A 237,801-nucleotide genomic window follows, 5' to 3' on the forward strand; every position below is an offset into this window, starting at 1 on the left:
GCAATGGAAGAATTGCCCGGTGGCTTGGAGGGGTTCCTACACGAGCGGCCACAAAGGCACCCACCCAACCGTTGTACTCGAGGCCGTTGCCGACTACCGACTTTGGATCTGGCACGCGTACTTCGGGGTCCCTGGCTCGAACAACGACGTAAACGTGCTCCAACAGTCCGACCTCTTTACCGAAGTTTTGGATGGTAAAGCGCCGGCCATCAACTTCGTCGCCAACAACCGACGGTATAAAATGGGGTACTATCTCGCCGACGGCATCTACCCGAAGTGGCCGACCTTCGTGAAGACGTGCGGCAGGCCAGCGAACCCAAAGCAGGCTCTTTTTGCGCAGAAGCAGGAGGCTGCGCGCAAGGATGTGGAGAGGGCGTTCGGGGTTCTCCAAGCGCGCTTCAACATCATCAAAGCCCCGGCTCGTTCGTGGTTCATGGAGAGCATGGTCGACATCATGTATACGTACATAATCTTGCACAACATGATTGTCCGAGACGAAGGACCCGATGCCGGAAATTGGTTCGACCCCGAATCCCCCGGAAGCTCAACTGCAAGTAGTCCGCCGCGAAGTGGAGCGCATCCATCTATACAAGAACGGTTGGCTATTCGGGCAAGGACACGCGACTCTAGCGCCCACACCCAACTCCAAGAGGATCTAATTGAGCACATTTGGGAAAACTTTGGCGGAGAATATTAAATTATGTCATTTTTATTTTTTTAGAATTTTAATTATGTCTTCGCTTTTTTAATGTTAAGTTGTAATATTGTTTTAATTTTAATAAAGTGTGTTTGTTTAAATTGAATTGGGTTTTAAAAAAAATTATAAATTAAATTGAATGAATAGTAATTAAGAGACGGTATAGAGACGGTTAAGAGACGGAGCGTTGCAGCCTCCGTCTCTTAGTTAAGAGATGGAGGAAAAAAGGACAGTGGGGCCCTCAAATAGTGCTCAAACAGTAGTTAAGAGACGGTTTAAGAGACGGTATAGAGACAGCGTTGTGCATGGCCTAAGTATTTTATATTTGAGTGATTGTGGGCATGCATCACTATTAGCCTTTTACATATATTATTAACAAGGTAATTGCAGTGTAATGACATGATACTTTATCGATATAAATAAGTGATAAATACAATTTAAATCAAGATATAGGATCTTGGATAGCTTCAAATTTCCAGTAATACCACTTAAGCTTAAGATATGTTCTAGTAAATTCATGGAGTACTATTTCTTTTTTTATGAAGAAGCTCAAATTATATATTTATATACTACAACTAACTTTCAATTCAATTATTCAGCCGTCAAACATTCAATAATCAGCAATAATAAAGATAATGAGTTTCATATCATCATCTTGTAATTAAATTATGAGTTTCAAAGTTGGATTGTTAATTTATTCTCAATTAAAAATAATGGAAACTACAAATTAACTAGTAATGAAAAGATTAGGTTTAATAGTAAAACACTTATTTGCATGTCCAAATCTTATACTCCTAGTAATAATTTAAATAACACACGTATCAAGTATTTATGATTTATGAATATGATCCAAACATCCCTTTCTTCAATTTCCACCGAAGGCAGAAAAATAATGTGGAGCCAAAATAGTTTCTTTCTCCTTCAGCCGTAATTTCCCAAAAAACCAGTACTACTAATATTTGCTCAACACTCCCCCCTTTTCATTAAAAAAAAGAAATTTATCATGTTCGAGTCCCCGTGATACGAAATTTAAATTTAAATTTATTTATTAATAAAAAAAAGATTAATGAAGAAGTTACAATAAAAGTTATAGTACTAGTAAATTTCCCAACTTTTGAAAACCGATCGGGAAAATATGATCTTTGGATTTGATCCATTATTTAACGACAAACTTGTAAAATTATAACTGATACTATATAATAAAATACTCCATAGTACCCCTTATAGATATCAACACTGATGCGTTGAATGATTTCGTCTATTAATTAAAAAATATTATTTGGTATAAAAACATCAACATACTTGTAAGGAAATTAATTTTTTTTTCTATAATTACCAATAAATCTTAATTTTATTATTGCCTAGTTTTTAAAGTTATTGGTAAACACTATACTGTGGGGGATTAGTACTTATTTTTGAGGAAGACTTCATTTTTCAATGTTTTCGGATTTTAAAATCAGTATGCTGCACAACAACCAAAATTGAGATTTGCCATGAGTAATGTAAGCGGTGACGCCTGCCTTTGTTTTCGTCAACTATAAATATTTAAATTCAGCTCCACATAATAGAGGAAACAGAGAGAGAGATTCGATAAATGGTGGTGGCGAATTGATTGGGGAAAAAGGCATTGAATTCAGATTTCATATCTTCAACTCCTCTCTCAGTCGCTCACGCTGCCCCACCCACTACAATACGACAATTGACAGCCGCTCACTCGCTCTTTCTCATCCCTATCGCTAATAAAGGAGCCTTTTCTCTTTTCTCAAGTGTGCCCCGGAATCATTGCCGAGTACTGACAGAATCACCAACTTTTTTGCTGCTGTAACATCTCCTTACTTTTTTTAATGGACTCGTTTGTGCTAATTATTAATCGCGCTTTTATTGTTTGTTTGTGTTTCGGCGGACTTTGCAACCTCTCCTGTTTTCGCGGGTGTCAGTTGCTTTTCCTTTTTCTATACTTGAAATCCTGATCTTATTTTTTGTTTTATTTTGTGTGTTCACGTTATTGGAGTTTTATGTTCTCATTGAAGTTTTGATTGGTTGTTGGTTTTCTGGTTTGTCCGACGTTGTATTTTGCAGTTCCAGTAGTTGAAAATTTTGGCAGTGTTTACTTAATTAAGTCGAAACTAGAAATGTGTTAGACGTTTGGAAGATGGTTGTTGTCTTCTCTAGCTGACTAAAATCTGTTTTATTTTTTTTTGTTTGGATCAAATAGATTTTTACTACTGGTCTGGCTTTAATAGGAGTGAGAGTAATATATGATATGCTGAGTTTCCTGATTAATACTCTGATAATCTTGAATTGAGTCTCTGCAGGAAGGCTAGTCGATTTCGTTCTGAACCACGTCTTCAGAAAACAGGGGAGAGCTGAGGCAAGGGGACTTATATACGTGCAGAATAGAAGAAGAATAGTAGTCATAGTTGATTAAAATGGCTTTCGAGCCATTTGAATGGTATTGCCAACCTGTCAAGAATGGGGTCTGGGCAAGAGCAGTGGAAAATGCATTTGGAGCTTACACCCCGTGTGCTACTGACTCTTTGGTTATCTGCATTTCCCATCTGGTTCTTCTGGGACTGTGCATAAATCGGCTCTTGCGGATGAAAAGAGATTTCTCAGTTCAGAGATTCCTCCTAAGATCAAATTATTACAATTATTTGTTGGGTCTGGTGGCTCTTTATTGTACTGGAGAACCTTTCTTTAGATTGATGATGGGAATTTCAGCATTCAACGTGGACGGCCAGCCTGGTCTTGCCCCATATGAGGTGCATTGCTTTCTTCTCTTATGATATTGTGTGCAAGGATTCACTTAGTCTACATAAAGAAATGGTAAATTTTTAACCAAATAGCAGGTTATTTTTGAAGCTCATTACTAGGATTACTTGCATTTATAAAAATTTCACAGCATTTCATCAATATTTTGTGCAAAGTAGTTTGAACTCCTTCTGTTTACATTTTTATGAAAATTGGCATGATATTCAGACATTCATACTCGTTTATGTTGTTATGACTATTAAGGAGACTAATCTCCTTAACACAAGAAATTACCTATATTTTGTGCAAAGTTATTCGAACACACGTGGATATTTGAAGCTTGGCTTGTCTGATTTCTACAAGGTAATCTGCATCCATCATTAATTTTACTTTTTAGGTGTTGGTTTCAACTTTCCAAATACCACTGGATGTGTGTTTCTATATATATTGGAATACATTTTATATTTTTTAAAACTCAGTGTTTTAGTATCCAATGACCTTATGCATCTAAAAATGCTCGATGACTTTTTAAGAAATAAAACATAAGAAAACTACCGACTATAACTCAGAGTGGATTCAAAATTTATATAATAAGTGTGTCTCTTGCATGTATTGCTTATTGCAATCTGTCATTTTATTCAGAACAAGCTCAATAACTTGCTCTTGTTTGGGCATTGAAACTTATATTTATGCTTGTAGATGGCTTCTTTAGTCATTGAGGCTGTAACATGGTGCTCTATACTTTTGATGATTGGACTGGAGACAAAGGTGTACATCCGTGAATCACGTTGGGCTGTGAGGTTTGGGGTCATTTATGCTCTTGTAGGAGATGCTGTAATGCTGAACCTTGTTCTTTCTGTCAAGGAGTATTATGATTGGTTAGTCTTCTTTTTAGCAATTTTAAAGAAAGCTAATACATGTGATGCACTGATGCTAAAATTTATAGTTTTACTTTTATGGCATCTTAATTTGCCTTAAACTCGTACAAAAGACTGTACTGTCTCTTTATTGGCTTCACATTGGTTATTGTTTCTCTATTGCAGTTGGGCATTGCATGTAAAGTATCTGTCCTCATCTGGTTTTAATTTTCATACAAGGCTCTATCAAATTGTTTATTTCAACCTGTGGACTATGTTTTACATCTATGTTTCTTATTCTAAAAATATAACTTTATTTTATTATGCTGAAGCCCATGGCATGCAAATGTATTGCCAAGATCTTCCGTGCGATTACATGGATTCTGAATAGACTACTTAAAGTTCGTTGTTGCACCAATCACAAGAATTTCTTGATCAAACTGTTTATATATTTTACTTGGTTTGTATCCCTTCACTCCTGGGTTTGTGACAAATTACATGATACAGTGTTAGGATGGAGAATGCAAAATTGTGTAATGTATGTCCTGGGGTTTCTTCCGCCTCACTTCCTCTCTTTTTTCCTCTTTCTTCCATCTTAGAAGAGTTTGTTGCTTTGGAGCTATATCATGCACATGTATCGTGTTTCAACTTAGGGATTCTCAATTAAGTTTGTATTTTTTCTTTGCAGGTCTGTTCTTGCTTTGTATGCTAGTGAAGTGGCTGTCCAGGTTTGTTTCACCCTACTTCTCATATCTCAAATATAAAATTTTCAGTCAGAAATTCATGACACTTTTATGAGACGAGGCTTGCCGACAAAACCCTTCTTTCAGATGTGTTCACTGTTAATTTCATTTGGATCCAAATGCTACAACTTAAGATTACATAAGGCAATTATTGTGAATCCTGTAAAAATTTGGTGGACGCTTGAACTAAAAAACTAAAAGGAAGCAAATATGAATTAATTTTGCCCTTGTTAAAGTGGGTCATCATCAATGAGTAGGTTCCATCTCAAATGATAGACTATTTAGGTGATGATAGATTTGATAGAAATAATAGGTTATCATGTCTTAACATTGTCCTAGGAAGTCTTTCTTTGATTTCATAATCTGCTTGTCCCTGCAGAGCTCCAATTTATTCTTTGTTAGTTGTGCAGGTTTTATTTGGTGTCCTCTTGGCTGTTTATATCCCTGATTTGGATCCCTATCCGGGATATACCCCAATTCAAACTGAATCTGAGGACAATACTGCTTATGAAGAACTTCCTGGAGGGGAGCAAATTTGTCCTGAGAGACAAGCCAACTTAATATCTCGTACGTTTTTATAGTGTGCTCATCAAAAGATGCTATTACTTTTACCCTCCTATTTTTTTCAATTAGTTATTGATTATTGCTTCTCCTGCTTCAGAAATTACGTATTCATGGATGAGCCAGATCATGAAACTCGGTTATAGAAGGCCTCTCACGGAGAAGGATGTTTGGCAACTTGATTCTTGGGATAAAACAGAAACACTTAATGACTCGTATGTTATAAATGCTCATCTACCTTTCTTTTACTGCCCCCCATCTTTTGCTTAGTAGCTAATCATTATCTTTATAAATTGTTTAGGTTCCAAAAATCTTGGGCTAAGGAGATTCGGAAACCCAAACCTTGGCTGTTAAGAGCTTTAAATCGTAGCCTTGGTGGAAGGTTAGTCTTGGAAGCCAATACTCGCAAATTATATCTTCATGACATGAATAGGCCCATACAATTTTTATACTGCTACATCTTTCTATTGTTCAACATCGTGACTCTTTGCTTTTTTATCCTTTTTCTTAATTTTGCTCAGATTTTGGTGGGGAGGCTTCTGGAAGGTAGTTAACTGATATTGGCTTCTCTTATTGACATTTTTATCATTTATTGATTGTCAATTCCTTTTCATTTTATTGAAGTGCTATTACACAATCAGAACTGGGATTGTTTCAGTCATTCTCTACATGCACTTTCTGACTTGTTGCGGACCAAGGAGTAATATATGGATTCAGCCATGAAACAACATGAGTATATGATCAATATACACGAGCATACAAATGCATATATGTTTCTGTGTGTGTTTGTATTTGTCTCTCTCTATGGATGTGTTAGTGTAAAACATCATTTTACCAAGAATATCTTTCAGCGACTAATTAAGTCACTCTGTACACTTCTATATTTCAATTAACTTTTTCCCTTTTCTGTTTGAAACACTAATCCATTTTCTATATTGATGAAGTCAACGAGCATCATATTACATTCGTCAAATGTTGGTTATGAGCAATACTCCTTATGTTGTTACTTGTTAATATAATGCTAATGCAATGTGGTTTGGCTAGTTTATTTTTCCAGGTCAGTTATGCACTTACATGATTTAGATTAGCCGATCAGCACACCATCTTTAAATTTTGTTACTGCTTGAATGACTCTCTTTTATCAGTTTTTGATCTCTTGAATGTAGATTGAAATGATTTTCCACAGAATTCTATGTGCTAAGAAGATTCACACTAACATTTTATCCTTTGAGTTTGGTGGGGCTATTTGAATGGCATTCCCTTGCATAACATGAGAACTTTTTCCCCCCATCATGCAGATAGGGAATGATCTTTCTCAGTTTGTTGGTCCCCTTATACTCAACCTTCTCTTAGAGGTTAGTTTATTTGTATTTACCTTTTTGAAGCTGCTTGCACACTTTTGTTATCATCCCCAAGCTAGCTCACTTAGAAAGAAAAAGAAGTCCATGCCCCCTTTAGCATGCAGGATGTTAGCTTATTATTGTAATTGGTGACATCTACAGTCAATGCAACGAGGAGATCCAGCTTGGATTGGTTACATCTATGCATTCTCAATTTTTGTTGGAGTGGTACGTAATGAATTTACCATTCCCCTTGTCATACTTTAGAATATTTACTGCCCTTGTTACTGTGATTTTTTTAATTTTTTTTTTGGTAATGATGTATTCTACTTTGCATGTCATTTTGAAGAAAGACCAGTAATTTTGCTTGTGGGTTTGAGAACTCAGGTTAATGTTTTATATCCTTTACCTCCTTTGTTAATGGTGGTATTGGGCAGCTATAGTCACTGGATTGTGATTTGTGAGTAACTAGTGAAGGGAATCCAGGAACTCACCGCTTATTAACCTTTCATGGGAATATTGGATTAAAGACAGTATTCAGTTAGAGCTTACTTAGTTTATGATTCTGTTGCAGTAGACTTGATACCTTTTCTGCACTATACTTTTTAGCCTTCTAAACAATCATGCATCTTGATGATCGTGACAGTGCTTGACACAATCTTTTGGTTGCTATATCCCACTTATGAAGATTGTAGTCTGTAATTGATGGATTTTACACCTTCCTTTTCATTCATAAATTTCAGGTAGTTGGTGTGTTATGTGAAGCTCAGTATTTTCAGAATGTCATGCGTGTTGGCTATCGTCTAAAATCAACTTTGGTAAGCTAGCTTTCTGGAGTCTCCTATTGTCTTGTGTTCCTCATTGTAGTAACTACTTCTTGATCTATCTAAGCTTGAGTCCTTGATATATATACTCCACCAGTCTACGAAAAGAACAATTTTTTTTATTTTGGTGATATATATACTCCACCAGTCTACGAAAAGTAAACAATTTTTTTTTATTTTGGGTGTCCACAAAGAGTATACAACTTCCCTTTTTACAAGATCCCACATTCTTATTATATATATCTCAACCTTACAAACCTCTTTTTAACAAAAAAATACACTTTTTCTACATAGTGGGACCTTTAGTAATACAACTGAAAACACACCCACCAGTATCCACCAACTATTTTCTTAAAACGTGTGCTGGTCATACGTTGTATACTTTTCATGGACAGAGGGAGTATTTGGTATGAATATCCTTTAGTTTGTGAGTTATCCTCTCAATTTCCATATTAAGTTTGGTTTGGGTGGGAGGAGACTGGAGAGTGTTACTATTTAAAAAGGGAACTGTGTGTGCTTTGAGTAGCATTTTCTTTCTGCAAACTTATTAATTTTAAAAATGATTTATAGGTTGCTGCAGTTTTCCGCAAATCTTTAAGGTTGACTCATGAGAGCCGCAAAATGTTTGCATCTGGTAAAATTACTAATTTGATGACTACAGATGCTGAAGCTCTTCAGGTACATATCATTTCTTGCTGAGAAGCATGAGCTGTGGTTCTTCATTCTTGCATGCATGAAAATTTGAGGACTGGTTTTATCTGACATAATGTAAATAATTCCTTCAAAGTGTGTGTAAGGCTGAGGCAAGACGATTATATAACTTACTAAGGTAGGACTTCCCATGTGCACCAACTGATCTTTGATGAAAATTGTTTGCACAATATCTCAGCATGAGGTGAGCCAAGCTGAATTTCTTCTTGATGGCCAAACACTTCTTTTTTTTATGCCCAAAAACTTCTATGGAAGAAATTTAAGTTTTTTTTATTTCTTTTCCAAACTGAACATTGCTGAGGTGATCTGTGAATGAAACTGCCTTTTCTATTGGTTCCATTGTCATTCTTTTCTCCTTATGCTCGCCACGTTTTAGTTCTTTTCAATGTTTACCTGTTTATTAAAGGGATAATAAGTGAGAAACTCAAAAGGAGAGAGCATGATAGTTTATACACGGGTTCATGTTTGAACACATACTGAAATGATTTAGTTATTACTTTGTAATATTTGATCGTATAAATCATTGCTTAATATTACTCTACATTTTTTTGCAGCAAATATGTCAATCACTCCACACTTTGTGGTCAGCTCCTTTCCGAATTATTGTTGCCCTAATTCTTCTTTACAAGCAGCTGGGTGTTGCTGCTCTTCTTGGGGCACTTTTGCTTGTTCTTCTATTTCCTATACAGGTATAGGGTCCTGACCTAAAGATTTCTTTGGCTCATTCATCTATCCCTCAAGGTAGTGTGGATGTGTGAGAAGAGATTAAGATATAATGACTAATAGGTTGAACTGATTAACTTATATGAGTGTGCCATCCATTTTTTGAAGCTTATTACATGAGAAATAGTGCCGATTTTCGCTCGTTGGTCTTGACTCTTGAGGTGATTTGGTGTGGCAGATGTCCAATGTCCGGCAGCCAACCATCATATGAATGGATAATTAACAATTTAATAAGATTATGAAGACTATGACCTATCACATTGAAGCCTAGATGACTTTACATAAATGGGATGAATGGAACACCAAGTATATTTCTGATTATAACTAAAGACATGTTTATTGTCTACTTTAAATCTGGAGTTATTTACATGTTGCTTTATGCTTTTAATCTCAGTAGAATCTAGAATGACATATCACCAAAAGTTACCTGTTCTACATGCATAGTTATTAATATTGACTCTTTGATTTGGGGACCCTTGTTACTGGAGTCTGTCAAGCCCTTTCATGTTGCTTGGTAGTAACTTCTGTCTGCAATTGACTTAATCGAACAGACATTTGTTATAAGCAAGATGCAAAAGCTAACAAAAGAAGGATTACAACGTACAGACAAGAGAATTGGGCTCATGAATGAAATATTGGCTGCTATGGATACTGTCAAGTAAGGTCTACGTACTATACAGTTTCTTAATCCGTGTTTCTCATTATGCATCTCTTTTATGAGCTTCTTTAATGCCAAAATGGATTCAGATGTTATGCATGGGAGAATAGTTTCCAGACTAAGGTTCAAACTGTCAGGAATGATGAGTTATCATGGTACCGGAAAGCTCAGCTGCTTGGAGCTGTATGATTTCCTCACTAGCCAAGTTTTTTCCAGTCTTTTATTATTCCTCATAAAAACTGTGTTATTTGTTTCCATATTCTCTGCTTTATCTTCGCGACATCATCTATTTAGTAACTGTTCAATTAGTTTTAAATTTCACCTATGCTTTTTCCCCCCCAATTATTCTTTTTGTTGTGCCAAATTCTTGAAGTTTGTTTTATGACATTACTTTTCTGATTTGCAGTTGAACAGCTTCATGCTTAACAGCGTACCTGTTGTGGTGATTGTAATTTCGTTTGGTATATTCACTTTACTTGGAGGAGATTTGACACCTGCAAGGGCCTTTACATCTCTATCATTGTTTGCTGTCTTACGTTTCCCACTTTTCATGCTTCCAAATATTATAACCCAGGTATCCATCCTTTTACATCTGGCATATGGACTGCAATGTTTTTTTTTTTCCAGTTCTCATCTTCTTTATATATCTTTAATTCCCCATGACTTTCCCTGTGGGAGTTGTGAAATATAAATTGAAGGTATGCTTGTGATCTAACTTCTTTCAGGATCCCAATGACTTTTTAAATGTGTAAGCGAATCTCTGTAAGGATTCTTAATTAGATTATATAGTTATAGCTCATACACACTTGATATGTCGCTGCTTTGGTTGATATATCAATTACATGTGATTCCATTACCATTCCATGAACCATGATTGACCATATTTTATGAATTTCATTTGTTCTAAATAGTCTAGTATAGCACTATCTGACTCATAATTATTTGAACATTGGTGTGATCTCAACTGAGACTCTATTTTCATGTTTTGGATCTAAGATGTTGAACCTATATACATAATTTTTCTGTGGTGATTTCACAGGTTGTTAATGCAAATGTCTCACTGAAACGTCTGGAGGACCTTCTTCTAGCCGATGAACAAGCTCTCTTTCCTTATCCACCCATTGAACCAGGATTACCAGCTATCTCAATCAGGAATGGATACTTCTCTTGGGAGGCAAAGGTTTGTTAGGTTTACACTTGCTTGTATGATTGTATTTCTTGTGTAGTTTGAACCTTAGTGGTGTACTATTTACTCATTTGATCTGTCCTGTGATCCTGTGAGTGGAACATGCCCTTACCATCTTTCTACTTTATCATGTGCCATGACACAACTAGTGTTATTTTTCTTTGATTTCTCCTCACTTTCCTCCTTTATCATATAGCTGGTTAACATATAATAATACTTTTTTCTGACCCTTTGCGACTTAATTAAATATCTATTACAGGCAGAAAGGCCAACTTTGTCAAATATCAACTTGGATATACCAATCGGTAGCTTAGTTGCTATTGTTGGCAGCACTGGGGAAGGAAAGACATCACTTGTGTCAGCAATGCTTGGAGAGCTTCCTCCAGTGGCAGATGCAAATGTGGTCATCAGAGGGAATGTTGCTTATGTACCACAAGTTTCATGGATTTTTAACGCTACAGTGAGTTCGTTAGTGCTTTCTTTACTAGTCTTGTGCTTGTTCATGTGTCAAATCTGGTTTTGACACAAGTCTATGTCAATTTAGTGACTTTGAAACTTTGCAAAATGTACCATTTAACTTTAGTTGGCTTGACCTTGTAAAATTAAAATTTCTGTTCTTAGGTCCGTGACAACATACTGTTTGGTTCCCCATTTGAACCTGCAAGGTATGAGAAGTCGATAGATATAACCTGCCTGCAGCATGATCTTGAAGTACTGCCAGTAAGAATCTTAGAAACATCATTGCATGGTCAAGTATATCTATTGTTACTGAGTTGGAGAAATTTTTATTCTGACTTATTTGCAACCACGAATATTCCTATGATAGGGTGGTGATCTTACTGAAATAGGAGAACGAGGAGTCAATATCAGTGGAGGGCAAAAACAGAGGGTATCCTTGGCTCGGGCTGTTTATTCTAATTCAGATGTTTACATATTTGATGATCCTTTAAGTGCTCTGGATGCTCACGTGGGACGTCAGGTAAGTCTTCCAATGTGCACGTCATTCAAAATCACCCAACTGCAACTGGGCCATGAGAGAAACATCATTCTTTTGGTTGTCTGCTTTTAATATTACGGCTGCCATCTCTGTTTTTCAATATGTAGTCTGATAATGAGTATTTTGTAAGCTGAAAAACAATAGTATAATTGATAGTTATGTCTAAAGATTAATTGTGGCCATAATTTCCATTCGAAATGCTGATGCATGGAGTAGTATTAGTGATATTCTTCCACTTGCTTCTCTAGGTTTTCGAGAAATGCATCAAAACAGAATTAAGAGGGAAAACAAGAGTTCTAGTCACGAATCAGCTACATTTTCTGTCAGAAGTGGATAGAATTCTCTTGGTGCATGAAGGTACAGTGAAAGAGGAGGGAACATATGAAGAGCTCTCAAGCAGTGGCATTTTATTCCAGAAATTGATGGAAAATGCTGGAAAAATGGAAGAGTATGTTGAAGAACCAGAAGATGTTGGAAAGGTTGAGGATAAGGATTCTAAGCCCACCGTTAATGGTACGAGCAATGAGATGTCTAAAGATGATAACCAAACACACAAAAAAGAAGGGAAGTCTATCCTTATAAAGCAGGAAGAACGAGAAACTGGTGTTGTGAGCTGGAATGTTTTGATGAGGTAGAAAATACAGTTCTCCTTCTAATAGTTTGAAATGATAGTTAGAGCTTACTTTCATGCTTTAGAGGAAATATGCTTCCCCTTTATTGGAAATCCATTGAGACCATTTGACAACATTGAATAGTCATGTTGAAGACCAAAGTATGCTGAAGGTCCTATTAAATAATTTGTGTTGGTGTTATGGTGTTGAGTTTTAATTTCATGCTTTATGTTTTTGTATGTTTTCTGCTAAGTACATGCATTAGTGGAAATCTGCTTCCCATTTATTGCTTCCAATTTTGTCTTCATCGGGTCTTTCTATGCTCCTGCTAGTTATGACTTTAGGTCGTTTCTGTAGGTCATACCTTGAATGCATGAGAATCTACTGATAATTTTTAAGGAAAAGACAGATTGAAAATTTAATGTCACTATGGTTTGCTTATTTGATATGACTTGTGTCTTGTGTGATGTTATAGATATGCGATAAAATTGTAGAAACTGCATCTGCTAAAGTAATACTCCACTCCATTTTGTGTGCTGATTTTGTGGATTATCTTTCCTTTTTAAATGCTGCAGATACAAAAATGCTTTAGGAGGTGCTTGGGTTGTTATGATTCTTTTTACATGCTATGTTTCAACGGAAGTACTGCGAATTTCAAGCAGTACGTGGCTAAGTTATTGGACAGATGAAGGGAGCCACCAGGATACACATGGGCCATTATACTACAACTCAATTTATTCACTCCTCTCATTTGGTCAAGTAAGTATTCTGTTTGTCATTCTGATTATATTTCAAAGGAACTTCATTATCTTGACATGCCTTCATATAATACTCAATACTGCTAGCTTGCTTCACTTTTGCCTTTTGTTTCAACATTATATTTGCTATATGATACAAATTAAAATTCTTGATCATTCCCTAAATCTTCAAATCTCAGGTTCTGGTTACTTTAATAAATTCATTTTGGTTGATCACTTCAAGCCTTTATGCTGCCCGAAGATTGCACAATGCCATGCTAGATTCTATTCTTAGAGCTCCAATGGTGTTCTTTCACACGAATCCACTTGGACGAATCATCAACAGATTTGCCAAGGATCTAGGTGACATTGATCGAACTGTCGCTCCTTTTGCGAACATGTTTCTAGGTCAAGTGTCACAGCTTATTTCAACATTTGTACTCATTGGAATAGTTAGTACAATGTCTTTGTGGGCCATTATGCCTCTTCTGGTCTTGTTTTATGTAGCCTATCTATACTACCAGGTATGCACTTTCCATATTAAATCAGACTACTGCTGATAGATATGTCGTTCAATGTTTAGGAAATGCTATCTATTTCAAATTTTATGCTTTACATATTGCATATTACCTCTTTAATGAGATTATGGCTTGCTTCTGATTTTATTGACTTATGATGCTGGCGGGGCTCTAGATTTAGGATGGTGTATTGTATGTTTGCAGAGCACAGCCAGAGAAGTGAAGCGCTTGGACTCAATCAGTCGGTCTCCTGTGTATGCCCAGTTTGGAGAAGCACTTAATGGTGTTTCAACTATTCGTGCATATAAAGCACATGATCGGATGTCCACCATCAATGGGAATTCAATGGACAACAATATCAGATTTACTCTTGTTAGCATGAGTGGGAACCGCTGGCTTGCCATTCGTTTAGAGACGGTAGGAGGCCTTATGATTTGGTTTACAGCAGCCTTTGCTGTTTTACAGAACGGAAGAGCAGAGAACCAAGAAGCGTTTGCCTCTACAATGGGGTTGCTTCTCAGTTATGCGCTAAACATTACAAGCTTATTGACTGCTGTTCTAAGACTTGCTAGTCTGGCAGAAAATAGTTTGAATGCTGTTGAGCGCGTTGGCACTTATATAGATCTGCCGTCAGAAGGTCCAGCCATAATTGAGGATAGCCGCCCACCTCCTGGCTGGCCTTCCGCTGGATCCATTCGATTTGAAGATGTTGTTCTACGATATAGGCCGGAACTCCCTCCTGTTCTACATGGAATATCCTTCAGCATTTCTCCAAGTGATAAGGTTGGAATAGTTGGAAGGACAGGGGCTGGGAAATCTAGCATGCTAAATGCTTTGTTCCGAATGGTTGAGCTGGAAAAGGGAAGAATTCTGATTGATGATTGTGACGTTTCAAAGTTTGGATTAATGGACCTCCGAAAGGTTCTTGGCATCATTCCACAGTCGCCTGTCCTTTTCTCAGGTTTGGGCAATCTTAAAACCTTAGTTTTAATTAAGTACTACTACGCACCATATGATTTCCTTTCTGTACCGTCCATGTTGTATTAATTTTTAGCCTGACGATTCCTTCTTATATTTTGGAAAGGAACTGTTAGGTTTAATCTTGACCCATTCAACGAACACAACGATGCTGACCTGTGGGAGTCTTTAGAAAGGGCACACCTAAAAGATGTCATCAGGCGGAATCCTTTGGGCCTTGATGCTGAGGTAGATAAATCTTTATCTCTGCCTCTGATGCATTTTGTTTTTTTCTTGTTGGGATGCATTTTTGAACTTCCAATTTTCTCATTCTCACTTTGTGTCTTAAGGTCTCTGAAGCAGGGGAGAATTTCAGTGTCGGGCAGCGACAGTTATTGTCTCTTTCTCGAGCATTGCTTCGGAGATCAAAGATTCTAGTTCTTGATGAAGCAACAGCTGCTGTGGATGTCAGAACCGATGCGCTCATCCAGAAGACTATCCGCGAAGAGTTCAAATCATGCACAATGTTGATCATTGCTCACCGCTTGAACACCATCATTGATTGCGACAATATCCTTCTACTCGATGCTGGCAAGGTGTGTAACCGTGAATAGCTGTCCCATTCGGTTACTTTGTGTCATTTTCCTTGCATAACGTGACTTGTGTTTTCCTCGTTTGCCAGGTTCTCGAATTCGACACTCCTGAAGCACTGCTGCGGCGAGAAGGCAGTGCGTTCTCTAAGATGGTGCAGAGCACAGGGACTGCAAACGCCGAATATCTGCGTGGCCTCGTGCTAAGAGAGGGCGAAAAGCGCGCGAAAGAGAAACAGCTGGATGGGCAACGGAGATGGCTCGCATCGTCTCACTGGGCTGCAGCCGCGCAGTACGCGCTCGCAGTCAGCCTCACTTCGTCGCAGAAAGACCTCGTGCAGCTGGAGATCGATGAGGACAAGAGTGTCCTCAGGAAGACGAGGGATGCCGTGATCACGCTCCAAGGAGTGCTGGAGGGGAAGCATGACAAAGAAATCGAAGAGAATCTCGAAAAGCACAACGTTTCTAAGGATGGTTGGTGGTCATCTCTCTACAAAATGATTGAAGGTAAACTCCTCTACCCCCATTATTTTCATAAAATTTGTGCACTTTTAAACATTTTTGAGCTCCTTGTACAGGACTTGCCACGATGAGCCGACTCACTCGCAACAAATTTCATCAAGGGGATGATTTTGATGACCGAACCACAATTGACTGGGACCAAGCCGGCATGTAGGCCGGATCTCAGCCCGTTGCTGTCTGCAGGAATGATTTTGGGTCGAATAAAATCTCGGACCTGCCGGAGAACTAGCCGTTCTTGCAGGGAATTATTGAACATGAAATGAGTCTGTTGCTGAGACTTTCCACAGCTGTAACATCCTAGTTTTTGTTAGTGAATTTTGAGGCCCTTTGAGTATTATTGTACTTACTAAATTCATGTAATTTTCCACCAAAAAGATATAATCCTATTTAGATGCTGTCAGAAAAACTTGGAGGGAAAATTGTAGTTCAAGAATTCCTCCATTTTTTCTATTGGGCTACATTTAACCTTAGTTTTCGGTTAAAACCAGTGTTTATTTTTAGTTTCTGTACTACAATAGTATTAAATTAAATAAGATTTGAATTTAAAGCGGTTATTGAATTGTGATCGAAATGGATCAGATTAAATATTTAGATTATATCGTTCGAAAACATGTTTCTATAAATTTTTATATGCGTATACTTTGAGTGTTATTAAAGGTCATATTAATGTGTTATTACTGATATTAATATGAAATAAATTTATTAATTCGCATATATTTAACCAGATAGGAGTATTAGGCAGGCAGGGCAAGATAGATTGGTCTGATGATTAATTAGATGAGAGCTAGAGTTTCCAATCAACAACGTCATTGTCATAACTGATTCAGAATATTCTATTTTGAGGTGTAGAATTTGCCACATGTACCGCACTTATAATGGAAATAACATCGTCATTCATCAATCATCGAAGCCAACAACGAATTCATGATTCGGCGCCCGATTATGTGAAAAGAAACTCCATTTTCTCAATCTATCCAAAGTTGAAATACTACTGAATTGTCTTTGACTACAATCTCTCTCTCTCTCAAACCCAAAAGGCCTCTATATTTGCAGATTAGGAGACTAAGAGTTCGTAAGCAATGACGCTCGCCACTTTTTGTCCCTTTGTCCTTTTTTGTAGTCTTCCAGCCTATGTCTATATCTTAATTTTCCCTATTTTAGTATTGGAGCTGTCTTTTGTTTATAAGTGTGTTCCATGTGATCGATGTCTTGGAAGAAGTGAGGCTGTTGTTTGCACCGTTTCACTTCTCATGCAATTGCAAACACTCTTGGCATTGGCAAACAACTTCCTAACACTAGTGGTACGAGATTTATGTTTGAGTTCTCTTCTTGTCTCTACTAATTCTTGTTTCTTTTGGATGTTATTTTATTATTTTTTTAAAATCTTTAGCACTCAGTGTTTGATTTCTTGATATTTGGAGGGAAATTTGAAATTGGGGTGTTTCAAGTTACTCTTTTGTTTTGAGTTTTAGTTTTGGTTCCTTTTTCCTGTTTGAAATTGAATGATCAAGTGGATTAAATTTGTTGAAAATTAGAGCAATTCTTGATTTCAAGAAGTTGTTGTCCTGTGATTACTGGTATGGTTCAATTAGTACAAACTGAAGCTACATTGTGCTGTGTGTCAAACATGGATTGAGAGGTTGAAATAAAGGAGACATTGTAGGCTAGAATAAAGTTTTAGAAACTGTTGTTGATTGTATTCTGATGTATACTTTCAAAACGTTACAAATAGGCTTCCTGTTGTCTTCGTGTTTGATTCTCTGCACATTGATAAGGCAGCCCTTGTCATCTTGATTTGCAGGAGCACGTGGCACACGGTTACTGACCCGAAGCATGGGCTCAGACGATCCCTTAGAGTGGTTTTGCCGGCCGGTGAAAAATGGCATTTGGGCTCAAGAAACCGACAGCGCCTTCGGTTCTTATACGCCTTGTGCCATTGATTCTGTGGTAGGAAATTTTTCTCACCTAGTTCTTCTTGGCATGTGCCTATATAGAGTGTGGCTCATCAACTTTAACCCCAAAGTCCAACGCTACTGCTTGCGATCAAACTTCTACAACTATGCATTGGCCTTGCTGTTCAGTTGTTGCGCTGCGGAGCCTCTGTACAGACTGGTTATGGGCGTATCGATCTTCAATTTTGATAAAGAGTCGGGTCTTGCACCTTATGAGGTCTGCAGCTTCTCACCATCGATCTTTTTCTGAACACGTTAACCTGGTATTGTTTCTTTGATGAATATGCAATGTAGTTATGATCTTCGTCTAATTGCTGCCTGTTTGCTCTGCAGATGGTGCATTTGGGCATTGAGATTATCTCGTGGTGCTCTATGGTTGTAATGCTGCTTGTCGAAACCAGAACCTACGTCAAAGAGTTCAGATGGTACATCAGATTTGGACTAATGTATGTTTTAGTGGGAGATGCAGTGATCTTTAACTTCATCTTCCCACTTAGAGAATTCTATGCCAAGTAAGTTTCTAAATTTTTCCTCAAACCTTCACTTATATCTGATGTTTCCGAGCTTCACGCACGAATTATTTGTCCATCTACAGGTCGATACTGTACTTGTTCATTAGTTCAGTCTTATTCCAGGTAAAATGTCAATTAAATCTTATGTTCATTTATGTTTATCAATTAACTTTCCAAAATTTATAATTTCAATGTTTGAATAACGATCTTCTATGCAGGTATTGCTAGGGATACTTCTTCTTGCATATGTGCCAAAATTGGACTCATATCCATGCTACGTTCCACTACCCGACTCTGTGGATGACACCAAGGATGAAAAGCCTCTCGGAGAGCAAGTATGTCCCGAGAGATCTGCAAATATTTTTTCTGGTGAGTGTAAAGATTGTAAAGATACTAGCTGAAAGACACAGCTCATTTTTTTTTATTTTACTTATATGAGTTACCTTCTCACCGATATTGTTCTCTTCCGCATGTAGCGATCTACTTCAACTGGATGACTCCCCTAATGCAGCAAGGGTATAAAAGACCCATCACCGAGAAAGATGTCTGGAAGTTGGACTCTTGGGATCAGACTGAGACGTTGAGCAGAAAGTTCGTATCAAGATTTTGTTTTTCTGTTATCCATCTATGCAAGCATAGGATGAACTTTTTTTGTAACCTCAAAAAATTTCGAATTTTGCAGATTCCAAAAATCTTGGGAGGAAGAAGTTCAGAGATCAAAACCATGGCTTTTGCGTGCTTTGAATCGTTGCCTTGGTGGCAGGTATAAGACTGATTCTTGAGTGTATCTGAGTTTAATCAAGTCAATATATTCTATAGCCATCTGAAACATGGTTAGCCCGTTCGAACTAACTTTTGTTACTTAAATTTCAATGCAGGTTCTGGTATGGAGGCATCTTCAAAGTAAACACCAGTTCCATTTCCTTGCCAAATATATTCATACTAATTTATGTCTTTTCGTATCTTTAAAGACGAGCCATTTTCTGGAATCTTGCAGATTGGTAGTGATCTTTCCCAGCTTGCCGGACCTGTTATACTGAACCATCTTCTACAGGTACTACAAAAATTGCAGTCTAGATAAAGATAGCCTTTTTACAAGAACTACAATAAGCCAGCATGGGTCGGTTTTTACAACTCATTTTATGCTTCTCGCAGTCTCTTGAGAATGGCGATCCAGCTTGGGTCGGTTACATCTATGCACTGTCGATATTTTTCAGCGTGGTATGGTTCTCCTTCCTTTCCCTTCAATCAGTCAATTTGAACTTGATAATTTCTGATGTCAACTCTCTCTGTTCAGTCAATCGGAGTACTTTGTGAGGCTCGTTACTTTCAGAATGTCATGCGTGTTGGCTTCAGGCTAAGATCCACTCTGGTAATTTCTATGACTACACAGATGTTGGTATTTATCTTCAAAAAGATAAGAACTCAGACATTCTAAAAATATTGTGCTTGAACAATTTATACTGTTGCATATAGGTGGCTGCTATATTCCGCAAATCCTTAAGGCTAACACATGAAGCTCGTAAGAACTTTCCTTCCGGAAGAATTACAAACATGATTACGACGGATGCTAATGCACTTCAGGTATTCACACAGTGCTAAGATGCATTTTATTTTGGAATGGTCTTTAAATTATGTAGTACTTAAATACTCATCTTCTTTAGTATTAAAAGTTGGTTTATGTCATAAAGTATTTGCACAATTTACATGATTCTGTCTCATATCATATGGTCTTTTTTCTAATCTGATTCTTGTATCTTTCAGCAAATAACCCAACAACTCCATGGTTTGTGGTCGTCCCCGTTTCGAATTATCATGGCCATGATTCTTCTATACCAGCAGCTAGGAGTAGCATCGCTTCTTGGTTCGCTTATGTTGGTCCTGATGTTCCCAATCCAGGTAACTTAGTTTCTCGTTTACCATTGATGGAAAGTTTTCCTCCTCAACACCATGTTGCTTTCTTCTATAGTAACAATCTTGTTCACCCCAATCCTTTCTAGCTAAGCTGTTTTTAATTTTGTATTTGCTTGTGGCAAGCAGACTTTTATCGTCAGTAGGATGCGAAAGCTATCCAGGGAAGGATTGCTACGTACTGACAAGAGAGTCGGATTAATGAACGAGATTTTGGCAGCTATGGATACTGTCAAGTATGTGTAAAAACTGTAGTGTTTTATCCTCTTAAACCTCAGGTTGGTGCCAAAACCTGGTTCTAATCTAAGACCCTCTTCGTCTCAATGCACAACAGGTATTACGCATGGGAAAAGAGCTTTAAATCCAAAATTCATGTTCTGAGGGATGATGAGCTGTCATGGCTCAGGAAAGCACAGATGCTCCAAGCGGTATGATGTGTTTCGTGAAAAAGAAAATGAAAAGCAGCTAAATACACTCGTCTCAGTCGATTACCAATAATCAAGTGCATTTTTAAATGTCTGTATAATGGCTATCATGCTTAGTAGTTGTTTGTTGATATATGATTTTGGTGAATGACTTTTCTACATAAACTTGAACCAAAATTGACATTGTGTCCATGTCTTATCATGGTTTTTCAGTGGAATACTTTCATACTAAACAGCATACCAGTCCTTGTGACTGTGATTTCATTTGGAACGTTCACATTGCTCGGTGGGGATCTCACACCTTCCAGAGCTTTTACGTCTCTTGCTTTATTTGGCGTTCTGCGGTTCCCCCTAAATATGCTCCCTAATTTGATCACTCAGGTTTGTCTTTATTCGCCTTAATGGTGTAATTGGTGAATTTTCGCACGTGTCACAGTGTAGCCAAAGTCCACTGTAATATTTAACTCAATGGTGAAGTGATGTTCACTGTGCTGTATTTGCAGGTTGTGAATGCAAATGTATCTCTCCAACGTCTCGAAGAACTATTGCTTGCAGAAGAGAGAATTTTGTTGCCTAATCCACCTCTTGCACCGGAGCTGCCTGCCATCTCGATCAAGGGTGGAAACTTTTCGTGGGATTCTAAGGTCCTTGTTTCTTTTAGTGAAGAGTCTTTCTGTTACTGTAGTGTGCTTTTGTACCAATTTCCATGTTTTCACGCACAATAAATGCCATGTTTTTGATAAATAACAGGCGGAAAGACCCACATTGTCCAATGTGAATCTGGATATACCAGTTGGCAGCCTAACTGCAATCGTTGGTGGCACCGGAGAAGGAAAAACATCGCTAATATCAGCAATGCTGAGAGAGCTTCCTCCGCTTGGAGATGCAAACGTTGAAATCAGAGGGTCTGTGGCTTATGTGCCTCAGATCTCTTGGATTTTTAATGCAACGGTAAGCTTCAAAGTCCAAACCTCAAATCCTTTTCCTTTTCATGCTACTGGTTTCATTAATGTCGATAATCTTTGATCTGAATTAGGTACGTGACAATATATTATTTGGATCTGCGTTTGAACCAGCAAGATATTGGAAGGCCATAGATGTCACTTCAATGCGCCATGACCTTGAGTTGCTTCCAGTTAAGTTTCTGACCGTTGTGGTTCAAACTTCATTCTGTTGTTCTACAGCATCCGTTACAGAACTCATTGCTTTTTTTTTCTTCAGGGCCGTGATCTCACCGAGATTGGTGAAAGAGGAGTGAACATCAGTGGAGGCCAAAAGCAGAGAGTTTCAATGGCTAGGGCTGTGTATTCCGACTCAGATATTTACATCTTTGATGACCCGTTGAGCGCCCTGGATGCCAATGTTGCTCGACAGGTATCCTATATCAAATTCCATTTTCAACATTGTGTGTAACTTTCAAATGTTTTTCATGACTTGAAACTATTACTACTCCAATCCAGGTGTTCAACAATTGCATCAAGGAAGCGTTGGGAGGAAAAACAAGGGTCCTTGTCACAAATCAGTTGCATTTTCTTCCTCAGGTTGACCGCATAATCTTAGTTTCCGAAGGTATGGTGAAAGAGGAGGGCACATTCGAGGAGCTCTCTGAGAATGGTGTGCTGTTCAAGAAGCTAATGGAAAATGCAGGCAAAATGGAGGAGCATATGCATGATAATGGTGAAGAGATGGATCTTTGTGACGAATCATCTCCTTCACTTTCTTCTGATGCTAATATGAATGAGGTGCCAAAAGATGCAATCTTGACTAGAAAGATGAGAGAAGGCAGATCAGTTCTTATAAAGCAAGAGGAAAGGGAGATGGGGATTGTCAGCTGGCATGTTTTGATGAGGTGATGACTCGAAAACACCTTAGATCTTTTGCAGTACCTAATAAGCTTACCGACTTTTGTTCTTGTCACTATATCAGGTACAAAAATGCATTAGGCGGCTTGTTAGCTGTATCAGTGCTGCTCACATGCTACACACTGACTGAAACTCTTCGAGTTTCAAGTAGCACGTGGCTTAGCGTGTGGACGAAGCAGAGTACTTCGGAGAGTTATGGTGCCGGTTTCTATATCATAGTTTATGCAGTCTTGTCTTTTGGTCAGGTACAAGTCACAAACCTGGTTTCTGTTTACATGCATAGTGGTTTCTTGTACGTTTCGGAGATGTTTGTCTTTGAAGAAGAAACTAAGAGACTACATCACTAAATGCAGGTGTTAGTGACATTGACAAACTCATTTTGGCTGATTACATCAAGCCTCAAGGCGGCTAGACGCCTTCATGATTCGATGCTGAATGCTATACTCAGAGCTCCAATGGTGTTCTTCCACACAAATCCCATAGGTCGCGTGATAAACAGATTCGCCAAGGATCTTGGTGATATTGACCGCAATGTAGCTGGCCTTGTCAATGGCTTCCTAACTCAGCTATGGCAGTTGCTTTCGACTTTCGTGCTTATAGGCATTGTGAGCACCGTTTCTCTATGGGCCATCATGCCCCTGCTCATCTTGTTCTATGCAGCATATCTCTATTATCAGGTTGGTTTCTCTCTCTCCGTTACGCCCTCTCTCTCCTGAAACTCGTACTTGCTTGATATTGATCCATTGAATCAATGGCAGAGCACATCAAGGGAAGTGAAGCGTCTCGACTCAATCACAAGGTCACCCGTGTATGCACAGTTTGGGGAGGCACTGAATGGGCTGTCCTCAATCCGAGCATACAAGGCTTATGACCGGATGGCCACCATCAACGGGAATTCCATGGACAACAACATCAGATTCACCCTCGTTAACTTTAGCTCGAATCGTTGGCTGACCATAAGATTGGAGACTCTCGGAGGCATCATGATCTGGCTGACAGCAACATTTGCAGTTATGCAGAATCAGAGAGCTGAAAACCAGGTGGCATTTGCATCTACCATGGGATTGCTCCTCAGTTACTCCTTGAACATCACCAACTTGCTGAGCAATGTGCTGAGGCAAGCAAGCCGCGCAGAAAACAGCTTGAATTCAGTTGAACGCGTTGGAACATACATAGATTTGCCATCTGAGGCTCCGGATGTGATTGAGGGAAGCCGTCCCCCGCCTGGATGGCCGGCCTCAGGATTGGTCAGGTTTGAAGATGTGTCCCTCCGGTACAGGGCCGGGCTACCTCCTGTCCTCAAGGGACTGTCCTTCACCATCAATCCGCACCAGAAGGTCGGTATAGTTGGAAGAACGGGTGCTGGTAAATCAAGCATGATCAATGCATTGTTCCGGATTGTGGAGCTTGAGAGAGGGAGGATCTTGATTGACGACTGTGATGTTGCGAAATTCGGATTGACTGATCTGCGAAAAGTTCTCAGCATCATCCCACAGTCCCCTGTGCTCTTCTCAGGTGCACTTCTTCTTCTACCCTTTTGCTGACATTGTCGATCTATGGTGTCTGTTTCTCACCTTTGTATTACTTTGCAATTTGCATAGGTAATGTTCGGTTCAATCTCGACCCATTTGGTGAACACAACGACCCGGACCTCTGGGAAGCTCTAGAGAGGGCACACTTGAAGGATGTCATCAGGAGAAATCCTTTGGGTTTGGATGCTGAGGTAAAAAAAAAAGATAGGCTTCATTGTGATTGAAACTGCAAATATTGTTTTTGAAACTTCTAACTTGATTGATGTTTTTTGGGATGCCTGAAGGTTTTGGAAGGTGGCGAGAACTTCAGCGTTGGGCAGAGGCAGCTTCTGAGTCTTGCTCGAGCATTGCTTCGTAGGTCGAAGATCCTGGTGCTCGATGAAGCAACAGCTGCAGTTGATGTTACTACCGATGTGCTCATACAGAAAACCATCCGAGAAGAGTTCAAATCGTGCACGATGCTCACAATCGCTCATCGCCTCAACACCATCATCGACAGTGATCAGATCCTCGTTCTTGATGCTGGCCAGGTACGCCTCGTGTTCACATGAATTCGAGTTCTTGATCACTGCAGTTTTAGCATCACTAGGCCGATTTTCATTCACAGGTGGTCGAGTATGACACTCCTGCAAAGCTCCTTGAAAACGAAACAAGTGCCTTCTCCAAGATGGTGCAGAGCACGGGACAGGCCAATGCTGAGTACCTCCGAGGCTTGGTTGTTGCGAGGAAGGACAGAGGAGGCCGCTTTGATGGGGAGACAGCGTCGTGGATTCTATCTTCGCGTTGGAACGCTGCTGTGCAGCACGCCCTCGCTGCCAACCTCAGCTCCGCGGTGAAGGACCTGCAGGTGCTCGGTTTCGAGGAGAACAGCAACATGATCAGCAAAACCAAGCATGCAGTAGTGCTTCTGCAGGATGTATTGTTGGGGAAGCACGACGAGGAGATCGAGGAGACGCTACAACAGTTTGAGGTGTCGAGACACACATGGTGGTCGGCTTTCTACAGAGTGATTGAAGGTGTGTTGATAAGTAATGCAAACAGAAGCCATGTTTTTTGTTACATTGATTTATACCTTTTGTTTCTGCATTTAGGTCTTGCAGAGATAAGCAGGTTGGCAAGAAATGGACTACAGCAACCCAGAATTGGATTGGAAGATGTCTCAGACAATTGGGATGATCTTTAACTGTAATCAACTTAGTTACAGCTGTTCCAAAAACTCGGTCCGGGTAGATAGCTCTTTCGACGTCTTCCCAACGCATACGTGGGAAGAGGATGAGCATGAAAATGGGGACAGACACAGCACCGAAACCCGTTCATGACTGCAATTTTTAGTATTACATTGAGATGAATTTGAGTAGTAGGATGTCTCACTGCAAATCAACTGTAACATTAAATTTCACACTCAATCTGGATAAGCAAATCCATTATATTAATAAAAGCTCATGCTACATAAAGGTCTGTTAATTTTTAAGTACAATGTGAACTGCATCTTCCCGGTTGGTTCGTCCAAGATTGTTGCGTAATAATAATAATAATAATAATAATAATAATAATAATAATAATAATAATAATAATAATAATAATAATAATAATTCATAATGTTGATTGTTGCGTAACAGTTCAATTGATTTTAAATTGAAATTATTTAAATGATTAGATTAGTTTTTTTAGACAATATGATTTTATAAATTTTGTTATATGCGTTTACTTTTTGTGTGCAAGTCTTGTTAATGACCATACTAATGTGTCATTGGAGATACTCAATAAAATGGAGTATTTGTAATCTGATACTTCTTCGGTTTTGCATATGAAACTTAATTTTCTTTAATGGAACGCGAGTCTCATTCAATGAAATTTTGAGTGAAATATACTTCCTCAAGAGTTGCGCTTTCTATTTTTAAAAATTGAGTAAACTACGTAAATAGACATGATCTTTCACTTTTACACATAAATGGTACATGATTTTTATTTTATATCTTTTTTTATACCTATTAATCACATTTTTGGTACCTAATGCAAATTTCACCCCAAAATGCCCTCTATACAAATACATTTTCCCATTTGTGTCATTAAGGATATTTTGGGCATATACAAAATAAGTACCAAAAGTGATATTATAATATCTTCTCTCATTCTCTTAACACTTTATACTATTATAATTAATCAATACTCCATCCGTCTCATGTTACTTGCACTGTTGCTTTTCGGCTCGTCACAAACTCCTTACACTATTTATAGTTTAAGTTAGAATTAATGCATTTAATTAATATGTTAGTTTAAGTTAAGAGCTCCTTTATTAAGTGTTGTCTCATTAAACTTAAAATTCTAATTTTATTACACTAAAAAATCAATCCCAAATTTATGGCCTAAAATAAAAAGTGCGAGTAACATGAGACGGATGGAGTATTAATATTATTATTATGATGTTAGAAATTAATAATTTGTTTATTTTTTTAATATCATTCAAATATACTTAACTAAAATTATAGTCATAATTATATTTAATTATTATTGTTACAATACTAAAAACTAGTATTAATTAATAAGTAATTATAGTAATTATTTAAATATTGAATAATATAATATTATATAATAATAACTATTACTGGTATTATTATTATTATTATTATTTTATATTAAATTAATAAATAATCCACATAGTCTTAATAAAAAAATTAAATTGTGAATTGTGTTCATAATGATATAAACAATTGAATATTTTTAGTTAGGTGTTTCAACCCTAAAATAAGTATAAAATAATTTAATTAAAAATATATAATTAGTTTAAATAGTTTAAATAATTAATTTAATTAGGTGTTTTGTGCTTGTTTTATATTGTAAATGCAATTAGATGTATATATAAATACTAAAAGGAAAGAAGAAAAAGAAGAGAAAAGAAAAAAGAGGAAACATAAATTAAGGAGAAAAAAAGAAAGAAGAAGGGAAAATAAAATACTAAAAAAAGAAGAAAATGAAGAAAAAAGAAAGAAGAAGAACTAAAGAAGAAGAAAAGAAATAAGAAATGAAGAACAAAAGAAATCACATGTTTAGTACTATTAAATTGAAATTTCCAAAAATATCCTCCATAACAAAAAAATCACATATTTGGTACCTAGGGTTATTTTTGTCACTGGGTACCAAAAACGATATAAAATAGAGACCATGTACCATTTATGTGCGAAACTGAAAGATCAGGTACCATTTATATAGTTCACTCTTAAAAGTTTCTTCCTTTTTTATGAGATAGAATCTATTAACACACTTTTTCTTTCCATTTCTTTCTTATTTTGCTACTTTTATCAAAAATCGTATTAATTTTATTTTAATGAAACAGAATAAATATTAATAAAATATGACACATTATTGCTATTGGTTCGAATTATTTTGTTCTGTGGTGCTGATTCAGACTATTCTATTTGGGAGAGTAGAAATAACAAAAGTAGCCTTGTTTTTTACTGGGATAACTGTCTTAAAAGTCACCAGCATGCCGTCGCTGCCAGCCTCAGCTCCGCGGTGAAGGACCTGCAGGTGCTCGGGTTCGAGGAGAGCAACAACGTGATCAGCAAAACCAAGGATGAAGTAGTGCTTCTGCAGGATGTTTTGTTGGGGAAACATGACGAGGAGATTGAGCAGACGCTAGAACAGTTTGAGGTGTCGAGATACACATGGTGGTCAGCTTTCTACAGAGTGATTGAAGGTGTGTTGAAACCTTCTTAAGTAAATGCAAACAGAAGCCAAGTTTTTGTTAAATTGACTTGGTTTAATTTTTTCTTTTTCTTTCCGCATTTTAGGTCTTGCAGAGATGAGCAAGTTGGCAAGAAATGGACTGCAGCAACCTAGAATTGGATTGGAAGATGCTTCAGACAATTGGGATGATCTTTAACTGTAATCAACTAACTCAGTTACAGCTGTTCTACAAATTCAGCCTGAACAGATAGCTCGTTTTCAACGTCCTTCCAACCCGTTCGTGGGAAGAGGAGCTGGAAGGGAGCTTCAAGAACACGAAAATGGGGACAGGGGAGAAGCAGAGGTGATGATACAGCACCGAAACCCGTTCAATACTGCAATTTTTATTATTGAGATATATTTGAATAGTAAGATGTCTCTTATGATATAAAAACTCACTGCTAATCAACTGTAACATTAAATTTCAAACTGAATCTGGATAAGCAAATCCAGTATATATTAAAAGCTCATGTTACAGAAAGGGGGAAAATCGGGTTTATGGGGCACTTTACACTAAAGATTACGTAAATGTACCCATTTTGTTATCTATTCCAAAAATGGGAAAAACGCCAACCACATTGGCGTTTCTATTAGTAAAAACGCCAACCTCATTGGCGTTTCTATTAGTAAAAACGCCAACCTCATTGGCGTTTATCTTCGCGTCGTATTGGAGGTGTATTTTCGCCAAATACAGCGGCGGAAAAAAACGCCAATGAAGTTGGCGTGTTTTAAGCTAAAACGCCAATGTAGTTGGCGTGTTTAATTAATAAAACGCCAATGCAGTAGGCGTATTTACTAATAAAAACGCCACTGAGGTTGGCGTGTTATTCTTAAAAACGCCAATTTGAGCGGCGTGTTTCTGTTGAACCATATCCTTATCAGATCTCCCCCAACATCGCGACCCTAAACACTTTCCCTCCCCAAAACGCGAAAACCCTTCCCAAACGCATAAAAACCTTTCGCTCGGGTCGACCCGGTGGTGGATTTAAGCGTGGATATTTTGAATTTGGCTAATTCTTTCAACCATTAGTCCTTCTAATCGGTTAGTCTATCGAATTTTAGACTCATTCTTCTAAACATTAGTCTTCCAATATTTGATTGATTGTTGTGATAATATATATTGTAGTGTAATTAATATAATAGTTTGACCAATTATTATGGGTACACTAATATTTTGATGGATTATTATGATAGTATATATTTTAATGGAAATATTTTGACCAATTGTTATGCTATTATATGTTATAGTATATTTTATGGATTGTTATGATAATACATATTGTAGTGTATTTAATAGAATTATTTTGTCAATTTTTTGGCTGACTCTACATAATGATGAATGTAAAAATAATACATATTTATTTGTGTTTTACATTATTGCAGATAGTATGACGTGGTGTGTCAATTTATATTGGGGTGGAAAGATAATTCCCGGAGCAGTTATTTCGTATGATCCTCCTTTTGCTAAAGGATTCATTATGTTGGATGAAACAATTTCGTACGATGACCTTGTGGAAAAAATTTGTGAAAGGATGGGGATAAACATATATGAAAACAATATTCAAATAATATGGAAACGTACTATATGCTTTGGATCCGGAGTCACGTTTATAGGTGTTCAACTAGAAGAAGTATGCATGCAACTAATGTTTAGTGAGAGTATGGTTATTGGAGGTGTAATTGAATTATATGTTGAGTATTCGGCAATTACTCAACATCATAGTCATCATGTCATAAGTTATGATGCTGGTACGTCAACGAGAGCCCAAGAACCATATTTTGCTGCAACACAAGATTTTGATGTTGGTACGTCTACGAGAGCCGAAGAACCATATTTAGCTGCAACACAAGATTTTGAAGCTGGAGGCGTGCATTTAGGGGATCGTGACAATTGTGATGTGGTGGAGGACATAATAGGTCCTGATAAAGCCGACTTTCTTGATCCACAATCACCTTATAATTCTGAAGATTCCGACACGGTTAGTACAGACTCAGATGGTGATCCGTCGGATGATGAACAATTTGTTGCTTCAAGACCATCCATTCCACTTGGAGAAACAGCAGTTGGAGAAACATCAGTTGGTGGAAGGGCAGTTGGAGGAAGAGTAGTTCCACAGTTCCCACAGCCTGGAATCAACTACTTTCGCACCTTACTAGGTCCATATGATAGTTTTGATCCCAAAAACTTTGAGCGTGATGATCCCAGTGTGCATTATTGGAGTGAAAAGGATCCTACCAATGTCGGTTTGCATACTAAATTTAGAACGAAGTTGGAATTGAAGGCAGCTGTGACTCATTGGCATTTGGAAAAAATCCGACAATATACAGTTGTTGAAAGTAAAGGAAAGAGATGGCATGCAGTTTGTAAGTGGCCACAGGGAAATCCGAAAGATACGTCCTTACCTAAATGTTTGTGGGAGTGCCGAGCAACACTGAGGAAGCATGATGAACACTGGCAAATTAGAGTGTTCAGCACTGCTCATACTTGCATGGGGGATCGTAACTATAATGGCCACGCTAATCTTTCGTCGGGTATGATAGCGTTGAGTGTTCGCCATCAGATAGAAAACGATCCTTGCTACAAGGTAAAAGCAATTGTGGCGGATATTGAAAATAGATTTCATGTCAAAGTTAGTTACAAGAAAGCATGGTATGCTCGGAGGACAGCGATTGAGCTTGTATACGGTGGATGGGAGTGGTCGTTCAAAGTTTTACCAACTTATTTGAATGAAGTGCAAAGACAAAATCCTGGCACAATTGTGGAATGGATGCACGATGACATATTAAGCAATGGTATGAACAAGGTATTCAAGTACGTATTCTGGGCTTTTGGACCAGCTGTGGAGGCTTTTCAACTATGCAAACCAGTTTTAACGGTTGATGGAACTCATCTACGTGGACGATGTCGAGGTAAAATTCTTATTGCCGTTGGATTTGATGCTAATAAGAAATGTTTGCCTGTTGCATATGCCATTGTTGATGAGGAAACCAAAGAAAGTTGGAATTGGTTTATGGAACGCATTAGACTTCATGTAGCAAAGCATGAAATATGTGTCATATCTGATAGGCATGTGGGAATCATAGATGCAATGAATTCTCCCATATGGAAAGAAGAACCCAATGTGGGTCATCACAGATTTTGCTTGGTACATGTTAGAAAGAATGTTTTGCAGAATCACAAAGGTATCATGGTCAAAAGACTTGTTTGGAAAATTGGTATTGCTACCAAGAAGCGCAAGTTTAAGATCAGACGTCGTTTACTTCGAAACGTCAACAACGAGGCTTTGCAGTACCTTGATGCCGTGGAGTTAGAAAAATGGAATCTGGCGTATGACAAACACAAAAGATGGGGTGAGGTTTCCACTAATATGGTGGAATCTTACAACAATGTGTTGAGAGGCGCAAGACAACTCCCAATTAAAGCTTGCATTGATATGATATTCTGGAGGACAATAGAATGGTTCAATGACCGGTCAATTGCATCAACACAGTGTGCCACACCACTTACCCCGTGGGCGCATGAAAAGGTGTGCAAAAATGATGCAAAAGGTCAATTGCATAATGTGAGAGCACCCAACACAATTGCAGGGCATTATGTGGTTCGAACAAAGCGTCGAATTGGTGGAAAGGGCGCTAATAAGTGGAAGGTAAAGTACTTGGACTCGCACTGCAAATGTCAAAAGTGGCAGATGTGGAGACTTCCATGTTCACATGCAGCGGCAGTTGCGCGTTTTAGAAACGACAACATGCTGTCGCTTGTTGATCCCGTATACCGCACAAGTGTTTGGGTACACCAATATTCTACGGTGTTCAATCCACCCAGACACCAAGATTATTGGGCCGTGCCTGAATGGACTTTGCAATGTTCACGAGCTCAGTTAATGCCTAAAAGTCGCGGTCGATACCGTACTACTAGGATTCCTAATCAGATGGATGTCCGTGAAGCTGACCAGCCACGAGCCCGACGCCGATGTAAACATTGCCGTCAACCAGGTCACGACAGGCGCAACTGCCCGAATGCTCATTCAAGGATGGATACTCAGTTGGTAGATGATGCCGCTGACGATTTTATGCATCCACCTCCACCAAGGATGGATACTCAGTTGATAGATGATGCCGCTGACGATTCTTTGCCTCCACCTCCACCAAGATATGCAGTTCGAGGTCGTCATTCTGTCAGTCACACTGATGATGTCGATCACGATTTTATGCCTCCACCTCCACCAAGATCTGCAGTTCGAGGTCGTCACTCTGTCAGCCACACTGGTGGTACAGGCGAACACATCGGTCTCAGTGATGTCCCACATTCTCCACCTCGGTCTTCTGTGCGAGACGAATATTTTGGGGTTGATTTAGAGAATGTCGTTGTGCGAGAGACTCCTCCGTCTAGACTCTCAACCGCCAGAATCGGGAAGGGGATCCGTAGCTTTTTTACGCGGAAAAGGCGAGACAATTGAACGTATGCATTGTGTAATATTGGATTTCTGTATTTAGCAAGATTTGGACTAATGTATAGGGTAATATTTGTATGTACTTATATATTGAATAATGATGAAATGATTAAAAACTCTTAACTGCGGTAGCGTTTTTTTATAGGACACGCCGATGTGAGTGGCGTGTTTAAAGAGACGCCTACTTAATTGGCGTCTTTTCACTTTAAAACGCCAACGTGAATGGCGTGTTATTGCTGAAACACGCCAACGGGACTGGCGTGTTTGTTCAGAATGTCCGCTTTCGGCGTAGAAAAAACGAGCAAAGAAAAAACTAACTTAAACACGCCAATGGCGTTGGCGTTTTTAAATAACACGCCAACGGGAATGGCGTCTTATTAAAAACGCCAACGGGAATGGCGTGTTTGTTCAGAATGTCCGCATTCGTTGTAGAAAAAACGGGCAAAATATAAACTAACTTAAAAACGCCAATAGCATTGGCGTTTTTCAATAACACGCCAACGGGAATGGCGTCTTATTAAAAACGCCAACGGGAATGGCGTGTTTGTTCAGAATGTCCGCATTCGTTGTAGAAAAAACAGGCAAAATATAAACTAACTTAAAAACGCCAATAGCATTGGCGTTTTTCACAAAGACTTACATTCACAAAAACGCCAATATCTCTTTATTTGCCTGTTTTCATTTTCATTTCTACTAGGAAATAATAATTCAGACATCCAAAGACTTAATCATAAAGACTTAAAATCAATGAGTTCAAATCAAATGAAAAAACATCAATATCAAATTACAGTAATATCAAGAGTTCAAATTAGTTCAATCGTCACGACGTTTCCGCATAAACAGACGCCGTATCCCCTTCCCAATAGTAGATGTAGATCTAGGGATCCTTGAGGGAGGAGTATCTTGAACAACAGCGTTCTCAAGATCCTCCTGCACAGACGACCGCGGTGGAGAAGCGGGGACATCACTGAGGCCAATATCTTCTCCGGTACCACCGGTATGGCTAATAGAATGACGGCCTCGAAGTGCAGAGCTCGGTGGAGGTGGGTCCTCAAAATCGTCATCGGAGTCGTGTACGAACTGAGATGACGACTCTCCGCGGACGGTTTTCTGCTTGGTTCGTCGTTTTGCCTTTTGCCTTATGGGTACGTTCACGTCCATTGCAGAGCGCTGCGAAGGAGGGTAGTCCATCAGCTGAGGCTCCCCGGATATCTGCAGTCCTTCTTCAACCATCCTCGAAATGGTTTCCATATCCGGACAGAAATGTCCTGTCGCAGCTCGGCCACTTAGAAAGTGACGTATGTTGTGAAGCGTCTCCACCTACAATTTTTCAAAGTTAAGTACATATCATAATATGAATTTGAATAAGTAATCAGGGTTTAGTTAAGTATAAATAATGTACCGTAAAGTTATGAGAAGATGCGGTTTCGTGGAATCCCTCTTCAGCATGCACGCCGGGTTTGGTTAAATACACCACAGTGATCTGGCGAAACCAATTCATATATTCTTCCGTTGCAACAGGCTCAGTACTGTCCTCCAGATCAGTCCATATCGTAAAGTGTCTGTTGTCCCACTCCTGTATATAATTGGCGTGCCATTGAACCCAATTCCGACCAGCTTTTCCACGGCGATCCTGTTTCAAAAAATCAGAACCGTGGAACCGGGGGAGATCCGGGATATACGGTTGGACAATCCCGAATTGGTGCAACACTCGGTGTGGCAGGTGTGGCTCAGCCAGATTCCAACAAATAAGCGTTGTGATCGACATCCATATAGGACGACCGGCATCACAACTTTCCGGCAACTCCCGGTGGAGATAAGGCCTCCAAATAAACTACATGTGATACAAATTTTTCAAAATAATTTCCATAAAAACAAAAAACAAAAAACCAAAAACATTTTATAAATATATGAAGTACCTGATTAGGATGCATCATGGAGAACTGATCTCGGAAATTTTCAACACAATGTCCGGGTGCTTTTACATATGACGCCGGGCCATTCCATCTAAAAAATTTAAATTATGAGCGAAGAACACGAAAATTGATGAACATTAAGTTTAAAAACGCAATTAATGAACAACTTACGCGCTTGCACATGGTAGATAGTCTGTATGCACGGGATCTAGCATCCTCGGTCTAATATTTGGGATTCTCTCCCAAGCCCAAAGTTGTAATAGAGTTAAGGCTCCCCCTACATCCGTCCTCTTACCAACGGCCGCTTCACACAAATTGTGGTACAAGCAAGCAAGAGTCGCCCCACCCCAGCTATATGTAGAACACCGTTCTATATCCATGAAAAAGTGTAGGTAGAAGAACGGAATTTTATTTCCGGTGGCGTTGGGGATCATCAGACCACCAAGTAATAGCAGACAATAGATACGAGCCCGCTGAGCATATATGTAGTGTTCGTGGTCATTAGACAGCTCAATCCTCAATTGGCGCGATAAGCTCGTCTGCTTAAAAGCCATTTCCTTCAACTCGGATGCTTCCGGTATGAATCCTAGAAAATCCATACACCTGTCCGTCCAATATCCCGCGTCCGTCGGGGGGATGTAAGTTGTCAGAGCCTCTCCATCAACTTTCAGGCCCCATAAGACCTCCACGTCTTCCAGTGTCACAGTCGCTTCACCGACTGGAAAGTGAAACGTGTGAGTCTCTGGCCTCCAACGTTCAATCAGAGCTGTGATAAGATGGTGGTCAATTTCTTTTGGTTTACCACACCTTAACATACCCCCAAACCCCATCTGGTCCACTATTGCCAAGACATGTTGCTGGATGGGAACATCCCAAATTTTTCCTTCAAATCGTCGGCAGCGTACATCTTCGGATGGAACTCCTGCCCATATGTTGTTAGAGACGTGTTGTCTCTGAAAATATAATACAGATGGATCCGCAGGACCACATGCAAGCCGACGACGAGAGGTTGAAGATGATGCCATAATTTACCTACATAATTCAAATTCAACAATAACCAACCATAACATTTAACCCAATTTCATAAACCAAATTCAACAATAACCAACCATAAACCATTTCAATAATTAGATACAATTTAATCCAATATCACAAAATTGAACACCAACATCAAATAAGCAAGTTACACAACATTGCACATTCAAAATCATAAACCAATTCACCTACACAAAATTAACAATTTCAATTAACAATTCGCCCAACCTACCAATTTCAATTTTGCCTAACCTAACATTTTCAATTTGTCCAATTTCAATTTGACAAACCTAACAATATAAACAAATTTAACAATCTAAACTAATCAACCAAAACCCACATAAATCAAAACAATTTGCCCAATTTTTTAGCTATAAAAACCCTAGGGTTTAGGCTTATAATCAAATTTATACACAAATTAACTTAAACCCAACACAATCCAACATAATAATCAACAATAATATCATTCAACCAATCCAAAATGCATAATATTTCTACTCAATTCACAACCCATTACAAACCCTAGCTATCCACCAATTACTATAATTATGTAAAAGGTAAGCATACTAACCGAATAAAATAGATGAATTTGGGGGAGAATAGCACCGATTGATGAATGTAGGCCGAAATCACGGAGAGAAGGCGCGCAGCTGGAGAAATCGCGAAGGCTGTGTGTTGTGAGGTTTTCGCGATTTGGGGGAGGAACGCCTGGTATATCAGTCTGATTAAACACGCCACTCAGAATGGCGTTTTTCATGATTAAGTAAATACGCCACTCCGGTTGGCGTCTTTTACAAAACGTCAATATGTTCGGCGTTTCAACAAAGAAAACACGCCAATTACAAATGCGTTTTTTTATTTATACACGCCAACCAAGTTGGCGTGTTTAATCGTAATTACAATCCGAGAGCATACACCCAAAATACGGCACAAGTATAAAACGCCATCATCGTTGGCGTATTTACCTTAAAACACGCCAATGACGTTGGCGTATTTACTAATAAAAACGCCAATGTGGTTGGCGTTTTTCCCATTTGTGGAATAGATAACAAAATGGGTACATTTACGTAATATTTAGTGTAAACTCCCCCATAAACCTGATTTTCCCACAGAAAGGTCTGCCAATTCCTAAGTACAATGTGAACTGCATCTTCCTAAGTTAAAAGTTCAGAAGCTGTAGTCTGCATGTCTTCGGACTCTGACATTGTTGTGTAGCTGAGGATCGCCTCGAAGCTGTGGCAGTAAGCGCTCGAATACACGACCAGTGCTTGAAACAACTTGGGCAGGCTTGTCTGTAGGTTTTTCAGGATCATTGTTCTGGTTCTTTTAACAGAATTCGAGTGCTTAACTTTCTCGTCTTCAGATAAGCTCCTCAGAGCTTGGACCTTAGCTCGCCTAGCTATTAACGGATGCTTGGAATCTTCGACGGAGACACTTCCTTCAAACTTTATCTCCATTTCTGCAAGAAAAGCGAGTTCCCTCTCCAATTTCCTCACAAGCTTCTCAGATCTCTTGCGCAAGTCGCATTCGTGTTGCTGCTGCAAGATGATGGAGTGAACAGCAGACTGTAAACACTTGATCGCATCGGACACCATCTGCAAGAAAGAAAGGAAAATATTGTGACAAATTATATACTCCATAACACATACATCCACATTTTATTTCACTTAATTCTCCAAGAATTATACCTTATCAGGCAATTTATCAAGTGCTTGCTGCCATTGGTCCAAAAGGGCGTGCAGCGTTGGTGATTCGCTGTGATGGGTATTAGCACCTTCAATATAGTTAGTGAGCTCAATCCACTTGAAGAGCGTTCTCACATACTCACGCTGGTACTTCACGAGCTTGCAGAAGCTGTGGTGCCATAACTTTACTTCTGTCTGCAGCTGACCTGCAGCCTGCCGCTGGGATTCAGTAGTCGGCTCCACAGTTTGCTGATCCATGAGCTGATTCAGCTTCTGAGATATATGGCTCTGGACTTGATGAGAGTTGTACATCGTTTTCCACATGTGCATCAGCCTGAGATACACGAGATCACATCAGTTTATAAGCAAGAATCATAGAAAGCGTTACATGTCATGATCATAGTCAATTGGGGTCCTACCCTGAAGCCAGCGTGATCAGCTGAGGGTGCAATTCCTTGTTCACGAGCGTTAGTATTGTCGAAGAAGACCTACTAATCGATTCTTGGAGAGATGAGATGTGAGATTGCAGACTTTCAAACGCGGAGCGTGTCTTCTCGGCCTTGGTCCAGTCGTGCTCTTCGTCTTGTTTCTGTAGTAGTAAAGATTTCCTCCCATACTCCACCTTAGAAATCTCTTCCTCCTAGGAAAATAGGAAACATCACAAGAAACATAAATGAAATTTCACTACATATTTCTTCTGTCAATCAGTTTATCCAACATATTACTTAGGGAGATTACCTTAACATCCTTGTACAGTTTCTGTTCCTCTGAATAAAGTTTCTCGAGTGTAACACAGTGAGCTCCGGGCTTGCAGGGCTCACTGGATCCAAACATATTTCCCGTTTCTCTAGTGGATTGAAGTGATTTAGACGACCACGACCAATTCAAGGCACTGAAAACCTTTGCAGAATTGCTTCTCTTCCCTGCACAGTCGATGCACAGACACGAAATCAGATGGTGCATAAGACATACAACATCTACTTATCTACTTAACTAAATAAGGATTAAAACAATTACTCTTGTCCTCGTTGGCACTCTGGTAAAGGAAGGTGCCTCCTTCATTGATATCTATGAAAACAGCGATATCCTTCACCACAGCGGATGCTTTCAGGAAATACTCGTCCAAGTCTTTGACAACACTCGGCAAGATCTTCTTGCCCCTCCAAACCACCATTGCCATATCAGCTGTATCCTTCGTGTGCCAGCTCATCATAGACGAGCTATCATCAACAAACTCGGTATCCTGTTGCTCCAGAGGAGGTGGCATATCATCATCGTCATCATCATCATCATCATCATCATCATCATCAATAGTAAAAACACCCTCTTCCTCGTCTTCTTCTATGAACTCAGTATTCGTATCCTTCCAATCCTCATCCTCCTCGCCCTGCTCCATCGTCTCACTTCTCTTCTCACAATGCACCGGGGCAGAGCCAAAAACATCCCAATATTCCCAAGACGAGCTAGGAACTGGTGGGGGTGGCATATGGCCACTCTCCTCACCGACTTCAATGATTTCCTCCACAGCAGACTGAGTCTCCCCCGATTTACCCTCTGACTTCCTTAGATCAGGGCTAAAAGTGGGGGGAGGCGGAGGTGATGGTGGCAACGGGAGAGGAGGGGACGGAGGGAATCCAGCAGCAGAACTCATTTCCTCGAATTCCAAGGACTCGGGCTCAGTAAACTGCCTAAGTGTCACTCCACTATTCCTCAATGACCTCAAATAAGCTATCTGAGCATCAGAAAACTCTTTCCTACACCTCAGGAGCTGTTTCATCAGCCTCTTCCTCTCCTTACACATTCTCACCCTCTCTGGTTTATCAATTCTTGATGCAACACAGCCCATTCCCCCCAAATCTTGTTACAATAACGATTTTCGCACAAATCTACCCCTTTAGGCCTTTAACATACACTATAATAGCAAAGCTCAATCAGTATTAGTCAAAGATGGTGAAAGTGAAACAATCAAAAACCATAGACCTCCAAACCTCCATGGAAGCAAAATACAAAGAATACAACCAAAGCTCAAATCAAAGAATTGCAACTACACAACCAAACAAGTTGTACACATAACATATATATATATGCTCACAAAAATGCTTGAAAATGCTATTAAATTCAACTCTTTCCATTACTTGTTTCCCACAGAATTAAGACAACATGGAATATGACAAAATAGGATAGTACATTGCTACCAACTCAAAAATTCTGCTGAGATCACAAAAAGACATCTATCTACACTACAATCTAGAAAAATGAGTGAAAAATCCTCAGATTGCAGACTAATAATTCAGAACAGAGATTACATTTCATGAGCTAAAAATTGTAACTTGCAATGCGGTGTGGTAGAGTTTAAATAAATACAAGAAGGGCAGTCAAAAAAGAAGTGCAGTTCACCTTCTTTTTGGAATATTAAACCTCAAAAAATCCAAATGTTTGTTGTCAAAGATCAAACATTTTCGCCATATGGACCACTAAAGTTATCCAGATAGTAATTCTTTTTCTTATAATATGTTTACTTTCAAGAAAACAAAGAAAAAAATGCTTCTGACACAGAACCGTCAGAGGCAACAATGTCACTACAAATGAACAAATAATATACTACCAAGATAGAAAAATGGGAGATAAATGAAGTCTAGCATATGTGTAGTGAGTTTTTGATACAGAGAGAGGAGCTCGAGACCCAAGAAGACAAGGCATCCAAAGCAATATCAAGAAGACGACAACACTTTATCCTATTTTTCTTTTTAGGATTAAAAAAACTGTCTTTTTCGTTTGTCGAATGATATTTGTAGTAGTAAATTTATTTTTTTGGATATAATCAAATTTTATAGTGTCATACAGATGGATTTTGTCGTTGAATTTTGTTAATTATGTTGTAGAATTACGTAACTCGAAAAATTACAGAGAAACAATAGATAATTGAAAAAAGAGTTTGGCGAATATCCTTTTCCACAATTTCGAGTAATACTAAAACATTCGTGAGAGTTTTCGTATGGATTTTCGACTATTCTTATTTCAATTTTCAAATATGTTATTACTCCATATGATCTTATGGTGATCCCGTATTTTATAGGTTAAATTGATTACAAAAAAAAATCATCATGAAGTTTGGTACAACTCGAATTCGTCCTGCATTTTTATAAATTATGCGAGGAAACAATTACCAAAAGTTTTGGTCTAATTATATAATTGATATGACAACTAAAATTATTTGTGAACATTATCGATGACGAGTTAAACGATAATGTTATTTATAAAAATATAATGTCGTTTAATTGGAAAACATCTCAGCAATATGTTATTGATTTATTCATCACATCACAAATCTTTATCACTTTTCAGGCTAATTTTTAAAATTAAAATTTGAACAAATTTCAAGATTTTTTTATTCAATTAGCCTCATTGGTTTAATATTTTTCATAGTTAATATGAATACTATCTTATTTATTCTCCATGTGAACTATCATTGTAACGTTGAAATAATTACATGAAGGATAAAAGAACAAGCATTTACAAAAAATTATATTGATGTCTTATCAATTATCATCATATACTTTTGGATAATGCACAACAAAAAAAACATGCAAAAAACAGTCAACCACCATCATATTTATTGCAGCAATATCTACCCATCCATTGCCAACTGCGCTACGCCCCTGCGGGCCCGCCATCATATTTATTAGAGACCAGCTTAGTGGTGAAGGAAAAAACACCTGTAGTATTAATTGGCGACTTTGAATTCCATCTTTGAAAATATTTAGTATTGCAAGTTTTTTTTTATAGAAGCCCTATTTTACCAATCAAAAGCGTCTTTTGTTTATCACTAAATACCCCTAAAACGTGTGTCACCCAACACAAAAAACCATAGCTTTTGCCTGCCAAACCAGTTGTATATTGTGATGATCTAAAACTTTATTGCCATTCTTAGCTTTTATTAACCTTTTTGGTATAAGAAAAAAGGAGAGATCATAGAAAACAAAAAAGATTATGAAAAGCGTCGTTATGAGTGTGTATGATGTGTCAAAAGTTCAATTTGTCAAAATACAAGGTGGGAGAATTTTCGACGATACTTCATAAGTTTATTTTTGCGAATGACAATAAAGTTTGTGAATCATGGAAGAAAATCAAACTTTATTTAAGATGCATTCAGATAATAATTTACTAGTACTACTTATTCAGATAATGTTGTGTCACATGTGCTATAGTATAACCAATGTTACAAATAAAAAATTATAAGTTTATTGTGATGCAAATAGGGTAGGGTATAGTGAATAAGGTGGCCAGTGCTGAAGGACCGAAGGGCTAAGTAGGGCAATAGTCGTTGATGATAATGGATGATCGGCGGAGAATAAAAGTGAACTCCAATCCCGAAAAATTGGGGCGAAGCTATCGTACAACGTCCAACTCCAAAGTTCGAATTTTTTTAAAATTTTCCGCCCGGGAAATGGGTTTGTGGACCCCAAATATTATTTTGGTCAAAATTAATCGACAATGTTGGAACTGCATGGCCCATTGGGTCATTAAATGCAATTTCAATAAATGTTCGGGCTACTGAGATCATGAATAATACGGCCCATGGTTGATGAATTGGGCCCCATTATGATAAAGAGGCCTCAAGCATAATTTCGTTGCAGCAAGATCTGCCCCTCCGTTGCCAACTGCGCTACGCCCCCGCGGGCGTCAAGCATAATTTCGTACTACTATGTTTTGTGTATTCTGAAAAATAGAGTAACTATCGAAATTTGGTTGCCCATTCGAAATTTTATAAGTACTATTATGTATCGTCTGAAAAAAATGAATTCTATTTTTTTTATCATTTTATTTAAATGTTGTAGTCTATACTTACACTAGTAACACCACAAAACTTTATTCCATCATTTTTATTCATCATATTCACCACTAAATGAGTCCTACTAAGATTAGGGTGTTGCAACATTTATCCAAAACCTGTGTTCAAAATTAGAATCCGGGCCGGCCCGGTCTAATAATTCTGTGGCCCAAGGTGGCGTTGATAGATCTATTGGAAATCCTGACTAAGTAGACCAATAAAATTTTCAGAGAGAGGATTTATCAAAAATGGTATACTCCTTTGAAGAGAAAAGTATATTATTGTCAATCGTGATCAGTACTCCATGTAAAATATAATTATCCAAATTAATTAATGTTTAATTGCCATCGCCATTATGTGGGATAATTACATGTTTCATACAAAATGTTTTACCTCCGTTTCAATTTAATACAAAAAGTATTAAGTTTACATATTTTAATATTTCATACAAAAAGTTTACTTACTGTTCCAAAATAATACATTCCGTTAAGTCACTATTAACACCGTTACTTCAAATTACATCATACATACAAAAAGTTTCATCAATGTTTCAAATTTGTACAAAAAGTTTAAATTAAAACTTTTCATTAATTATTTCAAACACAGTTATTTTTATTACTCACAAAAATGAAATACACATAGAAAAAAAATCACAACTCTTCACCATCAAATTAGCGAATTGCATTTTATTGTCGAAGATTTCTCATGTAACAATGGAGAATACATGCAACTAAAAAGATATTGAATCTTTTTTGTAAAAATAAAATATCGACGTATTGACTGTTTGAAGCTCAAATTAGCTATTTTGTAAATATGAAATATGGACTTATTTTATACTGTGTTCTATAAAGAATACAATAAAAAAAAGAGTATATTGCTGGAAGAATTGATTTTTTAGAGTGATTAATTGTATTAAATCTCTAATTATTCTTTTATTATGATGATAAGTTGGACAAATTATAAACTAACTAACGGTGTTTAAAATATTTAACGGAATGTATTAATTTAAAACACTAATGTAACTTTTGTATAAAATATGTAAATTTAATACTTTTCGTACTAAATTGAAACAAAGGTAAAACATCTTGTATGAAACATGTAATTATCCCCCGTTATGTTTAAGTTTTGACCTATAGTATAATAGTACTTACATATGGTTGATTTCAAAATTTTAGCCAATGGCTATTTTAAGGAAATATCCAAAAGATTAATCGAGTCATTTGTTGACTTCACAGCCAGCTTGGAGTAACAACTTGGGTTCTTAACAATTTAATTATTTTAATAATATAATTTAATGATGCATAACGTTGCATGTACGTAGCAATTAATATGCATATTTAACTATGTTGAATTTGTAATATGCTGCATATGCATTGACATTTGACAGATATGTAAGTGTAACCATACAAATAAACAAATTAATGAAATAACAAACTTCTTGCAAATAAGGAGTATATATAAGCTAAATCTAATCGAGCATGTACACAAAAAGGAAATTTACAACATTTCATCTATAGTCTATACTGACTACATAACTCACTTCTTATAAATCTATCACAGGCATCATGTTTTTTATTCTATTTTCTGTTTTGGGATACAACTAAATATGATACTACTATTTAGAGAGAAACAAAATAATATCCATTTTTTCATACATGAATTTTCACTTATTTCGAGCTCGGTGGGAGAGATTTATTATGAAAATATTATGCATTTCTGGATTGTTTCTTTCAACTTTTTATATATGGTTAGGTTAGTTGATACAAACTTTATTTCAATACACTGCAAAAAATATTTCTTCTCCTATTAGTTTACCAGCCTTATTATCCTTTTTCCAAAAAAAAATTATGAGTGGATAGTTATCCTACTAGCTAACAACTGCATCATCATTGCAAAGAAAGAAAAAAGATTAGTTACAAACATTTAATTGCCTCTATTTTTTTATACTCCCTCCGTCCCAAGTTACTTGAGTCGTATTCTATTTTGGATCGTCCCAAGTTACTCGAATCATTTCTCTTTTTAGCTAACAACTGCATCATCATTGCAAAGAAAGAAAAAAGATTAGTTACAAACATTTAATTGCCTCTATTTTTTTATACTCCCTCCGTCCTAAGTTACTTGAGTCGTATTCTATTTTGGATCGTCCCAAGTTACTCGAATCATTTCTCTTTTTGGCTAAAAACAAAACATCTAATTACACATACTTTATTCTTTTTTTTTACTTTACCCCCTCTTCTCTCTCTTAATTCACTCTATTTTCTACTTTATTTAACTCACTAAATACAACTTTCTTAAATTATGTGCCGAAAAGAAGCGTCTCAAGTAACGTGGGGCGGAGGGAGTATAATGTAAGTTAGTTGAGAGTTTAGGTTTTGCACATAATCATAACACCATAAAGTTCATCCACCAGTAAGGTAGATAACTGCAATATTATGTTGTTGACTTCTATATATCTATTATTGCAGCAGCAATAACTTAGATCTCAACCAAAATCATTACAATTTTCACTATTGATCTACACCACCACAATTAATTCCACCATAAATGTTTTTCCAGTCTATCTACCACCATTTGATTTCAATAACATTCTCTATAATTAAAATAAAATAAAAATGAAAGATTCAAGATACTAAAATAAAGTAGACAAGATCGAATTTTGAAGCTACGTTGATTGAACAAAAATGTCTATTGACTTACAATAATTTGGAATCTCGATGTGATGATGTATGAAGGCAACGGACCCACACACCCACCCACCCACATGCTAATTTATTTGTGATTCAGTGCTGCTGCCATTGATGAGTTTCCTTTCCCCAAGGCGTTCATTTAGACTGATGAAAGAAAAAATATTTGATGTTTGCAGAGACAGTAATTAATTAATTGGTTGTTGAAGTGATTCAATGCATAAAGAAATGTACATTGTGCGAGTTGAAACGGTTTCTCTCTCCCTCTCTAGATTCTCTTAAAGGTTTCGGTGTCACAAAGGGCTGAGTTTGGAATCTTCTGGTGGTTAAAGAAGTTGTTTTTTTGTGTCAGAACAGCTCTGTTTTGCTTTCTATTTTTATTTGGAGGGGTTGACCTAAATTTGTTGTCTGATTCCTAAAATTTTGTAGTATATCCTCCAATGGTATTTTGCTGTGGGACTGAGATTTGGGGTCGGTTTCATATGGGATTTGTGACCTGTTGAGAGAGAGAAGAAATCATCTCTCTGCATTTTGCTGCATTGAATGCAGCTTTGATGAAATCAACAACTGAGCTATTGCAGGTTTGTGTTTTTCTTCAGTTTAGTTTAGCTGTTTTTCTCGAAGATCTGTGCAAGAATTGGTGAGAAATTTGGATTTGGAGTTTTAAGGAATTAGCTAAACTGAGTTTTTGGAGTTGAAAAGATGGCTTGTATGAAGCTGGGGTCCAAAACTGATGCATTCCGGCGGCAAGGGCAATCCTGGTTTGTTTCTTCATTTTATTTCTTACTAATAATAATGTTGATGATTACTCTTATTGATCTTTTCAAAAGGTGATATCTTTGTGCTGAAATTACTGTTTGTCCATGAAATCTTTGTCGAATTAGGACAAAAGAAAATGAGCTGAAATTTTGAGTTTTTGGCTTATCTGTTTGACCTTGTCTCCATCAAATAGGTGCATCTGAGGTTCATGCCCCTTGTTGTCTATTGCTGAGTTTGTAGAGTTTTTCTTACCAGTGTGATTCTTAAATGTTTGTACTTTAATATGTGTAATATTTAGGATTTGCAATGAATCAGTTCGAGGGTAAGAGCATAGACTGATTTTTTGTTCCTTTAGTTGTTGAATATGTGAGTTATTTTCATTGACTATCTGAATGAAACATCAAATTTTGAAAGGTAGTTTTAGTTAGTTTGCCTCTGTAATATATCTCTGTGCTCTTCATCTGCTCTGAAATCACTGTGTTCAACGAGTGCAGAATTCGTGACAAAGCTACTAGCAACTCTGATGCTTTTCTTTCGAGTAATATGGTGTTTCACTTCCTGACCTTTTTCCTTTTCGTTTACTCGTAGGTTCTGCACCACCGGTCTCCCTAGTGATGTAGTTGTCGAAGTTGAGGAAATGACGTTTCATCTTCACAAGGTATTGTTTCAGTTTTTCATATATATATTGGTCTTGGCTCTTCTTGTAGTAGTAGAATATTTTTAGGTGCATATTATTGTTTCATAGTGTTGATTCATCTATATGTTTGCTGTAGTAATCTAACTTAAGACATTGTGCATAGCTTGATATGATGTTGGCTGTCTGTTGTAGTTTCCGTTGCTCTCGAGAAGCGGGGTCATGGAGCGGCTCATTGCAGATGCATCCGAGGGCGAAGAAGGCTGTGTCATCAAACTCTCCGACGTTCCCGGTGGAGCAAAAACGTTCGAGCTAGTAGCTAAGTTCTGCTACGGGGTGAAACTCGAGCTCACTGCATCGAACGTTGTGCATGTTCGTTGCGCTGCTGAGCATCTCGAAATGACTGAAGAGTATGGCGAGGGCAATCTCGTTTCTCAGACCGAAATCTTTCTCAATCAGACGGTTTTTCGAAGCTGGAAAGACTCTTTGAAAGCGCTGCAGACGTGTGACGTTGTGCTCTCTGAGGCCGAGCAGCTCCACGTCCCGAAAAGATGCATCGACTCCTTGGCTGCCAAGGCGTCCACCGACCCTGCTCTGTTCGGGTGGCCTATGACGGAGCGTGGTGGCCTGATGCAGAGCCCCGGAGGGAGTGTCTTGTGGAACGGGATAAGCACGGGCGCTCAACCTAAACATTCGAGCGCAGATTGGTGGTACGAGGATGCGTCGACTTTGCCTTTGCCTCTCTACAAAAGGCTGATTTCGGCCATGGAATCCCGGGGCGTGAAGCAGGAGATGATCGCCGGCTCTCTCGTTTGTTATGCGAGAAAATACCTACCCGGCCTAAACCGGCGCCAGGGTGGCAGTGAAGAATCAACCAACCGTCTTGCAACGGTTGGATCGGCTGCCTTGCTCTCGGAACAAGAACAGAAAACTCTCGTTGAAGAGATCGATCGCTTGCTTCCCCTGCAGACGGGTCTGGTTCCGACAAAACACTTGTTCGGTCTGCTGAGAACGGCCAGGATTCTTCGAGCCGATGCCTCGTGCATATCGAACCTAGAGAAACGGATAGGGATGCAGTTCGATAAGGCAACACTCGAGGATCTTCTTATGCCGAACGTCTCTTATTCGATGGAGACTCTGTACGACGTGGACTGCGTTCAGCGGATTCTCGAGCATTTCTTGACCATGGATCAGGTGGTTGGTGATGCATCTCCTGGCTCGGTGGATGATGGCCAATCGACGGGACCGCCATCTCTAACACCCATCACTATGGTGGTCAAGTTAATCGACGGATATCTCGCGGAGGTCGCCCCCGACGTACACCTAAAACTCCCCAAATTTCACTCGCTCGCTGCAGCCGTGCCAGAGTATGCCCGGCCCTTGGATGACGGCCTTTATCGCGCTATCGACGTTTATCTCAAGGTAACTTTATCAACCACTTATTGATTAGTTATACTTTCTGGTAGTAGACTATACGAGTTTTATTATAAAATTGGTAAAGCAGGAGACCGAATAAGTGTTTGGAGTATTATTAGGATTTAGGCCTAAAATCTATCATATTTATCATTCAATCAACTAAACTTTTCATATTCTCACATACAGTCTCACCCATGGTTGGCCGAGCCCGAGCGAGAGCAGCTCTGCAGGCTGATGGACTGCCAGAAGCTCTCGCTCGAAGCTTGCACCCATGCAGCCCAGAACGAGAGGCTGCCGTTGAGGATAATAGTCCAAGTCCTCTTCTTCGAGCAGCTGCAGCTTCGAACCTCCATTGCAGGCTGCTTCCTCGTATCTGAAAACCTTGATGGCTCGAGACAGCTGAGAAGCGGGCTGATGGGGGCGAATGAGAACCAAGTCCTGAAAGTCGGGATGGATAGCATGAGGATGAGGGTGGCCGAGCTCGAGAAGGAATGCTCCAACATGAGGGAAGAGATCGATAAGCTAGGCAAGGCGAAAGGGTCGTCGCCTTCAAGCGCGTGGGGAAACATGTCAAAGAAGTTTGGGTTCCGGTTGAAGTCCCAAATGTGCAGTGCGCAGGAGGGATCTGTGAGCAAGCAAAAGATTGGCAAGGTTGGAGAGAATAAGGGAAGGGAAGGGAAGGGAAGGGAAAGAAAAGGGTACATTTAAATGAACATAAAAAAATAATTTCTTGATTTTAATTGTTTGTTTTTCCTCCTCTCACCGTTGTTGTGGGTGATATTTGATGACCATTGATATCCTGTGATCTAGTATAACTTAGGTACAGTAACCGATGAAATTTCTTTTGTGATCTATAACTTGGGTAGAGTAAAAGTGTAATTGTGTGAACGGGGAAATTTCTTTTTTTCTCATAGTAATTTTGAACTTGTTGGTATGAGTCCTTTAGTTTTTATTGATCTAGGACTCCACTTAAAATGCTTGAGTCATTTATTTCTATTTCGTGTTGATTTTGTGAACAATTATAATTTGGAAAGGAAATATGCCTCATTACACTAAACATATAAAAGGGAATGGCATTGTCATTGTTAGTGAGTCGTTGAGTTCGACATTGTGTCGAAGTCAACGACCTACTAGGATGCTTCTGGATTCCAGATCCTGGTTACCATCGTTTTGGGAAGATTCATATTATCATTCTATATTTCTTTCAATTGTAATACCAGGGAGAGTATGTTCGAAAATGATCTATTGTCTTAATTTTCCATTTTTTAAACTTTATTCAATTTTAATTTTATAACTGAATTTCTTGACCATATCAAAATAATATGTTTGAAAATAATATGGTAGTAATATTTTTTATTTATATTTATCATGCTAATTTTATTTGTATATAATTTAGAAATATGTCAATTGCATTCAAAATTGTCAAATTAAATGAGTCGGCCTGGCTTGGCGTCCGGACCATTTATTTCAAGGCTTGTTTTCCTATTATAGAATTTCTACTTTGTTATTCTACAAACGACCCATATATATAGGTCTTATTTTCTTATTCTTGAATTTTATACTCTACGTATTTTATAAATATTTAGATCTTCTCTAAAAATCATATTTTTATTGCAAATCTAGATACTTTTACTAGATGTACAACACAAAATATCTAGATATTTCTCTATAATATATTTTCACTTTCTCAACTTCATAGATATTCCTCTATAATATTGTAATACTATACATTTATTTCAATTTAAAAAACTATAGTTATCAATACTTTCTAATAAACTTTACTATTACTAGAGTCCATATGATCTCATTAAATTGGACACTGTACTCTACATCAAATAAATTATTATTACCATTTTTTATTATCAAGTAATCCATCTAATATTCACCATCAATGTTTATCTGAATTTATTATAAGTATATAGTATTTTTATTTTTAAAAAATTCTTATTTCGTTGTTTAGTTCTCAATCTACATACACAAATTCTATTTTTATCTTTAAAGAGAGTAATATCGAGTATTTTGTAAATGAATCATGGCATTGCAGTAAGCCACGTTTCTGTACATTGAAATCACTGAAAATAATTTTTTGAAAGTCTACCAACAAAAAGTGACAACAATGGCGCAATAATGCACAAGAATCACAACACCATATACCTTGTACACAGAAAAAACTCATTCCAGTCACATACAACCCTCCCACTCTATAAAAAGGAGAGGACCACGTCGCCTCACGCCTCGATCTTGAGGAGAGTATTCAACGACGTGCTGTTGAAACGCTGTGCGAGACCCCTGATCACGAGGACTATAACATCACGGAGGTGTCGGGTCTGCACCATCAAATCCACTTCATTCTCACTGTCTACAACGATTCTGAGACGGTGCTGGTCGTTTCTGAATAGGTCGACCTGAGAAAGCCGGATAAGATAGTGTCACAAGATAAGGAAAGTGCACCACACGACGAGCTATCATGGGATAGCCCCTTTTCTAGGACTAGCTATGGTAGAATAGGTATATCAGAAGTTGTAAGGATAGTTACATGGAATGGGGGAGCATAGGTTCCACGTATTTCTGTCGTAGGGAACGAGGTTTTTGAGCCAGGCTTCACAACCTTGACTCGTTTCCGGTTCACTTCAAGGATTCTTCTCTCGAGACTTCCCATTCCTGGAACCTGCAGTGTAGAAACAACCGCCATGATGAGAGTGAGAATGAAATAATTCTTGATTTTAGGAATCTTGTTAAGAATGTTGTGAACGCGAGATTACCCTTTTAGGAGATCGATCCTTGTCGCAGAGGGCCTGATCGGAACAACTTCATATTGTTAGTTTCATGAATATACAGTTTTGGATGCTATTAGCAATTGCATAATTGAATACTTATGCAATTAAAAAATAAAATACAATATGTATGAATGATGCAACTGTTTATCTACATTGATGGAAAACAAACTCATAGCAGTAGTCACCATACCTCGAACTTCACGGCTCCGAGATCAAGCATATGCTTCACTTCTTTATGAACATCAGGCTCTGCAAGAACAAGTTATTAACGTTTATGAAAAGGTCAGATTAAATTTGAGCACAAGCATTTGGACAGAAGTCCAATGTTGTCACGAAAGAAACGATTATGTCGATGCTTATACACCATAGTGGTGAACCAATGATGTTGAAAGGTATAAGTAGAAAAAGAGAATGTACTTACCAACTGCGATAGGATCTGTTGATGCAGAAATGGGTTGTCCCTCAACTCCATCGTCTCTAACTGGTGTATAAATAGCAACTAGCCTGTAGCCAACATCATCCACATTAGCCTCATACATCCTTCCCGTCTCCTCTGCAGGACAAACCAAACACGCATATCATGAAGGGTTGACTAAATTATCCTTATTTTGCAAGATTTTGCAAATCCTTATTGATGTGTACTTTTTCCTGAGTTATAACAATGGAAGAAGCAGGAGAGATTGTATACCAGGAATAGAGATGAGGTCAGGACTTCCAACCATTGATCGAAGCCACTGAATCCGACTTTTGCCTTCCTTTCCTCCGCTGTAAGTTCCTTTCACAGCGTATAAATTGGTGTGGAAACCTCGGCCCTCTATTTCTAGCTTGTCTATTCTAGGAATTCCTGATACAAACAAACGAGGAATACTTGAGTGACAACTTCACCTCACAATAAACTCTGTCAGGCATCGTGAAATTGCTGCACGGAGTAAAGACCTGGTATGATTGGTTCGGTTTCAGCATAAGCGGGTTCACTTGATCTTCCAAATGCATCAGTGACGACACATTCACACTTCAGGCAGCGGCCTATGTCCTCAAACCGCGCCTTGTACGAGCAAGACCTCTGTGATGGTATTGGCTCGAAAGTCTTCTCGTTACCAGTTTCAGACAAGAAGAACCTACAACATTAACGTCATTCTATGAGATGACCATACAAGCTTCTGTAAAATTCTAGTAACAAGCTATATATGAAACCGGGAAATGATGATAAAGTGGTAAGCGGAGTGAACGGAAGTGAAAATTCGGACATATCGAGCAAGTTGCGTGTGGAGTTCATTACCATTGGTATCTAACTTCTTTCTTGTACTTCCCCCAAACAAGCTGTTGATTTTCATCCTTTGGGATAACTTCCAACGCGGTCAATATTTGTCCTTCAACAGCTTTACCAGTGAGAGCTAGCACCTCGATTCTTGGCAATTCTGACACAGTAAGTGTAGACTTCAGGAGCAGATTTAAATAAAATTTATTTATTCCAAATGAAAATAACACATCAACTTCTTGGCTCAGTGGAAAGTTGAGATATATACCTGGCAAGACTATATCACTTGGCTCAGATAGTCGAAGTTCTCCAATGACCGAATCTGAACGAACTGGTGTATATCTGCAAGGGACATAAAACGTTTTGGAAGGATAAATACACTCGCCAACAAATAACATATTCAAGATTTTTGAAGCATTTGAAAAACTTCAGCAGACAATTTTATTACCCGAACAACAATCTGCAGTTATAATCCTCCTCTGAAACTTCGTACGTTCTAGAATTAGCTCCAGCGATTAGAACCATCGATTCACTATCAGATTCTCTATACCAACTAAAGAGACTCGTTCCTTCGTACCCACCAAAATATTCTCCTTCTCCGAAATAGGTGGTTGATGTCAATTTCTCCACGAGAACATTGGAGACAATTGGAAGTGCTGTAACAATTAAACGAATACGTGATTAAGACATATACACCAATTGTACGCCATATTTATTGCACAGAAACAAGACAATACCTGGAATAACTGGGGATTCACTAATTGTTACCAAAGGCGCTCCATGTTTACCATCCGATCGTGTAGGCAGCCAATACAAGGCTAGGTAAGATCCCACGTCTTCCAGAGATGGAGTATATGTTCTGAAGAGAAGAATTGATTTCGCTATCAAACATGACACTGAATTCATAAAACAATGGGATACCTAACTTCAAAAAGTTCTTACAATCCATATGCACATATATTGACATTTTCAGAATCATCTGCCAGTTCCATCAGAGAAGACTTGTTAAGCTTGTCCTTAGTTCTAAACCAAATATATTTCCCAACTCCTTCTTGTCCTCCGAAGTACTTGGTAGTACTGACCACTTCCTGACCCTCATAGCACTCAGAAATTGCCAGTTCAACACCACGTGGCTCACCTACATAGTAAATTACATTTATTAGCTAATAAGTGTCAAGAGCAAATAAAACAGCTGAAGCACTCACCGGGTGAAACCACGCAAGAAACCAAGGTTTTTGGGCTCCCCTTCAAGCCATCCGCACGGACAGGTGTATATACAAGCTCCACAGAGTCTCCCACCTCATCGATAGTTAAATCTAAAAACTCTGCAATGGCATGTTTCAATTTGTTAGATTTATTGAGGGAAAGGGAGTAGAACAATCACTTGCAAAAAACACTTACCTCCATTATGAAGCTTCTCCTTATAACCATTATCTTTCACTCTGAACCATTCACACAAACAATCTCCTTTCACCCTGAAAAGAAAATCATTTTAATTCATCCAATGAGAATAGAGTTTGCAAATAATAATAATGACAATGAGCTTCCATGAGATTACCCTCCACCATAAGAAGCAATGAAACTTAGGCACTCCCCTTCTATCAAGGATCCCTGGAATTCGAGCGACCGGCATGTTGGGGGGCCTGTGTGTCAGACAATGATGTTATTACTTTGAAGTTGTTGATATTTTCAGCATGCAATGGTATTCTAATAGATCGATGCATTTACTGAAAAAGCATTTCATGGAAAAGTTCTGATTGCTTGATTGATTAACTATTACACTTTAAACTGTCATGTACCTGGATCCATGTTAATGATATAAGTTTCTATAAAGTTAGGGGAATAAAGAATTTTTGGGAAAATAAACCCCAACGGAAATGCAATCTATTTGTAGAGTGAAAAAAAATTCCTCATAAGTAATTTAAAATTATACAGGAAACCGAAATTTAGTTACCGGCTACAATTGGTCCAACTTGTTCGGAGAGGACAATAGGGCCACGGGCTCCATCATTTCGAATTGGCTCACAGGAAACTGAGATGTAGAAACCAATATCCTCTACAGAGAGCATGTACGATGAAGAAGTTGCACCTTTTATCTCATCATGGGTGCTATATGAACGAGTCTGCAACATCAATTTCTATATTTTTAGCCTCACAAAAACTGCATTTATGGTTAAATTTCATTTAAGTATTTATTTGCAAACAAGGCTTGGGATGTAAACTTTCAAATACCCGAAACCAGCGGTAGACCGACTCTCCCTCTTCACCACCCCAATATTTCTTTTCAACACTTAGAGTAGTGCCTTCGACACCAGTTCCAGTAATTTGTAAGGAAAGCAATCTTGGAGTACCTGAAGGCAAATAATTACATTAAGCTTTGCATTGACTAATATAGCTGCAACAACTTGAAAGATGCTATGACATAAGAAATATTATACAACTAGTTTTACTGCTTGGGGGCCGAGCAGATGTTCACACAACATAAATAGCAGAAATATTTCAATGTGGTTCTAAGAGAAGTGTAACAGGCCATGCAAAGTTAAACAAGAACCTAATATCTAATTACCTGGGCGAACGCGTTCTTGTCCTGTGCAAGTTCTAGGCTCACCTGCAATACCATCATCGCGCACCGGAGTACAAGTAAAAGATATAAATTTACCAATGGCATCTTTTGGGACTCGATATTGAAGGAGACCTGCGACCTCAGGTATTGAAGTACCCAGGTCATTTTCCACCTGCAGGAACTCAAGAATATGTTAACTTGTGGAAAGGCTTAAAATGCAAAGTTATATACTCCCCCCATCCCATAAAAATATGGGCAATGTGTATGGCACGGGAATAAAGACAGAATAAAGACAAAATTGGCAAAGTAAGAGAGAGGATGAGAATGGTATGGTAAAGTAGTGTTAGTGGATAGTGGGACCTACATTATCAAATTGATATAACTTTCCAAAAATAGAATGCACATATTTTTGTGGGACGGATGAAAGTGGAAAGTGCACATATTTTTATGGGACGGAGGGAGTAATATTTTACCTCATGAAGATACCAATTATAGATACTCTTCCCCTCATGACCCCCAATATAACCATACGACGCTGTCAACACTCCACCTTCAGAGTAATCGCCGGTTATAGCCAAAAAATTAAGACTGGGAGGCAGAGCTGCAAAGTTCATAATATAGATCAGAAAATGTTTTCAAACAGATTACTTCCAGCATTTGCATACAAATGAATTTTTCGCAAGTACGGAAGATACTCACTCTCAATAGCTATTTCGGATATCACATAAACTGGTTCACCAGTTTCACCATCCGGGGTCATTGGTGTGAATTTAGCAACTATATATTTACCAACAGCACCCAATGGTATGCGAAATGCCTGCATAAAGTAGAATGCCTTAATTCGTACATTCATAACAGAAGTCAAGATTGGATATTTGGATGTACTTAATGCTTCTTACCTTAGCGATTTTGGATGTACTTAATGCTTCAATACCATTCTCACCCTCAAAAGTAGAAGAACTAGTTTTGAACCACTGAACTCTACTAGAAGCTTCAGTTCCTCCGGTCACAATGCCAGTGACAGAAACCTTACTTCCTTCTTTTAGTTCACCAATTATCTTTAGATTTGTTACTTTTGGTGGGGCTGTTATTTGCATAAAGGAAAAAGTAAGAACTTTGAGGCAGGGTAGACGGAGAAGATGTAGATGTTAACAAATATAAAATTAAAAGATAAAATAAATTCGAATTCACAGCGAATGTATTATTAGTCAATTTTTATTCATAATAAGTATATTTGTTAGCCTGAACGATTCCCCTCGACATCTTATTTTTAGTAGCCACTCCAACAAAAAAATGTTTTAACATACCCGGCTTAACTATTTGGGAGACTACAGACATAGGTTTCCCTTCCTGCCCTGAAAAGTGGCCATAGCCAAAACAAAGGGAAAATTATATGTTGGTACAACCAAGGAAAAATACGAAATACAAGACATTAAAGATGTAAATGAACTCACCTTCAAAGTTCACAGGCAGGTAAACAAATGCCAACTGTCGTCCAATATCTTCTTTTGTTAAAGAATACTCATTTGCCCCCATTACCACCAGCGTGCGTTCTCTGCATACAGATTTTTATTAAGTGAGCACATCAGCTTCATCCCAAGGAAACAAATTTATTAACTTGTCCTTGAAAAAATAAATCCAATAAACTGGCTTGCAGGTGCAATTAAGAAACTAAGAATAAGATAGTAATTGATATGCTAATTAATTAAACAGGTTTCATAACTAAATATGCCAAGAACTAAAGTTTCAAGAGAAAATGGCAAATGAATAACTTGAAGCAAAGGAAACTAACCCTGTATCCTTATCCTCACGCAACCACTCAAACCTGCTGGGCCCTTCTTTTCCTCCAAAATATTCCCCTAAGCCCTTGATTACACATCCTTCAATGACATCTCCACTAATTTGGACATTGCTTACAGATGGAGGAGCTGCCAACAGAGGACAATGAAATACATGAGCAACAAAAACAGAGAGAAATTTTGAATTGAATCATAAATATAGGAGACAAATGATATGTGAGTAGAATCAATAAGGAACTTATACAAAAATATGTTTTATTCGGGCATGATAATGTTGACTTTATTCAACAGAAAGGCAGGTCAACTTTTCGAGTATCACACTTCACTTTAAAAGTAAAAGCAATTCCAGAAACATGCTAATGTTATGCTAAGAAAGGATGAATTCACCAAATTCACACCTGCTTTTACATAATCTGTGATGGCATATTGAGGTTCCCCTTTGGCACCTTCTTCAGTAACAGGAGTGTACATGAAAACCAAACATGAACCTACATCATCCAAGATCAGCCGGTAGTCTTCTTCTTCTGCACCCGTAATTACAACCGGGCTACTATTCCATCGTCTCCTAAGCCAACTGTAGAGCACGTGATAAATTTAACTTTCATAAAGTGAAACAGTATTTTCTCTTGGAATATTAAACAATTCAAAACCAAAATGTTTCATTGGGACATATATGATCTCACCTAGCAACACCTTTCCCTGGAGTTCCTCCACACCATGCAACCTCCACATGCCCTTTGATTGTGTTTCCTTCCACAAGCTCCCCAGACACATCAATCTTTATGACCTTAGGAATACCAGTTCCTACAGAATGATGCAATAAAATAATTAACACATGGAAAATGTATATACACCAAACAGATTTCTTTTAGACTACGCTTTGTACAAAGAGTGTGAGGAAATTGCAGTGATTCATCAATTAATTATTAAATGTGTACCCTTAGAAACTTGTGAAGATATTGCAAAAATTGTAGGATAATCTGTATCTCCCAGTATTGGAGTGCACTCCACTTTCAGGATTCTACCAATGTCATCCTTCTTCGGGAAGTAGACCTGACATAGATTTAAAGGATATTATAACTTATAAAAGAGGCTTGATAAACTAAATTTCTTGAGAACTATATGACACCTCTCCACATGCACCAGGAATAGCTATGAAATTTGAAGGAGTTCGTCCTCCAATAAACCATTGGAACTTCAAGTCTAGTACGACATCACTGTGTTCATTTGTGTCCCTCACAAACTCAAAGTGGCAACAGCAAGTATCTTCCTCAAATGGTTGGTCTACAAAAGCCTTTTTCAGCAAGTACCCAGAAGGAAGTTGGTCTTTCCATTGTTCGATCAAAAACTTGAAAGTTGAGTCTGTTGACAAATACAAAGCATGCATACTCATAAACTTAGGTTGGAAAAAGGACAGGCCATACTATGATTGCTGCCTGATACAGCAATCATAAAAGTAATGTCACCATGAATCATGGGTTCAAAAACCTGCGACAAGCATGATTTATTACATACCAACAGCTTGTTCTGGACGGCATAGTTCCCAGCCACCTCGAATGCACAAGGCAGTGTGTGAAGGGTAACGCTTGGCAATCGATATCTCCTCGCGGGAAAGATCTGCATGAATTTTGAACTGGTAAATAGTAGAGAATAAAGTAGTTAAGATTACTCACTGATAGATTTAAGAGCAGCAAGTAGGCCATATAGTATTATACAAAAAAATCTCCTACCAGGTGACCGTGAGAAAGGGGTAGGAGGCAGTTCCTATTAAAAATGTTTCCACAATTTTTAAATCGTTGCATATTTAACATCTACTGATAAAAGGAGTAAAAAACCAGAATGAGTCAAGTGACCACCAAATGTGAGTACAAACATAACTATTGGACATACCCCTATCATTGACTTTTTTTAAGGTTGGGCCAACGAGCAAAATTGCGGCTGCTTCCAGACGAGACATCTTTAGTATAGGGTTCTCCTCTACTCGCAGATGCTGCAAATCATCATTGTTAAAAGTGTAGATGCATTAAATTTTGAATGTAACGACAAAAAAAAGATGACTGCCACATCTACAATTGCGCAATAAGTTGACCTAGGAAGAAAAGTTTGCAGCTATATGTGCAATGCATTTAATCAACCCACCTCAAGAGATGGTAACTGTGGGAAGCCTTTCAAAGTTGATATTTTATTTTTGCTGGCAGCAAGTACCTATGGAAACATAAAAGTGGTTTTATGAACTGAAATCACAGAAAGAGCAAGGTTTTTAAAGCAAAAGATGTACCTGCAAACGAGGCTGGCTCGCCATTGATAGAGATTTTAACTTATTCTGAGCTACAGAGAGAAACTGAAAAGCAAATGGGAATTAGTTTTGTCGTCAAACACAATCCTTACAAATATGTGACAGAAAGCACGATCCCAAATGATTTCTAGAGGTTCACCTCCAGGTTCGGAAGCTCAGGAAGGCTCCTCAAGGATGTGATCTGATTTCCAGCAAGATAAAGTTGCTGCAATAAAAGAAAAACTGTGTGATTATAAAAACATGTCATCCATTTTATAAACAGTTCAGCGTCAGCTAAAGGAATCACCTGCAGAGCTTTGCAATTCTCAAGCGGCTCAAAACCAGGTCCTTTGAAGTCGTTAAAACTCAAATCCAGAACCTAAAAGTAAAACAAGGGCAATGCAGAAAAGTTATAAGACAAAGACGAGATGCCACTAGCAATGCAAGAAAACATCCAACCCAAAGATATGGATTAAAATACTCATTTATGATCAATCAGAATGTACCTTCACTCGTTTCAGGACTTCAACACCATCCAGTGTGGACAAGAGGTTGTCTCTTAGATACACAAACTGCAATAAAATTTACTTTAGTGTCAAACATATATAACTACATGCATAGATGAACACAATGTTCCACAAATATTAAGCTTAACGTGTTCCCTCCAAAGTCGCTTTACAAAAACTGGTAATGCTTCAGATTGACTGTTAAAATTTATTAATATTAAAATTGGTGGCTCATTTGTTGCACTAATATTTTGTCTCCGACAATTATATTTTCCAAGGATAAATGGAAAACAGAGCTATGTTCATTTTCTGTAAGTTATTCTAGTCTCTAGCAACGTAGTGCAATATCAAAGTTAGAATCATAAGTTACTCTAGCAACCTAGTGAAAATATAAAGTAAGTCTCATGCAGTAAAAGTAAAGCATCCCAAAAAATAAGGTAATGGTCAAGAAATGCAATGAAAAGTACCTCTAGATTTGGTGATAAGTTCAGTCCACCACTGCTGAGTGTCCGTATCTTGTGGCCCCGGAGATCTAACCTCTATAATTGAAAAAATGACACAAATATCTAATTAACTAAAAAACTAAGAAAGAAATGATGTGGAGTAATAAATAATAGGAAAAACTACAACTGCCTACCGAACTTCACATTTTTTCTCATTATGCCACATTTTACCTTTACATTTCTTTTAAATTTTTCCTCTCTCCATACATTCAAAATGTTACATCTAACGTAAAGGACTTTGGGTTTATGCTTGTTTTAAAGGCTAAAGTTGATGAAAAAAATTGAGCAGAACATGTAGCATTATCCTTTTGCACCTAATATGGAAATAAACAAATCCAACCTCTGAAACAAGCATTAACTATAAATTTTGAATTACAGCTGCTCAAGATGAGATACAGATTTGAAAAAAAATGCTAATTTTGAATAAGAAACAAAACAAAACAAAAACAAAAATAGTTCAAGTAACTAAATGGGGAAAATGCAAAAGTTGGTGGAGTGATTGTACTTATAGCAAATGTTCATTCAAGCCCCTGCAAAGGCAATAACTAAGACTCACATCGGTCTCTCCATGTGGTTTTACAATATGCATTATGCATGCCCATTTTCTACTATTTATGTTCATTATATCATGTGTAAAACAAGCGAAATCACATATTTGGTAATATCTCTCACCGGATATAGTTAGTTGACAATTTGGGCAAGTCTGTTATAGCCTAATATTAATGTACCAGTTTTTTTAAAGCATTCTCATAGAATTCTTACCACATCATCGCTAGCTTTCACCTCTACTTGAGGAAGCATTATCAGACGTGAGTCCCGACTTTCTGGAGTTCCAACTCTCTTACGACCAGATAAAATAGAACTTCTGTCGAGAGACGTTGACAGACTACCAGATTTGGACCCACTGGAAACTGTGGGTGAGCGAGCAGAGTGAGGAGAAACTTTTGCGACTGACTTCCTAACGGCGCTACTACTCCCACTGCTATCTAATGATGGAGAAGAAATCGTCTTCATGGACGAAACAGACAATTGAGACGATCTCAAAGAGCTTTTTTTCATAGAATCTTGTTTACTTGACTCGGAACTGGCTGGCGTCCTTGGACTTCTAGCAGCAGGGGAAATAGGAATTGACTTTCGCGTTTCAGAGATACTCTGCCTGATAGCAGGCTTAACACCAATGGATGATGTTATGCTCCTCCGGAGTTCGGGAAGAGATTTTCTTAGTGGGTCTGAAGCTAAAGAGCTGCTTTTTTTACCACCTGCCAAACCATTGCCAGTAGTCTGACGTTTCGTGATTACCATCGGCTGTTTTTCAGGCAGACCACCAGTGCTGCTCCTTCTAACCACAGGGACTGATCCTGAAGTTCGCAGTGTGCTGCTCAAAGTTGGTCTAGCCAATGTCGATCTTGTCTGATTAGCACTAGAGTCGGTACCACTCCTTGTTTTTCTAGAACTCCCACCTGTATCAGTGCCTTTATTTGAAGCAGTGCCATTGGCCTTTGGCACCCTAGAGCCTTTCTTCACACTCTCGGAGCAAGGTTCTTCGTGAAGCATCGGGGCTTGCAGCTCAGGCACCAAATGTTCAGCCTCTACCTCTACTGGAACCTCAGTTGATTGGGCAACCTCCATTGTAGAAACTATCCTAGCTTCAATGGACTAAAAATAATTCAGTTACAATCACCACAAGGTGCAAGACAATCGATAGGCAATATCACAAGTTTAAGCAGCCTAATGCTAAGCTGCATTTTAGTTTTTACACCATGGGTTAGATGCAATAGAATGTGAGAATTAAATTTTCTTGAATCCCATTCAATCGAAGAACAAAATTAAATTAGCAGAACTTATAATCCTGAAACATCAACCATGTGGATTTTAACAGTAATGCAATACCTTATGCCTGAAAAAATGTCCCTTGCAGAGCCATATCTAATCCACCATTGCCCATATTTGTACTCTCAGATTTTAGCTCCCAAACTATACTGAAGAATTAAAATAGAACATGTAAAACACCAGACACGGTTGCTCAAAAATAAACCTCTCGAGTTCAATATAATCTACCATTGTTCCTAAACAACTGCAATTGAATAATAACATCCCGTAAAGGCATACAAAATTGTTCTTTAAGATTGTTCTATAAACTAATTCAGAAAAATCTACAATAGAATCCAATTAATACCAAATAACCAGAAAACCATTAAAAATTTGATCTTTAAGGCTGCTCTATAGACTAATTCAATAAATGACTACAGTTAAAACCAAGTAAGCCATGGAAAAGCATAAAAATTTATTAAGGTTGGTCTACAAACTAATCCTTCAAAAATTTTTATAACTAATTCATCCGAAAAGATATTAAGAACAAAAAAAAGCTTCTTTTTTTAGCTCTCGACTACTTCAACCTTCAATGTAAACAAACCCACATTAACCTCCACTCAAAAAAAAAACCACCAAAAAGCAATCATGAAAAGGCCAAGCTTCAAACTCGAGAAACTGAACCAAATTCAAGCCAGCCAAGAAAAAAAATCAGCAGCAGCAAAAAGGGACAAAAATGCAGTATGAATTTGAGTTCAACTACCTCAAAAATAGCTTAGATCTGCTGAAGTAGAGTGATGCCCATCAAGAAAAAGGAGCAAGGCAGTTCAACTACACTGGGAAACTTAGGGTTCTGAAGTCTGAATTAAAGCAAATTGTTACTAGTGAGCTACTTACGTACATAGATACATAGATAGGTAACATAAAGAAAGAAAGAAAGACAGTATCTCACCTTTTTCCTCGTTTTCAAAGCGTGCTGATAAAAAAAAGAGTAGTGAAGAGAGTGAGAAAGCAAGAACTGTGGTGAAGAAGTTAAAATATGTGAGAGAAGAGGGGGAGAGAGAGAGGAGGGCATATATATTTGTTATTGGGCATTGGGGCCGAGGTGAGGTGGTTTACAGAGCATAATGCTCCATGTTTTTTGTCTGAAAGCATAAACCACCCATTGAGGTTCCCCTTTTTTGGGGTGCCTACGTAATTATGTGGTTTTGTTGATGCTTTTTTCGTATTATTTTGGAGGAGGGATTTGGCGGAAAATCGGGTTACCGAAGAAGCCGGTTTTCAAATCAAATTTAAATGGAAGCGTCTCACCTGAACTTGGGGCCCATCTACAGGTAGGAACAATTTTTTTCGTTTTAATTCCATAAATACTCCATAACAATAATTTGCATTCTATATATGATACCAGTAAATTGTCTATGAGCCGTTTTTTTAAAATTTTAGGGCGTCCCATTAATATAGAATTAATTTTATTTTTAGCAAAAAAATAGCAGATTCTATTTCCACTTTATTCTCTACTATTTATTTGAATATTAATACTTTATTATCACTCATGTTGTAATTCCTAGTATATTTTTATCCATCATACCGGACATATCTTTTTTAAAATCTCTATACCTGAAAATGCTTAGAGCACCCGCAATGCGTCGCGCGGGAGTCTCTTATCTCGTCCCTCCGAGACGAGACGGCAGCGAGACGCGTTGCAGCGTCCCGTCTCGTCCCGGTCTCGCTGAGACGTCTGGCGCGCCAGCTCGCCACACGCCCGCACGCTGGCGCTAGGCGTGACGCCCACTCGCCGATCCGCGAGTGGGCTTCGTCACGCTGACGCAATAAATCATTTTTTTAATTTGAATTTAATAAAAAAAATAAAAAATTCAAACGGTAATATAACCGTTTTCGACCGGTTTTTTATTTATTTTTTTCCTTTTTTTACTCTATAAATACTCCTATTCCATCCTCATTATACACACAAAAACACATCTATTCTTCCCAAATCATCTCCATTTTCTCTCCAATTTTCATCTAACCTCTCCAATTTTCATCTAAAAATGTCCGGCAACGGAAACTCTGGCGGCTCCGGCGGGTTTGACATCAACGCGTTTGGCTACTAGGGGCATGTACAATGTCTTGGGTGGTTCCGGTTCGTCGACGCCGGCGGGGTACCAACCACCCCATTTTGATGTGGATGCATACGCTCGTCCCTCCGCCCGAGGTATTCGCAGGGATTATCCCAAATTAGGGAGGATTCTCCGGATGAACCCAATCCGGAAGGAGGACGAGGCGGTGGAAGCTCCAGGGCATTCGACGCCGTGGAGGAAGCTCCGAAGTCATTTTGACCGAGTCGACAGAGAGGTCAAAAAAATCTGCGGCATCTACAAGAATGAAGCGACTCATTACCAAAGCGGAGCCACTGGAGCCGACATTCTAAGATCGGCTTTGCGAGTCTATTTCGACTACATGTCGATGTTTGGGAGGCCGTCAAAGACGTCGAAACGTGGGTCGGCGGTGTCCAGTCCAGCACGGGCTTGATCTCGAAACGCACGAAGCACACGGCGGGTGGCCAATACTCGTCTAGTGGGGATGGTTCAGGCAGCGCCGCACAAAAGGTTGTCTCGCAGGAGGTTGAGGGCACGACAGACGATGCAGGGGGTCCTCCTGTGGGCGCCGTCGGCCTCAAGGGACCAAGGCGAATCAAGCCAGGCGGGTTCCCAAGGGTCGCCCTCCTCCCTAATGTCCTTGTACTTCACCGCCACGATGGCGGACACTTCCCGGATGATGCCCGTCCAATATCAAGCCCATCATGCCGACATTGTGTATCTGGCGGGACAACTTGGTATTCCGCCTTCATTCGGTGCACCGTCACCGCATTCGGGGGATGATTCGCCGGCGGAGTAGTTTTTATAATTTCTATAAATTTGTATTTTAATTATGTCTTTTTTTATTTATTTTACCACGAATTTAATTATGTATTTTTTTGGGGATTTTAAGTTGTAATTTTATTTTATTTAATGAAGTGTGTTTTTATTAATTGAATTTGTTGGAAATAAAAATAAAAAATGAAATTGAATAAATAGTTAAGGGATGTGATGGTTAAGAGATGGAGGGTTGCAAGTGATGTCTCTTAGTTAAGAGATGGGGTGAAAAATACAGTGGGGCACATGAATAGTTAAGAGATGAGACGGTTAAGAGACGGATAAGAGACAGCGTTGCGGATGGTCTTATAATAACAAGAAATGACGGGAGTATATATTGTGCTCAAATTTGGACACCCGCAACGCGCACACTAAACAAAAGCATTATTGAGAGTGCACACACGAAAAGTGCTTACTCATTACGTCTTTTTTTATTTTGAGAAAATTAACATTTTTGTTAGATAAATGTAATTATAGGAGTAGTTGTTTGAGGTGTATTATAAATAAATTTTATTATTCGTGGAACAAATAGTTAATTGTATATAAAAGATGTATGAACTAAACTAATTTGACGATATTTAACTATAAGATGTTGGTGAAATCCGAACTTCATATATAGAATGGCGGCATGTTAGATAAGAAGTGACATGTATATTGTTGATATATGTAAGTGTCCTTATTGTAGTGATAGTCATATATCCTTATAGTAGTGATAGTTTCGTATAGGGGTGTCGAAACGGGTAGCGGGTATCGGGAAACCCTTAACCCGACCGCCACCCGCTACCCGACGACAAAGGGAAACGGGGCGGGATCGGGTAGTTTGTTTTAAATTTTTGCGGGTATGGGTATACCCGCTACCCGCGTGGGTATACTCGTTAAACCCGATAATACCCGTTATTTTTAAGGTTATGGTTTTAAAATATTTTATTTTAGTTAATTAGTTTCAAGTTTATATATAATCAGTTTATATTAAACTTTTGAATGGTGATTTAATTTTAGACATGCTTGATATTTCATACGTAGTCATATTATATTTAAGAGATGAGAAATCACCATATTTGTGCATAGTTAATAGTTGGAAATTATACAAATAGAACAAAGTAAAAAAAAATACAAATCTAAAATCATAGTGTAGCAACTAGCAACGATCTCAAAATCCATTCTAGAATTACAAACATGTACATAAAATTATTGTATTAGATGACTAGCATTGATGATAAGCGAAAACTAAAAGCATAATACCATTGAATAATTATAATACACAATTCGAAGTATGTCTACGGGTTTGGGTACCCGTAACTACGGGTTTAGGATACCCGATGCGAGTATCGGGTTACCCGTATAATTATACGGGTCAGAATTGGGTAGTATAATATTGCAATTTTCGGGTACAGGTACCCGCAAAATCGGGTTTGGGTATCCGCGGGTACCCGTTTTGACACCCCACTTTCGTATGAATGTCCCTTAAACTGAAATGAGAAGCTAGTCGTTTGAGAAATACATTTGTTTGGTTCGATGGAAGAGATAAAATTGAATATTACGAATGTTGTTCAATTTGATAGAGTCGATAACATACTTCATCCTCTTTTGTGACAATTTTGGTTAATTTAGGTTAATTCTAACTCAAAAACAATCTAAGGTAAATTTAATGGAGTATTGAATAACTGAACATTCTTAAATGAATTTTACCGTAAATGACTTAAATTATATCAATAAGTATGTATAGTTATATACACAATGCATGGTTATGCTTACAGTTCCAAGACAAATCGATTCATGGTACAATGTTTAGAATTTTTCCAAATTAAATAAGGGAGAGCACTGAAAATTTTAATGATCATCATATGGAAAACCACTTAAACCAAGACAGACTAGATTTCATTCATTAATGGAAAAACACTTAAACCAAGACAGCCTAGATTCATTAAATAATGGATACAAATTTATTGACATACTCTCACTTTGAAAATTAGGGACGTTTGTAATGTATTACTACTATTACCGATCAACACTAATTCCATTATTGAACAATTGACTAAACACCAACCAATTGTGTCACAGCACCAACATCTCATATTTTTAAAATTGTGGTTGTTTGTCATATAGTGTTTAATATATCGAATTAGCATTTGAATGATTTCTCATATGCTTACATGGCATGGCAATAGTGGGAATAGATTTGCTTTAGCTCATTTGTCGATATATAGATGCAAAATTCCTAAATAATGTAAGTATAGTCAATAAAGGCAACACCTAACTAATGAAAGTAATATATAGTTAAACATGAAATTTCAAATTTCATAATTGACCAAACATGAGCTGATGAGCCCATTGGCGGACACAGTAAGGGAGGGGAAGGGCTTAAGCCCCGCCCAAGAAGCATTTTTTTGTGTTTTTTTCTACTTTGAAAATTTTCAAATATTTCAAGTACTCTTATCTGCCCTCACCAAATTAATTGCGGCGAAAAATAAATCTTTAAAAGTTGAATGGAAGGAAGGGTTGAAATTTAAAAATAGTAGTTGTGTGCGTTCGTGAGGAAGGAGATGCAACTTTACTGATCTGTACGTTAAATAAAAATGGCTGACATAGCTTTTGGGGAAGAAGATGACTCAATTCCCAAAGTCAATATATAATACTCCTACTATAAATGATATTTTTAAATAGTGTTGTTTTAGCTTTATAAATTAGAGTAGTGCGTGTCTCACATTTTATAATTGGTTCATACTTCTATTTTGTAATTATGTTTGGTGATTAATTAAACTTTTAATTCATTTTCTTTTCAATTCAATTAAGTAAATAGCATTTTATAACAATTTTTAATATTTAAGTTAGTAGTATAAAAATTAAGAATGAAGATTGAAAAAAAATTCATGGATTAAATGTGTGTAATTGATTGAAAAATAATTGATCTTTACATAATTTAAGTTTAAGATGTCATGGTTAGAGTTTGTAATTATAGGATTAGAGTTTGAGGTGTTTTAATTGAAACTCTAATATTTTATTTGCAACGTATATATTTTTCTCATATATATATATATGCTATATATTACTAAAAGAATATTATCTCCGTCCGTGATATTCTCTCCGTCTGTGATATATTATTTAATTTTTATTATTTTATCTATTTTTGAGTTTTAAGAATTATTGAGAAAAATGAATGGAAATAATTAATGAAATTTATATAACACTTCCAGTTTATATATTAATTTTACGTAAAATTTGAGTAATGGAAGTTAATGAAATATGAAACTGAACTCCAAAAAGGAGAAGTATAATATGATATGGATATAATCATACTTTGACGACAAACTATAAGAAAATATGAGATATTATTCGCGGACAAGAAAATATATTCAGTTTAGCCCCTACCATAATTTTTTTCTGCGTCCGCCACTGGAGGAGGCTACTATGATGGAGTGACTGTTGAACAAGAGGCAAAGATTAATGGATCTTATGGCCCCATCATTTAATTGAGTTTATATAATTTTCAGGGTGGGTGGGCTTTTCAAGGATTTACTGATAGAGTAGTTTCCACTTGCATTATGTTTGGTTAAAATTTTGGCCTATTGACAGTGGACTTTCGTATGTTTGATTCAATATTGTGGTTGCATAAATAAAATTAAGAAATACTACCAATTGTATTGTGGTTTCATAAATAAAATTAAGAAATGCTACCAATTGTACACTTCACATTTTAAGGAGTAGTTCCCAATTAGGGATTGGAGTTAGAATCTTATTTAATTCCAAATTTGGGCCACTCCTGATGGGCCTAGTATAATGCAACATTCCAAGAACCCAAATAGAAATAAAAATATTAGCAAGCCCATACACACGGCGGAAAGGGCCCTGATCATAACGAATCACGCCGCCGGCAACTGCCGTAGATTAGTGCTGCTGCCCCCCGCCGGAATCATCATCTCTAGGTAGTTTTTTTAATGCTTTGTTTATAACTTCATGTTGAATGCAAATTGAAATATTGGATTTTCTGAAATTGGGAATGATATTATCAGTTATGGATGCATAATTTAAAGCATAATTGCATAGGATTTATCTACGCCTTATATTCTCGAGAAAATCGGGTTTATAGGGTAGTTTGCTTTTAAAATAACGTAAATGTACTCATTTTGTTATCTATTCCATATATGGGAAAACGCCACCCTCACTGGAGCGTTTATAAGTGAAGACGCCACCCACATTGGCGTTTTTCAATTTCGAACCGTATGTCGTCGTATTGTATTGAAATACAGTAGTTGTTAAAACACGCCAAGCAGGTTGCCGTGTTTTGAATAAAAACGCCTTCACCACTGGCGTGTTTCAATATAGAGAGATATTCAATACTGACGTGATTCAAGTTAAACCCGCCTTCCGCACTGGCGTTTTTCCAAGAGACACGCCAATGGAGTTGACGTCTCCATCCACAAACACGCCGACGGGGCAGGTGTGTTTGGCTTGAACCAAATATCAGTGGGAACTCTCCCATAAGCGTGAACCCTAATCACTTTCCCTCCCCCAAATGCGAAAAACCCTCCCTAAGGCAAACACTCTTTAAGGAAACCTTTGCTCGGGTCGACCCGGTGGTGGATTTGAGCTTGGAGATTTCGATTTTGGCTTATTCTTCTAAACATTAGTCTTCCTATTCGGTTAGTATGTCTAATTTTTGACTCATTCTTCCAAACATTAGTCTACCAATATTTGATGGATTGTTATGATAGTATATATTGTAGTGTAATTTATATAATTATTTGATGATTGTTACGGTATTATATGTTGTAGTGTAATTAATAGAAATATTCTGATGAATGTGAAAATAAAACATATTTATTTGTGTTTTACATTATTGCAGATAGTATGACGTGGTGTGTCAATTTATATTGGGGTGGAAAGATAATTCCCCGGATCAGTTATTTCATATGATCCTCCTTTTGCAAAAGTATTCATTATGTTGGATGAAAGTATTTCCTACGATAAGCTTGTGGAAACAATTTGTGAAAGGATGAGGATAAACACATTTGAAAACAAAGTTCAAATAGTATGGAGACGTCATATATTCTATGGATCTTCAGTCACGTTTATAGGTATGCTACTTGAAGAAGTATGCATGCCACTAATGTTTAGTGAGAGTATGGCTACGGGAGGTCAGATTGAATTATATGTTGAGTATTCGGCAATTACTCAACAAAATAGTCATCATCTCATAAGTTATGATGTTGGTACGTCTACAAAAGGCCAAGAACCATGTTTCGCTGCAACACAAGATTTTGATTTTGGAGGCGTGCATTTAGGGGACAATGACAATTGTGATGTAGTTGAGGACATAATAGGTCCTGATAAAACCGACTTTCTTGATCCACAATCACCTTATAATTCTGAAGATGTCGACCCGGATAGTACAGACTCAGATGGTGATCCGTCGGATGATGAACAATTTGTTGCTTCAAGACCATCCATTCAAGTTGGAGAAACAGCAGTTGAAGAAACAGTGGTTGGAGAAACAACAGTCGGAGGAAGAGCAGTACGAGGAAGAGTAGTTCCACAGTTCCCACAGCTTGGTATGAACTATTTTCGCACCTTACCAGGTCCATATGATAGTTTTGATCCAAAAAACTTTGAGTCAGCTGATCCCAATGTGCATTATTGGAGTGAAAAAGATCCGAGCAATGTCGGTTTGCATACTAAATTTAGAACGAAGTTGGAATTGAAGTCAGCTGTGACTTTTTGGCATTTGGAAAAAATCCGACAATATAAAGTTGTTGAAAGTAAAGGAAAGAGATGGCATACAGTTTGTAAGTGGCCACAAGGAAATCCGAATGATACCTCATTACCGAAATGTTTGTGGGAGTGCCGAGCAACATTGAGGAAGCATGATGAACACTGGCAAATTAGAGTGTTTAGCACTGCTCATACTTGCATGGGGGATCGTAATTATAATGGGCACGCTAATCTTTCGTCGGGTATGATAGCGTTGAGTGTTCGACATCAGATAGAAACGGTCCTTGCTACAAGGTAAAAGCAATTGTGGCGGATATTGAAAATAAATTTCATGTGAAAGTTAGTTACAAGAAAGCATGGTATGCTCGGAGGACAGCTATTGAGCTTGTATATGGTTCGTGGGAGTGGAATTTCAAAGTTTTACCAGCTTATTTGAATGAGTTGCAAAGACAAAATCCTGGCACAATTGTCGAATGATTGCATGATGACAGATTAAGCAACGGTATAAACAAGGTTTTCAAGTACATATTTTGGGCTTTTGGTCCAACTGTGGAGGCTTTTCAACTATGCAAACCAGTTTTAACGGTTGATGGAACTCATCTACGTGGACGATGTCGAGGTAAAATTCTTATTGCCGTTGGATTTTATGCTAATAAGAAATGTTTGCCTATTGCATATGCCATTGTTGATGAGGAAACCATATAAAGTTGGAATTGGTTTATGGAACGTATTAGACTTCATGTAGCCAAGCATGAGATATGTGTAATATCTGATAGGCATGTGTGAATCATAGATGCAATGAATTCTCCCATATGGAAAGAAGAACCCAATGTCGGTCATCACAGATTTTGCTTGGTAGATGTTAGAAAGATTGTGCTGCAGAATCACAAAGGTATCATGGTCAAAAGACTTGTTTAGAAAATGGGTATTGCTACTAAAAAGCACAAATTAAAGAACAGACGTCGTTTACTTCGAGACGTCAACAACGAGGCTTTGTAGTACCTTGATGCCGTGGAGTTAGAAAATGATGAAAATTAAGCTTAGAAAATGAATTAGTGAACAACTTACGCGATTGCACATGGTACGTAGTCTATATGCTCGGGATTTAGCATCCTCGGTCTAATATTTGGGATTCTCTCCTAAGCCCACAGCTGTAACAAAGTTAAAGCTCCCCCGACATCGGTCCTCCTACCAACGACAGTTTCACATAAATTGTGGTACACGCAAGCAAGCGTCGCACCACCCCAGCTATAGGTAGAACATCGTTCTACATCCATGAAAAATTGCACGTAGAGGAACGGAATTTTATTTCCGGTGGCGTTCGGGATCATCAGACCATCAAGTAATAGCAGACAATAGATACGAGCCCGCTGAACATATATGTAGTCATCGTGCTCATCATTCAGCTCAATCCTCAATTGTTTTGATAAGCTTGTCTACTTCCAAACTATTTCTTTCAACTCCATCGCGTCTGGTATAAATCCTAGAAAATCCAAACACACGTCCTTCCAATATCCCACATCCTTCGAGGGGATGTAACCCGTCACAGCCTCTCTGTCAACTTTGAGGCCCCATAAGACCTCCACGTCTTCCAATGTCACAGTCGCTTCACCGACTGAAAAGTGAAACGTGTGAGTCTCTGGCCTCCAATGTTCAATCAATGCGGTGATAAGATGGTGGTCAATGTCCTTTGGTTGACCACACCTCAATATACCGCCGAATCACATCTGGTCCACTACTGCCAAAACACGGGGATGTATGGGAACATCCCAAATGATTCCTTCAAATCTTCGGCAGCGTACGTCTTCTGATGGAACTCCTGCCCATATATTATTAGAGACGTGTTGTCTCTGAAAATACAATATACATCAACCTAACAATTTCAATAAACCAAATATTGAACCCAAATAAAACCCAAATAAATCAAAACCCACATAAACCAAATCAATTTGCCCAATTTTTAAGCTACAACAACCCTAGGGTTTAGGTTTATAATCAAATTTATACTCTAGCTAAACACCAATATTTCAACTATCTCAACAATACACAAATTCACTTAAACCCAAACAATACAACATCAATTTACAAACCAAATAAACCTAAATAACAACGGTATTCAATTACTCTAATATTGTAAAAAATAAGCATATTAACCGGGAAATTTATCAAATACGGGGAAGAATAGCACCGATTGATGGAGTGAGGGCCAAATCACCGATTTTGGGGAGGAGAAGATGAAAAGGGCGACGATAATTTGATGTGTGTGCTGTGTGGACCCGTTTTTATTTGTGAGGGACCGAATAATTCAAAAGATAATGTTTTGGACCAAAATCAAAAAAATCGCAATATGTTAAGAACCAAAATGAGCCTTTAGTCATATTTTTTTTACAAACATATGAAACATTAATAGCAATTGGCGCAAGTTGTTGGTTGGCCGTATTTCCCACCCATTGGCAAGAGATCGAATCCTAGCAGCAACATTTTATTTTTATTTTAAATTCGGTTACATCGGTTAACCGGAACCGAACCTACCCGAATTCGGTTAGGAATCGAACCGAACCGAATCCATTTCAGTTCTGGCTCCGGTTCTTCATTTTCAGTCAATTGAGGACTCGGTTAACCGATCGGCCGACCGAATTCTCTGCCCCATAAGTCACCCAATTGTGATTTTTTCACATCAATGTTACTTTTTAATCATTCTTCTATCTACGATATTGAATTTTCAAAATAGTCTTGTAACAAGTACTAATTGATTTTCTTGTTACCAATTTATACATTTTTGCATGGTCATTTTTCTTTTAAAATTCATTTTAGTTGCAACCAATCAATTTATCTTACACCCATGTAACAAGACTCCAGAAAAGGAATATTATCGAACAAATCAAATTCCAAAACTAATGCCATTTTCAGCAATATGAAAAATATCAATAATACAATTAAAAAGGGGGAAAAAATCAAAACAAAATCTCAATATTAGAAAGATAGAAAAAAAGCTCCGAAATTAAAAAACTACGTAAATATACTAACTTGAAGGATGGAGGTGGTATAAGAATAAGAGATTGCCAAGGCATGAGAAGAAGCCAAGATGAAGGACCTTCAGTTACGGAGCCCGATACCAAAATGAAACCGGCCAGTTTTCTGATCATTGAATGCATACTCGAGCCTCAACGGACCCAAGGGAGAGTCCACACGGACGCCTACACCGTACCCATATCCACTTCCGGGCTTATTTCTTGCCCCAGCAGGATCACCTGATAGCAAGACACAAAGTGTGGCGATTGCACAAAATGAGAAATGCAATTACAATAAACAAGAAACCTAGTAAAATATAGCCAAACCTGGAACAGTCGGTCCTGAACCAAGATCAGTTCCATAGTCAGCGAATATGGCCGCTTCTAGAGGCCCCGTCTGCAAAGAGCAACCATAAATTACTGCACAAATACTCACTGGTTGGTAAGGAAGGGACTCAATGGAAACGTTTCTGGTAGGGCTAAAATTAATAGACGACGAAATTCCAAGCAGATTCAGTTGCAGAGCTAATAATATGGTTGATGATGCTATATTGTACAGCAATTCAGCAGCAAACACTAAGTAGTTTCAAAATCAAAGTTCCAAAACTTACCACTGGTAATGATATTTCTCCACTTCCAACCACATATGAGCGACCTGATCCAACAGCTCCTTCTTCGTATCCTCTAACGCTGTTGGTTCCACCAATCGGAAATGCTTCATGAGGGGGGAATTTACCCATAACATGGCCACCGGACAAGCTATTAAAAACATAAAGGTGATAGTCACATGTGACACAGATATCCAAAATCAGCAGTACTGGAAAGTTTCCATAGCAAAGATTAACTAAAGCAACCATCTTACCAAAAGAGAAATTTAGCAGGTCCCACAGAAAAACCCTGCCTGGAGCGAGCATTTACTCTGTTGAAAACTAGCCACTCTGGAGACAAAGGGATTCCCTGGTCCATGTTCACGACACACTGCATTTTGCCAATGTTGCAAGAGTTACTTGAATACTAATATTTGTGAGAGGACAGTCAATGCAAACGTGAAGCAACTGACCATAGTAGAACCTGGATCACCAGAGCCAGTATATACAGTCTCAAGTTTAGCAAGTAACATATTATCATGAGAGTTTCCGCTGCAGCAAAGAACAACAGTTCCCAGTATGAATAGATTTGACTGCAGTACAATGTGTACACTTAAGGGGCACTTAATTTGAGTGACATGATGGATTGATAAAAATAACGCAAGTTAAATCCACTGTTTTATGATGGACTTTGATGGATTGATTAAATTTGAACTTCTTTGGCCATCTTATCCTTCAAATGCTCAATCCAATGTTTTATCAATCTATCCTATCACTCAAAGTAAACGCCCCCTTACTTAATTTTGGAACCTAGAAACTACATTAGCCAACAAAATACATACCTTGCTGTAAGTGGACTGCCAAAGAAGTCCCTTATAATAGGATTTCCCTTTTCATCATGAGCACCCGCACGCTGTAACAATGAATTGGTTAATCTAATGAAATCCCCTTATTAGAGTTGTATCATTAACTGTGAGACATCTATAACGGCGCATGTTTGAGAAAGAATTGCAAAACTATTCATTTACTCCCATACTCAGGGATCCTTAAGACACAGATTACTAAACCATACTACCATAGACATGAAGCAAAAATAAAAAATTAGTAGTAGAATTAATGGAATCTTTAAATTATTAATATGATCCAGAAAGACAAAACAGGAAAAGGGAAACAAAAGGAATGTTATGTAATCCACACACAAATTCTCATAATGATACCTGAAAAACAAGTCCAGCTGTTCCATTCCACTTTGGCCTGAATGGCCTACTATACTCAATTCCAGCCGTGACACGCCCAACTGTAAGACCAGTGTTATTGGGTTGGTTTCCATGGACTAGAGTTCCCGGGGTTCTTGAATTCTGAAAGTGTTTCAGAATAAGTTCATTTGGTACAAATAGGATTTATAAGCTAAAGTTACCTGTATCATGATTGCTCTTGACGTCCTCTTATCATCTCCTTCAATCCAAGGATCAGTGTAGTTCATCCTAAAAATGGAATCAATTTGCCCCCTCTCTAATGATAGATTAATTTTCTGGTTCCGTCCAAAGAGGTTCTTGTGGTATATTGCTATGCTGAAAACAAACACATAATAAGGATACATAGTGAAAATTCAAATACCATGATATGTTAATGGAACATTACATTTTACTATTGGATTAGATCATCAGAATATCGTTAAAAACCCTAAAAATGGAAGAGATTTTTTTATAACAAACTGCAAAGTGCTAGTTGTTACCTTCCTATCAGTCCAGCTAGAGGCCCACTTGTTATTCTGCAAAGTAAATCAATGTGGATGATGTTAGCAACAAGAGGAAATAAAACGCATAAGAATTCTGCCAACAGCATAAATTGCATATTTTACATACCCACTTGATATTCCACCACCTCCAGAAATTCCTCCTCCGCTCTTACGCTCAACAACGTTCATTGCTAAATCAACCTTGCCAATTTCTAAGCGTTGGCGACATTAAAACACGGAATAAATTATGCACCTTAATATATGGAAGCAGACTCACTAATCACTAAACAAAGCATCAAATGGCATTTACCACTAGATGGCTGAGGAATAATACTAACATCATCCATGACACCCATTGCCAGCACTGTATCAACATCTCTTTTCCCCTGAATCATACTGTAGACCTGCATAGCCCAAAAGTGTAAGATTCAATTTCCAAACAAGAATATAAAAAATTAAATAGAAATCTCATCATTCAGTTCATTTTCAACTCCAATTTCTTAAAGGGGCTCTGATATTTCCCACTAACCAGAGAATTAAAGTTTTTTTTGAAAATACCTGTCCCTTCTTGGTCGTAAGTTGTCTGAGTATTGTTTCTGGCCTTGTTTTTCCAACAGTTGGCTCACCACTAACCATAAATAATGGAAGTCAAGAGATCACAAAATAACATACATCTTCACTTAATATGTAATTACTGAAAACACGAGTTACATACGTCTTATCAAGGAAACGTATGGAGATATCATTGACCTCTGCTTCTGAGGCTTGTAACTTAATAATACCTCCTGAAAGAATCTCTACTCCTGAAACCTGATAAGAGTGATACATATCAGGAAGTCATAGTTCAAACTATACCATAGCAAAAAAGCAAGATTACTGCCCACGGACACGGAGAGGCATCGTTACAATCTAGCCTCCGAGATATAAAGAGCAAACAACATAACTAACCATGCCAAAAAGACCTCTTTCCATGTACCAATTGTCGATGGAGTTTATCACTTCGTCTAGACGCCTGACATTAACAACTTTTCCTGCATAACTTGACACACCAACGGGAGCAGGTCCAACATCAGAAACATTGAGAAGTGGAGGGGCACCAATTTTCGAGTAAAAAGTAAAAGCACGAGAAAAACGCACCATATGCATCACGAAATGCATCCTCTATAAACTTAGCCGGAAGAACATTAGCTCCTTCACACACCAACCCTTGAAACTCTTGGTTTTGTTCTACCTTATAAACGATATACATTGAAAGCAAAGCTATTACAAACTACAATATCCATCAGATAATCGAAATGAAAAACAGCAAACCAAAGTGACCAAATACCTGAAAAATCAACCGAATTCCATCGCGGGTGTCCACGGCGACGGGCATGCAAGACATGAAATACCCACTGGCGATAATTCGGTGTACATCTTCCTGCACCTCACGAACCGTAAGGGCCGAATTCGCGCGGGAAGCTTTCAAAGCGTTGAGAGCTTCGGCTTCCAAGTCCTTCCTCTCGAGCTCTTCCCCATCCTTGTTCCTCACCAACACCTCGCTGATTAGAACCCTCTCTTCCTCAGTGGCGCGAGTGCTGCTCACGTTCTTCGACTGAGTCACGGACCCCGCCTCATCTCCGCCTTTCGACTGCGCCGGCGCAGGTGCCGAGTCGGACAAGGCTAATGCGGCGGAGCAGAAGAGTGGGGGTTTGTTAAAAGCCGCGTTGAGAATGTGATTCTTCTTGACAAAAGGTTGGTTTTTTAAGAATTGGGAGATGAAATTGATCGGCCGGGAATCGGCATTGAAATCAAAATTGAAGTTGAAATTGAAGGGCAACTTGGCAAAATTGCTGCGCGCGGAAGAAAAGAGGTTGTGGCGGCGGGGAGGCGGGGAGAACGGCGGCAGTTTAACGGCGGAGGAGATGAAGCGAACCTCGTCGGTTTTGGTCATATTCGGCGGCGAAATTGCGGAACCCTCTTTGGATTTGGAGGGTTTAGAGGGTTTTACCGATTTCGGTTAAGCTGCGGAAGCAATTTCTACATGTAATCCGACATTTTCACTCTCAACTAGGATTTTGAGCTATCACTATGTGCAGAAGCCCAATGACAGTATAAAATTTCCTATTTTACGTCTTTAAATTTAAATTTAAATTTAAATACTACTCGTCTACTCCACATACTTAAAAGATTCATTTTCAAACTTCACAAAATTGATCATAATTTATCTAAATTTAATGACTTAATATTTCAATTAATTAGTTATTATTCATTGTTTTTTCCTCTTTTTTTCATGATTTTTCCAGATGTGTTTCAATTTGTGTAAAAATTTATCACCAATTCAAATTCACTATAAAATTCACAAACTAGAGATAGACCGGTAGAACATGTATGCCCACGAAAGAAGATTATGGTTTCAAAATTGAAACCATCGGTCCGATTATGAGCCGAACTAAGAGTTCCGGTTTAACCATGCCTCCGACATTTATTTTGTAATTGAGATCACTTCCAGTATCATATTTGTCTATCATTTGGAGCTATATGATGCGAAGCATATTTCCTATACTTTCCCCCCTAAACTACACACTTTTATGTTAATTATAACTCATCAAGTTGTATTTGTATTGAAGTTTAGGAGGGTTGGAAGCTGGAAGTTCGCCGGGTGAAATTGGCAAAGCATGCAGAGATCAGAAACTACGCCCGGTCGGGCGATTATGAGCTTCAAAACGCCCGGTCGGGCGAAACGCGTAAAAGCATGAGGAGAGTCCAGAAAGTTCGCCCGGTCGGGCGATTCTTCAAGACACAAAACGCCCGGTCGGGCGTTTCCCGCGAGCCATCCAGAAGCCTTTCGCCCGGTCGGGCGATTATCCCTTCTAATTTCGCCCGGTCGGGCGTTTGGTGGTTCAACTGCATTTCAGCAGTTTTCTCAGCAGTTTTGCTGGGAAATAAAAAGAAAAAGGAAACGGATGGTGAGGGGGGAGAGATACATAGAAAAAGACAGAGGGAGAGAAAGGAGGAGAGGAAGAAGAGAAGGAAGGCATTCCGACCATTATTCCAACCATCAATTCCCGAATCCCGACTCCACTCGAAGAGAGCCACACACCTATGGTTTTGTTTCTACATTCTACTATGTGTATAGGCTAGACTCTCTTTGTTGCTCCAAGTTGTAATCTAGGCTTGTGCATTTGTTTTAACACCTTGAATCGTATGTTCGATACCAACAATGTGTTTGATAATTAAAATGCTACGTTTTTTGCTAATGATGTAGTGTTGTTAAATCTTAACTATCGTCTCTTTAACATAGCTTAGGATTGATCGTTTGTTGGTATGCTATCGATTTAGAACTGTTCAGGGGATAAATTGATAGTGGATTAGGTAAGTAATTATAGTAGACGACGTTTGTTCCCGCGCGTCTGCAGGAATTAAATGTCGTTGAAAGCTGGTTCATGGAACAAGTGTTCAGCTGACTGTGAACTATACGTCGTAGACATGTTCAGTGCACGCGATTAGGTTGATAATTCTAATCCCGTCATATGGTTCGTTGTAATGGTGTGTAACAACGCAAGCTTAGAGAGCAACTTGGAGTGACTTGTCTTTCACGTGTTAAAAACCTCACTTTAGTAGCTTAAGTTAGTTAACCTTCTCAAAATCAAAACAAAATCTTTACATGCTTTGTGTCGTCTTATTAAGTGTAAGCAATCTCGTCTCCCTGTGGATCGACACTCGAAATACTACTACGATACTGTATTCTTGCAGTAGTGTAGTATTATTAGAGTTTAAATAATTGAACTTGATAATCTTTATACTTTGTTTGAGAACTCTAAAATACCGCATCAAGTTTTGGCGCCGTTGCCGGGGAGGCAATAGCTTGTTTATGCTTAATTGTTTTAGTTTTTATTTCGTTTTGTTTGATTTTTCTTTTTGAGTTTTTTAGGTACATTGTTCGTGTTCTACGGTGTGATAGCCATCTACCACGTCCGGACTTGAAGACGAAGGAGTGTATTATTTTAGGTAATATTTAGCTAACTCTTAGTTTAGTTTGTAGGTAGTTTAGTTTTTCACTTAAGCACACACTTTTGATAGTACTTACCCCGAAGTTGTCGAGAGGTCTCGCTTTCGGTAATAGGAATATTTTGTGCTTGTGCTTGGTGTATTTTCTGTTGTGTAGGTAAAAAAAAAAAAAAAAGTGAATGCACACGCGATCACAGGGTACACCACCGTTTGGACTACTCTGTTATCAAAGAAGGAAAGGGTCAGGAAGTTCAGCCGGGTTTGAAATTCAACAGGATTCGCCGAGTCCAATCAGAGATAACCCATTGTTTGAAAGTAGTGACAGTGATCTAGAAGCTGAGTCGATGGCCGACAATAATAACAACAACGCTGTCCCACCACCTGGAGGAAGGTTCGGTGACACTCTTAGGTCGGGAGTCGACTTTCTAGGAGAATTCGCCTACGCGAATGACAACGTGAACATTCCTCCTCATTACATTAGCTTGGTGAACGGGGGAAATCTCTTCCATGGGCGAGACGATGAGGATCCGATGAGCCACCTCAACGCGTTCTATGAATTGACGAACTCTCATCGACCCCCGAATGTGGACCATCATCAGATTAAGAGGGCCTTATTCCCTTTCTCACTGAGGGATAAAGCACGGGCGTGGTATGATTCTATTCCGGGATACAACATAGCCACATTCCAAGAGTTGAAGATGTTGTTCCTCTTGGAATATAACTCTCCGATGAAGATTGAGAAGTTGAGAGAGGAGATCACTACCTTCCGACAGAAATATGATGAGTCTTTTGCGGAAGCGTGGAAGAGGTTCACTGAATTGCTTAGGAAATGCCCGAGCCATGGTCTTGCTCCAGGGCATGAGCTACTCAAGTTCTACAAGGGACTCAATAATGAAGGCACGGGCTTGGTGACTGCAGGCTCTAATGGGAACTTGGACGACTTAACTCACGAGGAAGTGAGAGCCCTGTTCCAAAGGTTGGCGAACAACCAAAGGAATTGGCATAATCCAAGAAGAGCGGCTGAGAAGGTAGGAGATACATTTGGTGCTACCAAAGATGCGGAAAGAGTGACAGCCATTGAGGCTCAATTGGCGGACATTAGTACCCAGATGTCTTCAATGACGAAAGCAGTGAAATCTCTTCACCTAACTCCTCAACCTCAAGCAGTGACCGTTATGAAGTGTGGGTTGTGTCAAGGTGGACATCACACTGATCAATGTCCAAGTCTTCAAGGGCCACCAGTGGAGGACGTGAACTACATCGGTAACCATCATCAAGGTTTCAACCAAAGCAACCAATACAACAATCAGCAGAATTGGAGGCCTCAATAAGCAACCTGGAATCAAGCTGGTCCTAGCAACACTTCGGGGACTCAATGGAGGAACAACACTCAACCTCCGGGTTATGAGAAGAAGCCATCAGTCGAGGATCAATTGGGACAGATTCTCTCGTTTATGACTAAGAGTCAAAAGGAGAATGACTACTTCAAAGAAAAGACCGTGGAAAAATTTGGGCAGTTAGAGGCTACATTGAGGAATCTTGAGACTCAAATTGGGCAGATTGCTACAGCATCTCACACAAGAATTCCTAATGCTATCCCGAGTGATACGGTGCCCAATCCTAAAGGTTTTGAACAGTGCAAGTCAGTTAAGTTAAGAAGTGGAAAGGATCTTGAGTCTCCAATCATGCTAGATGCACAAAATGGCTCGAACATCTTGCACGCAGGGGCGGACAAGTTGTTTGGCTCACAAACCTCGCACGCAGGGGCGGACGAGGGGATTGAGTGGGCTACTACCGAAGCTAGGGAATGTCAACAAGAAAAAGAAGAGTCAACCATGAGTGATATCCACAAGAAGAATCCACTAAGTCCGGCAATGGACCCGAAGTGTCCATTTAATTTTCCAGATTTTATCCCGCCACCACCTTTCCCAGTCGAGAATAAGAAGAAGGGTAGGAAAATAATTCAAGAGAAAGGACTCGATTGGATGATGAACATTATCAGGAAAGTTAATGTAGATGTGTCCCTGGTGGATTTGTTCCTACACTTTCCTAAATTCTCCAAGTTTTTTAAGGATCTTATTGCGAAAAAGGAGAAGATACAAGACGATGGTGTGGTGATATTGAGCGCATTTTGCTCACAATTTGTGAAGGGAAAGATGCCGGCAAAGAGAAGAGACCCTGGAAGTTGTGTGATCCCATGTGAGATGGGAGATAAGAAGTTCCCAAAGTGCCTACTTGATCAAGGCTCGGGAATATCATTGATGGCTCTGAAAACCGCACGGTCAATCGGTCTAGAAGCGAGGATTGAACCAATCGACATTGACCTACAATTGGCGGATCATTCAATTGTGAAACCAAAAGGTATCATCGAGGATGTCTTGGTGAAGGTTGATAGATTTGTACTCCCGGTTGACTTCATTGTCCTAGAGATGGAAGAGGACAAGGATATGTCTATCCTATTTGGTAGGCCATTTTTAGCAACCGGTGATGTTGTGATAGAGACCAAGACAAATACGGTCATGTTTCGAGTAGATGGAGAGAATGTGGTGATCAAGCAAGAGAAGGCGGGGAAGCGCCTATTGGAGCCTGGATAGAGGTAGACAAGGATGAAGAAGGTCGAGCCAACGACTATAAACAAAGGCGCTGATTGGGAGGCAACCCAAGTTTTTTTTGTTTTTATTTTTGATTTCATATGTTAGAGGTTTTGTTTGCTCAATTCTTTCCTCTAACATTTATTTTGAATTGAGTGTTTCTTTTTGTAGTTTTTGTTCTTTTTGTAGGAGCAACTGGGAGTTAGGATTGGAGCTTAGGAGGAAGCACACCTGCAAAGGATTTTTACACCCACCCTCCCACCCGACTGCACTATGGATATCATGCCAAGTTTGGGGGAGTACTCTGTCCATTTACTTTTTATGTTCTTCTTTGCATGCATTGAGGACAATGACGCATTCAAGTTTGGGGGGGTTGTTTGAAGTTGAATGATTTTTATGCATGATGCATGTTTTTTTTTTGGGTGTATTATATGCTAAAATGTTTTGAATTTATGTATTTGACGGGTGCATGTTAGATCTTCGGCTTTCTGGTTGGGAAATTGTGCTTAATTTTACTTGAACTTTGAAGCCTAGGATGAATGGAATGGGTGCATGAATCTATTTGAAAAGCATGTCGTGATTACATCCGATTTCTTGAGTTGAGGAGAGTATGAAAATCGCATGACTTGTGGAAATTATTCTGGATTCATTTGCTTGATCGAGTGAAGTGCTTGCGTTCGTTTGTGTTAACGATTTGGGAGGATAAGGCACTAGGATGAACTCTATGGCCAAATGATCACATGCCTAGTCCATCACATGATCCCCTAGAAGCCACCTTGAGCTTACTTCTTTATTCTTTGTGTAAACACTTAGCCAAACACTTAGCCACTGAAAAAAGCCTAATTTTAGCCTCATCAATTGACCTTGCTACTATTTGGGTGCTAAATACAAGTTGAGCTTGGTGTTTTGAGTTGTGAGTGTGGGGGTGGTGGACTGTAAAGAGTAGACTTCTCTAGACTTGATGTAACGTGAAAAGAATGAAGTTCTTAAAAAAAAAAAAAAAAAGACGACCTCCAAATTCGCAAAAGTCGAGGTCTTTACAAAAACAGAAAAAGAAAAAGAAATAATAAGTTGATGAAATAAAGATAGAGCTTCGACAATTGTTTGATGTAATCTTGTCTAGAATAGATCTCAAGTTTGGGGGAGTGTGAGTTGGGTTGTAAATTTTTGGTTGTTCGATCGTTGGAAGGATGTTGTAGGAGGGAAGATTTTGGCACTCAAATGTGTAGCCTTTGAGCTCACTATCCATACTTATCCTACCTCGTCCCTAGCCCCATTACAACCTTGAAATAAGACCTTGGACCTAATCGTTGATGTTTGTGGATGTGTGTAAATAGCTTGGTAGAGTTAAAGAAGTTCGGTTTGAAATCTGCGAGTCTATGTGATTAGTAGTGCTTGATGAGTCAATGATGACGGTTTGAGTTGTTTGATCGTATGCTCGGACTTACTTTGAAGTGCATCTTGACTTGAAGTTCTAGGGGGATGAGTGATTGTTCTTGAGAGTGGGAAATCTCGATTGGAAATGTCGGGGGTTTAGATCTTGTCACTCACGTCCCTACATGATTCTTGTTGATGAAAATCTCTTTGCGGGTTAGACTTGGTTGAGTTTTTTGTGCTTAAAATGTATCTTGCTCGGGGCGAGTAAGAGCTTAAGTTTGGGGGTATTTGATGCGAAGCATATTTCCTATACTTTTCCCCCTAAACTACACACTTTTATGTTAATTATAACTCATCAAGTTGTATTTGTATTGAAGTTTAGGAGGGTTGGAAGCTGGAAGTTCGCCGGGTGAAATTGGCAAAGCATGCAGAGATCAGAAACTACGCCCGGTCGGGCGATTATGAGCTTCAAAACGCCCGGTCGGGCGAAACGCGTAAAAGCATGAGGAGAGTCCAGAAAGTTCGCCCGGTCGGGCGATTCTTCAAGACACAAAACGCCCGGTCGGGCGTTTCCCGCGAGCCATCCAGAAGCCTTTCGCCCGGTCGGGCGATTATCCCTTCTAATTTCGCCCGGTCGGGCGTTTGGTGGTTCAACTGCATTTCAGCAGTTTTCTCAGCAGTTTTGCTGGGAAATAAAAAGAAAAAGGAAACGGATGGTGAGGGGGGGAGAGATACATAGAAAAAGACAGAGGGAGAGAAAGGAGGAGAGGAAGAAGAGAAGGAAGGCATTCCGACCATTATTCCAACCATCAATTCCCGAATCCCGACTCCACTCGAAGAGAGCCACACACCTATGGTTTTGTTTCTACATTCTACTATGTGTATAGGCTAGACTCTCTTTGTTGCTCCAAGTTGTAATCTAGGCTTGTGCATTTGTTTTAACACCTTGAATCGTATGTTCGATACCAACAATGTGTTTGATAATTAAAATGCTACGTTTTTTGCTAATGATGTAGTGTTGTTAAATCTTAACTATCGTCTCTTTAACATAGCTTAGGATTGATCGTTTGTTGGTATGCTATCGATTTAGAACTGTTCAGGGGATAAATTGATAGTGGATTAGGTAAGTAATTATAGTAGACGACGTTTGTTCCCGCGCGTCTGCAGGAATTAAATGTCGTTGAAAGCTGGTTCATGGAACAAGTGTTCAGCTGACTGTGAACTATACGTCGTAGACATGTTCAGTGCACGCGATTAGGTTGATAATTCTAATCCCGTCATATGGTTCGTTGTAATGGTGTGTAACAACGCAAGCTTAGAGAGCAACTTGGAGTGACTTGTCTTTCACGTGTTAAAAACCTCACTTTAGTAGCTTAAGTTAGTTAACCTTCTCAAAATCAAAACAAAATCTTTACATGCTTTGTGTCGTCTTATTAAGTGTAAGCAATCTCGTCTCCCTGTGGATCGACACTCGAAATACTACTACGATACTGTATTCTTGCAGTAGTGTAGTATTATTAGAGTTTAAATAATTGAACTTGATAATCTTTATACTTTGTTTGAGAACTCTAAAATACCGCATCACTATACTTCTTTATCTTCCTCCTTAGTTCATGTTCTAGTAGTTATTTACCAGAAAAATTACCATTAATAATTATTTAGTTGGACAGCTAATCTTTTCAAATCCATAAAAATCTAACCTGCAAAAAGAAGCGGCAAAGAAGAATTCAATCAAATAAAAGACAGTTAATAACGTCCATCTATATTACGAAATCGAAAGAAATGAAGGTTATTCAGAATTTATAGCAATATTTCAATGCCCTAATTGCAGCCTTATGAAAAGCTGCCACCTTAAACAACAAGAACAAAATATAAACAAGATCTTTGCCAACATACACATCCAACATTTCCACTGCAAGTCAGATTTAACCTACAATTACATCAATCTCGAATATCAGTCCAAATAATGACAAACTCTACATGTTTTTTCAGTAGCTGTTAGGCCTTGGCTGAGCTAAAGCACTTTATTGCACAGGAGACGGACAACAAACGTTCAGCTTTTCTTTAGTTTAGCACCGTAAAAGACAAGTGTGGGGCCGTGGTTCTACCTGTGACGAGCAGCATCGATCCTAGAGTCGCCCACTCTCCATCAATACCAGTGCCAGGTTCATCTTGACACAACATATCATCAGAATTGTAGTTTGTTCCATGTATTAGTCATCCTTTTTTTGTTCTGCGGGGACAGAAGAGTTGGTGCCCCCTTCAACAGAAAGGTTCCCCTCAGTCGCTTGTGTGGATTGCGATTTATTGGCAGCAGAGTGTCTTGCATCATCAGGGGATTCTCCACTTTCAGTCTTGGTGGCATCTGCAGGCTCATCGGTGGAGGCTGGGGAAGCAGCCGGTTTGTCGGGTTGATCCACTAATTCCACCTGCAGTTCACCATTGGGTAAAGATGGGAGTTGGTCTGCATCAGATGAGTTGGCGGTATTTGAGAGCGGAGGGTTTTCAAAGGAATCGGAACTCTCCCTCCACTTGACCCACTCGGTTGGTTTGTCAGATGAACTTGTCTCACTTTCTCCGGGACCATCCAACAATTCAGTAGGCATGTCATCAGCAGCATGTGATTTCTGTTCAGAAGGTTCAGATACGGCAGTATCTGCCAAGTCCTCATCTTCCTCGACAACGACATTATCAGCTCCTCCAACATCATCATGACCTTCAGTGTTGGGGGATGAAGAAGCAACAGGAGCAGTGTCACGCTCACCAGCGGTTCTCCCATCTTCAAATGCAAACCAATTGGAGTTTGTAAACAGAGATCCACTGCAAACAAGATAAAAAATCAACTTGAGCTCTTACTAGTTTGCTAAAGAAAATATTTAAATTAATATCCGATGAATATTCAGATATATTCCTTTAATGGAGACAAAAACGTGACCATCAACTTTCATCAATCTTTGAACTCGTGGAAGAAAATTCAACTGTGCAAGTTCAACTACTTACTTGTCCTGGTTATCGCCCAACCTAAGTGAAGAAATAACAACTTCAGCTGATTCATCGTCAAAGTAAACATCCTGAAAAAGTTATTTTAGGAACATAATTCAATAAAGATTAAATTTGATGATGTTGATATGATAAAATAAAAGGACAGAAATATGATTACTGATGGTTGTGCATAAGAACTTGGCACAGATATAAGTCAAAGATAGAGAGAGAAGAATATAGCAGAAACTAAATTCTCAAGGTATTCAATGCCGATAAATTTCTTTATATGACACCCAATGAGGACCCATCTACGAGTCACTAAATAGGACTAATAATCAAGACATAATTCACAGTCATATGAATACCTCATCATCCCGCTCGATAGAACCCTGAGCCTGCAAAAAAACAAACAAATAAACTATTAAGCCAATGGTACATTTTAGCCTTTTAGAGCATCTATTTTACTTCTAATCTTCCGGAGAGAACCAATGATAAAACAGAACAGTAGCAGATAAATAACTAAAACAAACCTCCTCAATGCCATCATTACTGTAGATTCCATATTGGAAGGCCTGGCTCAAATTATTCGCCAAGGCTGCAACATCATAATCTCTATCTTGGTAATCATCTTCATCACTATCTCTATTCCGATCATGAAGTGCAGTGGGCCTCCTGCATAACCAGAAACAATGCCGCATCCATTACATGAGTTTGAGATTTAGCTAACTCGACTATGCAATTTCAAAATGCTGTAGTCCAAGGGAATAATGCTGAAACAAGACGACCATATTCAAAGAACAAGAGTCAACATGGGCATAGATGCAACTATGAGCAAAGCCACTTAGGGTAGTACCAATGCAATAACTCAGTTTCTCATGCATAGTCCATTTAGCAAATAACTATATCCCTCCATGCAAAGATGAAGAGACCCAAATTATTAACACTAACCCGCACGCCCACTGGTGGACATTCTCCACAGCGTTTCGCTTAACCAGGACATTTGTTTGCCAATCAACCCAATCACTACTCTCCTGCCAATGAAACGGTAACAAATAACTTTCTAAAAAAATGTATCAGAAACTCAACAACATTGGTGCCAAGCAAGATTCAAAATATACTGAAAGATTGCCATTAAAAGTCTCCCTACAAGGGCCCACACAAGGATACAAACAAAGCTACTTGTTAAGATATATAGGTACCAGAAAAAAAAAAGGTCATAGAAAGAAAGAACAAAGGCCATTTAAAAGTTACGAAAGCATAACAGTACATCTTGGAGATAAGTTTAAGCCAACAGACAACTATGCCGCCTTCCAGTTGAAGATAGCCATTAGCCAGGAGACGGGTGTTTGAAAGCAGCTGTGAAAACTAACAGAAAAATGCAATAATAGACAATCAATAAAGATTGGACAAACCTGCAGAAATGTCTGCATGTCACTGTTGCTATTCCCCAATTGGACAAGTTTATTAGCAATTCGGGTTAGGTGACCAATATTCCCTATCCTGGGTGGTTCTCTTCCCTCCGCAGATACAGTAGGCTGCAAATACATTGATAAAGTTCAATTTTAAGGATGATTTTATTCTTTACCCCATATATAGAAGCCCAAACAATAAAAAAAAGGCAAGGGAGCAAATGATAGACACCCTACAAGTTTTAACTGAGTATCAAATAAATTACATTGCTCGTATCAACAGTTAAAGTGAAGTTTTTTTCTGCTTCGAGAATCCTCCCAACGAGATTACAATCTTGAAGCAGATGATCCACAAACTGAGGGTTCTTACTCTCGAGGCAAGATTGTACAATGAGTTCCACGTGATGATGCAAGAAATTATTGTATGGATACCTAAATATAGAGTGATTAGATTTCTCAATTCTCAATAAAAGTTATTAGCAGATGGAAATAGGTAAATAACGTACTCGAAAAACAATTCCAGAATACGCTTCACAGCACCCAGCCGGATCAATTCCGTTTCTGCAACTTCATTGCTAACAGAGACCAAGACTGAAATGAACTCTATAATCTACAAGATTCATCATTGTTCAAAATGAGATTTTGGTTCAGCAGCATTGATTAATTATCTTATTAAGACATAATGTAATATGACAGAGATACAAGAACAAATTAATATAGAGATGCAGCCAAGTAAAGTATATCCAGAATGCACATGAGATTTGCAGTTATTTATTTATTAGACACAGAAATTATCAAAGAATCAACATCTGACACCAAACACTCCTTGAACAACAAAAGATGTACCTTCAAACGACACTTTCCTAGAGGGGGTTGCAATTTGCCATAAGTAGTTAACAAGATATGATCCTCTGTTGAAATATCCAAAAGCTTGAGCAAATCACCTGCCAAACAAACCAGTAGAGTTATCAAGCCAATCCCTGATAAACATTTGATAGCGACTAATACCACGCTTTTCAAAGAATCTACCCAGATAAGCGTATTTGAATGGAGACAATAAACAAATGAGCCACGCATTTTTATTGTAACTTAGTAATGAATCCATAATGTTCTACAGAAAGAAAAGACTGAAATGGAAGCTTTCACTTGTTAGTACAACCAATGAAATCTGAGAACTAACCTAGTCCATCTAGCATGCATCTGACAGTCTCAGGGCTAGCAGCAGTTTCTGATCCATGTGCCATTTGACGGGTATACATGTAATATGTTCCCGAAGTTAGCCTCTTGGGATCTAGCAATGATATACAGACGGACAGCAAGTTAACCAAAACAGATTTTGGCCGCGAGTCCTCCAGTGCGTGTCGGAACAGTCTTTCGATGAAACTGTGTTAACAATCGGTTCCAACCAAGATAAGAAAAAAATGTGACGTGGGAAACCAAGAACCAAAACAGGTATAGACAAATGGACCTCGGGCTGGAGATTTTTGAAGCTAGTCCGGACGGAGCATATCGACTGATTGCACAAAGTGTTTCTGCAGCATTAGCATGTACTTCAGGGCAGTCCTGCAAATATAAAATAGCACACAAATCAATACCTCCGTGAAACAAATCAGTCGTATTTATGGGTAATTTGGCATTAAATATAGGCATTGAAAGGTTTTATACGTCAAAGTGCATTCACTTAACACCCCAACCCTACAATCTGAAAACAAAACAAAACTGAACTAAACTAGAAAAAAATGTAAAATGGAGTAAAATTTAACCAAACATGAAAGTACACATTAATTAACATATACAAACTGCAAGTAAATCTGTGACTGAATAACTTTTGCTGCACAATAATGAAGGATAATATGTAAAAGAGTCATTGCACACACTCCAAATTAACCAGACCCTAGGGTAAAGAAGACAATGCTGCCAAGTCAGGTTATACATGCTTACTACAACTTACAGATGAACCATATTTGTCAACAATCATTTCCAGCACATTCATATCTTCCAACCACTGCATAGAGTCCGCGCAGTTGGTATAAATATGTTCATCAGCGCCAATTAGACGAATTAAAACCTGTTCAGCAAGAAACGTATTAGTATTTTAAACAAGTACACCTGGTAAGCCTTGGTGAGGATGGGGTTTTTGAGGAAAGGATTGTATAACAGCATACCTCCATTATAGATGTAATTCCAATTAGATCAACTAGCCTTTTAATGATATCCTGATGAGCCTATAAAAACATGAAAGAAGCTCCTTGGTAAATGCAATTCGGTAGTGTAGGGCAGTAAGTAGGACAATGAAAGAAGAAATTAAATTCCTACATACTTAGATTAAACAATTTAGACAAAAGAGTAAAGAATTCTACATCTATTTAGAACAATATCTAAGAAATGGAATTATAGAAATCATGAATATAAACCCTGGAATGACTGAAACAAGTTAGTGTGCTGAAACAGGGAAAGAAGTTGTGCATTTAGGAATTAAGTTCTCTAAAAACATGAAAATAGAACATGCTCCTTCTTTGTTTGGAAAGATATGTGCAGCTACTTCTCAGTTTGGGAGGACGCAACAATGCAACATAAGAGAGAACATGTAAACAGACTGTAAAATAGAGAATTATTTCCATCTCCATTAATATGCAGAATGTTGAAACATTAACAAAAGGCTTAAATTATGTGTCTTTACGTTCATATAAACTATATTTGTCTTTCAGATGATAAACAAAATGAGTACTGCTTTATCAGCACACAAAAATAGCAGATTCATAAATACAATTGAACTCACTCGTATGTAATTTGTTAAAGGAGTTGTCTTCCGCAGCAAGAGGCACACAACAACCTGGAATATCAAAGATCAAGGCATCAAACAAACCAGCAAGAAAATTCAAATAACCAAAACAACAATAAGCAACAAAATTGGTCATTGATTCATTTGTTGATAAACCGTACCTTGCTGAAATAACCAGCCAACAAAGTGCTATGGGGACGCTCGGGTTCCAGGAAAGAAAACAGCATGTCCATTAACTGTGAACCAAAATAAGGAGGTAACTAGTGTAGTTTGATTTAAAAAATGCCTAAATTTGAGAGAGACGAAACGAGATGCCCGGAAAAGGAAGAAAGAAGAAAAGACAGCATTGCAAATTCCAACCTCCACATCCTCTATCAAGGCCTTAAGAATTATATCGACCTCACAAGTGAAAATCTCACAAGCAACGAAAGGTAACCTGTTGAGAGAAAGAACAAAAAATACAGAAATCATATTTATTTGAATGCAATGCACTGTACAATTTTTATTGAGATGATTTTGGTATGAAGATGATTGGAAACAAAATACACGAACATCTATGATGTGTGCTTACTGGAAAGTTCGTTCTTTTCCGGCACCTACTGGAGGCTCTTCCACGATGTATTGAACTAGTTGTTTTACGTTAGCTCTTTCCCGCAAACTGCAAGAAAGCCTGGATATTAGCTGAAAGTACGCCATCAAAGAAAAGGGTGTTATATCCTATTATTACCAAAAAATTATGACTGGATTTTAGCAATAAAATATACTCCCCATGATTGCAGCAGAGAAAGAAAACAGTTCACTATTAGAGATCAATCAACAACCCATGAACAATCAGTTACTACACAAACTACTTCGCTGAGAATCAAATCAACTATAATGTTCTCCCACTCTCGTCTTAATCAAACCAATATAACAGATTCTTTTTTCCTTATAGCATGAGTTGGTGAGCATTTGTACCCATTACTGTGTAAAACATTACACAAGAATACTCTTAAGTGATGCTGTACTATACTATACTATATATAGAACAAACATATGATATGCTCAATTATCACAACAATGGTCAATACAATGATTAGAAAACACAAAAGAATGTTAAAACTTAAAATACAGAGAAAACAGACTATCACAACAAATTGGATATCACAAATTGGGGCAAGTGAAATTGGATCTCACAAATTAATGAGGCGGCCATTGAGAGCTTTGCATTCCTGGATGATTTCATCCTCATCCAATAGCTCCTCCAGAGTAAAATCATCTTTATCCAATATGGTCTCCACCTGATATTAACACGGTAAGAAAGCAATAAACACTGCATACTCAATCATCCCACAGAGTAATGCGTACTTAAATCGGGTTAGCATGACATCATAAAACAAATACCATCACCAAACTCCGCAATAAATTTATAAAACTATACCAATATAAAATGAAGGTTTGCAGTCGAAGTCAGAGAAGGGTAAATAAAAGATAAATGTCTTCCCAGATCATCCTTCCATCAATAAGGATAAAAAACATATTCTGCATAACATGTAGGAAGCATCCAGCTTCCCAATTCTGGAGCTGGAAAATACAAAACATCATCCCTCTTGTGCCTAACCAGTCAATTTGAGGCACCTTGCAGCTCTCGGTTCTACGGTTATGTTCAAAAGAAAGACTAAAAATCTCACGCAACTCACTCTGTCGTCCTGATTTCCTACTTCCAGCTTTGTGTGCCTTGTAGTTATTTTTTCTCAAGCAAATAAGGTATAAATCTCACTAACATGGAATCTCCTGCCTAGCCTATTCAAAATAGAGAATCCATCGTACGAATACCCCCCCCCCCGGAAGGACTTTAGGAACCTGACAACAAGAAAGTCCGCATCGATCTGTACAACCTACACAGTGCAACCACGTGTGACGCTCTACTAGGCCAATGTTAAATCTCCAATCAAGAGAGCTCCGCCACTGCACATGGCTAACATATACTCCTAAATCATGCAAAACTCCACTGGTAGAGTCTCCCCAATGAAAGAAGCCCCATTTCTACCCAACAAATCTCAACAGCAATCTAGAAAACGAAACCCAACGTCCAGGAAACAGCATGCCAACAAGATTGGATCCAACAAACATAAGAAACTATCGAATAAAAAAGATCGCGGGCACTCACTGGGGATGCAGTGGAGAGACCAGCCATGCGCCAGAACATGTTGAGTTCCCGAAGTGCGGCGATCGAATTGCAGAATTGTGCTCAGATCTGTCCACTCAAAAACCCTAGCTCATATACCCCGCTAAAACTCCGTATCACAATCTCTGATTCAATAAAATCCCTGAAATTTCAACCCAAATTAATCACAACTCGCAAACCTTTTGGATGATCCAAGACACAAGCACCCGTGGATTCTTGTGTTGGATCCAATTTCACAGCAATATTTCACTCAACAGATAATGAGATGAATATGTGAAACTATATTACCTGCGGATGTGTGAGGGAGAAATTTTGAGATTTTTTCGGAATTTACAGAAAAAAATATCAATAAACCGGAAATAAATATCCGTTATTCAATTAATCATAGTTTTGAATCTTTTGATTTATGTACGTGTTTTTAATTACCACATGTGTATTTTTTTGACTTGTTCTGTGTATATGGCAAGAAAAAGACTTATGTAAATCATCTCAAGTATTATGATATTATCAGTATAACCTAAAATTGGTATCTGACTTTTCTTTATTTTATTTGGAAGTAATAATTGTTTGATAAGCTCGATTTTCTAGGTTTAATTTCCTCGTTAATAATAGCGAGTGTGTGTTAATAATTTGGTGGCCTGATGTCATAAGAAAATTAGTTTATACCTAGATTATTAGTTAATGAGGTCATAAACTCATTATATGCCAATTTAAGAGTGGTGAAGGAATAATTGTTTTATAAGAACTCAAATTAATGGGGATTGGTTTATGTCTCTTTCGCAATAACTTGTAGGTCAATCATGGGATAATGATGATTTGAAATATGAAATTTTAAATTTGTGGTTTTGATTTGTGTCTGTCGTTAAAAAATTGTGAAAAAGATCTTATTTGCGCTTTGTATATGTCACATTTGACCTTGGATCTAGATTTTGACCACTTAGAGAGAAGTGTGAAAGGAGAGGGAACGATGATAAAAGAGGATGAAACGTCAGAGCATCCACATCCAACGAGCACGGATGTGGATGCTCTAACATTTCATCCTCTTGCCAACGAGCACGAATGTGGGCACAGTCTCACTTTTATTCCCTATTCTTAAGCAAGAGCACAACACTCGCATCCGTGCTCATCCGCAAAGACAAGCTCAATGATCACACCATTCTATTATTCAATTTAAATAAAAACATTTTCACAAAATTAAAATACATTAAAAATACTCGGAATAATATTACAAATTATAAAAAATATAAAAATTACATAATTAAAATACTAAAAATTAAAAATTACATAATTAAAATACTAAAAATTAAAAATTACATAATTTAAATCCTAAAAATTAAAAATTACATAATTAAACACCTAAAAAATATAAATTACCCCCTTGAATGACTATTCATCCGGCTCTACCCCCAATGTTCTTTGGAGACCCCGTATTATCGTCACATGCGATCGAAGTTGCTCGGGGGTCATATTTGACCTATCGGCCAAATTGAGTTGGGCCAAAATCCCCCACAACGAGTTGGTGGGGGGTTGAGGTGGCACATAGGGAGCGGGGACGGATGGAGTCGCGGTGCGACGGCGGTTGGCCACAGCCTTCTTCCTTCCTTGCGGCCGGCGTTGGGAACCGCTCGGGCCGGCATCGGGGCTACCCAAGTTAGCTCCGGCAAGTTGGCTAGCCACATCTTCGGAGCCGGCGTCGGATAGGGATACCGACCTCGACAGTTTGGAGAAGGAGCTAGAGGAGGATGTTACGTCTCCCCTATACCTCGGATGCGACCACATCTCCCGCCAAATATTGAGGTACTTGAACGGCTTGTAGTCCATGGATTGGTAGGTCGCAAAGGCGGAACTGATGATGTCAAGCTCGCTCTGGTCGCTCCCCGCCGACCGCTCTTCCTGGAGGTAATACCCCTTGAACTTTTGGATTTCTTCGTTGGCTCTGTATATGTCATTGCGCACCATACTCTCGTTGCACTCGATTATTCCAGCCGGCCGGTTTTGATTGTACCGGCGACAGATGCGCCACCAATAATGGTCACCGGATTGGTTCGTGCCAACCTTCGGATCTTCGGAGATTGACAAGAACGCTTTGAACAATTGTTCCATCTCCCCCGGAGTGTACGGGGTGCGGACACCGCGAGTAGGAAGAGGAGGAGTTTGAGAGGGGCCACTCCCTCCCGCTCTAGGCACAGATGGCTCGGGTGTCCACCCATATTGCCCTTCGGGGGCATCTTGGTCTTCGACCGGGTAAGGCCGGTAGCCACCCGGAACTTGCGAACCTTGGGTTTGAGAAGGGGCCGAATATTCCGTTTCCGGACTAGGAAATGGTTGTGAACCGAACCAATCAGGGTTCCAACCGTGGGAGCCGGAGGGGTGATCGCCGTGGCCAGACATTGTTTTGTTGTAAGAGTGAAAGAAAGATTGAGAATTGAGAATGGAAATGAGAGGATTTAGATGAGAATTGTGTAGTGTGGTGTGAATTTTTAAGTATAGAAGTGGGGGGTAGTGTGTATTTTTTGGGAAAAAAATTAAAAAATAACTTAAAAGTGGTAGAAAACGGATATAATTTTTTGGGAAGTGAGAAAATATTTTTTTTAATTTTTTTTTAATTAAAATATGTTTTTTTAAAAAAAATTAAATTGCCAACGGCTATGCCGTTGGCCAATGGGAGGCTGCCACGTATGCTGCTCGCTGGCACGGACGTGCTCGATGCATCGAGTAGCGCCGCGCCAGCGGCAAGAGCGCAGCGGCGGACAGCGGTGCCGTGCCGCTGGCACGGACAGACGGACGCCGTCCTGCTCACCGCTGCGAATGCTCTAGTGCTTAAGGCAACAAGTACAAGGGGATGGAATGGTACTGAGGGTGAGGAGGAACAAGGCGGAGATGGTGGGCTTATTTTTCAGATTTGTGGCGTGATAGATGATGGGTGACGGAAAGGATGGAAGAGAACTAGGATTGCGCGCATTGTGAGAATACATAAGTGAATTGAAATTTAGGGAAATAAAAATGACTAATAAAGAATATCACATGTATACCATAGGTATTTGTGCTAATATCAAGAATTATTCATTTTTATTCTAATATAAGTAATTCGTAGTATTATTTTTATGATCATTCCATTATTTACTGCACACTATGATAATAGGGGATGGATCCTCTGCTGTGTTGCCGACGGGGGTGTTGTGCATCAAACGACAGCGTTCCATCAACTTGTATGCATTAATCAACAAATTTGTCACATGTACATGACATTCTCCCAGTTATGCAGAAAACATTTGTATCAAGTTTGTACTTTTCTTTTCTTTATGTTCTTTATTTTTCTTCCACCACCTATTTCCTTTAGAATTGTTATTATTTTAATTTAGAAACTAGATTATGCTTTCATTGTGATATATTCGATGCTCTATGTTCGGAAAAGTTAAATAGAAACAAAAACATTTTATATACCTTAATTTATTTTTAAAATGAAATGGAGTAGTATTATGTTTTACAAACCTCGATCTATATGTTTGTGAAGGGAAAATTAAATGTAATATCCCTGAAAATTTATCAATTTCTTTTTATTTTTTTATTTTAAAAATGAAAAAAGTAAAGAAGGAAAGTAAGAGAAACGATAAAGTAATAGAGACTACATATAGTATTGTGCTTTGTTGTGAAAGTAAATGTCTCACTTATAGTAAGACAACCTAAAAAGAATACGTCTCACTTATAATGGAAAGGAGGGAGTATAAAAGTATATAAAAGTATGACACACATACTATTAACTTTTTTATTCCACTTTTTATTATATTTCTTAAAATTTATGTTGGGTCAAATGGTGACAAATTATAAGGGACGGAAGGAGTAATATTTTTAACAAATACTCCTTCCTTAAAGATCAGGGGTCCTGCTTTTGACATTTCATTCCATTCGCAATTAAGAGTCTCGGTTTGCTTTTATTTTAAATAATAAGTTGATACAACATTTCATTAACTCATTTCACTCAGACTTTAATATAATATTAGTATATTTAAATGAGACTTAAACTCCATCATCTTTTTCCACGTACTTTCATTTATATTTTAAAACCGTAACCAACTCAATCTGAAAGTAACATACGATGTGAGTATTTAAAGTGAACTATAGGGAATTCTTTGTATGGGAAATCATAATTTCTTAAAAAAATTATATCCCTTTCAAATTCTTAATACAATTTAAATGTTAAAATGATGACATGAAAAATGAAAATGCTTGATGGTAAATACTAAATAGTAACTATAAATAGTTATTTTAACATTTAAGTGAATTATAATTAAAAAATGGTTTACATTGCAGAAATAAAAATTAAATACGAAGGAGTATAATTATAAAATTTTCTCACAAATAAATTCCCCACAGTTCATTTTTATCCTTTGTTAAAAATGTTACTCCTTAGATTCAATATTTCATTCACAAACATATAGATCGAGCTTTGTAATATATTTATCATATTTAATTTTTGAAATAAATTATGCATATATAAAATGTTTGGTTTTTTAATCAACCTTTTAAACGTAGAGCATCTAATATAATTACAATGAAAGCATAATCTAGTTTCAAAATTAAAATAATTAATAAAGAAACTAGAGGAAAAATGCTGTGAAAGAAAAAATTTAAAAATAAAGAAAAGAAAAGAAGATGCAACAGAATTTGCTACAAGAGTTTTACGCTTTGCCGGGATATTATGTGGGAGTGCATTGAATAACAAATTTGTTAATTAAACTAAAGGGAAAAGTTGATGGAACATTGTCGTTTGATGCACAACACCCTCTGGCAACACAACAGAGAATCCATCCCCATGATAATATCATTATACTACTAAGAAAAAAATCAGATTTAGAAATAGGTGGTATCATTATAAGATAAAATACAAATTTCATAATTTGCATATTCAAACGAAAAAAGTCATTTATAGGACGAAATTAGTGTTCTTTCGGATAAAAAATGAGAGACATATCCTAGTCCTTTTTCTAGTAATCTCGTTTTAAACTTTCAGCAATAAAAAAAAATGAAGGGTAGTTTAGGAATTAGACCACAAAGGGCACCCGAGTAATTCTCTCCAGATTTAAGGCGAACCAGTTGGCGTGTTCTGATTGGCTACACGACTCTCACGCACCAAGTACAACTGCTGCCCTTCTCCAAACACGGCAGAGCCGCCACCGCCGGAGTCCCCTACGCGCCGCGGAGAAGCCGTGGTGGAGCACTCTCCTCCGCCGCTCAAGAAGCTGCAGCTCGGCGTCGCCGCCACACTCCTCCCCCCGCCGCCGCAAAACCGACACGAAATCGCCCCCTATCAATCGCGGCCACCGATTATTTATACAAGCAAAAAAGAAGCTAATGAAAAAAAAACGGATTGAAAAAATACGGCGGAGGTGGAGGCGGCGGCGGAGCGGTAGGTGGTGCCGTCATTTTCGACGGTCCATCCGGCCTCCTGAGCGAGGTGGCGGAGGACCTCGTTGATGTCGGCGCGGGGGGAGAGGCGGTAGCCGCCGTGCTTGCGGAGGCCGTGGAAGATGTTGGTGGTGATGGAGCGGCGCTGCCTCTCTCTCATCTTGGTCCTCTCTCTCTCAAGAGCGCTCCGGCCGCCCTCCTTCATCATCAATCTCTCGTTTTTTTCTGAGTTTGTTGTGTTGTGTGATAATGATTTATATGTGGCATGAAAAGCTTGTTTTGGTTGCATGAAAGGGTCGTGGTTTGAGGAGTTAAGACAGTCAAATTGCATGTACTTTTACTCAACGTACACATGCCAGTAAAGGGTCCAAATTTTTATTCTCTTTTCATGGAATTTTTTGTTTTATTGTAGATTACTATACCAAATCATACATATGGGGTCGGGTTAGAATACAAATTTTTTACTAATCAAGATGGGTCCATTGATCGAATAAAAACTTGCCCGAGTCTCTTTCAAAGCTCGTAAATTATGATCCGTACTCAGGGATGGAACCGGAAACCTCCCACCCATGGTCTACCTCTGCGCCGACGCCCTGGTACTTCATCCAAAATATTTACAGTAGACGTTGCGGCGCACAAAAATTTGGAGAAATTCTCTGCGCTTTAGTTCTCTCAGTATTATTAGTTGTTGGACCCTAACTTTTCTTGTATGGACTATTTTCTATTAAATTTTAACCAAGCCCAAGTGTAAACAATTACACCGTTGTAGAGCTGAGAAATTCTTTTTCACCAATTTTGCTCTCTTGTTTTAATTTACTTTTTTTTTCTTCCCATTTTATTTTCATTTTTTTAATCAAGGGTGGGACAAAGTTTGCAAGCACAATAATATCTATCCCCTCACCTTAAACTTAATATTTCATGTTAATATATTTCAAGTACAATACTATAGTTAGTATGCACACAATATTCACCGATTTAATCATTAATTTCAAAGATTTCATTATTTTAAATTATTTTTCATTATTTTAAAAGATATAGAATCAATCAAAAGATAAATAACTAAATTACAACAAATATATTAGTTTTGATTGTAATACCTATTTTCATAGATGAATTTTGATTTTAATACATCATTTTAACTTGATTTATTTATCTATATTCATGTTCACTTATTTTCGAATTTCAAATAAAATATTAGTTCTTCTAAATTTGATTGTATAGATTTTAATTTTTGGTTCGGTTCGATTTTATATAATTGAACAAAATAATAAATTGAATTATATATATAAGGTTGTGATCAATTGAGATTTTTTTAGCCTAATTAAGGATTGAGATGCGTTATTAGCCACTCATTTATATTAAATGAGTGGTCCAGAATTTGCCACATGAAAAATATTTTTAAATTAATTAATTATGAAAGGGCATAATGGTAATTTCATATTTTAATTAGGGTTCTTCAGCTTGAGTTCTTCAGCCACCAACAAGCATCCACCTAAGCATGCATAAACCGAACCGGCCCGGCGGTTAACCGCCGGTTCGGAACCACCGCTTCATGAACCGGAACCGAGACCGGGACCGGCGGTTTGAACCGGCAGGCGGTTTCGCGGTTCAGGCGGGCCGGTTCAGGTTCGGGGAAATCTTGAACGGTGAACCGCCGGTTCGCCGGTTCAAATCAGCAGTTCAACGGGTCCAATGGCGGATTCCGGCTAGGGGCATAGGGTTGCAGGCGAAGGTTGTAGAAAAACCGGCATTTCCGTCTAGCACCGGCGGAAATGAGGTGATGCCTCCTCCCCCTCCACCCACTAACACTACAAAAGCTTTGAAATCTGATATTTTTGTTAAACACTACAAGAAGGTCCGGGTGATGATTCCAAGTCCTCATGATCCGCACTCTCAAGAAGAGACATCGGCGTTTCATGCGTATTGTAACTATTGTGATAAAGTCTACAAATTTGCGAGTGGTGGGGGATATGGCACCCTCCGTCGTCATTTGGTGACAAAGCATTTTCCTTTTAATGTTTATGATGACCAAAAATTTGAGGTTACTATGAAAAGTGGTTTAAACGTAGCTATAAAAAGAATAGGTCGAATGACCATGCAACGATCTACCGTTAGACAAAGTTTAGAGAAAAATGTTGAATTATCACGTTATTTAGTTAACTTGGGCCACAAAGTGAACATTTGCTCAGATGTATGAACTGATTGTTTTAACTAGCATTCATACATGGGCATTACGGTTCACTTTGTGGACAATAGTTGGACTTTGAACAAGCGTTTAATTGGTTTTAGAGAATTTGAGACACCGCACACTGCACCTGAAGTTGCTTCTTTAATTATTCAAGTTTTGAATGAGTTTCAATTATGCAATAAGATATTTTCTATTGGTTTTGATAATGCAACTGTCAACACCACAAGTATTAGTGATTTGATTGCGGCTTGTGCTCCGGTTATTGGAGGTAAGTATTTTCATCAAAGATGCATATGTCATATTTTAAATTTATGTGTACAAGATGCGCTTGAATTATGGCAAAAGCATGTTATTCATATTAGAACTGCAGTTAGATTAATCCATCAAAAGCCAGCTATTGGCAAAGCTTAGAAGAAATATTGCCATCAAAAGAATGTAAGATATACGAATTTTACTATGGATGTGTCTCATAGATGGAATTCGACATATGATTGTCTGAATTCTACTTTGACGCATAAAGATTCTTTATGTGATTTTTATAGAACCTATCACGTTCATGATTTATATCTTTCGCATAGTTGTTGGGAATATAGTGTGGCTTTATTTAAATTGTTTAAATATTTCAAAAATGCTACTGTTGAATTGTCGGGTGTTTATTATGGCACTGTTGTTCGTGTTTTAAAGCATTGCATGTATATATCACTTGGTTTTAAAATTGCAATGAAAAATGCTTCCTCTTCACCTGAATTGATGTGTGTTTTATACTGTAAGATTGAAAAATGGCTTAAGTATTTCAGTGAGATTCCAACGATGTTTTTGATTGCAAAGGTCTTGGATCCAAAATGGAAATTAGCCGGTACCTCCAAGATTTTAGATTTTTATTGTAACAATTTGAGTTCTATTGATCTTGGTCCACTTCAAGCAATCCAATCGGATACCAGTGACGAATTTGGAGTAGACCTCTCCGAAACATTTCAAATAAACCTCGCGGGCCGGTCAATTATCCAACAAACCTTCGAGTTTAATTTGCGTGCTCTCTACACCGAATATGAAACCAAGTATAACAATACCCACCAAGTCAGAAGACCCCCCTCCTCCACAACATAACTACGGCTTCGCATTTCAAGCCGATTATGATGACCCCGACGCGCAATCCCAATTAGCCTACCTATACAGCTACAGCGCCGGCGGAAGGTCCTCAGGTATGGTAAGTGAATTAGATTTATATTTCGATTCACTCTTTTCCTTTGGTGATGAAGGTCTTACTCCTCCCGCCCAAATCGACGTCCTTGATTGGTTGGGAACCCACGAGAAAGATTTTCCCATACTTGCGTCAATGGCCAAGGAGATTTTTTCTATTCCGACTTCCACTGTCGCCGTCGAGTCCGCTTTTAGTGTTGGCTCGCGTGTGTTGGATGAATCAAGAAGTAAGCTCTCCGTGAAAAATATGGAAGTCGTGATGTTACTTGATGACTGGGCCAAAGCTCACGTTAGAGAACAAGAAAATGATTGGGATGATCGTCAGGAGGGATCACAAGATGAATTCACCGGGGATGAATCGTAGGCCAACCGTCAACCGCCGTCGGCTAAGTCAAATAGGTAAGTAAGGTAAGAGAACTACGTGGGCTTTGATTCCTAATGCAAGTGAGCATTGGGGATACGTAGGCACCTCAACTTAAATTTCAAATTAAGTTGAGCTCAAGTCCTTTTTCCTTTATTTCTTTTTTTTTCCTATTGGTTCCTACTTTAAAAATATGCAAATACAATTATGGCTGAAAAAAAAAACAATTGACAAGCAGATATTTAATCGAGTATAACTCCCGAAAAATGTTGTAGTCCATCGATACATAAACATACATAATTATGGCTGAAAAAAAAAACAATTGACAAGAAGATATTTAATCGAGTATAACTCCCGAAAAATGTTGTAGTCCATCGATACATAAACATACATACATGAGATTTTGTGATTGTATGATCGAATCTAAATCTTGAGAATCAACTAGAGTTCTAAGAGCATCTGTAACGCCATGGGCCGGGCCGCAAATTGTGAGTCCCGGCCCGTCCCATGCATTACACGGAAGGGCGGCACGGCTCAGGCCCGTCCCGAGGCCGCGTTCCCGGCCTGGGGAGCGTCCCGCGTCCCGGCCCGGGACGGGGTTGCACGGTGACGGGCCGCATGTCCCGCGTCCCGGCCCAGCGTTACACGCTCTTCGGGCCGGGCCGCAAATCCAATTTTTTTTTAATTCGATGTCTATAAATACGAGCTTGCGTTCCATCCATTTCAAGTACTTCAAAGTTTGGAAGCTCGTCGAGAAGAGCCCGAAGTACACCAGCGGTGCCGAGCCGGCGGCAACAGGTGCGGCGAAGAGAACCAAAGTTTCCGCCTCCGGAAACTACTCTTCGAGCGAAGGAGGTCCGGCGATCGACCTCAACGTGACGGACGACGATGTCTTCTGCTCCTCTCCTAGCATTCAGAGCCGCCCGATAGGAACAAAGGCGGCCAAGAGGAAAGCAAAGGGGAAGGCAGCTGCGAGCAACTCCGCTATGGTGCCACCGCCGACCAATCCGTCTCTGGATAAGATGGCCGACACTTTGTCGGAGATGAATATTACATGGCGGATGAGCCAGCTGACGGAGTTGACATCGAGGGATACATCGAAGATGTCGGACGAGGAGATCGAGTTGCACCGTGAGATGATCGCCTACCTTCGCGCCCAAATGAAGAAGTAGTAGTCGTGGCCCGGGTTTCTGGTATTTCAAATTTGCTTCGTCTAGTAATGTAATGTTAATTTCTAATGAACAATGCATTTTCCCGGTTTCAATTGTTCAACGAATTGCGTTTACGAGTTAAATAGGTTGGAGTTGTGAATAGTGTCATTTATTAGTTGCGGCCCGGGCCGCAACCTGCAGGGTTACAGCAGTTGGGGCCTGGGCCGCAACTGTAGAGGAATGATGACGTGGAGGGGACTTGGGGCCGGAAATGGGGACGGGGTTAATGATGCCCTAAATTCCCTTGAAATTTCGCTGGATGCCGATTCTATCGACTCCTTTTCCAATTCCGCCATTTTCATTACTCTTTCTTCTTACACGTTTTGGAGTAAATATCCGAAACTGGACCTAAATTGGGCCTCAATCATGGATATGTAAATAGAATATTTGGGCTTTTAATATTAGGATTTTCATAAAGGCCGAAGAAGTCATTTCCATTGATATTGTGTTGTTGAATTGTAGGTGTTAATGGGTCGAGTTAGTGGAGCCCGACATGGCCCAGGTTCAATATGGGCTGACCCAAGACTGTCCGACAAAAATAGGATGCGCACTTGGGATGGGCCTAGCCCTTGGCCGACCCAATTCAAATTTCTAAATTTTATTTTATATAGTATGTCATAGTAGTATTTGATAAGGAGGTTTATGATCTTATAATCCAACCAGAAGGCTATATGTAACTGGATATACCTAAATTTATGAAAATACTTAGTTCGACCAGGCCGCTTTTTATTTTGGGCCTGGGTCGAGCCAAGCATAACCGAGCCTTAACAAAAGTTGGGCAAATCAACCTATTTGACACCTTTATATTTGTGCCTAATAATGAAGTGCAACTCAGTTGGTAAGACGTTTTCATTTAACGAATAAGCTAGAGGAATTCGAGTCACTAAAGGGATAAATGGAGAACCATTATAGATAATCTTCTTGAAAAAAATACCTTTACGTTTGTGCCTTACACAATAAAACACCTACGAATAAAGCAAACTCCATGTTACTAAATTACTAATCATTTCCATTTCTTGACCTATTGTTTGAAAACTTGTGAAATTATGAAATTAACCAAATAGACTAATATTCTTTTATATCTGAAACTAATCAAATAATATAACGACGACATCATTAGTACTTGCCATTTGCCGCATGCGATATTAACCTATAACATTCTCACTAATGACACATTAATCTTCATTCATGCATGTTATTCCAAAAAATCATTTACGGCATGAATTTATAATAATGAATGTGTGGAATATTGTGGACTCCAATTGCTTTGGGCTTATTATTAATCAGCTGGGCTGATTTAATTGTCTGGCCCGTTCTATTGTTGGTGACCCAAGTTGGGTTGGCCCAATACTTAAGTGGGATGCTCCGATGGCTGCCACGTGGCCATCTAACGCGGATCGTTGGCATGGACCGTTGGATCTAGGGTGTGTTTGTTTGGAGAGATAAACCATCCCTATCCCTTCTCGGTGCCTGATTCGGTTCATCTACTCTCTCTCTCTCTCTCTCTACATGCTTCCTCTCCGGCTTCTATCTAGAACTTTTCTCTCTCTCTCTCTCTCTCTCTGAAATGTCCTCCGATCTTCTTCTCCGGTGACTCTCTTCTCTGTTTTAATGAGAACTGAGCATTCATCTCTCAACTCATGTGTTGATTCTGAGATTTCCTTTGGTTTCGAACGGTTGAGTTCGAATCTGTTTGTTTGGCTGAAGATCTTCGGTTGATTTCTTAGATCCGTGAGATTCTGGTGTTCTTGAGGCCTTGTGGATGTGGTTGTGAGACGTTTGATGTTTGGGGTGGCTTCTGTGTTGTAGTAATCGGAGTATCCCTAGGGTTTGGGGTCCGATTGTTTCACTGTGCTCCCATGAGACTTGTTGGTGAAGATTGAGGAGGTCCTTGGCCCTGTGCAGTCGTGTGTGCAACCTGAGCCATATCCTAAATCTTCTGTCCATTTGTTCTTGTATTCTTTTCTGATGTAGATCTGATTCCGAAAGGATCTTTGTCTTGTGTTACTAATTTGTGTGCTTAAGTGTGCAGGTGGTTTTCGTGGAGTATAGCTTGCAATATCAGATTGGTTTCAGATCTGATATAGGCTAGGGTTTCTCTATAATCTTGTACTTAATCACATATTGTTCTAGCCGTAACATATCTCTTGTAATTGGCTTGTTCCTTGCTGAGATTAGCCATCTCAGTATTGATCTAATATAAAGAGGTCCTGATAATTAGTGAATCCCGAGTGATCTGATCCCTATAGAATGTCTACGAAATTTCGCAATGATACAAACATTTAGCTGTTCATAGTAAAGATAGTGCACTCATCTTCAATTTCAAATTAATAATTTGTTCAATATGAAGTTTGTTTATGAAGTAAGATAGTAATAATGTTTAGTTACTTTAATGTTCGGTTTAGTAGATAAGATAACAGTGAAATACGTCAAAATTGAGTTTATCTAAGATTATAATACTAAACATAATACTATTTGGTTACAAGTAAATATGACAACACAACGACCCATTAATGTTATATACCAAAATATGTCCACTAGGATACTGGACAATCCCAAATTTTAATTTTCATTTATCTATAATCATATCTAGACTCATATTGAAAGAAAAGCTTAATGTTACTCTAATTTTAGTCTTTCCCAATAAAAGTTTGTAAAATTAATCAACCAACAACAATTAAATACTAGAATGTAAAGTGTGAATGGGTAAAAGTAAATAATGATTGTATTTCTGCAATACATGGTCACTGAGAAAAGCAAAGTAGCCAAAATTTCAACTTATCCCACACCCTAAAATTTATTTCATAGTTTGCTTCCACAAGAAACAACAGAAAAATAATTGCATCAATAGTTGGTCGACAAGGATCTTCAACAGTACCAATTCATTCATTTGAGGGACAGTGGTTTTTTAATGAAAATCTATTTAGTCACAATTTATCAAACATAAGGCTAATATATTCCTAATTTAAAAGTGATATATAAATAAAATAATAAGCCTGAGTTAGTGCATTAATCGAATTTACAAGAGTATAATATTCTGCACCCTCATGAATCTAATAAAAAAAATTATGATCAATCATAATATAATCAAATAACATTGGTCAATATACCAGGTTCACATTCCAACTACCAGTTTCATATTTTACTCCTCTCCGTATTTTAAAAATAGCATCTCTTTCCATTTTAGTCCATTCCTTAAAAATAGCAACGTTAAACTTTCTGTTTTATGAAACTTTTCACATATGTACATCAATTTATTTACCACTTATATCATTAATAAAGGGAACCTTATAATCCATTAACATTAATTTTTCTCTCTTTCTCTTATTTTATCATTTTTTTCCTCTCTTACTTTACCAATTTTCCTCTCCCTCTCTCTTACTTTACTAAATTGTACATTAAAACTCATGCCATTTAAATGTTTCTATTTTTAAAAAACGGAGACATAGTATTATTTTTGGACTAAAATTTGTGTCATCCACTATTAAATCTAGTACAGTAGTATTATTAATAGATGAAGGAACTACAGTTTAATCATATTGCAGTTATAACTTATAACTTGGATATATTCGTAATTTAATATTTAAAATAATAATGATTTCAAATAACTACAGAGAGAATACAAGGAGGAAAAAAAATTTAGAAGTGGATATTTTATGATAAATTGTACTCGTACTGTAATTTGTAATATCCATAAATGATTTCAAAGCAACCGTACAATGAAAAGAGGATTGAATTGCACGCTTGTCTGAGCAAATTTCAAAAGACTCAGAAATATTGTGAAATGGACAAAACAAAATTAAAGTGGAGAGGGATGGCCATTTTATTTTTTGCTTTTTTATTAATTCTTGCCTTAGAAAAGCTTACATTTTTTGTCGTCTATTGTAAATGAAATTTATGTCGTTGATATTTCAAATATAAAAAATCATATCGGTTCATAATTCTCATACCAAACCTAATTCATCAAGCTTCATTCAACTTTTTTACGATACAAATTATAAGAAATATGATGAATATGACAGAAAATGATAATAAAACATCGATCATTCATTTATATATTTATAATTAAATACGAATATGTATAAAATAATAATTAGAAGATGATAAACAAAGCATATATCTTGCTTCCATATATAACATAATAGTAGTAGACATCTCAAAAGTTAATAATCTCTCTCAAGATTATGTCATGCATAAGTTCTAGCAGAATCAAAGGTACAAATAACTTAAGCAGCTGCTGCAAACCAGTGCAATTGTCATATATTAGGAGTTTGCTGTGTTTCTTTACACAAAAGACCAGTTCATGAACATGAAAGCTAGGCAGTGATTGGCATCTTCGTCGTTCAGGACCTTCCATGCGACGGCTTGCTCATACGAGACGGGCCTGCCCATGCTCGACACACAAACTCCCGCTGGCAGATAGGCAAAACCCTAAAAGAAATGCAACGGTAGATATTGAATACACTCATCACAACTCACAAGGGGGGGAAACTAGTCAGTGAGTGGTAGCCGTACCTGCTGCATGATCTTGGAGAACTCCGAGAGGAGAATCTTACGACCGGCTTCATCTAGAATCTTATCCAGCATTATGTCCTGAAGGGCGACTAGGGTCGTCTCCAGCATGTCGAGCCCTGCCTGGTTTGCAAATGTGAAAACTGCGGATGCCTGTCATTTTTATGAAAAAAACAGAGATGAATATAGAGATATAGAAAAGGTTTTAAAAAGTTAAACTAAAAGATAAGATGACTAACATTCATCTTAACACTGCAGCACATGATTGCGTCACTGTGGTGCCAAAGTTGTTTAAGAACGGCATCGCCTGCTTGTGAGTCTGCCTGAAGGAGTTCCCCACCGGTGTGCACACTGGGATATAATCATATAAGTTAGCAAGTTTAAATAAAAAAGCTCGTTCCTTGCGGCTCTTCTAAATATCCAGAGATAAAAAAGATACCTATAGCTCCTGCATATCCACTGTGCCAATGTCACAGCCTCGGGTGAACCTGGGAGAGGCTTTGGTACCATATGTGAGCTGAGTTGAGACGGGGCTATGGCCATAGCGACTCTTTGAACTGAGGCAACAATGCTTCGTACATATTGACGGGCCATAGCAGCAACGCTCTCTTGATAGTGATTTTCAAAAGTGAACTGGAACGCAATGGTTAGGACCGACCTAAGGTTCTGATTGCTCGTATCAGCTTCACCAGCTGAGCGAGGTCCACCATGTCCTACATCGAGGGCTGAAGCCAAGTCCAGTGTTCGATTTGCTGCAGGACCATCCTGTATCATAAAGATAATAGAATAATATATAAGAATAATGAGTTTGCACGGTTTCAACATGCAATTGACCGAGAGAAGCTAGGAAGGAGTAGCACCCAACTGATTTAGGTTCCAATGGAATGACACGGAACCCAGATGGAAGCAAAGGAGCATCATCACCAAATGATTCATCGATCGGTGCAAAAACAAGCTGAGCACAAGCCCCAGTGGTTGTCTCATCAATCCCACTGCATAACTGCATGGCCACGGGATACATTCACGATATGAACACCATAGTCAACACAATTTAGTAAATGACATCTACAAATCTGTTTTCCTATTGTCAGACCTGTAATAAGTACATATCTCTCGACAAAGCTATGTCTTCGGGGGAGAATGCATGGCCCTCCAGACGAACCACCTCCAGAAACTACATTTTGAAACCAATTATTCCATGAATTTCCATTGAGAGACAAAACAGACAGGCGCAGGAAAAAATGTGTTCATAAAAGTACCTCTTCATGCTCCACTGTCTGCGCCAGAGGTAAAATGACTTGGCTAATAGGAAATCCGCCAGGCTTTAAACACGGAACTGCATAAGGACTAGCTTTAAGAGAAGCAGCCGAGTAAACATCAACGCCATAATCAGCCCACTCCGAACGATGCTCCCTTAGGAAGCGAACAAGCAAAGCAGGGGGTACATTCTGCATCAAATATATATTAGGGATGCTATTGAAACTATCCGTCTGGAGTGTAATAATAAGCTAGAACGTAGATAAGATATCGTGATGGCATTGGAAATGAAAAGCTGATGTAGATTACATAATTTCTTTGTCAAGAAAACGATAAACAAAACTGACCTGGAGAAGCATTGATGCCCGTGCACAGAGGACTCCCCCAAATGTTGGGAGCATTGACAAATTGTTATATTGAGAACCAAGAAATTTGCTCGGGGAAGAGTTAATAGCAATGGTTACATCTTCCACTCCATCACTGCTCATTATGGACCAACCATCATCAACAAATCCATTGACAGCATCATTAAATCCCCTAATGGTCATTCACCATAAGCAGGCAGCATCAGAAGAATAATTGGAAGAAAATGGCATGAGATCATGGAAATGCATGAATGAGGTAAGCATTTTATAATAATTAATAGCGGAAGTCATTACTCACCTACACAACCTTTGACTTAATGCCCTGAGAATGGCAGGTTGGCGACCACCTGAGTACTGGACCTCCCCACTGGTTTCTTGAGCTATTTGTCGTATGTGACGCAAAGCCTAAACATACAGAATGAGTAATTTGTTACATAAACATGAACCAGTAAAGACACAAATGAAATGCGAGGCAGCTAACACTCACAGCCATAGTCATCTTCTGTGCTAGAATTTTGGAAGATTCGTAGAGAGGCCTCAAAACTTCAGGAACACTGGAGGCCTGTTACAAATAAGCCCATGATATATGATACCAGTGAATGATGACAGGCAAACATGTAAGCCTCCTAAACATTGTTGGTGAGTTCTTACATCAAAGTCAATGTGATCGACAATGTGGATAATTGATCCGCCACCCTCACAAGGTCGGATCAGGTACCCACTTGGTAGCATTTCAGATCTGACAAAGCAAGTAGCAGGGGGTCCAGTTGGACCACCAGTGGAAGATGTTAATGACCTCTCACAAATCTGCCAAGAAAAGATTATGCTGTCATTAAAGGCAACACCTGCTGATGGCACACAAATGTTTGAGACTCACCTCATTTGATGTTTAATAAGAGAAAATTAATAAGAAATTGCAGAAAATGGGTAAGTGCTAGGATTAGATACCACTAGACTGCCATCCTCCAAGCTAGTAATATATCTTAGCGTCCAAAAGTCACGAGCAGATGCCAAAGTTGTTGGTGCATATACCTATGGATCAGAGTGGATTTATTTAACATTTTATGAAGCTGTTATTCTATATAAATTGCCTGAGGCCAAAGCTACACAGAACAGCATACAGACTTCCATCACAGCAATTGTACCTGCATATATACAAGCTCTATAGTCCCTCCGTTTCCTGTGGGAATTGCACTTGCTACATCAAGGCAACGGCAGTCACGGAACCAAGAGAGACGATCTTTAAGAATTTCAGCAACCTACAAAAGGAATGTTAGTCTGAGTAGAATTTCAAATGGGGAAGGCCACAGATGATGGGCAATATAATGAAATTTGATTACTACCTTCGTGGGTTCAAGACTCACGAGGCCACAGGCTCGTGCTGCAACCCCACTACAATTGCGGGAAACAGCAACGATGCCAATAGAATCCGGACCAGGCTGCACACGTGATATAAGAGATGTTACCACGTAAAGCTGAGAAAGAAATAGAAGACAAACCAAAGAATTAAAATATATTTACCTTCATCCCAATCATCTGTACCCAGTCGACAGCAGTTCCGGTAGCCTTACCAAGGAACTCTGCCAGGGTCTCCTCAGCAATTGCGAGAAGACTACAAAGCCACAATCAAACATACAAAAGATTAAACAAATGATAAAGAAGCAAAAGCAGTTCAAACTTGTCGGACCGCCAACACATATGCAATGTAAAAACATCCAAAATAATAAGGAAGCAGTAAGGTAATTACCCAGCTGGGCTATTAGCATCCCTCTGAGGATGCTGAGGAGTTGGGTTTTGCTGTTGTTGCTGACCACTCATAACCACCGAGTCACAGCTAGTATCAGTGGTCGAGTTAACCTGTTAAAACACGAGTAGATAAGTTTAAATAACATAATGACATGACACAAAAGCCAACTGGTTACATTATTAAAGTAATGTAACATAAACAAAACAAAAAAATATTACTACTAACTTACGGTGTGGAGCTGCTGACGCATGTAACCATTTTCATAAACCAGATGTGAGACCTGGTTCTGAAGGCGATCATTCTCTTCCATAAGCAGCTTGTTCATGGCAGTCAGCTTCCTATTAACAGTCTGGAGGCGAGATGATTCTTTCCTCTGTTTCTCCCGGCATCTACAAAAGACAAAACAAGGAAGTTGTTCATTGTGTAATGCAACTAAAATTAGATTGCATACAGAATGTTTTTTTTTTCAAAATCCCACACATAAGAGAAGCTAATGAATGCAAAAAAACAAAATTACCAATAATCTGATTGGTATAGTTTATTAATAAATGTATCATGAATAATCAACCTAGCAGTCAGACATGATGAAAACAAAACAACTCTGTGTACTCCATCTACTGAACATTCAATAAAGAACGAGCATTTACAGTCTAACAATACTAATTGCATCCAGAACAAGCGAGCTCGAAAACCTAAAAATTAATGTTTAAAAGTCGTTTAAAAAGCAAAACCTGAAAAGTAAACTTCTTAATGATGACTACCAACTGGAAAACTGAGTAGTGTTCAACCCTGGAGAGAGATCTGAAGGATATTTATTGTATTCATTGAATTAAGAATCTACTAAGGAAAGGGACAGGAAGTGAAGATAAAGCAACTAATAACATGACTCTTATGATGATGAAGGCCCATCTGAAACATATTGACTGAGCACTAAGATGTCAAATGGCACAAATTTCAGCCACAGATTTCATGAAAATTCAGAGATTATCCGCCGTGTAAAAAGTTCTTAAGCGAGAAAGCAATCCAATTTCACCTCCCAATTCGATTAGCTAAAAGACTAATATGAGCCCTCAAAATTTTCTACAGAATACTAAGTTATTTTGTGTCATTCTTCAATTTCAGGTGTTCAAAAATAAATTGAAACCCGACATTTTTTGGAGAAGAGCTGAGAAAAACTTTAAGGTTTGGAGCCAGAAGAAAAAAAAATATAGTAACTCTTGTTTACCAATTTTTTTTCCCAAAATACTAAATCTAATTGAGGAAGATGAATAAGCAAAAAATAACTACATCATTCCAAAAGAAACCCAACGATGAAAAAAAAACACAAAGCACTTTTCCAAATCCGTCAAAAAACTCCACACTCATGTCCCAGTTCCCAACAGCCTTGAGAAACATGTGTACCTGCGGTTCTGAAACCAGACTTTGATTTGTTTAGGTTCAATGTTAGAAAGAATGGGGCACTCCCTAATGAGCTGCTGCCTCCTCAAAGAACTAGGCTTGGGGCATTCAGCATAAACCCTCTCGAGCGCATCAACTTGCTCCGGCGTGTACCTCACATACTTGCTCGCATCCAATTGCTGCTGATGCTTGCTACTGCCGCTGCTGTTACTACTGTCCCTGTGCATAGAAAGCGCCATCCGAAACACCCCCGCAGAAAGACTGAATCTTTGGTCGTTGGGAAGAAAAGTAATGGCGGTTTAGATGGTTGCATGAACCGGCAGGCTCTCTTCACACAGAGAGCCTACTCTCTCACTCATCAAGATTGTGGCTTTTGTGTCTTGGTTATCTTCTCTTTCCTAGACCAAAGAAGAGAGAGATATAGTCATATAGAGGAGAGCAAGGCAGGAGAAGGACTGGTGTTTTTTATTGGAACAGAGGTCCCTTGGTTTTTATCCAAGACCCCAATCTCGAGCAGAGAAAGTGAAATTTGGAGAGAGAGAGAGAGAGTATACTAAACAGTGAGATAAGAGGGTAGATAAAGTCAGTCACAAAACCAAGCCACAGGACACAGGAAAAAGAAAAAGAAAGAGAGGGAATTTCAGAAGGAAGGAAACAAAAACCAGAAACCAGAAACAAGAAACAAAAAACAAAAAAGAAAACAATAGACTAATTCCGATGCAAAAAAACGCCAATAATTTGGACGAATTGATCAAAAAACGATTACTTCAACGAGTTGCAGAGGTAAAAGGGGTTAAAATCGTTGAGGAAAGGCCAGATTTTTTTCAGTCTGAAATTGAAAAGCTGGGTGAGTAATATCAGCAAACACGTTCAATGCAATCAAGTGAGGTGCATATAATGATTTATTAAGAAAGGGTATTCGGATTTACTGGAAATTGGGAAGTAAAAAAAACTGCACAAACATGGAAATATTAAAGAAACACTGAACAGTGAAAAGATTGAAGATAGTAAATAGAAGGCAGAAGGGATGACTTTATGGGAAGCAGACTGGCAGCCCCATTTTTGGACAAGTAGAGCTTAGACCATCCACAACGCGTCTCGCGCCGGGCTCGCGTCTCGTCTCGGAGAGACGAGACCCCCGCGAGACGCATTGCAGCGTCCATCTCGTCTCCAGCTCGCGACCGTCTCGCCGCGTAGCTCGTCTCGGCGAGACACGAGACGAGATGTCTCGCCACGCGCTAGGGACACATGGCACGTCCCCATGCGTGCGTGACGCCCACTCGCTGGCCCGCGAGTGGGCGTCGTCACTGATGACGCAATAATTCATTTTTTTTTAAAAAAAATCGATTTTTAATAAAAATTTTTTTTTTTTTCAAACGGTAATATTACCGTTAAATATTTATTTTCATTTTTTAAATTTTTAATTTTTTTACTCTATAAATAATTCTATTCCATACTCATTTCAAACACAAACACACATCTATTCCTCTCAAATCCTCTCTATCATTCCAATTTCCATCTTCAATCAACTCAAACAAATGGATCCTTTTGAGCAAATGCGCCAATTAATGGAACAATCACTCGAAGAAGATCGACGACGAGAGGCGGAGGAAGCCGCACCACCCCCACGACGCTCCCGGAAGTACATCAATCGGAACCGGGAGGAAGCCGCCGCACGGTTAGTACGCGACTACTTCTGCGATAACCCGATTTGGGGAGATACCTATTTCCGTCGCCGTTTCCGCATGCGGAAACCGCTATTTCTCCACATAGCGAATACTTTGGCGGCCAGGGAGGAGTTCTTCCGAGAAGGGTTCGACGCGGTCGGTCGTCCCAGCCACACGACGCTGCAGAAATGTACTGCAGCCATCCGGCAGCTTGCGACTGGACAAACGACCGACATATTCGACGAATACCTGCACATCGGAGACAGCACTGGGCGCTTGTGCTTGCTCAACTTCTGCAGAGGCGTCCGGGCAGCCTTCAGTGACGAATTTCTCCGGAGGCCAACCACGGAGGATTGTCAGTTCCTCCTCAACCTGCACGAACAAGTGCACGGATTCCCCGGGATGCTTGGCAGTGTCGATTGCATGCACTGGCAATGGAAGAATTGCCCGGTGGCTTGGAGGGGTTCCTACACGAGCGGCCACAAAGGCACCCACCCAACCGTTGTACTCGAGGCCGTTGCCGACTACCGACTTTGGATCTGGCACGCGTACTTCGGGGTCCCTGGCTCGAACAACGACGTAAACGTGCTCCAACAGTCCGACCTCTTTACCGAAGTTTTGGATGGTAAAGCGCCGGCCATCAACTTCGTCGCCAACAACCGGCGGTATAAAATGGGGTACTATCTCGCCGACGGCATCTACCCGAAGTGGCCGACCTTCGTGAAGACGTGCGGCAGGCCAGCGAACCCAAAGCAGGCTCTTTTTGCGCAGAAGCAGGAGGCTGCGCGCAAGGATGTGGAGAGGGCGTTCGGGGTTCTCCAAGCGCGCTTCAACATCATCAAAGCCCCGGCTCGTTCGTGGTTCATGGAGAGCATGGTCGACATCATGTATACGTGCATAATCTTGCACAACATGATTGTCCGAGACGAAGGACCCGATGCCGGAAATTGGTTCGACCCTGAATCCCCCGGAAGCTCAACCGCAAGTAGTCCGCCGCGAAGTGGAGCGCATCCATCTATACAAGAACGGTTGGCTATTCGGGCAAGGACACGCGACTCTAGCGCCCACACCCAACTCCAAGAGGATCTAATTGAGCACATTTGGGAAAACTTTGGCGGAGAAGATTAAATTATGTCATTTTTATTTTTTTAGAATTTTAATTATGTCTTCGTTTTTTTTAATGTTAAGTTGTAATATTGTTTTAATTTTAATAAAGTGTGTTTGTTTAAATTGAATTGGGTTTTAAAAAAAATTATAAATTAAATTGAATGAATAGTAATTAAGAGACGGTATAGAGACGGTTAAGAGACGGAGCGTTGCAGGTTCCGTCTCTTAGTTAAGAGATGGAGGAAAAAAGGACAGTGGGGCCCTCAAATAGTGCTCAAATAGTAGTTAAGAGACGGTGTAAGAGACGGTATAGAGACAGCGTTGTGGATGGCCTTATAGCTGGTAAACCTGTAGCTTCCCTTCATGGGGAAAAAATATTAGTAATTCAAATTAAGTAATTCATGAGGTGTACTGTATTTGAAAAAAAATTTGTTGGAGTATAAATGTAATTGTACATATAAATTGGGCATTCAAATACCAAATTTAATTGAATTTTTTGACCAAATTTTGACTTTTTTCACCAAATTTTGAAGTTACGAGACAATCCATAATATGACCATAATTCATAATTTTCGACAATTTAGTCTAATTAATAAACTAGTTTTGGGTAGATCATCACGCAAATTGTATATAAAGGTGGGCCAGTCCAAGGATATTACAATAACTTCATGGGCCCACAGGCCCACATGCTTCGATCCACAAAGAATGCTGCAAAAGCCTTTCAAAATATTTCTAATTCTATTTGTATTATGATTAATAAATAAAGGTAGTCATTTTATGATTATTATTTTAAGTTCAATTATATAAGAAAATAAATAGATAAAAGATCCATTATAATTAAAAAAATAAATCGCTAACTCAGCTTTTCTAGTTTTAGAAAGTTACTCTATATCCTCTCATAAATAGTACTACTATTAATGTTTTCCACGCTTATATTTAAATTATTTAACACATACTCCATATCTGTAGTATTGCATATTGAATAATGGAAATACGTAGGAATTAATTATTGATGTCCCAGCATGCTTCCACAAACATGATATCATTATTACGCTTTCATGCACTAATTTTTTTGTTGGGAATGGGACCCACGAGACACTAACATATGTATAAAATTTTAAATTAATCACATTAATTCTCCTAATTATAAGTGTTCACATTGGTAGATTCCTCGTATAAGATCCATGTCAATTGCTCTCCACAGCCCCTACAACATTGGAACATCATAGTTGTTAGTATTATATATGAGTGTGTTTGATTCAAGTATACTCTAGTTATATAAATAAAATAAAATAAAATAAAATAAAATAAAATAAAATAAAATAAAATAAAATAAAATATTATGAAGTTATGGTATATATAATTATATATGTAACTTGTTATATGTATGTATTTTGAATTTTTTTATTTTTAGTATGGCGACCCGTTGACAATTTGTTCATGATGGAGATGAAGTGCCACGGGGCTTTTCACAAAAGTTAGAAGGCAAATGTTTTAAATATTTTAGAATAAAAGGGTCATATTAGAGGGGAAAAAACTATAGATTAGTGGGAAAGTCGAGATTAAATAAGGCAAACTTTAAGTGAAATCAATATGAAAATAAGGGAAGATATAGAAGCATGTGACCGCTATAAACAGTGGAATAAATAGGCATTTTTCATGGTTTGTTGGTTACTTAGCAATGATTATACTATGAAGGCTACGTTAATAGTTTCGGTATTCATTCGATTAAATTTTGAAAATTAATAATCAAAGTAAGAAATTTAAAGTTAATGTATGATATTTAATGGATAAAATTATTGCAAACAATGAAACTTGAAAATAACTTAGAATCGTGTGAAATGATGTGATTTTGGAGGCTTGAAGATTACTCCTTTTTACTAGTACTAGGTTTGATAGAGCTTGATTAACTCTTTTATAAAAATTAATATTTCGTCTAAAAAACAGAATCTTATTTTATCATTTTAGAGTGTTCCTAAAAAATAGTCTCATTTCTATAAATTGAAAGTTTCTTTTTCATACTTTATCCACTTTTTTCTCTATTTCTTTTACTTTACCTATTTTTTCTCATTCCCTATTACTTTATTAATTTCTCATTAAAATTAGTATCATCCACAAATGAGACTATTTTTTATAAACGAAGGGAGTAGTTATTAATTAAAATCAACACACAGGATATAATACATGAAAATGTTTGCCACCACCACATATATATTCAATTGTGCTCTCCCTTAAAAGAATCCTAAGAGGTAAGAAAAAGCAATTGATCTTTAGATTTCTCACTAGGTTGACATTTTGAATAAAGTGTTTCACATTTGCAAAAGCATCCAAAGTAGTGTGTGAGAGAGTTAGTTGTCAATATTATTAGTAATGTTTTTATTATGTTTTATAAAGTTATAGTATTACATTGTGGGTGACTAGTGGATGCTTGGATGAATAATATTGATGAAACGATGTAAACAATTTGGAATGGTGAGGTATAGTTAATATGTAACTGAAACTTATCGTATATAAATAATAAAAGAGACACATAATTGACTTTTATGGTTATAGCTCTTCAATAATAAATCTATCACTACCCATTTATTATCATGTACTGTACTAATCAGTATCCAAGTTAATAAATAACACAGTGCAAAAAAAATGGCGTGACCCTGATCGCCAGATCATTATTATTTTAGAGTATCTTTTTAATAACATAGTAATATAGTTTAGGGTAAAACAATAAAATTCACATTATATTTAATTTAATTTAATGAAGGGAAAATATTGTGTGTCGGGCCACATATGGGCCAGGCCCACTTGTTAATGTCCCCATATCGCAATCTGATTGCGTGATTTAGCAAAATTAAAGACAAAAGTGCTAGTCGCTTGCAGCCGAAAAGCGCTGTGGCTCTCCTTTCCTCATGCACCAAAAGCGTGTTTCCTCTCTAGACAGAGAGTTGTGCTATTCGAAACCCCACCATCCACCTGTCTCCCTCTTTCTTAAATTTTCCATGACTTTGCTTCCTTTTTACATCTCCCTTTCTCTCTCATGCACATATATGATAAGAAACACACATTGTAATTCATACATATTTCAAGGAATAGACAGAGGAGAGAGTGGGGCCATGTTTTTGAAATTATAGTTAGTTGTAAAGGTGAAGAAGAGCCATGAGGGATGGTAGAGAACAGAAAGAAAAACTTTATGGTAGTAATAATAATAGCATAAAATCATGGTATAATACTTTGCCTGCCATCATTATGAGTGATACCAAAGATTATGAATTTTATTTGTCAACCTTGGCATAAATGGAACAAAAAGTAACCCAATATTATGGTTGAGAGTGACTCTTCAAGTTATCAACCCATCCAACATTCTAGCTCCCAACCCCCTAACTAATTGCATTTTTATTTAGTTACATTTTTCCCATAAAAGATTAATAATGGTACAAGGATTGTGATCATAGTGACTCGAACTAACAGTGTGATACGAGCATTATTAGTTAGAGAAATTATGATTTGCATATCTTTTCCATATTTTTGTTTTCTTGTTCATTAAGTTAGTTATTAACATTATAAATAAGAGTTATTGTAATCATGTGAGAAATCTATCAAGAATATCAATATTATCGTTCATTCTATTCTCCAAGTGAGAAAACCCATCTTGTACGGGCATTTGCCCGCGACAGACATTTATCGATCGCCAATCTACGGACGCCGATCAGCCCGATAGGAGGTTTATCCTATCACATTGTAGTATAAGTTAAAAGGAAAGTTTGTTACCATTTAAATTACAATATTACAACATCTCGCCCCTACATGGAAAGGTTATCTATCCTTTTTTTTTCTTTCAAAATTCTTATTCTCATTTAATTTAAAGGCTAAGTACAGAGGGAAATCTTTTCTAATTTGGTACAATTATGAGAACAAGTAGTTTACATTTAATACCAATCTTATACTCCATTTAGAGAATTAGATACACCATGTAATGCTTATTTTGAGTTGGAATGGAGGAGGGGTGATATTTGATCATTATATCTTTTTGTTACAAGATAAGATATCGTATCATTTTGTTGTTTCCAAATAGAGTTATTGAACCAAAGATTGGTAAAAACATGTTTGGTATTATCCTTGATTTTCATTATACTAGGAGTATTATTTATTCACAGCTACCAATAAAATATTTCAAACACATGGGGACCTCTAATGCCACTATATACTGCATAAATACCAATAGAACAAAATATAAAAAATTAAAGAAAAATTGAGAAGGAAAAAATATCCCAACAAACAAACATTGTGGTCAAGGAGAATCACACGTAGCAACAAATAGATTGTTTTTTATGATTATTCAATGAACCATGGGTGGAATGAAGAAGACAAGAGAACGCATGTCTCAATGAGACAAAATCCAAAGACAACATGGGAAGTTGATTTAATTACGCAAACTTGAAATGATTCAAGAGAAGAAAACATAGGGAATATTTATAACATATTACTATAATAAATAACAAAAGTGAAGTAATTGTGGCTGTGTTGAAAAATTTGAAGGAGTTATCCTATCTACACCCTTTGAATTTGGTTTGATTGAGAGATAATTGGCATATCATGTTTGTTTGAATAAGACACACAACACACTATCATTATCTTTCACACTTTGGTCAACATCTCAAAACTAATCATACAATAATAAATCACACCCCAAAAATTACGACCCAAAAATTAATAGTATTTGTCGTTTAATGAAGTTGACACTTTTCTTCACGAGTTTCAGTTAATAAATAGAAAATAACCTAGAACTTTGCTTTAAATATGGATATATCGATATAAGTTTGAATTTTCACCTTATTGGGCCTAACCAGGCCTATTTGAGGAAATATAGGTTAAATAATTCGGCCCAAATTGGAACTTTGTTACTCGCTGAGGCCCATTTATATGAAATCAACGCGGCTCTTGCTGAGGTCCATTTATTTGAGCAAAGTATTAAGACATTCAATTATACCAAGTTTGTTTTAAATTTTATCAAGGCATTGTCTAAGCAATATCGAACTATTTTAAAATTCACCATGATATTTGAACAAAGTCTTGCGGCGTTCAATCATATCATAACAAGCTTATTTTAAAACTTATCAAGGCATTATTTAAGCAATGTCTCTAGGAGTGTCAAATTGGATTCTCAATTCAGAGAGACCAATGCCTAACTCATATACATGGGTTTCGATCAAACTGGATTCTCGATTTAAAGAGACCAATGCCTAACTCATATCCGTGGGATTTTTGGATCCTTATATCCAACTGGTCCTTCATCCATATTCAATTTATATCATTTTGACCAACCTATTAGACTTCATGATTTTGGCATGTTGCAATGGTTTTAGCCACACTATAAGTCTGACATGTTGTTCATATCTAGATATGTAATTTCATGTTCAACCGAACAAGGGAATTTGGGCAAGAGTGACACTTCTAGAGAGAGAAAAGCTCGAGTTGCATCGGTGCTCGATTAAAAAAATACATGAAACTGGTACAGCAACCTGAAATTCACATTCTGCTGAAACGCTCCCTACAAAAACCTATAACTGAATGTACACACACAAAACTATGACTTAAAAAATCTATGAACCATCATCTTAATGAATCTGCCAAATTCACACGAGATGGTTTCAACTGAGCTACTTTCGTTTCGAGCTGTTTAAGCTACATCTTCTGAGGGAACTCTTTTGGGGGCATCTTTTCACCGTTGAGGTTGTTACTGTCTTGATATTTCTCGCTAGATTCAACATCTTTCTTTTTCAGGTTGTCGTTTTTTTTCTGGAATCGACCCCCGTTTCCCCGAGTTCGCCTCAGTGCATGCAAGTGTCGAGATTCATGCAAATATGGCTGCAAGAATGATCAATTAGTATTTAGAAATGCCTTATTGCTAGAGGGGAAAAAGGGTTATACATCAAACTACTACGAGATTTAATGCAATGATGGCATAACTCATTGATACCTTTCGAGGCTTGGATAGTTTATTTTCTGATTCAGCCTTAGCACGAGACTGGCGACGACGCAAGATGCCATGATATTGCTTTGCGTTAACAAAGACAGGCTCCTCAACTGCTTCTGAGGGCAATGGCACACCAGCTTGCTGAATTCCAATCAATTGCAGATGTACCTGAATTTTGTTGAGATTTAGAACACTTGGGAACTTCTGTTAGGAAGAGGAGATGAGCATAACAAATACCATAGGCTGAGCAGGATAAGGTTGCGCTGGATAAGGCTGGGTTTCGTAAGGAGCAAATATACTCCTGTAGTATGGGTCAGGATATGGGTAAGCTGTTTGCGCCTGCAAGTATTAAGAAAGCAGAGTTAAATACTTAACTAGCCTTTATCAATCATCAAGCAACATGGCTGTTTGAACCTAAAATGGCTTCTACGGAAATCATACAGTTCTATTTTACAAAGGGATCTCTTACATTCTAGAGAAACATGAAAAGTATTGTCTGGAAATTCTATGACAATAGTGTGCACACAGACACTAACGTATTCTGTAAGAGCAAGAAACAAAAAACAGATGATGCTGTAATTAAGACTCAGATGGTGATACTTTTACGTTCAGTAACATAAGAGGGGGCTCAAACTAATAAAAACACAAGTAGCACAACAACACCATATGCAATACCATTACATTTCCTACTCCAACTTGAGCAGGTGGTGCATAGGGCATTCCTGGTGATGCAATACCAGTAGCACACATCCCCTTTGCTGGAGACAAGGGCTGGAGGTACGACTCTGTGTGGTTTTGTTGTTCATCAGCCTCACTATTATCTGACAATTATTCATATCACAAGAACTAGTAAGGAAGTCTAGACAGCGAGAGTGATAGCAATGGCAACACTGAGTTCAATCCTGCTTAGAAAAACTCAATTGGAAGATCCAAAAATATGAAGCACAAAGCTGTTGAGTGCTTACTCTGCCTATCTAGATAAAGTTGTCCAAAGGTCTCACCACCTACCACTAATCGATGGATGCCATTTTTGTATACAAACATACACCACCGGAATAATATACTTCCAAAAACTGCCATAAATCCAAATAAATGCCCTCTATGCTCTAATTTTCAATGAATTAAAACACGATAAACCACCAAAACATACTAGCAAAGAAAATAATAATTTCTTCACAGAAATTCACCTGAAAGGCTGTGAACGGAAGATGTCATAATGCTGAATGATGCACGCAGACCTGCAATGCAGAAACCAGAATCCAATCAATCACAATTAGGCGACTAAAAAGGAAATCAACATCCAAACATTTAAGATGAACTCAACGAAAGCACAGCACAAACATACAGGCAATCTTCAGGAATTTCCAATCAATAATCAGCACCCTCGGGATTTCAATCACATTGAATCGGCTCAATTGAGACCAGAATATTCCACTAAGATTCAGAAAATTCAGAATTAAATCCAATTAAAATCAGCCCCCTCCAATTCCAGTAACGCACCAAAGTCCAAACGGATAATAAAAAGGAGGAAGTTGTACAATAAAATTGAGAAATCGAAACTCAAAACAAAAAAAATTGAAACGAAAGGGATTTTAGATTTGATAGAATTGGAGAAGTGATAGTTAGGGTTTGAGATTACGAAAAGTTTTACCTGAGTGAAGGGAGCTCGATTTCACGGAGGTTGCTACACGAACAATAATTCTCTCTTCTCTCTCTCCCTCCTTACTTTCTCTCTCTAGCGATATATATTGCTGGAGCTCTTATTCTCTGCAGTTGAATGCAGATGGAAACTGTTGTCTCTATCCGAAGAGAGAGAGACTAATGAGGCGTCGAATTTTCCGTTTTTACCACGGCATGCACTTTTGACTGCCACGCTGTAATTCTCCAATGCCATTTATATCCGGCGGTAAAATCGATATAAAGTAAATTTTACTATTGGCCACAAATTCTTTTTCTTTTAATAAGTATATTTTCTTGAACACAATTTATATGATTACAAGTGGAATTATCGAGTGAAAAAAATATGAACAATCATCAATTAAATTAGTACTTTAACTTGAATTTTTAATTGGATTTATAACTTTTGAATTTAAAATATACTAGTAAAATCTTAATTTTTCATTTGCTATATCCCACAATAGTAAAAAAAACAGTATGACAAAATGAAACATGACTGGAAAATAAAATAATAAATTTAATTACTACTATAATTTAGGGACGTCCGAAATTTAGGGTGTTACAAACGTTGTTTTGGACAAAAGTATAATATGTTTTATAAAATGACATTATTCTATTTTGATTGTTGATCATGAATATGACACTAGTTCAATCAAAACTAAAATGAAAAAAATATATAGATTGGGATAAATTAAAAATCAAATATGAATATCTTGAAGTAGAGAGGTATTAAATTAAATTTATCATTTTATCCAACATATTGTTCTTCAACTATAAATATGTCTTAAATATAATTACTACTATATTATAAAACTAGGATACATTCGCTTCACCAAATCTAAATGTATATGCAATAAAAGAAATTGTTATAAAATTATATTCCTCGTTCAAAAGCAAGAATATTACCTTAAAGTTTAAACCTTTTTTAAATACAGTTTAAAAGATAAGTAGCACCATTAATTTGAAACCTAATCATAATTAATTCCGACTGAACTATGGGAAAATGCATCGCGGAATATGCGCCTACGAATCGAGCCTAGGGAATATCCAATCAGATTTCGCCACAACGTTAGCGTCGTAGAATTGATTGATGGAGGTGACGGACGGCGATAGCGGTGTATTAGACCGCAACCGCATGATAGAAAATCCGGAATAAAAATTTGAATAAAAAATGGGCGAAGTTGAATATGTGGCGGAGAGGTGCGTGGTCCAGTGGTGTTCCTTGATTTGGGCAGCCACTACCTTTCGTGGGGCCCGCCTTTGGAGAAGATGACCTCACACGTATGTTTTTCAACATAATTTGTGGTTGTGTTTCAATGGAGTGAGGTAAGTCTATGTCGAGTTTGGAAGGCTCGACACGTACATTCGAATAATTATCCTACTGATTTTTTTTACTATACTCCCTCACTTCTCCTAGGAAAATTGATATATTATGAAATTAAAAAAAAATACAAATAGTTAAACTAGTATTCCCTCCGTCCACGAATATGAGTCTCGTTTTGCCATTTTAGTCCGTCCCCGAATAAGAGTCTCGGTTCACTTTTACCATAAATGGTAATAGGGTTTCACCTTCCACTAACTTATTTAACTCATATTTTATTTAAAACTAATATATATATGTGAGATCCATATTCCATCAACTCTTTTCCACTCACTTTTCTTTACATTTCTTAAAACGGACGGAGGGAGTGTTAGTACTCTTCCACGCCACAAGAATATGTTTTTGGTTAAGCATGGATTTTAATATATAATTGATAATATAAGAGATAAATGAAAAGAAAAAAATAGTTAAAGCATTGTTAGTATAGAATGAGTCACGCCTCATTGGAGAGAAAAAAGTTTACAAATTTAAAAATTGTATATTCTTGTGGGATAGACTAAAAAGAAAAAAGAGTGCATATTCTTGTGGAACGGGGGAAGTACTATGTGAATATCCATCTTTAATAGAGTGAAAAATAGGGAAAAAATCAAAAAAAAATTCAAGAACTATAGTCATTTCGAAAACTATAGTCTGTCCCATGGTGGATGCTCTAAGCTAAATTTGTAATTAGACACTTCTCTTGCAAGTTACCGCTATCCAGTGATTAATACTCCAATATAAAATTGAACATTGGAGTATTATTTATCTTTATACCATGTGATATAATTAAGTGTGGAATTTAACAATGAAAGATAAATTATCGTTAATAATTGTGAGGAATTTCGAAGTGTTGGTGTAGTCGGAACTCGAAAGCAATTGTAGCAATGGCAATGGAAGCGGCGAGAGATGGATAGACAACAATAGAAAATAAATTAAAGGAATAGAAGAGGTGTGGAAAAAACTAATGCAGTGATTGTCAAGAGAAGCAACGTCGGCGTCGAAAGAATCTATAATGTCGAAAAGTCTTTGACGCGGTCATAACTTATAACGTATTAATAAATTGTGTATCTCAACACCATAGTAGTATTTTTTCTACGTAAGCATAACTGATTATTAATAATTTGAATTTTAATGCATATTTAACGTTAGAACTCCACAATGAAATTCCATTAGGCATGTAAAAAATTTGTGAACACGGATTGAGTATCCCCAATTTTTCGATTTGAGAAGTATATGAGATTGTTGGAGAATTATGCATCCTTGATTTTCAATGTTATAATGTCTTATTTTCGAATCAACTGAACTTGTCGGCTTTAGCCTTGTATATCTTTGTTATAGTGTCTTTGGAAATAATATGAAGACTTTTTTATAAAGAAAGTGATGCCTTGGGCCTATGCATAGGTAATTTTGGGCCTATGGTTTTTGTAATTGGGTTTTAGTAAGTGTCCAGCGTAAATAAACCATCAGTTGAATTGGGCCGTGAGAATTACTCCTCTGATTTGGTTAGGCCTGTGATTGTAGTATACTCTATAACTTTTTAACGCTTTTTTTTATTTTTCCTAAATTTTATTTTTTGAATATAGATATCTGAAATTTATTTTTCCTAAATCAAAAATCAAAATTGATTCGTCAAAATAAAACCTTATCGAACAATAAAAACAACACCATTTTAAGTTTATTAATTAAATAAATAAAAATAGATTCTACATTATCATACTTCCATCTACCCTATATGAGCTCCTTCGTTATGTCCAAACTTCTCTCTTTATCCCTTACTCCGTATTATTTAAGTCATTCATAACTCTCCGGTTCCTTTTTCTGCCAATATGAGGTAAGAGAAATATGGGCAAACCATTGTCAAGTAAAGAGAAAGAGAAAATGGATAGAAGTAGGTAGGCCACGTGATGGCGGCGATGTGATTTTTTTAGTCATGTCGAATTTCAGATGTCAAAATTTTCTTTTTAGTTTATCGCATTCAAGGTGTTTATTTCTCTCTCTTCCCTTTCTCATTAAAATATTCAATTACTTTTTTCATTCTACTTTACACTTAAAACTCCGTGCAACTTAAGAATGTGACCATCTTGAGTGGAACGGAATGAGTAGTATTTATAAGCTTTAGATTAGGACAAGTGTTAAATTTGTATTTGTATTAAAAATTAAATTTGGGAAAAAATTTAAAAAATATGGAATATTTGTATTTGAAGAAAAACAAATATATTTATATAATTATTATGATTTATGAATACATTTTGAGTATACAATACTTAAAACTACAATTATACACCTGTAATACTAAGTACTTCCTCAATCTTATTAAATATGAAAATTTTCTTTTTGATATGTGATTTTATGCAAGGTTATTCTATTAATTAATACTTCCTCCGTTCTATAGTAATAGAGTCATTTTGCTATTTTGGTACGTTCAATAGAAATAGAGTCATTTTGCTATTTTGGTACGTTCAATAGAAATAGAGTCATTTTTATTTTTAGTAAAAGTTAACACATTTCTCCACACATACTTTACTCTCTCTTACTTTATTCTCTCTTCATCTCTCTACCTTTATTTATTTTCCACTTTATTCTCCATTTACTTTAACTCACCTAGCATAATTTTCTTAATCTTCGGACTGAAAAGAAATGCTTCATTACTATGGAACGGATGAAATAAAAAGAAATTAAAAAAAGTGAGATATGTCGGTTTTATTTCAGGAAAAGTGTATTTTTAATTGGACAGAGTCACATTTATCATTATTTCGAAAATTAATGAAAGTCAAACATATAAATTGAAAGAAAGAGAGTATGAAAACAATGAAAACGACGAACATGGGACGAAACCAAGGCTGTAAAACCAGAAGGTGGACAAGTACAACTAATGAACACGGAAGAAACAGTTGTTTTTTCGTTTATTTGAAATCAAATAAAACGGCTCATGTTTGCAGGAGGAAGAATTAGTTATTTCATCCAAAAAAAGTTCAAGTCTTGACAATAAAAGCTCTTCTGATTGCATTCAAGAAAGGTAATGAAAAGCTCTTTTTTCACAATCATTTTCAGATCTGTCCTTTTTCAGCTATGTAAAAGTGCAGCTTGTGTATATGCAAAGTAGATTTCAAGTTTTTAGTTAATTGGGGTTTAAGATTGAGATCAGAAGAAGTATTTGGTTTTCTCCTTAGTTTCAAGATCAGTTTTTTAATTTTCCCTTTTTCCGAGTTTATGAATAGAATCAGTAGTTTCTGGAATTGGGTTGTGTGGATTTATCTTTTTCTTTCTGTTTTTGAAGGTGGGTTGGGAAATTTTAATTCATTCATTTCACTTTGGTTTAGATCGACTTCATTGATAAAAATAGCATAATTGAGTTTGACTGTGGTAAGATAGTGCTATTTATGATTGATTCTGTTTTATTGGTTGTGAATTTTGATGGGCTTATAAATGGGGCTTATTACTCTGCAGGTTTTGATAAGAAAGCATGAACCGCCATCAATCTGCAAGACAAACTTCAGGTTTTCATTGTTATGCATTTTGCAACAGTTGAATGAATTCTTCCTGTTAATTGGTGTAATTGGAAGTATATGTATGTGTGAATTCACTTAGTATTGTAAGTATTTTGGGCAAGTTCTAAGTTAAAGGGAAAAAGGTGGGAATAGTTTCAGAAGTTAGGGATTGTAACACAAAATCTTACACAAAGAAGCTAATCACCTGTACAAATACGAAAAAGTGTCGTGGACCGCTCTTGTATGGATATCTTTCTCGATATTAGTACTGTTTACATTGATCAGTTATGGTGTTTTATCATAGAGTCTGTATTTTCCCATCTTTATGCTGGTTCTTGAAAATGTATTCAGGTAAAAGAGCACTGAATGATCTTCTGACTCGACCTGACAATCGTGTGTGTGCAGATTGTGGTGCTCCGGACCCAAAATGGGCGTAAGTCCCTCATCGAGTCTCTGTCTTTCCTTGCTTTATCTTTACAAATATGTGGACACTAATTTTTATAAGATGGAGTTTGCCTACAAAGTTATTCGTGTATTTTTAATTTGAGGCTCGAAATGAATAGTATTAAAGCTCACTAGTTTGTGGTTTGTATATGGTTCATTTTTCATTTCAGGTCGTCAAATATTGGAGTCTTTATATGCTTAAAGTGCTCTAGTGTCCATAGAGGCCTCAGCACACATATTTCAAAGGTGACTTCTCATAACTGTTTTCTGCTCCGTGGCGTGCTTTCCCCAATATGAAGTATTTTCCCTTCATCGATGCTTCTTTATTCTGCAGGTTCTGTCTGTGACGTTAGATGACTGGTCCGACGATCAAATAGATTCGATGGTTGAAGTTGGTGGGAATGCATCTGCAAATTCCATATACGAGGCTTATATTCCTCAAGGGGTATCAAAGCCTAGGCCCGATGCTGGCCCTGAAGCACGCTCTCAGTTTATCAGGTAACGTCTGTGTTTAAAGTCTTGAAGATTAATCAACACATAACGAAATACGGAGTATTAGTCTGGGATTTTACTGCTCAATTTTCACGTAGTTGTTTTCTCAGTTTCTGTGTTTTATCAGTTTGTATATTTTATTCTTCTAAATTTGCACCTTTTAGATCGAAGTACGAGCTTCAGGAATTCTTGAAACCTAGCCTGCGTATTCTGTCAACTGCTTCAAAGAACTCTTTTCGATCTAGTATGTCCACGAAGATTTCAGATAGCTTTCGAAGTTCAGCTTCATCACAGAATTCAGTATGTCTCCTCCTTTCCACCTATGGAAGGACTAAACTTTGTTTCTTTCTTATGAAACTCACTATCCCGATAACTTGATGCATAGGAAGCTAATGCCAATTCGATTGCAGGAAGGCATGGCCGAGTTTATTGGAACGTTGAAGGTTAAAGTACTAAAAGGCACGAATCTAGCTGTTCGGGATATGCTATCTAGTGATCCGTATGTTGTCTTGAAACTCGGAAAGCAGGTCAGTGAATCAGAACTTCCTTAATCTGTAGACTGCGTTTTCATTCACTGCGTTTCCCATGTTTCTTTGCGGTGAACGATATTTATTCTTGTTCGTAGAGAGTTCAAACAACTGTGATGAAGAGCAACTTGAATCCCGTGTGGAACGAGGAACTTATGGTCTCCATTCCACAAAAATACGGCCCTATCAAGCTGGTACGAACCCCTCATATCACTGCGCTTGTTGCACGATCTGATATTGAATCCATCACGCGTTGTAATGATCCATTCGTGTCTGAAACCACAGGAAGTTTATGACTACGACACATTCTCTGCGGATGATATAATGGGGGAAGTCGAGATAGACATTCAGTCGATGATAACTTCTGCTACTGCATTCGGGGATGTTGCAACGTTTGAGAACATGCAGATTGGGAGATGGCTGAAGTCAAACGACAACGCGTTGTTGGAAGACAGCACAGTGAATATTGTGGATGGGAAGGTGAAGCAGTTAGTATCTTTGAAGCTGCAAAATGTGGAATCTGGAGAAATACATCTTGAGCTGGAGTGGATGCCTATTGATCAATAATAGTAGTACTATATAAATTGTGTTTTATATGTTGATATATATTTGTTAATTTTTTCCTCATTGTTATTTGAAAGATAAATATTCAAAGTCTAGGAGCCACGGTGTTTACTTTTCTTTTTTTACTTTAATAAAATCAGTAAATTTTTTGTATTTTATGTAAATCACTCTATAAAAGCTTATTTATCAAACAATATTTTACATAAAAAAAACAAAGTTTGAAATCTAAATTGATATTTACCCTGATAGAATTTTATTGGATTTCGTAATAATTCTATAGGCGATAGAAGTTGTCTTTTTTTACACATGGGAACTATTGATTGTTTTAACTTCCCAACATTCTCCTGCAAACTAATTAGTCCTAATTTACGTACAAAATTTTTTGTTGGAAATTTCTTAATGAGCTCACCATTTACGTACAAAATTTACCCTTCACCATATCAAAGAAGATGAAATGTCCCGCTTGTTGGTTTGTTTGAAAATTCTTGTCACACAGTCACAATATACTCAACTATTGCAATGAAAAGATTAATGAAGATTGTTGGTGCAAAGCTTTGGATAGGTAGATATTTATATCAACGTGGTAAGAAATTTATGGAACACAATATGGTATTTGCACCTACGATTATACTCATGAATTATATAGGATATATTAATTCTCTTTATGTAACAGTACTAAATGAATATAATTAAATGCAAGTTAAATTCTACAATTAAATGCTAATTATTTATATGTAATTTAATATTTTAATTAGTGGAAAAACCGTTTACAATAAATTATTGAGAATTCAAATATAAAAATTAGTATTACTTGATTTTATGGTGATTCCAATTGCATTTGCATTGATATCAAATTGATATGAAACGTCCACTAAACACTAAATATTTAAAATTCCACCCAAAACTCTTAAATATTTATAATTAGCTTAAAATTCGTCTTTTATATAGTTATAGATTATAGATATGGTGCTTAGAGGGCTTAGCCAAGAATGTATACTGATAAATTATCATCCGCCAAACGTGGTATTGCTTCATGTTGGTTATTTAATTTGTTGGAAATTATAGCTTCATTATTTTTATTTTATTTTATTTTGCGAAAAAATTCTCTATCATACTCAATTCCACGAAAGAGTAATACTATTATTTTTATAGCTATGTGTTGGAATATGAGAAATACTATGTTGGACTAGTGATTTTGCTTGGAAGAATTATTTGAAAAGGCGATTGATGGAATATATGACAAATGACTTAGAGATGTTGGTAGTGATGATGTGACAAATTAAGAAATACTTTAGTTTTCAACTTCTATAAAATTATACTCTCCCAGTCCTTAAATATTTGTCACATTTTTATTTTTTACACTCGTTTAAAAAAAATGATAGTAATAAATAGTTAAAATGGAGATAGGATAAAGTAGGAGAGATAATAATGTAGAGAATACTCTTATTTACGTTATTATCTCTCTTACTTTACCCTCTCACCACTTTAACTATTTATTATCATTTTTCTAAAACGAGTGCAGAAATGAAATGTGACAAAATTTCAGGGACGGGGGAAGTACAACTTACTCATATTTAGATCATCTCCAGTAAGACTGGACGTCAAATAGCCCTCACATAGCCTTCACACTGCCACATCATCAGCACTACAATTCTCCTGCCACATCAGCTTGCCACATCAACTGGACATCAAATAGCCCTCACATAGCCTTCACACTACCTATCCACATCACTAATAACAATTATATAATTTAATTTACACTCGTATCAACATACGGAATTTAATTTACGAGACAAATACGGAAAATTCGAATAATAATATTAAAATTTTAAAAATACAATAATTTTAAAAAAATACATTTAAAAAAATTACATTTAAAAAAATTACATAAACTTACATAAAAACTAACGCCTTGCAATCCTCCGCGCCCACAACTCTTCAACTAAATCCTTTTGGAGTCGAATATGAGCCTCCGTCTGACGCATGTCGGCATGTGCTTGGAGGAGGGCTTCTTCATCGTCGCCGACTCCTGCCGCGTCGCAAAGTAGGCCTTCTTCGCATCTGATGCGCACCGGATCGTCTTCACAAAGACGGGCCACCTAGGGTATATCCCATCCGCCAAGTAGTAGCCCATATCATGCTGGTTGCCGTTGGCGACAAAACTGATGGCCGGACCGACGCCCTGGCACTGCTTGTTGAAAAGGGGCGACGAGTTGAGGACGTTTAGGTCGTTGTTCGAACCGGCTATCCCAAAATACGCATGCTAAATCCACAACCGGTAATCAGCTACGGCCTCGAGGATCATCGTGGGATTTTTTCCCTTGTAGCCGGTCGTGTAAAACCCCTTCCAAGCAGCGGGACAGTTCTTCCACTCCCAATGCATACAATCTATGCTGCCTAACATTCCCGGGAACCCATGCTGATCCCCGTGCATCCGCAGCAGATTCCGGCAATCTTCGGGGGTAGGCTTTCGGAGATACTGATCACCGAATACTTCGATCACGCCCTGACAGAAATACTTCATACATTCGATGGCAGTCGTCTCACCGATGTGGAGGTATTCGTCCCACATGTCTGCCGCGGTGCCGTAGGCCAACTGCCTGATTGCCGCAGTGCACTTTTGAATAGGGGTGTGGCCGGGTCTGCCAGCCGCATCGTGCCTGAAGCGGAAATACAGATATCGCTGCTCCAAAGCGTTAACAATACGCATAAACAAGTCCCGCCTCATCCTAAAACGACGCCTGAAATGGTTGGCGTTAAAACGCGGCTCCTCTGTGAAGTAATCTGTGAACAGGCGCTGATGTGCAGCTTCATGATCACGATCAACCACTTGTCGACGGTGGACAACTGGTCGTGGGCGAGGTGTCGTCGGCTGCATATAATTCTGCATCCATCGATCAACCTCACGGCTCGTATAGGCATCTAGCTCTTCGTTCATCATACGCTCGTACTCATCCGCATCCCCACCACTACCACCGGCATTACTCATTTCTTAAATTGATCTTGAACAGAAAGTAAGGTAGAGAGAGAGTACTCGTTAAAACAAGTGGTGCGAATGAAAATGACGTTCAAAGCGCGTATATATAGTGTTTTCAAAAGAAAAAAAAATAAAAAATAAAATCTGACGCCGGTTTGACGCCGATCCGGGACCCACAATGGCGCCGTGAGGATCGGCGCCGTGAGGATCGGCGTCGGAACCTGCGTCATCGCGCGAATCGGCATGGCCACGCCGATTTCGCCGACGCCGGTTCCAATGGTTCGGCGTCAGAACCGGCGTCGCGATTTTGACGCCGTTACTGGAGATGCTCTTATAGACATTTCTTTACTTATTCTATCATTCTCTAGTCTATTCTTTCAAGGTGAGGTGGAGAGAGCATTTAGCGGAGGGTGGAGGGTGTTTGTTGCTAATGTAACATCCTAAAAATGAGTTTAGACGGAATTCCCTATTCCAATTAGAAAAATTATGAATTAGAAATTTTCGACAAATAATTTGATGTCGAAGATGATAATAATTAAAGTTATATATTTTAGACTATGACTGTATAGACATTAAGTGATTGAATGGAGATATAAATTAAGATGGTGAGAATTTACATTAATATTCCATCAATTAGTAGATTATATTTTTGATAGATTTCTAAGAAATGTCCGAAAACTTACTAAAGTACTATACTATTTTTATGTCATAAATGAAAAATCAGTACTGATTATATAATAGGAATGTAATATTTGTGTGTGTACGTAGGTATCATATATTTATTAGAGTGAACTACACAAATGGTCCCTGAACTATGCGTTTTGCACGCAAATGGTACCTAAACTTTAAAAATATCGCGGATAGTCTCTTAACTTAGGTGTAATTACATTTTGATACTTTTTCACTATTCATCATAATTTTGCACCAAAAATGCCCCCAAGGCATGAATGACATTTTGGGACTTGCATATCTAGGTACTAGATTTGATATTTTCTTTATCTTTCTCTCCAGTACTAAATATGATATTTTCTTGTAGTTTGAGTAACTAAAATGATATTATTCTCTTTACTTTTTTCAATCACTTTATGTCATATCTTCTTTCTCTCTTTCTTAAAAATTTTAGGAAGTAAAAAACTAAAATAAAAAAATACACTATGAAATTCTTAAATATGGAATAAAATTTAAAATTATAAATTTAATTATCAAAATAAAATTTTTAGCTAAATATAATTTGATTATGGTTCAATAATTTTTTAAATATTAAATATTATGATTAATTGAAAATTAAGAATTTAGTTTTAGTTAAAAAATTAATTTTTAATATTAAAAAATAATCAAATCGCAATCAAAATGAAATTTTGCTACAAATTATTTTTATAATTAAATTTATAATTTTGATTTTTATAATTAATATATTTAAGAATTTCATACTATTTTTTATTTTTATTTTTTACTTCCTAAAATTTTAGAGAAAGAGCGAGAAAGAAGATATGACATAAAGTGATTGAAAAAGTGCAGTGAATAATATCATTTTAGATACTCAAATGATAATAAAACATCATATTTAGTACTAGAGAGAAAGATAAAAAAAATATCAAATCTAGTACCTAGATATGAAAGTCCAAAAATGACCTTCATGCCTTGGGGGCATTTTTTGTGCAAAATTGTGATGCATAGTGAAAAAGTATAAAAAATGTGATTATACCTTAGTTCAGGGACAACTCACAATATTTTTAAAGTTTGGGTATCATTTACGTGCAAAACGCGTAGTTCAGGGACTATTTGCGTAGTTCACTCTATTTATTAAAATGATTTTCTAGAAAGTTCGAGAGAAATGAAAGGTCGGAAAGGTGAGATGATTTCTTTCAATATGAATATTCTGGAAGTATTGGAATAAATACAAATAAAGATAAGAGAATACATTAAAAAAAATCTAGAGAATTGGACATCTTAATAAACAGCTAGCCATTCTCTCATTTTTTAGGGTGGCTTCGGTCCCTTCATCTTATAGCATATCAAGGTCTCAAGTATATGATTTGACTAATATATATGGGAATATATTAATCAGTTTAAATTACAAAATTTATGCTCTGCAAAAATTGGTAAACTAAAAGTAATTATAGAAGTAGTATATTTTAAGTTAGTTCTTAATTTTTTAATTAGGTCTATATAATTGTATATATAATATTATGTGCTAATCGATGATACAGTATGTGATCTGTATATGTGGCTTATGACGTGAAATATGTGATGATATTAAGAGAGTAGGAGTTTAATCTGTTAAACTGATATGACCTGGTGTAAAAGTTTGCTGATGCATTATCGTAGATTATTATTTGAAATAAGTATACTTGACTGTGCTTACGCCCCGTGCTTGAGTGTATTCTGTGGGTACAATTGGCAAGCTATAGGACAACAGCGCTGCATTATCTGTGATCACTCGTCTTCTGGATAACCGAAGCGAGGATCGTTTACTAATTGTTATCTGATCTATCTGATATGCACCCCATGGGTGAGTGGTCTGTACGGAGTCCTCTCGAGGACAAAATCCGCATTTACATCTGATTCTATTTCTGATCTGGTCCGTGATCCTAGTTTGTAACTAAGCACTTAAGAAGGCTATACGTGTTTGATATGTGAAAAATTATATGCTTACATAAAAAGGATCTTATGTGATGCTAAATGATATATTCTGATGCAAGAAGGGTGTGTCTGACATTGTCTGATATGATTCGACATTGTATGATATAAATTGATGTTTGACATTAGCTGTTGATAATTGAGATTATCTACTGAGGTATTATGAAATTATATGAAATAAGGTGTTAAAAGTTGTTAGATGCTATAATGTTATCTTGTGAAATTAGTCATATGTTAAAATAATATGGCTATGTGAAGGTGTCTTGGTAGATGAATTAAATCATAAAATAAGCTACAAATTGATTTGTAATTTGCTATAATTTATAGTACTAAAATTGTGGCATTTTCTATTCGGTCTATCATCGGACGAGTAGGGGATGTTACAGCTAAAATAGGCTAGTGGACTGACAACTGTTTTAACACAACATATATACTAACCATGCAATGAAAAGATAATGTTTGTTTAGGCATAGGTGGTCATGGGACTGGAATGTGATTTGGATCTGACGACATGGCCTTGAACCAAGTTGTTGGCATATACATCATTGGTAAAGAATGGATGATTAAGAGCAGCATTTGTTGTGATCCTTTCCGTTGGATCTTGCTTGAGCAAGTTCTGGAAAACAAAACAACCAACAAAATAGATGGAAAATTGAGTGCATAGCCATCCAGAAAGTAGAACATGTCTATCACTTTTTCCTCAAATTGCTCCTTAGGGAGAAGGAAATCTTCATCAACAAATGGAAAATATCCAAGTATCCTCTCAGCAAATATGCATCCTACGGGCCACATGTCCACTACATATGTAACCTCACTGCGTTGCTCCTTGAACTCGGGTGCTACATAGCTTGTCTACACCTGCATGTGTTAAAATTACATATGTAATGCAATTCTAAAATATTTTATATCAAAAAACATAAACAAGACTATTACCATGTTAGCCCAAGCATAACTTGAGTAAACGGGCTCCTATCACTGTATCTTGATTTCTCGATTTTACTAGAATGTTTGCGGGTCTTAAGTCGCAATGTACCACTGAGTTAGCATGGAGGCTACTGAAGTAGCTAGAAAGAGCGTGTGCACTTTGATATATCTTAATCCACTCGGTCCAGAGGATTCACTAGATCACAGGGTCTAGGAGATCATGGATCTGTCAGAATTCGGTTGTTGGACACACTTTTCTTGCTTAAAAACCCAACCCACTATACTATTGGCTAGTATAGGGAAGTAAAAGATCGATCCCACGAGAACGGATGTGTTAGCATGCATTAAGAGGCTTTTGGGAGAGTTTGGCTGTTGCCACGCAACAAGTGGGTTGAGAAATTAAACTATTAGACTTAGGAAATCAAAAGCAGGTTACTCCATCTACTAGACCGAAGAAACAGAAAGAGAACGTAAGCATGCATGGGTAACAGAAAGGATGATTTAACTAAAGAAACGCAACGACTAAGCTACTTGACCGGGTAAGTTGGCTTCCTAAAATGGCTAACAAAGCGTGAATATGCAATGGGGACCATTTTCCCGAAAATCCGAAAAGATAAATCTTAACATAATAACCATAAAACTTCAATATTAACGAGGCACGTAGTCGAGATAGCGCTCCCGGGACATCTTGCACGTTCACGAGCGTCCAATTCTCGGTGCTGCTGTAGTTGGACTAACTCCCTCGTCCTCCACTTGTCATCTGGAGTCATCATCTGCTTCCAGTTCTTCCGTGGCTTCTTCCTGTTCTCGTTCTCCTATTAACAATATTAAAATAGGACGACCCATTTCGATAGTATTGAAGTGAGTTTTGTTATTGACATATATTTCTGTCGCTATTTATATAGATGAGAACAATATATTAGACACACATATAATTGGATGATATGTGATCTCCATAATATTCAGATTGAATTTATGTACTCCATATGATTTACGATATATAATAGCTAATGATTTCGAATTCTATGCCGTCGAAATATAAATATCATGACAATATTATTGCAATTTGGTGTATACCATAATTGTGTTTAAGTAATTACTTTTTGTATGCAATATATTTTCTTGTTAAATAGTAGATGTACGGAAATGATAAGATAATCTAATTACTTACCAAAATATATAAATGAATTATTTAGATAATACTTATTAAGTTGATCATTACGATGTTTCCACACTATACAGGAGTATAACTTTGGTTATTTAGATAATATTAAGTTGATCATTACGATATTTTTCTAAACATCAATCGAATACTTGTGGTGTTAGACAAGTATTTTGTGGGTGCGTTTTGTTTTTCAAGTGGCAGAAGAATAAAAATGTCTAACTTGTTACAAAATTGAAATTTGTGAATATAACTGAATTTTTTTTAAATATCAGCAATCATAGAACTATGTTTATGCATACTTCCTTAGTCCATAAAAAATAGACAAAGTTATAAATGGCATAAGTTTTAATGTTTAGTTGGTAAAGTAAGAGAAATAGAGGGAAAAGACAGTGGAAATAGTGTTAGTGGTTTGTGGAGTTCACATTTAGAATAATGTGTCAAGTTATTATTTGTTTAAAAATTTTCATATTTAAAATTGGTCTAATTTTGATGAACACCATAAAATAAAAAAGTAGTCTATTTTTTTTATAGACGGTTGTAGTATGATTTAGGTTCATCCAATATTATTACGGAAATAAGTAGTACTGTAATCGTTGCAAATGCAAACAATTCATTCAATCACCAAAATTGCTCAATACAATAGATATTTATATATACATAAAAAATATCCAATTTTAAGAAGTAAAATTTCATACTATATGAATAAATATTGATTGTATAAGTGAATACTTATTTCTCGAAAATGTCTACAAGGAATTTTCAAAATTTTGTCTCTATATATGTCAAAATTCGTGGCATGCCTATTAAGTTTTCTTGCATTTGAAATTTGAATGTATATGCACTTTGTTATTGATATATGTCAAAATTCGTGGCATATATATATATATATATATATATATATATATATATATATATATATATATGGTTGCGTTAAAGACAGAACCATTCTTAAGTGTAGAACCTAGAACTCTACATATTTTATTCATTGGATGAGGAAAAAATGACGGTCAAGATTAAAAATCATACATATTAGACTATGTTTTCACGACATTCCGGACTCAACATGTGAAAAAACTCACATGTTGATGGAAGAATGAATGAAACGAAGAAGAGTCCATGCATGCATTATTTTTTCACTTCTCTGCATTCACCCATTAATAATAGTTTTGGTTGTAATGGGAAGTTGTTGTGCAAATCAACACGATTGGATTAAAAGATCTAACGACCTCCGTTTGGCATTTGTTCTACGTTTAAGAATGGTTCTACCTTGATCACAATCCTATATATATATATATATATATATATATATATATATATATATATATATATATATTTTGTTGTGTCCTTTTCCATTTATTTATACACCAACTTTCTTGTGATTTTCATAAAAAAATCTGATCAATTTAAACACTATGTCTCTCTATGTTCTAAGTTAAGTATATCAATTCTATTGGCAATTGAAACATAAAATGAATATAAAAATATCTCACATCGATGTACACAAAGAGCTTAATCCATTATATAAGTCGCATGTGCCTCTCCTCCTATCACCAATTGGTTTTAGGATGGAACCCATGGATTTCTATTACGAATTTAAACATAATGAAACGTTCATGCCTGGTTGAGTTGTGAAGATATGAGATAACGCGTCTCGATTATGTAATAAAGGTATAGGGTGTCATTTTCATGAATTATTGAGCAATGAAGAATGACCACATTTTAGTGCAACTTAGTTCACTAATATTGGAATTGCTTTATCATTAATAATTTCATATCCTTTCTTCATTGTATATAAATATATTATCCAACTAGAAAAGGTATAGTCGTGTGTGTAGATAATGGTGTTAGGTCAGTTTGATTGCCGCACTTAAAGAGGGATGAGATAATGAGATTTTTCCCTTTTTGAGGTAAGGATGAGTTGTTTGTAAATAATACAGGTGGTCAATTAAGATGATTTTTGTGTAAGATAAAACTAATATCACATTTTTCCACTATGGTATGTTCATGATTTAAAATTTTAGTACTCCTATTTTTTTTGGAGGAAATGAACATCACTCTCCAATAAATCATTATATTCGTCGTCGCCTTGGACGTTGCCCATCCGACGTTCTTCACCCCCACCAACCTCGTATCCGAGCATGTCGGTCAAAAATCGGTTACAAATTGAATAGACACGGACAAAATCGGCATAGTGGTGCATCCAAGGTGAGCAAGAGAGGAAGGTGGAGAAAGAGAGATTGTGAAGGCCAACTAAATCATCTCACCAAATGTTGAGATTGATAATGGGATATAAGAGTGAAAAGCTACTATAGAGACCGGCTTAGACGTGGGCCGAGTTTGAGTATCGAGCTACGATTAGTGCAGAGCTGAATAATCGAACAAGCAATTAAAGAAGGAAAATGGGTGTAGTCGAGGCATGTGCAGAAACCGAATTGAACCATAGTATTACCGACATATTTGAATTAAATCGCTCAATCTTACCATCCAATAATACTACTTGTCAATTTTTAAAAAAAAACTACAATATACAATCAAATAAAAGGGCATAAAAATGTAACGGTGATATTTAATTCAGTAAGCCAAATGCAACAGGAAATTTAATTTTGACTGGAAAAATAAAAGAAAACTCTAATATCAAAATTCATATTTCTTCCATCCCTAGCCAATTAAACAGGATGTCACTTTTTCGAACGATTTTTTTGTTTTCTAATAGCTAAATTAAGATATTTATTTTTATATAGTACTATACACTCCATAATTATATAAAGTTCAAGTACAATTTCAATATTCAACAATCAGTCAAATAAAATTAAACCCACTAATTAAAGACGTATGGTTTAATCTCAAAAACAGTTTGAACATCATCATCAACTCAATTAACCCAAACTATTATGAACAAAAAATTAAAAGTTGGATTATGGTTCAAATCAATCAAAATTAACCAGCACTAACCACTGATTTTCTTCTCCGCATGAATCGGCGGCAAAGGCGAAGAATTCCGGTCAGTTTTCCGTAGCCGGAAGATAAATACGGCGCCGGAAATCGCCAGCAGCGCGACGCCGGTCAGCCCGCACACCGCCGTCGCCACCAGCAACCCCAGCCGCACGTGATCTCTCCTTGACTCGTCACGTGCTCTCTCGCCCGCGCGAGCTCCCAGCCACGTGTCGCTGATGTTCTTCGCCTCCGGCAGCTGCACGGTCGCCGACGACGTCGTTTCGCCGAAGAATGCCATCATTTCCTGCTGCTCGTAGGCGCCGCCGTCTCGCGGCGGCGGCGCCGACGAGCCCTCCTGGAACTCGAGGCCGTGGTCCGACGGCCGGAGGTCCCGGGCGGCGGAGCGGCCGAGGAGGGCGGATAGGGCCACCGCGGCGACGAATTGAAGGAGGATTTTGTTCATTTTTGGGAATTGGATTGGACGATAAAATGAGATGAAATGAGTGATGGGAAATTGGGAGTGTTGATTGTTTTATTCGGTTTTTCTGTAATATTTTGTGATTATTAACTGCAGTAAATAAATTATAATTATCAGGTTTTGGAAACTGGACTCGTGAATTCTTGTCGGAGTGGAACAAAATGGGATGAAGACAGAGCAATTATTGCGTGAGTAAATAGCTACACACTATGTGAACGGTGAACCTACTATTTACTTCAATTTAAATTATAAGTACAGTAAAAAACCATTAGTTTGGATTAAATTTTGATTTATCACGTTATTATATAAAATTAATGGAAAAATTATAAAGTATATTATTAGAGTATATATGTCTTTAACTCAATCGATGTTAAACAGATATATTCTTATTATGAAAATTCGGATAAACATATAAATTCAAATTTCGATTGTTATATGACGCATCAAATACGGTTTCACTCAAATCAAATCCAGTGGTATATCTTTGAACAATTTTAAACTTTATGGTTTTCTAATCGAATTTAAAATTATAAAAAAGACTAGAATTTAATCAAATTTTATGATTTTCTTGCTATCTACACATTTAATGAGTGAGTTGTCTATCACTCATTGGTTTGTAGAGTTTAATTTAAAAAGTTTAATTGATTTTTTCTTCAGTGAATGTAATTGTAACTAATTCTTATAAAATCTATCACCTGCAGCACCTTTTTTACTACCTCCGTCCCTGAAAATTTATCTCATTTTTCCATTTTCGTCCGTCCCCCAAAATTTGTCTCATTTCACTTTTTACCATTTTTTATAGTGGACTCCATATTTCACTAACTCATTCCTACTCACATTTTATTATAAAACTAAAATATAAAAGTAGGACCTACAATCCACTAACTTTTTCAACTCACTTTCCATTACATTTCTTAAAACCCGTGACGAATCAAAGTGGGACAAATTTTTGGGGACGGTGGTGGTAAGTTTTAAAAGGAGATGAGCACGGGAATAAAAGTGGGAGTACCTTTTACCTAAAAAAGTATTCCCTCTCGTCCCTTTGCTTGGACTTTTCTCTCTCGTTTGGCATACTTGCATGTGCAATTCTCATTTGTTTTACCTTTCATGTGAAGGAATACTGTATTTATCATTTCTCTCCAACAATGGTATTTTAAAGTTAACACTTATTTTATGTTGAGGAAAAGAAAATTGACATGCTCACCAAACATATTGTTATTTATCATATTGTTAGTCATATGTTTTCGCAAACCACACTTGCACATCCTCAAGTTGAAGGTCTATATATAGCCTACGTATGATAGATTGTAGTAGTAGTAGTAAATAATTATATCCGTGCTATATTTTTTTTATAACTTAAATATTGTTAAGAGCCCATTGGTGTGAAAACAAACAAGTTTGTGACGCTGAATTGGACTTCCGATAGATAAGAGAAAGTCAAATAATCCCATGGGCTATTCTCCTGGTATATGAATCAAATCTTTATGAAGTGTCATACTATTAATTATATGGATATACACTATGAAATATCACATTTTGTTTCGGTTAAAGTTTCTAACACTCAATTATAATTACATCTCACATTTTAATCCGGGTAAATTAAATTAGACATTTATTGAGATAGCCCAAGCGGTTAATGGGCTATGATTGGGCTTTCAACATCCCTTAGTTGGGCTTTTGTACATACTACTTCCCACAAAACTAAAAAAAAATAAAAATCAATACATTCTCCTCAATTGATGTTTGTCAAATCAGCTCTGACTTTTATCCACGTCAGCACGGTGTCAAAAACCTCCTCCACAAACTCGTTACTCTCCCCGATCAGTTGATGCCACGCGCCGTCGTATACCTTGATCGTCTTGTCCTTGCTCGCCGCGGCCTCGTAGAGCCGCCTCGCCCCCTCGGGATCGCAGATCACGTCCTCGCCTCCATGCAGGATCAGCATCGCCACGTCAACACCCCCACACTCCCTCTTTATACACTCGCAAACACTCAGCAGCTGCTGCGCCGTCGCCGCCGTCGGCCGCCCGCACGTCCTCCTACTCGGGCTCCCCGCCGCCAGCTCCCTCTTCCACCCCTCCCTGTACGACCGCCTCCCCGGCGGCGGCGTGATCGCGATCCTCCACGCCGGCGCCACGTACGCCGCCGCAGGCAGCAGTTTCTCCAGCGGCCACACCGGCTTGAACTTTTTAGACACCTCCAGCATGGCCCCGCTGAGGATGAGGCCACGCCAGGGGGCCTGACAGGCCCCCTGGCGCAGGCAGGCCAGGAGGGCCAGGGCGCCTCCCAGAGACTCCCCATATAGAAAGGCTGGGAGGCCTGGGGGGTGCCTGGCCCTGGCGTCAGCGAAAAAGCGGAGGCAGTCGTCGAGGAGGGGCTGGATGTCGGTGATGTGGTCGCGGGGGCCGTCAGAGAGGCCATGGCCCTGGAGGTCGAGGGCGCAGACGAAGAGGCCGGATTTGGCGGCGGCCACGGCGTTGAGCTCGAAAAGCCAGCCGCTCTCGGAGGTGTAGCCGTGGATCATGCCGAGGAAGGCCGCGATGGGGCGGGAGGGGTCGTTCGGCTGCCATGACTGGGTGAAGATGTTCATGTTTTGGGCGTTGGTGAAGGAGCTCTCTTGGTGGAGGATGTTGTGTTTTTTGTAGAAAGCCTCCTTTGTGAGGTTGCCGTAGGGGCTCTTCTCATTGGCTTCATGAATTGGATGACTCATTTTTTTCTCTCTCTAGAGTGAAAGGGTGTAGAGTTATTGGCCAAACATATAAGGGCTAGGTGCTTTATGATTGGTTGGGAGAGGCTGCCCTCCCAGCTGTATCTACGGTAATGTGAATAAATGAATTTGAATTATTTAGTGTACACTATTAATAAACATGGATCATGGCTAAATCGGCTTATGTTGCACCTTTTTTGTCTTTCGCAATTCAAGTATTGAATTGATTGCATATTTAGAAAATTCAATTAAATAATAAAAGGGCTGAAATCGGGCATGAAACATTAATTGTGACTACGATTTCGACTTGAAATGACATGGTTGCGGAGTATGAGAATGTGTTACAACGATTTCGAATATGGCGCCAAAAGATAGGCACGTTCAAATAATAGTAGTGACTACACAACCCATTATTCTTTATCCACCTTGTATTATTGTATATCACATTGCAAAGTACTTAAAAAGGACAACGTAAAAACATTGAAGAAAATGAAAATAAGCAAAATTTGTTATATATTCTATATTCAACCTTGCATTTTACTAAACTAAGTGAACTCATCCCTTAAATAGCCCCACTACACATTTCTTGTGTGTTAATTTGTTATATATTCTATATTCAACCTTGCATTTTACTAAACTAAGTGAACTCATCCCTTAAATAGCCCCACTACACATTTCTTGTGTGTTAATTTGTTATATATTCTATATTCAACCTTGCATTTTACTAAACTAAGTGAACTCATCCCTTAAATAGCCCCACTACACATTTCTTGTGTGTTATGAGGATTCATATAGTGGATGCTCTAAATTAGCATAGTAATATATCTCAACTCTTGTTCTATGTATCTCTTTCAGTCGGCAAATTTAGGATGGACAAGTGAGGGTGGCCGCCCCGCTCAGACACTCAAACCACCAGAATGTCCTCATTTTCTCTAATTAGGATCTGTCGATAAAAACTATGGCTACCTCTAAATTTGTTCAATTTTTAAAGAGATAACAGAATATCAAATGACCTAATTTTTTGAATTTCTTAAGCACACATTGTGAAATTTTAAAAAGCCATTCTTTCTCACTCGTTTATTCACTTCAAACTGGAGACTATTTTCACCAAATGAATCCTCCAAAATTATGCCATGGATGCCAATACCTCTGCGAACAACTTGTCCAATAGCCAACTAACACGTGTCAGCTACTTGTTCCACGTGAAATTATGCTGCTAGTTAACCAATTCATGTTTCAACTGCAAACCACATGAGCTGGTGATCAAACATCAACATCAAAGAATTAATGATATGCCTGAACAGGTAAATTGCTGTTCCATTCCAAAAAGTTTGAACTGCCGCCATAAATTTTGTAAAGTGAGGTGGTAGTTTATCTCTCATAAAAGTCGCCATTTCCATTATAGCATTCACCGTAGAAATAGCCTGGCCATAGCTCAGCCATAACTTAACAAAAACTCCGCTTGTCATATCAGCAGCACTAACAACTCCTCCTGCCACATCATCAGGACAAACAACTAGACAAGCAATAGCCCAACCATAGCCTAGCCACAATAAACAAAATTATAAAAATAAATAATTAACAATCACACAAAATACGGAATTAAATGTACGATACAGATACGGAAAAACTCAATAATATTATTAAAAATTAAAAAATACATTAATAAAAAAAATTACATAAATCTAAAAAAAACTCCTCCTCCACACACGAGCCCCCCGCCTCCGCCACACTCGTCGCCACCGCCGTTGTCGCCGCTATCCGGGACCCCCAAATCTGCGGCATCTGAGCCCGCATCTGAGCCCCCCACATGTGCCGCGGCGGTGGTTAAATCGACTTGCATACTCACGAGCATAGCGTGGAGAAAACTCTTCTCCTCGGGGTCAGTTGTCGCCCTCCATTCAGCTAAGATCTTGTACATCTGAGCTCGCGTTTGTTGACGCGCGAAGAAGGCGAGCTCAGCTGTCGACCCGCCAACAGGGGGGATGCCGACTGGGCCTCCTGGGAGGCCTGGCGAGCCCGTTGCGCCCGTCTTTGACCAACCGGGCGAGTGCGGCGAGCAAAAGCGGGAGGATTCGGGAACTCCTGTGCATCCTCGAGGAGGTCGTGGGAACCGCCGCTGCTGCCGCCGCTGTAATCACCGGTATAGTTCAGGCGCTGCTTCTTCGGCCAGCCAGCTTCGACACCTGCCCGAAACTTCTCGGAGTCCATCATCACCTTATAGCAGTTCCAGTAGGTGAACTCCTTGTAAAGATCGGTGATACGAGCATTATTTAGTTAGTTAAATTAAAGATTTACGTATCTTTTCCGCATCTTTGTTTATTTGCGTATCTTTTCCATATATTTGATTTCTTGTTAAGTAAGTTAGTTATTAGCATTATAAATAGAAGTTATTGTAATCATTTGACAAATCAATCAAAAATATCAATATTATCGTTCATTCTCTTCTTCAAGTGAGAAAACCGTCGTGCTCGACGGGCACTCGCCCGCGACAAATATTTATCGATCGCCGATCTACGAACGCCGATCAGCCCTCAATGAAAGCACCAGATGTTAAGGACTCAATTCCTCAACGGTGATCGGCGGCTGGCTGCTCGGCGATCAAGATAACTTCCGGCGTCCTGAGATAGGATTAGCAGAGATTCTAGTTTCGTGCTGTGCGCGGAACTCCTCCGTCGGGCAGCGGTGAACTAGGGTTAGGATACTTCACGGTTTTTTTGTGGGCAAAATAATATTTTCATTCATTGATTCCATAAAATGATTACATCATTCCCTATTTATAATACTAAACCCTAACTTACCGAACAAGAAAATAATATATGAAAAGATACTATGAATCAAAAGATAACTAAATAAAAGATATGGAAGATATGGCAATGTCTTGTATCAGTCTCGTATCTCCCGGGCACGGGGAAGGCTTTCTCCGCCATCCTCCTGCAGTCTTCGTTAGTTTGGTCACTGGACTGCATGTGGAGGGCGTTGGTGTACAAGCCCGAAAATCAGGAGACCGCAGCTCTGATTCGGTCCCACCCTTTCCGGCACTCCTCCCTGCTGCGTGGTCGCCCCTCCGGGCAAAATGTCTTGTAGGCTGCTGCTATTTTAGCCCACAAGTTGACGATCCTCTGATTGTTCGAGGCGAGGGGATCATCGAAAACACTCACCCACGCCTTGGACAGCGCGACGTTCTCCGCGTCCGTCCACTTCCTCCGTGTCGGACTGTCGTCACCAGCCGGCTACGACGACTCGTCGACCACCCTCTTCCCCCTCTTCTTCTTTGGCGCGCCCTGACCCCGCCCTACTCCCCCCGTTTGAACGGGAGTGTCCGCATCCCCGAGATCTATCCCCAACTCCTCTAGGTCGAAAGTCTCAATCCCAGTGAATTGCGTCTCCGTTGGGGTCGATGTGTGCGAAGAAGCAGTAACAAAATCAAAACTGGGGCGATAGACGTTGTCCCCCCCGGCGTCCCCTGCATCCCCGGGTACCCCGGCATCATCTGCATCCCGGGTTCCCACCCCGACATCATCTGCATCCTGGGTTGCATCCCCGGTACCCCCTGCCCACCCGGCATCGCCGGCACCCCCGGCATCCCCTGCCATCCCGGCGTACCACCCCCGGATGCCATCCCGGGCATCATCTGCTGCCAAGGGTACATGTTGTAGTACCCGCCCATCGGACCCCATCCACCTCCCACGGGTACCGTGGGAGTTTGAGACCCGCTCGTCCCTGGAGTAGGCTGGTTGTTGTGCTCCATTTCGCGTTGTTGCTCTTGTACATAAATTAAGATAGAGAGAATACTCGTTAAAACAAGTGGTGCAAATGAAAATGACGTGCAAATCGTGTATATATAGTGTTTCGAAAATTAAATAAAAGAAAATCACTGGCCGATCACTCGCCGATCGGGAGCCTGCAATGGCGGCCAGTTGATCGGCGAGCGCATCGGCCAGCGCTCGGGAATCGGCGTGCGCTCGCCGTTTTTCTCGCCGATTTGGCGCTCACCGGCTGCAATGGTTCGGCGAGCAGACCAGCGAGCGCCAGGGATCGGCTAGCCGGTCCGCTCGCCCCCATTATGGATGCTCTTAATATATTTGACTGATGTGCAAAAGCTACTAGCTTTGACGGCTTTAAATGCCTTGTTTTCACCTCTCACTAAATCAGAAATCATAATAGCATGAATCATGATTATGATATTGATTAGTACATGTATTTATGATTAATACAGAGCAAATCGTTCATTGAAAAATAAAATTTTAACAATAATTTTAGAGTGAATTCACAAAACTCGAAAAAAATGCATTCCTCACAGTTGATATGATGTACTCTGCAAATCTAAGGTTCAAGTTTACATATGATTAGCTCTACCACACATTTAGAGAATGATGTAGTTAAAAAGTATCGGCAAACTGATCAAATTAATCAGCAGATGGTTCAGAATAACCCTGTTTCTGTTGATGACCGACTGTGTGAGTTGTTTCCTTTTGATGCATGTTTTACACGCAGTTGTCATCTATGGCCATTTCCTTCCATTTCTTGCATAATCGTGCTCCACGCGAACAATGCAGCTCCAATGGCAGGTTCGACCTTAGAATGTCAGACACACCGTCAGGCACAGACCTATTTTCCTTGTCTAAGCAAGTTGGAAGATGCAAAGAGAGCAAGCAAGTTGGAAGATGCAAAGAGAGCAAAAGGCCGAAGAACCATTTGTAACAACACCAAACATAAAAGGGGGGTGACATTTATCTCATACTAGATGGAAATATAGATGGTAATCGGCCAGCAGAGGGAGAGCAAACAATAACCAATCTCTGTGATGGAATAATTTGAGGAAAATGGATACAACTCTAGGAATGTGTATGTGCAATAATGGATCATACAAGAGGAAGGCTAACCTTTGGTCTTATAGGGCAAGCCCCTGGAAAGGCCTTCAAAATCAAGTTAGTAACTTCATTTCCGATATCCCACCTCTTGTTGGCTTCGAGGACCCCACCAACCATGACAATGGGGAAAGTACCCTTTTCATCTGCATTACTTTTACTTACTTTCAGTTGTTGTATATGAGGTGTGAGAGCTCAGTGAAAGTTGAGCAGATAGAGATTCGATGGAGGAGTTAACGGCATAATATTACGTGTCTTCATGTTACAGTTGCAACAATATGATCACACATGCTTAGAGCACTTTGTATGTCTTTTATGCCAAGATAAATGAGAACACACCTTCTCCAGCCAAATGTAGTCGTTGGACAACAGCTTTCACGCTCAAAGCCAATTCTCGGACTGCATTGCTCAGGATCTCATCTGCAATCTGATCACCAGCTTCAGCACAAGATACCACAACAGGGACTAGCGCAGCGATTCTGGCCCAAGAAGAATCTGCATAGGTCCACCTAAATTCCAATAAGCAAGAAATAAAAAGAATGGTGATATAGTTAAGATATGTGTTATACTCATTGTAAATTTTCAAGTAACTGATTAACTTCTTGTAATACACATGGAACTGCTCTATCCAACCATGCAGAGAACGAATGGATTATAAATAACCTTTTTTATACTAAAATATCTTAGTTTGTCCCTCATGAACTCTAATCTCACTTAGTCCTAGAAAGACAGCTAGGGACATCTAAACATACAGGTTAGAATTCATAAGTGCTCAGCTAGCATGAGCAAATCCAGCAAAATTATAACAGCTATTTAGTTGTTCATTACATGAGTTTGGGATATGTTTGTTTTGACCAAAGGAACAAATTTTTCAAGGTAGTTTGTTTGGCAATAGAAAAATTGCAGTTTTATAAGTTATAAAAGGGCAAAACAGAGGCAAAAAACGCATTCTGATCTCTAGCACGGAAAAATCAAAATACCATCATGAACTCACTCATTCCATTGCAAAATAATTTGTACAGAGGCACGCTGGGGGAATCTAACTCTATATAGAGCAAAAAACAGCAAGACCATAAGTAGCCTGTTTGGCAGCAGCAGCAGCAGCATGGACAGCGTTCATAGGGGATAAGTTTCTGCAAAGACATACCCTATGATTTCATCGGGAGATGAAAGACCAAGTGACTGCAGAATACAGTTTGTTAGCATCGTTGCTGGACCACGCCCATCATGAGCCTTCATCACTGCTGTCAATGCCCGAGAAGCAATTCCGTAACCACTGGAAGCATTAGCAAGTCACTGTTCTAATTCAGCATATAGAATAATATATGCAGTATACATTATGTACAAGCACAATGTATCACTAAGATATGATGCATCTACAGTTCTACACCCAGCATTTCAAACTCTATAGGAACAGTAACATCACCAACTTTAAGGTTTATACAAGTTTCATTCATTTTTTAACAAGAACAGTACGTAGTATAAACACAGCTCTTCAATATATAGTGGGATATTAAAGACATGAAACAGATTATCCACACTATCTGCAATACTGACTGATCAACTTCAGTTTTCTGACTATAGTATACCTGTAAATTAACTGGTCATGCCTCATCCAATGTTAAAATATTAAACTAGTTCCATAAAGACTTTTAACATCATAATTTATCAGAGCTCATTCAGGAAAGAGATAGTCTAAAAGAAGAGTCGCCAGAAAGTTCTGAACATACCTGCCCCAGTCACCTAATACTGGCCCTGCACCAGCAGAGCGGGCTTCTTTTCCATCTTCAGTAAACCCATAAGCAATACATCCAGTGCCCGCAATTAAAACACACCCATGAAGTCTCCCCATTGTCCCACTTGCAAGAGCTACTACAGCATCATTCTGCACATATATCTTTACATTGCGTGGAAATATATTCCTGAAACAATGATTACACAATCAAAACCAATTCAAAAGATGGTGCAACCATACAACCAAAATTAACAAAAACACCTGACGTACTTGACATAATTTTGCATTAAAAGAAGCAGCTTCAGCTTATGTTTCTAATAAAATTGCATCTAGTTAGCACCAGATCTTCTATACTCAATTTTTACTATTGCATTTCATTTTTTAGAAAGATTTAGCCTTCAGTAGTTCTCGAGCTTTCTCTTGCAAGTTCTATGAACATGAAAAGGAAATGACAAAATCAACGAATACAGCTTTTCACATTATTTCACTCTAAAAAAATACAATAAAAGGTTCACTATATTATGCTAGCTTGATTCTAAAACAAAACAGTTATTTAGCTACCAATGACTGTCTTAATATGTTTCTATCACAACCTCATGCACGGAGGACTTAAGAAGATCTTAACTTCCATCGTTTACATTATACAGAGTTTAGCATTCGAATTTTCTCAAGAAATCAATATACCAGTCTGACAATCATTGATGATGTATTTCTTCAGCTCTTATAAGAATATAAACATCCACATTGCACATACCACTAGTCTTATTTCAGAACAAGCGATAAGAAAACCAAATTTCTAATCAGTCAAAGAAGATTCGGATTAGTCAAATTTAACAGAGACGTGATACCTAATCCAATTCAAGACCCTTTCCTGATCTGATGGATGATTCACACCAGAAACTCCTAAGCATATAGCAAGAACTGCTGAAAGATTCTTGCCAGCCCTAGAAAGAGCTTCATTTATAACTTGTTCAAGTGTTTCTCTGGCCGCAGTTTCTGTAAGCACGATGCCAAAAAGCAATAAAGATTTTATAAACTGAGAAATAAAGTTCCATACCGTTCTACTCTTCCATTGTCATTCTCCAAAATACAAAGGACTTAATTCAAAAATAAACTTCTTAGCTTATCTTCTACATATATTTTACAACAAAATACTTAATTGACATTGCCAAATACTTAAGCACATCGTCCATAGCTGCAAAGTTCCTTTCCAATACACCATTCAAGGAGAACATGTAAGTTTAACAAGTCAAGATATGAAAATTTTGTCATGCCACATTCAGAAGCAGGAAACCTAGGTGCTGATGATCGATATCAATTTCACTAGTGCCTAATTGAAATTGCAATCCATTCCATCGCATGATCAGGAGTACCTCCAACGCTGTTGTGGTTAGAGCAACCGGCGGCGGCGCGGCCGAGAACGGGGATAGGGTCGGGCAATTGGCGGTGGTCGGAGAAGGGTAGAAGCGGCAAACAAACGCAGACGGTGGAAGTGGTGCCGCCGTCCACCCCCAAAATCACCCCTTCTTCCGCGCTACGACCCTCCTCCGATTCAGAACCCATCGCCGATCGTTTCTTTCCTTGATATTTTATTTTCCTTTTTTTATTTTTTTTGGGAATATTTTGCTGAATTACGAAATTGTGATTACTCCATTGGCGACGGAGAAGGCGGAGGAATCCAACGCTTTGAACTGTAGTAATTCCCACCAAATACAGTTTTGTTGCGCTGTCGAAATAACGCTTTACTAACATTGTATGGTATATAGTTCAAAAAAGAAATAACTGCATCGAAGGAACTGCAGAGAATGGCTGGTTGTAGTAATTTATTGCCTTTTTCAATATTCTTATTCCAGCAAAACACTCTTATGTGGGTTTTCTGTTTATTTTCTTATATTGTGGAGTAATTTGAGTATTGTAAATTGGAAATACTAATGTAAATCACAAACTTCTGTTGGTTTGAAATTTGGATAGTGACATTAATATCGTTGATCTTGATTTCTTTTTATGTCAATGAATAATAACTATGAATTTAGTTGGGTTGGAATGACTTAATACGCAAATAAATTTTACTATTGAATATGAATGATAGTTAATGCGGAAATGTAATTTTGTTCGTGTCCTTAATGAAATCAAATTAGGGTTTATTGTAGAGTTGGACACATAAAAAATATTGGTAGAGATTATGATTTTTAAACTTTATTGAAAAATGTATTAATTAGATGATTCGGATCATTAATACTACAGTTTTTACATAACAAATTGGGATCTGCATAATAGTCTCGTAGTAATTAATTGCTTGCATGACTTTATATTTATATTAACTTAATAGATAAATTAATTACGTAGATTGAATATAAAATCGTTAGACGATAGGAATATAAAATATCTTTCAATAATTTTTATGATAAGATTTAGATGCAACCATTGAAACACAGCATATATCAATTGAGCCATCAAAGTTCAAAACTGTGTAAAATATGTGCAACAATTTGATTTATCAATGATTATATTTTTTATATACACATTGTGCAATAGTAGTATTTTATACAACTTCAAACGAAAATAAAATTAATTTGATGTGTTTCGGTTTCTTAAATACCACATTAATTAGTTCCCGTGCCTAATTAACCCCAACGCACAAGACAATAATAATAATAATAATTATTATTATTATTATTATTTTAATTTTTATTTATTTTTTTTGGGGGGGGTACTTAAGCTCCTATTAAGCAATTCTATTTTGCGTCAAATCAGAATTTTTAAAAAAATATTACTGCATCAACTAATTCTTATTTTTTTTACTAAGCAATTCTATTTTTTTGGAGGGAGGGGGGAGTATTATTTAATTTCTTAACTATTAAAATGAGAATTTTGTTCCCTGCATCAACTAATTCTTATCTTTATCTTTTTATTACTTCTTTTTGTTTCAAAATGAATATAAAGAAACTATAATAAAACTACGATACTTTCTTGAGATTTGTTAAATTTATGTAAGTTTAATCTTTGGTTTAATTTAAAAGAAAATTCAGTTAAGAAAGTGTGAAGTGTCTTTTTAGCAATGATTTCTCATTTACCTAATTTTGAAATGAGATATTTGTTCCATGCAACTAAATATTTTTATCTTTGATAATTCTCATTGATTCAAGATTTAATACTTCAAAATTAAAATATCATGAGATTTGTTCAATTTATACACATTGTGTTTAATTCTTGTATCAATTTCAAAAGAAATTTTGTTAAGAAGAAATGTCTAACATATAATAATAATTTATTTTATTATTGAGTGAACTACATAAATAGTAATATTTCACTTTCGCACATAAATAGTTCATCTATGACACAAATGAGAAAATATATATGTTTAGAGGATATTTTGGGATGAAAATCGCATCAGGTACTAAAAATGTGATTTATAGGTATAAAAACGATATAAAATAAAGATCGGGTACCATTTAACTTTCATCTCATTGAATATGAGAAACATCTTATCAACTAAATTACACTTCACGGTCCGGTAAAACAACAACTTGTCCGACCTTTATTTACTAAACAAAAATATGAATTGATAATGATATAAAAAATAAAGTCGCAATGTTGAAAAATACTTTTAAACTGAATTGACTCTATGAAAATGAAAGAGTTGATAATTATTCGTCGATTAGATTTTGACATCATTAGCTGGTGGAGTACACTACATGTTACTTCATAATTATGATTTTAAAATTTATTCAACGACCAACATAATTAAATGGATTAGTTAAACCACTGCATTAATTACGACAATAACAATTGCAAAATGTTTCCCATCGAAAGGCCCAAATCAACTAATTGTGTTACGACAAAGGCATGCAGCATTGTCTGAGACATTACACAATGCTTGATCTCAATTATCAAACACACATATAAATATATCAAAATCAAGATCGAATATCTCGACATCGATCATTTTTGTTTTTATCGGTAACGGATAATGCAAGTAATATTTTATATGTTGATTTATATTTTTAGATCGCGTAGGATTATAATCATAGTTATTTTAATGAAATCATGCATGGTTTTAACCAAGTACAAATAGCACGTAAGATCGAAAACATGTTTAATTAAATTTCTATAAAGCATTTTTCTGTTTAATTATATTGTTATTATTATTGCTTTTTATAGTTTTATTACTAATAGTGAGCACTCATACTAATTTAGCGTGTAATAACATAATGTTATACTTACAGACATTGCCTAATGCCTAATCATCAGTCTTGTTTAGTTCGTAATCATTATTTATTTAATTTTTATATACTTTAGTAGTTTGTTTATAAGAGCATCCACAGTGGGGCGGAGGTTAGCCCGCCCGATACATCCTCCGCCCTATCGTTCGCCCACCTACGGTGGGCGGACGATGCGCCCTCCTTCCTCCGCGCCCTGTGCATCGTCCGCGGGCGATCATGCAATTTTTGCATCCTCCGGACTATCCTCCGCCCCATTCCGGGGGTCCGGACGATGCAACACAATTTTTTTTTTGTTTTTTTATATATTTTCTTCTATATATATCACCAATTCTTTTACTTCGTTTCACATCTTTCACTCCACTCTCTTCCCCATCTCAATTTCTCTCTAAATTCAATAATGAATCCGACGATTTTCCATATTTGCAAACATAAAATATAAAAAATAAAAAACAAATTCTGACAATAGGATTTGGCTTTAATTTGCGGTGTTTTTATATTTATTTTTGCTACTTGATATATTTGCAAACATAAAAAATAAAAAACAAATACTACAAAATAGGAGTTAAAACTATAGGGCGGACTATAGAGCGTCCCACTGCAGGTGGATAGGGTGGAGGATAAAATGCTGATATGGGCCATATGGCGGAAGATAGGGCGGACTATAGGGCGCCCCATTGTGGATGCTCTAATTAATAGTAGTACCTTAAATGTCGTTATTTATATCGATAATTTTATATAAAATTCAAAATTTGAATTGTCTTTTATTATTTTTAGAGTTATAAAAATGACAAGGTATTATTTTCTTATAATTTGTGAAATTAATGATATTAATAGTGTAAATTAAACGATTTTGATGTGTACATAAGATATGTTAGTAGTATAAAATATCTTTTTGTTCTTATATAAATTTAATTATTTTTTTTATAATTACTAATGGTATCCATTGGCGGTTTCAGTGACCATTTGGTTAAAGATGGACGAGTCTCATTCCACTCGACCACACTCTTTGAATTATAAAATTAATTATTTTAAGCACTTATATTACGAAGACAATGTGCTACTATTATTGAAATTTAATTGCCCCATCTAATTTACCCATACGGCAGCCTGATACAGTTAAAATTTAAATAATCTGAATTGAGAATTGGAAGAACCATGACGACGAGACTCTTTTATAATCTAAATTCGTTGCGTGACTGACAATTGTGGTTTCAAATTTGGTCATTAATTCAAATGTCATAAATATCTCTAAATCGAGACATTTCCGTAAAAATTAGAGGTATAAATTACACAACATATTGCCTTCTGAATTAATTGGGATACAGAGTGGTATATACTCCGTAGTTTAATTGATAAATTGGGGCAGACTAAATTTAGAATTAAGCTAGTAAGTATACTAGTACTTTACAAGAGGAGATGCATATAATTAATTAATACATTGTCTAATTAATCCAATATGTAACACGTATATTAACTTGCAATATGCATGACACCGTCAATCACGATAACTAAGGTCACATCAAATTAAACACAATTCTACAAAATAAGATAATTAGAAACATTCACTTTATATGAATTTGATATCTACATCTACACCTACCATACTAATTGTTGGTGCCGGTGGATAACTCAAACCCCAAAAATAGAGATTTCCATTGTTAAAATTCTAATATTTTGTCTCACATCGGCTTGGTGATGATCTCATCTCTTCAATATAAGTGTGGATAACCCTCCCCCTTACGAGGCCTTTTAAGGGGTGAGTGACACATTTCTAATATGGTATCAGAGCGGGCTCAAGTCGATGATGGAGTTTATTTTCTTTATCTCTTCTCTTGCATACCCACTTGATAGAAGTCCGATGTGTCATTCCGGCCCACACGTGAGGGAACGTGTTAAAATTCTAATATCTTGTCCCACATCAGCTTGATGATGATCCTATCTCTTCTATATAAGTGTGGATAACCCTCCCCTTATGGGGTGAGTGACCCATTTCTAATATTCATTTCCTCAACCAAAGGGGAGAATTATTGTGGTGGATGAACCATCAACAAATAGGAACACGACACAACACAACAAATATGTCAAAGATGCCCAAAAATCATTATTCAAACACATGGATTGTTTATTTTGGAATTTTTTACTCAAGTCCAAGTATTTCCACCGGCAAAAAAGTATCAAGATGGACTTCGAATAATCGCTCGTCGTCAATAAAGAATTGCAATAAAAGTTTGTGTTATTGAAACTTACTATTATGGGTAATTGAGTAAATTATTGGTCTACTATTTATAAAATTATGAATATGAACTATTTTTTTATGTCATATCGAAGCTTTTGATAACATATTTGTGATATTGTTTCTTTTTAATACACATAATGCAATGTAGGCATGTATAAATTATTAGGATACATATTAACACAAATAGACTTAAGTTGTGAATTTGTTTTTATATAGAGTACTATTGTATAATTTGTCGAATTTTGACTACACATAAATTTAACAATGAGAATACTTAAACTTGTGAATTTGTTTTTATATAGACAACTATCGTATTGGATTTTTTACTAAAAAAATTATTGTATGTTGTATTTTATAAGTATAAATTATAAAATAATTTTAAACTTATGTAGGTTTGACTATTTGAAATCAAATCATCTGGTTAGTATGGTTCAACCACCAAACTCGTCTAAGAAATATTTAATCGTGCTCATCCCAAATTTTTTATAACAACTAATGTTTGATTATTAGATATATTGTAAATGAGTTCGGAAGATTAGTGAGTATCGCACGGGTTTGGGGGTTGGAGCATATTTTTAGATGTCATTAATTTAAAATTTAAATAAAATCATATACTCCATTTGTATAGTTTATTTGCAAATAGTGATCTTTTTTTTAAAAAAAATAGTGCTCTTAACTTAGCGCGTATTGTTATGGAATTTGAGATGAGAATGAAGACGACTATTCAACGAGTATTTATACGGTTTATTATTTGAATTTTATTGACACTGATAATCAGTCATTACAACAACTTACATTTACTGACAGTGATACTTATTATAGCATGCAACTTATAAAAGAGAAAATCTAAAAAAAACCACAAATTATATATATGGTCATTAATAAAGATTATGGCAAAATTTGAACTCCATATACGGTAGATGTTATCGTGTTATACTATCAAACTAGGAGTATTTATTTAAAATGCAAAACACATCTAAAGGCACTCATACTTCTATGAAATTTTATATTATCAGGTTCTTGTACCAATGTATTTTATTTCATTATGTCATTTTAAATTTTTATTTCATTAGGTTTTTATAGTAATGTCTTTTATTTTAAGAAGTTCTTTGGTTACATCTTTATCTGATGAACTTAAAAAATTAATTATTTGTTTTTTTGTTAAATAAATTTATTTATATTTCTTGTTAGATCTCTTATTTATTTTGTAATTAACTTAGCTATAATATTAACTCAAGAATCATTAGAAAAATGAAAATTTTAAAAGTTGATAAGTATATAATTATAAGTCATATCAATGAAATTTTCATTTTTATTGATTCTCGAGTTTGCAACTGAATTGATTTTAAAATGAATAGAAGAAGAAAAAAAATCAAATTAAATGAATTAATAAAATATAATTAAATTCTTAAGTCCGTTAAATAAAGAACTAATTAAAATAAAAATAAAAATATAAAATTCTTATAAATTAAAAATGTATTAGTATAAAGACAACAAAGTTGTAAAAACCTAATGTAACAAAATTCATTGATGTAAGGATTTAATAATATAAAAATTAATAAAGATCTAATGAAATAAAATGTATTAAGAACTCAAACCACTAGATGCATGCATTTTAATTACTTTTGAAAAAAATTCAAATTAAATAATTGACTCACTGGACATATTAAATTGCCAATATAGTTCACCCAATGAAATTCTCAATCACTCCAATAAATAAAGTGAGATTTGGCCAGATTTAAAATGCGATCCAGTTTTTATACTTATATGCTTATCACTTATATTAGATTCTGCAGTCAAACTATTTTGCATTCTATCTCACTTCTTTTGAGACTTTTGGGTTACAAAAATAAAAGTCCCAGTTATACAAATAAACTAGAAAATCTTCATATAACTTTTTATTGTGTCAAGAGAATTAGAGCATCCACTACGCGTCTCGCGCGCGGCTCGCGTTCCATCCTGGAGGGACGGTTCCGCCGCGGGACGCGTTGCAACGTTCGTCTCGTACCGAGCCCGTCCCCAGCCCGTCCCGTAGCCCGTAGCCGCGAGACAAGGGATGCGCCGTCCCGACACGCGCCCCCGATGCATGCGTGACGCCCACTCGCTGGCCCGCGAGTCGGCGTCGTCACGGATGACGCAATAATTCGTTTTTTTTTAATTCGAATTTTAATAAAAAATTTTATTTTTCAAACGGTAATGTTACCGTTAATTTTTTATTTTCTTTTTTTAAATTTTTTTTTGATTTATTTACTCTATAAATAATCATATTTCATACTCATTTCACACACAAACACACATCTATTTCTCTCAAATCCTCTCTATAACCACTCCGATTTCATCTTAAATCAACTCAAACAAATGGATCCTTTTGAGCAAATGCGTCAATTAATGGAACAATCACTTGAAGAAGATCGACGCCGACAGGCGGAGGAAGCCGCGCCGCCTCCACTTTATTTTTTTAGGATTCTAATTATGTCCATTTTCTATTTTTTTGAATTTTAATGTTGTTTTAATTTTAATAAAGTGTGTTTGTTTTAATTGAATTGGGTTGAAAAAAAAAGAAATTTAATGAATAGTAATTTAAGGGACGGTTAAGGGACGGAGCGTTGCAGGTTTCGTCCATTAGTTAAGGGATGGAGGAATAAAGTACAGTGGGGCCCTCAAATAGTAGTTTAAGGGACGGTGGAGGAACGGTGGGGGACAGCGTAGTGGATGCTCCTAGTTTCTCTATCTATAATTATAATAAATATGTACTACTCCTACTATATAATTTAATCACCGCAGATGTCCTGAACAAATAAGCTATTTTTTTCTTATATAAATTACATTATTTAATTATTATTATAATTTAATTAACATAATCTAGTTCATATGACCTTTCAACTTCAAGCCAAAATCTCTTAAAGACATTTTCTTTTTAGCTTCATCGCTTACAAAAAAGCCAATCCACAAGATGAAGTATATGAGATTTAAATAGGTTGCATTTTAAAAATAAAATTAATAGTTAAAATAAAATAATATTGACAACTCTTCGACATTGCTGAAATAACATAAAATAAAATAACTTACAAAGAAACGAATAAATTTCCATGTCTTCAGCTTAGACATCAAAATATAACACTAGATAATTAAATATATACACTATATATTTTATGTCCAGAAAAATAAATAAATCCACAAGCAATCACAGCTAATTTCAACTGTTTTTATTACAATTTCCGCGTTATATTGTCTGAAAGGTACAGAGGGTACTATTGGTACGGAGAAACAATACGACAAGATTATAGTATTTAATTTAATCACACAGACCAAGGCCACTTTGGTAAATTTCCCTTAGATTAAAATTTACTGTTGATTATCTTCCAGACACATACATGTGACAATAATGGAGGTCCATGCTCTGGCACAGGGGCGGACGCAGAAATAAACATTAGTAAGGGCTATATTTTCAAAATATAGTTTGAAAATGTTTTTCTAGGTAATTTATGTGATTAATAAGAGCTTTAATATAAATATAGGTATAAAATAGGAATAAATTATAAAAATTTATTAAAAAAATGTTTAAAAAACAATTCATTAAGGGCTAAAGCCCCACCCTTTGTCGACGTGGGTCCGCCCATGCTCTGGCACCAACAGCCACTCATCCCCAAAATTTCAAATCAGATAAAAATTCCCATTTTTAATTTATTAATTTACAAATTTATTAAATTGACACAAAATTAAAAACATATGACTGCTGATAAATGCAAGATCAGTTACAACCTGCAACAAAACTGCCGCCTACACTTTATTTGTGATAAAGTTTGCATATACAGATATGCCTATGCAAGATTCTTGGCTCCCTTTTTTCCTAAATTAAACATAAGCATCAAAATGTCGCCAGACTGTATTTGTGACCTTATTTCCAGCCTACCCACATCTTCCACTTCTTGCAATAGTTTTCAATAAATTCATATTTTCAGCTGAATAAAGCAAATTGTTTCATTTTTGGGAAAAAGATTGAATATTTGTGAAAATCCCCAACACCCATATTCTTGGCATAGATCTGCTCTGCTGCTGTTGGAATCAGCACCCTTTGATGGTCTTTATCTTTGCTTGTGTTTGTTGAAGGTAAGTCTTTTTTTTTTTTTATGTTTCTGTTTGAGAGGGAATTTGGTGATTTTGAAGTCAATATTTTGGTTTGTATTTTGAACTTTATATATGTTTTTTGTTTTTAATCTTGTAGTGATTTGTGGGGGAGAAGAAAGGTGGAAACACGAGAAGAAAAAGGGATTCTTGATTGGTTTGGACTATGAAGGGGTATTTTAGAGGGGGTTTAGGCTTGTTGCTGCATTTGATTTTGTTTATGTTTGCTTTCTCTGTTGAAGCTCAGAAATTGTCTTTTGTAATAAATTGTGGGACAAATTCTAGTGTGAATGTGGATGGAAGGAAATGGACAGGTGATGCTGCTGCAGGAAACAATGTCACCCTTAGTTCTCCTGCTGGGATTGAGGCTTCAAGTAGTGTGTTCAATGGAGATCGAGTCTACGAGCCGTTGTATCGAACGGCCAGGATTTTTAGTGAGGGTTTGAACTATACTTTTCAAGTTCCTAATGAGAATTATTTTCTTAGGCTGCATTTCTATCCATTGGTTGTTGATGGATACAATGTGAATGAGTCTTTCTTTTCTGTTGAGGCCAATGGTTTGAGGTTGGTTTCGGAGTTCAATGTTCCCGGTGAGATTGCAGATAAGAATCAGAATTTGCCTGGATCTGAAGCAGCCAACTCTAGCTATACCTATTTGTTGAAGGAGTATTTCTTGTCTGTGGAGTCGAATGTGGTGGTTGTGAGCTTCGTCCCATCAAAGGGGTCGTTTGGTTTTGTGAGTGCTATTGAGACTGTTGAGGTGGGGGATAGGCTGTTTGATGATTCGGTGAAAAGAGTTGGGGGGAATGGTGGGGGTGGCGCGTTGGACTTGGGGAAACGAGGGCTGGAGACTATGTATAGGTTGAATGTTGGTGGTCCGTCTATTAGGCCCTCCCATGATTCGCTTCTGTGGAGGACTTGGGAGATGGATTCGGGTTATATGATCAATGCGGATGCTGGTACTGTGCCCAACACCAAGGCTAATGTGACGTATGCCAATCCAAACGACACTGTTGTGGCTCCTCTCGCGGTGTATGAGTCTGTAAGGGTGTTGACGAATGCTGGAGTCATGGAGAAGCGATTCAACATGTCGTGGAAGTTGGAGGTGCATCCGGATTTTGAGTATATGGTCCGTCTGCACTTTTGTGAAGTGGTGTTCGACAATGCAAATCAGAGGGTGTTTAGGATATTCATTGACAACAAAACTGCTGCTGACAACTTTGATGTCTACGCGCGAGCTGGAGGGTTGAACAAGCCGTATCATGAGGATTACCTCGACTCTATGTCATCGAGCAGCAGCACCCTTTGGATACAGCTAGGTCCTGATCCCACTACGGGTTCTGCTGGGACCGATGCTATATTGAATGGTTTGGAGGTATTCAAGCTTAGCCGGAGTGGAAATCTCGCCTATGTAGAGACTTATACCAATGTAAATGAGAAAAAAGCTTCAAAAAGTTTGATCCTTTGGATTGGCATTGGAGCAGGCATTGCATCAATCGCCATTCTTGCAGCTACGTGGGTGCTCGTGTTTTGGTTCTGCAAGAAGAAAAGAGAAGAAAACGACACCAAGAAGGGCCCTCCCGGGTGGCGCCCTCTGTTCCTACACGGATTCAGCACCGCAAATGCTAAAGGGTCATCAACGAACTATCAGAACACAAGCGGACAGAATGGGACTATTCGGTCTGGGAGGCGTTTCACGATAGCTGAGATTAGATCAGCAACAAATAACTTTGATGAGAGTCTTGTGATTGGAGTGGGGGGATTCGGGAAGGTGTTCAAAGGTGAGATTGGCGAAGGCGTTCTTGGAGCAATCAAACGAGCCAATCCACAGTCTCAGCAGGGATTGAAAGAGTTTGAGACGGAGATTGAGATGCTGTCGAAGCTACGACACAGGCATCTAGTCTCGTTGATTGGATTCTGTGATGAACAGAATGAGATGATCCTGGTGTATGAGTGTATGGCTAATGGAACTTTCAGGAGCCATCTGTTTGGGAGCGACTTGCCCCCGTTGAGTTGGAGGCAACGTCTAGAGATCTGCATTGGTGCCGCGAGAGGGCTACATTACCTCCATACTGGTTCGGACAGAGGCATCATCCACAGAGACGTGAAGACGACCAACATCTTGTTGGATGAGGATTTTGTCGCGAAAATGGCTGATTTTGGGCTGTCCAAAACTGGCCCTTCGTTGGAGCACACACACGTGAGCACTGCAGTGAAGGGAAGCTTCGGTTATCTGGATCCCGAGTACTTCAGAAGGCAGCAGCTGACTGAGAAATCAGACGTCTACTCATTTGGTGTAGTCCTATTCGAAGCTGTCTGTGCACGAGCCGTGATCAATCCAACGCTGCCTAGGGAGCAGATCAATCTTGCAGAGTGGGCCATGCGTTGGCAACGGGAGAATTTACTCGAGAGAATACTTGATCCAATGCTGAGAGGCGGCTACTCACAGGAATCGCTGATGAAGTTTGGTGAGATCGCTGAGAAATGCCTTGCGGACGAGGGGAAGTCCCGGCCGACCATGGGGGAAGTCCTGTGGCACTTGGAATACGTCTTGCAGCTGCAAGACGCTTGGTTGCACAGCAATGCTGGTGAAGAAGACTCGGCCGCCTCAACAATGCTTGGTCAGAGTATGCACACCACTGATGAGACGGGGCATGGGCCTGTTGTGGAGTCGAATGCAGAATCATCCTCAAAGACCGATGAATCGAGGGATCCGTTGGATCCTATGGTTGTTGGAGCTGATGAATTCTCACAGATGCTAAAACAGGAAGGAAGGTGAAAACTATGATGATTGATTTGTCATATAATCCCATCATAAGGATGAATGCGCATATGCATTCGAGGCTGTGGGGGTTCGTCGTTTAAAATCTGCAACGTGCAAACAGTGGACGAAGGCGAAGGTGGTGGCAACATAGGCAGCCACCATAGTTAGTATGTAGCTCCTTATGAATGGCTGTTTTTCTGAGATTAGTTGCTATGTAGTCTTTTAATGATGCCCAATTCTTTCATTCTTGTTTTGATGTCTGAAACTGTTGAATTTTTACATGATGTTTCGGCTTTTTGTTGTGAGGGAAGGTCAGGCCATCTTCCTATAGTGACTGCAGATAGCAGACACCATTTGTGTGAGTTTGAGTTGTAAGGATTTGTTGCAAAGTTGGATATTTTTATCAGTTATAATCTGAACCTCTTGCCACCATTGTCTCCCAATTTTTTTAATGCTGTCTTGAGTTTTATGCAATCACGAATCCATGCCAAAGGGATTTGTATCAAACAAGAGTACTAGAAAATAACAACATTTAAAAGTACTAGAAATTAACAACATTCTTTGTAGCCTCTCATCTGATGCCACAAAGAATGGGTTGTTTACTTTTATTGGGAAAAAGAATGGGACGTTTACTTTTATTAGGAATTTAGGATTATAGACTGCTCTATAAACAAGTTAGTAGTATATACTAATGATATTGTAAGCTATAAATCTAATCTTTCAATTTTATATAACAATGGATGTTAAAGTTGATTGCAACGTACACCCGCCCGTCATTATGAGTCTCATTTAATGGCGGCACGAGTTTTAAAAAATATTTAGAAAAGTGGGTGAAAAAAAAGTTGGTGGAATGTGAGTAGAATAAGTTAGTAGATTGTGAGATTATATTAATATTTATGATAAAAGTGAACAGAGACTCTTATTTACGAAAGGAGTAGTATTTGTAACAAATGAACAATAAATAAAACTAATAAACGAATAATTAATCATCATTTTTCTCGTTTCCCAAGTACAAAAGAAAGTTTTAAAAAATTAATTGAAAATTTAAAAGTGCACTTATGGTAAGTGTTGGAGTTTGTTGGGCCACTGGTGGGCCCATACCATGCATTCCTGGACCCACCCCCAGATCCAATCCTAGCTTTGAAATTAATCACTTTCTAAAAAAATCGACGGTGGAATTTGCATGACAGCGCAGTGGGACCACTTACATCACTGAATGATGTTCGATTATTACATCTCCAAAAGGCACTCTACCTGAAAAATTCACCTTTCAAATTGTTCTTTTTTCATCATATTTTGGGACATGAAAATGGTCATAAAATTGTACTCGCCCATGCTTAAAAGTTTATCACATTTTTTATTATAAAATTAATATATATACAAATTGTATATATATATATATATATATGAAGGGTACGTTATCCTCCTTATCACCCCAAATATAGAACATAGGACTAATATAATCCCTTGAATCTATTAATCTAATGGCTTTGATTAAAAGTATCGTCGTACATTATTATACCATTTTCGTACATTAAAGGGCAATTTGGATATATTACTGTTACATCATTTATATGGATTAGTACATTAACTAAATGTATATATTAATGTGTTCTTAATGTAATATTAATGCGTTTTAATGTATATGCCCCTTCTACGTAATGTAGATTATAATTTTTTGAATGAGTGACGAAAGTTATATCCATTCCCTAAGGGTTTAACAATCCATGAGGCTAGGGTGTAGTACCGACTCAGTAAAACAACGTTCACTAGGGTAATCTTGTGGATACTATACCCTAGCCCTATGGATAAGTTAACTCTAGGGGGCTGGATCTAACTTCCTCCGGTTAGTGAACGTTATGTTAATATGATGGTACTATACCCTAGCCCCATGGGCTACTAAACCCTTGTTGAATAATGTTAACTCTCGACCCTAAGAGAATTCATACGATGCTATATTATCCTGAGTATATCGTACATTATCATGGGTATATCGTACATTACTTTCCGTCTCATGAACTTGTGAATTTGTGGATGCTATATAGTATAGCTTCAATTCACAAATTCATACGATGCTACATTATCCTGGGTATATCGTACATTACTTTCCGTCTCATGAATTTGTGAATTTGTGGATGCTATATAGTATATCTTCAAATCACAAATTCATACGATGTTACATTATCATGGGTATCGTACATTATCATGGGTATATCGTACATTATCATGGGTATTCGTACATTACTTTCTGTCTCATGAATTTGTGGATGCTATATAGTATAGCTTCAATTCACAATTTTATACGATGCTACATTATCATGGGTATATCGTACATTACTTTCCATCTCATGAATTTGTGAATTTGTGGATGCTATATATTATAGCTTCCATCCACAAATTCATATGATGCTACATTATCATGGGTATATCGTACATTAATGGATGAGACTTGTACATTAAAATACAATTTTCATACATTAACATCATATACTAATAGAACATGATGTACAAAAATAATTACATCATGTAGCGAAATCATGTACAATTGTGCTTTACCATTTTTACCCTTTTTGATTATTTTATTAATTTTTAAATGCCACGTGGCTTCCATATCAACCATCAGATCACAGCTAATCAATGGATGAAATTAGTTTTCCTTTTTAACACTTTTTTACACATTAATCTGAATACATCCCTATGAATACATCCCTATATATAAGATCCTCATTTACTAATTTCTTCAACTCACTTTTATTACATTTTTAAAAATCCGTGTCCCGGTCAAAATGCGACAAAATTTGATAAACGAAGGGAGTAATTGAACAATATAAATTACAAAATATGAAAAATACTATTATTTGACATATACTCCCTCAGTTCCATGTTAATAGAATCATTTTTCTATTTTGGGAAATTCCAAATTAATTGAATCATTTCTATTTCTGGCAAAAAGTAATTATACTTTTTACTTTATTCTCTATTTAACTCTCTTAAGTACTTTATTTTCTCTCACTTTTTCACTATCCATTCAACACACTATTCTTAAACTCCGTGCTAAAAAGAAATATCTTTATTAGCAAGTAACTGAGGGAGTACATTATATTATCAAATTGACATTTATATTAAGAATTGAGTAAAATAAAAGCTCTTATACTTTCTGGTACTAAATGTATATTTCTTTGCTTGATCAGTTATCAAAAGCAATGACATAGTTTGAATTAAAAAACACAAATATACATTCCAAAAAGAAAAAGAAAAGTACAATAATTCAAATAAACATTCAACAAGGACTCTAATACAAACTCTATTGTTTTACAATCCTATTTTAGACTATGGTTCTATAATATCCCAATTTCTCAAATTAGAGCATCTACAACGGTGGACGGACGGCGTCCGTCCGTCCGTGCCAGCGGCACGGAAGAGCTCGTCCGCCGCTGGCACGGCGCTGCTCGATGCATCGAGCACGTCCGTGCCAGCGAGCAGGTGACGTGGCGTCCTGCGATTGGGCAACGACATAGCCGTTGCCTTTGAATTTTTTTAAAAAAATCGGTTTTTAATTAAAAAAACCAATTAAAAATAAAAAAATATTTTTCCACTTTCCAAAAAAAATATATCCGTTTTTTACCGTTTTCTACCACTTTTTATTTTTTATTTCCCCCCCAAAATACACATTTTCATCTATAAATACCATCACTTTCACACCCAGAAATTCACACCACATTCTCTCATTTCCATTCTCATCTACATTCTCTCATTTCCACTCTCATTTACATTATCTAATTTCCATTCTCATCTACATTCTCTCATCTCCATTTCTTCCACACATACAACATAACAATGTCCGGCCAAGGTGATCACCCTCCGGGCTCCCACGGTTTGAACCCCTATTGGTTCGGTTCACAACCGTTTCATAGTCCAGAAACGGAATATTCGGCCCCTCCTCAAACCCAAAGTTCGGGCGTTCCGGGTGGCTACCGGCCATACCCAATCGACGACTAAGATGCCCCCGAAGGGCGATACGGGTGGACACCCGAGCCTAGAGCGAGGTCGACTGCCCCCTCCCAAACTCCGACTCCTCCTACTCGCGGTGTCCGCATACCGTACTCACCGGCAGAGATGGAGCAATTGTTCAAGGCGTATTTGTCAATCTCCGAAGATCCGGAGGTTGGCACGAACCAATCCGGCGATCACTTTTGGTGGCGCATCTGTCACCGGTACAATGAAAACCGGCCGGAGGGAACAATCAAGCGCAATGAGAGTATGGTGCGCAACGCCATCTACCGAGCCAACGAAGAAATTAACAAGTTCCAGGGGTATTACCTCCAGGAAGAGCGGTCGGCGGGGAGCGACTGGAGCGAGGTCGACATCATCAGTTCCGCCATGTCGACCTACCAATCCATGAAGTGCAAGGCGTTCAAGTATCTCAACATTTAGCAGGAGACGCGGTCGCATCCGAAGTATATGGGAGACGTAACATCCTCCTCTAGCGCCTCATCCAAATGGTCAAGGTCGGTATCCCTATCCGACTCCGGCTCCGGCTCCGAAGACGTGGTTAGCCAACTCGCCGGAGCTAACTTGGGTAGCCCCGACGCCAGCCCGAGCGGTTCCCAACGCCGACCGCAAGGAAGGAAGAAGGCAGCGGCCAACCGCCGTCGCGCCGTGACTCCATCCGGCGATGCTCCCGACCCCGCTCTCTTTCCCGTTCCCTATGCGCCACCTCCACCCCCACTCAATATGGCCGATAGGTCAACTATGGCCGATAGGTCAACTATGACCCCCTCGCAACTTCGATCGCACGAGGCTATGATATTGGGCCTCCAAAAACAATTGGGGGTAGTGCCGCCGAATGAGTAGTCTTCCACAGGATATTTTTAGCTTTAATTATGTAATTTTTAATTTTTAGTATTTTAATTATGTAATTTTTATTTTTTAGGATTTTAATTATGTAATTTTTATTTTTTAGGATTTTAATTATGTCTTTTTTATTTTATTTGTAATTTGTAATATTATTTCAGTTTTTTAATGAATTTTAATGTTATGGAAATGTTCTTATTTAAAATGAATTGTGCTCGTCCTTGCGGAAGAGCACACCTGTGGGTGTTGTGCTATTGCCTAAGAGCAGATAGGAATAGTGGCGCCGGGCCCACAACCGTGCTCGTGGGCAAGAGCACGATTGTGGGTGCTCTTAGGCCATCCGCAATTGGGCGGACGATGGCACGCCCGATGGCGCGCATCGCCCGCGCCCGCCATCGTCTGCCCTATTGCGGGTGCGTGACATAGGCCGCGGAGGATCGTCGCGCCCTATACTAAGGGCGCGGAGTATAGCGCGGACGATGCCCATCGTCCGCCCCATTGCGGCCTACGCGGACGATGGCCGCGGACGATAGGCCATCGTCCGCGCCATCGTCCGGCCCACTGTGGGCTACACGGACGATCGACGCGGACGATGGCACGCGGTTTCGTTTTTTTATAAATAGAGTTCATTTGTAATTTCATTTCACGATTTTACTTTCGAAACTTATTACATTTACATAATTACTACGAAATGGATTCAAGTCTCAATAGTCCTATGTTTAGCGGAGAGGCGCGTTGGCCAGGTACAGAACCCGGTGAATATCGTTCGTTCGACGCCGACACCTAGTACGATCCCGATTTCAGTACGGAATCGTACGGGTTTTCTGACATGGAGCCGTCTCCAAACCGACCAAGCGCTCCCTCCCGCCGTGACGCCTCAGCGGCCGATCCCGAACTCGCCGCGACCGCTTCCGCCCCAGCCAAAAAGAAGCGGAACGGGCAGCGGGGGCAGAAATTGCTGCCGCCTCCCGGAAATTGCGATGAGTATACCCCCGGCCGTACGAACTACACCGACGACGAAACCCTTATTTTGGCCCGGTGTTGGGTAGATATATCGGAAGACCCGATTTTCGCGAACAACCAGAGGCAGGACGCGTACTGGGAGCGCATCGCCGGCCTCTACAATGAGGCCAAGCCGCCGACCGCGTACATGCGCAAACGTGAGCAACTCCGCAAGCACTGGGATCAAGTGAAGAAGCAAGTGAACTTGTACGCGGCGGAGTTCGAGAAGTTCACGCGGGCACAGGGGAGTGGCGAGAGCTTGAGCGACGTGCGCGCTAAAGCGCTGTTGTCGTACCGGTCGATCTACGACGACTTCAAGCACGAGGCCATCTGGGCGCTCTTGAGGGACAAGCAGAAGTTCCAAGGTGGAATTCTGCACACTGGTGCGCCGAAGAGGACGAAGACCACCGAAGCTGGTGATTACACGAGCAGCGGCAGCGGCAATCACCCGGTTGACCTCAACCGGACGTACGTGAATGAAGGGAGTTCTGGTACACCGGTGTCCTCCCGGCCTCCGCCCGGCGTCAACGCTGCGAAGGCCAAGGGGAAGGCAGCCGCGACCTCATCCTCGACCGCTGCAAACCCATCTTCGTTCCCGTAAACGCTCCCGACCCAGACGGCCACCGCGTTTGAGTCGTTGGCAACATCGTCGATGGCGATGACGTTATTGCAGACGCACAAGGCCCTCAAGAAGTGTACCGACCCCGATGAAGCCGAATATCTCCGGGCATTAATCGATGAGCTGCGTCGGAAGTTGGGAATTGCACCGACTTAGTTGTTTTTTTTGTAAGTTGAATGGTGTAACTTTTTTTTATTAATGCGTCGCCATTTATTATTTAGACGTTTTTTATTTACTCGTTACTTGTTATTTGAAAACATTTAAATTAATTAAACAAAACAATAAAATGATGATGTGGCGCGTCTTAGGGCGCCCCACTATAGATGGAGAGGTAGTAGGATAAAACTGATGACGTGGCGCGCCTCAGTGCTGATGCAACCCTAGTCAAAGCTTAAATTTGGTGGGACCCAATGTTGTTCTATTACTGCAACACCACTTTCGAATTCCGGTGCTCTGCTCCTCCATGAGCTCAAAGCAGCGCACAGTTTCCATGGAAATTAAATGGACCCCAATCAATTTTAAAAACTAGATTTGATGAATCTCATTGACGTCCACCACGCTAAGATTCCTCAAATACACTTTTCGCGGGCATAATTACGCATTTAATCCCACTTTATTTCCCGCTACTATTTCCCTTTTTTCCCCTTCTGACTCTCTTCTGCTGCTTTTGTTTTTTTTACTGTTTCTTTTATCTGCTACCAGAGATTCTTGATTAAAGAATAACCACTTAATTAAAGCTTATAGCCTGAATTTATTAGGGTGTTTTAATACAATTAAATACTGGCTAGACTAAAAAAGTAGAATAATGAAAGTGAAATAAAAGTTGGGCTAAGAATTTCCCATAATTCTAACGATGGAACAAAACATAATTAATGTGTTGCGCGCTTCCCCACTTGTGAGCTGCGTTGGTTGAAGGATTTAAAAGTTTAAAAAAGGGATGTGAATAACCAATTAAGAAGAGTGTATGGAGAGAGAGAAAGTGAGTGGGAGTGCGTTGTTTTCTTGTGTAAATTGCATAAAACTCCCATCTTTTTCCTTCTCTCGTTTATAGGGTTTCAAAAGGCAAAAGCTTTTTTGATGTTTCGTGTCCATAGTATTTTGTTATGAGATAATTTGAACACCCTTTTTGGTTTGTTAAAGCTACATCGACAATAGAAAGTGAGAAATTGTTGTCTTTCTTAGTACATTGTTGTATTTTGAGCTATCAATTTTTTTGGTCGGAAGGAGGAGCTTGAATCTTGAAAAGGAAAATTACCAACTCCTCTATGGTGACAGAACGGTGAACTTTCCTTTGTTTAGATCTCCATTTTGTGCTGTCTTTTTCCTTCGAAAGGTGTTGTGGTCTGAAAATGTGGTGTGAAGCTCTGGCATTGTGTTTGTTGCAGTAAAAAAGAACACATTTTTAGTGGAATTCAGTTGGGGGTATTTTGTTTGGTGCATAACACAGTACATTTCCTTAGATTTCAAATCTTGTGGTACATTTGTGGATAACAAGATAGTTTTGCTTGGGTTTAGAATGAGGATATTTAGGCTTCTTGTTGTGAGTCTTTGTTGTTTCTCCTGCTTGGGACAGCTCCCATCTCAAGACATCTTGGCATTGCTCGAGTTCAAGAAAGGAATCAAACATGATCCAACTGGTTTTGTAGTGAACTCATGGAATGATGAGTCAATTGATTTCAATGGCTGCCCTTCTTCTTGGAATGGAATCATGTGTAATGGTGGTAATGTTGCTGCTGTTGTTCTTGATAATTTAGGCTTATCTGCTGATGTGGATTTGAGTGTGTTCTCTAATCTAACAATGCTAGTGAAGCTGTCAATTGCAAACAATTCAATCTCTGGCAAGTTAGAAAAAAGCCTAGGCACCTTCAAGAGCCTCGAGTATCTCGATGTTTCGAATAATTTGTTATCCTCTTCGTTGCCATCTGAGATTGGTAACCTTGCTAGTCTAAAGAATCTGTCACTGGCTGGAAATAACTTCTCTGGTGCGATTCCGGACTCAATATCCGGTCTTGCCTCGATTAGGTCTCTGGACATGAGCCGGAATTCCCTCTCTGGGCCCTTGCCTTCATCTTTGACGAGGTTGGGAGGTTTGGTGTATCTCAATTTGTCGTTGAACAGCTTCACAAAGGGCGTCCCGAAGGGTTTGGAGCTGATGACTGAGCTTGATGTGCTCGACTTACATGGAAACATGCTCGATGGCAAGGTGGATCCTTTGTTCCTGCTGCTCACTACAGCTAGTCATGTTGATCTTAGTGGGAATTTGCTAGTTAATGTTGCAGAGGATCAGAAGAAGTTTCTAGGAGGAGTTTCTCCATCTCTAAAGCATTTGAATCTCAGCCACAACCAGATTGTGGGATCGCTCGTTGGTGGTGGCGAAGCGCAAGCTTTTGGGAGCTTGAAGGTCTTGGATTTGAGCTACAATCAGCTGTTTGGGGAATTGCCTGGCTTCAATTTCGTTTATGATCTCGAAGTCTTGAGACTTGGCAACAACAAGTTCACTGGCCCTGTACCGAACAACCTTCTGAAAGGAGACTCTTTGGTCCTAACTGAGCTGGACCTAAGTGGGAATAACCTTACAGGTATATTGTCTACTCATAACTTGTCTTTTTTACTTTTAGAAACTGTGAATTTGATCTTATTTTCATAATTTTGTGTATGAATTTCTAGTGTTGATTGTTGTTAGGAATGCCATTGAATTATGATGTGATGTTTAGTGTTTGATTCTCTTGTTTTAGTAACTATTTATGCTCTTATTAACTTGTGATGGGATGCAAAAGCTATTGCTAACACCTTGTTTTACTTGACAGGGCCTATAAGTATGATTACTTCGACGACGTTGCACACTCTTAACCTGTCGTCTAATCAGCTCTCCGGTGAGCTTCCTCTGCTGACGGGAAGCTGTGCTGTGATCGACGTGTCAAGAAACAACTTTCAAGGAAATTTGACTAGGTTGGTTAAATGGGGGAATGTCGAGTTCCTTGATCTAAGCCAGAACCAATTGACAGGGCCTATTCCAGAGGCGACGGCTCAGTTTCTGCGTCTGAATCACCTCAACCTCTCCCACAATTCCCTGAATGGTTCTCTTCCTAGAGCCATCTCGTTGTTTCCGAAGCTCACCACTCTCGATCTCAGCTTCAATGGATTAGACGGACCTCTTTTAGCTTCTCTTTTAACGTCGGAGACTCTCAAGGAACTTCATCTGCAGAGCAATGCCTTCTCTGGGAGTATTGAGTTCTTGCCTCTCACTAACATTACAAATCTTCTTGTGATTGATCTTGCTGACAATGAGCTTAGCGGTGAGTTTCCTGATGGATTCGGTTCGTTCACTGGACTTCAAACGCTCAATGTCAGTAGAAACAATTTCTCGGGGTCTCTACCTAGTTCGTTTGGTAATCTCACAAACTTAAACTCGCTGGACATATCCGGGAATCATTTCACCGGGCATCTGCCAGAGAATTTGGCTGATAGTCTCCAAAGCTTCAATGCTTCGTATAATAATCTCTCTGGTGTTGTCCCTGATAATCTGAGGAGGTTCCCTACGTCTTCGTTCTACCCTGGCAACTCCGACTTGCAATTCCCTAATCCTCCTCCGGGATCAAGGCAAGGCCAAGCTGGAAACTCGAGTAATAATCATATGAGAACTATTGTTATCGTGGCAATAGTAGTTTCGTGTGTGGCTGCTTTGATCATTCTGATCCTACTCGTCGTTTTTATCTGTCACAAGCGGAAATCCAAGAGGCCGTTGCCTGTTGTCACCACCAAAGACGCCAGCCGCCCTTCAACTTATCCATCTAGCATCGGTGGCAGGGACCGTGCTAGTGGCTTGACTGTTTCAGCCGAGGATCTAGTGAGGTCGAGAAAAGGGTTGTCATCGGAGATAATTGACCCTGAAGAGAAACTGGCTGCAGTAACCGGTTTCTCCCCATCGAAGACAGGCCACTTCTCGTGGTCGCCTGAATCTGGCGATTCATATACTATAGATAGCCTCTCGAGATTAGATGTCAAATCTCCCGACCGGCTGGCAGGCGAGCTGTATTTTCTAGACGACACTATCTCGTTCACTGCTGAGGAGCTGTCACGAGCCCCAGCCGAAGTCCTTGGACGGAGCAGCCACGGGACGTCGTACAGAGCGACTCTGGAGAACGGGCTGTTCTTGACCGTGAAGTGGCTGAGGGAAGGAGTTGCTAAGCAGAGGAAAGAATTTGCTAAAGAAGCAAAGAAGTTTTCCAACATCAGACATCCAAATGTGGTAGGGCTCAGAGGCTACTACTGGGGGCCTACACAACATGAGAAGCTCATACTGTCCGACTACATATCGCCCGGTGGCCTCGCGAGCTTTCTATACGGTAATTCCTAGCCTCAATTTTAAGACAATTACGTTTTTCGTTTGCTACTTTGCTTACAATGTTGTCTTGGTTGATGTAGATGGCTTGATTTTCCTTTGCATGATTTGTCACATCTATAATTCTTAGTCAAAATAATCACATTTTAAGTATAGATTCTTGGGCATTTGCTTGCTGTTTATGTACAATGGAAAGTAGTTATGTTGTGTTTGTGGTTCCGACTGTGCTACGTTTTCAACGAATCTACTATTTGCAGATCGACCGGGGAGGAAGGGGCCGCCCTTAACGTGGGCACAGAGGCTCAAGATCGCAGTAGACGTTGCACGTGGCCTAAACTATCTCCATTTCGACCGAGCTGTGCCTCACGGAAACCTCAAAGCAGCAAATGTACTACTCGAAGGGCCCGACCTCAACGCCAGAGTGGCCGACTACTGCCTGCACCGTCTCATGACCCAATCGGGCACCATCGAACAGATCCTCGACGCTGGTGTTCTAGGCTACCGCGCGCCAGAGCTGATCGCGTCCAAGAAGCCCCTCCCGTCGTTCAAATCAGATGTCTATGCATTCGGAGTCATAATGCTGGAACTCCTAACCGGGAAATGTGCTGGCGATGTCGTCTCGGGTGCAGATGGAGGAGTCGGGCTGTCGGATTGGGTGCGGTTTAAGGTGGCGGAAGGGCGAGGAGCAGAGTGCTTCGATGCAGCGTTGGTGGCGGAGATGAGCGTCCCTGCAGCTGATAAAGGGATGAAGGAGGTGCTCGGGATCGCCCTCCGGTGCATCCGATCGGTGTCGGAGAGGCCGGGGATCAAGAATGTGTATGAAGATCTATCGTCCATTTAGGTTTGGTTAGATTTTGTCTTAGTGAAGAAGATCAAGATATGAAGTGGGGATGAAATATCTCATTTTCACCTCCCTTTTTTTTGCTTTTGAGTAGTCGAAGTATAAAGTTTGTTATTTTTGTTTTGTTTTTTTTTCTTTTTTCTTTTTTGCAACAATCTATAATCTATAACTATATAAAGTGGTAGTTGTGGAGATATTAACAGAAATGCCACTTAAAGCAGTTTGGGCAGGAAAATAAGAGTCCATTAGAGCATTAGCAATGGGGCGCCCTAAGACGTGCCCTATGGCGTGTCACGTCAGCAGTTTTATCCTCCTACCTCCCCACCTGCAGTGGGGCGCCCTAAAGCGCGCCCTAAGGTGCGCCCTATGGCGCGCCACATCATCATTTTATTGTTTTGTTTAATTAATTAAATTGTTTTCAAATAACAAGTAACGAGTAAATAAAAAACGGTCTAAATAACAAACGGCGAAGTTTTAATAAAAAAAAGTTACATCATTGAACTAATAAAAAAAAAAAAAACTAAGTCGGACCAATTCCCAACTTCCGGCGCAGCTCATCGAGTAACGCCCGGAGATATTCGGCTTCGTCGGGGTCGGTACACTTCTTGAGGGCCCTGTGCGTCTGCAACATCGTCCTTGCCATCGACGTTGTTGCTAACGACTCAAACGCGGTGGCCGTCTGCGTCGGGAGCTCTATCGGGACCGGAGCTTGGGTTGCAGCAGTCGACGATGAGGTCGCGGTCGCCTTCCCCTTGGCCTTCGCAGCCTTGACGCCGGAAGGACACCGGTGTGCCGGAACTCCCTTCATCCACGTACGTCCGGTTGAGGTCAACCGGGTGACTGCCGCTGCCGCTGCTCGTGTAGTCACCAACTTCGCTGACCTTCGTCCTCTTCGTCGCACCAGTGTGCAGAATTCTACCTTGGAACTTCTGCTTCTCCCTCAAGAGCGCCCAGATGGCCTCGTGCTTGAAATCGCCGAACATCGACCGGTACGACAACATCGCTTTAGTGCGCACGTCACTCGTGCTCTCGCCGTTCACTTGTGACCGCGTGAACTTCTCGAACTCCGCCGCGTACAAGTTCACTTGCTTCTTGACTTGATCTCAGTGCTTGCGGAGTTGCTCACGCTTGCGCTTGTACGCGGTCGGCGGCTTGACCGAATATTAGAGGTCCGCGATGCGTTCCCAGTACGCGATCTGTCGCTGGTTGTTTGCGAATATCGGATCTTCCGATATATCTACCCAACACCGGGCCAATGTGAGAGTTTCGTCGTCGTTGTAGTTCGTACGGCCGGGGGCGTACTCATCGCAATCACCGGGAGGCGGCAACTTCTGCGCCCGCTGCCGGTTCCGCTTCTTTCTGGCTGGGGCGGAAGCGGTCGCGGCGGGGTCGGGATCGGCCGCTGCGGTTGGGCGGTGCGGAGACGGCTCCATGTCAGACAACCTATACGATTCCGTACTGAAATCGGGATCGTAATTGGTGTTGGTGTCGAACGAACGATAATCGCCAGGTTCTGTACCCGGCCAATGCGCCCCTGCGCTAAACGTAGGACTATTGGGGCTTGAATCAATTTCGTAGTAATTATGTAAATGTAAGTTTCGAAAATGAAATCGCGTGAAATGAAATGTTACAAATGAACGGTATTTATAAAAAAACGAAACCGCGTGCCATCGTCCGCGACCTCCACAATGGGGCGGACGATGGCGTGGACGATGGCCATCGTCCGCGGTCGATCGTCCGCGACCTCCACAATGGGGCGGACGATGGCGTGGACGATGGCCATCGTCCGCGCTATCCTCCGCGACCGAAGTATAGGGCGCGACTATCGTCCGTGCCCTATGGCGCGCACCCGCAATGGGTGCGGACGATGGATGGCGCGGAAGATGCGCGCCATCGGGCGTGCCATTGTCCGCCCATTGCGGATGCTCTTAGTTAGGAGTAAAATATTCATCATCTCGAGAAATGGATTGACTGCAAATTTGCTGTCATAGAGCAAAAGTGGTCTCTCTCTCTTTGTGCTCTCTATGTGTTTGCTCTTCCCAAAAAGAGTTGGCTTACCAGAAAAGTTTGGTAGAATTATATATGAAAATGAACGCTTATTAAAACCAAACCTCTCTCCCGCACCCTCAAAAATTATCCGCCGCAGCAGTTCGTCTGCCTCGAGACCTCGCCTCCTCCGCTCTCCTTACTTTCTTCGTCCAGAGGCTGCACGCAGCGCCTGACCGCCTCCATTGATGGTGCTCTGCCGCTGCCTCGCGGACTCCGGTGCCGCACCGTCGTTGCATGGGTCACCGTGGCTTGCTGCTGTCAGCGTCGTTGTCTGGGTCGTCGTGCGACTGCTCGCCGACAGTCCCACCCACAAAAGCTAAGCATTTTATTTTAAAATCTTGCTTAAAGTTCGACTTTTGAAATTTCAAACATTTGGTTATTGATTTGAAACTTTAGTTTGGAAGATTTAGATGGTATTGTTAGTTGTGTGGAGTTTCCCATGAGTTACATATTTTAACATGCTCATGCTTAGAATTTGAAAGTAGAGAACTTTTACCTCCGTTGAAAAAAAGTGGAGGTAAATCATATGAGCTTAATTGTAAGAGACTGGAGATATAAGGAGATAAATTTGGAATGTAATATACCTTGAACATGATTCAGACTGATATAGGATGTGTCGTGCTCCTTCCTCTGCACTATCTCCTTTTCTTATTCTATACATTTTTTTAATTGTGAAATGTGAAATTTGGGATAAAATTCTCTATAGATTGCGAGAATATGTTGAGTATAGACCGTGGTGTAGTGTAGAAGGGGTTAATTTTGGTATAATTGGTATTAATGGGGTATTAATTTGGTTTAAATTGGTATAACTGTCAATCAATGGTTTTATTTGCTGATATTAATCGTGAATTGATTGTAGGTAACGGTTGGAAAAAATATTATGGAGCAGATTGGTCATGATAAATAGTGAAGAACTCGTCGGCGACAACAGAGGAAGCAACCCGCCTGCTGTGGTGGGGTTGGCAGTGCTGTGGAGCCTGTGTTTTTTGTACGGGACAAGAGGGCAGATATGGAGCTCCCACAAGTGGGCTAAGTCGGAGGCCATTCTGAGGGAGTTGCGGAACTTCCACCGCCAAGCTCCGCCAGGTTGCTGATGCTATGACGGTGGAGATGCACGCTGGTCTAGATTCGGAGGGCGGTAGTTAGCTAAGATGCTCATAAGTTACGCTGACAATCTTCCCACAGGGTGTGCTTTTATATATGATTGTGCACAAATGTGTTTTGTGTTTCTTGATTGTATTTGATATGCTTCTGTATCTATACTATTTGATTTGATTTTAGCAATCATCTTGCTCAAATCTGGTGCATTTGGCCCTTATTCCGAATCTCAATGACATTAGCTAATAATTCTTGATTTCAAACACAATAAACTGGTTTTTATTTCAAATTAGAGGTATGAGGAGTAGGGCGATGGTAATATTGATTTGTATGGTGGTGTTTGTACAACTTTTGGGTTTTCCAACTACATAATAAAACTTATTTGTTGATAACTTATTTCAGATTGGAGGTATGAGGAGTAGGGCGAAGATCCGGAGGTTGGCACGAACCAATCCGGTGACCATTATTGGTGGCGCATCTGTCGCCGGTACAATCAAAACCGGCCGGCTAGAACAATCGAGCACAACGAGAGTATGGTGTGCAACGCCATATACAGAGCCAACGAAGAAATCCAAAAGTTCCAGGGGTATTACCTCCAGGAAGAGCGGTCAGCGGGGAGCGGCCGGAGCGAGCTTGACATCATCAATTCCACCTAGGCGACCTACCAATCTATGAACTACAAGCCGTTTAAGTACCTCAACATTTGGCAGGAGACGCGGTCGCATCCGAAGTATAGGGGAGGCGTAACATCCTCCTCTAGCTCCTCCTCCAAATGGTCGAAGTCGGTATCCCTATCCGACGTCGGCTCCGAAGATGTGGCTAGCCAACTTGCCGAAGCTAACTTCGGTAGCTCCGATGCCGACCCGAGCGGTTCCCAACGCCGGCCGCAAGGAAGGAAGAAGGCGGCGGCCAACCGCCGTCGCGCCGCGACTCCATCCGCCCCCGCTCCCACTCCCGAATCCGCTCCCTATGTGCCACCTCAACCCCCCACCAACTCGTTGTGGGGGATTTTGACCCAACTCAATTTGGCCGATAGGTCAAATATGACCTCTAAGCAACTTCGATCGCATGTGGGGATGATACGGGGTCTCCAAAGAACATTGGGGGTAGAGCCGGATGAATAGTCATCCACGGGGGTAATTTTTTTTAGGTGTTTAATTATGTAATTTTTAATTTTTAGGATTTTAATTATGTAATTTTTAATTTATAGTATTTTAATTATGTATTTTTAATGCATTTTAATTTTGTGGAAATGTTTTTATTTAAATTGAATAATAGAATGGTGAGACCCTTGAGCTTGTCCTTGCGGAAGAGCACGGATGTGAGTGTTGTGCTCTTGCCTAAGAGCAAGGAGTAAAAGTGGGACCGGACCCACATCTGTGCTCGTTGGCAAGAGCACGGATGTGGATGCTCTCAATGTCTAAAAGTTTTGTCTTGAGACTTGGGATGAAGGGAGTAAAATAAAAACTGACGGGATTGAAATAAATAAATAAATAATAGTAGTAATAAATTGAATTTTAATTTATACAGTTTATATTTTGTAAAATTAATACTAGGAGTATTTCATAATAATAGTAAATTTTATGTTCACACAATACTTACATATGATTCTACTCAAGTAAGAATACCAAACACGCAACAAAGTCCAGCGGTACCATTTTGTACAATTGCTAGATCAGCACCAATCCTAACTAGATTCGCTCTTATCAAAGATTAATACTGCTGCGAATTAATTTTACTCTGAAAATGGCCATAAAGCACACAGCATAATTAAGAAGGCTGGTGCTTGTCCATACTGGAAAACACGGTAGCACTTAGCTCTCTCTCTCTAGACACACGCATAACTCTGGTAATGATGGCTGCTTGTACATTGAGGTTGCTGTTGTCTCCTACCAGGGGCATCCATCAACTGTTTTCTCACACTCGCAACTTCTGCTCATCATCTGTTCCCTCCCAATTTGAAGTAAAGTTTTCTATTTTTGTTTTGTTTAGTTTCCGTTCAAGCCTAATTGAAGCTTTTCTGTTTCTGGGATTTGCTGTGTTCATCTCTCTGCGTTTACCCCTCTTTTTCTTGGCTGTATCGTTTCTGTGTGAAGTCTGATTTTGGAATTTTGATGAGTTTTCAAGAAATTGAAGCAAGTTTTCACTTTTATTGATGTGATTGGTGTAATCTTGGTTGTATTTATATATTATTACAGAGAGTTGGATTCATAGGACTTGGAAACATGGGATCAAGGATGGCTGATAACTTGTTTAAAGCTGGATACAGTGTTGTCGTTCATGATATGTAATGCTATATCTATATCAATGTGTTTTGCTCAACATATCTTGTTGTTATCTAAAGTTCTAAACCCTTTTCTTGAATTTTTACAATTTTTTTTGTGACAGTAACCATGATGTGATGAAAGCATTCTCGGACAAAGGGTTTCTTACAAAGAATTCACCTCTTGGAGTTGCTGAGGAGAGTGATACTGTAATCACAATGCTGCCATCTTCTGCCCATGTAAGTTTTAAAAGTACCTCACCATGATTTGCAATATTAGTAATTACTCGGGTTTTAAGAAATGTGACTGCAATAAGCTAGTGAAATGTTAGTCCTACTTTTATGTACAATATTAGTTTTGAATTAAATGTGAGTGAAGTGAGTTACTGAATGTTGAATATACTTATCATATATAGTAGAAGTGAAACGAGCCAAGTAATGGCGGACGGACCAAAGTGACAAAAATGAGACATGTATTGGCGAACGGATGGAGTAATTGTCTTAGAACGTGTTTTGGCTTCGTATGTAGGTGATGGATGTTTATATGGGACCGGAAGGTATCCTTAATCACGGGGATCAGGTTAGGTCGCGGTTATTCATAGATTCCTCAACAATCGATCCTCAAACATCCAGAAAGGTTTCTGCAGCCGTTGCTGCTACTATTTTAAATGGTATAATCCTTAATCCTCCCTTTCGAAAGCTAGTTTTCTTCCTTTGCACTGACTGTTTGTTTTAAGGTGGTTCTGCTATGTTGGATGCCCCTGTGTCTGGAGGTATCATATCAGCTGAAAACGGAACTCTTACGTTCATGGTATGTGCTATCGCAATTCTAGTTGTATAAATAATGGATCTACGAATGAACATTCCTTAGACAAATTGATATAGTTGGAATAATCACATGACTAGTTGTATAGACACTTATCGTCCGTCTCAAATCTATAATGATACATCCATGGTAGTGACCAGTTACGTTTCTATGTGGATTTTTGATAAACGTTTGCTTGACTTTTGTTAATTGAGATAAATTATTCAACTTATTTGTTGCATACAATGATTCTCTACATAAGGTGCACAAGGGATTTTTCCAACGCTTCCACTATTTCATTATCGCATACTTAAATCTTAGAGTCCATCTGATCTTTCTTTCGACTAGGTTGGTGGTTCTGAGGAAGCTTATAGGTCTGCGAGACCTTTGTTTCTCTCGATGGGGAAAAACGTCATATACTGCGGAGGTCCAGGAACTGGTTCGGTGTGTTCTTGCGTTGGCTCTTGTCTAAATCATCCCTTAATGTTTTCTTGAAAAATGACGTGCTAAAATGTGTCGTGAGACAATATGATAGGTTAACGGGTAGCCTTTGAATAACTTTCTTTCTTTCTATCTAGGCAGCAAAGATTTGCAATAATTTGGCGATGGCTGTGAGCATGCTCGGGGTTTCAGAAGCTTTTTCGCTCGGACAGTCACTGGGCATCGGAGCAGCTACTTTGACTGAGATATTTAACTCTTCGAGTGCCCGATGTTGGAGTAGGTAATGCACTACTTGTTACCTGATGAATCAAGTTCACCAGAAACTAAAACATAAAGCTGTCGAAAAAACTGGGGCTAATGTTCTCTGTTTTTTGGCAGTGACACTTACAATCCGGTGCCAGGAGTGATGGAAGGGGTGCCGGCATCTAGGAATTACGATGGAGGGTTTGCTACGAAACTGATGGTATGTGTTTTCTGAGAAAACATCTGTTAGATTTCCGTTTTAGAAAACAATCGGCTGCAGAAGTGTTATCGGTCGCTTTCGATGTAGGCTAAGGACCTGAACCTTGCGGCAATATCAGCCAACGAAGTCGGTGCAAGAAGTCCGATGACATCTTCAGCACAAAAGATGTTAGTTCACAGCCACTACATGATTGTGAATAGCCATTTACTGATTTTATTGCCTTTTAACCCTCAATTTACCGTGCAGATTCACAGAACTTTGTGACCGAGGTTTCGAAACAAAGGACTTCTCTTGCGTATTTCGCCATTATTTCCATGGCAAGGACGAGGTGTAATGTAGAGCAAGAACGGGAATCAATGTACACAGTTCGTTTTATCTACTTTATTAAGTGTTATGAGATTGATCAGAACTTAATCAAAAGTTATGATTTAAATGACAATTTTTCCATTAGTTGGGTTTTAGAAGGTTTGCCGGTGGCTGTGGAGGATGCCTTTCCAAGGCGAGGTGGTGTCGGAAGCCTAATTCAGAGTTAACCAATCGAATCTATGTTGGATATTTTAGTGTAATTGGATTAACTTGATTGATCAACGTGATCATAATGAGACATCAAATAAGTTGAAAGTACGGAGTGTACACTTATTTGAATTCGATATGATTAGACGGGGGTTCGGGGGTAGCGCCCCCGAGTAGCGGGGTCCAAGGGGCAATAGCCCCTGGCGGGGTTCAAGGGGCGGTAGCCTAGGTCAGCTTGGAAATTTTTTATTTCCATTAAAGTTGTTGTACAGAAAATTCATCCGGAAACGTAATTTTCGAAAGTTGAAGGACTATTTTGAAATTTATTATTCCCGCCAAAAAACTGTTAAAAACAGTTGTGAAATGAAGAGACGCGACTCTTCGTTTTCAGCCTCTTCTTATGATCGATTTTTGGGTTCAAAGAGTTTGAAAGAATCAACGTACGAATATCTTCGAAACCTGAATTGTATTCGATTAAATATTGGTAGAACCGCCAAACTGATTTGATCCGAAAGTGTTTTCACGCCTTTCAGGATATCCAAATTGTTCACGTTTGATAATATCTCCATAACAAAGATCAAATCAATTTTTCTGAAAATGTCGAATAAGGAAACGACGAAGGAAGCAACGAAAGGTTTTGTGAAGTTGGATAAGTTTGCTGGCCAGGATTTCATACGCCGGCAGAAGTAGATGCATTTCATGTTAACTGGTTTGAAGGTCGTGTATGTTCTGAGTACTCCCATGCCCGAGGCTGTTGATAATGAAACTCTGGAACAGACGAGGAGGCGAATGAAGTGGGAGAACGACGACTACATATGTCATGGTCACATTTTAAACGGTATGTCTGATTCCCTATTTGATGTATATCAAAACGTAGAGTCTGCTAAAGAGTTGTGGGATTCCCTCGAAGCCAAATATATGGCAGAAGATGCCTCTAGCAAGAAATTTCTTCTGGTAATTTTATTAACTATAAAATGGTTAATTCGAGGCCTATCATGGAACAATATAACGAATTGTTGAGGATATTGGGACAATTTTCCCAATATGATATGAAAATGGATGAATCCATTTCTGTTTCTAGCATTATCGATAAACTGCCACCCTCCTGGAAAGATTTTAAAAACAATATGAAACATAAGAAGGAGGAGTTGAATCTAGTCGAACTTGGAAGTGACTACCAAATCGAACAGTCCATACGTGATATGGAAAAGGGCTCTGTCGGTAATGGGAAAACAATGGTTGGTTATTTTGTGAACATGGTGGAAGAGGGTGAATCCTCCAAGGCTGGGAAAGAGAAAAGATCGTTTCAAGGAAAACGAAAGTTTCATGGAAACTACAGTAAGGCTGGGGATAAGAAGCCTAAATTGATGTGTTGGAAGTGCGGTAAATCTGGGCACTTCAAAAGGGACTGCAAGTCTGGAAACGGTGGAAGTAAAGGAAAAAACGTGGCTAGTACAAATGGATTCAAGGATCCGGGAAAATAATAAGGTTCGTTTTCTGTACCTAATAATCATTCGGTTGAAAATTATTATGCATCAATAATTTCTAAAGCACTTTATGTGCAGGATGATGATCTCTCGTGGTGGGTTGATTCGGGTGCAACGTGTCATGTGTGCAAGGATCGTCAATGGTTCAAAGATTTCAAACCAATTGAAGATGGATCTTCGTTGAAGATGGGCAATGTTGCAACTGAACCAATCAAAGGATTAGGAACTGTTAGCCTAGTGTTTACTTCCGGAAACTCTTTAGTGTTAAAGAATGTTGTATATGTACCTGGTATTCGTAAAAACTTGGTGTCTGGTATTGTATTAAACAATTGTGGTTACAAACAAGTTTTAGAAAGCGATAAATATATTCTGTCAAGACATGGTACTTTTATTGGCTTTGGTTATCTTTGAGGCATGTTTAGGTTGAATCTAGATGTTTCTTTTGTTAATAATTCTGTTTGCATGACTTCTACTAGCTCTAGTAATCATGTTAGTAAATCAGAATTGTGGCATGCTAGATTAGGACATGTACATTACAAGAGATTGAAAGACATGTCGAAAATGAGTTTAATACCTGCTTTTGAGTTGAATAATGAAAGGTGTAAAACTTGCATGTTAACTAAGATTACTCGTCAACCTTTCAATAAACATATCAGTAAAGATACCAAGGTATTAGAACTTATACACAACGATTTGTGTGACTTTCATTCTACTCCATCACTTGGAAATAAAAAGTATGTAGTTACTTTTATTGATGATGCTACTAGATATTGCAATGTGTATTTGTGTGACAAACTCATAGTTTAGGATGTTTAGATGGGTGATTAACACATGTTGTTGAATCTTTTGAGGTATAAAGTATATGTTTCACCCACTTTTCAGCTATTTTTTAGAGTTAACAAGTTTGTCGGAGTTTTGATGCAAGAACAGGTCTAAAACGGGCAAAACGGAGCGAACGGGCTGACCACAGAATGTTCGCCCGACCGGGCGAATTTCATATAAAAAACGCCCGGTCGGGCGCAAGCCGAAGAAAACAGAAAGTTCGCCCGACCGGGCGTTGTTCATCCAACAAAACGCCCGACCGGGCGTTTGAAGCCTCATCGCGATTTACCCAGATCGCCCGACCGGGCATATTCCGACTTACAGATCGCCCGACCGGGCGATTTGTCGCTGTTGCAACTTTGCCTCTTTCTTACTCCGGATATAAAAGGGTTCTCACTCATTTCCAAACCCGAACTCCCACACCACGAATCTTAGCAAGAAAGTAAGGTTTTGAGAGGATTTGAAGTCAAGGAGCTTCCCATTTCCAAGAGATTGGAGGAAGGAGACCCCCCACCATCAATTCCACCATAGGGAGTTCTAGTATCATTTCTATTATGTGTAGCTTTGTTTTCCTTGTTTTTGCTTTTATGTTAGCTTTGACTATGAGTAGCTAAGCTTTTAGTAGGGATTTGGTGAAGTTTGAATGGATTGTATGGATTGAATCTATGGTTGAATGCGTATCTATCTCTTTTGTTGGTTTTGTTGAACCTTGGTCTTTTAATATCTAATTGCTTAGCTACCAATTAGATAAATCTTGTACCTAATTGATGTTATTGAGAAATACAAGATTAGGATAGATGTGTAATCAACAACTCCGTGCATTATATGTAATCGAGAGATGCATAAGCTAGAGAGAGGGCTTGGGTCCGTTGTGCTTTGGAGTCAATCTCGAATTGTATGGACGAGACTCCTACACTAGAGATTGACCCACGTGTTAGATGCACCCGAGAGGGGGTCTAACCGATTATCCCGACTTTCCTAACCGCATTTGAGGCCCAATAGATGAGCATGACCCATAGATGAAATCCTTGATCCATTCTAACGGATCCATTTCCCTATACTTTCCCAATTTGTGTGAAAACCTATCTTTGTTTGTTTGTTTTTCTTAGTTAATTGTCTTACTAGCTTATTTGTTCTTTGATCTTAGTTAAGAAAACCAAAAACCCCTTTTATTAGTCTAGATAGTGTTCAAAGTTACATCATAGTATTCAAACCGGCTTTTAGTCTCCGTGGATCGATAATTTAGCTTACCACGTGCTACTTAACTCGTACACTTGCGGGTGACGCTTTTGAATACTAAATTAGCACGAGTCAAGTTTTTGGCGCCGTTGCCGGGGACTAAATTTGCTTTTGTGTTTGATATTGTGAAAAGATAGAGAATACTAGTTTAGACATTTTACTTGCTTTAATTATTTAGTTTAGTTTTCTAGTTTAGCTCTATTTTGACTTTGTTTCCTCTCTTGTGTTGTGTAGGTTTTTATGCTCACGCGCTCAAGTCGTTTACCCCTTGAGCCGATTAATTTAGAGATAGAAGCCGCCAATAGAAGAAGAGGAGGACGAAGGAGAAGAGCAAGAGCTCAACATCAAGTTGAGCCAATGGAAAATCCACATGGGAACAATGAGGGAATTCTCCCTCCACCTCCACCTCTATTAAATCAAGACCAAATCATTCTCCAACTACAACAAGAAATGGCGGAGATGAGAAGGGAAAGAGAGGAGGAAAGGAGGCGAGAGGCTCCGGTTAGAGACGCATTTGGGAACGTCAATATCCCACATCCACCCTATGATACAAGGGTGAATGCCAACAATTTTGAGTTGAAGACAGGATTGATTCAATTTGTGGAGCAACGTGTTTTCTCGGGAAGGCCCACGGAGGATCCTAATAGGCACTTATCTAAATTCTTAGAGATTGCCAATACAACTAAGCTTAATGGGGTTCCCGACGATACAATCAAACTTAGGCTATTTCCATTCTCATTGTCGGGATATGCTAGAGATTGGTTTGATAACCTTGAGCCGGGCTCGGTTACAAGTTGGGACGACTTAGCCCAAAAGTTTTTGGATCGATTCTTCCCTCTAAGCTCCACTCTCAACCTCCAAGCAGAGATCTCCCACTTTAAAATGAAGGGCCAAGAGTCTATGTTCGAGGCTTGGGAGAGATTCAACGCCTTGCTAAAGAAATGCCCCAACCATGGGTTATCTCCGGGCCATCAAGTGAGCCTCTTCTACAATGGATGCTCGGAGTTTATCAAGAGTCAATTAGACTTTGGTTCGGGGGGTTCATTCTTGGACAAGGGGGTCGAGGAGTGCAAGAAGATGCTTCAAAGGCTTGCCTATACTAGCAAGGGTTGGAGCTCGGGCCGAGATAGTTCAATGCCGGTGGCTTCGGTTGTGGATTCGGATGCATTCAATCTTCTCAACCAACAAATGATGTTGTTGAATCAAAAGGTGGATGGCCTTAGTTTGGGAGTGGCACCTATGGGAGAGCCTTTACATACCGTGGAAGATGTCAATTATGTGCATCAAGGAGGGAATCAAAGGAACTTCTACAACTATCGCCCTAACAATGGGGGTGGTAATTACCAAGGCTATCGCTCACCCTTCAATGCACATCCAAACCTTTCTTATGGCAATCCAAACAATGCTATCCAACCACCTCCACCACCTCGTTTCCCTACACCTAGTGGGTCGACAAGTGGGGCCGCTAATGTGCCCACCAATTCTAAACCTTCAAGTGATGATGTCACCCATGAGCTTCTAAAAGCTCTAATGGAGAAGACCGATGGAATCATGACACAATCTACTAAGAGAATTGATAAGGTTGAGACGGCGGTAGTGGAGGTCACCACGAGAATGGGGGCTTTGGAGCATCAAATGAGTCAAATTGCCCAAGCCGTGGGCCAACTTCATCAACCGGGGCAATTCCCAAGCAACACCATTCCTAACCCAAAGGATTGCAAGGCTATCAATTTGAGGAGTGGAACAAGCTATAAGAGCCCCCCTATGCCCGAAAAGGAAGCTATTGTGCAACCCGAAGAAGAAGAGACAATAGAAGTGGAGGCATCAACGAAGAGCCCACCAAAAGATCAAGCCGAGACAATAGTTCCTCCTAAGCCCACGGAAGTTAAACTTCCTTTCCCTCAAATGATGCAAAAGAAAAAGAAGGATGAACAATTTTCAAGATTTTTGGATATCTTTAGGAAAGTTCAAATTAACATCCCTCTTGTTGAAGCACTTCAACAAATGCCAAGTTATGCAAAGTTCCTCAAGGATGTGGTATCACAAAAAAGGAAATGGGGGCACTATGAGACGGTCAACTTGACGGAGAGTTGCAGTGCAATTATTCAAAGGAAGTTGCCGGCCAAAATGCAAGATCCGGGAAGCTTCACTATTGAGTGCACTATTGGAAATTGCTTTGTGGGGAATGCCTTGTGCGATCTAGGGGCTAGCATTAATCTTATGCCATTGTCCTTCTTCAACAAGTTGAATATTGGTAAATTGAGATCGACTAGCATTACTTTGCAAATGGCGGATAGATCGGTGGCATATCCCTCGGGCATAGCAGAAGATATATTGGTGAGGGTGAATGAGTTCATATTCCCCGTTGACTTCGTGGTGTTGGACATGGAAGAGGATAGAATTGTACCTCTTATTTTGGGAAGACCGTTCCTTGCCACCGGGAAGGCCATGATCGATGTTTCAAAAGGGGAACTTACACTTCGCCTCAATGATGAGAGCGTGACATTTTCGATATATGAGGCCTTAAAGAGGCATGATGCGGAACCGGGAGGAAGCCTACAACATTGCAATGTTGTGACCGTGATGGATGAGTGTGTTGGAGGAGTGGCACCGACCTCTTACTTGGATGATCAATTAGAGAGATGCATTTCTCATTCCATGTATTCTTCTCATTCTTTTGATGTTTTGGATGCTAACCCCGAGTTGTTGGAATTTGTAGGTGCTTTGGACTCGGCTAAAGAAATCCCTAGATCACTTCGTCCACAATTTCTACCTCTTAGGAGTGGAAGTGAAGATAGCAATAAAGATGGGGAAAACAAGAAGCTTGAGTTGAAGCCACTTCCACTACACTTGCGATATGCCTTTCTTGGAGGGAATGACACTTTTCCGGCATTTGAGAAGCTCAAGGCGGCGTTGGTGAGTGCCCCAATCTTGATCTCCCCCGATTGGTCTCAACCTTTCGAGATCATGTGTGATGCAAGTGATGTGGCGGTAGGCTCGGCTTTGGGACAAAAGAGAGACAAGATATTCCGGGTGATATATTATGCTAGTAGGACATTGGATTCGGCTCAAGCTAACTACACCACTACCGAGAAGGAAATGCTTGCGGTGGTCTACTCTTTTGACAAGTTCCGCCCTTACCTTATTGGGGCCAAAACTATTGTCTTTACTGACCATGCCGCCATCCGCCATCTATTTGTTAAGCAAGATGCAAAACCAAGGCTTATAAGGTGGATCTTGCTCCTTCAAGAATTTGATTTGGAGATCCGAGATAGAAAAGGGTGTGAGAATGTGGTGGCGGATCATCTCTCAAGATTGGAGCATGCTAGTGAAGAGGAAAAATTGAAGTTGGTCATCAATGAAGAATTCCCGGATGAGCATTTGTTTTATGTGGCCAAGGGTCAAGTGGCATGGTATGCCAATATTGTGAACTATCTTGTTGCTAAGGTGATTCCCGAAGGACTTGAGGACTATCAAAAGAAGAAGTTCTTCCACGACGTGAAGTTCTATTTTTGGGACGAGCCTTGTCTTTTTAGAAGATGTGCCGACATGGTGATTAGAAGATGTGTCCCTCAAGAGGAGTGGGAGTCCGTTATTATGCATTGCCACACCGCACCTAGTGGGGGGCATTTTGGAGCTAACCGGACTGCTATGAAAGTGCTCCAAAGTGGTCTATTTTGGCCAACCATCACCAAAGACTGCCAGGACTACGTGAGAAGATGCAACGAGTGCCAGAGAATGGGGGGTGTTTCTAAGAAGAAGGAGATGCCATTGACGACAATTGTTGAAGTCGAGTTGTTTGATGTGTGGGGCATTGACTTCATGGGGCCCTTTCCTCCATCTAGTGGGTTCCAATACATTCTACTAGCCGTTGACTATGTATCAAGGTGGGTGGAAGCCATTCCTACCCAAACTAATGATTCAAAGGTGGTGATTAAATTCGTTCAAAAGAACATATTCACACGATTCGGCGCACCTCGGGCTATCATAAGTGATGGAGGGTCTCATTTTCGCAATAGGTGGCTAGAGGCGGTCTTAGCAAGGCATGGAGTGAAGCATCGGGTGACAACTCCTTATCATCCACAAGCTAATGGTCAAACCGAGTTGGCCAATAGAGAGATCAAACAAATATTGCAAAAGAGTGTCAATGCTAACCGTAGAGATTGGGCTCTCAAGCTTGACGATGCTCTATGGGCGTATAGGACGGCTTACAAGACGCCAATCGGGATGTCACCTTATCAATTGGTCTTTGGGAAATCATGCCATCTCCCGGTTGAATTGAAGCACTCATCATATTGGGCGGTGAGGCAAATGAACATGGACTTCACCAAGGCCGGCAAGGAAAGGAAGCTTCACCTCAATTTACTTGATGAATTTAGGAATGAAGCTTATGCTAATTCCTCAATCTACAAGGAGAGGATGAAGACGTATCACGACAAGATGATTGAGAGGCGTGAATTCCACAAGGGGGATGCCGTGTTGCTTTTCAACCACAAGTTGAGACTCTTTCCGGGCAAGCTAAAATCTAAGTGGTCGGGACCCTTCACTATCAAGGAGGTCATGAGCAATGGCACAATGGAGCTCAAAGGACCCGATGGAAGCACGTTCAAGGCAAATGGTCAAAATCTCAAGAGGTTCTTTACCAAGGAGCAACAAGACGAGGCCTTTGTGGTTGCCTTGATTGAGTAGTGGAGCTTGCAAAGCGTCGGGCAAATGACGTTAAACAATTGCGCTATGGGGGAGGCAACCCCTAGTAGGTAAAATTTATAGCTTTTGTGTTTTTGGTGTGTTTTTATTTTGTTCTTGTTTTTGGTGTGTTTTGTGTGTTTTAAGTGGAACAGGAGATAGGCTTTGATGGGTGAAAAACGGACAAAAAACTGGAGAAATGGCGAAATGGACTTGGAATCCAGAAAGTTCGCCCGACCGGGCGTTTTGCAAAGTGCAAATCGCCCGACCGGGCGTTTACAGAAATCGAGATTGTCCAGAAAGTTTGCCCGACCGGGCGTTTTGCAAAGTGCAAATCGCCCGACCGGGCGTTTCCAGAAATCAAGATTGCCCGACCGGGCGATGTACAAAATACGAATCGCCCGACCGGGCGTTTGATGAAATCGGGATTGTCCAGAAAGTTCGCCCGACCGGGCGATTTTCAAAGTGCAAATCGCCCGACCGGGCGATTTCTTTGCGCGATTTAAAGACGCAAACCAGGTCAGTTTTTACACTTTCAAAACCCTACCCCCATTTCTCTCTCGTTCCTCTCTACTCTCTCTCGCCCCTCCACCTTCAAATCTTCCACTTACACTGATTTCACACACATACCATCCTCCCAATCCATCTAATTCAAGGGTTGAACCGATTAATCGGTTGATTTACTCAAGAACAAGCAAAAAGGAGAGAAATCCGTTTTCTATCACTCTAAGCCCGAAAGGTATGATTTTTTTTCATTCTTCTCTTACTTATGTCGGTGTTTAGATGATTATTGGTGAATCGAGGGTTGGAAACTAGCATGTCTTTCGTTTGTTTGGAGATTTCTTGACTAATTGCTAGTTAGAGGATGAATTTGGTTTGAATGGTTGCTTTGAGCATGAATTGTGCAATTTCCTTCATGGGTTTGTGGTTATTGAGTGTGGGGAACTAGCATGCTTTGATTTGTTGATGTCTACATAGATGCAATGTTAGATAAGTGATGCATGTTGGTGGAATGTTTGAGTTAAGCATCATTGAGGTTTATTGTTGTGGAAGAGACATTGTGTGACACAATGGGGGGTTGATTCTAGTCTCGATAAATGTATGAATGAGAAGTTCTTTTAGTATAGAGTATGTTTGGGGGAGAGTGTCTACATTAATGCATCTTTGTGGTTTCTTGTCGAATTGATCTAATACTCTCAATTTTTAGGTAGTGAACGATGGCGCCCAACCACTCTGGAGTTAATTTGAATGCCGAAGAGAAGAAGAAATGGGCCGAACTCTCACAACTACCCTACCGGGTAGCTAGATATCCATGCCCTATCACAATCCGACGGTTGGGCATTGAGCAGTGCTTCAATGAGCTATGTGAAGAGGGGCAACTAAATGGGCTCTTCATGGCACAGAGGAACCCCTCCTATCAGAGGCTTACACTGGAGTTCTTGTCTACCCTTGAGGTAATCATGAACAGGAGGGAGATAGTTGCCATCAAGTTTCGTATGAGAAATGCTGAGTACACAGTGACGATGGCACAATTCAAGGAGATCTTTGGATTTTCAGGGGAGGTGTATAGAGAGCCGTTTAACTTCAGTCACAATGCGAATGACTTCTGGAAGGCCATCACTACCGTTGATGACAACTTCGCCGCCAACAGGGCAAAGGGTTCTCTCATTAGGAACCCAGCCTTGCGCTTACTCCAGAAGGCGTGTGTATGTTACCCCTTCGCTCGTCATGAGCATGGGAGTGTGCAGAGAGACGAGCTCTTCCTGTTATGGACTATTTTGCACAAGGAGGCTCCCTTGAATTTGGGCCACTTCATGATCAAACATCTTGAGAGGGCTTCGAAGAAGAAAACCGGCACACTCTGTGTCGGTGCGGTTGTGTCAGCTATTGCACTCCATCTGGGAGTGTCGACGAGGGGCTTGGTCGCCGACATTGGTGACAACTTGATGGACTTCGGCTTTCTGAGAAGAACAAGGCTGGTCGGAGTGGACCAACGAGGGCAGATATATTTGATACAGAGGGCAGCAGATCATTACCCCCCTCCCGGACACCGTCAACACCTATGTGAACGGTCCTTTCCACAAGGAAAACTGGAAGATGAAGGCTGCGGTCCACGAACAAGTCACGGCGGTGAATCCGCGGAACTTGCAATTTAGGGATGTGAGCCCGAGCTCGAGTGTTGATGAAGCGCCCCACATGGGCTTTCCCGAGATCGAGATGGGGGACGAGCAGAATGAAGAAGAAAATGAGGAGGAAGGTGAGGATCAACCGACCTACCAAGGGGGAGATGAAGCCGGGACAAGCACGCAGAGGACACGAAGCCGACAAGAGCGACAAGAGGAGGACTACGGCTCGATCAATGAGAGGTTGACACGGATGGAGTTGCGTCAGCAGGAATATTGGGTCCAGAATGAAGCGCGATGGGACCAGTTCGAAACCAACTGGACCCAATTCACTGATTTCAACAATGCACAATGGGCCAACATCAATGCCCGATTCGATGAATTCCGTGGCCAGTGGCAGCATCCGCCTCCTCCTCCGCAGTGAAGGTCCATGGGAGATCCACTCTCTTTCAAACTTATCCTAGCTTTGCTTGGAATAAGTTTGGGGGGTGTCTAGTGGATTCCCTCTTTTACCTCTCTCCCTCTTTATTTGATGATGATACCCCGGCCTGTACCCCTATTCTTTTGATGATATTTGATGATGATATGTGGGCATGTAAACTTATGTGGTTTTGTTTCCTTGTTCCACTTGTGTTTGTGTCTTTGTTTTTCTTTTTAGGTTTGTTTTTCTTGTTTCCTTTTGTGTTGAATTATCTCCCTTGGCTAGGATGATAGTAGGGTTGAGAAAAATTGAAATTTGAACGAGTGTGAGACATGATGGAGGAGTTGCCAATGATGATTTTGTGCAAAAACTTTCGAAAACCTTGTTGATATGGCTAAAGAACATGTGATTTTTCATTTCAAATTGCCTAAAGTGAATTACATGGTGCCTTGTCTTTTGCCAAAATGACCTTGTGAGAATTGAGCCTATATTGTTCCTAAATGTGTGATTTATCTCAAACATGTCGTATGTTTCTAGAACTTGCTCGCGATTTCTTTGAGTCTACATAGTGATCATAGAGATAAGGGAGGACGTTAGGCCATCCTTGTTAGCCAAATTCTACTTTTACCCGTTATCATGTTAATAATCTTTGTTAGCCCACTTTGAGCCAATAACCTTTCCTTTGACAAACCATGGGGTTGGATTTCTTGTGTTCTATTTTTGAAAAATCAAAAGGAAATGAAAGTTTGAAAGGGGGAATTAGCAAATGAAATAGAAGCTTATTGAGGTAGAAAAACAAAAGAAAAAGAAAGAAAGAATAGTGATGTTACCATGCAAAGCATGGAGAAAAAGAAAGAAAAGAAATAGAAAAAAAAAGAGAGAAAAGAAAAGAAAATTGAAAGTGAGAAATAGTTAATAATTGGCATTTATTGGAAAGGGTGTGTGAAGGTTGAAAAAGAGGTGAAGAACAAAAATGGAATGTTGGTAGATGAGAAGAGTCTAGGGAAGCCTAGAACTAGCTAGATTGGGGAAGAAAGTTGGTGAAGTTGAGCAAGATATTGGGAATTAAAGTCACTTTAGCCGAAAATTGCCTCACCTATCCAAAGAGCCTACATTACAACCTATTGAAAAGACCTTTCGGACCTTATATCTTTAATCACACCATAGTAGAGGAGAGTGTAAATTTCGAGCAAGCCTATGGTAAACTATGCATGTTTTGATGATTTGAGAGTTATGTCAAGAGTTTATATACTTTGAGAGTGAGTGAAATTTCTAAAATGCACATTGCATTTTCTCCTTGAGAGGGCAAATTGGCAAGGTTGAGTACATGATAGTAACTTGAAGCTATATTTCATAATACTTTACATGCATCCGAGGCCATTGATACTTGTCGTATTTTATTTCTATTGAGGCAATGATGACACTCCACATCCTTGCATGAGTTTGTATGTCTTGTTTCTTTCTTCTTGTTCGAGGACTAACAAATGTTTAAGTTTGGGGGAGTTGACAAACTCATAGTTTAGGATGTTTAGATGGGTGATTAACACATGTTGTTGAATCTTTTGAGGTATAAAGTATATGTTTCACCCACTTTTCAGCTATTTTTTAGAGTTAACAAGTTTGTCGGAGTTTTGATGCAAGAACAGGTCTAAAACGGGCAAAACGGAGCGAACGGGCTGACCACAGAATGTTCGCCCGACCGGGCGAATTTCATATAAAAAACGCCCGGTCGGGCGCAAGCCGAAGAAAACAGAAAGTTCGCCCGACCGGGCGTTGTTCATCCAACAAAACGCCCGACCGGGCGTTTGAAGCCTCATCGCGATTTACCCAGATCGCCCGACCGGGCATATTCCGACTTACAGATCGCCCGACCGGGCGATTTGTCGCTGTTGCCAACTTTGCCTCTTTCTTACTCCGGATATAAAAGGGTTCTCACTCATTTCCAAACCCGAACTCCCACACCACGAATCTTAGCAAGAAAGTAAGGTTTTGAGAGGATTTGAAGTCAAGGAGCTTCCCATTTCCAAGAGATTGGAGGAAGGAGACCCCCCACCATCAATTCCACCATAGGGAGTTCTAGTATCATTTCTATTATGTGTAGCTTTGTTTTCCTTGTTTTTGCTTTTATGTTAGCTTTGACTATGAGTAGCTAAGCTTTTAGTAGGGATTTGGTGAAGTTTGAATGGATTGTATGGATTGAATCTATGGTTGAATGCGTATCTATCTCTTTTGTTGGTTTTGTTGAACCTTGGTCTTTTAATATCTAATTGCTTAGCTACCAATTAGATAAATCTTGTACCTAATTGATGTTATTGAGAAATACAAGATTAGGATAGATGTGTAATCAACAACTCCGTGCATTATATGTAATCGAGAGATGCATAAGCTAGAGAGAGGGCTTGGGTCCGTTGTGCTTTGGAGTCAATCTCGAATTGTATGGACGAGACTCCTACACTAGAGATTGACCCACGTGTTAGATGCACCCGAGAGGGGGTCTAACCGATTATCCCGACTTTCCTAACCGCATTTGAGGCCCAATAGATGAGCATGACCCATAGATGAAATCCTTGATCCATTCTAACGGATCCATTTCCCTATACTTTCCCAATTTGTGTGAAAACCTATCTTTGTTTGTTTGTTTTTCTTAGTTAATTGTCTTACTAGCTTATTTGTTCTTTGATCTTAGTTAAGAAAACCAAAAACCCCTTTTATTAGTCTAGATAGTGTTCAAAGTTACATCATAGTATTCAAACCGGCTTTTAGTCTCCGTGGATCGATAATTTAGCTTACCACGTGCTACTTAACTCGTACACTTGCGGGTGACGCTTTTGAATACTAAATTAGCACGAGTCATTGTGCCATTCAAAAGATGAAGCTCTTGATAAATTTAAAATCTTCAAAGAAAGTGTAGAGTTTCATCATGGTGTGAAGATTAAAGTTCTTCGCACTAATAGGGGAGGTCCAGTATATTTCGAATCTACTGGTATAGTACATCAGACCACTGTTCCATAAACACCACAACAAAATGGTGTAGCGGAAAGAAAGAATAGAACGTTGAAAGAAATGGTTAATTCAATGTTGTGCTATTCTGGCCTAAGTGAAGGATTTTGGGGTGAGGCTATGTTAACAGCCTGTTACTTATTGAACAAAGTTCCTAATAAAAGGAACAAAGATAACCCCTTATGAATTTTGGCATAAAAAACCACCAAAACTGAGTTATCTCAGAGTTTGGGGTTGTCGGGCTGTGGTAAGACTAACTGACCCTAAGATAAAAACCATAGGTCAAAGAGGTATAGATTGTGTATTTCTTGGCTATCCTGAAAATTCGGTCTGCTATAGGTTCTATGTCATAGAACCTAATGACTATATATCCGCGCACTCTATTATTGAGTCAATAGATGCTGATTTTGGCAATGAGGATAGATTCATGTCTTTACCTAAACTTGGAGGCATGATTGCAAGTTATAGTGACTGTGATGTGACTAACAAAGTGACTAATACACCTCCTGAGGTTAGGAGGAGTAGTAGAGCAAGAAAAGCCAAGTCTTTTGGTGATGATTTCCAATTGTACTTGGTGGAAGGATCAATGAATGAAATTAATTTTCAATATCAATATTGTTTTAATATTGGTGATGATCCAAGGACCTACAAAGAAGCTATGGCTTCAAGGGATGCTGCATTTTGGAAAGAGTCAATCCAAGATGAGATGGATTCTATAATCCAAAATAATACATGGAAACTGACTGATTTACCACTGGGTGTGAACCTTTGGATAGTAAATGGATCTTCAAAATAAAATTGAAGGTGGATAGAAGCATAGTCAAATATAAAGCCAGATTGGTTATCCAAGGCTTTAGACAAAATGAAGGAATTGATTTCTTTGACACCTATGCTTCTGTTGCAAGGATTTCCACCATTAGATTATTGTTAGCACTTGCTGCTATACATAATCTAATAATTCACCAAATGGATGTTAAGACTGTCTTTTTGAATGGTGAATTAGATGAAAAGATTTACATGAAACAACTAGAAGGCTTTGTCATGCCTGGTAATGAACATAAGGTATGTAAATTGGTTAAATCTCTTTACGGACTAAAGCAAGCCCCAAAGCAATGGCATCAAAAGTTTGATGACGTGGTGTTGTCTAATGGTTTTGTATTAAACCAAGCAAACAAGTGTGTATATAGCAAATTCAACACTACTGGTAAAGGGGTGATCATTTGCCTATACGTAGATGACATGTTGATCTTTGGTACTGACCATGATCAAGTGGATAAAACAAATGAATTTTTGTCATCTAAGTTTGAGATAAAGACATGGGGAAGACTGATGTGATTCTTGGAATTAAAATCACACATGGAGAACAAGGAATTTCCATTTCTCAATCACATTATATTGAGAAGGTGTTGGAAAAATTTAATTTCAAAGATTGTTCTCCAGTTAAGACTCCTTTTGATCCTAGTGCATAACTCGTGCCTAATAAAGGAGTTGCTGTGAATCAGCTTGAGTATTCAAAGGCTATTGGATCACTCATGTATGCCATGATTAGTACTAGACCCGATATAGCCTTTGCAGTTGGAAAATTGAGTCGATATTCTCACAATCCAAGTTTAATCCATTGGCAAGCAATGAATCGAGTATTTAAATACTTAAAAGGAACCATGGATTATAGTTTGTCATATTCTGGATTTCCTTCTGTTCTTAAAGGTTATTCGGATGCAAGTTGGATTACCAATATGGAAGATCATTCTTCCACAAGTGGTTGGGTATTCCGTCTTGGAGGTGGTGCTATATGTTGGGCATCAAAGAAACAAGCTTGTATCACAAATTCAACAATGGAATCAGAGTTTGTGGCATTAGCAGCAGCTGGTAAAGAGGCTGAATGGCTAAGAAATTTAATTTATGAAATTCCTTTGTGGCCTAAACCGATATCACCTATATCTATCAGATGCGATAGCGCAGCTACCTTGGCTAAGGCATATAGTCAAGTGTATAATGGAAAGTCAAGACACTTAGGTGTTAGACATAGCATGATACGTGAACTTATTACGGATGGTGTGATATCTATGGAGTTTGTGAGAACTCACAACAATTTAGCCGATCATTTGACCAAAGGGTTAATTAGAGATCTTGTGCACAAGTCGGCTATAGGGATGAGATTAAAGTCCACTACAAATCTCTTATATTAAGATACCCAATTCTCATTTAGTATGACACTAGATGCTGAATTCAATGTGGAAGGCTTGATATTTGGAGATTGGAACACATTGAAGAATCATCCCAAGGTATGTGTTCAAACCTACAAGTTAAGGAGATTGAATGTATATATTCTTAATAGTTCTTTTGAAAAATTGCATATGTAGGTGCAAGAATAAAAGAACTACCTATATAAGCATGAAGATTAGCCGCTTCAAGAAGCTAGGACTTGGCTTCGACATGTTTATGAAGGATAATGACATAGGCTAGTAAATATAGTGTCAAGATAGAACATATTCGTATGTAAACTTTTGTGTACATTATCTTCGTGTATTCAAAGTGAGTTCCCATGGTTCAATCCTTAGAGACACCATGGGTATTCGAATGTATGGAATGTATAATGTACTAAGGTGAAATTCAATCGTTACGATATTTCAGTTATGCAAAAGTTTAAATTTTGAGATGACTTGTTTTAGTTAATCAAGGATTGCACTAAAATAGAGGAGGATTGTTGGATATTTTAGTGTAATTGGATTAACTTGATTGATCAACGTAATCATAATGAGACATCAAATAAGTTGGAAGTACGTAGTGTACACTTATTTAAATTCGTTATGATTAGACGGGGGTTCGGGGGCCGCACCCCCGAGTAGCGGGGTCCAAGGGGCGGTAGCCCAGGTCAGTTTGGAATTTTTTTATTTCCATTAAAGTTGTTGTATAGAAAATTCATCCTGAAACGTAATTTCCGAAAGTTGAAGGTCTATTTTGCAATTTATTATTCCCGCCAAAAACTGTTAAAAAGCAGTTGTGAAACGAAGAGACGTGACTCTTCGTTTTCAGCCTCTTCTTATGATCGATTTCTGGGTTCAAAGAGTTTGAAAGAATCAACGTACGAATATCTTCGAAATCTGAATTGTATCCGATCAAATATTGGTAGAACTGCCAAATTGATTTGATCTGAAAGTGTTTTCACGCCTTTCAGAATATCCAAATTGTTCACGTTTGATAATATCCCCGTAACAATCTACCACCCAACCCAAATTCACCACAATGGTGTTGTGGTCTGCGCGGATTAAAGTCTGATCTAGTATTAAAATGAACTGTCAATTAAATTTCATTGATTTATTAGTTAACTATTTTGACTCAATAAATTTAATTTAATTACAATAAGTAGATATAGTGAATCATTATAGAAATTTATATCAAATGTATGCTAATTGATGTTTTTGACATGAGTGTAATAAATAAGTCGGAAAAAGTTATGGTTGGAGTGTTGCTAAAAATTTCCCTCCAAAAACGATAATTTTATAAATACACTGTGATCTTAAATTCAAATTTCAGTTTATGAAACCGACCACAAGCAGATGAATTTCATGATTTAATATCTATTATCCATATATATATATACAATCAAATAGCAAAGTTGAATCCATTTATTAGTTATATCAAGTCACTTATATCATCCACAGACCATAATTATTAATTTTTACATTTAATAGTATATGGAATATGACCAAACTTACTTTTTACGTAACACTCATGCCATGAACATAAACCAATTTCTTAAAGCGAATTTTAAAGGCAATAAATAATAATTCAAAAAACGTAAAAAGCAATAAATAATAAAGTAAACAAATAAAGAAATTTACCAACGGCAAATTATATAACGGCTAGTCCCACACTTTTCCACCGCTGTTGATGTTGACGACGATGATCAAATTCCTATTTCAATTCACAATCTTCTCAATCGCCCACATTTTTCTTGCGCCTAAATCGATTTCCAATCGCGATAATTTTCACACCCATTTCCATCTTTTAAAAGTGAAGGTTTATCGACTCGAGAGAATTATTTCAAGAAAACATTTTTGTTGATCAAAATCGTGTCTCTGTTGAAATTGATCAAAAGGGTGTCAAGAAGTGATCAAAGGGAACGGCGATGTTGAGTGGCAGTTGCGTTGATCATCGCAGCAGCGTCAACTCTTGTCAGCCGAGAGGGTTCTTGACGCCGCCGCCGACATGGAAGACGGAGCGGGGATCTCCGGTGATGCCGAGGTCGGAGATGAAGCCGCATCCCAAGGGAGATCTGTTTCACGTCGTTCACAAGATACCTTCCGGCGACTCGCCTTACGTTAGAGCCAAACATGTTCAGGTTGATTTTTGTTGATTCTAAGCTCGTTTCTTGATTTTGGGCGTTTGTTGTTTATTGTTATGCTTCGAGCTCGATTTGGTGTTTGTTTTTATGGGATTTAGTGAGGAGTAAAAGAAATAGTAATGGCATGTTTAAATTGGAAGAACATATGAAATCAGACTAAATGGTTTAATTTTGCTGTGGGAATTATGGTGAAAACACTCTTTTTGAAACAATAAAATTTTGTTAATAGGTTGAGTTCTAATCTGGAAATTATGGTAACATAGTAGAGTTTATTACATGATGATCTTTTTGGAATGGTCCATGTTTATAGCATGTGTACTTAGATGGAAAGGCATATGAAATCAGACTGAATTGGTGGAATTTTACTGTGGAATTGTTACTGAATTGCAGCTTGAAACAGTAAAATTTAGCAAATAGGTTGAATTCTAATATGGAAATTATGATATCATTATAAGACTGTTTCTGATGTAGAGTTTATTATCTGCTGATCTTTATTACTATGCTTCTAGCTTAATTTAATGTTTGTTGGTTTTATTTTGACTGGTTGATTGTCACAGGATTCATTTGTGTTAATTGAATTTTGATGAAATTTAGTGGGGATAACATGAATATTGAGTTGGAAGAGCATATGAAATCAGACTGAATAGTGGAATTTTACTGTGGAAATTATGATGAAACTTTTTTTGTTGGTGACTGCATTGAGTTTATTATCTGCTGATCAATATTATGATAATAGGTTGAATTTTAATCTGGAAATTGTGATAATATAAGACTGTTTCTGATGGAAAGTTTTTATCTAATGATATTTCTGGAATGGTTACTGCTGTGTTGTGTAATCACAGCTTGTAGACAAGGATCCAAGCAGGGCGATTTCCCTGTTCTGGCAAGCGATAAATTCTGGTGATCGAGTTGATAGTGCTCTGAAAGACATGGCAGTCGTCATGAAACAGTTGGACCGCTCTGATGAAGCTATCGAGGCCATCAAGTCCTTTCGCCATCTATCTCCTGCCGACTCTCAGGAAGCCCTTGACAATATATTGCTTGAACTCTATAAGGTAAACTGGAGTTTTTGTTTCAAATTCGACTGTTTTGATGGAAATTGGAAGTCTGAGCATCGGTCTTGTTAATGCAGCAATCAGGAAGGATGGAGGAAGAGATTGTATTGCTTCAGTATAAACTGAAGCAAGTTGAAGAGGGAATGGCCTTTTCTGGGAGGAAAACGAAGACTGCAAGGTCTCAAGGAAAGAAGGTTCAGATCACAATTCAGAAGGAGTATTCAAGGTCCCCTATCTTCTTGGCTTCTTTAGTTCGTGAATGGGCTCGTATCTTCTTCACTACCTTGTAACTTTGATAACAAAACTGCAGGTTGTTAGGTAATCTAGCTTGGGCCTATATGCAACAGAAAGATTTCAAGTCTGCTGAAGAACACTACAGGTATCTAAGTTTTGAGTGGTGTGCATCATGTTTTTCGTAGGTATGGATATTAAGGGTTTGCCGTGTATATATGTGTCTGCAGAAAAGCGCTATCCTTTGAATCGGATAAGAACAAGCAGTGTAACTTGGCAGTGTGCTTGATGCACATGAACAAGTTGACAGAGGCCAAGTTTCTCCTCCAATCAATACCATCTGATAGTGGTGCTGTCGATGAATCTTATGTTAAGTCATACGAGCGTGCCTCTGAGATACTGGCCGAGTTTGAGTCACAGCGTGTTCTGCCTATGAAACAGATGGAGCAGAATAATGAAGCTGGCATGGCAAGAGGATTTGTAGATGGACACATCAGTAGAACTAAGTCATTTGGCGGGCAGTGGGGAAGCAGTAGGTTCGGTTCTCGGAGACATACTAACGATAGAAATGGCATGCTTTCGTCTCCTCTGCCCTCATCTGGCAATATGTGCAAAGGAGCATCTACTGACTTTCCATACGAGAAGAGGGCCGATTTGGATTGGAGGGCGAATCATTATGAGCCTAATGTGAGCCGGGAAGGAGTGAACTCTTTCCCCTACCGGAATACTCCCAAAGTTCCACTCACTCAACCAAGGAGAAGTACGCGCTATGGAGATCAAGGGAAGGCCGTTTTGACAGAAAACGCTAATGGAGGTTATTGCCGGAAACTGTCATTTGGATCATCTGCCAGTAGTGAATCTGTGCATTCATTTGCGAGCCAAAATGCTGGCTACTACTCTCATGATGCACCTGATGAGATGCCGAATATATTGCCGCAGTTTTTGGCAAAGAAGAATACATGTGTGAAGCCATTAGAAGCTAATGCAGAAGGGGTGAATACATTGCCTTCTGCTGACTTTGGAAAAGTAGAAGAAGGCAAGAATCGGACTCTTGAGATTTCAAGACGCGAGCAGCATAAGAAGAGCTGGGCTGATATGGTCGAAGAAGAAGACGAAGAAGAGTTTGGAAGCTGGAGAAACAATTATCCAAAGATCAGTCAGAAAACTTCATTATCAGATAAGTTTTCTGTTTCTGCTGCTGCTTCAACGGACCCGTTCAACAATGAGAATGTTAACTCCAACATAATCCCCGAGACTCCCAAGCTGCACGAGGTAGATGATGAAGTAAGTCAGGAGATGGGTTCGATTGATCTTGGAGGCGGATATCTGACTCAGCCAGAGAAAACCGTGCTGCCAAAAAACCAGCCATTGAGGCGTTCTCTGTGTTTTGATCAGAACCACAACCTCAACATACCAAACGTTCGCTGTGCTTCACCGTTGGCAACCAAAGCTCTCGACTTTGAAGGCCAAACCGGAGATATTAGTGTTGGAAAGTCCAAGAACCTAAGGAGGCTGCAGGTTTTCCAGGATATAACGAGTGTTCATGCAAGTCCTCGACACTGAGATCCGAGTTCTGGCTTTGATTTCCCTCTTTCGAGATTGTGCACAAATATTATGTTATAGTTGTAACAACAATATATCACACTGAATCAAATATACTGCAAATTGTAGAACAGTTGTACATGATTGCTGCTTTTCGACACACTGAATCAAATATACTGCAATATTGTTACTGCATTAGACTCTCATTCCAGCTTAATTAATGATCAGAAACTTCTCTAACTCGATGTTTTTCATCTCCACGCCCAAAGATGGTTCCGAGCCATTGTGCAGAGAGCTTGGGGTATCTCTGCAGATACTTATCTGTAAAATCGACATAGTTAAGCCCATAACGAACCAAGTAGCCCGAAGCCCATTCGTAGTTATCTGTCAGCGACCACGTGAAGAATCCTTTCACATTAACACCATCTAACCTGTCAAAACAAAGACAGGAGCAAACTATTTGAAATAGTGACATTTTATCTGAGACAGAGAGAAAGTGCTAGCAAACGTAGAATCTCTCACTCAATTGCTTCACGCAAACAGCATAGATGATCGAAGAAGAATTTCTTCCTCGTGTAATCTTTGAGGGCCTCAGATATCGTCACATTATCATTCCTGTCTTCATCAGTCCCTGCAACCAAAATCTATAACATGTTAATAGAATTGATGTGTTTGTTCACTCAGAATGCAACAACTGAATCAAACATTAGCTCACCATTCTCAGTAATGTAGATCAGAGGATCAGTGTACTGTAGTTTTATGTATTGGAGGAGGCGGCGGAGCCCCTTCGGATACGCATTAAACCAAGTGTAGTTGCTCCCTCGTTCCCCAATAGGTATGCCGTCTTTGTCCCCTTCATTTTGAGACGGACAGATAAGGGGACCGAACGAGCTTTTTCATTTCATTTATTCACACATCAAGAAAGTATAGTATTATTACCTACTGCATTGTAACCAGAATCAGTGAGGTAGCTCACTTCATTAGGAGAGTGATAAACATTATCTGTGCTAACTGCATATTTCCCCGAGTAATAATTCAGTCCAATGAAATCGAAAGATCCCTTCACCATTTCTGCTTCGTCTTCACTGAATCTAGGCAGCCGGTTTCCAACTCTCTCTCTCATGATATCCGGATACCTGCCATACACTACAGGATCCATGATCCTGCATACAACATCATGCAAAACAATAAACATTAGCCTATTTTCTCATTTGAGATTTCGAATCATCTTCAAACTCACCATCCTAACATGAAAGCAAGCCCCCTATCTCTAGCCTTGACACTCTCAGCAGTGTCATCATAAGGCAGAAACCAAAAGGCATTAACTACGATTCCAATCTCCCCCTTCTGCAGTTCCTGCATTAGGCGCTACTCATGTCAACAACGTGCGTTCATGAAAACAACTCTCAAATATCAATATAGTATAACAACGGTACTTGGTATTTGTCCCGGTACAGCTTCACAACAGCAGCGTGAGAGAGAAGTTGGTTATGCGTGATCTCATAGGGCTCAGTGGCAGAGTCACCGCCCGTGCAGCTGCCATCAAGCCAGCTGGAGCAACGTCCCGGTGCAAAAACACCGATGGTGTAGCCAAGATAGCTCAGGCCCCACGGTTCGTTTATAGTGGCCCAGTGCTTCACCCTGTCCCCGAACTGGCTGAATAATAGATCTGCAAAATCTTGGAAGTCTTTCCTGGTTTTGATGGTTGATAACATTAGTATAAGATGCTTAATTCTTGGTTAAATTAAAGTAGATTTGCTTACACAATTTGGGGGCTTAAAAAGCCACCATAGGCATCTTGGAGAGCTTGTGAAGTGTCTAAGTGGAGAATTGTCACCCATGGTTGTATTCCTTCATCATGAACAAATGTTTTTATTTACAGATTGTGTGATTATTTATTTCAAGAAAATGAGATACTAGTAAGGAAGGAATCATCAGTAATCACCATTAGCTAGAAGCTCATTGATAAGGTTGTTGTAGTAATTGATCCCATCTTGATTCACACCTTTACTTATTGTTCCACCTGAAAATGAAGGTTGTTTGTTTCCATTTGAACTATATTTGGCAAAACATGAAAATATATTGACAAAAATGTTTCATTTCACTACACAAATAGAAAGAACCTGGCAATATCCTAGGCCATGATATGGAAAATCTATAGGCATCTGCTCCCATGTTCTTTAGAAGCTTCACATCTTCCTGTCCAATTAAGTTTGGACATTTCACAACATTTAATTAAGTTCGGTAAAATTCTGATCAATTTTTTTCAATTTGTCTCATTTATATACTCCTACAAAACAATTTCTTTTGGTGATGCTCGAGATGATATCGTTTCCTTAATATAAACATTTCTCTTCTTTTCGTGATTGAATTGAACAACATCGTTTTGACTTTTGAGCATCACTAAAGATATTATTTTGTACACGAATGAGACAATCGAGAAGAAAAAAAAGTAAAACTTTGTAATTTATTATTCCGTTTTGAACCGTTGCGTGACCAATTATCCCTAATTTAATTATATAGTACATGAATGAAAAATAGAAAAGTAAGGAAACACCTTGTATTGATGATAAGAATCAACCGCCACATCCCCATTCGAACCATCTAGAATCTTATCTGCATATTTCCAAGATTCTTTATGCATCAACTTTCATCCTCTTTATTGGAGAGAAAGAAAATGGAGAGAGAGACCTGGATATGTATGTGTGAAATGGTCCCACATAGAAGATCCTTTGCCATTTTCATCGTAAGCACCTTCCACCTAAATTTAGGTCATAAATTTAGGATTATTTTTTTAATGTAATTAAATTAATATGACCTGATAAGCGGCTGAAGAAGAGCCGAAGACGAAGCCGTCAGGGAATCCTCTACGGTTAATGGAATCTTCACTGCAGCTACAGTACTTGGATTCATCGTAAGTGGAAGAAGCGGCATTGGCAGAAGCAGCTAGAACTGTGAGAACCGTACACAGTGCAACCGTTGAGAAGCAGATTCCAGATGCCATACTAAACCTGCATTGGTTTTAAAAGGAATTTTTTTGGGGGTTTATATAACGAAGACATGCTGAGTCATGTGTACATTACTGGTAAAGCAATTTTAGTGATTATTTGGACTTATAAAAATTCATTTAATTTTAGTAGAATTAGTTAAAAATTCCATCTGACATACCAATAAATGCAATAGTAAATAATTGGTGCACGTTGCCATCCACCTCAAGCTTGCATAACCACAAAAACTAGCTACCACTACCAGTCTTTGCTCAAAGAAATTAAAGTGAATAAATTATTTAAATACTACATATGCATGGGTTTGACTCTTCAAGGTTTAAATACAATTATATTTTTTTAAATAAATAAAATCTCTCCCATATTAGGAAATCTAAGATCCAGCATATTAATACAATGAGTCTTCCACAATTCCCATCACTAGCTTATTGCACTGAATTATCTAGTATAGTTCGTCTTCTTCGCTCGTGGACTATTGCCACAAAAATAAATTTACTTGTGTACAACACTTTTCGTTCCAATTGTTGAAATTTTAAAATCAAATAGTACTAACTAACTAAATGAGCTCTCAATTTAAAAAAAAAATGATTAAAAAAAAGGTAAAAGAAAGTTTCCAACTTTCCACACACTTCCCTACTAAGAGCATCTCCAGTAACGGCGTCAAAATCGCGACGCCGATTTTTCGCCGACGCCGGTTCTGACGCCGAACCATTGGAACCGGCGTCGGCGAAATCGGCGTCAAAATCGGCGTGACCATGCCGATTCGCGCGATGACGCCGGTTCCGACGCCGATCCTCACGGCGCCATTGTGGGTCCAGGATCGGCGTCAAACCGGCGTCAAATTTTATTTTTTATTTTTTTTTTCTTTTGAAAACACTATATATACGCGCTTTGAACGTCATTTTCATTCGCACCACTTGTTTTAACGAGTACTCTCTCTACCTTACTTTCTATTCAAGATCAATAACGAGCAATGGAGAACAACTACGAAGGTACTCCAGTGACTCCCGGGGGATGGTCTTAGACTCCCTCGCCTCCCGGTGTAGGTCTCAGACGGCCCCGACTCCCGGGGTAGGGTCCCATACTTCCCCGGCTCCTGGGGGAGGTGGTTGGCCTCCGATGACCGGGTACTACAACATGTACCCGTGGCAGCAGATGATGCCGGGGTGGGCACCCGGCATGCAGCCCCCTATGCAGATGATGCCGGGGTGGGCACCCGAGATGCAGCCACCGGCACAGCAGATGATTCCACCGGCGCAGCAGATGATTCCCCTGGCGCAGGGGACGCACGAGGGGGACAACGCCTATCGGCCGACTTTTGATTTTTCCACTGGTTCTTCGCACACATCGACCCCAACGGATGCACAGTATACGGAGACCTTCTCCTTAGCGGACTTGGGTTTTGATATGAACGAGGTTCCGGAAACTCTCATTCAAAGCCAGGGAGTAGGGCGGGGTAAGAAGAAGGGCAAGGCCAAGAAGGTCGGCGAGTCGTCGCAGCCGGAGGCGGAAATCCGGGGCCGGAGGAAGTGGACGGACGCGGAGAACGTTGCGGTTGCCAAGGCGTGGGTGAGTGTCTGCGACGATCCTCTCGTTTCGAACAACCAGAGGATCGTCAACTTGTGGGCCAAGGTAGCCGCAGCCTACAGGGTATTTTGCCCTGAAGGGAGACCGTGCACCGGGGAGGAGGTCCGGAAGTGCTGGGACCGAATCAGGTCTGGCGTCTCTCGATTTTCGGGTTTGTACGCCAACGCCCTCCGCATGCAGACCAGTGGCCAAACAGAGGAAGACTGCAGGAGGATTGCGGAGAGAGCCTACCCTGATCCGCAGAAGAAGTACTATGAGTTCACCTACTGGAACTGCTACGTTGTGCTCAACGAGTCGGAGAAATTCCCGGCAGGCGTCGACGCTGGCTGGCCGAAGAGGCAGAAACTGAACTATACCGGAGATTATAGCGGCAGCAGCGGTGGTTCGACAGACCTCCCCGAGACGGCCCAGGAGGTCCCGACTCCTCGTTCGTTCGGTCGCCGACCTCGCCCGGTTGGCCAAAGGCGGGCGCAACAGGTTGCGAGGGGGGGCACCCCGAGTTCCCAGGGGGTCCATTCGACATCCCCCCTCGGCAGGTCTACCGAGGAGCTCAAATTCTTCGCGCGCCAACAAACGCGCGCTCAAATAGTGAAGACCTTAGCCGACTTCCAAGCGGCGGTGGACCCCGAGGTAAAGGATTTTCTTCGTGTATTGCTCCAGAGCCAGCGTGAAGAATTGGAGGCGATGAGGAGGGACACTGGCGGGAATAGCCGCGGCGTAGGTGGCGACGGAGACGGCGGCGACGACGGTGAAGAAGCGCTGGGCGACGACGGAGACGAGGACGGCGGCGAGGAGTGATTTTGTTTTACTTTTTTAAATTAATGTACTTTTTAATTTTTGTACTTTTTTTAAAATTATTGTACTTTTTTTTTAAAATTAATGTACTTTTTAAGTTTTAATATTATTATTCGAATTTTCCGTATTTGTCTCGTAAATTAAATTCCGTATGTTGATACGAGTGTAAATTAAATTATATAATTGTTATTAGTGATGTGGATAGGTAGTGTGAAGGCTATGTGAGGGTTATTTGATGTCCAGTTGATGTGGCAAGCTGATGTGGCAAGAGAATTGTAGTGCTGATGATGTGGCAGTGTGAAGGCTATGTGAGGGCTATTTGACGTCCAGTCTTACTGGAGATGCTCTAATCCCTTGCACTATTTTAGTCTTTTGTGTTTCAACTTTCACATTTTTCAAAATGTTAGGTTTTCTTTCTTTTCACAAAATCTCTAGCATTTTTTATAACGTGTCGCTACTCTCATTTCATTTCAAAATCCTCATTTTTTAAGCATTTTACTACCTGCATGAAATTATTCGTTTCTATGGTAGTATGGTTTGTCCCAAAACCTTCATTATCGTAACGAGCTATAGGTTTTCTCTTGTTTTCTTTTTCTTAATTGATGTCATTACTAATAATTAACTATATTAACTAAGCTACTTTTGCACAATTGTGTAGGAGTAAGAAATGAAATGGTCTTTCTTATAAATATATTGTAGTACTATATAAATACAACACAATTGTCATTAAAAGAATTACATATAGATAAACCAACTTTTGTAAAGCAAAAATACTCATGTATAATACGTATAGTATAGGTAGAAATACAGATTAAATTACTTTGTTTAGACTTTTGTCTATAATCTTATTCTCAAACCCAACAATAATAAGAACAATATAAATACAAGAAAAACAAAAAAGAAGTCAATGATATGACCCTTGACTTCAACTTGACATTCTTACTTTGAAAACAATTTCCTCCCAAACCCAACAACAATAAGAGCAATCAATCAAAACTGGACCAGCTTTTATACAACACACCCACACAACACCAACACATTAATGTTTCTGTTCATCTAAAACACAGAGAGAGTTAGAAAATCAAAAAAAGAAGGCAAAAGAAGTTGGAAACTTGGCATTACCAATCATCATGAAAATCACCGAAAACAAGCAGAGGCAGCGGCTGAGGCATTACATCGGCGCTCCAAGGCGATTTCTGCGCAGGGCGAGGGATTTCTACGTGGACAGCCTCGTCAGTTTCGACAGCAAAGTCGGCGTCATCACCTGCCCAGCCATTAATACCTCCCACCTCTGCAAGAACTTTGACACCAACAGACGCAAAGACGAGGACAGGGAGAGACTCGAGGAGATGTACAGATCGAGTGAAGTTGATCGAGTTGGTCGTTTTAGAGAGAAAAGGAATGATGGATATGTAGGTGGTAATGGTATACACAGAAGTTACAGCATTGCTCTGGGGAAGATTGGCACCATTGATGAAGATGAGCAGTGTGAGTTTCAAGAAAATGTTGCTTTTAGGAGTGATCACATGTTTCTCAGGACCAGAAGCCATGCTGTTCCCAGGAACTATGACTTTCATTAGTCTCTCTTTCTCTCTCACACACACATACACAGAAACACATTTATTTGTTCATGAAAGCAAAGTATTTGTTCCATATGTTCTTTACTTTGTCCCAAAGGAGACTGCTATGAATATGTTAAATTTCATCTCACCACATTCATTTTATCAGTACTTTAGCATAAAATCTATGAAATTCTAGGAAGAAATATCCTAAGGAAAAAAATTAATTGTACACACGAGTGGAAAATCTAATAGAGCACAATTCACAAACATTCATTATCATTATCACACATCTCTCTCAAACATGACAGAACCACAAATCATATTATACATATGGACAAATACATCTAAGTATATTCCTAAACATTAAGACACAATAATAGCACACTCATAAAAAACCAATGACCATGAGATTTGGACATACCATGGGAACTCATAAAATCACATCAAACTTCCTCCTCTTCGTCCTCATACTCCTCATCATCGGCCGTCGCATCCTGGTACTGCTGATACTCTGCCACAAGGTCATTCATGTTGCTTTCAGCCTCAGTGAACTCCATCTCGTCCATCCCTTCACCAGTGTACCAATGCAAGAAAGCCTTGCGCCTGAACATTGCAGTGAACTGCTCGCTCACGCGTCTGAACATCTCCTGGATCGAGGTGGAGTTTCCGATGAAGGTGGAAGCCATTTTCAGACCTGTGGGAGGGATGTCACAGACACTGGACTTCACGTTGTTGGGGATCCACTCAACAAAATAGGATGAATTCTTGTTCTGCACGTTGATCATCTGCTCGTCGACTTCTTTGGTGCTCATCTTGCCACGGAACATGGCTGAGGCAGTCAAGTAGCGTCCGTGGCGTGGGTCTGCTGCGCACATCATGTTCTTTGCATCCCACATCTGCTGAGTGAGTTCGGGCACTGTGAGAGCCCTGTACTGCTGGGAGCCTCGGGAGGTCAAGGGCGCGAACCCAACCATGAAGAAATGAAGTCGTGGGAAGGGGATAAGGTTGACAGCAAGTTTCCTGAGGTCAGAGTTGAGTTGGCCTGGGAAACGGAGACAGCATGTGACACCACTCATGGTGGCAGAGATAAGGTGGTTGAGATCGCCAACTGCGAGAAAATAGCCATAATGAATTGCATCAGAAATGCTGCAGTCACATGCCAAATAAATCATTTACACGAATAAATCAAACTTACAGGTAGGAGTTGAAAGCTTAAGAGTGCGGAAGCAGATATCATACAGGGCCTCGTTATCCAAAACCATACACTCGTCTGCATTCTCAACGAGTTGATGAACAGACAGCGTGGCATTGTATGGCTCAACAACGGTGTCGGATACCTTTGGAGATGGAAAGACGGAGAATGTTAACATCATCCTGTCTGGATACTCCTCTCTGATCTTGGAGATGAGAAGGGTTCCCATACCGGATCCCGTGCCTCCACCCAAGGAGTGACATACTTGAAATCCTGTTGAGGAAATGACATAACAATGTCAGAATTCAATAGAACAATCATTCCCCTTTTGCTTTATCCATACCATACAAACTACTCCTATGGGAAAATCAGTTCATGTTGAATTCTTTCAAGAAATGAAGTGGTGAAGTTGGGATAAATATGGCAGGAGCAATTGAGAGTTCCTATACATACATACCAACAAGAATCAGCGATGCAAAATTCTGGCATATTTAAAAATAGATTAAGTTCCATTAAATGATATCCAAAATTCTGCATCTCTAAATTTATGTAATTCACACCAGCAAATATGGAATTCCGTAGCATCAAATCAACACACTACACTAAAATTGCCCTAAATCACATCAAAACCAGATCGAAGATAACAGTTAATCACTGGCAAGCATAATATAACAAGTTAAGCAGATTAAAATTCGCAAAACTTGTACTAAATCATAAGAAAAGATAGAACTAATCAAAATCTACGAGATTTCCAAAAAAACGCACGAACAGATCCAACGACACAAACACTAGATCTAACGAACAAATCCACCAACCTTGCAAGCAGTCACAATTCTCCGCCTCCTTGCGCACGACGTCGAGCACGGAGTCGATAAGCTCCGCCCCCTCGGTGTAATGCCCCTTAGCCCAATTATTCCCGGCGCCGGACTGGCCGAAGACGAAATTATCTGGCCTGAAAATCTGGCCGTAGGGCCCGGATCTGACGGAGTCCATGGTGCCGGGCTCGAGGTCCATGAGCACCGCGCGTGGGACGTACCTCCCGCCGCTGGCCTCGTTATAGTAGACGTTGACGCGCTCGAGCTGGAGGTCGGATTCGCCGTTGTATCTCCCGGTCTGGTCGATGCCGTGCTCGTCGCAGATCACCTCCCAGAATTTGGCGCCGATCTGGTTGCCGCATTGCCCGCCCTGGATGTGCAGGATTTCTCTCATTTTTGCTCGGTTTTTGCGGTGGATCTACTTCCTTCTTATCTAGAGGGGAATGAGAGTGATTTGTGAGTGTAGATTGGTGAAAAAACTGCTTCGGATTTTGATTTTCGAGCTGAAATTGGAATCGATCGCTGTTTCAGTATAGTTTTGAGAGTGAAGAGATGAGCTGAAAGTTACTTCTGATATAGACTGAGTCTCGGATTTCACTATATTCCCGAAAGTGCCATTCAGATTTTTATATTTTGTTCATTTTATAGGTTCTGTTTTCATTTCCCAAGAAGAATGTTTTTTTGGACAAAGATTTGTAAAATGAAATATTCTATTAATATTGTTAACAAAAAACATATTGTTGATTTATTAATATTTTTATTAATTAAATTTATAAAAATAATCTTGTATAGCCATATGCTATCTTTGTTCTTAAATTAATACTTTTTTACTAAATTGAAACAAAGGTAATGAAATATGTAATTATCCCACAATTTGCAGTTGCACATTCGAATTCACTCAATTAAACAATTCTTTAAAACTAATCAACTTGAAAAAAAAATCAATCTTTATCTCTGTTGACTTTTTCTACGTTTTGAGTTTGTCGTCCACGCGTTGCTGCCGAATGGAATGAAATTGTGGCACTTTAGATTTGTGTTCAAGTGCAGACAAACATCAGGCTGCTAGGGAAATCACCACCTCATTGCTTCATAAAGACAAAGAAAATACTAATAAATAGATAATTTTAGAGAACAAATTAAAAGAGAATCCCCACTTCATTGACTTGAATCACAGCATATTATTTTGAATTACGCTATTTTTCAAATAGAATTGTGGCTTGTCTTTACAGCTATGTTTTCCATTTATCTCATGGTGGGTTGGATCATAAGTGTGACTATAAAGTGACACTAGTCCTACGTAACATCTAATCTTGTCTAATTTTCTCTCTCATTTCTCCCACTCCCTCTTAGGATGTCACCGGTTCAAACTAGCGGTTTTTGGTTTATGAAAATTGGAATTGTAATTGACCCCGGCAAAGGAATGATGGTTTCGATTCCGATTCAATGGTTAATGGTGAAATTTATTGGTCTTTTACCGTTTTCTCGATTTTAGGGTAAAATTGGCAATTAATCATTGGTACGTTTGGATAATATGAATGATTGCCGGTTCAAGAATTAGCAGTTCTGGTTGCATAGAAACTAGAATTATAGACAACTTGAGAAGTGGAATGTTCCAATTTAAAACAGTCAATTTTTGAGTGATTTCATTGAAGAGTGGAACCACTTGTACAGGGCAAATGCCCCCCCCCCCCCAAACATATTTTAGTTATAAAATTATGTTCATTAAAAAAAAATTTAATTTCCCTTTGAGGTGCCTACAAATCAGCGCGGGGAATAGTCACTGGACCCGTCGGTGGATACCCTTTGGTAATTACAAAAAAAATAAAAATAATAATTTTCTTTATATAGGCTCTACCTCAAACTCTTACAAAATTTTAATATATTTTTTTTGTCTTTTTTTAGAATTAAATTCCTTGCTCTGTCTCTATTTTCATTAGTATTTTTATTGTTCGTTCTAGTTTCAAAATTCTTAGAACCGGAAATAAGACCGGTTGAACCAATATATCAATTCTGGATCAACCCATAAGTAGGAGACTACTAAGGTTCCAAATTGAAACCGTTAGATCTGAATCTGAGTCAAATCGACAATTCTAGTTTAACCTATATTGTTCACCGTCCCACTTTTTTCCTTTTTATGAAATTTCTTTCAAATTTGACATAAAAAGCATTAGTGAAATACTCCCTCCGTCCCCGAATAAGAGTCGCTAATTTCCATTTTGGGCCCCCCATTAAGAGTCACTCTTCATTTTTACCATAAATGGTAGTAGGCCCCACATTCTACTAACTCACTCCACTCACATTTTATTATAAAACCAATATAAAAATGTGGGTCCCACATTCCACTAACTTTTTCAACAAACTTTTCTTTACATTTCTTAAAACTCGTGCCCGGTCAAAGAGCGACTCCTATTAGGGGACGAATGGAGTATATTTATATCTTGTAAGTCAAAGAAAGCATAGCATTTCACATGACTGGTATTACTAGGGTGCCCAATATGTTATTTAACTAAATAATTAATTAATTTGTCATTATCCATATGTTAATTAGATAATATCTGAAGTAGCAACTGATGATAAGATGATTTTAATCCATATTATGGTTTTGAGTATAGCTTAATCATTAAGAAAATAGATGCAACCAATCATTAAGAAAATAGATGCAACCCAAAAAAGAAAAAGAAAAAGAAAAAGAAAAAGAAAAGAAAGGAAAGGAAAGGAAAAGAAAAGGCTATTGGATACATCTCATACGAATCTCAATTTTAATTCTAACGTATTTTATGGGACAAATACCTAATCTTTGAAAATTTATGTAACTAATTAATAATTTTTTGAGCATGCAATTCTTGTTTGAACTAACTAGATTTGGGTATTGGCTGATTTATTCTCTCCAGGCATTAATTAAAAGATAAGTTGTCACTCTCTTTACCACGAGATTCATGAATATCGTTTGATGATAACTTAAATAAACTACAAAGTAAGCTTTTATTTTTCTCAATATCCTTCGAATTATCTTGGATGATGGTACAAATAGTGACTAATAATAAGAAATGCACTTAAGCATGAGAGATAGAGAATTATTTAAATTTTTGATAAAGTGTTTGCTATGAGTGAGTATTCGGGTTTCGATTCAGTTTTTTTTGCCCAAACCGAACCGAACCCGAAAAACTGAATTTAGGCTAAAATTGAAACCGAATCGAACCGAAAACCGAATTTAAAAAATCGAACTAAACCGAAAAAACCGAAATTATACAAAAAATCGAAAAATCAAAAAACCTAAAACCGAAAAACCGAAAAGCAGGAAAAAAAAACCATACAAACCACAAAGTTATGCCAATGATTCCAACATCTCACAACACAATATTTCCGACAGCTATAGTATAAGGTATGAACTCATACACAATTTAAAAGAATCTAAAATTAAATACTTAAATTGCTTCTTAAACAAATACTGTAATAATACAAAATTATACACCACACAATAAAGGTAGAGAGAGAGGCAATAGGTCACATAATTGTGCAATTGAAAGTTTGGGTAGAGTTTTATCTGGAGCTGGAGCCGTGAAGACGAAGAGGCGTGAAGCTGTGGAGGGGCGACGGCGTGAAGCGTGAGGACTGAGCTCTCTCTCTGACGGCGTGGAGGGGCGCCGGGCCGGAGCTAGCCGCTGGAGGCGACGGCTTGGTGAATCAGTGATGAGAGGCGCCGGAAATTTTGGGTTTGAGAGAAGGAGCAGAGATTTTGGGTTTGAGAGAAGGAGGAGAAGAGGAAAAGCGGCGGAAATCACAAGTCACGACATGTTTTAGTTTTTAAGGGTTTATTTTTAAGTTTATTTAAATAATAGTGTATATATATATCTATATATGGATGTATTCACATCTTGTTTCTATCTTTTGTTTTATCATTCTTTTTAATCTCAGCCCACGATTTTGTCATCCGACGATTAGATTGATGCCACGTGTCATTTAATAATGCAGATTTTCAGTTGAATAATGCACACCAACTAATAATGCATCATTATAGTGTAATAATACAAATTTTCATTCTAATAATGTACACCGACCAATAATGCAGATCATCACAACTATCCAATTCAATGATCCAAGGGTTGTGATTAAAAAGAACACTAAACTGAAAAGCTGTGAAGGACCTTAACACACCCCATATATATATAATAGTATTAAAATGTAATTCGTTTTTTCGGTTTTTTTTTTCGTCCGAACCGAGCCGAAAAACCGAAATTTTCAAAATTCTAAAACCGAACCGAACCGAAAAACTAAAAAAACCGAACCAAATTTTCAATTTTCAGTTTGAATCGGTTCAGATATTCGGTTTTCATGCATGTTTTTTCTCGCCCCTAGTGTTTGCTTATTTGTATATAAGTTGATTATGTCGACTTTTTGTTGATGTGTCTGTTCTGAACTATTTCTGCATTGTTGATTAATTTGTTGAACATTTCCTTCATATAAAAAAAGTATTTTGGACATTCTATTGTTTTCACAAAGAGAAAAGGCATAGATTCTTTCTTATCTTGATTTATGTTGGAAGTTATATACACTAGTATTATAATTTTATCAATATATATAATGAAAAAGGGCATCGTATGAACTAATCCATATTTATGTTATCCAATAGATTACACTTTAACTAATCAGTCGTGCAATTGCAAACTTATTTAACTAAAATTTATAGGATGATCAGATCATTTATCTTAAACCGTGTTTAATATATCATATATATTCTAAATATAATTTGCAAAACAATTTTTTGTCATTTCAAATACAGTACTAATTCAACAATAATGGCTGGCTAGTAATATACATTTATTTTTCTTTATTTACACAACCCAACCTCTGTTTTTATAATCCGTGCTCTTATTTTTTTCCACTTATTTTATAACAAATATGCTCGAAGCCAAAAACTGGCAAGCAAAGTAGAAATACAGAAACAGTTCCAAACAAAAATATCTATAAAAATATCACTTTAAAGGCAAAGAAACAATTTACTTATAATTTATAAGGAGCTTGTAGCTTATCAACAATGGCATGATCGACCTGGAAAGCTTTGGCTAACACATCAACATCGATCGATGGATCAGAGCCGAATACGGCGTTTGCGATGGCGATCACGCCGGGATTTTGGCTGCTCAAAAACGCAATTGTAACGGCATCATTTTCCCCAACATTATGTTGAAAATGAATCAATCCGAATGGAAACGCGAAAACATCGCCCTTATGCAGCACTTTCGAGATGAGCTTGTTCTCGGGGTCCGAGGTCACGAATCCCGCGAGCACGGTGCCCTCAAGCACCGTCAGTACCTCAGCGGCACGGGGGTGGCGGTGGGGTGGGACCACCCCCCGGGGCGCGTAGTCCACGCGCACTGTGGAGATACCGAGAGTGTTGAGCCCCGGGATCTCGAAGACGGTGGGGCGGTTTATGAAGGATCCCATGGGATTTGAGGTGTTTCCGGGGATGTGTAGGCCCCGGAAATGGAAGTGGTCGGCCTTCACTTGCTTAGGATCTAGGCAAGTGAAACCGTTCACCCTCACTGCAGTTAATAGTATAAAAACATCAAGAAATATAAGTTACATAGTACTCCATTACACAAAAATATATATTACATGATGATTTATTGATTTATGTAGAAAAACAATTACTAACCTGGACTTTTGAAATCGGCAACACAAAAATCTTGAAGAGGGCTCGATTCATGGGCTAGGGTAAGATAATTAGTGCTAGTGATTGTTGTAAGAATTAGGATTAATAGTATTGATATTGCCATTTTTGAGTTGAATTCAGATAATTATTGTGGTGCAAAACATAGGTGCAAGTCATATATATACAAAAAAATATATTGTATTTTATTGTTTTGAGACAGTCAAACGAGATAAAGTCGTAATTAACGAACTGGCCGTCTGATTCCAAGCTGTATATAAGTAAATATTAGTATATACCCATGCAATTTTATCTATTCAAAATATCACCATCTGAAATTATTAATTAGAACTTAAAAATGAAAGTTAGAAAGAAACATTTTTTCCGAGTGACAGAATATGGAGTAATAGAAATTTTTATTAGGCTATGACGTTGTGACTAATTTGACTATGTGTTAGGTTAAATGTTTTTTAGTATTACTAAGAAAAAATCCTAAACATGATATCTAAAATAATGTAGTTTCAATAGCTGGGGCAAACCATGTAAATTATTCTAAAGATATTTTTCGATATGATGCTCATGGAGTAATTACTATTAATTATGTTAGCTAACATGACCAATTCAACATAAGACAAGCTAAGATATTAGTTTCGTTTGATTCTACTAGTATTTAATTATTTTGACCTTTTCGTTTGGATGCAACGTTATATGCATACTCTGTCACACTAATACTTTTTTTTCTAAAAAATTTATTGTATTTATTGGAGAGCATTTAAAGGATGATAACAATTAGTGATACTCCTACTTACTACTGAAACAAAGTCATTTGTGCATCACCTCGTAGTGCGTATATTATACTACCTCCGTCCCACAAAAATTATGTGCACTTTCTATTTTTGTCTGTCACACAAAAATATGTGCATTTCATTTTTAGAAAGTTATACTATTAATTAAATAATGTAGGTTCAACGATCCACTAACTCTATTTTAACTACCAAACACGTCATCTCTCTTACTTTACCATACCATTCTCCCCATCTTTCTTACTTTACTAATTTTGTCTTAATTTTCATGCCATATCTGTTGTTCATATTTTTATGGGACGGGGGAGTATGATATAATTGAGAATGAAATTCATAAATTATTATTCTGTTTTCATACTTTAGAGATTAATCAGATTTTTATTTAAAAGTGTCTTCAAACAAATATCAATCCGTTGTAGTCTAGTTGGTCAGGATACTCGGCTCTCACCCGAGAGACCCGGGTTCAAGTCCCGGCAACGGAATTTTATTTTAATATTCAGTTATTAATTCAAAATTTTGGACAATAAATATGAAAATAATTCTAATTTTAATGTTCGAAAATTCGAATGAAAACATGAAGCTATAAATTAATTTTAAAAACTGCTTAGTCAATTTTTTATTAAAGGCCCAATCTATTTTTTTTGGTAATGAAAGGCCCAGTATTTTAACTGTTATGAAAGCATGAGAAAATCACCATTAATTTCATAACCTGTTTTTAGAAAATATTGGATCATTTTAATATACGTAATAAAATACTAACTAAACATGAAATTAATAAATTTAATATCTAATTATACAAAGTCAGCACAATGTTATTAACCAACGCCCAATTAAGCTACGCATTAACTAACCATAGTAGTTTTATATTCAAATCTTAATTTTATTCTAATTTTGATTGTTTCTATCATAATTATTATATTCCTTTATATTTTCTCCAAGCCCCCCCGCAATTTAATTTTCTAATAAGTAATTACAATAATATATACTATAGTCATGGCCAAGGGCCGAATGGACCCTCAAATTGATCGGGCCTCACCGGGCATCTGTTGGGCCGTAGAGAGACAATTTACAACGCCCGCCCAATATCATCCGCCAGAGACTATACCATCCACATGCGTTGAAGATGCCCTTACAAGTATATCTATCGCAATGACAACTTATTTATTTATTTACTTGCTCAATTTTGTATGCATGGAAATAACGATTGCAAGTTTCATAAAAATAGTAAAATCTTATACTCTCTCCGTTCCAAAGTAGTGGAGACATTTCTTTCCGGCACGGAGATTACGAAAAAAGTGTGTAATGTATTAAATAAAAAGATAATAAAGTAGAGGAGATGAAAAAGTAGAGAGAATAAAGTAAGAGAGATGGAAAAGTAAGTGAGAAGAAATATGTTCACTTTTACTAAAAACGGAAACGACTCCACTATTGTGGAACATACTAAAATGGCAAAATGACTTCCCTACTATGGAACAGAGGGAGTATGAATTTTCTTGGAAACTAGTACCTGTACTGCATTCATACATTCATAGTTAATGCACTTCTTTTTTACACGAAGTTAATAAAATTGATGTTTGGTGTGCGAAGTGGTAGATAACAAAGTAGATAAAGTAAGAGAGAGAATAAAGTTTTAAAAAATAAAGTAGAAATAATAAAAATTAGAGAACGAATGATATATGAAAGAAAAAATAAGTTAATTATTATCATACATGGAAATGACTCAACTATAAATGAACTTCCAGAAATGAAAAAACACTCAAGATAAAGGAACATAGGGAGTAGTATAATTACATATAGGGTTTCAGACAACAAACAACAATTTTCAACTCAAGTAGTAATAATTTTAGGCATTCATGTGAGTAAAATACATTGTTTTGAATGTAAATCAAATAAGACCTACATTTAATTCAGAGTGATTCATCCATAGCAATTTAAAAGATTTTGGGTTAGTTGTCCCACCATTCAAAGTGCCTATCAGTCATCAACCATCCATTGTAGTCTAGTTGGTCAGGAGTACTTCTATCTTTTATATAAATAAAATTAATAATAAAAGGTTTCACTCTTGCAAGCTTACGAAAAAGAAAAGGACTGCAATAAAAAGTTTCTAACTAGACAAATTATCAACCATCCGTTGTAGTCTAGTTGGTCAGGATACTCGGCTCTCACCCGAGAGACCCGGGTTCAAGTCCCGGCAACGGAACTAATTTTTATTTTTTATTGTTTGATTCTTAATAATCTGGATCACATTTTAAGAAATGTAGTAGAAAGTTAGTTGAAAATAACGCACAAGAGCTAGGTGACTCGCAACAAACACAAGACAACCCCAACTCATCATGAAAACCGACAAGTCAACGAGCAAGACACCAAAAAAAAAAGTAAAAACAACTTGTAAGGAAGACCAACCACTTGTGGAGACTTGACTAAAAAATATTAGTCATTCGGCTCGATGACAATGAGAATCTCGAACACCTTCCTTTCACCCATTACCAAAAATAGTAAAAATGCAAATAAAAAGTTTAGTGATGGACATACGAAAATAGCAAAATGAGAAGTTTATTGATGTACCGAGAGAAAGCTAGTTATAACGGAGTAGTGACTACTCTATGGTCAGTTTATTTGGTGGGATTATTACATTAATTAGAAGGTACTCTGATTTTTTATTTTTGAATTCATATGTTTATTTTATTTTGTAATAACTTATTAATTATATCTTAATCCTATTTTTAAACCTATGAATCACATAATAACTAGTACTAACAATCACATGTTGAGAACGTGCACTTAGATTGGTAGCTCGATGCCATTAGTTTTTGGACAAGAAATTGCGCACCTAAAGCCACCCTATGATTTGGAATATATTTTCAATTCATTAATTATAATTTTATATTTACAAAGTTTAAACTGAGATCAATCAACTAGCAAGCGATGGTTTAGTTTCTAGTCTCGATATAACTAAATAATATCGGGAGCAGCTATTATCAATTATCATCGATATAATCATATGACGTTTATTTATCTGCAAATTAGTGACACAATTTATATCCACGTGAGAATTGAAAATATTATTAGAATATGAAAATAGATTTATACTAAAATTTAATAACGCAAAAATACAATATACCGCCCAAATTAAAGCTCCACATATGCCTTTAACTTTTTAGCAACAAACTCTATTTCTCAAAAAATGTTTAATTTGTCGAACTTCGAATTCTTAATTAATGCTAGATACACGAATAGATTAATAGATAAATAAATAAATAAAGATCCAACCATGTAGCTAGGTTTTTATCATATTTTCCTGGAATAATAAATTCCGATACTAAAATATGAAGATGGCATGCCAAGTTCTTGCATAGGAACACGCATATATAAAAAAAAATTATACTCCGTGTCAGTTTGTGTATGAAATTATAAAATAAAACCAAAAATAGAGCAAAGTAAAAATTGGGAATAAATCAAAATTTTGGATCACTTTATGTTGTCTAGAAATGAGAATTCAATTTTTAGATTCAGGACGATTCTAATAATTTTTTTGCAATTTGTCCTTTATAAATTGTTCTTATTTTTTGCTTTAGATTTCAAATTTAGTTATCTATTCTTAATAAGCTTATAATTAAATATTAATAAACTTTAATTACTAGCATTAATTACTTGAATAATGCTTTTATTTCAGCATTGATTGCGTGTGATTGGCCAAACACTAGGTTTGTTATTTTCAATGATATATCCATGGACAAATTTTAAGAGGAATCTCAATTCATAGATTAGGAGATATCATTTTTAAAATACCTCTAGGCTCTAAGCAATTAGAGAAATTATTAATTAAATACATTGACCGAGAAGTATAACCACAAAATTAAGCTAAATTAATGTAAGTGAGTTTTATGTAATTAATGTAAGTGAGTTTTATGTTTATAAATTTTAAAGGTCAACTTTGGGAAGGGATGCTTAGTTTTAATCTTATTTTTTTTTATTACACTATTTCACCAGTTCTTCAGTTTCGGTTACAAGACACTTGCAACTGTTGATACCATTTGACCAGGCTTGCAACGCAGACATATATTGTTCGTTACATGGATCGAGCCGGCCCACAATTGAGTCGATTGTGCAAACCGCATATCGGTGGAATTAGCCAATTCGAGAGTGCCTCGTGGCATTAATTATTTGAAAATTTTGATTTTTTTATATATTTTCCAATTTCTTTCAATTTAGCCGTGTTCGTAATATAGAATTTTGTGGCGTGAATAGTGGTGCTTGAGGATTGACCTGAAAATTGATGTCAATATAATGTTGAATAACATAATCTTGATTTGAATTTATGGTATGCGTTGTGAGGGTTATAAATTCCATTCAATCTAATTGTTTTTATTTTATAAATTAAATATGGTTTTTAATTTACAAAAAATTGATGATCATTTGACGGATGTAAAACCATTAATTCAACTCTTCAAGTCCAATAAACCCAGTTGACAAAACATCAAAAAAATAAATCTTACGCATTATATATATAGTGAATGTCAGCTTGGGGTTCAAGAATAAATTTCATTTCATACAATAGCTGAATGGCAATTGGCAAGTTGTGAATTAGAATAATAGGGGTTGATTTTGTTCGAAATGTACTTTTTGTGAGGATATAAATAAGAATTAAATGCATTTGTATATTATATTACTGAACGTGTAAAGTGATTATATTTACTGGATAAATAAAATGCACAGAACTTTCGTACCAAGTGATGCAGTAATTAGATGCACTCACCCTATATCTTTTGCAAACGACTGTCTGAAAACTATTCTTGATTCTCACCATTTTGAAAGATTCTGAATTACTTGATCATTTTTAAAATTGCATATGCATAATAAATTATAATCATTATCTTCACGATGGTATAGTAAAATTGTAATAATGGAGTACTCATTTCAGTTGGAAGAAGAAGGCAGAGTTCGGTAAGCTCGGCTTTGAGCTGGAACTAGCCGAGAAGAAGAAGAAGAAGGAAGCTCGGCTTTGAGCTGGAACTAGCCGAGAATGGAGTTCGGTCTTGAGCCGAGAATGGAGTTCGGTCTTGAGCCGAGAAGGGAGTTCGGTCTTGAGCCGAGAAGGAAGAAGCAACCAGTTCGGTCTTGAGCCGAGAAGGAAGAAGCAGTTAGTTAGCCGAGGTGTAGCGGTTATTCTTCTTGTTTTCTTGATTCTTGTTGTAGTTAGTTAGTAGCAGTTGCTACTTGTTTGTAGAGCTTTAAATAGCTCATAAACCGTGTATGTAGTTTAAGTAGTAGGAGTTTTATCAATAAAGAGTTTTCCAGTTTCTCTCCAAGATTATCATCTTCAATACTCAAAGTGTGAGTGTGTGTGTTTCTGCATTGTGTGATCTCATACAACAGTGAGTGTGTGTGTGATCTTCTTGAGTGTGTGAAAGCCTTGTGTGTGCGAATCCCAACAAGTGGCGCCGTCTGTGGGAAGGGATATTGAAGCTGATTTGCAGAGGATCAAACGGTTTCAGAGATGGCAGCAAGGCTTGATGCAGAAAAGTTCACAGGCAAGAATGATTATAGCCTGTGGAAGATGAAGATGAAGGCGGTTTTGATTCAACAAGGCTTGGCCGCAGTTCTTGCAAAACCAGAGGAGAAAGGAAAGGCTCCAGTGCTTGATGATAAAGCTCAGGCAAAGATGGAGGAGATGCAGCTCAAGGCACATTCTGCAGTGATTCTGTGCCTTGGAGATAAGGTCTTGAGGGATGTTCAAGAAGCCAAGACTGCGGTGGAGATCTTGGACAAGTTGGATGAAGTTTACTTGGCCAAATCCTTGGCTAACCGGCTGTATCTCAAGAAGAGGCTGTATGCCTATAGTTTTTCTGGAGATAGGTCCATCATTGAGCAGCTAGAGGAGTTCAACAAGATCATTGATGACCTGGGATCTGTTGATGTCAAGATTTCAGATGAGGATAAGGCCATTCTCACATTGAATGCCTTGCCTAGCTCGTATGACCAGTTAAGTGATGCAATTATCTATGGAAGAGATAAACCTATCACCTATGCAGAAGTCTATTCAGCCTTGATGGCCAAAGAACTCCAGAAGACAGCCAACAGAGGCTCTGCAAGCTCCAATGTTCAAGCTGCAGAGGCCTTGAATGTGAAGAAGTTCAAGAAGCAGAACTTCAAGAAGAAGTTTGAGGGCCCTAAACCCTCAAGTTCTGATGCTCAGAAGGAAACCAGAGCTTGCTATTGGTGCAAGAAACCTGGACATTTGAAGAAAGATTGTCATGCATGGAAGAGAAAGATGGCCTCTGAGGGACACAACCAATCTGATTGTGTGGAGAGTGCTGATCCCCCGGCTCAACTTATGAATATTAGTGACAGTGGGGTCAGTCACAGGTGGATAATGGACTCGGGGTGCAGCTTCCATATGTGCCCCAATAGAAGCTGGTTTCATGATCTTCAAGAAGCATCGGGTACGGTTGTTCTTGGAAATAATCACATTTGTCAGATCAGAGGAATAGGGAAGGTAAAGCTAAGCCTACAAGATGGCTCTATAAAGATCCTAACTGGGGTGAGGTATATTCCAGAAGTGAAGAGGAATCTCATCTCATTGGGAATGCTGGAGCAGAGAGGGTTCACCATATTGATGAGTCAAGGAAAATTGTTTGTTAAATCTGGAGATGCAGTGATGATGGAGGCTGACAGAGAGCATATTCTCTATTATTTGAAGGCTAAGGCTGTTAATGGAGAAAGCAATGCTGTGTCAGATGATTCCCTAATGCTATGGCACAAGAGGCTGGGCCATCCAGCAGAAGGAAGCTTGAAAGAACTCATCAAGAAGGGCCTGATCTCTGGAGATTTCAACAAGATGGACCCCTGTGAGCAGTGTATACTTGGAAAAGCAAAGAAGGCACCCTATCCTACAGGTATTCACTCTTCTACAGCCCCTTTAGACTACATACATAGTGATCTTTGGGGGCCTTCACCGGTGTGTTCAATTGGTGGAGGAAAGTATTATCTAGCTATCATTGATGACTATACAAGGAAGTTGTGGGTATATATTCTTAAGGAAAAATCTGAAACACTCACAAAGTTCAAGATATGGTGTAAGGAGGTTGAGCTAGAGAAGGGTAGAAGTGTTAAATGCTTAAGAACAGACAATGGCCTAGAGTTCTTGTCTGCTGAGTTTGATCTGTTTTGTAAAGAGAAGGGTATGAAGAGGCACCGTACTGTTCCTGGTAACCCCCAGCAAAATGGTGTTGTGGAGAGGATGAATAGGACTATCCTAGAGAGGGTGAGGTGCCTGCTTCTTGGTTCTGGTTTGAGCAGCAGGTTCTGGGGTGAGGCTGTGTATACAGCAGCCTATCTTATCAATAAATGCCCATCTACTGCCCTGAAATCTGAAACTCCTGATTACATGTGGTATGGAGCTCATAGTGACTACTCAAAGTACAAGGTGTTTGGGTGTGTGGCCTATGCTCATGCTAGGCAAAGCAAGCTTGAAGCTAGGGCTCTGAAATGTATTATGTTGGGGTATCAGAGGGGTGTTAAGGGGTATAGGCTCTGGTGTATTGAGCCCGATAAGCAGAAGGTCTTGGTGAGTAGGGATGTGGTGTTCTTGGAGGATCAGATGCCATACCTGAAAGATAAGCTGGACTCCAGTGAAGATGAGGGTGATTTCTTCAAGGTGGAGCCTGTGGGGGTTGGCCTAGGAGCAGGTGGAGTCACTGACTCAGGGAGTGAGTCTGATTCAGATAAAGAAGAGGCTCCAACTCAGGGCAACCAGGCTGGTGAGTCTATATCAGACTCTATCAGAGACTATCAGCTTGCAAGGGACAGAGTTAGAAGAGAAACAAGGCCACCAACAAAGTTCTCTGATGTTGTGTATTATGCTCTGTGTGCAGCTGAAAGTATTGATGGTGCAGATCCACTCACATATAAAGAAGCTATGCAGAGTAAAGATAGAGAAAGATGGATTGAAGCCATGAATGAGGAAATAGAGTCTTTACTCAAGAACAAAACATGGATTTTGGTGGACAAATCCAAGCTGAGTACAGATGGTAAGGAAAGGAGGCTGGTAAGCTGTAAGTGGTTGTTTAAAAGAAAGATTGAGACCACTGATAAGGATAGAGTCAGGTTCAAGGCAAGGCTGGTGGCTAGAGGCTTTACACAGCAGGAGGGAATCGATTTCAATGAAGTGTTTGCACCTGTTGTGAAGCACACTTCAATTAGGATCCTATTGGCTGTGGTGAATCAGCTTGACTGGGAGCTACAACAGCTTGATGTGAAGACAGCCTTCCTCAATGGAGATCTAGAGGAAACTATCTTCATGGAACAGCCAGAGGGCTATGTGAAGATTGGAGAAGAAGGCAAGGTGTGCCTGTTACAGAAAAGTCTTTATGGACTTAAGCAAAGTCCTAGACAGTGGAATAAGAAGTTTGATGCACAGATGAAGAAGATTGGCTTCTCCAAGTCAGAATATGATGATTGTATTTACATCAAGAAGGCAGACAGGACTCCCATTGCCTACCTATTACTCTATGTGGATGATATGCTACTTGCAGGGCCTTCTATGACAGAAATTCAGAAAGTTAAACAAGATCTGAAGTCAAGCTTTGAAATGAAGGATCTAGGAGAGTCAAGGAAGATCCTAGGCATACATATTCAGAGAGATAGAGGCTGCAAGAAGCTGTGGATGCTGCAAACTGACTATATTGAGAAAGTTTTGCAGAGATTCAAAATGGAAAATGCAAAAGCTGCATCAACTCCTCTGTCCCAGAGTTTTAAGCTTTCAAAGGAGCAGGCCCCTAAATCTAAGCAAGAGGCTGAGGAGATGGAGTCTATTCCTTATGCTAGTGTGGTTGGAAGTGTTATGTATACTATGATCTGTACCAGACCAGATCTGGCACATGCTATCTCAGTGACTAGCAGATACATGGCTGACCCGGGGAAGGAGCATTGGAATGCTCTTAAGTGGATATTGAGGTACATGAAGTCAACCAGTGGCTGGGGAATTGTCTTCAATGGCTGGGAAGGTGAATCTGAGGAGGTTGTGCAAGGCTATTGTGATGCAGACTATGCTGCAAACCTGGACAACAGAAAGTCCCAAACAGGTTATCTTTTCACCATGTTTGGAACTGTAATCAGCTGGAAATCAGGTTTGCAAAGTGTTGTTGCTCTCTCAACAACAGAATCAGAGTATATAGCTCTCACTGCAGCTGTACAGGAGAGTTTTTGGATTCAGGGAGTGATTTCTGACTTTGGTTTGATTCATTGTGACAGCAGCTCAGCTATGTGCTTGGCTAAACATCCGGGTTTTCATGAAAGGAGCAAGCACATAGACATAAAGTTGCATTTTATTAGGGATGAGATTGAGAAGGGGAGAGTGAAGGTGATTAAGATTAACACCTTGCACAATCCGGCTGACATGCTAACAAAGTCTCTAGGTAGAGACAAGTTTGATCATTGCAAGAAGTTGATCAATGTTTGTGCAAGAACTGAGATGAGCCCTCAGGTGGAGAATTGTAATAATGGAGTACTCATTTCAGTTGGAAGAAGAAGGCAGAGTTCGGTAAGCTCGGCTTTGAGCTGGAACTAGCCGAGAAGAAGAAGAAGAAGGAAGCTCGGCTTTGAGCTGGAACTAGCCGAGAATGGAGTTCGGTCTTGAGCCGAGAAGGGAGTTCGGTCTTGAGCCGAGAAGGAAGAAGCAACCAGTTCGGTCTTGAGCCGAGAAGGAAGAAGCAGTTAGTTAGCCGAGGTGTAGCGGTTATTCTTCTTGTTTTCTTGATTCTTGTTGTAGTTAGTTAGTAGCAGTTGCTACTTGTTTGTAGAGCTTTAAATAGCTCATAAACCGTGTATGTAGTTTAAGTAGTAGGAGTTTTATCAATAAAGAGTTTTCCAGTTTCTCTCCAAGATTATCATCTTCAATACTCAAAGTGTGAGTGTGTGTGTTTCTGCATTGTGTGATCTCATACAACAGTGAGTGTGTGTGTGATCTTCTTGAGTGTGTGAAAGCCTTGTGTGTGCGAATCCCAACAAAAATAAAGGTTCAAATGCATATAAATTATAATCATGATTTTCACGATATATAGTATAGTAAAAAAAAGGTTTCTACACCGCCTAATTCGCACAAAAAGTCGTTGTAATTTATTCCCCTAAGACTTAAAAGAAAATTAAAGATTCTAATCTATAACGGATAAGTTTTAATTTATAATGCATATTTTATATGAAGACTATTACTAAGCACGTTTTATTTTAATTCAAGTTAACATTATTTATTTTATTTTATATATTTATTTTAATTTTTTAAAAAATATTATTGATATTATTATTATTATTAAAAATTTGATAATAATTAAAATTTGATCGCCCAAAACATCTGTAACAACTTTTAAGATCTTAGAATCAAACTAAATATATGACGCAAACAAATAATGTTATCCTGCACTACAAAAAATGCGATCCCTCCGTGCCATAGAAATATGCTATATATATTTTTTGTCCGTCCCTGCCACCCGTTAGGACACTTTCGGCCTACAAGGTTAGTTTGATTCCGTTAAAGACGGGTTTGGAAGACATATTATATATGTGTATATATAATATATAGTTGTGACTGCGGAATTTGGAAAGTGGAAAACATGTTCGTCTTGCCAAGATATGAACACGACATTAAATAGTTTCATAGCTTAATCTCGTTGGCTTTACATTTTAAATGTATAGACATGTTTGCCGTTTCGCGCTACACTTATTTCGATTTGTAATTTATTTACTAATTATAGTAGTATATGTTACTGACTTACTGTATTCAATTTATACAGTGAAAAACTTAATTACCTAGCCTAGTTAAATCGTAGGCGGACACATATACCCCAACTTATTTTAGAAAAGTCTGTTATACATAGTACTAAAGTATTCAATTTCTTCTAATTTTATGTAAATTGCTATGGTAATAAAAAAATGTAAATTGTTATGCAAAAGCTATATCATTGCCAATGTTGTAAATCACTTGATACTCTCAAAACAAATAAATAAATTAAAGAAAATAAAGACCCAACCTTACAGATATTTATCACATTTTACTGGAATAATAATTTCCGTTACTAAAATATTGAGTAGGAACACGCATCTAAATTTAAAAAGTGTCATTTTGCGCATGAAATTTTTAATTGAACCAAAAATAGAGCAGAAAATAATTTGGGATTAAATCATAATTTGGATTTCTTAATTACGGGTTTGGATTTTGTACCAGAAATTAAAGATTTTATTCATTGTAAATCAATTTATTGTCCCATTTTTGAGTCTTTTGAGTTTTGACTATTGATCTAGTGTAATTATGTAGTGATTTAAAATTTCTAGCTAGTTTATAGTATGTCTGAAATTCTGTTGACTTCTTAATTTATAAAATGTTCTGGTTTTACTTGCTTTAGATTTCTAAATAAATAATAAAAATAAAAAATTAAGTTGTGAGTGGAATTTAATTATTTTTTAAAATAGAGGGAACATCATTTTTGATCTACGAACTTTGCCAAAGTATCATTTTAGGTCCGTGAACATTGAGTTAGTATCATTTGAGGTACTTTTTACTATTTCCAAGTTTTTTTGGATGAAAATACCCTCAATACCTTAAAGTGTATATATTTTTAATAAATTTATCATATAATCATATTTTTTTTATAAATATCTTTACAATATATTTTTGACAAATTTTCTAAATATAATTTAACCTTAAATATTATCACTTAATTTTGTGACATGCAAGTAAAATTGCTTCTTCAATTTTTTATATTAATTTTTTAAAATTGAATAAAGAACTTTCTTTAATAATAAGAAATTGAATAAAGATCTTTTTATAAATATCTTTACAATATATTTTTAACAAATTTTCTAAATATAATTTGACCTTCAATATTATCATTTAATTTTGTGACATGCAAGAAAAGATCTTTATTCAATTTTTTATTATTAAAGAAAAGTTCTTTATTCAATTTTAAAAAAAATTAATATAAAAAATTGAAGAAGCAATTTTACTTGCATGTCACAAAATTAAGTGATAATATTTAAGGTCAAATTATATTTAGAAAATTTGTCAAAAATATATTGTAAAGATATTTATAAAAAATTATGAGTATATGATAAATTTATTAAAAATATATACACTTTAAGGTATTGAGGGTATTTTCGTCCAAAAAAACTTGGAAATATTAAAAAGTACCTCAAATGATACTAACTCAAAGTTCACGGACCTAAAATGATATTTTGAAAGTTCACGGACCTAAAATGATACTTTGGCAAAGTTCGTGGACCAAAAATGATGTTCCCTCTTTAAAATAAAAGGTTCTATCCAAAGAAGGATGATATACTACTTACTAAAAATTAATAAACTACTATTAATTAATACTCAATAATAAGTACTTTAATAAATGTTTGAACATTTAATTATTGATTGCGTGCGGTCGACCGAACACTAGCTTTGTTATTTTTCAATAGATACGTATTTCCATGCAAGAATTTGGCATGCCTTTGTTTTTAATAAGAGGAAGATAGATTCATAGACTAGAAGAAATCATTTTTAACAAAATCTCTAGGCCAATTAGGAACATTATTAGTAGTTCAACATTGATTGAGAACAAATATAACTACCTAATTTAGCCGGGCCTTAGCTGCATCTGCGGGGATCGCCAATTATAGGGGGCGAGCCGGGCTGCAGATGGAGCCGCCTGTGCAGACTGCATATCGGTCCAGGTCGCATGAAATCGGCCAATTCAGAAGTGCTAACAGATTGAAAATTTTGAATTTCGAACATGTTTTTCTCTCTATTTAGTTGTGTTTGTGGTTTATATTTTTGTTGCATGATCTAAATTTTGGTTATTGGTGATGGGTTGTGGGTGCTTGTGGCACAATCCAAAATTTAATGTGACATATGAGTAACTTAGGTCTGGCCCAAAATTGTGGTCTATGTTATAAGTGCCTTGAATAAGCATTCATCAAAAAATGGTTCTTATTTTATAGATTAAACGGCTAATCGCCGAAGAATACACCAATTAGAGGTTAATTCTGGTCTTTACCATCAACTTTGAATATGGTGGTATTATAAATTTTCTTAAAATTCGTGTTTTCTTTCACAAAATCAAACAATTTCTTTAAAAGTATCTAGTCAAAATAGCTCTTTAAATGGTGGACGGGTGGAGTATATAAATTATAGTAACTCACAATTTAGTAATTTTTGTGACATCTATTGGGGACCGGATGTATTACTTTGTACTGAACTTTAATTTGCTATTATGTATGCTTCGAATTAAAAAGAACGAGGTGTTTTGATGTGATTCATTTATTCAACTCTTTAAGAACAGTAAATCTAGTTGACAAATCTTCAAAATGTATTTAATCTCGCTCGGTACCATGCTATATATGTAAGTTGCGAAATTGAATAAATGTTACTATAAATTATGCCCAATTTTTGCATCAATAGCATAATGGCAAGCCACGGACTGAATAATAGGGAGAGTAAATTTTTTTTTGAAAAAAACGTGGTAGTTAAAAATGTACTACGTGCTAAGTGCATAAAGTCATACTAGTATTTATCTTAGAGCATCCACTGTTGGGTTTTGGTGTGGCTGGACCAACCATCGGCCCAAGTCATTATTGAGGGCCGAACTCGATTAAGCTCGGCTAACACCGAACTCGATTAAGCTCGGCTAACACCGAACTCGATTAACCTTCTCCAACACCGAGCTCGATTAAGCTCGGCTACCAACCGTTGTATTTGAACAGCTCGTTCAGTTACAACGACTAGTTTTTCAGTTTTCAGTTTCACATCTTGTTTTTCTCCATATATTCGTGTGATTCAAGAAACTAGATAGAGAAGTGAATACACTTTGTGATTCTTGAGCTAGCTAGGTGAGTGATCCACAATCGAGTTGTTTTCTCCGATTGAGTAGCGAGCTAAGTGATAGTGTGTTGTAATCGCCTTCGTTTGCTTTGTATTCGTAATAATATCGTCCCACATTTGTTCGTGAATCTCGCGTCGATTCTGTATTTGATTCTTCAAATTGGCGCCGTCTGTGGGAAAGAAATCGGCGCGATGTCTACGGCGAAATTCGAATTGGAGAAGTTTACGGGCAAGAATGACTTCGGTCTATGGAGATTGAAGATGAAGGCCGTGATGATGCAACAAGGGCTTTGGGAAATCGTCAAAAATGGGGAGGCCGACACCGCCAAGGGTGCGGATGAAAAGGTCGATCCAAAGGCTCAAGAACTTCAACAAAAGGCGTATAGCACTCTGATCCTGAGTCTCAGCGATCGAGTCCTGAGGGAGGTTTCGAAGGAGGAGACCGCTGCGGCAGTATGGAGGAAGCTTGAGTCCATCTATATGACGAAGTCTCTTGCAAATCGCCTTCATCTGAAACAGAAGCTTTTCACCTTCCAGATATCAGAGGCGAAGAGCATCTTGGAGCAGCTCGAAGATTTTGGTAAATGCATGGATGATCTGGAGAACATCGATGAGCAGATCAAGGATGAAGATAAAGCACTTATGCTTCTCAATTCATTACCGAAGAGCTTCGAACAATTCAAGGACGCTATACTCCTTGGAAGAGACTCCAAGATCACCTATGAAGAGGTGTATTCGGCCCTGAAATTGAAGGATTTTCAGAGTTCTTCAACAAGACTGCGTGATCAGGCTGGGGAAAGCTTGAACGTGAAAGCCAATATCAAGAAACCTGAAAAATGGAAGAGGCAGGGTTCTGAAAAATGGAAAGGAAAGGGCCAAAGGGAGTGGGATCAGAAGGAGTCCAGGTCTTGCAACTATTGCAAGAAACCTGGGCACATCAAGAAAAATTGCTGGGCCTTAAAGAAGAAGCAGGCTGATGGCAATTCTGATCAGAACACTGCTGACTGTGCAGCAGATTTGGAGCCGGCTCAGGTCATGAATGTGACTGAGAGGCCCATTGCAGACTCTTGGATCGTGGACTCCGGGTGCTCTTTCCACATATGCAGCCACAAGAATTGGTTTGAGAACCTGACTGAAGCACAGGGATCAGTCTTGCTCGGCAACAACCAGGTGTGTGTTGTTAAAGGCATTGGTAATATTCGTTTTAAGGTGCATGATGGTTCTATTAAATTGCTGACTGAAGTAAGGTATATACCTACTATTAAGAGGAACCTTGTATCTGTTGGTGTGCTTGAAATGAAAGGATTTTCTTGTGTTTTTTCTGGTGGGAGTATGAGGATTATGAATGGTGGTGCTATTGTTATGTCAGCCTCTAGGATAAATAGATTATATTATCTGGAGGCTGAGGTCATTGTGGGAGATTCCTATGTTGCTGAGGAACAGAATCTGGTGTTGTGGCACAAGAGATTAGGCCATGTGGGTGATAAAGGGCTCAAAGAATTGATCAAGAAGGGCGTTTTTGCATGTGATGATAGGGAGAGTGTAAAAATGTGTGAGTCTTGCTTACTGGGAAAGGGAAAGAAATTGCCTTTTGGCTCAGGAAAGCACAACTCCACAAGACCTCTGCATTATTGTCACAGTGATCTATGGGGTCCTAGCCCGGTTAATTCCATAGGTGGTGGAAGGTACTTCTTGAGTGTAGTAGATGACTATAGCAGGAAGGTTTGGGTATGGATCCTCAAGGAGAAATCAGACACATTCAGCAAGTTCAGTGCATGGTACAAGGCAGTTGAAGTTGAGAAAGGGCATGGCTTGAAGTGTCTGAGGACAGACAACGGGCTTGAGTTCCTATCAAGGGAATTTGATAACTTCTGTGTGCAAAGGGGAGTGAAGAGGCATAGGACAGCTCCGGGGAATCCACAACAAAATGGAACCGCGGAGAGAATGAATAGGACTCTCCTTGAGAGAGTAAGATGCATGATTTTTGAATCTGGAGTGCCTAAGAAATTCTGGGCAGAAGCTGTCTCCACAGCAGCCAAATTGATCAATAAATGTCCATGCTCAGCCATTGGTTTTGATACTCCAGATGGCAGATGGTATGGAAGCCTAGGAGGTTATGAGAAGCTTAGGATTTTTGGTTGTAGAGCCTTTGCTCACACAAGGCAAGGAAAGCTAGAACCTAGAGCACTAAAATGCATTTTCCTTGGCTACCAAGATGGTGCTAAGGCATATAGACTTTGGTGCACAGAAGAAGGGAATCAAAAAGTCATCATCAGTCGAGATGTCATTTTTGATGAGTCAATTATGCCATTCAAGCCTACTCTGCAGACAGTGACAACTCCAGAACCTGCTGGGGTCAGTTTTGATCAACTTGAACCAGAACATAGAGCCTCAGATGCTGCTGATTTCCAAGAGCCAATGATGTCCTCAGATGAGGAGAATGAGCAGCCTACTGATAATACTCCAGATGTCTCTGATCCAGAGCCACAAGTTCAGCAATATGCTCTGGCCAGAGACAGAACCAGAAGGGAAATCAGACCACCAGCAAGGTTCAGAGATGCAGATTTTGTATACTATGCCTTGTGTGTTGCAGAGGAGTTGGAGATCTCAGAACCAAGCACCTATAAGGAAGCTATTGGCAGCAAAGACAAAGAGAAATGGAAAATGGCTATGAAGGATGAGATAGACTCTCTCATCAAAAACAAAACTTGGATCCTAGTTCTCAGATCACAGATTCAACAAAGACCTATCTCTTGCAAATGGATTTACAAGAAAAAGGTGGAGGCCTCTGAGAATGATAGTATCAGATACAAGGCTCGCTTGGTTGCAAGGGGTTTCACACAGGAGGAGGGGATAGATTACACCGAGGTCTTCTCTCCTGTGGTGAAACACAGCTCAATAAGGATACTCTTGGCAATTGTGGCTCGGAGAGATTGGGAATTGCAACAACTTGATGTAAAAACAGCTTTTTTGCATGGTGAGTTGGAGGAGACAATCTATATGGAGCAGCCACAAGGATTCATAAGGCCGGGAGATGAGGATAAGGTCTGTTGTTTGAAGAGAAGCCTCTATGGACTGAAACAAAGCAGCCGGCAGTGGTACCTGACTTTTGACAGACAGATGGAGAGACTTGGCTTCAAGAAATCTGCCTTTGATAGCTGTGTTTACATAAGGTACAAGGGAGGTAAAGCTGTTGCTTACTTGTTACTTTATGTGGATGATATGCTCATGGCAGACCCGGGTAGCACACATTGGCAAGCTTTGAAGTGGATAATGAAGTATTTGGTGGGCACACAAGATTTGGGATTGTTGTTCTGCACAGCAGACGGTGAGGATGAGCTCATAGGCTACTGTGATGCAGACTATGCTGCAAATATTGATAGCAGAAAATCCCAATCTGCCTATATCTTCAAGCTCTTTGGCACAGCAATCAGTTGGAAGTCTAATCTCCAATCTGTGGTTGCGCTCTCTACAACGGAGGCAGAGTATATATCCTTAGCAGAAGCGGTTAAAGAAGCTAAATGGCTAAAGGGAATATTGGGGGATTTTGGTGTGGTGCAAGAGGCTGTAACTATCTTGTGTGACAGCAACAGCGCCATTAGCTTGGCCAAGCACCAGACTTTCCATGAGAGAAGTAAGCACATCGACATCAAACTTCATTTTGTAAGAGATGAGATAAGCAAAGGCGTGGTGGCAGTCAAGAAGGTCCACACCTCTGAAAATGCAGCTGACATGATGACTAAACCCCTACCAAGTGCTAAGTTCGAGCATTGTTTAGACTTGGTTAACTTGACTGCAAGAAGATGAGGGAATTTTGGTGAAGGTGGAGTTTTGGCTGGCCGGATGGTGGATGCAGCCAAGGTGGAGATTTGTTGGGTTTTGGTGTGGCTGGACCAACCATCGGCCCAAGTCATTATTGAGGGCCGAACTCGATTAAGCTCGGCTAACACCGAACTCGATTAAGCTCGGCTAACACCGAACTCGATTAAGCTCGGCTAACACCGAACTCGATTAACCTTCTCCAACACCGAGCTCGATTAAGCTCGGCTACCAACCGTTGTATTTGAACAGCTCGTTCAGTTACAACGACTAGTTTTTCAGTTTTCAGTTTCACATCTTGTTTTTCTCCATATATTCGTGTGATTCAAGAAACTAGATAGAGAAGTGAATACACTTTGTGATTCTTGAGCTAGCTAGGTGAGTGATCCACAATCGAGTTGTTTTCTCCGATTGAGTAGCGAGCTAAGTGATAGTGTGTTGTAATCGCCTTCGTTTGCTTTGTATTCGTAATAATATCGTCCCACATTTGTTCGTGAATCTCGCGTCGATTCTGTATTTGATTCTTCATCCACAATAGCGCCTAGCGCACCGCCTAGCCGAGCGCCGGCGCTAGGCGGTGCGCTAGGCGAACTATTGCAACCGCCTAGCCGATTTCGCGGAAAAAAACCGCCTAGCGCTCGGCGGTTCCGCGGCGCTAGGCGGTGCGCTAGGCGATCCGCTAGGCGCTATTGCAGCGTCCGGATCGCCTAGCGCACCGCCTAGCGCGAATTTTTAATTTATTTTTATTACGAAACACTATATATACGCGACTTGCCTGTCATTTTCATTCGCACCACTTGTATTAACGAGTACTCTCTCTATCTAAATTTCTGTACAAGATTAACAACGGTAAATGGATCTCAACAACGAGCCTACTTCAGGGAGTAGCGGATCTCAAACTCCCCCGATCCCCGTGGGAGGTGGATGGAGTCAGATGCACCCGAGTCAGATGCACCCATACTACAACATGTACCATTGGCAGCAGATGATGCCCTGGATACCAGCGGGGGGAGTCCGCCGGGGGCGTTTCCGGCGATGTCGGGGTGGGCACCCAGTGTCCAGATGCCGTGGTGGGCACCCGGAATGCAGATGATGCCCGGGGGGTATCGGCGACACAGGAGACGCCGGGGGACGTCTATCGCCCCATTGTTGATTTTTCGACTGGTTCGTCGCACACATCGACGCCAACGGAGGCTGCGCCTCCGGCCCAGTTTGACACTTTCTCCTTCGATGACTTGGGGATAGATCTTTCCGGTATTCCGGATGCTCCCGTTCAAACGGGGGGCGCAGGGCGGGGTCGGGGCGCCCCAAAGAAGAAAGGCAAGGGGAAAAGGGTCGGCGAGTCCTCGCAGCCGGGTGAGGACGACAACGCGGTACGGAGGAGGTGGACGGACGCGGAGAACGTCGCGCTGTCCAAGGCGTGGGTGAGTGTTTGCGACGATCCTCTCGTTTCGAACAACCAGAGGATCGTCAACTTGTGGGGCAATATAGCAGCAGCCTACCAGAGGTTTTGCCCGGAGGGGAGGCCACGCAATGGGGAGGATTGCCGGAAGGCGTGGGACCGAATCAGGGTTGCGGTCTCCCGATTTGCGGGCTTGTACACCAACGCCCTCCGCATGATGAGCAGTGGGCAAACTGAGGACGACTGCAGGAGGATAGCGGAGAAAGCCTTCCCCCTGAAGGGGGTGGTG

The 237,801-nt window shown here is 38.6% G+C and overlaps 25 protein-coding genes and 4 non-coding genes across 44 annotated transcripts; 14 read left to right on the top strand and 15 right to left on the bottom strand.

Annotated features, from left to right (window-relative positions):
* Positions 1–2,254: 2,254 nt before the first annotated feature.
* On the top strand, positions 2,255–16,537 carry LOC121744555 (ABC transporter C family member 2-like). 3 transcript variants are annotated; one of them, XM_042138139.1, is made up of 28 exons: positions 2,255–2,629; positions 3,013–3,459; positions 4,148–4,326; positions 4,994–5,033; positions 5,459–5,615; positions 5,710–5,824; positions 5,911–5,991; positions 6,131–6,155; positions 6,908–6,964; positions 7,112–7,177; positions 7,693–7,767; positions 8,344–8,451; positions 9,039–9,173; positions 9,759–9,865; positions 9,955–10,048; positions 10,272–10,439; positions 10,905–11,045; positions 11,311–11,511; positions 11,673–11,771; positions 11,878–12,030; positions 12,297–12,679; positions 13,235–13,418; positions 13,597–13,920; positions 14,119–14,875; positions 14,999–15,120; positions 15,222–15,467; positions 15,554–15,968; positions 16,040–16,537. In XM_042138139.1, the coding sequence occupies exons 2-28, from the start codon at positions 3,127–3,129 to the stop codon at positions 16,135–16,137; spliced, it is 4,863 nt and encodes a 1,620-aa protein (XP_041994073.1). In that variant the 5' UTR covers positions 2,255–2,629; positions 3,013–3,126; the 3' UTR covers positions 16,138–16,537. The 3 variants fall into 3 exon arrangements, with proteins under 3 accessions (XP_041994073.1, XP_041994072.1, XP_041994074.1); XM_042138138.1 differs by having other exon boundaries at positions 2,255–2,518; XM_042138140.1 differs by lacking the exon at positions 2,255–2,629 and having other exon boundaries at positions 2,640–3,459.
* A 367-nt stretch (positions 16,538–16,904) lies between these two features.
* On the top strand, positions 16,905–25,648 carry LOC121743775 (ABC transporter C family member 12-like). Its single transcript, XM_042137143.1, has 28 exons — positions 16,905–17,284; positions 17,785–18,152; positions 18,269–18,447; positions 18,531–18,570; positions 18,666–18,816; positions 18,924–19,038; positions 19,130–19,210; positions 19,326–19,350; positions 19,445–19,501; positions 19,603–19,668; positions 19,745–19,819; positions 19,924–20,031; positions 20,212–20,346; positions 20,488–20,594; positions 20,693–20,786; positions 20,997–21,164; positions 21,287–21,427; positions 21,534–21,734; positions 21,820–21,918; positions 22,005–22,157; positions 22,244–22,632; positions 22,710–22,890; positions 22,999–23,322; positions 23,404–24,160; positions 24,247–24,368; positions 24,462–24,707; positions 24,785–25,193; positions 25,269–25,648. The coding sequence occupies exons 2-28, from the start codon at positions 17,817–17,819 to the stop codon at positions 25,358–25,360; spliced, it is 4,851 nt and encodes a 1,616-aa protein (XP_041993077.1). The 5' UTR covers positions 16,905–17,284; positions 17,785–17,816; the 3' UTR covers positions 25,361–25,648.
* A 10,730-nt stretch (positions 25,649–36,378) lies between these two features.
* Positions 36,379–39,732, bottom strand: LOC121743900 (protein ALTERED PHOSPHATE STARVATION RESPONSE 1-like). 2 transcript variants are annotated; one of them, XM_042137286.1, is made up of 6 exons: positions 39,388–39,732; positions 38,008–38,902; positions 37,729–37,913; positions 37,410–37,630; positions 36,994–37,324; positions 36,379–36,900 (listed from the first exon to the last, which is right to left on the bottom strand). In XM_042137286.1, the coding sequence occupies exons 2-6, from the start codon at positions 38,834–38,836 to the stop codon at positions 36,460–36,462; spliced, it is 2,007 nt and encodes a 668-aa protein (XP_041993220.1). In that variant the 5' UTR covers positions 38,837–38,902; positions 39,388–39,732; the 3' UTR covers positions 36,379–36,459. The 2 variants fall into 2 exon arrangements, with proteins under 2 accessions (XP_041993220.1, XP_041993219.1); XM_042137285.1 differs by having other exon boundaries at positions 38,008–39,732.
* A 4,845-nt stretch (positions 39,733–44,577) lies between these two features.
* LOC121743599 (BTB/POZ domain-containing protein At1g30440-like) lies at positions 44,578–48,310 on the top strand. Of its 3 annotated transcripts, none has more exons than XM_042136926.1 (5): positions 44,578–45,086; positions 45,174–45,266; positions 45,853–45,922; positions 46,094–47,320; positions 47,501–48,310. In XM_042136926.1, exons 2-5 carry the CDS (start codon positions 45,208–45,210, stop codon positions 48,020–48,022), a joined length of 1,878 nt encoding a protein of 625 aa, XP_041992860.1. In that variant the 5' UTR covers positions 44,578–45,086; positions 45,174–45,207; the 3' UTR covers positions 48,023–48,310. The 3 variants fall into 3 exon arrangements, with proteins under 3 accessions (XP_041992860.1, XP_041992862.1, XP_041992863.1); XM_042136928.1 differs by having other exon boundaries at positions 44,578–44,827; positions 44,935–45,266; XM_042136929.1 differs by having other exon boundaries at positions 44,578–44,789; positions 44,935–45,266.
* Positions 48,311–49,300: 990 nt separating this feature from the next.
* LOC121744494 (187-kDa microtubule-associated protein AIR9-like) lies at positions 49,301–61,930 on the bottom strand. 6 transcript variants are annotated; one of them, XM_042138045.1, is made up of 40 exons: positions 61,757–61,930; positions 61,568–61,664; positions 60,886–60,969; positions 59,758–60,641; positions 58,960–59,031; positions 58,493–58,558; positions 58,294–58,365; positions 58,147–58,212; positions 57,990–58,052; positions 57,851–57,916; positions 57,602–57,701; positions 57,227–57,328; positions 56,841–57,073; positions 56,650–56,764; positions 56,395–56,515; positions 56,110–56,285; positions 55,705–55,840; positions 55,367–55,467; positions 55,220–55,267; positions 54,812–54,996; positions 54,612–54,729; positions 54,386–54,513; positions 53,916–54,084; positions 53,582–53,700; positions 53,304–53,472; positions 52,908–52,992; positions 52,751–52,824; positions 52,555–52,674; positions 52,292–52,487; positions 52,087–52,208; positions 51,798–52,005; positions 51,618–51,691; positions 51,371–51,509; positions 51,028–51,209; positions 50,780–50,935; positions 50,513–50,644; positions 50,282–50,340; positions 50,077–50,109; positions 49,851–49,982; positions 49,301–49,719 (listed from the first exon to the last, which is right to left on the bottom strand). In XM_042138045.1, exons 4-40 carry the CDS (start codon positions 60,622–60,624, stop codon positions 49,543–49,545), a joined length of 5,181 nt encoding a protein of 1,726 aa, XP_041993979.1. In that variant the 5' UTR covers positions 60,625–60,641; positions 60,886–60,969; positions 61,568–61,664; positions 61,757–61,930; the 3' UTR covers positions 49,301–49,542. The 6 variants fall into 6 exon arrangements, with proteins under 6 accessions (XP_041993979.1, XP_041993977.1, XP_041993976.1 ...); XM_042138043.1 differs by having other exon boundaries at positions 59,758–60,651; XM_042138042.1 differs by having other exon boundaries at positions 60,886–60,974.
* Positions 61,931–72,311: 10,381 nt separating this feature from the next.
* LOC121745008 (outer envelope protein 80, chloroplastic-like) lies at positions 72,312–76,850 on the bottom strand. Its single transcript, XM_042138747.1, has 16 exons — positions 76,089–76,850; positions 75,899–75,992; positions 75,710–75,792; positions 75,477–75,571; positions 75,320–75,389; positions 75,072–75,165; positions 74,889–74,973; positions 74,759–74,794; positions 74,441–74,594; positions 74,241–74,381; positions 73,866–73,936; positions 73,497–73,575; positions 73,299–73,414; positions 73,048–73,195; positions 72,764–72,833; positions 72,312–72,676 (listed from the first exon to the last, which is right to left on the bottom strand). The coding sequence occupies exons 1-16, from the start codon at positions 76,692–76,694 to the stop codon at positions 72,522–72,524; spliced, it is 2,097 nt and encodes a 698-aa protein (XP_041994681.1). The 5' UTR covers positions 76,695–76,850; the 3' UTR covers positions 72,312–72,521.
* A 2,245-nt stretch (positions 76,851–79,095) lies between these two features.
* Positions 79,096–80,082, top strand: LOC121746095. Its single transcript, XM_042140014.1, has one exon. It carries the CDS (start codon positions 79,096–79,098, stop codon positions 80,080–80,082), a length of 987 nt encoding a protein of 328 aa, XP_041995948.1.
* Positions 79,492–79,598, bottom strand: LOC121746312. The gene has a single exon (XR_006039012.1). It is a non-coding gene; the product is annotated as a small nucleolar RNA R71 (small nucleolar RNA).
* Positions 80,083–80,205: 123 nt separating the features above from the next.
* On the top strand, positions 80,206–81,345 carry LOC121746096. The gene has a single exon (XM_042140015.1). The coding sequence runs from the start codon at positions 80,206–80,208 to the stop codon at positions 81,343–81,345; it is 1,140 nt and encodes a 379-aa protein (XP_041995949.1).
* A 3,120-nt stretch (positions 81,346–84,465) lies between these two features.
* LOC121744413 (serine/threonine-protein phosphatase 6 regulatory subunit 1-like) lies at positions 84,466–92,503 on the bottom strand. The gene is made up of 20 exons (XM_042137935.1): positions 92,348–92,503; positions 92,042–92,201; positions 91,069–91,172; positions 90,464–90,550; positions 90,253–90,328; positions 90,054–90,128; positions 89,890–89,943; positions 89,276–89,335; positions 89,062–89,178; positions 88,579–88,673; positions 88,291–88,493; positions 87,957–88,054; positions 87,617–87,720; positions 87,377–87,542; positions 87,114–87,236; positions 86,650–86,732; positions 86,232–86,373; positions 86,067–86,096; positions 85,720–85,790; positions 84,466–85,539 (listed from the first exon to the last, which is right to left on the bottom strand). Exons 2-20 carry the CDS (start codon positions 92,078–92,080, stop codon positions 84,933–84,935), a joined length of 2,334 nt encoding a protein of 777 aa, XP_041993869.1. The 5' UTR covers positions 92,081–92,201; positions 92,348–92,503; the 3' UTR covers positions 84,466–84,932.
* Positions 92,504–96,964: 4,461 nt separating this feature from the next.
* LOC121744115 (protein BZR1 homolog 4-like) lies at positions 96,965–97,717 on the bottom strand. The gene is made up of 2 exons (XM_042137555.1): positions 97,440–97,717; positions 96,965–97,364 (listed from the first exon to the last, which is right to left on the bottom strand). Exons 1-2 carry the CDS (start codon positions 97,671–97,673, stop codon positions 97,140–97,142), a joined length of 459 nt encoding a protein of 152 aa, XP_041993489.1. The 5' UTR covers positions 97,674–97,717; the 3' UTR covers positions 96,965–97,139.
* Positions 97,718–106,526: 8,809 nt separating this feature from the next.
* LOC121744798 (homeobox-leucine zipper protein ATHB-14-like) lies at positions 106,527–112,704 on the bottom strand. The gene is made up of 18 exons (XM_042138445.1): positions 111,708–112,704; positions 110,536–110,695; positions 110,307–110,416; positions 110,081–110,171; positions 109,903–109,998; positions 109,705–109,818; positions 109,508–109,591; positions 109,211–109,366; positions 109,047–109,121; positions 108,858–108,964; positions 108,542–108,731; positions 108,197–108,385; positions 108,031–108,111; positions 107,803–107,937; positions 107,377–107,702; positions 107,177–107,288; positions 106,941–107,090; positions 106,527–106,856 (listed from the first exon to the last, which is right to left on the bottom strand). Exons 1-18 carry the CDS (start codon positions 111,941–111,943, stop codon positions 106,710–106,712), a joined length of 2,559 nt encoding a protein of 852 aa, XP_041994379.1. The 5' UTR covers positions 111,944–112,704; the 3' UTR covers positions 106,527–106,709.
* Positions 112,705–119,906: 7,202 nt separating this feature from the next.
* LOC121746098 (nuclear transcription factor Y subunit A-7-like) lies at positions 119,907–122,343 on the bottom strand. The gene is made up of 8 exons (XM_042140016.1): positions 122,298–122,343; positions 122,101–122,167; positions 121,795–121,883; positions 121,637–121,687; positions 121,131–121,270; positions 120,687–120,788; positions 120,453–120,617; positions 119,907–120,340 (listed from the first exon to the last, which is right to left on the bottom strand). Exons 1-8 carry the CDS (start codon positions 122,341–122,343, stop codon positions 120,158–120,160), a joined length of 843 nt encoding a protein of 280 aa, XP_041995950.1. The 3' UTR covers positions 119,907–120,157.
* Positions 122,344–126,287: 3,944 nt separating this feature from the next.
* On the top strand, positions 126,288–129,154 carry LOC121745515 (probable ADP-ribosylation factor GTPase-activating protein AGD13). Of its 6 annotated transcripts, none has more exons than XM_042139458.1 (10): positions 126,288–126,341; positions 126,426–126,502; positions 126,934–126,983; positions 127,326–127,407; positions 127,589–127,664; positions 127,753–127,916; positions 128,075–128,210; positions 128,321–128,437; positions 128,536–128,631; positions 128,723–129,154. In XM_042139458.1, the coding sequence occupies exons 3-10, from the start codon at positions 126,950–126,952 to the stop codon at positions 129,002–129,004; spliced, it is 987 nt and encodes a 328-aa protein (XP_041995392.1). In that variant the 5' UTR covers positions 126,288–126,341; positions 126,426–126,502; positions 126,934–126,949; the 3' UTR covers positions 129,005–129,154. The 6 variants fall into 6 exon arrangements, with proteins under 6 accessions (XP_041995392.1, XP_041995391.1, XP_041995394.1 ...); XM_042139461.1 differs by having other exon boundaries at positions 126,325–126,341; positions 127,380–127,407; XM_042139457.1 differs by having other exon boundaries at positions 126,295–126,502.
* Positions 129,155–139,654: 10,500 nt separating this feature from the next.
* LOC121746099 lies at positions 139,655–140,104 on the bottom strand. The gene has a single exon (XM_042140017.1). It carries the CDS (start codon positions 140,102–140,104, stop codon positions 139,655–139,657), a length of 450 nt encoding a protein of 149 aa, XP_041995951.1.
* Positions 140,105–141,851: 1,747 nt separating this feature from the next.
* On the bottom strand, positions 141,852–142,829 carry LOC121746100 (caffeoylshikimate esterase-like). Its single transcript, XM_042140018.1, has one exon. The coding sequence runs from the start codon at positions 142,827–142,829 to the stop codon at positions 141,852–141,854; it is 978 nt and encodes a 325-aa protein (XP_041995952.1).
* Positions 142,830–147,054: 4,225 nt separating this feature from the next.
* On the bottom strand, positions 147,055–151,156 carry LOC121744125 (N-acetyl-D-glucosamine kinase-like). Its single transcript, XM_042137564.1, has 7 exons — positions 150,806–151,156; positions 150,281–150,428; positions 149,428–149,619; positions 148,845–148,973; positions 148,037–148,206; positions 147,713–147,843; positions 147,055–147,404 (listed from the first exon to the last, which is right to left on the bottom strand). The coding sequence occupies exons 1-7, from the start codon at positions 150,993–150,995 to the stop codon at positions 147,327–147,329; spliced, it is 1,038 nt and encodes a 345-aa protein (XP_041993498.1). The 5' UTR covers positions 150,996–151,156; the 3' UTR covers positions 147,055–147,326.
* An 8,491-nt stretch (positions 151,157–159,647) lies between these two features.
* On the top strand, positions 159,648–163,195 carry LOC121745411 (probable receptor-like protein kinase At1g30570). Its single transcript, XM_042139303.1, has 2 exons — positions 159,648–160,001; positions 160,117–163,195. Exon 2 carries the CDS (start codon positions 160,183–160,185, stop codon positions 162,793–162,795), a length of 2,613 nt encoding a protein of 870 aa, XP_041995237.1. The 5' UTR covers positions 159,648–160,001; positions 160,117–160,182; the 3' UTR covers positions 162,796–163,195.
* Positions 163,196–169,970: 6,775 nt separating this feature from the next.
* LOC121743153 (LRR receptor-like serine/threonine-protein kinase GHR1) lies at positions 169,971–174,552 on the top strand. Its single transcript, XM_042136371.1, has 3 exons — positions 169,971–171,834; positions 172,063–173,601; positions 173,855–174,552. Exons 1-3 carry the CDS (start codon positions 170,772–170,774, stop codon positions 174,436–174,438), a joined length of 3,186 nt encoding a protein of 1,061 aa, XP_041992305.1. The 5' UTR covers positions 169,971–170,771; the 3' UTR covers positions 174,439–174,552.
* A 4,704-nt stretch (positions 174,553–179,256) lies between these two features.
* On the top strand, positions 179,257–181,996 carry LOC121746195 (probable 3-hydroxyisobutyrate dehydrogenase, mitochondrial). Its single transcript, XM_042140119.1, has 10 exons — positions 179,257–179,548; positions 179,784–179,872; positions 179,974–180,088; positions 180,378–180,519; positions 180,586–180,659; positions 181,002–181,097; positions 181,232–181,374; positions 181,473–181,557; positions 181,645–181,724; positions 181,804–181,996. The coding sequence occupies exons 1-10, from the start codon at positions 179,438–179,440 to the stop codon at positions 181,889–181,891; spliced, it is 1,023 nt and encodes a 340-aa protein (XP_041996053.1). The 5' UTR covers positions 179,257–179,437; the 3' UTR covers positions 181,892–181,996.
* Positions 181,997–184,784: 2,788 nt separating this feature from the next.
* LOC121742918 lies at positions 184,785–190,477 on the top strand. The gene is made up of 2 exons (XM_042136050.1): positions 184,785–184,919; positions 185,853–190,477. Exon 2 carries the CDS (start codon positions 185,859–185,861, stop codon positions 190,305–190,307), a length of 4,449 nt encoding a protein of 1,482 aa, XP_041991984.1. The 5' UTR covers positions 184,785–184,919; positions 185,853–185,858; the 3' UTR covers positions 190,308–190,477.
* Positions 186,471–186,577, bottom strand: LOC121746309. The gene has a single exon (XR_006039009.1). It is a non-coding gene; the product is annotated as a small nucleolar RNA R71 (small nucleolar RNA).
* Positions 190,478–190,785: 308 nt separating the features above from the next.
* LOC121746101 lies at positions 190,786–192,460 on the top strand. The gene is made up of 2 exons (XM_042140020.1): positions 190,786–191,043; positions 191,512–192,460. The coding sequence occupies exon 2, from the start codon at positions 191,522–191,524 to the stop codon at positions 192,458–192,460; it is 939 nt and encodes a 312-aa protein (XP_041995954.1). The 5' UTR covers positions 190,786–191,043; positions 191,512–191,521.
* Positions 192,461–199,750: 7,290 nt separating this feature from the next.
* Positions 199,751–203,191, top strand: LOC121744352 (protein POLLENLESS 3-LIKE 1-like). Its single transcript, XM_042137873.1, has 5 exons — positions 199,751–200,193; positions 201,039–201,251; positions 201,329–201,477; positions 201,562–201,630; positions 201,713–203,191. Exons 1-5 carry the CDS (start codon positions 199,981–199,983, stop codon positions 203,043–203,045), a joined length of 1,977 nt encoding a protein of 658 aa, XP_041993807.1. The 5' UTR covers positions 199,751–199,980; the 3' UTR covers positions 203,046–203,191.
* LOC121744353 (beta-glucosidase 13-like) lies at positions 203,120–206,111 on the bottom strand. Its single transcript, XM_042137874.1, has 12 exons — positions 205,843–206,111; positions 205,716–205,785; positions 205,582–205,640; positions 205,148–205,223; positions 204,970–205,047; positions 204,788–204,875; positions 204,461–204,716; positions 204,265–204,380; positions 203,964–204,187; positions 203,740–203,877; positions 203,547–203,655; positions 203,120–203,455 (listed from the first exon to the last, which is right to left on the bottom strand). Exons 1-12 carry the CDS (start codon positions 206,026–206,028, stop codon positions 203,242–203,244), a joined length of 1,614 nt encoding a protein of 537 aa, XP_041993808.1. The 5' UTR covers positions 206,029–206,111; the 3' UTR covers positions 203,120–203,241.
* Positions 206,112–210,232: 4,121 nt separating this feature from the next.
* LOC121744354 (tubulin beta chain) lies at positions 210,233–212,577 on the bottom strand. The gene is made up of 3 exons (XM_042137876.1): positions 211,981–212,577; positions 211,169–211,438; positions 210,233–211,081 (listed from the first exon to the last, which is right to left on the bottom strand). The coding sequence occupies exons 1-3, from the start codon at positions 212,372–212,374 to the stop codon at positions 210,417–210,419; spliced, it is 1,329 nt and encodes a 442-aa protein (XP_041993810.1). The 5' UTR covers positions 212,375–212,577; the 3' UTR covers positions 210,233–210,416.
* A 4,215-nt stretch (positions 212,578–216,792) lies between these two features.
* On the bottom strand, positions 216,793–217,764 carry LOC121744156 (putative germin-like protein 2-1). Its single transcript, XM_042137604.1, has 2 exons — positions 217,637–217,764; positions 216,793–217,523 (listed from the first exon to the last, which is right to left on the bottom strand). Exons 1-2 carry the CDS (start codon positions 217,755–217,757, stop codon positions 216,982–216,984), a joined length of 663 nt encoding a protein of 220 aa, XP_041993538.1. The 5' UTR covers positions 217,758–217,764; the 3' UTR covers positions 216,793–216,981.
* A 1,078-nt stretch (positions 217,765–218,842) lies between these two features.
* Positions 218,843–218,915, top strand: TRNAE-CUC. Its single transcript has one exon. It is a non-coding gene; the product is annotated as a tRNA-Glu (tRNA).
* A 1,645-nt stretch (positions 218,916–220,560) lies between these two features.
* TRNAE-CUC lies at positions 220,561–220,633 on the top strand. The gene has a single exon. It is a non-coding gene; the product is annotated as a tRNA-Glu (tRNA).
* The last annotated feature ends 17,168 nt before the right edge of the window (positions 220,634–237,801 follow it).

This window comes from Salvia splendens, chromosome 8, assembly GCF_004379255.2.
Source record: "Salvia splendens isolate huo1 chromosome 8, SspV2, whole genome shotgun sequence".
In the NCBI taxonomy this organism is placed as follows: domain Eukaryota; kingdom Viridiplantae; phylum Streptophyta; class Magnoliopsida; order Lamiales; family Lamiaceae; genus Salvia; species Salvia splendens.

Bases quoted from the DNA above. Each gene is read 5' to 3' on its own strand.
- LOC121744555 (XM_042138139.1), top strand. From the start codon at position 3,127: ATGGCTTTCGAGCCATTTGAATGGTATTGCCAACCTGTCAAGAATGGG. The intron at 5,034-5,458 runs GTTTGTTTCACC...TTAGTTGTGCAG, and splicing joins CTAGTGAAGTGGCTGTCCAG to GTTTTATTTGGTGTCCTCTT. The intron at 8,452-9,038 runs GTACATATCATT...ATTTTTTTGCAG, and splicing joins CAGATGCTGAAGCTCTTCAG to CAAATATGTCAATCACTCCA.
- LOC121743775 (XM_042137143.1), top strand. From the start codon at position 17,817: ATGGGCTCAGACGATCCCTTAGAGTGGTTTTGCCGGCCGGTGAAAAAT. The intron at 21,165-21,286 runs GTTTGTCTTTAT...CTGTATTTGCAG, and splicing joins TCCCTAATTTGATCACTCAG to GTTGTGAATGCAAATGTATC. The intron at 24,161-24,246 runs GTGCACTTCTTC...CAATTTGCATAG, and splicing joins GTCCCCTGTGCTCTTCTCAG to GTAATGTTCGGTTCAATCTC.
- LOC121743900 (XM_042137286.1), bottom strand. From the start codon at position 38,836: ATGGGCTGTGTTGCATCAAGAATTGATAAACCAGAGAGGGTGAGAATG. The intron at 37,914-38,007 runs GTAATTGTTTTA...TCGACTGTGCAG, and splicing joins GAGTGCCAACGAGGACAAGA to GGAAGAGAAGCAATTCTGCA. The intron at 37,631-37,728 runs GTAATCTCCCTA...CTATTTTCCTAG, and splicing joins AACTGTACAAGGATGTTAAG to GAGGAAGAGATTTCTAAGGT.
- LOC121743599 (XM_042136926.1), top strand. From the start codon at position 45,208: ATGGCTTGTATGAAGCTGGGGTCCAAAACTGATGCATTCCGGCGGCAA. The intron at 45,267-45,852 runs GTTTGTTTCTTC...GTTTACTCGTAG, and splicing joins CGGCGGCAAGGGCAATCCTG to GTTCTGCACCACCGGTCTCC. The intron at 47,321-47,500 runs GTAACTTTATCA...TCTCACATACAG, and splicing joins CTATCGACGTTTATCTCAAG to TCTCACCCATGGTTGGCCGA.
- LOC121744494 (XM_042138046.1), bottom strand. From the start codon at position 60,624: ATGGAGGTTGCCCAATCAACTGAGGTTCCAGTAGAGGTAGAGGCTGAA. The intron at 53,473-53,581 runs GTATTTGAAAGT...TTGATGTTGCAG, and splicing joins CGGTCTACCGCTGGTTTCGG to ACTCGTTCATATAGCACCCA. The intron at 50,645-50,779 runs GTATACAATCTC...TTTGTCCTGCAG, and splicing joins TGACCTCATCTCTATTCCTG to AGGAGACGGGAAGGATGTAT.
- LOC121745008 (XM_042138747.1), bottom strand. From the start codon at position 76,694: ATGACCAAAACCGACGAGGTTCGCTTCATCTCCTCCGCCGTTAAACTG. The intron at 75,390-75,476 runs GTATGTAACTCG...ATTTATGGTTAG, and splicing joins ATACGTTTCCTTGATAAGAC to TGGTGAGCCAACTGTTGGAA. The intron at 73,576-73,865 runs GTATGTATTTTG...TCTTTGCTGCAG, and splicing joins GGCAGTCCACTTACAGCAAG to CGGAAACTCTCATGATAATA.
- LOC121746095 (XM_042140014.1), top strand. From the start codon at position 79,096: ATGGCCGACAATAATAACAACAACGCTGTCCCACCACCTGGAGGAAGG.
- LOC121746096 (XM_042140015.1), top strand. From the start codon at position 80,206: ATGACTAAGAGTCAAAAGGAGAATGACTACTTCAAAGAAAAGACCGTG.
- LOC121744413 (XM_042137935.1), bottom strand. From the start codon at position 92,080: ATGTTCTGGCGCATGGCTGGTCTCTCCACTGCATCCCCA. The intron at 91,173-92,041 runs GTGAGTGCCCGC...TGTTAATATCAG, and splicing joins GTCTCTCCACTGCATCCCCA to GTGGAGACCATATTGGATAA. The intron at 86,374-86,649 runs GTTAGTGTTAAT...CTGGTTATGCAG, and splicing joins GTCCACCAGTGGGCGTGCGG to GAGGCCCACTGCACTTCATG.
- LOC121744115 (XM_042137555.1), bottom strand. From the start codon at position 97,673: ATGATGAAGGAGGGCGGCCGGAGCGCTCTTGAGAGAGAGAGGACCAAG. The intron at 97,365-97,439 runs GTATTTTTTCAA...CGCGATTGATAG, and splicing joins CCGCCGCCTCCACCTCCGCC to GGGGCGATTTCGTGTCGGTT.
- LOC121744798 (XM_042138445.1), bottom strand. From the start codon at position 111,943: ATGGCGCTTTCTATGCACAGGGACAGTAGTAACAGCAGCGGCAGTAGC. The intron at 109,367-109,507 runs GTATCTAATCCT...TTTTCTTGGCAG, and splicing joins TGGAGGATGGCAGTCTAGTG to ATTTGTGAGAGGTCATTAAC. The intron at 107,289-107,376 runs GTATCTTTTTTA...ATTATATCCCAG, and splicing joins TGGATATGCAGGAGCTATAG to TGTGCACACCGGTGGGGAAC.
- LOC121746098 (XM_042140016.1), bottom strand. From the start codon at position 122,343: ATGGCATTGGAGAATTACAGCGTGGCAGTCAAAAGTGCATGCCGTG. The intron at 121,688-121,794 runs GTATGTTTGTGC...TCTGCATTGCAG, and splicing joins GAAATTCCTGAAGATTGCCT to GTCTGCGTGCATCATTCAGC. The intron at 121,271-121,636 runs GTGAATTTCTGT...AATAATTGTCAG, and splicing joins TTCCGTTCACAGCCTTTCAG to ATAATAGTGAGGCTGATGAA.
- LOC121745515 (XM_042139458.1), top strand. From the start codon at position 126,950: ATGAACCGCCATCAATCTGCAAGACAAACTTCAG. The intron at 127,408-127,588 runs GTAAGTCCCTCA...TTTTCATTTCAG, and splicing joins GCTCCGGACCCAAAATGGGC to GTCGTCAAATATTGGAGTCT. The intron at 128,438-128,535 runs GTCAGTGAATCA...TCTTGTTCGTAG, and splicing joins TCTTGAAACTCGGAAAGCAG to AGAGTTCAAACAACTGTGAT.
- LOC121746099 (XM_042140017.1), bottom strand. From the start codon at position 140,104: ATGAACAAAATCCTCCTTCAATTCGTCGCCGCGGTGGCCCTATCCGCC.
- LOC121746100 (XM_042140018.1), bottom strand. From the start codon at position 142,829: ATGAGTCATCCAATTCATGAAGCCAATGAGAAGAGCCCCTACGGCAAC.
- LOC121744125 (XM_042137564.1), bottom strand. From the start codon at position 150,995: ATGGGTTCTGAATCGGAGGAGGGTCGTAGCGCGGAAGAAGGGGTGATT. The intron at 147,844-148,036 runs GTGTGTTCTCAT...AAAGTAATGCAG, and splicing joins ACTACATTTGGCTGGAGAAG to ATGAAAAGGGTACTTTCCCC. The intron at 147,405-147,712 runs GTTAGCCTTCCT...TGACATTCTAAG, and splicing joins CTTGCCCTATAAGACCAAAG to GTCGAACCTGCCATTGGAGC.
- LOC121745411 (XM_042139303.1), top strand. From the start codon at position 160,183: ATGAAGGGGTATTTTAGAGGGGGTTTAGGCTTGTTGCTGCATTTGATT.
- LOC121743153 (XM_042136371.1), top strand. From the start codon at position 170,772: ATGAGGATATTTAGGCTTCTTGTTGTGAGTCTTTGTTGTTTCTCCTGC. The intron at 171,835-172,062 runs GTATATTGTCTA...TTTACTTGACAG, and splicing joins AAGTGGGAATAACCTTACAG to GGCCTATAAGTATGATTACT. The intron at 173,602-173,854 runs GTAATTCCTAGC...TACTATTTGCAG, and splicing joins CCTCGCGAGCTTTCTATACG to ATCGACCGGGGAGGAAGGGG.
- LOC121746195 (XM_042140119.1), top strand. From the start codon at position 179,438: ATGATGGCTGCTTGTACATTGAGGTTGCTGTTGTCTCCTACCAGGGGC. The intron at 179,549-179,783 runs GTAAAGTTTTCT...ATATTATTACAG, and splicing joins CTGTTCCCTCCCAATTTGAA to AGAGTTGGATTCATAGGACT. The intron at 180,089-180,377 runs GTAAGTTTTAAA...CTTCGTATGTAG, and splicing joins TGCTGCCATCTTCTGCCCAT to GTGATGGATGTTTATATGGG.
- LOC121742918 (XM_042136050.1), top strand. From the start codon at position 185,859: ATGCTCACGCGCTCAAGTCGTTTACCCCTTGAGCCGATTAATTTAGAG.
- LOC121746101 (XM_042140020.1), top strand. From the start codon at position 191,522: ATGGCGCCCAACCACTCTGGAGTTAATTTGAATGCCGAAGAGAAGAAG.
- LOC121744352 (XM_042137873.1), top strand. From the start codon at position 199,981: ATGTTGAGTGGCAGTTGCGTTGATCATCGCAGCAGCGTCAACTCTTGT. The intron at 201,478-201,561 runs GTCCCCTATCTT...ACAAAACTGCAG, and splicing joins ATTCAGAAGGAGTATTCAAG to GTTGTTAGGTAATCTAGCTT. The intron at 201,631-201,712 runs GTATCTAAGTTT...ATGTGTCTGCAG, and splicing joins TCTGCTGAAGAACACTACAG to AAAAGCGCTATCCTTTGAAT.
- LOC121744353 (XM_042137874.1), bottom strand. From the start codon at position 206,028: ATGGCATCTGGAATCTGCTTCTCAACGGTTGCACTGTGTACGGTTCTC. The intron at 205,224-205,581 runs GTGTTTCCTTAC...TTAATTGGACAG, and splicing joins ATTCTTATCATCAATACAAG to GAAGATGTGAAGCTTCTAAA. The intron at 205,048-205,147 runs GTTCTTTCTATT...CTTCATTTTCAG, and splicing joins ATGGCCTAGGATATTGCCAG to GTGGAACAATAAGTAAAGGT.
- LOC121744354 (XM_042137876.1), bottom strand. From the start codon at position 212,374: ATGAGAGAAATCCTGCACATCCAGGGCGGGCAATGCGGCAACCAGATC. The intron at 211,439-211,980 runs GTTGGTGGATTT...TTTCCTCAACAG, and splicing joins GAATTGTGACTGCTTGCAAG to GATTTCAAGTATGTCACTCC. The intron at 211,082-211,168 runs GTAAGTTTGATT...ATTTTCTCGCAG, and splicing joins TAAGCTTTCAACTCCTACCT to TTGGCGATCTCAACCACCTT.
- LOC121744156 (XM_042137604.1), bottom strand. From the start codon at position 217,757: ATGGCAATATCAATACTATTAATCCTAATTCTTACAACAATCACTAGC. The intron at 217,524-217,636 runs GTTAGTAATTGT...TATTAACTGCAG, and splicing joins TGCCGATTTCAAAAGTCCAG to TGAGGGTGAACGGTTTCACT.